A 288358-nucleotide genomic window follows, 5' to 3' on the forward strand; every position below is an offset into this window, starting at 1 on the left:
CTTTATGCATTTTGTGGACCTTTACTTAAAGGGTTACCTGTACCTCCTAAATATCTCCAATGTTTTGAGGATGCCTCCAAGGAAGTAAAGACCACTAACACTGAAATGCTTGAGCCTACCACCCTAGTTTAATAAAAGTGTACAACAAAGCTCAAACTGTATATTGCATAACATGCTCAGAAATTTCTTAAGCACTATTTTTACTTATCTTTGGAAGTTTGGCCTAAGTAAAAAGAAGAGTACTGATTATTTTGTTGCTAAACTGGGAGTAAGAACAGTGATCAAGTAAGAGCAAGAGCACTTTGAATGTGTTTGAGCCTCTCGAGCTACCAGAAGAAGTCTGATGAAGTGAGCAGTTGTATACTGAGTGTGGCTAGGATTCACGTGTTTCTTTCCATCTAGATCACATCTTTATCTTACCGTCAAGAACCTGTTGAACAAGTTGCTGAACTAAAGTGGCGGATGTTCAAGATTACACTTTTTATTAGATGCAAACAGGTTTCCTGTGTTGTCTGTACTCACTGTGGCTATAAAATTTGGAAGAAAGCAATCCGTATCAAAAATAACAAGTTGGATGATGTTGCTAGAAGGTTGATCTTTGAAATTTAGTGTGCTATTCATTGATGACAGATTGTATTGCTTTTACACAAGATCTCACTAATTTATAAATCTGCTGTACAGTTCCACTTAAATCAGTGCAGTTATGGTAATGTAAGCCAGTTGAGAATTTGAAGTTGAATCCGCTCAGCTTGTGCTTTTGACGTTAATGAGGATGAGAGCAAAATTTCAGTGCCAAAATGCATGGCAATTGTCAGGTACTACTGAGAGTTACTCGTCTCTGGCTGCCATGGGGAAAATCTGGTTGCCAAAATGCAGAAAATCTAATGGTTGTGAAAGTTCAAATGGTTTTCTTTTTCTTCAGAACATTGTTAATATCATTAATTGGTTTATTATTTATAGGTTTTTCTCAGGAGAGATGAGGGATAAAGATGGATTTACTCAGTCTTTTCTATAAAGTCTTTTATTGTGCTGGATTTGCTGCTATCCTAGAGTACTCTCACACCTGATTGCTAGTTACTGTCTGTCCAGCCAAAATGAAGCAGACAATAGCCTTTTTTGTTAATTACTTTTTAAAAAGGAATTTACTGGGCAAATTGACACTCTCAATATATCATGGTATAGTATATCTTTTTCCTACCAGAAGATCTTTTTCACTGTAGAAAAAGAATATTCTTTATGTTGAAGCTATGGATATAGTAGACACAATTCAATTGTAGTTCATTGAGTTCCTGAGCATCAGCAAAGCTGAGGCAACTGACTGTGGGATTTGGGCCAAGGGAGAAGTTGTGAATGTGTTAGCATGTAGGTGATTCCGTCGCTTTTCTTACTGTCCCTCTATGGCAGGGGTCCTCAAACTACAGCCCGCGGGCCAGATATGGCCCCCAGGGTCCTCAATCTGGCCCCTGATATTTACAGACCCGCCCTGCCGGGGGTTGGGGGGAGAACCAAGCAGCCGCAGATGACTGCCTGCCGCTGCATCCAAGTGCTGGCCCCCTGGTTAAAAAGTTTGAGGACCCCTGCTCTATGGCCTTTTATTCTGTATTGAATTTACATTGATATATGGTGAAGTATCGTGCTGCAGTAGTTCATGTCTCTGAACTGAAGATCTTTATGTGAATGTTATGAAACTTACACTAATATAGGGTTCTGTATTTATTTTGGCATTCAGTCTATTCAAATGATGAATTTGGGAAATACAGCTCTTACGAAAAATGCTATTAATCTGTTAAAATATACTCCAAACCAACAAAATTGTTCTGTTAATGAAGCATGAGTATCTAATGACCTTTGATAGTAAAAATACCATGGCTTATGCAATGACACTGTAAAGGTCTTCTAAATTTTGCTACTAGATTATATTAGTTGGTAGAGGATTTTTTCCTACGGTTATTATTTTGTCTTGCCCATGAAGTAATATTTTTACTTCTCATTGAAGAACAGTCCTGAAACAAAGAATTTTTTCTTGTATATACATTTTAAATCCTGTTGTGATTTCAATATTTTATCATACATGTATATTTTGATTCTTTGCTACAGTCATGGCTTATGGCAGCGAATTCAGCAAGTTAAATATGGTTTGCATTGAGAATTATTCCTTTTTCTTCCCCTGGTGTGTTTTTTTTTAATTATTATTATTATTTACTGGTTTAATGTCTGTCCCCTTTATATAAGAATGATGAGTTGAGAAGGCTGTCTAATTATTTGTATCTATATAAGTGATTATATTGTCTCTTATTGAAGGTATTTTCCTTTTCTGATCCTTGCTCTGAATAACCTCTGTCCATTTATTTAGATGATTGATAGGAACGGAGTTCAACATTTTAAGTTATATTTCAGATTGGGAATAGGACCCAAAACAAGTGGCTTCGCTTGTGTTATTTAGACTGCATCCGGATTTATGAGTTATTCAAATTATTGTTCCACTTGTTAACACTTAATTAACAATGCCAGTTTCTTACCCAATTGTCCAAGTCAACAGTAAGTCCCAGTTGTTTTTGCAACAACATAAATTACCTTGTCACTTCAAATTTCATCCCTTCGTGCTTTAGTCCCCTTTCTGGACCTGGTGTTTTATTTTTCAGACCTTTACTTGTTCTAAGAAACAATTAAAATAATTCAGTTATGTACTATTGACTTCTGACAAACGTTGACTTTTAAACCTTAAAAAGATAAACTGAACATTAAGTGAGAAAGATTACAATTTATATTATAAAAATGGAATTTTTAGTGTAAAACTACTGAAAGATATTTGAAAAGGGGATAGTAATAGGAAAAGTATTCCTAATATGAGGATCTCATGGGTGGTGGAAGAGTAGTTTCAGAGAAGTGTTGAAAATTTCAGGGCTCATGAGAGTTAGGACTTAACTAAACACAACAGCAAGAAAACTGAAATTGGAAGCTTTCAGGAATGGCAAAGAAATTGTCTTAATAAGGTCTTTTTCATATTTAATTTCTTTCTTTGTATTTGAAGTCATAAATAATACAGTGTGTGTCTGTGGATTACCTGTTCCATGAAGGATGTCATGTCAGAACAGATAAGATCATGGGTGTTGGGATGACTTGCTGCCCATTCTGTGATACAAATTTATGGGTAAGGAAAGTAACCTCTTTTTCAGTGAGGGTTGTAGCAGCAAATCACTGTAGTTCTGACAAATGAAACCCATTTATTCAAGGTCAAGAATGTGTTTATGTTTCATACTAATGCATGTGAAAGCCTTCTTATTTGATTATTTTGTTACCATTAGTCCCAGGTGAAATGGGAATCCCTGGGTGATAGGCATTCTATAAATCATAATAAAAGATAACTTACATTCTAAAAAATTTGTTGTCCAAATATAAAATATTGCCAAAGACAATCTTATTATCCAGATTTTCTATATGGAAGAGCTTTTTATTAGTAGGAAGAGAGAGGCACTTTGAGAAGAGGATCATGAAAAATACATAGCCAGCACTGCTAGGATAGAAAAGTTGGTTTCTTCATACTGGCTGTGTAGTGGTAATATGGGGCACTTACATTTATTACCTGTTTCTCAGGCATTACAGTTAGGGTGACTGCAGTTAAGGTAAGAAATCGTTGTATTCTGTTTCTTGCTAAATAAATTGGAGGTGCGAACTCTTCTCATTGCTTCCGAGTGATGTAAGTCACATCATACTGTTTTCTCTGTAATAATAAGAATTCTGATGTGAATGCCTTGAGAGAGTGAATATGTAATCCATTTCTTCCGCTTAAAAATTTCAAAACTGCTTTTTTGACTTCTTAATCTACTAAAATACAATTATACTAATTTACCTGAAAAATGATAAAAACAGATCCAAGGTAAATAAATATGATTAAGAATTTCAATATATGTTTATGATTATCGTTTTAGCATTCATGGAGTAACTTATGACAACTACATCTGAACTAACATTGCCGCTATAAGTTCCAAATATTCTTCTTTAGTTGCTATCAAAATTAAAATGTATCCATTTTATATTGGTGTATCAGACCACCACCACTAGATAGGTTATTCTGTGAACTCCTCTCTTACTCACAAACTGGTATTTCCATAAATCTGAATGGAAAATTGAGTCAATTGGCTAGTTCCATATTTGCATCCAAGAAGCAGGAAAATAACAGATGAGGACAGTCATAAAAGTTGGCATACTTTGGCTGAACTCATTTGACCATATAAGCCTGAATACTTGGTACACAGAAGCTTAGTTTTTGTAATATCCTAGAACCAAAACCAGGTAAAAAATACACCTCATTTTTTTTACCATCTAAATTTAAGCTGTCATCTTTAATAGATTAATTTGTATCAGCATAAGTGAAAAGGCAAATTAGGTCCTTTAAATGCATTCTTTGTGGTTTTTTTCCCCCACTACTGCAAGCATAGAAGAGAACTTGTATTGTGCGTTGCTGCTGATTTTATCTCCGTGTTGAAGAGTCCTTTCTGTACTAATTTGGCATTCTTTCTCTATATTTTATTGAAATTGCCACATACACTTGTTAAATAATTCTAGTCTGTTTGGGTTTTGCTGTTCTTTTCATTTTCTTTCCATGGTGATTGATTGCCATCTGGGGGCTAATATGAGCCCACCATGCTAATTTCACTTATTCCACCCATTAACTGCTATTGTCTCCAGGGTCAGAGACAAATGTATGAATCCACTTTATCTCTCATCTTACAGAACATTGCATATAGTGAGCCATGTATTACGAAACGGCTACATCAGTCTCTAATTACTCAGCTCTACCCTGAGTTGAATGCTGGTGCACCTTGAGAAACAGCATGCAAAAGCACATTTGTTTAAGTCCTTAGACGGTTAACATTGTGCATAACCTCCTCGCAAATCACAGCCTCAGCTGCAGCACATCCATTAGTCTGGAAGAATGAAGATTCCCAAGTGGCCCTGGTGCCTTTCCCAATTCCCTTGCGACCCACCAATCCTCTCAGTGCTTTCTCTGCATGTAGGGAGTGTTCGGAGCTAATCAGGTCAATGATCATCTCACGGCTCAGGGGACATGACAGGAGCCTATCACAGCAGTTACGCGATCTTCCAGACCTGAGCACACTTGCTGAGAATCTCATGTTAAGAAACATTGCTTTGGTGCGTCTTCTCTCACTCCCTAGGAGCCTCTGAGGATTTCAGCTTATCTTTTTCTCTCTCTCTCCTTTAGACAGTGAAGAGTTCAACATCAAGGAAAAAAAGGCATAGCAGTATGCAGCTACCCGGAGGGTGTTGATTGAAACTTTGATTACCCCCAAATCACTGTTGATTTGACTGATGCTCCAGCTTTACCAGAGAAAAGATTTCAATTAAGGTAAGTGCTGCTTTATCTGGCTGACTGCATCATGCCGAATTTCTGCATTGAAAGTTCAAACTGAGTGAACTGACGGGCTGCACTGCAGCAAGGGAGCCGGGCTGCCTGTCAGGAGAGGGCTGGGGGCAGAGGCAAGTGTCCCAGCCTGGAACTCCTTTCTGGAGGGATTCAGGTTTTGAGCAGCTTCTTATGAATGGCTGCAGGTTTTTTTCCGATTCAGTGGTTATCTGAAGCTTAGAGGAAAAAAAAGTAAAAATGTTAGAAATGTGCAGGAGTGTGAGGAGGGAAGGCAAAGTGCACTTTCCCCCTTTGTGCTTAGTACGTTTACTTGAGGAAGCACAGCAGCTGGAAAGCAAAGGTAAAACTTTATTTTGAATAAGGAGTGTTGCTCCTGTGCAAGCAGGAACACACAGACACAAGGCTTCAAAGTCCCATGGCATTTAAACAAGACAGAAAGGGATTTTTGAAATGTGAATCAAGAATATGCATGCAGCTTTCCAGGTTACCATCAGAGTGAGGGCTGTGACTGGTGTGTGTTATGCTTGGAGGCTGGTGGGGTTTGGATAGTTGTTTTTGCAGGATTAGCAGTTCAGGAAGAGGATAAGGGTGAGTGGGGGTGCTAGTTCAATACGAGTGGCCAGAAAATTCAGAAAATTAATTTGGTAGTCGCTTGGGGGGGAGTAGTGTTGGATTGAAGAGGGAGAGGATGTATTTTTCACGGGGTGATAGAAAGTGTGGCATCGAAAGAAATAGACTGGTGCTTCAAGATCTTTATCTGCAAAGAAATGAGAGAGTACATGAGGGAGGCTGTCTTGAAAGATTAAATGATTAATATGAAAAAGTGAGAGATGCTTGCACAGCTTGGAATTAGTTAAATAACCTGGTGTGCCTGTGGCGTATCCATCCTAAAACGCCTAAAGTGAACTGAATTTGATAGTCTGAGTCAAGTTCACATTTAATAGCCATGCTGTCAGGGGACGTAATTAAGGAGCTAGTAAACAGCCCAAACTTTTCAATACTGTAAGGGACCAAGTTAAAGTCTATTGTATTAAACATGGCCATGTTCTTTCTGTTTCCCACAAAAATTAACATAATGTGTTTAAAAATCTGTCATTATAGGGAAAACAGTTCAATGGAAAGTTAACTTATTTCAAATCTTGCTGTCTTAAACAGATATATAACTCCTGGGTAGATTATAAAAGTGTGGCTTAATTGGACAGCTTTTTTCAGCAGATACGGTTTACTGTCATTAAGTATCTGTATTGCTGATTATCATCCAATGCTGGTAATATAATTCATAGCAATATATATTGCATTAAAAGCTCAGCTACCTAATATGGAGATGCATTTTTTTCACCAAAAATACCTACCAAGCCCCTTTCCCACTCCACTCCACCCTTCCTCAAGAAAAAAAAAAAAAAGGCAATTTGGGGAAATGTTGGTTACCTGCAGATTTCTTACTTATTCTGTTAGCTTTTTCAGTGAGAAATACCACATTCTATTTGTTGCAAAAACATAAGCATATGGGAAAATGATGTGAAGTTTTGCAGGAATGTATTAAGACATTAATATTATTAAGACATAATAATATTAAGACATAAAAACAGTTTTACCTATCAGTATATTTACCTTCTTAAAAATTATTTCTGAAAGTCGTGCTTGTTTATATGGTGACTCAATAGGTTCACTGTTTTCTTCTAAAATAGGTTGGTTTTGGAAGTAGTTATAGGCACTGATCCTCATTTTGGTGTAACATATGGCTTGCTACTTTTTTCACGTTACGTTTATATGACATTTACTAAGTTTTGTGTTTCTACCCAGAGATGCAATTTTTGACCAAGGCAGAAATATTTCAATGCACAAATCAGCTTCCATTATACCTGTCTTCACTTTTTTTCTTTCATGAAATGATATCTTGGCATAATTAGTATTCATTAATAGACATTAGACTATTCATTAAAAAAAATCAAAAGACAATAACTTAATGCACCGCATGGAAAAAATTATAGTGTAAACAATTCCTTTGCAGTTGCAGACATTCAAGTTACATACACATAGCAAAACTTCCATTTCAGTCTTTCACAAGGACTGACTACAAACACTACACTATTTGACGTGATGGCTTTGTTCCCCTTTTGTCTCACAAAGCTGTTGCTGTAAGTAAAAAATAAATAAATCACGCTTTCATGGCAGTGTGTCTGTGGGTTTCTAAACAAGTCTTAAAATGCACTTACATCTCTATTATTATTTTACAAGATCAGATGTTCTATCTGCTTCTAAGTGAAGAGCACTTACTTTCCAGTATGCTAGCCTCAGAGATTGTATGATATGACAGTTCACAAAATACAGGGAAATGCTGGGCTTCCTCGTGTTTTGATAAAAATAGACAATAATGCTATAATTATTTTCTGATCTCTTCCATTGGTGGATTATTGGTTTCTTCATACGTGGTGACAGTCCAAAAGTGACTTCAGCAATATGGGAAATACCATTTCTCATTAAACAAATAATTTGGGGTACCTGACTCATTGAAGCTTTTCAGACTTGTTAAACACAGGAACATAGGTTACACAGGAAGGCAGTGGAAGACATGTCAGTATAGCCTAGTTCCTTTTTCTGGACCTTTTTTTTTTTTTTTTTTAACTCTAAGGCCATATCAAATAGTATTACATATGTAGCTGTATGCAAAGTTCAGCTGCATTCCAGATATTTCAAGTTCTTTGAGTTCAGTGTTAATTTTTTTTGCCTCTAGCTACATCTCCTTATTACCGACAGATGAGTATGAATACTATCTGACCCAACTCCACTGAAAATTAGTGTTTGATGATAATGCTTTAATGTTTTAGGAACTTTTTAAAGGAAATTTATTAAATTGAGATTTGAAAAGGGGTAAAGCAAAGGGAGCTGTCATAGCTGACATAAAACCAACCATAGAGCAGCAAGGAACAATCCTGCTAAACCAGTGCTGGACATATATGAAAAAGAAAACCACTGTTGACGACTATATTTAATAATCCAGTTAATGTAAGGTGAAGAGAGATATGATGCCATTTCAAGAGGATAGGGTGAGAGTGAGATAGAATAAACTTCAGGTGTTTGTGAGTTTCCCCAGTTTTCTTTATCAAAGATATATTTGCTTTACCAGAAAGGGAGGCTTCTCAAGGCCTGGGTTATTAACGTGCATTGGAAAACTACCATCAGCTTTCATAGCAAGATCACTGTGTCCCACCAGACTCTTGTCATCCCTCCTGCTGTTATTATCATAGTCTGTTTCCTGGGAATCTATTCTTGCACCTCTGAGTACCACATTCTTTATATAGCTTCTCTTTCTTCCTAATGATTTGTGTTTCTTTTCATTCTGTTCCTCTTAGCATTCTCCCTCTTTCATTCCTTTCCTTTTCTTCATCTACCACAATTTAATGCTTCATCACTTTCATATCCATTCTCTTCCTTCCTTTGATGCTGCAAGGACATCGTCTTTCTCACTTGGGACACCTGTGTAAATTTTTCTTTTTAATTGAAACAGACACACCCCCCCATGAAAACACTCCAGTGCTCACATGAATGGGATGTATGTGCTCCCACACTCTACCGTGTCATTATCCCGTTTTTCTTTACTTTGTTTTTGATTGTACGCTCTTTGCATCAGGGGCTCTGTGTACAGTATCTCAGCGTACCGTAAGTAGCTAGCCCAGTAAGAGCCAGTTCTGTTTCCAGTTTCAGAGTCTATGTGTCTACACTGCAGAAATTGCATGCTCTTAACTGCTTCATGGAAATAAAACTCTGCAAGGTTTAACTCGGGTAACTCAGGATGTCATCGCTCTTGCAAACACAGATCTTCCAGTTAAAAAGAAACATATATTGCAGCATATATTTTTGTATATACGTTGCAAATATGTAAGTTTTCAGCATACTTTCAAAGGCATTGTCATTTTCAAGCCAATGTGAAAAGTTGCAGCTTCTGAATGACTCCTCAGAATCATAACTGGTTGATTTAGAGGCAAAGGTAGTGTTTGCTACTGCTTTTTCCTGTCTTCTGTTTTTATTGCTTTTCTTCAGAGATGCACCATATTGAAGAATGAGTTTCAGACCTTCTCCTCCTTTGTATAAATAGAAACTTTCACTAACGTCCACTTGATTTGCAGAGATTTAACTCATTGAAGGCATTTGGTTTGGCATGTGTCACTGCATGAATATTTGTTGAGGTAATAATTTTGTAGCGAAGTTTTGAAGCTGAAGTGGTGTTCTGAAGGGTAGAAAGCTTTAATCTGCTTTTATGTTGAATCTTCAAGCCTGGTAGTTGCGGGGGCTGAGGCACTACTCTTTCATGTAGATAATTTCTTTATCAACATAAAATGCAAACTGTTCATCGCCATATTTATTACTGGACTTGGTATTTAGCAGAAGTCAAAGACATATGTTTTACAATACTAATATTGCAGTGGATCATTTAAAGAGGCTTCTTTTTCTCCCAGCCAGATGGGAGCTACGGTACTGTATCTTGTGACTTGGTCAGATTACTTTAGGAGCAGCTGTGGTTCAGTCTCTCTCAAATGTATCATTTCAGTATTGATGGGGAAAAGAGCCTTCCTGTAAACATCAGAATTGTTGATGTACACCAGACAGTTCCGGGGCTGCAGGGGCATCTTTCTGCTGCAGATGTGTCAGCTGTCAATATTTTTTAAGGCAATGACTACACTGGTTGACATATGTATAATGTAAACAATGTTTACTGTCCTGTGTCCCAGCAGAGTGTGATTTGGGGTCTGTGGGTGCTGAAATTCATCTCTGTGCTGTTGTCCTGAATGGCCCGGACTGGGAGCCAAAGCTCAGAATGGAAACTTTTATGGAAACGTTCATAAGAAATGTATAGGTCTGAGATTCAAAACAAGGAAGTATCAAAGCATCTGATTTACAATAAATTGCTGTATCCCACTTAAGTTTTGAAGTTACAAATTTAGATACTAGAATTACATTGTCCTTCAACTTTCAGAGTACAGTATATTCAGAACAGTCTCCAAAGCAGATGGTAAATACTCAAATACTCAATTTTTTTGGATGAATAGGCTTTGTTTCCAAATTTAAATCAGATGTTTTATTCTTTTGATGCATGCATTTACTCATTGACCACATTAATACTATGTCCAGCACACTGAATGTACTTACAAAAGAAAGTTGTGGCTAACTTGGTTAGAAAAATGTTTGAAATACTTTCCTTTTTTTCTTTTCCCTCCCCGCCCTACCCCCCCACCCCCCGCCCCCACCTGTGAAGGTAAATAAGGATGCAAACCCACTCTTTTTCCAGAAAGCACTTTTGACCTTTCTTGATCAACAGTGTGCTCCAGCACTGATCCCAAAATCCAGCTTTTTGACACAGGTCATTTCAAGTCTATAAGCGTTAGGTAGGTTCTTAGTTGCTGTTCTCTGAAGGCTGCCAGCAAGTGCTAAATGTAATTGTAAATGCAGACACACATTTGCTGAACACTTGTCGGTGGCCATTTATTTATTTCTCAAAGTTTTTAGTTTGTTTATGCAATTCAACGACTACCCACAGGACTTTGAACTGGTGACCCAGGTTCTGAGTTCTCTTACCACTCCCTTATGTTCTTCAGTCCCCTTGGATCCTTAATACATATAGAATACAGTGTTTCTATATATGGGGTTGAGATGGCACTTTAAGCAACTCTCAGAAACCTATAAAAAGATCACAAAGTTTATTAAGAATAACCTTGGCATTATGTCCTCAGGCATACTGATTTTGTGCATGCATGTTACACTCTTTCATAGATGTTTTATATTTAGTTCAGTGTGTAATCTAAAAGGAAAAAAAAAAAAAAAAAGCTCTATCCCATGGTTCATTTTTCCTATATTAAGAAAATAATGCAAATAAACCCAATACTGTTAAGTGGAACAAATATACCAGATAGTAAAATTCAATTACAGTTTTCTAAGAATATTTGTAGCATGAAGAAAAGCTAAAATCTAGTATTTCTTAACTAAAATTTCCATTGTTTTGAACAGCCTGAGCAGACTTTTACTCAGTACTTTTGCTAGATATGTGATGATGAAACCATTCTGCCAAATCTGAGTTCACTGAAATTTGGTTGCAACAACATTTCTGTAAAAAATCTTCAAGCTTAAGTAACATTTCAATCATTAAACTGGAAAAGCCATTTCATTTCCATTTAGTAAACTTGTATCTTTTCTTGTTAACTGTCTTTTTATTTCTCCCTAAAATATTAATAGTAACCTTGGTACTTGTTTACCATAATTTTTGAGTATTTAACTATATCTGTTGAAAATAGTAAATGGAATATAAATTAATTGCATTCCCTGTTACAAGTAACAGTTCTTATTCCTTTTCTGGGTAAATAGTACTCATTTAGTGCATAAGTAAACCTATCTAGCGTAGATCTACCTTGCTGTAATTCTAAACAAATGTTACAGAAGTCCTGATTGTCACTGTTGGAAGAAAAAAATAAAACCAAAAAAAGCCCTCTGCCTTTCGATAAAGAACCCCTTTTCTCTATTACTGTTTGAGAAGCTGTCCTGTTGGGATACAACTGTGCTTCCTACTCTCATTTGTAAATAGTTGGGTTTTTTTAATCTGATCTCCTAGACAGTGGGGTTCAGGTTTTCTATAAAACAGATCTTTTGGTAATTTGGTCCTTCTGCCTCACTTGAAGGAAGACATATGTCAAATAAATAAAGATAAAATGCTATATACCTGGTATGTCAGAATAAATACAGAGGTTAAGAGCTGGTGAGGAGTAGGTATGTGCTGATAAGGAAAACATTCAAATGAGCTTGCTAATTGCAACGCTTTTTAAAGACCATCACTTCTCCTTGCTGGTTTTGTGATTCACTGTAAAGACTTCTATCCCATTTTTTGGTCCTCACTGCATGTAAATCGATTGAAATTTCCAGGCACCATCACTTTCTTCTATATTTGTCTTTGTGTCTCCTCATGCCCTTACCCCCCCTCCTCTCTTTTGTTATTGTTTGGAATGGAAATGTCCTTCATCTGCTGCACAGAACATGTAAGCAACTAAATTCAGGTCCATCAATGGACTTCAATCCTACTCTGAATAACCCTTCAGATGTAGCACATAACAATTACCTGTCAGTCTTTCTTACCCTGAAGCCAAAATGTAACAGGCAAGGACATAATCTGAGTTCCAGCAGCCTTGAACATGAGTAATCCTGGCCAAGGTGTAGAGGAGATCCTATGTATAGCAGAATGGAGCACAGACATCAGGGCAAGCATCTGGATGTGTTTAATAGGTAAAGTTAAAAAAACCCAACAACAAAGGAAATATCAGAAACTTCCTCCCCCTTCCCCCATGGAAGCATTTTTCTCCAAGCTTGTTATTTAAACTTGGTGGATTTGTATATTTATTTGGTTAGATTTTTATTTTTTTTTCACTCTGTCTGGAACTCCCTGGAGCATCTTCCAACAAACAATGGACATTTTTTGTAAATGTTTTCTAAAGGTCACTCTTTTTTTAATCAACTCATTTTTTTTCCTGTAATAACTGTATGACATTTTTTTGCCCTATTTGTGATCAATGAGCATGAATATTTTAAATCGAAAACTCACACACTTAACTGTCTTTCTAAATGTTGCTGTTACAGTTGTGTGGAGGGGTTGGAAAGGGGATGCTGAACATTCAGAATTACCATTCATTTCTTATTGCCTGGTGGCTGTACAGCCCTTTCTGTGATACATGCTTAGGGATGCTAGCTCAGGTAAAAAATAATTTTCTGTTGAATGGAATTTCTCACACCTATTTCTAAATATGTGCATGTCTTTTGCCTAGTTTAGGTAAGAACTGGGTTCATGTTGTTCAGATACTTAGTGACAGGAGATTAATTGAACTAAGAGCTGAGATTTAATGAATCTAACTTGATATAGTCTTACTGGTTAAAGAACAAGTGAAGCCGGTCACCATGCAGCCTACCTCAGTTGTTTCCATCAGTGCAGGCTCTACCAAGCAAAACACAAACTGATCTACCTAAACATTTTTGAATGCATTTTTTAGGTGCACCAGGCATTTCTCTTTCTACCAGCTGTTTTTTAGGTATTCTTTGGACAGATACCATGGTAGAGAAATAGCTTTTTATCATTTCAAAGCATAATTTAGTATATATTATTCTTTTACTCTCCGCCTCTGACTTTTTGTCTCTGTCTTCTGTAAAAATGATTAATTAAAAACCAGAACTTAATGGCTTGTCCCATTTAAAATTATAAAACATACAAGTGCTGAAGGTTATATCCTTTGTATGATTTTCCTGCCCTCCTTTTTTTCAGATTCTAAATGTGAATTGTAATGGTCTGGTACTACTGATGTCCATAGTTAAACTAGCCATTTTAGGAGCTGTTCTTCTAAATTTTCTGATAGGAAATTTTCCCCCTCCCTAGTAGAAATAAACTACAGTATTTGTATTGGAAAATGTCTCTTTCATACCTCTTTAGCAATGATGTCCCCAAATATAAATTGCAGTTCTTGCAAAGAAACAAATTTGGGTGAGACGGATCTAGATTTCATGGAATATATGGATATATTTTTTAAAAGTGCAATACATAAGGCATGAATGTGATGTTTTAAATAGCTTGTCAGGAAATAAAAAAAGAAAGTGGTTTTTAAAGCAAGTCTACCAAATATAATGTTTAGTAGCATAAATACCCCTGAAGCCAAACATTTGAAAAGGCAGAGAGCGCCATAAAGCCAAGATGGATGTTGTGAGTAGGATGCAAGGTAAAACATAATGCAAGGAAACAGAGAAATATCTCCTGTCAAAAAAGAAAGTGTTAGTAATCAAAAATATTGTTCTAGTTTTCAGATTTTTCTCAAATACATAATGATGCATTAGGCTTTTCCAACATTATTTTCTTTCCCTGTAATCACTTTTAAAACATTGTTAATTCATTATTTTTGTTCTGAATATAATTTGGAATACAAATGAAAATTATAATACTCGTTTTCTTGATTATGCAAAATGATATAGCTCTCAGATACTGAAGCAAAACACAGCCACAGGAAGGGAAACTAAGTATCATTTGAAGTATGACCTTGTAATTCTATATGAGAATATAAACATATGTGTGTTGGAATTTGATATTCTAAACCCGTAAAAACTTCTTAAGCTCTCTACGAAACCAAATGTTATTTGATAATCACTGACAAGAGATTTATAATCAGATAATCTTATTCAACCCTTTTTGAAACAATACACTGTGTTTTATGGAAGGCATTGGAAAGCAGCCCTACTACAGTAAAGCTATAACCTGGCTTTAATTTTATTAAAATGGATTTCATGTTTACCAACCACACAATGGAAAGATGTTGTGGAGTCTGCTCAGTATATTGCCACACAGTTGCAAAACCTACAGCAATAACTGGCAAAATCTGTTTTACAGTTAAATTTGAGAACAGTCAAACCTTGATGAGGAATCAATTTAACCTTCTCTGACTTCAACAGGAGCTGGATCAGGGTATGGCTGTGAAGTATGCTGGCTATGATTGATAGAATTAGAAGATCTCAGCATGTCGGTTTGATAAGCATTCATGAGAGCTTTGGAGTTTCACTGACTGTCTTAACAATGCCAAAGCCTCAGACCTATTACATCTTGTTTTCTACTGTACGGTTAGGTCTGGGGCTGAAGTGTCATACAGTGGCCAGGATGTTGAGTAATAGACAAGCTCCTTCTTTGAGGGGTCATTAAGCCAAAGAAGTGCCCTGTGCTGGACAGTACAGCAGCTCTGACAATTTGAGACTTAGGTGAGGATTTGATTACTTGTGTGATGCTATCAGCTCTTGAGTTTTTTGTCTTGGGCAAATTGATGTTTATCAGCAATTAAATTACTTTTGTTCTCTGCTGATACTTCTCTGCCATGTAATATTGAATATTGGTTTGTCTCCTTTTCCCCCTACGTTGCCCACAGACAGGTTTCTCTTCCCAACATTTAAAAAGTCCTCCATCTGCCCAACATACAGGTCAAGAAATTGTTTCCTTCTTTCATTTTGTCCCCATTTAGCAAATGAAGGGTAATGGGCTAGCGTAACTTCTTTCTGGGAATCCTGTTTCCTTCCACAGCTTCTTATCATCATATTCCCTTTTCTGTGCCTAAGGAAATAATGAATCACTGTCTTGACAACAATTAACTCAAACTTTTACAAGAGATTGTTTTGTGATCACAAATTGCTCTTATGTCAGATATTAACAGGGGATTATCATATCCATAAAAAGCAGCATTTGTAGTTTGGATTAAGGAATTGGTGGGGAAAGAGGCTATATTTCTTCTGGAATATAGAAGCGGTATATTTATTTTCACTAACAATGCTAGCCAGTAATTATAGCCTTTTCTCATTCTCCTGCCTCAGGGGAACTGAACTCTGCTATCTGAGGGGAGGCTGAGCTGCTGCTGGCTGCTGCCATTTAACACTTAATATACTCTTTTGAACAACTCCTCCTTCCCTGGTCCTGTTTCTTTGCTTTCCCTGATAAGTATGTTCCTGAAATGCCCTTTAAAGCAAGTTTAGGTATCTGTGCAAACAATATGCTTTAAACACCTGGAGAAGACTAGAAAACATGAATCTTTAGTTCAAGAGAGGATACCTGCAACAAATTCTCCCTCCTCCCCATAATTGGATGCAATTTATTCCAACTGCAGATAGTATGTATTTAACTTTTTCCTTGGCTTTTTTTGTAACACACAATTGAGATTATAGCTGTCATGTGAAAAAAATATTTTTACCTTTAAAAGTGATCTGTAACTCAAAAATACCAAGCTTCCTGCACTGTGCCAAAAACTGTGTAGATTAGCTAGAATGCCAAAGAAAAAAAGATTTATCTTTTACTTTCTATAAACAGAATGTACATTTTCTAAATCTTACTTCTTATTAATATTCCTATACAGCTATTATCTTTTTTTCTTTATTGTTCTCAGTCTTTGTAATGCCAAAGAATGAAAATTTAACTAGTGGTGATTTTTAGTGGCAGATAAGAGAGTTCCTATTGTGTGTATATGATAGTAAATGCATCTGAAGAAATGCTGTCATTTCTGTCAGCATACACGTACATGAACACCTTAATTTTGCATATTACTGTCAGATAAATCTTGAGCATTGCTTAAAATTAGTTTAATACCCAGAGCGTGAGATGTTTACACATTCATCCATCCTTAGATGCTTTGGATGATGAAAGCGTTACACCCCTCATGCTTTGAATGGACATTTCCTAATCACATCCATTTTTCAATTGTTTATTTCCTACTATTTCTTCTTTTATTTACGTGTTCTCTAGAACCAGACTATCTGCTATTGTTTGCAAGTCCTACAGTTGCCATTTCCACAGGACAGACTCACCATTTAAAAGAGACTCTTCCTTTCCCCTCAGCTATAATCTCTTGCTTAACAGTTACACCTCAACACCCATCATTTTAAAACAGTCATCAAGTCAAAGAGTACAACAGGATGCATCAGATCAGCTCATCTTAAAGATCTTTTATATTACACTAAATCCATGTATACTCACATGCTGGTTTTAAAAAAAATCTTTCTTCATTCTTGTGTATGTTTTTTCTTCCTGTGTAATGGTTGTAAAGGGATCCATGTAATGGTAAAATGTAGTGAAAGGAAATATTAGTCCAATTATATACAGTAACTCTTTAAAATCAGAGTGAAAGCAGCCCTCTAAAATGACATTAATATTATCTGCAAAATATGATTTTATTCCACTGTTTAGAAGGCTGATGCATTTAGAAGACCTGATGAAATGAGAGCTATGCAGGATAGACCGAAAAGAACACAGTAGTACTATATAAGGATTAATTGTGAAAGTAATCATGTTAGTTTTCTAATTATTCAAATCTTAATTACAACTGTGTTGGCCCAATTAGTTCAAAACACAACACTAATGTTAGGGTTGGGTGGATACTCGGCATCTGTGCATAAGTAAGAGGCATCTGTTGCCAAGCGGTGGAGTGATGGAAAGTGTCAACTCACCAGCTGTGAAGTCAACAAAGCTCTTAAAAAACAAATTTGAGCCAACACAATGATTTAGCACACTTGGGCAAGTGTAAAGCTTATTGCACATGTATACTTTAGCTATCTGTTGTCACCTAGTGGGACTGAAATCTATAGCAACCATGCACATTTAAGTCTTTGCTTTTTTAACAGTGCCCTGTCTGACAGGGATCTGCAGTGGGCTGCTTTTTGGCTGTTGGTTTGTTTGTTTCTTAAGCAAACTACAGAACAAAATATCCCTAGGATGTTCAGAACATGCAATGTCTTAAGGTGGTTAAAGCATTTTGTAAGTATTATATACAGACAAAAGGATAAAAAAATAATGAAACATTGAGGAATGTCTTGTTTTAAAAGTTTTAGCTTCCTTTCCTCACACCAGTTCCCCCATTCTCTACGTTTCTGCAGGAAGAGATAGCTGTATTAAATAACAGTTGTACCTTGTCCATTGTTTATTGCTATCCATTCCAGAAAGACAGGTTTTTTTATGATTCTGACTATTGATACTGACCTTAGTAATTTCTAGTATTGGCTACAGAGGTTGAGGATATTTATAGTGTTGCTAACTTTACCATGGTCTGTTTAATATTTATGCATTATTAACATTTAATGGTAACGTGTAAACTTCACTGAAAGATAATCAATTGGCAGCAAGAACATAAGAAGGTGAACATTAAAACCTAAGACAAAATTATATTGAAAACTAGTGCATTCACTTTTGACCTAGTTCTGAATTTTATGGCTCTTTTGCGAGTGACTTCATTTGCATTACTTTCAAGTTTTTATTTATTTACATTTCACAAAGTACAGATGGAGGAGTGTTTAGATTCATTGTAGTCTGATAATGTTGTTAATTTACATGAAATGCATAGAGTTTGGTACAGTACTGCAGTGTAATAGAAAATGAGCTCAAGTTTCAACATTGCCTTCATAAGACTTTTCAATTACCTTAAAATAAAATTAAGCAGCGCTATGGGGCATTTCAAGCATTCTGGATCTGAATTTCCTTATTTGTAAATCAAAAGAAGAAAAAGCCTTTCATTTCCTTGCTGTTTGAGCAAATAGCCCTTTTTAGCTATGGTTTGCACTTTTAATAGAGAGCCTTTTGCTTTAAAAAACATGTGTCTATGCCTGCATGGTAATACTTGATCTATCCTATTAAAGCAGCACCATGACTGGACCAAAGAAGCTAAGCAACTTAACCCACCTCTGTAAAAATATCTGTAAATAAACACGACTACTTCTGAGCTGGTGTAACGAAGTGTAAACTTTATTGGTTGTAAACTGAGGACTTTGGTGACTTGAAAAGCACCTTTTTTATAGTCATAATTTATCTGGGTCTTTCAACATCTGCACATTTCATAGTCACAAGGCAAATTCAGCATTTGTCCACATTATATTGCAGTTTGTGTACAAATGTGTGTGCAGTGAGGTAATGATACAGACAGTAGTAGTACGTTAGGTTTAGCTGAGATTACCTGACCAATTCTACTTAAAATTACGAGTCTTCAGCAGAAGCTCCTGCAAGATCTAAAGCTGCCACCTCCACCACTGAGTCACCCGTGTCATGAGACTGACTGTAGTGTTTCTGTAAATGGGGAAGAGAAGGAGCAGAGTGAGACACACAGCAATTAGTTCCATGTGCTTTAGTGGTTTGGATTTCAGCTTCCTGTTGCAGCTCTGGCTGTATTTCACCTGCAAAATGGTCTGCCCCTTTAAATCATACTGCCAATGTGAATACCATGTGTATACTTTAACTAAAACAACTTACCAATTCAAGTGGGCTGTCTCAGCTGTAAGACATGAACACAGAAGTGATAAAGCATGGCACTGCTTCAGTAAAATGGAATAAGAAATCATTTTGACAGAGCTTAGATCTCAGTCTGGGTTGTTGAATGGGTTTAGTTGTGGGATTTATTTATCCTCCCCAAACCCCCACCCCCCCATTTCCTTTCAAGGTCGATGTTCCTTATTTTGTGTAGAGTACATCTTACATGACAGTACAGGAAGAAATGTGAGCTCGCTGAGTTAATGCTTTTGGGGTCAAAATGGACTCTTGAATGCAGAGAAACAGCACCTGAGAAATGGTCCCCATAACAGTGACCCCATAAATGCAAACAGTGACTGAATGTCAGATGATCAGACTGCAAATTTTTACTAGGGGCTTGTTATAAATTATTTTGAAAGTAAAAATTTCAGTCTGTCAGTAAAGGGAAATACTTCCCCTCTCTTTTGCTTAACTCCTTTGACTGCATGGAATGAAAGGAGAGAGGAAGCTGTTGCTGTGATGATAGAATAAAGATTCGAAGTTATGCCTGAGAACTGATTTTCATTTATTGGGTCTACAGACACCTTTTAAATAGCAGAAGTATTCAGGCAGTAAGAACTAGAAATAATACATTTATTTTTGTTGATTTCCCAGTCTGTGCTTTGCTAATGCAAGAAACACTATAAAAGTGGGTAGCAGTGATATTTATTTTTTTTAACATGACATGACATTTTCCTATGATAAGATCAAATTTTTAAAATCCCTAATCCATAATCATGCAGGTGACAGGCTATAGAGTGTCTGTAAGACTAGTTCATCTTTTCTTAAGCTCTCTCAGGGTGTGAAAGAAGCAAAGCTCTGCTCCTCTGATCACGAAGGGAGTTAATGTTTCCTGTGCTGCAGTTCCATGCTACATGCTAGAACAATCGTAGTGCCTCAACTGCATGTAAACCAGGCTAGAATAAGTCTTTATCTAACCACCAGCCCTGTACAATTTTCTGTGTTATGAACATGTACATAAATAACACTACCATATTTGTGGGTAAAAATTGTACCAAGTTAGATATTGTCTCAAAATCGAACACCTTATGTTCAATGTGTATCAACTGTTTTACATTTTTCTTTGCAATAAATGACTGATGTTCACCTAAAACTGTGGTAAAATAGACAGAGTCTTTAATCTGCCTCATGTAAGTAAGATAGAATGTCTTTAAATTGTTTGTTCCAAACCCAGAGGATTGCAGTCTCATTGTTTTGCTCTGTTGTGTTTAAATTGTCATTTCTTTCAAGAATTTCACTGTGAAGACCACCTAGGTAACATTAGCAGTTGCAGTTTGAGAGTGCTTCTTGAAACCGCACGCAGCGTGTAAACTCTTCTCTCAAGTAGGTACAGTATATCATGTATCAAACATACAAACTAAATCAAGTGACTTCAGTGAGGTTATTCCAGAATATTGTTAGTTTCCGTAAGGCCAGAAACTGGAAGCATCTGTCTGATAGGATTACATTGGCATTTTCTGCTGTTTCAGGTTGAACTGGTATTTTCATGTAAATGGAAGAAATTAGAAAAGGTCATATGCCTAGGTATCTAGACATCTTGTAGTTTATATTTCATCACTGAAAGCTATTCACACTGAGATCAATGACACATTTACTGGGACAATTCCTTAAATAAGTTTTATCAACTATACTGGATTTAGAGCAACTATTTAATCTTACATTATGTTGAAAAAATAAAGAGAATACCATATCTTGATCCACTAAAACATTTGTCATATTGATTCCAGTGATACTGGATCAAGATCTGATACTCTGTATTTCAAAAGTGAAAGAAAACAAAACAAGTCTTATGAACACAGGAGGAGCTAGCTGTCTTTGTAGACAAGATATCTTGTCAGCATCTCACTCAATATTATGATCATCAATGTCACAATCACTCCTTTGAAGCAAAAGCAATTATAAGAAAACAGATTTAGATTTTCAAAAACGTGAAGGTATCAGGAGGCAGTGTGCACTCTTTGTGACAATTGTCTTCTTGTATTGCTCTGTAGTTGAATTTTCCCACTAATAAACTTGCGTCATCAGCATACCAACACGTAAAGCATAGAGTGTTAAATACAGCATGAAGCTTTTAATGTAAAATATTATTTTCCAGTGAAAAACCAAACTATGCTAACCATGGCAGAGCAATATGCTGCTATGTTAATCAGTGTACACTCTTACGTCAATGAACTTCAAATTCTACAATGTGTGATCACTAAGAAGGAACATTTCATATTGTCCTACACTAAAGTTCAGTAGCCATGTAATTCTTATGTAACCTGTATTAATATACAGAAGTTGAACAGAAGACTTAGACTATGTAGAGGTCAGGCAGTGTTTTACCCAGTGGGCTACGATGAAGACAATACAGACCTGTCACCCTGTATGCCGTATCTCAGCAAAGATTCTCTTTGGAGTTTTGCTTTGCTGAGTTGAATTTTTCCCGAGTCTCCTTCAGGACAGGAGCAGGTCAGACATGTGGTAGCATCAATTCAGTTTCTCAGTGGAAGAAAATTACAGTGCTTATTCTTTCTGAGACGTATTATATTCCAGAAGACATGAGGAAATAGGCACTATTCTTGGCTATGCAAAAATCAAAAGTAACAGTTCTGAAGATAGTATGAAGGACACTGATGGTTCTTTCTACACTCCTATAACTTGCTATACATAAAGTCAAGACTCTCCCTTCTACCTGCACTACTATATCTGCACTAACAATAATAACTTGATTTGATTTCATTATGTGAACCTATTATTGCAAGAGACCCTCATTACCTTCTTTCAAGGAGTCTTATAAATACAAGATACTGGGCATAAATCTGTTTATTCCACAGGTCTTATAAACATTAATTCCTCTAACTGAATTTAAAGAAATAATTTACTGCTAGTGCAAATCAAATGGTGTATGTAGTGCTTGTGGTAATAGCTGGCCATAACTTCCTCTGTGTTATAATTAATACAAGTCCCCATTCGTACTATCTTCTAGCCTCTCCTCCTACTTGCTTAGAGTAACTTTTAACTTCAGAGTAAATTACAGAAAATTCTTATTGCTAGTTCTGACTTGTCCATGCTTGTAAGGATTCTCTTTGAATTGTAAGATGAACATAAGTACTATAGTACCAGCTGGATTTTCTTCTGTGTATTTAGGACTAATTCAAGTCCCAGTGATGGAATCGGTTTTCTTATTGACTTCCCTGGAGCCCTTAGGCAGTCCATATAACTCTGGTTTTCTAACCACTGTGCATCAGGTAGGGAGAACTGCTATATAGCATGTCTCAGCTATTAACCACTTCAACAACACGGAGTGGGAGTAGATGCAAATGTATCATTGAAGAGGGAAGAGATAGTAATTACAGATTGTGGTCCCCCCTTTCATCATGTAAACAAACAAGTTCTGTATCAATAAAACAGGAAAATACTCTAGCATTATTCCTCCACTAATTCTATGAGAAGTTCTATAAATGAAATTAGCAGTCATCATAAAAGATAAATTGAAGCAATCAAGGCACAAATGCATGCTGCTTTATGCTACCCACCTTTAAGCGTTTGGGGTTTTTTTCCTGAATTTTATACCTGCTAAACTTGAAATCCCACAATGTTCTCTTGTTTTGATGTAACAGAAACTTTCTCATCCTAATAATTCCCATCAGTACTGATGTTCTTTCTTCTTGATGAGACTGAGAAGCAGAGAAAGAGATAAGGTTCTTAATGAAATGACTGTGTACGTCACTTCCATGCACACTGCTCAAACTCTGTCTTGCAGATAGCCAGAAAATAATTTCCAGTTATATATATATATAAAATATATATAATAAATTCCCAAGAGCAGAATGCTGTAAGAAATATGTACTTGGAAAGAAAAAAAAATAAACGGGAAGAGTAGGTTAACATGTTGGTTGTCATTTTTAGCAGTAAGCAAATGTGAATTTCCTTAGTGTATTGTAACTTTAAAAATTCAAGTCTAAGTCACCACCATGGATCACCCATCCTTAAGGAATATAAAATTAAAGACTGTATGAAGCAACTAGTCCAGTAGCTGCTTGTTTCAGAAAATAAAGATGAAGCGTAAGTGATCTTTGTATACATTAAAGAGGTGTATTTGAAGTGCAGTATGACATTTTGGGGGGAAGCTTGCATATCTCAGTCTGATAACAGAATTCATTAATTATGTTGCACTTACGTCTGCAAAGCTATGACAAAAATGAAAAAATAATGAAAGCTGAAGCTTATCCTATGAAATTGGTGATGATTCAGTTCAATTTAGAAAGGTAAAAAAAATAAGTTCTGTGAATCACAGAGTCAAGAATGGTTGGGGGAAGTGACCTCTGGAGATCATCTAGTCCAACCCACCTCTGCTAAGGCAGGTTTGCCTGGAGTGAGCAGGTTGCACAGAATCACATCCAGGCGAGATTTGAATGTCTTCAGAGAAGGAGATTCTGCAACTGGGCAGCCTCTTCCAGTGCTCTGGCACCCTCAAGGTAAAGAAGTTCTTTCTGATATTCAGATGGAACTTCCTGTGTTGCAGATTGTGCCCCTGGCCCCTTGCCCTGTCGCTGGGCACCACTGAAAAGAGCCTGGCCCCATCCTCTTGACATCTGCCATTAAGATATTTGAATGCATCGATAAGATCCCCTCTCAGTCTTCTCTTCTCCAGCCTAAACAGGCCCAGCTGTCTCAGCCTTTCCTCATAAGGGAGATGCTCCAGTCTCCTAAACATTTTCAGACCCTCTCCAGTAGTTCCTTGTCTCTCTTGAACTGGGGAGCCCAGAACTGAACACAGTATTCCAGATGCAGCTTCACCAGTGCCGAGTACAGGGGGACAATCACTTCCCTTGTCCTGCTGGCCACACTATTTCTCATACAAGCCAGGGTGCTGTTGGCCGCCTTGGCCACCTGGGCACACTGCTGGCTCATGTTCAGATGGCTGTTGACCAGCACCTGGAGGTCCTTTTCTGCCAGACAGCTTTTCTACCACTCTTCCCCAAGCCTGCAGCACTGCGTGGAGTTATGACTCGAGTGCAAGACCCAGCACTTAGCTCCGTACTGTTGGCCTCAGACCTTTGATCCAGCCTGTCCAGACACACCCACCCAACGTGGTGTTGTCTGCAAACTTACTGAGGATGCACTGGATCCCTTCATCTGTATCATTGATAGAGATATTAAAGAGAACTGGCCCCAATACTGAATCCTCAGGAGCACCACTCGTGATTGACTGCCAGCTGGATTTAACTCCATTCACACACAGCTCTTTGGGCTCAGCCCTCCAGCCATGTTTTTATCCAGTGAAACGTGAGCCCATCCAAGCCATGAGCAGCCAGTTTATCTGGGAGAATTTTTGTGGGAAACTGTGTCAAAGGTGTCACTAAAGTCCAGGTAAACAACATCTATAACATTTCCCTCATCCACTAGGCAGGTCATCTTGTTGTAGAAGGAGATCAGTATCTGTCTTTCATAAACCCGTGCTGGCTGGGCTTGATACCCAAGTTGTCCTGCATATGGCATGTGATGGTGCTCAGGATAAACTGCTCCATAACCTTCCCTGGCACTGAGGTCACACTGACAGACCAAGGATCCTTCTTCTGACCCTTCTTGTAGATGGCCACCGCATTTGCTAACTTCTAGTCAACTGGGACTTCACCAGTTAACCAGGACTGCTGATAAATGGTTGAAAGTGGCTTGGTGAGCCCTTCCTCCAGTTCCCTCTGTACACTTGTGTGGATCACATCCGGCCCCATAGACTTCTGTGCGTCTAAGTAGCGTAGCAGGTTGCTAACCATTTCTCCTTGGATTATGGGGGCTTTGTTCTGCTCCCCATCCTTGTCTTAGAGCTCAGGGGCTTGGTACCTGGAGAACAACTGGTCTTGCTGTTAAAGACTGAGGCAAAGAAGGCATTAAAAGTCTCAGCTTTTTCCTCAGCCTTTGTCACTACATTTCTCCTTGCATCCAATAAAGAATGGAGATTCTCCTTAGCCCTCTTGTTGTGAATGTATTTATACAAACATTTTTTATTGTCTTTTACAGGGGTAGCTAGATCAAGTTCTAGCTGGTCTTTGGCCCTTCTAATTTTCTCCCACATAACCTCACAACATCTTTGTACTCCTCCTGAGTTGCCTGCCCCTTCTTCCAAATGTCATAACCCTAGAAATTCTATACATTCATGCAGTTAATCAAGTGTCATGGTAAGCAGTTACATGGCAATCAGCAGTTTCTTTCAGAGGTATGATAGGTATTGGTAGCACTTCAGTTACAATTCACTACCAAGCTTTATTATGTTGTGATGGAAGTTTCTGAATGTTTTTCAATTAGCATCAAAACAGGTCTTTGTGTGGGTATGCTTATGTGTGTGCAACTGCACTTCAATAGCAAATGCTGTTCAGAAGATCTAGTGGAGTATAAGAATTGAGAAACAGTACATCTTTTTTAAAATGAAACTGTGTTCAATTGTGAATTTAGAAAGTCTTTTGCATCAGAATTTGGTTTATTGTATTGTTTTATCCATAATTGCTTTAATTGACATTGGCACAGAATTTTTCATATCTGATATTAATAGTTTTAGTTTTGATGATTAACAGGTTTATAGTTATTCATAAACTACTACTTCTGCTGTTATGTGTGAAATAGTTAAGATCTTTAATCAAAACAGTTTACAGGCATATTTTAGCATGTGACTGTTGGTGATGAGTACAGTAAGACTACTGGTATGCTTAACTTGCAACTACACATACCTGATATTCTAGTAAGAAGTCACAGAAGGACACAAAACTGGATAGTTTTCCAGTTCACCATTTTGAATTGAAGCAGCCCTCAAAAAAGCATCTTCTCCGTTGAAAGAGAAAGAAAAGGGCTATTCCTTTTCTGACTTGTGCCATCACAGGATGGCTCCAGTAGGTGATGAACAGGTGCACCTTTTTCTAAAGTCTGTTTCATAACTCTGAGCACTAAATATCTCTTTGTATCAATGGTTTTTTTGTTTGCTGTTTTTTCCTTTTCTTCAAAAAAGTTATAACATTAACCTGTGTAAAATAGATGAAAAATTCAGACAAAAATGACCAAAGTGTAAAATTAAAGGGCTCTCTGACTTCCGATATTTTACATTTATCGCTATAGAAAGGAGCAGCTGCAAATATGCAGAATATCAAGGCAAAATTGTAACTAAGAATTCAGAGTCAGTGTGACTGAATTTAACTCAATTTATATAAGATCATTGTGAATCTATGGACTCAATTGCATTTCTAGGCTGTGTGAGCGATTATGATTTTCACTGTCCACTGGGGTCATGAATTCCTATATCTGTAAGTTTTGAGGGGCGTATTAGCTCTCAGTAATAGATTTCTGGAGAGGGTGGAAAGGGATCCAGGACCCAGAAGGTTTTAACCTCTTTTTCTCCATTAGCATTGGCAGGTGCTATTGTGGCTCTTTGCCATGTGACAGTGGCTCTGTGATCCCAGAGTCTTTCCCAGGCTTCTATGCCTTTAAACTTCACCAGAAATTGATTTTGTAGATGTGCTTCCAGCTTTCTGAAGGCAAAGTCCTTAATTTTAACTTCGTTTGCAAGTGCAGATACAGGTAAAGGTTTTTTTCAAATGGTGATAGAAAGAAAGGAAGGAAGAAAGGAAGAAAGAAAGAAAGAAAGGAAATTGTGTGGGACATATTTCCTTTGCATCAAGCATGAGAGCTACTCAGTCGGTTCTTTCACTGCATCAGAATATTTGATCTACTTAAGCCATGGTGACTAAGGTATTTACAGAAATTGATGGGAAAGGAATAAGTCTCTCCACAGAATTTACAAATATACAAACATTAGTTTTGCCCTGATGTGAATTCTCTGTGGAAAGGCTGCAATGTTTATGAACTTCTTTCACGTCATATGTTTTTTCCTCAGTGAAGTGTTTCCTCATTAGGTTTCCACCACTGAGTTGCTTGTTAATTTTAAGATGTATCTATACACATGGATTGTAACCAAAATAACATCTTTCACTTTTTTAATTTTTTTTTTTCATCAGGTAACTATGCTATTTTTATTGTCTTAATAATTTTTATGCAATTAAGGCTAAATTAAATTACAGTGGGATGGTCACAACCCTAAATCATTTACAGAGTACTATAAATAAAACAGATGGAAGTGAAACTATAAGTAAAATTCCATGGATTATTACCCATGTGTATTTTTTTTTTAAATACATTTTTTAAAGTCTTTGTTACAACACCAATTCACAAAATAAGTGAATGAACCCTGGAAAGATTCTTAAAGATTTAGAAAAAAAAAATTACTTACCAGATGAAGACCTTCTTGACTGTAACTTTCTAAAGGTATGAAAAGGGAAAATACTTTGTACTTTATTTGAAGCAATAGAGAAGAATCCAAACAAAGTTGTTCATAAAAGGATGCTTTTTTAATTATTTTTTTTGAGCAATGATTATTGGATTCCATTCAAATTGCCTCATCTACAGTAGAGCATCATCCTTTAGATTTATTCTATAGCAAATACACAATGCGAGTATTTATAGATACAGGTAGACTAGTATATATATAGAGAGAATTTTCTGTTTAATAGATCTGTGACTACATACCTGGTTAGTAAACACTGAAAGTTCTCTTGGTTGTTATTTTCTGCCTCTGTTTCTGCAGAACAGAATAGGAACTTAGCTTTTACCTTTCAGTAGTGCTAAATCCTCCAATACCTCAACTAAAAGATGTCGGAGTCCAGCCCTGTGAATCAATGAGGTACTAGAAACATTAGATTATTTAATTTAGAAGTTGTTGCTGGCATTGAGCTTTTCACTCAAAAGAAGTGTAATCTTGATATGTTTTATTGGATGTCTGGTTTAAATGTTCAGAGAACTAAGTAAACATGATGAGATTCCTCTCATTGAATCCAGAAGTACTATGTAAACAGGTGCAATTTGAAGGTACAGCTTGGATACAACAACATTGGATACTACACTTATAGCTTGGGAAGGTTGTTGGAATGCTGTGCATATGTGCTGGATTGTGTCTTGAACATAGATTGGCCTTGGGAGGGGAATGAAACTCTATGAGAAATTATTTGGAGACCGTGAGATTAATTTATTTGTGCATAGATTTTATTTGGGGATTATCGGACAGAGTTTATTTAACCTCCCAATATATAGTATGATATCCAGCTGGGATCAGTTTTAAGGATTCAGAAATGTGAGTTCTTCATCCCCAGTTAAGATAAGCTATGCAGTCCTTCTTGTAACTACACACTACAGCTTGTTTGTCCCTCAGACTCACATAAATAAGTTCTTATTTATATTACGTTAAATTTAGATAGCAGTTAAATATGACTCACTTAGAAAATGCCTATAACAATCTTTTGTTTAAATATTTTTGTAAAATGTGGAAAACATCTTTTGTAAGAATAAGTTGCTAATAATTTACTAAGTATTATTTCTGATGCAAATACTTAACTTCACTGCCCAATTGTTCCCTTCTTTATCCACACTCTGTAATACTTCTTTAAAGAAGTTAGTCCAAGCAGATATCTCAGAGGAATTTCTCTTATTACTTGTATTTAAGCTTTATTGTGAATCTCAGTATTGACTTTAAAATACTCTTTTCACATGAAGAAATCAGTGGTGCAACATGTTGTCTAAGTTAAAAAACATTCAGTCTTTACTAGGATGAAAAATACACCTCAATACTGTAGTTTTCTTTCTATTATCACTCACTTATGATTTTGGTGGAATAGTACATTTGGAATAAATAAATAAAGGTGTGTATATATAAGAAGAAAATGCACCCTCCTGTGAAACTCGTGTGTTAATTGCCTTTATAATGGGCCTTTTGCCACATGCTCCTGATTCCTTTCATAAATTCTCCTAAAACTGCATATTAAATTGCAAATCTCCAAGTGTGTGGCATTTTGTATGTACACAGCACAGAGTGTATGCCTCCATGTGTGTTTATACCATCTCTCTCTCCCCACTTCCCCACTTCGACGTCAAGAGTGATGCAACATGGTGGAACAGAAGAATCCAGCTTTCCAGGTGGACAGCTCACTTCTCCGTCACTTGATGGGCTAAAAATATTATCTCTTGAAACTGAAGCACCGTGTGCCCGTGTCAGTTACTGGTTAGATCTTGCTGGCGTTGTGCTGAATTCAGGAGGAATAGCTCTTTGTTCTTTGTGGGAACAAGGCAGAAAAACTGTAACATGAGGATAGTTTTAGAACTCTTTAAACTTTTTTCTGTGTTTTTAGTTGCCTGTGTATGTTTCAGACTGGCTAATTGTGGGGTGTAGTACAAGGTTACATAGACCTTTACATAGACCTTTATTTAAGATGATCCATACAAGTTACTCATAGCTTCACACAGAGCCTTGGAAAGCACAAGAGAATAGCCGAAAACTGTTTTAAAAATAGAAGTTTTGAACATCCAATAATGTGAAACTTTGAAGGAAAGATTAAGAAAAAGGCCTAATTGCAACTATGGATCATCATCTTCCAAATGGGTATGCACTGATGCTCTCTTATATAGGTACATTTTTACAGGTGCAAATTCTTGTCCCTTACCCACTCTCTGCAGTTTTGGGAGATGTCTTGAGTATTTTCTCTTGGGAAAAAAAGTTTCTACATGTATCTGTCTGTATCTTTTTATTTGTGGAAACATGCAATGTCTTCTATTATGCATCTCAAAAAAAGCCTGATCTCTTTGGAGCAAGATTGTTGGAAGTGAGTTAGGAAAATGATTACCAGTAAAAAATTAAGCAGTAGAAAGTGTATGTGACGTAAAAGTGGAGTTTTGTTTTTGAGACTAAAACTCATTTTCAAATGCAGGTCAAAGTGTAAGTTTTTCCTGGAGCAGGTATTTGGTCTTACCTTGTACGGTGTTTTTGGGGTTTGTGTAATGCATTTGAATAATTTTTCTTGATGTTTGTTTTGTTTGTATAAACATGTTTACTGAGCTTGGTTTGAGGTTGCTGTGAGGTTAGGAGGTAATGCAAATTTTGAAGCTTCACCAAGAATACAACTTTATTGACCTGTGTATAATAAACAAGAGCAATGATTTATTACAACAGACCCCAGTGACAGCTGTAGGACTTTTTTTAATGATAGAGATTCAATGCAAAATCATGCTTCTGGCATTCAACAGTCGCTCTCTGTCCCAATTTGTTTTTGTGAGGTCACTCAAAGTCACTATGGCTCCTCTTCTCAGCAGGGGACAAGCGCCCTGAGAATAATATCCTTGAATAATATTTTGACATTCTTCTGTTTCAAAATTCTCGGCCTGCATAGGCACTCCTGGAACGTGAAGTTAAAACCTCAAACGTGTTAAGAGTCCGACCACACAAGTGAACCACAAAATTATGCATTAGCTCACACTGATTAAAATGGGTCTCATCTAAACAAATTAAGGGGTCTGATCTCTCATCCATATACATGGATAATTCTCATTAATGCTAATAGAGGGTATGTGCATACAGGGATGGGAGAACAGACCTCTGAGGCTGACTGCTCAGTTTCAGTTTGGTTTATTTTCTACAATGGCGACAAAATGCTCAATGTTAAATGTTTCAATAATTTAGAGAAAAATCAAAGGGGAGAAAGGTCAATAATGTACCTTTTCTTGTACCTTACTGTGGTAAATAGATAAAACAATATATCCTTTTCCTTGTAACCTGGGAGGCAAGTAGTATTTTTTAACTGCCACAGATTTTTTTTAGTATCTACTGACAAATTCAGATTTATATGCCTGTGTTTTCAGACAGAAAAAAGAAAAACACTGAAAGCAATAATGCAACAGTTTCATCCTCCCAAAACAGTGAAACATTGATTTATATTTAATCTCTTAATGCCATCTTTATAATTTCACAAACTATAAATACCATCTACTGTATTTGAGCATGTGCCTGTGCTACATACAGCATATCAGCTGTAATGTCATCTAAAGAACTCCTGTGATTTAGTCATTTGATATTCTGTTAAGTGTTCTCAGAGCACAGTCTGTCAAAACATTTTAAATATTTGGATAATACTGTAAAAATAGTGTCGTGCATATGTTATCAGACAGTAGGAGCTTAATTAGCATTCTTATCAGCCTGAGGTACACTGGCATAGGGAAAGGGAAAGAGATGCACAGTGCAAGGATTGATGCTTCAAAAGAGTTTGTTTTCTGGGTACAAGGGCTCTAATAGAAGCACCGCTGGGAGAGGCCAGTATGGACTGTTTCAATTGTAAGAATTCGAAGTAAAAATTGATTGATTCATGAGTATCACAGCACACCAATCAGATTTTTGGCAATGCTGCTACCTGTGTGGCTGCTGTAGGTGCAGTGGAAACCTTGGAAAGCTCAGGAGCTGTTCTGGGCTACAATTCATTGATGGAAGACTGCAAAAAAATTACAGTGTGCATCTCTGTTCTAGTCACAATGTGGTGGGTCTCTGCTGGGTATGCTACTGGCCACCTAAGCCTAGGATCCTAGTGGGAAACTAAACCACAGGATATGATGGGGGCTTACAGAACTGAATATTTTAGATTAGTTAATATGGGTGAGGAAGCCACAGGGACAGAACCATCCCTCTTAATGGCATATGATGAAAACCATATATTTCAGTAGAACAGGATCTCTGTGCAAGGATGATCTCCATGAGGGGCTGTTGTTTTCACTATTTATTGCTTACTTTTTAACATAGCTGCTTGGTGTAAACCAGCAATAGCTTCATTGGTCACATCACCTGAGGCCAATTTCTTTTACTTTCTCCATAGCTAAAACCATCTGGACATTGCTACCTGGGTTATTATCACCTCCTGGCTTTCTGCTCCAAATGTGTTACCTGGGCACAAATTTCTTCCACGTTCATCTGTGCTTCTCAGTTTCTTTTCTGTGCATACATACTCATTAAAGCAGGTCAGGTGTAGCCCAGAGCTTTGGGGTAAGCCCCTCCACAACAATTATCTGTGCTTGGTTTGTTTTCATAGCACATACCACAACCATGTAATGGTTCAGGCTGGGCACTGGGCAAATGCAGTCAAGGTCTCAATTACTGTTGTGGATCTTTCAGGTAGGGTTTCTTCGGGAACATGCTCTGAACTTGCCAATGCAGAAGTTAGACCTTTCATGCATTTCTGATTAGAAAGATGTACAACGAGGTGATACTTCACTTCCCTGCTTCCTTTAACTTAACTCAGCTTGTAATTTGAAAAGATAATTTGTTACACAGCATCACCAGAGTGATCTAGACATTTTTTGGAAGGTTTCCGATCTTGTAATCTTCATTAAGGTTAAGGAAGAGTTATTTTCTTTGTCTCGCGTTAGTCTACAAAGGCACCAACTCCCATGAATTAACAAAAATAATAACAACATGTTTGAGTGCCAACAGATCTTTTGAAACAGGGTTCTGTTCTGTACAGTGCTTCATGGTCATGCAAGGAGGTCACTGTTAATCACTTCAGATACTGAAATTAACACCTTTGTGCAATAAGAGGTGAATAATATGGATTTGATAAATAGTAATTGCTTTGATAGTGCATGACCCAAAAATGAATCAGTTACTTTTCTACAGCAGTTTAGAGTTTGTTCTGCCAGTGGAAAAAAAAAAAAAAGAAAAAAAAGAAAATTTGTATGCAACAGGCTTAAAATAGAAGATGGTTTGGTTTTTTACATTTATAAAAGTACAAGCAGAACAGATGTGTGGCAAAAGCAGGTGTCTAATGTGTCTATTTTTTTTTAATCAGACTTATGTAGTAAAGTATTAGGAAAGTTAAAATGGTATTAGACAGTCCTAATACATTGACATGAATATTGAAAAAGTTCTGTATAGAAATTACTTTTTATTTGCATAATTTTTATTTAACCATACAAATAACAAAATATTTTCCTGGCTAACTAAAATGAAGAAAGAATCTTTTACCCAGTTACTTCTCGTGGCATATTGGAAGACAGTTCTCTATGTACTTAAGGAGAGTGGAGCTCCTTAAGTGCAGTGCTTTGGAAAGTGCTCACATGACGGGGTGTGAATACCATGTTGGGGAATTTAGATAGAAAAAACCCACTGATTAAAATTGCAGGCTTCATAGTATGTATTTCCTGTAAATATGTCAGACCTGGCTGTGGCTTAGAGCAGAGATTTTTAAAATAATTCAGAATTATTATAATCAAGAACTAGAATGACACAGAAAACCAGAAGTGACGGAGTTTTGTTGTACAAAGTCAGCCAGTCCCTGACTTTTTGGGCAGAGGAAGGAAGATGCCAATGTAATTAAGGCATAAAAATAAAAAATAAGAGAAATTACTTAAGATGAAGAAGAGACATGAGTTACTTCCATTTACTATGTGAATGAGATTTGTTCTATGCTGCTGAACCCCCAGGCATGGGACAAGATGACTCCTATGCTAGAGACATCTCAGGAACATTTCCTCTGATTAAATATGCATGCTGGGCTGGTGGGCTGTCAAGTCTTCCCTCACTTCCCACTCTAGGGCTGGTTTTGTGTAGTTCCAACTCTGCTATTGTATTCCTGAAGGCTGCCTGTAGCCAGCTTCTGCAGATTTCTATTTTTGATCATAGAAAGGCTGTGATGGAGCTGGTTTTGTCTGGAAGTTACAGGGCAGAAGAGAGTTAAAGCTAAGTTAGACTGTATAGATGCATATTATTTTTCTAGTGCCTTGCTGGAAAAAAACAAAACAAAACAAAACAAAACCAAAAAACAAACCTAACTAAACTAAAACCAAAACCAATCTCCATGTATTTAGAGTGCAACATTTTATTTTTCCTTTTGATTATATAGCCTGTTTCTCATGTTCTAATTGTCTTTGTGAACAATTGTCTGTATACTATGTCTATTTCCAGGAATTTAAGTCAAGCAAAAATGTTAATGTACTGTAGATTCTACAGAAATACAATTCATATCCAACTACTCATACAGTTTTTTAAAACTAAGTCCCTTAATCTTATCTCTTAAAACAGATATGCATGTTTCATTAATTGACAAAAATAAATCAGCAGTAAAAATGTAGTTTTTGCAATTTTCATTTAATAGGGAGAAAACAAGGACAAACAAAAACAGAATGAGAGGCTCATGTGGGATATTGTAAATTGATTTTCTTTAAGATAGAACATGAGGGCTGCATTTCTGTTCAGCGCTGGCTCATTTGAATATTTGTACTGGTACAAGAAAAACATGCTACTAAGGATGAGTTACAGAATGTTTTGTTGCCATTTTTATGCACCCATAGTAATGTGAGATGTTATTAAAGAATATGAAAAACTGAAGAATACAACATTTATGGTTGGTTGTCTTAAAATGAAGATAAATATTTAGATCAATGTGAAAACTTCTGATAAGCTTAATAACTGGTTATATTTTTAAATGAGAGTAAGCCCTTAGAAGGGCAGGAGAGAGAATTTTAGGGTTTGCAGTTTCGTTTGTTGGGGTTTTTTTCCCCCTATAATACATAGTGGTTTAGATTAAATGGAAATTTTATCATTCCCTAATCTTACACTAATGCTTTAATTAGAATTCTGCAATCAAATCCATAAATCCCTTCTGTTCACATAGAAGCAGATAAGCTTCAGTCTTCTCATAGGTAATACAAATAATAAGTTCATACAAACTCCTTTTGTGGAATTAGATCATTTGTTTATAAAATTTTTGAAGGTGTCTTTTTTTTTTTAACACTGTAAGCCCGCTTTTTCTGCTCAGTTATACTGTCAGGCAAAGCAAATTTTTTCATAGATGTAGTTAAGATTAGAGGTGTTCATTAGCAGCTGAATTTCCTGTTGGTTTCTTTTTCCCCCTTTCTCAACTAGCAATACTCTCAGTAATGATGGCAATAGGATGAGCAGGATTATTTTTCATTCAGCTTTATTGCATTAGCTCTTTATATTAAACAAAAAAAATCTCACAAAAATAGCACTGAACAGCATAATTTGGCTTGTAATTGGCACACAGTCTAGGAGCCAATAGGCAATTTTTTTTTTCTCAATCTAAAATGTACTTCATTGTAAGAATTTAATTTTTAATACCCAGTTCTTTAAAAGTGATATAATTTGGACTGCCTGTATTTAGGTACTTAAGTATTTATAAAAGAGTTACTTAATCATTTTATTCTTTGGTATGCCATTTGAAAAAGGTGGACAAGACAACTTCTGTATACAAGAAAATTACATAAAGTTTGAAAGGAAATGTGAACTCTTCAGACAAAGTTCAAATTTATATTAGGATATAATGAAAACTTATGAAAGAGGTAATACAGAACCTTCACAATAATACTACGGGTGATTTCTTAACTTGAAACTAAGTTTATAGTTTACTTGGGTTCAAATGGCTCAATTCTTGCACTGATGTCACTTACTTAGGTGATCAGAAAAACGGAGCAATTGGTGCCAATGTCTGAAAAATTCTACTTACACAGGTATTCCCTAGTTTCAGATAGAGAAAATAAAATAAATGGTTTTAGTTCTTACCAACTATCCTCGTAGCTTGTTTTGATATCTGATAAAAAGCAAAACCTTGCACTTTAGCTTTTTTAATTTCTTGGTGGTTTGATTTAATAGATTTTATGACTTATTTGAAGTACTGTGATGCTTGAAGGGTCTTTTTTTTTTTAAATGATTCTTTATGGTTGAAGCTAAACTGTTTTGCCGTATGAGAAGTCAGGAGTCTCCCAGAAGTATAGTGAGTGATGATCTTACATATATCAGGCAGGGATGGAGAACCAGACATTTCAAAAGAAAAGAAGGGGAAAAAGACCCTTAAAACAGGCTGCTTTATTCTAAAATAATATTGGTTTGGAACCAATGTGGAAGTCTAGTAATTTTGGTGAAGACTTCATGGGGATTTTTTTGAAGGACTAAGAATACCTAAAATTCCATCAAAGTCTTGCTGCAGGCCTTAGGTGGCTGGAATTTGACAAGGTGGCTGGAATTTGCCTGAAGTAAGTGGTTTTGTTGGTAAGCTAAGTACTACCCTTGGGACTGGAGTCAGCAAAAGCCCTGGCTAGTCACAAAACCTGGTCCGAGACCAGGCTTGTAGTCAGGGCAGTAGAAACTCTATGTTCAGTATTCTTTGTAGATCTGTTCTTCTCTTACATTCTTCCCTTCCTCTCTTCTTTCCCTCTCCCCTTCTTTCACTCTCCTCCTCTTTCTCTCCCTCTTTCTTCCACTTAACAACCCCCCCCCCCCCCCCAATTTTTGTAGTATAATTCTCTGTATCTTGCTCCCTTATTCATATGCTGAGGCTTAATTTTGATTTCTTATTTGCTGCATCTTTCCTAATTTTCTTCTGTTATGTCTAAAATACAGGATCCTTGCTTTCAATGCCCCATGATTACATATTGCCACATAAACCTTTTGCCTCTTTGTTTTCTGGTTTATAATGCTAGCTACACTAGTGACTTGTTCAGGACGGGGAGATTTCTTCATCTTTGTAGAATTTAATGTGTGAGCAACTACGAGCTGAGCAGCAGATCTATTAGCTGTGTACATTGACTCATCAATATACCTCCGTTTTTCTGAAGTTGCCTTTTATGAACACAGCAAAACCAACCAAAAAACTCCAAAAACCCAAAACCCCATGAGGTGTGAACAGGGCAGAGTGGTGAGGGAGGCGGACCATCCAGCTCCACAGGATGCAAGGTCTTTGTGGGTTTGCATCTATGAGGAAACCCAGCCACCACCTCCCTGCAAGCCCCCAGTCTCCAGGCCTGCTGTCCCCATCTGCTGCTGCTACTGCCACTGCACAGGTCTGACTTGTCCCTAATAGGACCAAAGCTGAGGCAGGCTCGTGTTTTTGGAGCAGTCCCCTGCTCCTCCAGTGCACCCTGCTGTGCCAGGTCTGTGGCTGTCTCAGATCAATGGGGTGCTCCCATGCTTGGAGCTGGGGCTGGGACAGAAACACTGGCTGAATCAGAGGCTTAGCATGCTGATTGATGTCGGTTTATCATACCTGCATTCTTCAAAGCATTCTCTGTCACTTTCAGTTTATTAATTCGTTATTGTAGCTCTGTACCAGTGATACAAATATCCCTTAAACCTTATTTTTTGGTGATGGAAGCATGCGTCTGAAGCATGATAACATTAAGAATGGCCAGTTTGCTGGGACATGGATGTCATAGATCAAAACTGAGCTCTCACTGTAAATCTAGGTGAAATTAAATTTTCATTGATTTATGGCTCTGTTTTCAACTCCAAATACTTGTGCAGGATTTCAAGTTAGAATATTCCAACATTCATACGGTCAAATGGTTGCATAATACAAAAGTGTGAATCTATTCCCTAGAAAAGGGGTTTTTGTTTTTCTGGTTTGGTATGGTTTTGGTGGGTTTTTTTAATAATTTAATTTTCAGAAGTTTATTACAGAAGGATTTTATTTGTTTATGTAATAAAATAGTAGAAAAAAGCACACAAACCTTTGGTTGAAAGCGAAATCTGTTTCGCCAGCAAAGCTTAGTAACAAAAGGAAGAAGAGTATTTGAATGGTACGTTCTGTTACAAAAAAACCAAAACCAAACCAAAAGAAAAAACCCCTCAAAAACTAGTTTTCTGAAACCTTTTAAAATGTAAAATTGGTAATTAATTAGCCCTAGATAGTAGTGTTAGGCTACTCCAATGTACACAATAAAATTAAACTTGAAAGTTAAAATATCATTAAAATAACAAGTTAACAATAGTTATGAGACATATAATTACCGAAGGGATTTGTTTGTCACAGCAATGTACAAAGAAAATCAGCTGTAAAGGTGGTGGTGGCGGGGGGAACCAAACCACCATAGAGCAGAAAAATAATAATCAGGAAAATATCAAAATGCTTTTGGGCTTAACTTTTTCCAGGAGAGACTATCACAGTACGTATGATTTGAAGGTAACTAAGCAGTCTCATGAGTTTAAAACATTTTTTTTTTGATGATAAGGTGACAAAAATTAATTCTAAATACTAATTTCCATATTGATCCATTGGTTAGTGCTGGATAAAATGTTTTCTGTATAGAGTCTTTTTCTTTCTCGGATAACAAAGTCTTTTCTTTTTCTCTGAGAGTTCTTTTTTGATATGCTGAAGAGTGGGTGTTCCACCACGGCAGCATTTTCTTATGAAAGAAAAAGTTATCAGCACTTTTCTTGTCAATAATGACAGCCTTAATACAGAAATATGTGTCAGATACAATCCAGAGATCCATGGCTGTGGGAAGCATGAATGACAGTTGACTTTAGTTTTTAAGACTGGCTAGACAGTTCTCTATAGTTCTTCTGAGCGAGCTGTATGCAGCTAGAAAGAGCAGTAGTGATGACATGAACCGAAGTGAAGCCTAATTAAAGCCACTGCTGTCAATAATTCAACTCCACCAGTACATTTTCTCTTAACTTCTCTTGAAGTTACAGATCTCAGCTGAATGAAGCTAACCATTAGGGTACAGGCTAAGTGCATTTGGTTTTCATTATTATTGAATGTATTTATATAATAGAACAATACACATGGTATGTACATATACATCACTAAATATATACACAGTCTTCAAGACAAGGTTTAGATTTTGGTTTTGGTGAACTAGAAATAAATATAAAATAAGGTACCCCATATATATGAAGCAGAACAGTTACAGTGCAACTCCTCCAGGCTTCTTTGAAGGCTCTGAGTGTGACCCCAGCCCCTGCCCCTCCAAAATGCAATGAGGTTGATAGAAACTTACTATATTTCAAAAGCTGAATATAGATTTTTGAAGCTTCTTGTAGAAGGGAAGCAAACTGTGTGTAAATTGTGATTCCTTTCTCTGTCACTAAAATGTTCAGTCACATAGTTTGGTTATTTTCTATTGTCTATTTCATTTTATCAGCAAAGGGAGTGTGCTGAGTGAACATCAGAAGCCACAACTACTCCATTTTGAAAAACTAAAAAGTTAAATGGGACATGATTCTGGCAATTACAGCTCAAGGAATGAAAAAATCCTGAAAGATGGTGATTTTCATTTCAATGGTGTTTTTATGAAGTATTGTAATGTAAACACAGATTCACCAATATTTTAAATAGATATTTAAATAATGTTCATAATCTTTCTAATCTGACCTCAGCTTCCATTACAAAGACAGGGTCCGAAGTGTAGAAGGTTGCAGATGCATAGCACTGTGATGACATATTAAGAACACTGGAAATGTAATGCTGACTAAATGAAGTACTGCATGTTTTTAGGTTTAATTCAATGAGCTCTGTCTCTGAAGGTAAAAGGAATAAAATGCTATGAATATATATATCTAAAAAACCCACACAGGTCCCGGTTCAGCTATTCAGTAGCTTTCTGTTCTTCTCATCCCTTTCCAGTGTTTCCTTTTTGTTGTACTTGGTTTGGAGGGAGAGTTCAGGTCTTAGAGAGGTGTGCAGTTCAAGGAGGATAAGAGTTTTTACACACTGTATTAGCTACTTGCTGCATATTTAATTAACTAAAAATTAGCTAATTACTGTGACTTGATGATATCAAAAGTGGACTGCTAGAGTTTTATCTTTAGTGTCTTGATAGGACAACCAGGCTGTACATGCGTATATACATTCATTTAACATTGCTGTTAAAAGTGATTATTTGTTAAAACAGTTTTTAAATTCTTTTGTGAGCCTGAGAGGTAACAGTGAAAACTGAGATGTGTATGTACACCAGTTGTTGGCAAACAGTTACTATTTGTGCAACTCTGAGCACAGTTTAGAATTTATAGCCTACAGCCTGATTTTTTTTTTTTTTTTTCTGGACTATTATTTAATCTTCAAAATTTAACTACAAATCTCTGTAAAAACATATAGACCACTTCCTAGCTACTTCTGATGTTAGCACTCTCATTCACATACATATTTTAACGTCTTTACTACTTACATACTCTACAAAATGTAAGTCATAACATTTAGTTTTGGGCCCCAATGGATTCTGAGGTGTTTACACCCTATGCTTACCTCTCCTTCTTGCTAGAAGAATCTCTACATATTTGTATATAATGGAAAGTCCCATATATTTATTAAGGCTATAAAACAAAGCAATAATACACCCTTATATGGACAGACATGTCCAACAGGTGTTGTCTGTGGCCCTCTTTGCTCAGTGGTCCCTTAGATGTGAGCAGTGTTGGTTTCATTCTCATGGTGGTCTGCTTATGGCCTTTTCTCCTATGTCTTCTTTTCCCTTATTTTGCTTCTTGCTTCTCATATCACTAGCAGTATGTCTGGCACGTGGCAGGTTCACATCCAGTTGTGTGATGGCATCACATAGATGTAATTGCATCATGTCATACTGTGCAATTTCTGTGTATCCAGTCACATAATTTGTATGTCTATCATGTGAGAGACAGGGCAACCTGATTTTTTGTTTTATGAAGTTGGTCTTCTGGTCAAGTAAAAGGTCAGGAAATACTTTCGTGTAAGAGGCTCTGTGGCTTCCCGAGCCATATGAAGGTCTGTGTGTGAGGAATCTTGCAGCTGAATCTAACATGGATGATGCAAAAAACATCGTAAGACGTGAAAAAAATTGCTGAAAGAATAATCCATCTCATGACTGTGTAGTTAAGTATATCCAAGAAATCATACACCTTGAGCTAAAATTTGAAACTTACTTCATCCATGTGTAGTTAAATCCAGAGCTGCTTCTTTTTGGTTTAGTGTCACCTTCCTATAAATCTGCATTCACAAACTTTTTCAGGTGTAGTCTAGCTAGTCATAAATCATCTGATTTATGATCTGTAACTTTATGGACTGATAAAAAACTAGGTCACTTTCCAATATGTATAGTATTGTGTGCAAAACTGAAAGAATAGTTTGAGAGAGATGCTGCGTTACGTTACTGACTGCTCAAAACCCACAAAGTAAATTCTTGCCACAAAGAAATGATATATACAAAAATATGTGTGGAAGTCTGTGTTCTGCTCCATGTGCATCTGACTTTGGGCTGGTAGCTTTAATGAGAAATTTAAAGTGGAATGAAAAGCAAAACTAATTATGATTGATTCTTTGAATTTGTGTCATTGCTACATATCAATACACTAAGGGTAGCTAGAAATGTTAACAGCCTGAGCTTCTCTCAGGCAAAAAGGCCCTCTTACCTGAAGTTGCTTTTAAGTGTCCTTGTGTCAGTCTGATGTACCCAGATCTGCTGCAGAACTTGAAAAATGCCATGTTTAGTTCTGTTCTCAGATATATGACTTCAAGACCCAAGGGTTTGGGACAGATTAATGCCAATTTAAATGAACCCGTTAGTGTGTGGAAGAGAGAGAAAAGTATGAGCAAGACACTTTGAGACACTGTCTAGACTTATTAAATACATGTGGCAGAGTGTTCTGCTTGGATTTCAAAAACACTCCTATCTCTTGTTCCTTGCTTGTTCCTACAGGCTGTTTTGCACGCAATCACGTTATATGCACCTGGCCATGAGGTTTGTTATATTTTCCTTGAAAAGTGAAGATTCTGGCTAGGAAACAATCAAACGGGCTTGAGAACACTACCAACAGCCCCAGAAAAAATACGTGAGGCAGAAGTGTGCATGCGGTTTAGAACTGGAAACTATAAACCCCTAGCATTTATTCTACAGACATGAGTAAATACAAGCCTATCTGGAAAAAGATGCAGTCACTTTCTTTTCTTTCTGAAAAGACTACGGCTTTGCAAGGGATAGTGGTGTTTAGAGCTGGAAAGGGGGGAATACTTTTACAAGAGAAAAAATCTCCTGAGGTGCAAGTGATCAATAGGACAGCTAAAAAAGAATAATCTATCTGCATAGGAAAAATACTAATTTCAGATACAGGCACTCCTACGTCAGAAATAGTGAAAAAGTTACCAAGCAGGGGAAAAGGGAGTGAGAAGTTAAAATTCATGGTATATAGTGGCAATTTTACCCATATTATTAAAGTATCTGAACTACATGTGTAAGTTAATAAATGGGAGAAAGAGTGACAGCGTGTCCTAATTGTGACAGCTTGTACTACTTGGTTAAATAGCTGGAATTGCCGAGAGACTGTTCTTGTAACATTTTAGGAGATGCAAAGTACTTCAAAGTTCAAAGTCAAAGAAAGACTCCAACCCTACCCATGATTCATGTAGCTGGAGGTTTCCCCCTTTCCCTGGGGAAAAGTGAAATTCCAAAACCACAACAAACAAAACCAACCACCAAATCACCTGTACCTCCAAAACATAATTATGATGGAATTCTTTCCAGATAGAGAGAGTCAAATAATTAAAGAAATGTGGAAAAGGAAGGTTTTTTGCTCCAAGAAAGAAAAAATTCTAGGAGACATGCTTTTTCAATGTTTTTATGAAAAAAAATAAATAAATCCTGAGATTACTTTTTGCCTTTGGCATTTAAGATATCTTCTGGGAAATATACTTTTTTTGATATAATAGATAACGTATTTGATATTTAATCTGAGGGAAAGAAACAAATGGAGGAGGATGACCAGAGATTCTGAACAGCACTGGGAAGAGCTAAGAATTTAGACCATATAAAACACAAAAGGGAAAATAGGGAAATACTAAGCAGTAAAAGTAGAGAAAAATAATAAGGGAAATAATAAATAAAAGGATGTACAAATATATCTCAAGATGATTAAATCCATCTCTAGAATACCTGCTTTAGCAGTGTATGGGTACAACTCATCCATGGATTAGTAAATATAAGGAAAAAACCCCGTTTTTTAATTTTGGAAGATACATGGGACGTAAAATGCAACTTTCAATAAGGATTTTGAGACAGTGAAGTGGTCAAGTCATGAAATATCTTTATAGGAAGCAAACATTCAGGTTGTCTGCTGATTCTTCCAAGTCGGATATTGGCACAGATATTGTGTGTGATATTTTGCAGTAATAACATGAAATTGGTAATTAAAATGTGAACAAAGGATGAAAAGAAACTTTTTCAAAATGAGAAATGGATTTCAGCCATGACCTATGACAATATATAAATGTATATTTTTATAAAAGGATATTAAGGATTGCTGAAGTTGACTAGTAGCTTGGTGAAAAGATCTTTCCGAGTGTGAGATTTTGCACAAATCATAGCACTCTTTACAACATTTTACATTCTCATGGAGCAAAGGTGGGAGCTTGATTACACACCTATCATTCAGTACAGTGCAGCCCAGCAGCAACTGAGCATGAGACACTGGAGGTTATAGTTAAGTCACTAGAGTCTGGGACTTTATATATATTCCCTTTCAAAGTTAACCCCATACGCTGCTGTTACCACAAACTAGGATTTTAAACAGACAGTAGACTTGTGACCGTGGCACTGAAGAAAAAACATATTTTCCTTACAGTGTGTGAAGGTTATTTGAATAACAACAACAAAAAGTTTGACCTATTTATATGAGCCTCTGGTGCACAAGGAAATAGAACAAGCTATGAAAGCCTGTTGTATAGGCTAACAGTGCAAGGTATAGATTACAGAGTGTAAACTGGTTTTTAGTAAACCAAATAATAATAGCTCTTACTCAGCAATTGTAACACTTCTTGCTTCCAAAGGAATCTTGGCTGTCTTAAATTTGTAAAAAAAAAAATAAATGTTGCCAACTTGCTAGTAACCTTTACACTTTCATTCAGGGTACAGATGAATCACTCTGAAGTGATGCCTTATAAAGGACGAGATACAGTTTTTTGCTTTATTCCATTCGCAAGCAAGGATTCACAGAGGTTTAAAAAGAAATCCAGCAACCTGCAAAGAAGGAGAGTCATGCAGGTCTTTCAGCTGCTGTCCCATACTGTCATACACTGAATTAGCAAAATGACAGATTGCCAATCACCTGAAATAATCACGTTCTAGGACAGCATGAACAAAGATATAATCCATGTGTTGGGCTGTGTCTTCTGCTGGTAATGGAAAATATGTAGGCAGCTGACTTTTTTTTTTTTTTTTTAAAAAAAAAAAAGAGCTAGCTAGTTACATTTTATGATAATATGACTTTAATTTAGTGTCTGTGCTGGGCATGCTCAGTTAGCTAAGAATACATTATACAAACTTGAGTCCTTTGAAAAGCTGATGGAAAGCAGACAAGAAAAGTAATATTCAAAATGTAGGATTTTAGTCACCATCTCCATCTGAAAAAATTACACTCTGTTGTGATTTAACCCCATCCGGCAACTAAGCACCACGCAGCCGCTCACTCACTCCTTCACCCCTCAGTAGGATGGGGAGGAAGAGAACTGGAAGGGTAAAAGTGAGAAAACTCATGGGTTGAGATAAGAAAAATTTAATGACTGAAATAGAATATAACAGAAATGATAATGATGATAATAATTGATTAAAAAGATGATGATAATAATAATTAAACATAAATGAAAAATAAGAATAATAAAGAATGCAATGAAAAGGAAAGTAAAAAAAAAAAAAGAGAAATAAAACACAAGAAAGACAAGTGATGCAAATGAAAATAATTTCTCACCACCAGCTGACCAAGAATACCCCGCCAGTACCTGAGCAGCAGTCCCCCCGGCCAACCTTCCCCCTAGCTTTATTTCTGAGCTTGATGTCACATGGTATGGAATATCCCTTTGGTCAGTTGGGGTCAGTGGTCCCAGCTGTGTCCCCTCCCAGCTTCTTGTGCCCCTCCAGCCTACTCGCTGGGAGAAGCAGCAGAAAAGGCCTTGACTGTGTAAGCACTGCTCAGCAGTAACTGAAACATCCTTGTGTTATCAACAGTTTCCAGGACAAATCCAAAGCATAGCCCCTTATTAATGAATGTGAACAAAAATTAACTCTGCCCAGCCAAAACCAGCACACACTCCTGTATGGCTGTGGCCTTTTCAATTTAGTAATACCATAAATAAAAAAATAGGAATGGAAAAATCATATTGTCACTTCAGTTTGAGATTTCATGCAGTAAAGTACTGAAGGTCTTGTGTAAAAAAAATATTAAAATTGACAGTAGGCTTCTGTGGGAGTCAGTAATCCACATAATTTATGCAAAAAATAAAATGACAGTGATCTTCAGCATGCAATAATGAATGCAAAAAGCCCAGGTCTGCTGATCATTGTACAGGTAAAAGCTAGGTTGTCATGAGAAGAAGTTGACAATGGCTTAGAAAAAAAAATATCTGAAGATTAGTCACCTGAGAATGACTAATTACCACCATATTTTAATAATAATAGTGAGTTACATAGCTGTATAGTATTGAAATATTTCTCAGGTATGTTTGTTAATATGGAAAAAATTATATATAAAAGTAGTCTTTATTTATTGATTATATATCACAATGAAATGTATCAGTGGTTCACCAAAGGAAGAGAGGGGATGAAATTTTTCTCTGACTGAGTAAAAAGCTGTTAATTGGTCAGTCAAGCACAGGATATGAAAAACACACATGTCTAAGGAAGCAGAAAAGTACTTATTTTACTCAAAAAGCACAGTCAGTTGATTTCCTGCATAGGTAGCAAATACAGTAATTCTCCAGGAGAAAGACTGTCGGTGCTTTGATGGAGCTGATGGGGGAGCATGGCTATAGGAATGTAAACATTTCACCAAAAGGTAATGATTTTTGATGGAGGCAGTAGAGCAGAGGTTCTCTTTAAGAGTGCTCTCTGGGGTATAAAGTAAGGAAAAGTTTATAAATGCCTTACTGCCATCTTCCCTGTGAGAACGTAGCAGCTATAGCTGGTTTTGAGAAGGGGAAAAAAATATTCAGGTTTAACCTTAGCTGAATAGACCAACTCTCTTTTGAACACATTTATAATTAGTAGACTTGAAGAGAGAGAGAAAAAAAAATGTATTATTTTGAAAGAGGGAGGGGAAATATGCATTTAACTTGGGTTCAGTTAAAGAGATTTTTAAATGTGTTGGTAACTGCTTAGTGCTAAGATATTATTGATATAAGGATAGGACAAACTGAATCTTAACTCTCCAACACAGTGTTTGGGGCATCCAGAAGATAGTAGAGTAAGTCCCCACTTCATCTGCATAGATCAGGCACCATAAAGATCAGAAAAGCAGGTGTGATCTTCTTATACAAGAAATTTACTCTGATGCCTACAACCCATTTGTTATTTTCTTTCAGCTGTATATACTTCCTTCCTAGTGATTATCATGTTATCGGTAGTTAAAATATTCAGAGGTTATGGTCAGGTTAAGCACCTTAAATGTGTAGATAGTTTGTGAAATGAATAAGAAAACTGATTTTTGGTGAATGTGTAGAAATCAAATTAAAGATAACGCTGGACTATCACGAATAAGTCATGCTAAAAAAATATAACCAATTCATCTGGAAAATAATGGCACATTTCAGCAAGGTTCTGTAGGATACAAGAGAGTAGCATATATTAAATAAAAGCAGCAAATTACGCACATAGTTATTAAAATGTAATTATTATGAACAGGTTTTGTAGAGGGCTATGTCCTCTATAAAGTGGGCGCTCCCCCCACTGTCAGTAGGGGGGAGAAGAGTTCAGTGGTATTCATAACACAGCTCACTATTAAAGTTTCTTATTCTTTTCTACAAAGTAATATCCCTTTGGACATAACACACAGTTTAGAAAAGCCTCAGATTATAACTGAACCAATAAATGTTGTGCAATCTGTATTCTACAGATTGCAGTCAGCCTGAAAAATTGAAATGAAGCGTAGCTTCCACCACCACCAGCACCACCCCCCTTCCTTTCCCTGGATGGCTTTCCTTCATCAAAAAAACCCTTGGTTTGTGCTCTTGTGGAGCTTCTAAGCTATTAAAGAAACTGGTGGTGTTTCAGACGCTTTCTTTTTGATTAAATGTGGGCATTTCAAGGTTACATGCATGATAGATCATAAACCCAAAAGCATGTTGCATGCTCTGTGCAGGTGACTACTTGCTCATAAAGGCATCAACAAGGCAATGTCAGAAGTGAAACCTCAGAAGCTGAGGAAAGCACTTGCTGTGCTAGACCATGTAGTTTGTATGTAACACTGTCAACTCTTAATTCTATTTTGTATTCTCAAGATACAGTTTTTTAAAATTACATAACCTTTATATATGAACCTTTTTGGTTCTTGGTTAAAGCCAAGAAGGACCAAGCAGGTGTTGAAGGTACAGGGCTGGATTTAGTTCACATCCTAGCCCTGGGATATTCTGTTGCTTGCCCCGTTGGTGTTTTTCAGATCACTTTGCTCTATCTTTGATTATCTCTTTGTGAAATATAGTCACTGTTATTCATATTCTGTGAGGATCTGTCAAGAAGTTCTATTCATCAATACTTAGAAAGTCACGTGCTACACTCTAAAACGTTTATTTATATGTTATAGATGGGCAGATGGGTGTGTAAATGAACAGTCCTACTATATACACCACTTTAATATTATGTGTATCAGTTGTTTGGTTTTTTGCCTTTGAAAGATGATGAAAACAACTTTTTATGTAGTAAATATATTTTTTCTTGAATCTTTAAGAAGTTTGATGTGCTTCATATTCACCACCATCAAACTGTGTTGTGAATAACCACATTGCTGTATTATAAACCGCTTTCGTTTGTGCTTTCTTTATATGTTACTAGTTCCACAAGCATGTTTGTTGTTGTTTGTGGGGTTGTTTATTTTTTTCTTCCCAAACAGAATAGAAAAAAATGAAAACCACTTTCTGTTACCTTGTAACATGTACTTCCTTGGTTTGCCTGCATTACTGTTACCATGCTGTGTCAGTTTGTTGGGGTTTTTTCCCCAGAAAAGTTCAGGAACAGAGTTCAGGATAAAAATAGTAAGGTATCTATTAACGATTTAGCTGTAGAGCTTACAGTAGAATTTCACTTGTGTCAGTATTTTCAGGAGGTGCATACTAAGTGTATTAGATGCAGAGGAAATTATTTCCTTTATAATGGAAGCTCTGCCAAAAACTTACATGGTAAATATTATGAACCTGGTTTTAATGAACAGTGTGCTGAGGAGGCCCATGGAAGGGTATTTTACCACACAGAAGAGTTTAACTACCTCTATATGTAAACATGAATAAAATTCTACCTACATCTTCCAATGGAAAAATAAATGGAGTGTCATCAGTTTTTGTTTGCTCAACTGAAAAGGTAGCAGGAAAAAAAAAAATCTCCTTTAATGTATTATTATTTATGGCGGATGCAAAAGACTATGTTATGAAGTCTGAAGAATGAAGTTTTAGTTACCTTGTGATTTACAGATTTTTTAAAGGAAGAATATTTTCACCTTTTTTTTGTCTCTTCCCATTTTTACTTGCCTTTCCCATGGTTGAATCTAGTGCTTAGAAAAGACTGTTTTCAGTGTTTCAGCTTCTGAGTGGAGAAATGAGTTTGTGCAATGAGTGGGCACATGCTTTTGAACAGAGAATGAGCAGAACCAAAAGCAACATCGGGGAAAAAGGTCTATAGTGACCAAAGGAAGGTCATGCTGTTCACCCAGGGCACTACATATTCACACCCCACTGTGCATTGCAGCTGTTTTGAATAGAAGAAGTATTGCATGTCCTAGATATGTTATCTTCAGTAACCGTATGCAGAAAAAGGAGCCGTAGGAAATTTATAGCCTTTATAAGAACCATTCATAGAACTGCAATTGCACTACATCCTGAAAGCAAATTTGTCCCAAATCCTTAACTACCAAAATTTGCAGCACTGAGTATGTATAATGTTTTTCAATCTTTCTAGTATAAGAATGAGAAAACTTAAGTATCATTTTTTTCGGGATGTTAGGGACCTGAGGAGTTCATTCCAGGTGAAACTGATGTACATTGATTTTTTTTTTTTTTTAATGCCCCTGCAAGCTACTTTTTCTTCTTCTGAAATGCCATTTAAAAATCTTTCCAGATCCTGTAATCACAAAAGTTTGGCTTGCCATTCATATCATTGCTCTAAAATGCGTGCAACAAAAGTGGAAGGGAAAATTATTTGTTGGGCTTTTTTCAGCATCATTTTCACAAATGTTTCCCCTCTCCTCACCTTTTCCTTCTTCCTGATCAACTTCAGTGAAACAAAAGGGAGATAATGAACTCATAGAGATGAATTATAGACAACTGACATTCTGTTGATTTAATGACTTATGTGGGTGTGGAAGAACTTTAGATTTTTCACTAGCACCTAGTCCTCCCTGTGCTTCTTTTTCCTCATGTTTACCTATCCTCTTTCTTTGTTCTTCATAAGAAAAAATGGGGGTGGAAGGTGAAGTTAGTTTAGCCTGTCATTCTTCCTCTTCCTTCTTTCTTGCCCTCCGCCTCCCCACCCCCCCACCCCCACCCCCCCCCGCCCCTTATTTATTTTGTTTTGTGAGTTGTTGTTGCAGGCTGTGTGAATGCTATACTTTTCAACTGTATGTTTCTAGCCTCTTTAATAAGCCTAAGCAGATTTGTGTGTCAGTTACACTGATAAAAATCTGTATCAACACTGTATCAACAACTTGCTTGTCCTTGGTGGTTATCTAGATGTCTATCTGTATATCTGAAATCCAGAACATTTGATCTTTTATTTTTAAAGTTGGATCACTGATTGCTCAGGAAAAAAATGACTGGTTGACTCCTGCAGGCAAGTTTGCAAGATACTAAATTCAGTTTGCTTAGTGTCTGCTTAACAATGAAGTGTCAGGTCTGGGTCTGTTACTGCTTATTGAGTTAAATGATAAATTTTTAATTTAAAAAAAAAAAAAAAAGAGAAAAAATAAAGCAGCAGACCAGTAAGACCCACATCATTGACTTTTAAGTGGCTAAAAATTTATTAACAAAATAAATGCACAAATTCATAGACAAATGCATAGTGACAAAACCAGTCAGTAGTTTACTGAAATACGTTTACTGAAGTAGGTGAGTCTATCAGAAAGCAATTTGAGATCAGAAACATTTTCTGTCATTTTTTCTAATCCCCATGCTAATTTTATTTTTCCACTGAGCTCCAAATTGCCTGTGCAAAGACAAAAAGCACATTTGCCTTCTTGAGAGGATTGTGTTTCAAGCAATGTCATAACCCACCCAGGCTTTCAAAGTGACATGCAAGACTTTCCCTACCCTTCTCCCTCTATGAAATATTTCACGGTGGAAGAGAAGTGTTAGGCTCGTCCGGGTGATTTCTGCTCAGCCAAACTAATTCCATTATCCGTTAGTCATGTTTACATCAGCCTAACAGCTAATAACTCATGTGGAAATCTGTAACCATCTTTAATCTTGTTCTTCAGCCAAGACAGTGCTCCAGGAGCCTGGCTTTCTCTGATTATTAACGGTGATGGGTAAGTGTCCTGTCAGGCTTCTGCTTGCAGCATCGGAAAGAGACACAAGGTCAGCCCTTTCAGACCAGCTCTCTGGAGTGACATATGGTGATCACAGGTACCCCTTCTCCTAAGGGAGAGCGTGGCTATCTCATATGGAGTCTCAAAATAGTAATTGTTCTTGCCCAACCCATTAAACAGTTGAATTTTCACTTCTGAAAAAGTTGGAGATAGAAGTAGAGAGAATTGTGACTGATGAAGTCTGCTGTCAGCTCAGTGGCAGGCTGTTTACATCGAAGTGAGTCTTTTTTTGTGGTAAAATGATCTTACAGATTTCTGAATCCCAGTAGGCATACAGACGCCAAAGGATGCTTTCAGAATGAAATAAAGCATAGATGACACATCATGAAAAAATTACTTTTTAATACTTTTCTGACTGACTTCAATGATTCAGAGTACCAACTCTATTACAGATCAATAATTATTTTAATGTAGATTGATAAAATGTTTATGTATGAATACTTGAAGGTATGAATAGGTACTATAATTCTCATGCATATTTATGTAGACAGCAAAAAATTATTAGTCTTAATGCAATAATGTCAAATCACAGTTTTAATCTTAGACACTGTTGAATAACAGAGACTGAAGTAGGGCGATGAACTTATTTAAGCAGTTTCTGTTCAACAGGCTAAATCTGCTCTGTTGTTACAATCAGAATGAATTGAGTGTAAGCAACTTCAGGCTGTTTGATTATGTTTTTCACCCTAGACAGTGCCTAAGAAGCCTGTTTTTCTCTATTTAAAGATGATGTGCAAATATCCTGCCAAGCTTCAGTTCATGGAATCTGAATGGGAACAAGAGCAGACTTTGCTAAGGAATCTCTAATTTATGCAGCCCTGAAATGCTGAATGTACTTATAGTGATGTTACTACTTTTGTGTTTTACTTATTTTTTGTTAAAAAAAAACCAAACTATGAAAAAAACCCACCAAAACCAACCACCAGAAATATTTGGTCATGTAAGTCTGTGGGGAACGAAAAATAAAGTTTAGGATCAAAATCATCCCTATACTATGTGTGTGTACTCTGTTCTGCAACAGTGTATTTTATTCATTCCAACATAAAATCTTTAAGTATGGTATAGGCAACCAGATCCTTATCTTAAGAGGTACTGTATCTGTAAAGAAACAATTAATTGAATAAAAAGGAAAGTATAAGGATATAATGAAATCAGTGAACTGGTGAATTGTCTCTTAACGGAAGTGGATAGCTACCTGAAAGCTACCTACTAACTCAGTTAACATTTAAAACTGGACTGTATATTGTAAAGAACAATTACAAAATTATATGAACAGGCATAACAGACTTTAAGACCTTTTCAGCTATTTTAGTTGATCATTTAAATACAAAATCTCTTTTCCCTTTTTTCTTTGAAAACTATTAATAGTTTTCTTCACAAGAATGTAGTTCATTATAAAAGTGATAGCTGGTAAATAAACATGTGGGGCCAAACTCAGAATTCATTTAACGTTATAAAAGGCCAATATTAATTTGTATAACTCCACAAGTAATTGAACTAAATGGTTTTGGTCTATGAAGTTGGCACTTTATTCCTCATTCTTCAGAGCTGTTGATTAGTAGCTGTGGGACTGTGGAGGTATTATTTAGGCTTCCAAAGTTTTGTGAATGACTGCAGAATAAAATTAAAATATAGAATAAGAATATAGAGCCAGATTCTAATCTTCACTAAGGCTATATTAAATGCAGAATAACATGACTGGTTTCCCTTGCATCAGAAAACTGACATTGGAAATTGAAACTTTTCAGCTCTTTAGATTGTTCAATCAATATACTCACTTACTACTTTAATGGTAGAGAACGAAGTGTAGAAGGGTTTCTTAATTCAGACATTAAAAAAATGGGTAAAATAGTTATTTCTTAAAAAAACAACGTCAAATCCAATAAAGATTAAATTCTGTTAAGCATTTTCCACTATTTTTTTTTTTTTTAAAGAGTGAAGTGAAATCTGTTTAACACCATTATCTTTATTTTTTTCCTTTTCCTAAATCGGAAGCACCAGGTTTTGGGTGGCAGTGATTTGTAAGACAGAAATCTTGATCGACTTAGTGGATTTTAACTCAAAGCAAGGACTTGCTGTTACTGTATGTAATGGGGAAAGATGAGGGGAGAACACAAGTGGCAAAAGTAGATGAAGAAAGCAAAGCCAAGGTTATGGGCCCTAGTGAGGCTGGTTTGCTAGCCTCAATACTAGAGCAGGTGCAAGCATATAGGTTTGCCAAGAAACTTGGTGTTGACAGCATGATGGAAATTCATGCAAATAAGTGGTTTATGTCACAACTCAGCATTTGGTACACGAAAATTATGCTGATTTTATAAAATTAAACTGTCATTTTTATGGAGAGAAATATTTAGAGCTGCTGTGTTACAGTATTCAATCATGTGAACATAAACACAGGCTGGCTTCAAAATCTTTCCTTCTGAGTCCTTGCTCCTCCTGCAGCATTCCAGGAATACTGTAGCCTCCTTTGAATAACTCTTTTCTGTTGCTGAGCCTTCTGTGAGTGTAGGTGCTGAATTTCTGGAGTCTAACTCATAAGGTTATTGCCCATCATAGGGACGTAGATTTTACCTCTCTGATGATATGACGTATTAAACCATCTGGGCAGACTTCTGGCTTGTGTTCTATATTGAATTATTGTTTTCTACTTTGCTTTGTTGGATGACATCTTGTAATCTTCTCTCTTTTTTGCTTTTACCTCCCACAACTGATAACTCAAATTGATCAGCACTCCATTTAATTTATGATAGCAGTGATTCCATTATACAGGGCTACTGGTGTACTTCGGGTTTTTTTGGTTGGTTTTTTTTTTTTTTTTCTGATGTTTTTGTTCATAAGTTTGCAGAGTTTCTTCTATTAACAGAAAATGGAAAACAATTCTTTTATTACACCACACCATACTGTTTTCATGAGAGACCTACCCTAGAATGCTTTATAATATTAAAGAATAGGGGTATTTTTTCTGTTTAAAAATCCTTTTGGAAACAAACCCTGTTTTAGAAAGGTTCTTGATTTCAACATAGGGTTGATCTAAAAAGCTGATAATATTAAAAGGGAAGGAATCTTTTGTCTTTTTTGAATAAAGCAGAGTTTACAAATAAAAGATAAAATTTCAAAATACTGTATGAAATGAACATGTGGGGTTTTTTTAGGTTTTGAGTTTTGAGGTCAATAGACTTTTTAACGTTGACTGTTAATTTAAAAATATTTTGGTTTTAAAAGATACTTTATGTCTGAAAAAATTTATTTTCAAAAACTGTGAAAGGGATCAGCATTTAAAAAATACTTCCTCATTGTGTTTCTAAAATAAATTGTATTTAGTTTTACGGGGTTTAACTTAAAGAACAATACTGTCTGATAGGAAGGTTTTCATGCAAATTGTCAGTCGTAATTTTCAAAAAACAATTGAGGGACAGTTCAGATCTAGAAGGTCAAAAAGAGAGAGCTTTTCACCTTATGAAACGTCCTACTTACTACAATACTAGTAGAGCATATTTTCCATTAATTGAATTATTTTTGCTAGTGTATACATGTCTCCTTTCTTTGCCTCTGTTTTCTACAAACTAAAAAGTAATAATGTTTTTTAACTTACATTTGGGGATTTTCATATGAAGACCTATCAGATTAACTCTTTCAGTGATCCCAGAATCCCACAATACAGACACAGCCTTTCCACACCACACTGTCATAGAATCACAGAATCATAGAATGGGTTGGGTTGGAAGGGACCTTAAAGGTCATATAGTTTCACCCCCCTGGCCATGGGCAGGGACATCCTCCTCTAGACCAGGTTGCTCAAAGCCCCGTCCAGCCTGGCCTTGAACACTTCCAGGGACAGGGCATCCACCACTTCCCTGAGCAACCTGTTACAGTGTCTCACCACCCTCACGGTAAAGAATTTCTTCCTAATACCTAATATAAATCTGTCCCCTTTCAGTTTAAAAATCAATATCAATAAGATATATTGATATCAATAAGATGCAGTGCCATGTGGGAGATACATTTCTCATCCCACCCCCCAACAGGAGCTCCTGATGCTAGTGATTAAATTTTACGGATAAGAGGACTTCCATTGGGTTAATTGAGAGTTCACCACAGTGGTTAGCCTTAAGCTTCTCTGCTGTGACCAGAAATCAAAGCAGCAATTCTACTGCAGAAATTTCCCCGAGAATAACTGTCTTCTGAAATCCAGGCTGGCACCACCATAGCTACTGAGGGGCTGTTTTCAGAGCTGAGACAGATATTTTCGAGGCAGAAATTTTCTGACTCCAGGATGCACGTCAACTTGTTACAGCTCTTGGGCTTTCTGGCTGGCTCCTTTGCAGAAACAGCAGATGTGCATCTCCTGGCATGCAGCAGCAGCAATCTAACACATCCGTACGGCTAACAAAAGTAATTTTCTCTACTGCACCACCGCTGAATGCTGTATCACCACTTGGTTGTTAAAAAACAACTTTCATCTCATTCTTGTAGCATGAAGCAATATACCAAACTTTCCTTTAAAAGTGGTAGATTTTACTTATTTCATTTCTCATTGCAGTAATATAATAACCTTACTGAAGTAGGATTGGAAGAAAAGAAAATATCTCAGAAGAGTGTATGAAACGTTTGGCCATTTAAAATTGTTACTCAGCATGTTATGTCATTGAAATGTCTTTAAATCTTTAAAACTCAGTAAGCATCCAATTCTGCTTGTCACATCTTTAAAGTTTTCTGACCTTCTTAACTGTGCTGTACTTTTTGAGTACTGCAGTGAGAATTTAAGAAGCAAGAACTATTTCTTTCATTAATACCTTAATTTGCAAGAATGCAAATTGTATATTAGCATCTATTGTGTTTACAATTTATCCATTCAGTTTCAGATTTTTCATCTCCTGTAACCTCAGGAGTCTTTTGGGCCACGTTAGGTTTCATTTTATTTCTTTTCCACGTCAAAATTAAATCTATAGTTCCAGTTTTGCCCCCCCAAAAATGTAAAAGTGAAGCATGGAAAGTAGAAGTGCTACAGTAAGTGCTTTAAAATTCAAAAAAAACATTACTGGCACACAAGACAAAATGATAGAAGGTGCATATGAGTATTGTACAGGGAGATTATAATCTTTGGGATAATGCATTATATTCAGGGTTTTTTTCAGTAGAAGAATACACTTCGTTTTCTTATTTCCACATCTAGGCACTGGATTACTGCACTTTGTGGAAAGTGGAAGATGTACTAAGTGGCTGCTTTGGGATTTTTTTCCCACTGCAGAACAGCAACTCAGTTGCTGAGAGTCTTCTTTGGAGTGGATATTGTATGGCAAGGGAAACTTGCAGCTTAAAAAAGTCTGAGGAAATCATATCATTGGTGATGTCCTTCAGAAATAATTACTCTTCATACTCATTTAGAAGTAGAAAGAATTTTTATACTGTATTGGGAAAGTTACTGTATGTTAGTCAGCAGCAAATATATTTGGTGATTTTTACAACGATTTACCACTCATAGGCATGCCTGTAAGGAATACACTTTTATTTTTCTTATGAGGCATATATACAAATATTTGTATATATGTGTGTGTGTGTGTATTTATGTATAAATATACACATAGAGCAATACAAAATAAAGGAATTTTTTTTGTTCTGAAATTTCTGGCATAAAGACCAAAACAAATGCAGTTGTCATGAAAGCTTTGTCCTGCCTAATGCAGGGATTGTATTACATGAATGACTGAGAATAATTTGATATTTGAAGTAAGTTAAAGAAACTTAGAGACCTGAGGGTTTCGTCTTGATTTCCTAGGAAGGGGGGGAAAAATCGATAAGATTTTGGTAGGAGAGTTTGTAATACTTGGCTTTGGTTTTGCTCTGAGAAAAGTAATTTATTTTTTTTTTTTTTTTCTGTGGGAAATGGAATACTTAATCTTTGCAGAACAGAAGTGACATCTGTGAGGCAAAACTTTGCTACCTCCCTTAGGCTGAAAGGGACATTAACTCTGAAAGTCAATTAACAACAACGAAAAGGTGTCAGTTTTGCTGCAAATACTTGAAAAGACTCTAGTGTTCTTCAGAATCAGACTGGTCACAGTTTGGTCTCTCTGTTTCAAAGATCCCTTCAGAGAGCAAGCATGTGAACTAAAGCATCGTTGAGGATACTGGAATTTTTTTCCCCAGTACTTGCACAAGTAAACAAACCCTAAGTTTTAACATGGCATATAGTCTAGCCTCCTGTACAGACTGATCATGAAAAGATGTATCATGACCTATGCTACCATGTATCTAAATACTTGTCCTGATTTTCCAAAGTACTCTGCACATACAGTCTCTGAAGCAAACCTCTGTAATTCAGGTGCCTAACCATCAACTTCATGTCTTGTGTTAACTGTTGCATTTGAATAAAGAGGACAGTCCCATTTCCTCTCTCTTCCCTTTGCCCTACTCTAAATGCTGGTTCAAAGATTGGCTACGGCAGGTAGGAGAGGGAGATAAGGAAGGCAATTAATAAGTGAGCAGTAAAGGGGTGAGTTGATCAATGTGGTGACAAGCCGGAACGCTGGAGATTTATTTTGGTCTTAATTTATGTAACTTGAGCCACTTAGACAACCAGGATGTTACACAGCTGCTGACATTTGTCTTTGTATTTATGTGGCAATTAGCAATTCTCTGCACTTTTGTCTGCAGGTTCACTTACATAACTGTGGTGTGGTTGTTTCTCAGTAACAGTAAAATATGAAAGTCTCTGTAATCTGACTGAAAGTTCTTATTTGCATAACTATTATTCAGGTTGTTTCTGAACAAGGGCTGAGTAGGTAAGTCTATTTCATTGATTAGCTGAGAGCCATTTCAGGCACTGTATTAAGAAATAATACAGTAACTCTTTCTGCTCTGATTGTCTGCTGCTCACAGGAGCTACTGCCCAGCCAGGCTGCCAGCTATTGCCCCAGATGCTAGCTAGTTAAATATGTAATTATCATTAGTCATGCATGAATACCATAATGATGGCTAACACACATAACAGAGAAGCAGAGCCTTTTTTTCTGCTCTGGGAAGGGCCTTCAAAAGGCATAGTAATTTTTGTATTCGGAGCATTTGTATCCTAGAGGATGAATTGCTTATTCTGGGCTAATGGCAAACCTGACTTTTGGAACCTTCTTTTTTGCTTTGGTGACAATAGATCTGTTTCTGAGCTTTCCATCATTACTCAGACAAGTAAGCAGAAACATTGTGGTAACTACTCATACAGAAACATAGGAAATTTCAGTAACTCTGAGATGGAAAATGAGACTTTCCAAACATTTAGCAAAACAGAAAGGAAAAATACACAGATAGCCCCTTTCTCCAGTATTATAAAAATATAGTTAGGGCTCTCAAGTGGGTGACCTTAATGCCAGTCCAGGTTTTAAAATGCTGAAAGGGATCCTGTTTCACACATGTCAGGTGAGAGGTGCTGGGCTCCTTTCTGGTCTCTGTATTGCTTTGGTCCTTACCAGAAATTTCTTTCTGTCTCTGTGTCTGAATGAAGCTAGCAGGTAAATAGGTGGAAGCATATCCAGTAGTTTAGCACATGCTGAGGTATACAGGGTTGCAAGTGGTGAATCAATGAAAATTCTTGTTGCTCACATGAGTTTGTTGCATTATGTTTCGTCTGCTAACACAAAGGAGTAGAAAAGCCAATAATGGTCGACATAATCTGAAAAGTTAAACTTTATTCAATTTCTAAGTTGCAAGGTTTGGGGTTTAATGCACTTTAATGCCACAAACCATATAAAAATGTGTATATGTATCAAAAGGGCTAAAAATAAAGAATTGTTTTAGTTCTTTTTGAAATGGAAAATAAGATTCTTCCTGGGGATAAAACCCTCCCAGGAATTTCAAAAGCTCTAACATCAGAGAAAATTTTAACTAAAGTGAGGCAAAGTCATAAAAGCAGTTCAGCTGGAATTTCTCTAAGCGATAATCTTTTACTGTCTTTCATGTCATCAATTGCTTTTAACACCTTACACCCCAAAAAGCAAATTCTTGGTGTTATGGTATATTAATTATTCACTTTTTATTTCTGAATAATCTGTCATAGACTGATAAGAAATAATTTTATCATCTCTGTTAGAGAAATATAGGAAGCTGAGTACCTTTTTTAAAGAATATTAGAGATATAAATTAATTAATTTACAGATCTGTTTTATAAAGCTCTCTGTGCAACTGAGCTTTCTTTACTTACATATGAAAATTATCCAGATAACAACTGTGTCACCAAAGTTTATTATGTTTATGATAAAATATGGCCCCAAAGTATTAAAATTTAGAGCTTTATGTGAAAAAAAATCATATAAGTATTCTAGATATCACAGGTGAGGTAATCTTTTGGTTCATTACATTAAAATGCTGTCTTCCAAATAGCATTTATTTAGTGCATTTAATATGTAGAGAGTATCTGCATGTTTATCACTGTGAAATTGTAAATCTTTTGCTTGAAAGCATTCTAAGGATTTCACCAAGCATCTGAAGTCTACAGTGGCTTTGAAAAATCAAACTGGTGTAGCACATATACCTATATTTTGAGCTCCTGTGTTAACAAATGCAATTACTAGTAATAATAAATAGAGGTTCATGCAGTTACAAAGAAGAAATTGGGGATTAAATTGAAAGGTGTATTAAAACCTTCTCCAAAATTCCTTCGTACTTTCAAAGACTCCCTTCCTAGGAGGAAAAGATGGGGGTTTGACAAATGAGAGTTTATTTTGACTCATCTAGTGGTTTGGCTTGAATAACAAAATGAAGAGGCTTGGTCACTGTGCTGGAGGGTGAGACTTTGAAACTCCACAAAGTCAGGAAGTACCTGCTGCCAATGAATACAGCAAGGAAGATTTGCCCTTGGTGGAGGAGGACCAGGTTGGGAGCACTTTCTGGATGTACACAGTCCATGGGGCCTGATGGGTTGCATCTATGCTGTGGGAGCTGGCTGAAGTCATTGGAAGTTCACTCTGTTGTCTTTGAAAGGTCATGACAATCAAGAGAGGTTTCCAAGAGCTGGAAGCAAATGTCACCCGTACCTTCAAGGTTGGTTGGCAAGAAGGAAGATGTGGGAAACTATAGGCCAGTCAGCCTCACCTAAGTCCCTAGGAAAGTAATGAAGCCCTGGAAACCTGGAAACCATTTCCAAACATGTGGAGGACAAGACAGTGGCTGAGAGTAGTCAGTATGGATTTACAAAGGAGAAATCATGTTCAAGCAACCTGTTAGCCTTCTATAATGAGCGGTGGATAAAGGGAGAGTGTGGATGTTGTTTACCTTGACTTTAAAAAGGCTTTCACACTATCTGGCAAATATCTTCATAGAGAAACTGATGAAGTGTTGATAAGTGGGCAGCAAAGTAGATCAAAAACTTGAAGAAGGGCCAGGCCACTGGAACAAGTTGCCCAGAGAAGTTATGCAATCTCTGTCTGTGGGGAGTTCAAAACCCAGCTCTATGTGGTTCTGGGCAACCTGCTGTAGCTCACCCTGGTTGAGCCGGGGGGGTTGAACTAGATAGACTCCAGAAGTTCCTTCCAACCTCAACCATTTTGTTTTTCTGTGATTCTGTGTTGAGAAGAACCATACAGTGGGTCACACTTGACCACTTGTCAGAAATTACATCAGAGGAATTATATGTTTATTTCCACAAAAGCAATGGCTCCCTCTGTGGTTTTTCAGTAGAGAGTATTAGCCTTTCTTCTAGCTTAGTCTTTGGTCTAGTACTCCAGTTCTACCTGAAAAAAAATAAATATGTGTATCTCTATGGGTTGTGTCCTCTGGTAAGGTGAATTCACTCATTTTAGGGAAGTACCGGATTTAGGTTTCTTCAGACTAAATGTGTCAGTCTTTCTACCTTGAGGCCTGAAGGTATTTTTTTTAGTACAATAGGACTGCACCTTCAGCAATCACAATATATCTGATTGATTGGCCTCAATCTATAATGCTGCAAGTATGACATTATCCTCTCCATAATGCTGTTCTTTGTGAGTTCAGCTAAGGTGCAATTTCATCAGGGACTATTTCAGCACTTTGTTTCACTGAGCTTAACCTTAAAAAGACATTATTGATTTCCTATCTAAACCACAGTTTCATAAACTGCAATAACTACAATTTATGCTTATTGTAAAAACTAAAAGAAATATATGCAGTAAACAAGCTGCTTATTACGTATGAGAAATTATGTGCTCAGCAGGACAAGGGAAGGGATTGTCCCCCTGTACTCAGCACTGGTGAGGCTGCACCTCGAATACCGTGTTCAGTTTTGGGCCCCTCACTGCAAGAAAAACACGGAGGTGCTGGAGTGTGTCCAGAGAAGAGCCACAAAGCTGGTGAAGGGTCCAGAGCACAAGTCCTGTGAGGAGTGGCTGAAGGAGCTGGGGTTTAACCTGGAGAAAAAGAGGCTGAGGGGAGACCTTATCACTCTCTATAACTACCTGAATGGAGATTGTAGACTGGTAAGTCTTCTAGATACCAAGCAATAGGACAAGAGGAAATGGCCTCAAGTTATGCCAGAGGAGGTTTAGGTTGGATATTAGGAAAAATTTCTTCACTGAAAGGGTGGTCAAGCATTGGAACAGGCTGCCCAGGGAAGTGGTTGAGTCAGCATCCCTGGAGCTATTTAAAAGATGAGTAGATGTGGCACTTAGGAACATAGTTTAGTGGTGCACCTTGTTAGGTTTATGGTTGGCCTTAATGGGTCAGTAAGAGGAAGACTCCAATAATTTATTGTGCTGAATGCTAATTTCTGAGTGTTGCTGAGTGTTAATAGATGACAAGACCTGTCTTTCTTCTAATATACTCTTTTCTTGTCCTTTTAATTTAAAATTAAGAAAAGTAAGAAATACTATGAAACAATATTTTCACAAATAAGATTTGCTTTTATTTCTCTGAACAAGACAGATAAGGCTTGTGTGTCATCAAAGTGAGCCCTCTATTTCTTCCTACACCATCTCATCTATTGTCTGCATTAGGCCATAATTGTTGACATTCACAGCAGGCATCTGTCATAAAATTACCCAATTCATTAGTCTTGAATTTAGGAAATGAACAATTGCACACGAGAGACACGGGGATTTATAAAGATGAATGTCAGGCAAGAATATTTTTCTATCTTTTTTAGACACTGTACACAAAAAGCCTTGTGGTTGCTTTTAACAGCTCTGAGTTTAATCACTGACTTCGGTTGGGAACAATTCCACGTTGACTGGAGAGTGGGAGGTTTTACTTGAGTGAAAGGTTTCTTGAGGAGAGACTACCTATTCGCATACAGCTCTGATAGCTGGTGAGTTTTCATGAAACATGCCTGGTTCTGAACAACAAAAAAACAAACAAGGATTACTTTGGCTGAGGTTATTTATAGATGACTGTACTCTAGTTAGAATAGCTGGTTTCAGTGTAACTACAGCCTGGCTCAGTTGCTGTGATGACCTTATGTTCCCATGCTGTAATGGTGGGCAAAACAGAGAACACTGTTCTAAGGAATAAAAATAAAAGCCCTAGAGTTACTATTTCTGATGTTTTAAAATCCATGAAATTTTTTTATTTTTAAATTAGTTCATCATTGGTCAGAAAAGAGTCATAGGGTCATTACAACTGCCAGTCCTAATAGCATATGTAGGTAGGTAAAAACAAGTCAAATTGAGTTGTGAAAAGAGATAAATTACTAAGCGTAAAAGTTATGTATTATTGAGCATTGGAATAAGCACAGTGTAAACTAGGTGATTCCAGAATATTTAGAGGCCTGAGCTGAATGTTCTCAAGGTTAAGATAATTGATGGGTTATCTCTCAGTCCTGTTGTCTCTGGGGCTACCTGTTAATATTCACAAGATTAATGCCTTGAAATTTGTTGGGCAAAACTGCTGTCTGTAATTTTTTCCTGAGGGGTTACCGTCCTCTGAAATCACATAACGCAGTAAATTACATAACACAGTATTGTCAGCACAGATCTATTAACCTTCCAGAAGACCAGAAGAAACTTTAAGAATTGGGCTGAGAGTACAAGCTGAGCTATGGATTTCCATAATGTATTATGGAAAGGAATATTAAGAATTAAATACTTAATACTGTGGTGAGGAAGACAGAGACATTTAAGTCTGTTTTATCCATATTGCAATAATTGGCGATAGAAGACCCATATTTTCAGTTTTAAGTGTCTAAGGTTATACACCGTTTGTATTAAGCAATAATTATGCAATTATATACACAATAAACAAACAAAAGTCTGCAAGGACTCATTTTAAAATATCTAACTTTGAGTTAGTTTTGTAAGTTAGTATATTTATGTGGTCTTTCTAACACAAGAAATTATAATGGATTATTTAAAATGTATTATAATCAGTTTGACCAATAGCAGAAAGTCTTTTAATATTGGGATCTTAGCTGAAGTATGTTTGCAATATGAAGTAATTAATAGAATTCTTGACAGGCTGGGCAAACCAGAAATACCCTAAGAAATAACAAAATGTTATGTTACAGAGCACATTAAAATGTGCTCACATTCATTTCAGTATCCTGCGTTACTTACAAAATTATAAATATATTTGAGTTGCAGCCTGAGATCTCTTAATTCTTACCCTAAAGATATTGCTAATGTGTTGAAAGGTTTTGATTTGTTTGCCTTTCTCTCCTTTCCCCCATCTCATGTATTCATTCAAGAAAACATAGGACAGTAGGGTGAAGGATGGTTTCTTGATTGTCTGTACTTTAGCATTTACATTTACAGATTCTTACCAGAAATGAAAATGTTTATAATTTCTTCAAAAATACAGATTCTAGATCATTGACTAAGTAGGTACAAAATCAACATAGTACTTTTCTGAGACAAGACTAACATGACATGATACAAGACACCATAGAAATAAAATTGATGATGTCACTTCATCATCTGACCATCTTCCTAAAGTGAAGGAAATTCTGTGCTTTTCTGAGGCATTTTTTTTCTTAATTTTAACTGATTATTAAGTTGTAGAGCTGCACTATGTATTTACAGAGTAGTACTGGCCTTGATCTGAATTTCACTGAAATAAACATTAATTATTTTTAACCTGTAGTGAAAATTTCATTTTACCTGAATTAGCTTTCAAGAGTTCAGTGAACCTTGGAGCCTTGATGTATTTTCATTTTTATAATGAAAGTTTCAGTCTTTTTTGTTTGGGTTTTTTTTGTGTTTTTTTTTTTTTTTTTTTTTAACAGTTATGTCCCTGATATTCTTACGCATGCTGTGAGTTAAAGAGGATAAATTCCCATGTAGCAGATGATGGCTCCATGGCTTATATTTAAGTCATAAACGATCTCTTGTAACTGTTGCCAATGATGATAGGGCTGACACTGTGTATAAATAGTTGCATATAGAAGCAATTTATTGTTTTGCACTCACAAAGAATGTTTTTGTATTGGGTTTTTTCATTACTTTTTCTATAACCCTCAGCATTGTATAGCTATGCTTTTTTGGAAGTATGTGTCGTTTGATTTTGTTGTGTCTCCAAACTCTCTTAAGTAATCACTTTTTTATATACTAGAAAGCCAATTATTAATGCATGTCTGCAGAGCTATAATACTTTTATTATTGTAGTGCTTAGAAATGCCAAATATAATTAGACTCCTCTCCAATGTTAGGCACTTCATAAATATGTTTATTGGGTACTGGTATAGTATTTCACATGGGTTTTGTACTATAATATATCTTTGTGGCAACTTTCTTATGAATGTGCTAAAAGGGTATTCATACTTGAAGATCAGGGACATCATTCTCATCTCACTTTGGTTTTATGCCAGTAAAAACTCAATAGAGTATTCCAGATTCATATCACTATCACTTCTGATATCTATAGTCATAACTAACATTCAAATTGAACTCTTGTATCAGTATAGAAAATACAACTCTGCAAATATCCATTCAATATACAGAGGCGTCGGCTTTGAAAGTCAAATCCCAAAATCATAGCCTTAATCACACTCATATTTTTCTTGCCTAGTTGCATAATTAGTAACTTTATATCAAGCACAATATTTGATGTGAAATATTAGGATTTGAGGGCTTTTGTAATAGAATTTAACAAAAGGAGAGTTAAATTCACCTTATTGCATGAGAAAGGCAGTCATCTGCTTGTTGTCCAGTAGTTCAGTCAGTATAGTTCTCTTCCAGATGATTATAAATATCTTACAGAAACACCACGATTCATCTTCCAGTTGTGCATTTTCTATCCATATTTCTCACATTTTATCAGAGTGCTGTCATCAATAAGCTACAGAGCATTTGGAATTTGTATAGGGTATTGGGTTTCTGTTCCTCCTGTTCATCATCAACTTGATATAAATAACCACTGATGCAGAGACCAGGATTCAGGTGTTCAGCTTCATGAGGGGTCAGCCTATATACCTAGAGAGCCATTCTAGGTTTCTATGCAGGTTTTGGCTGGGCTAGAGTTAATTTTCTTCATACTTAGTGTGGGACTATGTTTTGGATTGGTGCTGGAAACAGCGTTAGTAATTCAGGGATGTTTCAGTTATTGCCGAGCAGTGCTTACACAGAGCCAAGGCTTTTTCTGCTCCTCACTCCACCCCACCAGTGAGCAGACTGGGAGTGCACAAAACGCTGGGAGGACACACGGCTGGGACAGCTGACCCAGCTGACCAAAGGGATATTCCATACCATATAGCATCATGTTCAGCAACAAAAGGAGAAGGTTGGCCAGGGGCCACTACTTGAGGAGACTGGTCAGTTGGTGGTGAGCAATTATTTTAATGTACATCCCTTGTCTTTCTTGGGTTTTATTTCTCTCTTTTTGTTATTTTCCTTTTTATAACAAGATTATTATTATGATAATAACAATAAATTTTATTTCAGTTATTAAACTGTACTTATCTTAACCCACCAGTTTTCTCACATCTGGTTTTCCAGTTCTCTTCCCCCCCTCCTGCTGGGGGTGTGGGAGGGAGTAAGCAAGCAACCGTGTGGTGCTTAGTTGCTGGCTGGGGTTAAACCACAACAGCTTCTATGGCTTATTGTGTTCCACACAAACAGAGGTAAAGGAATAACTCTTTTGGATCATCTGAAACAGTGTGGCTAGCAGGACAAGGGAAGTGACTGTCCCCCTGTACTCAGCACTGGTGAGGCTGCACCTCAAATACTGTGTTCAGTGTGGGGCCCCTCACTGTAAGAAAAACACAGAGGTGCTGGAGTGTGTCCAGAGAAGGACAGCAAAGCTGGTGAAAGGTCTAGAGCACAAGTGCTGTGAGGACTGGCTGAGGGAACTGGGGTTTAACCTGGAGAAAAAGAGGCTGAGGGGAGACCTTATCACTCTCTATAACTACCTGAAAGGAGGTTGTAGACTGGTAAGTCTTCTAGATACCAAGCAATAGGACAAGAGGAAATGGCCTCAAGTTATGCCAGAGGAGGTTTAGGTTGGATATTAGGAAAAATTTCTTCACTGAAAGGGTGGTCAAGCATTGGAACAGTCTGCCCAGGGACATGGTGGAATCACCATTCATGGAGGTATTTAAAAAAGCATGTAGATGTGGTGCTTACGGACATGGTTTAGTGGTGGTCTTGGCAGTGGTACGTTAATGGTTGGACTTAATGGTGATCTTAAAGGTCATTTGCAACTTGGATGATTCTGTGATTCTGTAATTCTATGTTAAGACTCCAGTAAGTCAGGTATTTTCTTAACAGGTAGAGACATACATTCTTTTAAGCCCCATGAGAGCTACCTGGCACGGATTCCAGATGTTACACTTGACAAATGGGTTTTGGAGTTGTAGAGGTGGGGTTTGCTCAATCACTCTGTTGAAAGTCTTCTGACTTGTAGGATGTAGATACTGAGAATTATTCTCCTTCGTAGTTGGAGGTTTCAAATCTGTTCATTTGCAATCCCCCTCCTAACCTCTGTTTTGATGTTGCCGAGTACTTCCTACCCTAACTAAAAAAAAAATAAAATAAAAAAGGCAGAAAAAACAAAAATTACTTTTATTTCCAAAGTCTCTAGATAGGTTCTGATGCTCAATAAAGTCAAACTGACAAAAAGATATGGATATCTAGAGTCTAATCAAATAGGAATTCTTTTAACTAAATACCTTTGAGAATATCAACCTGATGTGCCTAAGGTGAGAGAAAGCATATGAAGGTGAGAGATGAACTGAGCTTTTCCACGCACTTTTACCATTCCTTTAACCTCAAGATATATCTTCTCAAATACTTTAGCAGTTAATTTTAATAGATACTGACAGCACAGACTTTTTTTCTGTTGTTGTATATTCTTATTTCAAGATACTGCAGAGAAGTGAGGATAGATGGTCAGCTATTACAGCATATTCACAGTTATAGATCTTAACTGGCTTTCCATCTGGCATGGATCAACCATTTTGCAGTACTGCCAAGTTTTTCAAACCTCTTTTCGGGTAGGAAGATGGTTGCTCTACGTTAGCTGTTGTTTCACATAAGCAAAAGCATTCTCTGTGCTGGTAGATTTATGGTTAAGGTGGCTGCAGAAATGTTCCCACCATCAGCATATAATGGATACTTTGTCAGTAAGCAATTTGCCTCCATTCACGGAGATGCAATTATCAGCTTTGTTGTGCTAAAGACATTTTTGAGTGCTTCGTGGAGCTGTAGTGTTTCTTGCTTGTGTGCATGTGACATTCGGGTATCTGCAATCTGATGCAAGTAGATGCTTCATACAGTTCTGTACTGGTTTTGGCTGGGATAGAGTTAATTTTCTTCATAGTAGCTTGTATGGTACTGTGTTTCGGGTTTGTGCTGGGAACAGTGTTAATAACAGAGATCTTTTAGTCATTGCTGAGCAGAGCTCACACAGAGCCAAGGCCTTTCCTGCTCTCCACACTGCCCCACCAGTGAGTAGACTGGGTGTGCACAAGAAGCTGGTAGGAAACACAGCTTGGACAGCTGACCCCAGCTGACCAAAGGGATATCACATGCCATATGACTTCATGCTCATCAATAAAACTCAGGGGGAGAAGGAGGAAAGGGGGAACATTTGGAGTTATGGTGGGTTTTTTCCCAAGTAACTGTTACACGTGATGGAGCCCTGCTTTCCTGAAGATGACTGAACACCTGCCTACCAATGAGAAGTTGTGAATGAACTTCTTATTTTGCTTTGCTTGCTCATGCAGCTTTTGCTTTCCCTATTAAACTGTTTTTGTCTCAGCCTATGAGTTTTCTCTACTTTTACTCTTCTGCTTCTTTTCCCCATCTCACTGCAATGGGACTGACTAGTGAGCAGCTCGGTGAGGCTGAATTGCCTACTGGGATTAAACCATGACAAAATCAAAGATCATTTAGAGTTTCCTTTCAGACTTCTCTAAATCTGGCCTTATCTGTGTACTAGTGATTGCAGAGGATGTATAGCTGTCCTCTCTAGAAGGGATAACCCTTGCAAGCTTGGTGAGACCATTTGTGTCTGCAGTGCTATGGCTCTCGTTGATAGTGTTATTGCAGCAGTAATAGCATGCATCAGTTTTGCTACTCTGAAAACATTCCTCTGCTCAGGCTGTTTAGATTAACTGCAGTATAATCCAGGTCAGTATCAAAATTCTTGCAGGAGAACCATTTATACTGTACTTCGTTATTCTCAATAAATAATCACAGCAGTGATATTTAATTCATCCTTTGCATTTTATGAGTTTCTAAGTATGCAGTTTTGGGCACAGAGTACATAGGATCGAGATTTCTTAATTACCGTGTTTTAACAGATTGTCCATGATTGCTGCTGGGTCACTTCAGTTTTCTGAACTGTGGAAAAGAGTAAATGTAATCTCACTGCATAAAAGCATGTGTGTGGGGCAGGGAGGGTAACTTCATACAGGCATTCCCTCTGTGTCTCTTTTTGTGGGTTAAGTCATGCGTAAAGGTACTTAAATCCATATAAGACTGTCTGAAGAAATGACTAGCAACAGCTAATATTGAAAAAGAAAAAAACTAGAGTTAAGAAAAATCTGGCATATCTGTGCAAAACTCTCTTACTAATTAAGCCTTTCTTTATAAGCATCAGAGGAAGTAATTCCTTAAAAAAAATAGGAAATATAGTACTTTCCTTATGACTAAATGTTCTGACTGGATTTCTAAATCCTTATCTTCCAGCTCTCATAGCAGTTTTCAGGGCAGAAGTATATAAAGGTGCTAGACTTAAATGTCTAGTGAGTATATGACAACATAAAAACACCAATACAGGTTTAGGTATCCTGGCTGGAAGAGTAACACTTAAAAAGAAAATGCAAAACAATACACTCAGACTAAAATAAATATTAGCCTTAACCTTTGAATTGCTGTACAGGTTCAAACTGTGATTTTAAATATATTCTGTTTGGCCACTTCACCACTCCAAAGCCAGCAATGAAACGCTGGAGAAGAAGAGGTGGCAGGGGATGACCCTGTGTCTCAGTTTCCTACTGCTCAAGCTGGAGCGGTTCCCTTGAGGGCTGAAGTACTGGGATCTCAATTACTGGCCTCCTAACAGCTGAGATTTACATTTTTAAAAAAGAAAATTCTTCATGGTGAACTCTTTTGCAGCTGATGAGGGTATCTCATGCTGCAGTCCTGACCTGCAACACCTATTAGCCTGCCATTTTTCTTTGATACTGCTATTCACCAGCTTTGTGAAGCTGTAGGGAATGAAGCAAGCACTGGCATTGCTCTCTCCTGGCTCTGCAGCACATGGTGTGGAAGGCAGCCTAGGAGATTGACAGAGAAAGGGTTAAAGTGCTCTGTGTTTTGCACTTGGTAACTAACCTTCCAGCCAAGGGGGAATTGTTCTCCTTTCATTGAAGTTCTTCAATCTCTTCGCATTACTTTTGGTGCTGTATAACATTTTAAAAGCTCCCAGACTGACAGACATGGCCGGAGGCAGAGCTCCGCTGGGAGAACTGTAATGTACAGAGCCTCCTCGGCAAAGAGCAGTGGTATAGCAGTTAAATTGAATACAGTATGAAGCAGTGCAGACTATCCCAGAACTTTTTTATGTCATTTTTTTCCAGCTTGCATCTATGGCTGGGTAATTCAGAAAGGTGCTTTGAGTTCTTTGTTCAGTTTTGGGTTTTTTTTCCCTGTGTTTCATGATTACTATGATTTTGCCATAAAAACTAGGCATGCACCCTGCAACTGTGGATCAAGAAAGGCACAGGAGTTTGAAAGTCTTGGAACTGAATTATGGCTGAACACAGTCTGAACCTAATGTTATATACCACTGAATGCATTGAAGACAGAAGCACAAAAAGTCATGTGAACTGTTAAATTAAAAAAGCTGCTAATAGAAATACGTATCAAATATATTAATATTGAGTGCAGCTCTCTATTGTGGTAGGGTCCTATATTAAAGTTTCTTTGCTGAAATAAAATACATAAAGTACAAATGGTAATGCAAGTGGAAGTTTGCGCTCATTGTACCTTAGAATATTTTCCTTTAGATGAAAAAAAAAAAATTGAAATGTCTTCAACACAAAAGATTTTTTTGTTGTTGTTTGGGTTTTTTTAAGGATTATGAGCAGATAGTTCTTCCTTCATTTTTAATCCTTTCTGAAGGTAGCATTAAAATACTCATTTGCACTAGATTCCTTTTCACCACATTTTTTTACTTTCTTTTTTGGTAAGACCTAGAATAGCCTTTCTAATCAGAACAGAAAATCTCACCCTAAATTTAGAAAAGGGAGTGCAGTTATTTTTCTAGGGTGGTGGTTTTTTTCTTCAAAACCTGTTAGATTTTCCAGGTTCCCAATTGTAAATCCTTTCTATTTAGATACTTCAGCATGCACCTAACAAATAAGATTTTCTACATTATTTATTGTTATGTATAGTAACAATATTATTTATAAGGAAAATATAATCTTTGGCACTATTTGAAAATGAAAAATATATATGGTTAGGTACTTTACTGTTTCTTCTTTTCTAAGGTCTATATCATGCCATTGATTTTTAAGCAGAACTCTCATTGATTTGGTAGAAGCTTCTGCTTAAAAATCAATAACACAATATGGCCTTAACAAAGTGGTGAATTCCGTAGTGATATAAATTGTATTTTTGTTTTAAAAATGTAAAATGCATCCATCTTAAATCCTACAAGTAGTATTTCTTGCACAGACAAACAGCAGGCCGTAGAATAAACCCCAGGATGCCTTTCTGGCAGAGACAACAAGCAAAGCATTCCTGCCCTAGACAGTAGGGTGAAGAGTGGGTCTTCTCTTCTCCAATATTTTCTGTGTAAATCCAGAATAAATAATTTTTACATCACTGATGGATAACAGTTTTGTCTGATAACTGGGTCATAAAGCAAAGGCTATGGCCCTGTCCTCAGACAGACATAAAGGTAATGCTAAGCAGAGCAAGAATGAGCTATTCCTGTAATAACTAGAATGTTCTAGAGCAGCTCTGTCCTGCAATCAAAATAGCAATCTTTGAAAACTGTGATTCCTAATCTTTTTCTCTGTCTCTAGAAACTAACTAGGTGTGAGAATTTTGATGAACGCTTCAATGTAATTTTATGTAATTTGATGTTGCCATGTAAATCTCTTTTATAGGTCCCTTTAGATGGAATTTAATGCGGCAAAAACCTTGTCATCAGAAGGATTAATGCCTGCATTAGCATTTCCGCAATAAAATCAGAAGCTAAGTGGTGGAGGCCACAGACACCTCAAACCTGGATTCCTCTGCTCTGCATTAAGTGCTGGAGTTTTTATTACTTGCTGTAGGGAAGCCGTTGCCAATGCTTACAAGGAACTGCTTATCCCTGCTTCTCTGGGTCCTGTTTGATGGAGGTCTCCTGACGCCACTGCATCCACAACCACAACAAACTTTAGAAGCAGAGCCAAGAGATAATGTTGTCCCAATGCCAGGGAGGAGGTCATCTGCTCAGCGAGTCAAACGAGGCTGGGTGTGGAATCAATTTTTTGTGCTGGAGGAGTACATGGGCTCTGAACCTCAGTATGTGGGAAAGGTAATTTTTTACTCTTTCTTTAAAAGTTGAATTAACACAGACAAATAGTAAAATGTGCTATAAAGGTGTACCTATTTCTGGTGGGGCAATTCTTCAACTGACAGGAGTTCCTTCTGTTCATCCCCTTTACCATTCCACCTCTCATATATCCACTATAGATTTTATTATTATTTTTAGTGCACAAAATTATAATATTTACTTTCTACCTTTCTATGTTTGTCTTATTTCATTATCCTTGGTTTTGGAATAAAGCAAGCAAACAAACAAAAACAAAAAAAAAAAAGAGGGGGGAGTTCTGAAATAAGTTTGTGGTGCACAAATATCTTTAATTGAATCTGCTGTAATAGCACATTTGATTTTTAGCAACAAATGTTGGACTGATATCAGAAATAAGATTTCAACCAGAAATCTGTAGCCCAGAATGCACAGTCATTTCTGTGATTGGTATGGTTACTCCAAGTCCATTTTCAACTAACAGAGATACCTGCTTTTTTCTCTTCTGTCTTATGCCTTAGCATCATTTGGTTTTATTTCTGATTGTTCAGATTGTTTTCAAGTATTTCAAATATGTTTTATTGCTTTGTAATTCAAACTGTTGCATTATAGCTTTTATACTCTGTGTGCAGACATGCACATTCACACATGCAGAGAATTTATGCAATTCTCTCTCTCATTATATGACCGTTTCTGTAATAAGGCATAAGTAATTTGATAGCCAACTGTTCAAGGGGTGTGTGAGGTGAATTTAAATAACAGATTTTTCAGAAAGGAAAGCTGAAAGTGAGACCTGAAGAAAAAAGTAGCACAGTATATAATTGGATGCTATGTATGAATTTAAATAAAGGCCCTTACTCAATGAAAATAAGAGGTCAGGGATTCATTGCCTGAGTCCCCAGATGCCACTTCCCTACACAGTAAAACAGCAAAAGACTACATGTGGTTCACTAGATGATTTGACAAACCATCCAAAAATGTATTTAGATATTACACATGTAGGCATTAGTGTTAAGCACTGAAACATACTAGTCAAAACAATTTACAAAGGTGTATGTTTATATCACAGAGATAATATAAAGAGTTTGTTTTACAGTCTGAAGGGGGATCCCGTAATGAAACGTTTTATCTTTGTGACACCCAGTTGATACAAATTTACACTTTTTCTAACACATACCTTTGTTCTGGCCACTAGCTAAAGATGTAAAGACTCTAATCACATTCGATGGTGTAACACAGACAACATGATTGCTATGCTTTTTACCTCAGAAGACAGAGATGTTATTGCTGCACCCCTGTAATTCATTAATCTTTATTCCTTTATGCAAGATAGTAAGATAGCACTTTTCAAAAATTAGGAAAGATCTAATTGCAGCGTAGAACAAGCTATAGTGACGTTTCTTGGTAAGACGTCGTATACCTCTGTTACCTAGTAAATAAAATAGAATATGGAAGGATCTTGGTGATGAAAGACAAAATAAATTAGGATGTTTAGTTAGTACATCAATAACATTAAGTCAAAAAATCTGCTTCCCAAATATACAATTCATAGCAGGTGATAATTTTTTCAACAGTGTTCATTACCTGCTAAATATCCTTTGGATGCTTATTAGAACTTATTTTATCTATATAAACTATTTGCTTCAATATACCAGAAAAAGGAACCTGACAGGTTTTGAATGTCATCTTTGCCTAATCTTTTAAGAAAAAAGCCAATCCCCAAAACCCCCAAACCCAAAACTACAAAAAACCCCAAGATAGAGATGTTAGCTTTTCCTCCTTATATTCCACAAAGCTCTCAAAGAAGGTAGAGAACTGAATGGGAGAACTTCTTTAGAGAAATTGTGCATTTAAATACAGACAATTAAAGCCATGCTTTAATTTAGTATAAATTTAATAGCCATGCTATAATTTAATATCAATCCAAACCATTGTGAACATACTGAAATGTACTCAACAGTGGATATTCAAGATATTTAGATCTTATGTAATTTTTAAAAATCACATAAAATTTTTAAGGTTTGATACACAATTGAGTTCTGGATTGACTACAGAAATAATTTGATTTATATTTACCATAATTTAGATTTATTCCAGAATAATTTATTTTAAAAGTCATTATTTTTATAATACTACTGTGCTATATTTTAAAGCGATATTATGTATATGATAAAGTGCAGGATATTTCATATGACCTGAAATCGCAGGTCTCTTGTCGTCTTCTTCCAGCCATTGTAGCCAGACTTGATATAGGGACATGCACATTGGCGTTTATATTGCTTATTGTAGAATTGCTGCATTAATAATGTCACAGTAATTTATAAACAGGAGTTTAATGTGTCTATTAAATCAGCTGACAATTTCACTACACGGTTAGGGGAGAGTAGTTAATTTTGGGAGCCACCTGTAAAAGAACACAGATTTGCAGCAACAATGTCAGCTCTTATTGACCAATGCGCTTAATTCCTTTTATGTACGTTTTTAGAAGACTATCTCAAGAAGTGTCAGATTGCAAATCAAAATATAGTTTAGAAACTGATGGGGATTAGTCTAGCTCACAGTTAGAGATCTGGAAATAGTGCTTCATGTTGACACATTAAAAGCATTTAACCTGAATATTAAATCGAAGTTTGGAAACCTCATGATATGTAAGAGCCATAAAAATCCATCAGATTACCAAACAAAAGATAGCTCCCTTTAGTAGAGAGGCATGTAAGCAGGCCCAGGCTAAAAAGCAGAACTGGAATATGGTGTTGCCATGTGACTCGTGAAAACTGAAGGGATGCTAGAAGGCTTGTAAAATAAGGCTTGCTCATGTACTTACTTGGCTGTGCTTTATGTTTCTTCCCAATACTGTGAAGCTCCAGAAGGCCAGGTGAAGTGCCACATGTGTGGAATCAGATAAAAAGGTTCATAATTCTTTTTTTCGTGCCAAAGCTCAGTCCTCACTGAATGGTGAGATAAATTACTTGAGTATCAGATCCTCAAGCATGGCCATATCCCAAAATTTTCTAACTACTAACAAGGTAGCAGTTTTATTTGCCCTTATGCAGGGTTAGCTCAAGGGGGTGCAACCCCACCAGAATATTATAAATCTTGTTGCAACCTGTCTTGCTTGATGTGTTTCAATAGTGGCATGCAGAGGCAGCATAAGAAAATGAAAGTTCAAGAGAACAAAATAGGCAAGAACAGTGCAGGTTCTTCATTATTGAGATAATGCTAGCAAAAGTTTTAATTGTCGTACATGTAGCATGCTTGGATTTATATATGTGTCTTTGTGTTCCTAGTGTGTAAACACATTACATCTTTCTTGTGTTGCACACCTGTACAGTTGCTTAGTAAGGATTTTTGCTGGCTGTCCTTAAGCTTGCAGAGACAGGCGTGTGGCAACTCCTACTGAACACTGGCTTGGTACATAGGAAAGGATTGCGAAGTCCTCTTTGAGATAACGGCCATTTCTGTTCTGGTTTCCAGTGTGCAAGAATCAAAATATTCTCAGCTTACTAGGTAGTATCTTGCTAATGAATAACCAATATCTTTTCCAACATTTTGTTCTTCAAACCTGCACTACATTATACATGCTTACATGCAACCTACAACAGATATTTTTTAGTTGTGATCCCTGCCAGCTGAAAAATGTAGTAGTCACAACTGTCCTATGGCACTACAGGGTGCACATAACAATATGGTATTTTTCATCTGACGCAGTCCTGAGAAAGCCTCATCATCTTCACAGGTTTCCCCATATATCAAGGCAGAAACAGTTCTGATCTGGAGGAAGCAGAGCTCTATATCTGTGACCAGAACAGAATGCTTTTCTGAAACCTAGTAATTTATCCTCTACTTCTGAAATATGAGCATAGAATTCATTTATGCATTTTTTTAGTGGACAGTTTTCAATATAGTGAAATTAATGTTGACCACCTTCCACCAGGCTTAAATCATCACCTGTTTCAGAGTGCACACTCGGATTTTACAGTTGTATTCCCTGTTGCATGAGTGCCTGGGTGACAGGGCAGTCTGTGAAGGAAATTTTGCACTGCTTGTGCAGAATCTGTTCTCAGAGAAACAAATTTATAGTGCTGTGACTATCATTTTGGTATTACTCACAAGAACTGACTTAATGTGGAAGAAAAAATAAATTTAAAGGAAAAGAAATATAGGTAGTGAATTTGAAGCTACTGCCCTTTGAAGAAAAAAAACCCCAAAACCAGCTTAAGTCTCTGTTCATAACAGTACCTCGATTAATCTGATGTTTTTAAAAAAATGTATTTCTACTAGATTTCTGCTGAGAGTGTCACAATAATAATATTTAAAGCTGTCAAAAGAGTTTTTCCTAGCTTATCAGATTTTATGCCCACATCTGAAATAACAGTATTAGAGAGAGACCTGTATGTCATTTCCACTAGACATTTGTACAGTGCCATCCTCCAAGAGATGAGAAATGTTTCAGGGAACACTGCTAGTAATGTGTTGACTCGCATGATGCAGAACATCACAGTTACTCGTTCCTGGATGACTTTAATATGAAAGGTCTCCCAAATAGTATTTATAAGAATGAGGTTGATCAGTACATCTGTAACACACAGGAATTCATATACCCACCTCTGTCTGCAGATATTATAGTGAAATTCTTGTTGGGCTTGGTCCTTAGGCAATAATATATATTGTGATCAGGCATGGTCACATTAGTCTGGTGTATTAAACTGACTGACTGAGTTTATACCATGCACATTTTCAAGGAAAAGGATTGTCACAACTTATTGCGGATAGGAAAATCGATGAGGAGAAATTAAATGGTAAAAGAAAGTGTGAGTCAGAACTAGGGGCAGAACTCCAGAGTTCTTATCTTGCTGTGTTGAGCTGAGACTGTTGTCTCTAACAGTTATGTCTGGCCGGTGAAAAATGTGATGACTTTAAAAGCTTTGCATCCTGTATATTGCATAATGTGAGGCAAAAAGCAATTTGACAGCTGCACCTGAAAGTGTGAGAAGGAAGTGGGACCATGGAAACACAAACACTCATGAGCAAGTCAGACTTGCATTTAATGTTTGCTTTTGCATGCTTGTATTTGTATATGGTATAAAGACCTAGTTTTCTTGTCATGTGTGCTAGAGATGAACAGCTTGCACACAACAGAACATTTCTTATTGATCTAGTGTCTTCACTTGTTTATTGATTTACTTGGTTAGCTCAAAGCGGGAATATTGGAAGCAAAATACTGATAGTAGTAACACCTTTTGCATGTGGTCCTTGCATTCATGAAAATTATATGAGGTATTTGGAGATGAAACAAAGATGAGAACTCTGTTCTGTGCTTTCATTGATTGCATGAGAGAGGAGAAAGAGCGAGTTCAGGACCAAGAGAGAGCAAACTGAAAAGAAAGGATCAACTTCCTGAGCTGTAACCCACATTTTAGGGAATGTAAAAGGTTGTGGTCATTGTTCTGGTCTCCTAAGGAGGTCACAGACTGAAATAGTTAAAACTCTCAAACTTAGAAGGCTTTATTGCCCAATAATTCAGCGATCAGTGCAGGAGACTGAAAGCCTGTGGAGATGATCCTGTTGGCACAAAATCACCAGCTCTCACCAGACCTCTGCGTAGGGCTGAATGGATGGTGCTAATGGTGCAAGCCTGAGTCTGAAGTTTATGTTGTCAACAGAGGGAGAATTACAAATGAGCTTGTAGAATAAAACTGCTAAGGCAAAGCCTTTTATTTATTTGGAAACTTTGTATAAATGGCTTCAGCTGGGAAGGACGTTCATTTGAACTACGGAATATGTGAAAGAATGCTTTAGAAAAAGATGTATGAAATGTTTTGAAGGACTTGGGGTGGATAGACAAATGAAAATATTGTCTCCTTTTTTCATCCAAGTGAATCTGAGGACGTTAAATTTATTTCATCTAAATTTGGAGTTTGGCTGAGAACTGCTGACAGACCTGCCAGCCTTGGAAATAGTGTTTCTGATACTATGAATGATCAGGCATAGGCATGTATTACGTATGTCAGCAACTCAAAATTGAATTTATAACTAGTGAAACCTAGATCATAAATTACAATTGAACTGAAGGAGAAACTAGTTGAGATCATGAGATCTCTTTTCTGGAAGAGCATCAGAATGCCAAGTAATTCAGTAGAATTCACCAGTCAGCAAAATGTGGAAAAGTATTACATACCTGTAGCCATTCCTGTATCTGGGTAACAACGTGTGAACCAAAGTAACAAAGAGATTCAGAAATGGAATAAAATCTATGATTGCTGCAACATGTGAGGTGTTAAAAACAAGGAAATAGTGTAATACCTCACTCAAACATGCAACAAAAGTATAAATTCTTAGCAGGAAAAGTGTAATTATATAAATATTAATGAAAGAATTAATGAAATACAGAAATATTAAAGAAAGAATAATAAAATAAAGAATAATAATTAAATAGGAGACTATTTGAAAGCTCAGGATTTCATATTTATTCATATTTTCAAAATGTGGACTTTCGTTTCTTTTGCTCTTTTTGAAGGGACACTGATCTGGTATAAAAACAATATTTTCAATAAACAAATTAGAACAGCAGATTTCAGAAATTTAAATTGATAAAATTTAAATTGATAAAATTTGTTTCATAATTCCACTTAAAATTTAAACCAGAAATGTTTAAATGTGAATATTTACATCATTTAAATTCATTGTTTCAATAAAATACGCAGAATTATTTACATTTTATGAAAACATAGCATGAAAAATGGCCACTGAAATTCATAAACAATATATGAGTATAAAATAAAATTTATTAACAAACTTCAAAATTAAATTCATATTTTTCCAAATAAAATGCTAGATATCCTGAAACAAAAACATGTTCCTAGCAAGAATCAGTCAGTTATTAGCTGAGCATGATCTTCAAGAAAATCGGGTGCTCAGCACTAACCTACAGGAGAAGCTAAAGAGCTGGAAGATTATCCCATTTTCTGCCACTGTAGTTAATATCCTTGTATGTAAGACATAAACAGAAGAGATGGTTGGAACTGGCAGTCTTGTCAGGTGCTGCCATTGCATCTAGCACAGTTTGTGCATCAGGGTCCTGAGAGTCTTTTCGCAGTAGACATCCTAAGGTGCAACCCCCCCTGTGCTTCTGAAGTATATATATTGAACCACAATTTGTAACACTTAACTGATAAGGAAAGCAATGAACTTGGAGCAGGTGTTGGTGTCATGGCATGTGCTGTTTCCCTCTCCCTCACCCACTTCCATGTCCCACAGGCTGTAAATGACCTGTCTCTTCTCCCTCTAGAGATAACCATCCCTTAATCCTTCTTTTTGTCTCCCTGTACCAGACATCTACTCTGCTGCAAAAGCTACGATTCCTTTCCTCTTTACGGAGGGTCTGTTACATATCCAATTACATTGTGAGCAATGAACCCAGTTTACAGTTAACTTCAAACTCCACGCCTTCTCTTCTGATTGGAAATAGACCTTGTGTACCCAAAAGCTTGCTTACCTTTTCCATCTGTTGGTGGAAGTCTAATGAAAAGAACTGCTTTCATAAATGATCCTTGCATTTGCTACATAATAATTTTTGTGTAAAGCAGATTCGGTTACATTCACCTGGAAAAAAATCCCAACATGAATTAAAAGTCAAGAAAAGTCTTAACAAAGAAAAGTGGGAAGTGACAAGACTAAAACTGAGGAAATAAAATATTATATTAAAATAAGTATTGTTCAGATGTCCCAGTACTGGAAAATATTTTTGTTATAGGAATGCTCCTGCATAGTTCTCTCTATGTTGCCACTTCTTCCTGAATATTTATTTAATCTAAATTTAGGTTATAAAATCCAAAATAATCCAGCAATGTTGTAGAGTCTTTTACAAACAAGTGGTTATGCTGGTTTTAAGGGTAGGTTAACTCAAGTATAAACACAATCTGGTTGAAAATTCCTCTTTTTCTTTCCAGGATTATTTTTAAACTCTGATAAATTCCTTGGTTTAGTTCACTGTGTGGTACCAGAAGCATGTGTTCTATGCCCACTGCATGGCGGTGATATATATATATATATTATAGTGCTGTATAGGCAAGAGAGGATGACTGAGGAGAAAGGCATTGAAGTCGAAACTTTCCCTCCTCCACCCAGCCCAAGGGCTCATACCTCATGGAAGGTGAGAAAAGGAGGAGAAAAGTTGAAAGACATAATAATGAATGAAGAAAATGCCTACCAGTATTGACACATGCTGAAAGTAAACCTAATAGTTTTAATTATTAGTTACTACCTTAAATTTAATTGTCTGCTGAAGGAGTTTTTGTTTGATAAATACATGTAAGAAAAAAACCACCCTGTTGGTTCTTGCTGCACTATAAAATATAAAAAGTGTAGGAAAAAACCAGGTTAAAATAGAATGGATGGAATAAGATTTAGAGAAATACTCAAGAAATAAGATGGCATGAGAAGGCAGTTCTATACAAATTTAAAAATTAGTAGTAATAAATGTGTAGATAGTAATGGATGCAGTCAAGAACCTGGTTCTTTTAGAACTGGTGGGACCCCTGCCACTGTAGCAGGAAAGTGGGATTGCAGAGGATCCCCCCATACATGACAGCATAGTGTGCAAACTCTTATCTCCCTGCATTAACATTTTTCATCTTATTGTTAAACAATGACATTTTTCTTCCTCTAGGTTCACATACCTGTACCTCATTGTATTCTGGAGTTATGGTCTCCAGTGGTGGTAGTCAGAATGTTATGGATTGAGCCATGGCAGTGAAAGCTTAAATAGTAAAAAATGCTCCAGAAGTACAATGGGTTTTGTCCAAACAGCTGTGTGCAGTACTTGTTCTTGTATTTACAACACAAGAAAAAAGTGTGTCTAGAGAACAAAGCCAAGCTTGGAAAAAACCTCCTGTCTTCTAGCACCAGCTTTAATTACAGAGATTATTTCATGTGTACATTGTATTTAAGTGTCAGTCCCTGAATATGTAAACTGGAGTTATTACTGATATTGTTGAACTAGTGCCATTATGACCTTGCTACTGCTTGCTAAAAGAATAGATTTTTAGTAACAGATATATTATTCCTCCACGTGTCATGAAAATACTTAACTGATCACTGAAAAAAATATGACTGTTTCAACCTGGACATTATTGTGCTATATTCAGTATCAGTAAGGATTTAGGCTGGGGCCTATGTTGTTTAACATGATCAGAAATGATCCAGGAAGGTTTGTGAATATCCAGCTGACCGTGTTTGCTGTTCATATTAAGCTATTTGAGTTTGTAAAGACAAAGGCTGAATGGGAAAAATGGGAGAAGGACCTTAGGAAATGGGATTAAAATTAGGGATTAAATTTGATATAAAGTGGTACATACTGGGGGAGGAGGGGAATAATTCTAACTTCATTAATGAAATGTTGTGCTCTGTGGAAGCCATAATGTCTCTTAAATGAGATTTTGGTTTATGATAGCTGTATGCACATTTGCTCAGTGTGCAGAGTAAGTGCCAAGAAAGCAAATGGGATGTTAAAAATTCTTAGCAGTGGCAGAAAAAAATAAAAGTCATTAACACAGCTTTGTATCTAAATTGCTGGTGAGCCTATATCTTCCATGTGTGAATTATTTTTCTCTGGTCTCATAGAGGACATGTGTCCCAAAGAAGAGGGAGAAGTACAGAGGATACAAAGGCAGTCAGTATTTTTGGACTGACTCCTAGGTGAGGAATGACTGAGTAAGATAGTTCCCTTAGCCTGGAAAAGGGACAAAGAGGAGGAGATGTGATAGGTTTCCAAAATAACTAGAACAGAGTGGTTAGGCTAAAGGAGGAGGAATCCCTTCTTCACCAATGCAAGATGGGGGACATCAAATGAAGCCAACAGGTGGCACAGTCAGAGCAATGACAAGGAAGTTATTCTTCACAAAATTTATAAATCCCGAATAGGTAGCTCTGCACCACAGGGTGCTATGGATATATAGAATTTTTCACGTGTGTGAGCAGAAAGTGAAGAAGTTAATGAAAAATCAATATCCTGAAGGCTAATAACTACAGTCACCACCAATGTCTCCAGAAACTACTGGAGGCTTGGAAATTATGGGGTGAGCTGTACTTTTGCTAACCTTACGCTTTTCTCTGAGTACTCACTTTTGGACTTTACCAGAGACAGAGTTCTGGGTTGGAGGCCACTTGTGCGCAGCGCAGCACATCATTGCTCTGTGGGGACCGTTGACAGTAACAGACGTTCTCCTCCACTTAGGAGAAAATAATGAGATGTTTTTATATTGGTCTTGTCCCTAAAAGTGACTCATTTAACTTTGTTGAAAGTTTTTTGGACAGTTTGATGGGCAAGAATATGATCAAGGAACAATTCAGTTCTAAACAGAAAAATGTATTTCCTTAAATGTTATTTCTCCTTGTGAAAATAAAAAACATTACTTCTTATACGAAAAATAAAAATATCTGCAGTACTTCATTTGGCAATGTACTGATTGTGTGGTGAATGCAGCTCTATTAGTAAAAATATTACATTCAAAAGATTTAAGACAGTAGAGCAGGTCAGCATTCTCATGTGTTCCTGAGAAAAAAAGTCCAGTTAGAAAGAGGCTTGTGATACTGTTGCAAATAGTCATGCCTTTCAAGATCTTATACTACCTACCATTTCACACTGTTTCTTTAGTTTTCTAGTCCATGTAAATGGCAGACGGTCTTCTTCATAAAGATCCTCAAGAAGAGCTGAGCCTGCTCAGGCCCCCTACAAACCCCTCAGAGGATCCCTTAACACTAAAGAGCTCAGAACACCTAGTCACTGAACGCCTGCGCTGGGCATGGCTGCGGCTGCACTTACTGCCCTGGTAGCTGATGACGGAGCTTGTGCTGCTGCCTGCACACTCCATTTTCCATACTGCCTCTGTGATTCTCCCTCAGCCTCCAGACAAGAGGGAACCAGCTCAGGCCAGCTTGGGGATGGGAGGCGACTCGATCAGGTGCAATGAAACCTCCCAAACAATCTTGACATCTGCATACAGCACAAACGTGGCAACCCTTAAACTGCACCAGTACCTGTACACAAGCACAAACTTAGGCTGCACAAGACAGATCAAATGCGCAAATATTCTTGTATGTCTTCTTGCTGTGTTGTTTTTATTTTTTTATACGAATCTTACGCCCTTTTCAGAAAATGCAATAGGTCATTTAAATCATATGTTGCAATCTGCTTAATGAAATTAAAATGACCACTTGAAAGTGCGTAAGAGTTGAAATCACATCATGCAAGTCTGACTGATAAGCTGAAAAAGCAAAAAGTAAATGAAAAGAAGCTTTTGTTATACCTTCTGCTTCTGTGGAACAAGTCATTGTCTTGCAAATTTGAAAACCTTCAGAGTTCTTTACATGTTTTCATACAATCTTTAGACAGAAAAGGAATACCACATAAACTGAACCACAGTAGATGTTTTATGTGCTGGTTCAATAAAATTTTAGGCCTGTCAGGAATGTGTACACCAGCCTTTTGATTTTTGAATTTTCTTTACCTCTCTGGGTCTTCTTTTCTGTGCCAGTTCCATGCCCTTTAAAGAAATAAGGTGAGGCAAGATGAGAGGATTTTCTGTTCCAGTATCTTAAAGGATAATGTCAATAGATGTGTTTTAATTAGTAGTCTTTTCTCTCTGTGATTATGGCAGTGAGTAAACCACAGTTCCTGGCGATGGCACTGTGCCATTCAGCAGAGGTTGTTCTATTCAAATTTTTCTGGTGTCGCTGCTTTTGAGCAGTGATGTCTGAGCTGTTGATCACAGATACTTATGTGTCTTTTTTGGTTTTGGTTTACCACCCCCTCCCTTGTTACCTTGGTGTTGATGTAGAATTGCTGTGTTGAAGAGAGTACAGTTTTTTAGTGTTTCATAGCATAGGATCCAAAGGTGTTTTCTTCAGGGTGTCAAAATATTTGGATAGTTAACAAGAGTTATTGTTTCAAAAATTACGGCTTTTACATATTTATTTATTATGGCTTATATGATTTCAGGATTACAATGTAAAAAGTGGTGCAGAGCAGTCTAATTACTCTTACATTAAATTTTTCCTTACTGTGAGAACTGAAGCATAAACTTGTCAAAGAGCAAGCAGAGAAAAAGAGTGTCACTGAAGTTATTAATGGAATGTGTATCTTCTAGTATCGGAGAGCACTTTTGCAGCACCATCACATAAGCCAGTTAGTAGCTCCTGCTTGTAAAATCCAGCTGTATCAGCTTAACAGCAGGTAAACTGCTTCTAGTTTAACCCTAATTGACGCCAGTAGTAGAGTCCAAGAAAAAAATCAATGAGTGTTGGTGGAATTAGGAAATTCCCACATAAGCCTAATGAATTCTGGCAGGCAGCATTTGTGCAGTTTAAGAACTGTAAAAAAGATGCTGAGACTTGAAACATTGACCAGTTTTACTAAGAATTTCTTTTCAGTAAAGGTATGTGTGGCTGACATTTTAAAAAAGTACAGTATTTACTTATGAGGATTTTCTATGCTGATAGACTAATTTGGTATTATCAAAAAGTTAAAGGGAAATAACACACTTGCTATCTACGTTTGAAAAAGTAATTTTGGGTTTTTTTGTATAACAAAATGCAGAATCAAAAATAAGTTATTTCATGTGGGATACAAACAGGACTGGGTTAATGTATTTGCCATTTTGCCATGTTCATTGCAATGCTTTGTTTGTCATGTCTGAAAGCTATTGTAAGGTCTGGTTGTGAATTCCACTTCCTACATAATTTCTTCTTTCCAAGTGTGAAATTCTGCCAGATGAGCCTTTTAGCAACTACAGCATAATTTTATTCCCCAGGGTAGTAAAATTAGATATTTTTTCAATTAAAAAATAATGTGTAACCTAGTCTTTTATGTTGGAGGAACTTTTTTTTTTTTTTGGTTAAGAAATTGTAATTGATCCTACAAAAAAATTGAATTGTTCTGTTCTCTACACTTATTACCATCTCTATAGGGTACTGTGATTCAGAGAGGTGTTTTTATGGGCCTCATCACTAAGGCATCTGAACATTGCAATGATTATCCTTACAGTGGCTCTGTGAGGCAAGAAAGCATTAGCTCTTTCCGTAAGTAGGGAGCTGAAGCACAGGAAAGACTGAATTACTTGTCAGAGCAATTATCAAAATTATATTGAAACCCTAGAGACTACAAAGTCAGTCTTTCTGATTTTTTTATTATTTTTATATGCATTTTAATAGAAATAATGGTCTACAGTTGAATATTGTCTGAATTGATAAGGAGGGAGTTCTGTCTGTGCTGAACAACACGGTCACTGAGAAAGCTGGGCATATCTGCCTACCTGGAATGAAATAAAGGATTAATGATTTAATTCCTCTACATCCAGACACTGCAGTGCTCTTTAGATTAAATAGTTAGCATCCAAGTCCATTCTTAGTCTTGACATTAATAATGTCAAATTTGTAACTGCAAGCTGAAGTAAGCTCAAGCAAAAGAGGGAAGGGGAGAAAAGGGCAATGCTGTCGATTCCTTGTTAGCCTACTGTATTCAGGGATCATCAGACTAGATGACAAAATTATTAAAATGACAAAGAAAACAGGCAATCAAAAATGTTGTGCTCATAATAATCTATATGCATTATGCTTTACGCTTCTTCACTTGTGTTCCTTGGAACAGATTGTTAACACGTTTCTTTGGGGAGCCCAGCCTCAGAGACTGACTCTGAAGTAATGGCTTCCTTAGCGTATTAAATAATTCTGACAGGCTGCTCATTTTCTTTAATTATCTCCAAGTATCAGTGGTTAAAAACTTGTAAAAAATAATGGTATAAGTAATTAACCTATTGGCTTTGCTTTTCCTGTGAGCTATACAAGATAATAAGAAATGTGTAGTGCATTTGGTCACATTTTATGCATTATACAGATATTTTTACTATTAGGGAAAACTTAAAATGGTATTATTTGGAGGAAAAGAAGCCTGCAACACTTCTGCCTGACATCTACAAGACAGGAACCAAAGATTATTTCATTCTGTGTTTGTGTGGGCTCTATCACCATGTTTGCTAATGATGAATAGTTGGTGTGTTATGAGTCAGATAAATATGCAGAAGTTATTTGCTTCAGTAGTTTATCTCCAGTGTTATTTTCCAGTAACTTAGCTCAAACTGCAGGAAGAAAAAAAAGTTACAAAGATAAATATAAGTAAAAGTATACAAGGACTTTGCAAAGCCATTGACATTATATCATGATCATGTATTTAAATAGCTGAAAGTAATTTATAGTCTTAATATTCATGGGTATTATAAACTAGAGGACAAAATGAAGAAGGGCCTAAAACAACCTGCAAAGAAAGATAATGATGACATTTGTCTAAATGCTGCCAATACCCCACACACATCAACAGACTTTATTAACACAAATCCTTTTCAGAAAATGGATCTTCAGATTTGGGGATTTTAACTTAAATTTTCATTTTTTCCTGGTAAAATCCAGTTCACATGATGCCACTACCGATTTTATAACCAGCTGATGAGAGCTGTATATCTTTACTTAAAGAGAAATTGCTTTTGCTTACAACAAAAACATAAACTAAAGCCCACTTCCATTTTGAGCTGTGTCCAAAACATAAACTGGACCTTTCCTGAAAAATTCTTTTTGATTCTCTCAAAATAAAGAAGGGGATATTTTCCTTCTTAAATACTGAAATCCTGACCGTGTTTCAGAATTGTGGCATTTGCCCATTACCTGGTAAATGGCATATCTCCAATTTTTGTTCCAATCTCAAGTGCACTTTTGAGGCAAATCTCTTCATCATTCAGACCTACTGTACTTTTGTTCACTTCAGGAGAGGTCTTGGAGAGTACAGACTAGATCACTTCTGGATAAAAATAAGCCAAGAGTATGCACTACAGGAATTGATACTTAGTCCATCGAACTAGATGAGATCTTGCCTGCAGCAAAAAAAAACCCTGAGGTGAATTTATTGTAGGAATTGTTCCTCAGCACCAACTGCTTCATTCTACAGATCCACTTTTACAGGTTCACATTACTTGCTAACATAGGTGAACCTCATGTCTAATAAAAAGTAGATAGGGAGAAACTACCTTAGGCTAGGTCAGTGCTGACATGTTTAGTCAGCCCTCTTCTCCTAAATTTTAGCTATAATTTTCCAGTCCTTTTAAGAAGACCTACTGAGTAGATGTGATTTATACAATCAGGTCTCTAAAGGAGAGGAAGAAATTATGCAGAATAGTAATATAAAGTAGGAGAGTATGGTCACAGTTTTGTAGTAGCTCTTTCTGATATTCATATTACAATTTATATTTATACAATTTATATGCATAAATATGTCATATTTCCATGCTTGTAAAGTACACCCCTCATAGTCTACAATGCTCGTGAACAAAATCATAGCAGAGACAGGCTATTGAGTTAGAAGAAATGAGCTTCCAAAGTACAGAGACAAGAGAGATGCCTAAGCAAAAATTTCAATTGTATATTCTGCTGTGCTGTTGAATTACATTAAAAAAAAAATAACCCCCAAAATTATATTCAGTGGGGGTCTAGTACAAATATATATGTGTGTGTGTATGTAAGTATACACGTATATATTAAAAAAAATCTTTATGATTTGCCTGTGAGTTCTACAGGGGGACTACAAATAAAAAATGAAGCCTGAGTAAAAGTTACGTTTGCCCATATGCCTTTGTTTGTTAACTGTCTGTCTTATTTGTGTTAGAATGTGTTCAGCCATTATCTTTCACAATAAAAAAACATACAAAGAACAACAAAAATGATGAGACAGGTCAAATTTACATTGAAGCCACTGAGAGATTTCAATTTTAATAAATTGATTGATACGACAAAGTATGAAACAGGTGACGCAAAGTTAGAATCATGAAAGAAATGAAAAATATTTTGTGATACATTTGGTTTTGAAATATGGTCTATGTAGATAGGGTTTTTTCACTACAGTAATGAAAGATAATATGAAGTCTATTTATTTACTTATTTATTTTAATGGAAAAAACCCTAGAATAACCCAATTAAAAGATAATTTTTTCAAGAGAAAAATTTAGGTGTGAAAAAAGGATAAAAGGATTTATGAAGAACTGACATAGTTTTCTAAACATTGGTTTATGCTTTTAATAGTGTATTTATTCCTGTGGAAGCAAGTACTTTCTCCTGAATATGTGCTCTTGAAAATATTCCCTGTATTTTTTTTCTAAACTACAAAAATTAATATTTCAAAACTTTTTATATATGAAAGAGAAAGGATGTATACATTATTCACAATCTGTGATAGAGAAATCTTGTATGTAGAACACAGTCAAAAAAGCCATCGTTTTTTTCCTTAAAGTCTCATAAAATGTGTAATTTTAAAATACAGGCTATGTAAAATTCATCTGCCCTTTCTTTTGGAAACATTTTCTAGCTGTTTTGCAGCATCCATTAGTAATGCATATGATTTACACGTTTGATCATGTTGTTTGGGTTTATTTTTTTCTTTTCGCTCTTCCATGTCTCACTGGGAAAAGAACTACTCTAAAAGAAGCATGTGCAAACCATGTGGGTATATGTTTGTATGTGTAAAACCAGCAGCTAGGGAAACTTGATTTGATTATTCACTTTTGTTCTGATAAATGATCCAGATTTCCTTCTCATAGTCCCTCTGGTTCCACTGTCTTGACCTTTAGAGCTTTCATCCTTAAACCTTCATTGAACTGACCCAGTTTCATATGGAAGGAGGACAAGTTTGCTTTAGTTGGTGGTCTGTTGAGATCGTAATCTCTGGTCTTCAGAATCAGCTGGAGTTACTGGGGTTGACCATCTCTTAGGTGTGCCCAGCTGAATCTGTACAAAGTTAGATTATTCTGCTTCACTTCTGTGATCTTTGCAGTTCTGTGGCTTGAATGAAAAACAAACTCATCTACAATGAAAAACAAGCTCATCTACAGCTGCTGTCATGCTGGAAGGCAGCTAAACAATGAGCGTACTGCCATTAAAGTCACTACTTTTTCACTGAATTCTGTTTACAGATTGTACCATTGAGCTACTTTCTACCATTCTATTTCTTTGTCTGTTCCCCTTCCTCTAAACTGGGTTGATAACACTATCTGTAAATCAATGTACAGTTATCATCTATAGCTCTTAAATAAACATGGGTTTGTAGAACCTGAACATCATTAACTTTCAATTCATAGTTCATAATAGTCAGTCAAAGTTCATAATACCTCCAGGACTTTGACAGCGTGTTGCTATTCAAATCCTACATACACCCTGCAGTGCTGATATGTGCTGCTAATTTGCTGTTGCCATGACTAGTTTATTACTTTGTCCACAGGGAAAAGTGCTTTTCCATTCTTTTCACAGCAGGCAGTACTGCTCAGCAAGGAAATGTAGCAGTTCTTGCGGACTAAGTAGAGAAAGAGCTGCTATCTGCTGCCCTGGTGCAACACAGCACAGATACTATCTGGGAGAGAGATAGGTGTAGCAGCAGGATTATCCCACAAAACATAGTAATACTTGGGGGGGGGGGGGGGATGGGGGGATGGGGAGGGGAAATGTTTTATTTCACTTTTAGGAAGTCATCTGGAAGCACCTTACAAGCTTCCCTCTGGTTTTGGTGTGTCTGTGTTGCTGTGCTGAGGAGCAATGTATGTTCGAATGCAGCACTGCAGTCATGGGGAGAAATATCCTCCAGCTGAAATACGTAGCTGCTTCTTTATAACCTCTTTATAGATGGGTATGTGTCTCTTCTTAGCTGTGCTTTGTACAGCCCAGCCTAGCTGAAACACCTGTTCATCTGCCTATTAAAGTCATGACATTCACAGATCACGGGCAAGCTGGAGAGCCACTCTGTATATTTTTTTTTTCCATCTTCCAAAAATGTTTCTTGTTGATCATTCTTAAAAATTAAAACAGTGCCTTTTCAGGCAAACAGGGCGAACTTGCTTCAGCAGAGAGGGCATGTATCAGATTTTTTTTTTTTTTGAGAGGGAGGTTAATCAGCATTTCTGATGTTCTTTATGTGTATGAACAAAACATTTTTTTATTTGTGGAATGAAGAGAGGTATTCAAGTTCTCCTATGATTTTCTCTTCTAAAATACAAATGCCATTTCACATTCATATCACACTTAAGAATGGATTTGTGTAGGTTTATCTTTACAGGGGTAAAGATTATATACTGAAAAAGAAAAATCCCAATGATTCCCATACTCCATGGACAGTTCCATGGTGCTGATAATAATGGAGTCACACAAGTCCCCAAAAAACCAGGAGCCCACAGTACTAACACAGTTGACTACGAAATGAATGCTTCAGAATGACAGAAATGCTACACTGCTACTAGCTGCAGCTGGTATATCAAATTAGGAAGAAAGTAAATTACTGTTGCTCCAGGTACCAGCTGTTCCAGTAATGAAAACTCCACTAAGAAGTCCTGTTTAATACAAACTAATCTTAAATTTATTTTTATCTTATGGAAGATTGGTGTTATAATGGCTTGTTAATCACACTGGCTAAGCCCAGTCTAACCAGATCAGGAAATTAATGAACAAATTAGCAAAGAAATCTTGATGCGTTTATGAATTTCAAAATACTTAGCAAGGGTTTCTCACTAATTTTACCAATTTTAAAAGTACATTTATAGAAAATTTATTATTCAATTAAATTCTTACAGAAGATCATCATCCTGATAAGGCAGTAGGTGTGCTGGGACATAGTTTATTCATGATTTCATAGCATAAAATTTCATTGTGACAGATGTTTGGCATCCCACACCAATTCATGCTTCTGGTAAACGTATCATTAAAACAAAAAATATTCATTTTCAAGGCACACATATACTAAATTAAAAGCTCATTTTTGCCTAAATATTTTCTTTTGTCTGTGCTAGATGATTTTTCAAAGCATATTTTGCAGCAGTCAAAACAAGGCCAGCTGGATGCCAGCAAGGGATGAATCTATTCTGAAAGCTGGAAGAGGCCCACTGCAAGTGATTGCTGTATTCCTTTCATACCCCTGAGCCAGCCTCTCAAAAGATGTAGTTTTAGAGTAAAGGATGTAGCTCTAAATTGGGTCTCATAGCAGCTCAACAAGAATGGCTATTTCCCTCTGCAGGTGTGGAAGGTGAGGGTAGGAGTGGGAAGCTCTGTACATAAAGCTTTTTTCATTTTTCTGTTCACATTGAGTCAAAATCCCCATTGTTCCTTTAACAGAATGTCATGGTTTAACCCCGGCCAGCAACCCAGCCCCATGCAGCCGCTCACTCATTCCCCTCACCCAGCGGGATGGGGAGGAGAATCAGAAAGGAATGTAAAACTCAGGGGTTGAGATAAGAACAATTTAATAGGTTAAGCAAAAGTCACGCATGCAAGCAAAGCAAAGCAAGGAATTCATTCACCACTCCCCATGGGCAGGCAGGTGCTCGGCCATCCCCAGGACAGCAGGGCTCCATCATGCGTAACGGTTACTCAGGAAGACAAACGCCATAATGCCAGATGTCCCCCCCTTCCTTCTTCTTCCCCCAGTTTATATACTCAGCACGATGTCATACGGTATGGAACATCCCTTTGGCTAGTTCGGGTCACCTGTCCTGGCTGTGTCCCCTCCCAATTTCCGATGTCCCTCCAGCCCTCTCGCTGGCAGGGCTTGAGAAACCGAAAAGTCCTTCACTGAGCATAAACATCACCCAGCAACAACCAAAACCATCAGTGTGCTGTCAACATTGTTTTCACACCAAATCCAAAAGACAGCACTGCACCAGACACTAAGAAGTAAATTAATCCTCTTCCAGCTGAAACCAGGACACAGAACAATCTTTATGGGGCATGTGGCTGGTACAAATAGATCTGTGCTCTTCTGTGGATGTGGTTTTTGGCAATTATGTGCTACTTCCTACACATAAAATGCAATACTACAGAGTACTCCTTGCATGCCTTTCCACAGGTGGCTTACACACTGTTCTTTTCAGAGGCTGCACCTGATATGTTCATATAGTCAGACACTGTGATCATCATCCAGGAGGTAGATCTTGCCTACTGAGTGAGATAGGAAAATACAGCTTGCCTCAGTGCTAGAGAGCAATACTCTTCAAATACTGTAAGCAATACTTACAAGAGAATACTCTTGTAAGGCAGTTTTCACTGAATTCAATCTATACAATACAGTTCTGCTGAATGTAATCACCAACAGATATCCTTGAAAGAAATGAGATTTTGTAACAAACAACTTTGCACTGAAAACAAATATTTTAATAATAAATATCTTAATAGAATTAGAGACACTAGTTTTCCACAGATTCAGTAATTTGTTTATCTAGAGTATTTTCCTCTCAAAAAAGATGAGCAAAAGAAATAACTAGTTTTCTGGCTTGCTTATTTCTGGCAAATTCATTAGTCAATGTGTAATTACCTGTTCATTCTTTGATTTGGTTTAAGCAAGAACACTCTGTTAATGTATTACCTTCCTGAATGAATTGGATTCTTCCAGTAATTGACTTATTGTCCTACGTAAATTAGAATACATTATCCTTTATTGTTAAATGTAGTTCGATTTATGGTGCAAATATTGCTAGAGTAAGAGTTTCATAAACAAAGAGATGCTAATTAGTTTAGGATTAGCTGATCTAATTCTAAATAGGTACCAGTGTTTTGTGATCTCATTAATGAATATGTAGTTTCTATACACATGTCTTTCAGGTATAGTTAAAATTCATCTTTTGCTAGGTTGTATGTTTGCTTAAAATGCCTTATTCACAGTAGAGATTCTCTATTATTCAGTGAGTAAAAATATTTGTCAGAACAAAGCAGAAAATTGTTCTTTGCCATAAGCTGTGTTTACATTGCCTTTTCAGAGAGGCATTAACATGTTCCTCAATCCTGGTTTCTGTATTTGGAGCAAGCGTAATAAGATGGTGAACTTGAGAACTATCTTGCAAATCCATGAGAACTTAAAGGCAGACAGCAAGGGAAATAGGTAATGTTTGATGCTTAGAAGGTCTCCAGCCCATAAATTTATTATTTAATAGGTAAGGTTGTTCTTATGTTCAAAAAAGGCATGTGCAAATCATCTGCCACACCAAAGGGATATTTTTTTTTACAAAAATTACTAAAAAATGTGAATATTATTTCCTTGAACATAATTAGCAACTACTGAAAATCCAAATTAACTATTGATATCTGCAGTACTTTCAGTGAAAGAAGTTTTACTTCTGTGAACAGTAATAAACAGATAAAACCCCTGTCACATAGCAAGTAATTCCTGCACCAGTGGAAGGATTTTATTGTAATTTCTGTCTGACTGAAGTTTTATTGTTAAAATTGCAAAAAAGCATTATTTGATCAAGTTTATCGTATCTCTTCCATCTTGAAGCAATCAAATAATTTTATTTGAGGTTCTGGAAAATCAGAGGGGTGGGGGAGAGAGAGGGAGAGAGACATGGTGAGTTATTTCCACACAAGAAAAGACTTGTTTCTATTGTGAGATCTTCAGTTTGTTAAAACTTAAAAGTGGAAAGAAAATCTACCTGAGTGTGTGAATTTAAACAAAGCAAATGTTTATTCTCACTCTGCAGGGGGGTACCCCGCTAGCACTCTGCAGGAGAGTATTCTGCTAGTACTTGCAAGGCCCTAATTATTATTGAATAAAACCGGAGACAATAGGAGGCTTGCCATTGACTTTCTCAAGGCCAAGATTTAAGCTTTATGGGCACAATTAGGCTTCCCTGGGTCCTGGAGAGATTTTGCCATGGAAAATTATTTTCCCCAGGACTTCAGGAAGAACCATATGCAGAAGGATTAGGAACAAATCAACACCTCTGTTGTTTTGTTGGGCAGCTCTTTCAGAAAAGGATGGAATATAAATTCACCCAGACACCACTCTTCTGCCTTGCTTCCTGCTTCTTCCCTCTCCCAAGGTCTTTGTAGCAATAAACTTGCCAACCTCTGTCTGGGGTAAAATGACTTCTATGCTTGTCTCTTCCTTGTCCATCCCCAATAGCAGCAGCAGAGGTGGTTGTTCTTTATTTTGTCTGTATAAAACAAAAGTACAGCCACAGCTATAGAAAGTGGAGATCTTACCACAGCCATACAATAATTTCTGTTCCCAATTACAAAGATTTTTAATTTTTTTCTATCTATTATACTGTGTTTTCCCCTACTTCTTCAGAACATTTATTTTATCCATTAAGAACATGAGTAAATCTTGCAAGTAAATGCTATAACTTCATGTAAACTCAACGCATTTTTTAAAAGATTGCATTGGGACAATCCAGCAGAGACAATCACCATTCAGATTTATAATTAAACTGCTCCACTTAAGCAGAAATAATTTAGTCTTGAGCTGTGGAAGATATTTTTCTTTTGCTTGTTAGTACATATGTGTGACGTTTTTATTAAAAAGAAAGCAACCAGTATTCTTGCGCAGTGCAGCTTAATGATATGTAAAATATGTATGTATCCATAATTTACAATATATACAGGTTTTCTCTGATTTGGTTCAGTTCTGTGTGGTGCCATATAAATGCTGTTTTAAATAATTCAAGCCTGAAGCCTGAATTCTATCTGGCACTACCTGTGTCTTAAGAACCTGCTTTTCTCCCATCCAGAGATCAATTGATTAAAAGACCCCACTGAAAGAAAATAACTGTTTCTGCAAAACTGCCAAAAAAGGTTTCTATTGGTCAAGCTGGAAGAAAATGCAAACCATGCAGTGTGTCACCTACCTGTATTGTTTCAGCATAATGAAATAAATACATACAACATAACCCTTTCCTATGCTGCTTCTGGAATCTGAGGAAAATCAACAGCTGCTCTGTGAAAAGGTGATTTCATTAATACAGCCTTTACAAATATTATTTTGAGAAAATCTTACAGCTGGAACATGGGTCACATGATTGCGCTTGCTTGGAATTGAGACACCTGGGCGCAAAAGAATTCTTTCAGCTTCTGTGCTGTGCTTTCTGTTCCTGTATCTCATACACATTAAGCATTATTGATTCATGACTGCTGGATGATTTTGCATTTTATTTTGTGTCGTGGTATGCTTGTTTTCCTGGGGATTTTTTATCCAACTTAGGTTAAGACAAAGATATTAAAAATTCAGAAAGTAGAATATTTCACTCATACAATTCTGTGCCTGTAAATGCCCTAAAGTTACGCCTGTTATGTATGTGTTAAAATTAGTATTTTTCACTTCTGTGATAAGAACTAAGATTTTTTTTTTCCTATTTAGAACAGAGAAGTAGCCACAGAGTTCATGACAATATGCCTTGTCACAGTGATGGGCAGGTTGAGGCAGAATCTTTCTACTCTGTCAGTTCCTGCCTGTTCTAGTGTGTCATAAACCAAAAAGAGACACCTTAATGGCCAGTGCTGTACAGTAGGTGTGATTAACAGAAGAGTTTTTTTGTATTTAATATAACATTAAATTTAAATACATGAGGAAGAGAGTTTTTATATTAATTTCCAATGCTGTCAGTGAAGAAAAATATTTGAAATTGTGGAAATAAAATGTATTATGGGAAAGATCAAAATGAAGAAAGTTTAATCAGCACCAGAAGAATTTAATAGGCCTTTGCTCTAAACCCCCCCAAGATCAGACTGGAATGGAAAAGCATACTGATATAAATAAAAAATGAAATAGTGGAAGATTTATTTGCTACTTAAAGTTGCAATCAATGTCAAATTGAACATAAGCTTTTATAATCGGTTTAGAATCTTTGACCTCTCCAAAGCAATGGACTTAAACTGCTATTCTTTCAGCATATGTTTCCAACATTGTGTTTACTCAAAAACAAGGACACCCGACAGATCTAGTCTTTCTTTTCATGTCCTAACGACAGGAACTTGTTCTTTTAGATTTATGACAGAGCTACCATTAAAAGTACTTAAAAGTTGTGTATGTATCAGTGATTTTAAAAGATTATTGTTAATGTTATCATCTTTGAGACATACACACAGAGTCTGCAGCGTATGTAGACTATGGGGCAATGCAACAGGAGTCTGTATGGTGATCTGTGTCCTTTCATGTCTCTGCAGGTCAGAGAACTGTGGCTTCCTAAAGCAGGGTAAACCTAGTTTAGGGAGCCTTACAGAGGATGTGCTTCTAGGAGCTACACTGAACCTCTGACTGTCCAGAGAATCTGTTACTAGATATTTTGCAGAGCTCAGCCAGGGAGCCAGATTCAGGCTTGGGATTCCCTTTGAGTGTGGTCAGGTGCACCATTTCTACAACTATGGAGGTCAGCTAACTCCTAACCACAGTCCCCTAACACAGGACTCATTAATGGAAGAAGATAACTGTCTTCATGACTACTGTTCCTTTAAATTTTTATGAACGCATAGTTGAAGATATATTTCTTCTCCTAGTTGCAGCTGTGGTGTGGAAATGTATGCTGCTCCACAGTTACTGTCCTTCACATAAGATGCTGCCTCCTCAGAAGTGTATCTCCAGCAGGAAGTTGGAGTTTTCCATAATTAATTTCAGAAGAGCCAGACTTACAAAGCTGCTTTAATTAGATGGGGCAGTATGATATAAAGCCGTTCAAAGGAACTCAATTAGCTCCAGACATTTGGGTTGGAGGAGTAAAAGCAACCAGAGGAAGGAATGGGAAGCTATGCAGAGCCATTATCTCTTCCAGCATTGGATTTCATTCCATAGCCCCTGTTTGCCATGGCGGCTGTCAATAAGCGTCTGTCTTTTTTTCTGTCACTTCAGCAACAGGATGTCATACAGTATGCTGCCTTCTCTGTGACATATTCATAGCTAATCCTACAGCCTACAGAAAGGCATTCCCAACTGGCATCAGCAGGTCAATTCCTATGAGAGAAAATGGTTGTGCAACTGAGCAGCTGAAGTTATAGCATCTATGGGAAATTAAATCTCAAGAATAAAGCCTGTTCACAGTGTCATGACGCATTATTAGGTGAGATGAGGCATCTCATATATTGATCATGTTGGACTTGGTATTCAAGCATGTGTATTCTGATGCTAATGGTATATTTTCCATGTAAAGCCCAACTAGTTACCATATAAGGAATAAGGAAAATAAACCATGATTTTATACCTTGTAGCTTAAGACATCTATAGAGTCTAATTCTACAGAAAATGGATCACATTCACACACCCTTGAAAGCAAATAGTTTTTGTCATTTCTTTTCAAAGTACAAACACCTCATTTTAGACTGAAAATATCTAACCTTGCCAACTGCTTAATTTCAGTGACACTTTGTAAAATAAAGCTCCTGCTTGTTCTCAACTTCTTGAACAGTGGTTATCTGGTGATCTTCAGAGAGACTATCTTCATAAATATAATTAGGTAGTCATTAGGGATTATAAATTCTCCTCTAATAGGTCTCTTACATTTTTTCTTATGAAGATAACATGTTTCATGTAAAGGCTTCCTAAGTCTCTAGTATCTATTTTTATTTTATTTGTTCATACAGCATATTTTGTATTTTCGTGCATTGATCTTTTATATATGTTCCAGAAAGGATACGGCAGGGAGCATAATGCAAAATAATATATTACTGTCAGTATGTAGCATCCAGCGACACGCAGGGCATTTTTATATTCTTACAGTGATTCCTGTTTCAAGAAGAAATAGTACAATCATATGTACTACCTAAAAAGAGCACCACCGCTTGATACTTACCATTTTAATTAATTACAGCAGTGCCATCGGGTGTTTTGCCGGTCTTGCACAATTAAATAGCAAGAATTCAGAATGTGATTGTAATGTTGTCTTTTCTTCATTTAGTTTTCAGAATTAAAAAAAAAAAAAAGAGAAAGAAATATTTCCTTGAAAGGGAATACAAGTATCTGCTGCTGAAAGCTGTGATGATTTTTCTCCAGACCTCTGTTTGTGGCCAATTCCCTTCCCTCATTTCTCAGTTTCAGGCATCAACGTTATGCTCCCACTTAGCCACCGGGACTCCAGCCAGGCACTGGTACGGAGGGAGCGCCAGTGCTTTCACAGATGTAAATCAAACCAGCTCCACTGGTGCCAACTGAAATGCATTAATTTGTAAGAGGTGATGTCTTGCACAGACTCCTTTGAACCAGAAGATAGGTTTACCATAGATTTGAAGCACACAGTAGTGAAAAGAAAGGAAAAGGCCACATCTGCGCATGAAGATGTGTGGCGTGACCTCACCTTTCCCATCTGATGCACTAAGGTCTTTGGACTGTGAAGGTTTCAGATTCAATTCTCTGCTCTGTTCCTGTAAATACTCTGAAAAACTCTGAAATTAAAAAAAAAAAAAAAAAAAAGATGGTGAGATCATTTGCCACTGAGCTGTCATCAGCAGCTGCACATTTCATTGTAGCTGGTATTAGTTCAGCAGGATGTATAAAACTGCATTGAAGAAAGAAGAAATTAGAAGTTGATAAATTTCCTCAAGTTTTGTCTTCCACTGTTGTCTAACGGCTAATACTGAAATTTGTTGTTGGAAGCTGTGATTATGTTGTTGCTTTACCATGGCAATGCCTAGAGGCCTCAGTCGATTCATGGTCCCATCAGCTGTAACCATTCTGCAGAACATTTCTCTCAAATGGAATTCAACATAACTGTGGCCTTAAACCTATCAACATACATTCACAGAGCACATCATAACGTGGTATTATATGAGTTCAGTAACAATAACATAATAAAAAAACCAACTTCTGATATCGATTCTTACTTTAAAGTTTAACAGAGAGAACCAGGACACTTTCCATATGTATCAACTCCAACTGAAATGGTGATGTAAAAGTCACCATCAGAAATATATGCAAGTTATAACTTACATAGATAATTACTTGTATGGTTAATCTATAAAGACATATTTTCGATAGATTTTTATTACAATATTTTACTAGTGCATTTTTTTTTTTTCTTTAGCAGTATTTTTGTGTCTATAGGAAATGAAATTTCATTTTAAAAAGTACTAATTTTGGAATGTGCTTTTGCAAAAGTTACTATTGAAATCTGCATAATGTAAAAAAACCATACTTATAGAGTTGAATTAGAAAAATAACAGTCCCTGACCCCTCAAGTCAGTGATGTTGATAGGGTTGAGGATTCCTTTGAATTGACCAAGTCAGGTACTGTTTTTATTCCTTGCTAATGACTTATTTACCATCATATTACTAAATGCCAACCACACTCATTATTGGCAAAGTCTGGTCTGACTTAGTATGTTTAAACTAAATCCCTGTGACAGAAGGAGATAATGTTTTATTTAATTGGGTAATCAGTGTTTAATTTAAATAAAGTTCAGCTTTATTTGCCAAACAGAAATCATTAGAAAAAGTGTGGAAAACCTTGTTATTTAATTCCTCTTGAATAAGAACATATTCTAATATAATTTGGACACTGTTCAAAAGATACTTCAAAATGCAGAACCATGTTGGCTATTACTATTTTTATAAAAATTAGACAGAAGTATGCAATTCATGGAAGTAAACATTTTACTAAACATAGGAAAAGAAACCATAGCAATACATCCCTAAGAAAATTAATCATGGTCATAAGATATGCACAGCTGGCTAGTTCAAATAATTATTTTTTTTATCCTTGGTATATTTTTATATACACACACACATACATCCTTTAATTGACATTTTTAATTACTGTTTAAAATTCTCGTAGCACTAAGAAAGCCTAGTCATGGATGAGGGTCCCTTGTAAAAGCCCTGTACAGAGCTAGTACAAAAACACCCCTTCCCATTGCAAATAATTTTCAGTCTCAAGAGGAAACAAAACCATCTTTTCCAAATAACCTTTAAAAACCATTCTTTTCTTTTTTTTTTTCCTTTTTCTTTCACCTCATAATTTTGCAGTTGGACTCCATGATCTTAAAGGTCTTTTCCAACCTAAATGATTCTATGATTCTATGATTTTAGTTATTACTTTTTTCCATGTGTTTATTTTACAACTTCTTTTTCATATGACCCATTTTGTAATAGTGTCCTAACTCCTCCCAGCACAAGCTTTAGCTTGCAGTCTTGCCTGATTAATGCATGTTAAATGACTATTCAGAAGATGCCCAAGGTAATTCATAGTTTTAGGATCAAGAAACATTGGTACTGAGCAGATTTGTGAGCAGATTTTGCCTTGTCCCTAATTGTCCTTGGAGCGTTGTATGTAGGTGTGGGTGTGTGATGGAGAGGGGAGGAAAGAAAATATATTTGATTCCGTTTGATTAGCAGCAATTGCATTGTTGTTTTTCATTATTCAGTTTCCTGAATTAAAGTCTCTGAAAAACTTCCCCCCACCTCCCTCCAACTTTTATCTCAGCAAAAATTTCAACTTTTTTATATATTTAGAGAGAAGGAAAAAAATACATTTATATAAAAACACTGTGAAAGAATCTAATTACCAGTTTTTAAAAGGAACTATGCAACCTGCGTAGACCATAAAGTTCTTGCTAATAGAAAATATGTGTAGAATAAATATCTTTTAAAAGGGCAATATTCCAAATAGAAAGTCTTCTTGGGTGGTTAGTATTAAAGATTTCTTTAGACTTATTTACACCCTCCTCTTACGTAGTGGGCATCCCTGTTCCAACACATAGACTTTTGCAGTAGAGGATTGCCAAAATAGCTGTGCTTGCATCCATGCTTTCCAAACAATAATGGCTGTTTCTTATTTCCTCAGTTCAGGTTGTCATCCTGTTTGCAGTTTTAGGCAATAACTTGAGTTGACTGACTATTTTGCCTTCTTAGTTTTCATTCTGCATCTTACCCAAGAAAGGATTTGTAGACTGACTCAGTCTGGCATCTGGTATCGGATATGATTCAAGAACACTGTTACAGTTTCTGCATAGATTAATGCAATTTATTTCACAAATTGTCTCCATCTTATTATTCATACTTGATTTTTTTTATCAGTCTTTTCTTTTGCCATATGTGTTTTTGTTTGCACAGATTAGCAAGAATTATGGGATGATATGTCTTCGTCATCACAGAAAAATATTCATGATTTTCTGCACTAACAAAGTTTGCTGCAAAAAATGATTGATTTTACACTTGAGGTGGATTTGCCCAAAGATCTGACAATAAACTCTGTGTTAATTAGGTAGTGAGAATAACGGTGCAGAACTGAGCAAAAGTACAAATGAATCCCTCGCATTTCCAAACCTTTGTGGCATTTTTAGTATTCAAAATTTACAAACAAAATTTAACAGTAGGGAAAATCCATGTGGATACAATCGTGTACCACCCTGTTGTAGTAAATTCAAGTAATTCTGAAATGTAAACACGCGTGGGGGATCTAGGTAAGATTTGAGCACTTGTTTGCCCTGTAGCTTTGCTCAAATAGCAGAAGAGCAAGAACTAGAAAATAAGTATAAGCAAGAAAGAGAAACAGGATACAAACCCAAAACTACTGCTGGACACAGTGTCAGAAAAGCTGGTCTCTGACAAATATTCTGTATATTTTTCAGCACAAAAAATAAATGTATTTTCTTCCAGTGCAATGCAGCTTGTAATACATAAATCAGAGACACACTAGCAAGCACTGAGTCTTTAGCCTAAACTGCTTTCTTGAAATTTCAGGCATTGAAAGTCAGGATAATTAGTTTGCCCAAGTCCAACCAATGCTAGTTCCTCACTCTCCATCCTTCCATTTAATCTCAGTACTGTATGCCTTTGGTTATTGCAGAATTCAGTTCATTTTTAATTAAATCAATCAGCTATTCCCCTACAGTAATTAGGGACTTTGTAATGTTGAATTGCCTCACAAATAGCTCAATGTGGGTTGCAAATAGCATACATTTGTGCTTTGTTCAGCAATGGCATCTAAAGAAGCCTGTATCGAAATCAGCAGATTAGCAAGATTTGATGAATAAATACAATGTGACAGATCCCAGCTAATGTAAAGCAATACAACTTTGCTTAAATCAATGGAATGGTTCCTCGGTTATACTAGCTGAGTGTGAAGCACAGTAAACACATCTATAACTGTAGAATTTCTAATGCTGCCAGTTATAAAGTTTTTTTTCTCCAATGCATTTGGAAAAAAGCTATGCTTGTGCTTGTCTTTGTATTTCACTCTTCCTCTTAGGAGCCCTTGTTTTGCTTTTTTCTTGTTATACTTCTTGAATTTTTTCCCCAGCTAGGGGAAGCAACTATAATTATTTCTCTCTGGTATAATCCAAGTGTTCGGATAACACATGCAACGCAGCCTTATTTGTTACTAGTTGAACATAAACCCTTCAGCTGGCAATCAGAAAGATACTCAACCATCTCAGCTTTAGAGCCAAATCTGATGACAGGAGACGGGAGTAGAGACAATATTCTTGGCACACTTCTCTGTTTACAAATCACTGCTTTGAAACCACATTCCTTTGCTCTGTGATATTTTTACTTCCAGGAGTATGGAACAAGGTAGGCTTCACAGTAAAGCCCAGACATATTTTATTTAATACAGGGACACAGGGGAAGAAAATGGTGTGGTATAATTTCTAGCGTTTTTTCTTTGAGCTTTGTCATCAACATTATTTTTTTCCACTTCATGTGTATCTGTTAGCCTCTATATGATAGTAGAAGGAAAATTATAAGTTTTAACTGATCAAGGTATAATGGAACAGCAGGGAACTTGTGAGCCACTTAAATTAAAATGATGAGGAAGAAATAGGCATTAATTATGTCAGGCTGCATTATCTTTTCATTTTGCAAGCAAGGAAATATTTTAACATCTCAGAAACAAAATGCTTTACTTCAGACTGGAAAGATAATTTAAAATCACATGCAGGGGGCAGCTAGATAAAGATCAGAATCTAGTATATTCACTGAGCAGGAATGATGAGATGAAAAAGTAGGCATAGATAGGCTATATTCATGTTCGCTCTGTCCCACAAACCATGACCTCTTCCGCGGTCACAAGGACCTATTTTCAATTTCAAGGCGATAGCTATAAATGTTAATAATTGCCTTTACCTCTTTCTCTGTAGCTTAGCTTCTTGCCCCATTACCAAAACCATTTAGTTTCTCAGTAATTCATTTTCTACATAATCTCCTTTCATGTCCCGTGTTTCCTCTATTGTGTTTCACCTTGGGCAGTATATAATGTAAATAAAGCCTATACCCATAATCACTTTACTATACTACTAAAGGGAATTCACTATTGAAAACTCTACAACCTGTGTCCATTATAGCAGATCTCTTTAGTTCTCATTAGATGGGACAAGCAGGTGAATATTTTAGAAGCTATTTCAGCATCAGTGATGTAACCTTGAATATATATTCAAAACATTTAGATGTATTTAAAGAATGAACGTGAAACAGATGAAGGCATTTGAGAAAGAAGTTAATCATACTGTATTTTGATTACAAAAATTCCTGTATTTGACATAGTGTTTAAGGCCACGTTACAGTAGTATAGGCACTGATCAAATGGACAAAAATGTCCAAGAACCTATAGTCAGATATTTCTTTTTTCCAAATTAGAAATAGAGATTTAACATACTTATAGCCTCAAAAATGGGTATATTTGTATTTAAGGCAAAAATAATTGAGTTAAGGAAGGAATGATTGAGTCTTATATTATTCCAATGAACAAGAGAACTCCTAGCTTAACACTGACCACAATGTGGTTATCTCAGAAAGGACAGAAACAAGCAATCACCTCTCTGTGTAAGAGGTAGTATTTTTAATTCTGTTTAGCATTTACTGTAATTAAGAGGTCTATATTGTCTTTTTTAAAACCAGGTCTGAGACTGAGTTTAGGATTCTGTCAAGGTCTTTCATGTTAAATGAAAATTAGAGACTTCCCTTCTACTCTTTAGAAAACCAAATGCCTGTGAAAACTTTTGACACTGTCATGTCATCTCATGTTTGTTTGATGTGCTTACTGGTGGTTTTCCATCCTTAGTCTGAAATTTCAGTTTATAACAAATTTAAAGCCCTGCTTCATTGCAGTTTTAGGAGTGAACATTATTCATGAGAGAAAGCAGGTGGGATTTTGAAATGCTTTCTATTCTGGGTACTAGATGGGGATAAAAAAAAATTAGGTAATGTGCTACTCATTTTTTTTCTTGCACTTAGGGGCAGTTACAGACTTTGAAACTGGTTCCTCTAATGCCTTTTATTACATAAGAGAGAAAAAAAAAAGCTCCTTCCAGCCTAGAAAAAGCCATTAATGTTCTTTTCCTCCCCCTTTTTTTTTTGTATTCTCAAGCTTCATTCAGACTTGGACAAGGGAGTGGGCACTGTTAAATATACCCTTTCAGGAGATGGTGCTGGCACGGTTTTTACCATTGATGAGACCACAGGAGACATCCACGCCATAAGAAGCCTAGATAGAGAAGAAAAACCTTTCTACACACTCCGGGCTCAGGCTGTAGATGTTGACACCAAGAAACCACTAGAGCCTGAATCAGAGTTCATCATCAAAGTGCAGGACATTAATGATAATGAGCCAAAGTTCCTGGATGGGCCTTATGTTGCCAGTGTCCCAGAAATGTCTCCAGTGGGTGAGTAAGAAGCTTTAAACACTTTGATAACTATTTGCAGATTACGTAATTGTCTCAATGTGCATTTCCTGCTGAGGAAAGAAAAAGAAGGCTGACATGAAAATGTATCTTCTAAAACTTATTATTAGAAATGTCTGGCTTTGTTCTTAGAAATATATAGATTACAGGGGTTTTTTAGCTTTATTTGCTTATTTAGAAACTCATTCTCCTGCAAAATGAATACTTGTCAGTCTTTGAGGACAGGAGGAGAAAAAAAAATAAATTCAAGGCAGGTATCTAAGGTCCAGGAGTTCTGTGTACCCCCAAACCTGATATTTCACATAATGAAGTACATTCTTCTGTCTTCCTAGTTTACGTTGACTGTCTACTGTACAGAATTAGATGGTACAACAGCATCTTACCATTACTGTTCTTTTATTTGTGGCTGTTAAAGTCCTACAGCACTTGCATGACCCCCTAATTGTGAATTAGGAGGCAATTATTTATCCATATCCTGCTGCACTGTGGGTGTTGAAAGCAAAGATTGCCCTAACCTGGTGCTCCACAGTGCAAGAACGGGAGTCAGAGAGGCTCAGCAAGACTGGCACAGGGTCTTAAAAACCTGATGTCGAAGAAAATATTGAGTGCATTGGATACTTAAGTTAAAAAAAAAAAACCAAACAAAAAACAAACAAAAAAAAAAACCAAAAAAAAACCCCAAAAAAACAGAGAGAGAAGACTGACTGGAAACATGGTAAGTTTTAAAGAAGCTAGTATATAGAGGAGAGAACAATTTTCTTTCCAAAGAAAAGTGGACTGTAGTAAGGATACTGAAGCACTTTTGTTTGAAGAGTTTTGACACTACCATTGACATTTGCTGGGAAAGACATAAAGAGTATTGATCCTGCTTTGGAGCAGGAGAATAGACTAAATGGGCCCTTCAGGTCACTGCCTGATGGCTGATTCTGGAATGGTCCTGAGCAGTGTGTTTGCAACACAAGCACACTGCTTGTGTCCTGCTGCCAGATGGCACTTCAGGCTTCCCTGCAGGCACCAGAAATTAATTCATTCTGGGCTGGGAGGCCTTTAACTTCCCAATGCTAGTTTCAGCTTATTGCCATTTTCTCTCCTAAATTGTCTTTTCCCAGTACTTCACAAGCCAGCAGTAGTCGTTTAATACTCCCTGTAGCTGCTAACAGTTTCAGAAGTTTTCTGACTCTTAAATGTGCAGAGGGATCCTGTTGTCCCTTCAGCTGTGCAGCTCAGGTGGTGGTGTTCTGAAAGACAATCCAGGAGACAACTAGCTATTTACACAAGTTGTTACATGGAATTAGTGAGGTGGTATTTTAACTGTAGTGATAAAAAGTAGTAGAATGTGATAAAATGTGATACGAATAGACATGTAGAGGTGATCTTTTTAATCTCATACAAGTGTTGAGATGGGTTTAGTATAGTCACCCACAGAGGTGCATCTATAGGTTCACTATATAGGCGCACTATTGTTCTTGCCCCTATAGAGATGCCTAGTAATATTACTGTTATATTATTTATAGATGGAAAATATCTGTTGTATTTTCAAATCTATTTCTGTGGCAAATTTAGAGAAAAAATTTCTCACCTGTGAATGTATGGTTAGTTATTAGATTGTTTTTGAGGCACTATCAGAGAGAAATAAGCAAAATAATAATGAATAATGCTATTTACACAGTAGAATGCAGTACATGCATTCAGTCTCTCACTGTTCTCTCCATATTCCTTTCTTATTTTCTTAAGTATGTGTGTGCAGTAGCAGACAAAATGCTAACAGTGGTATTATTTTGTGGGAAACTCTCTTCAAGGTGTGCCATGCATTATGGCTTTTACATTGACCGGCAGCTGCATGACTAAATGAGATGCAACCGAATATGCTGTGTCACGCATACATCATTTTAAAAGAAATGTTTTTCAATTTATTCTCCTTTGGGAGAACAGCAGCAAATGCCATGCCAAAGATGCATCCTCGTGATCTTCACTTTATTCAGTCACATTCACAATGTCTGTAAGATGTATTTATAACAGGGTTTTGGTTTTTTTTTTTCCTCTATAAGAAAATAAAAGATGGATGAAAATTGATCAGAAAAGTCAAGGCAAGGAAATTGTGCCCTAAATGGAGGCCTAAACTCCAATTAGTGGTTACTAAAGCAGATAACAATTTTTGCTCTTAGGTTGTCTTGCAGCAAAAATATCCAGAAATACCTTCTGTCGCCTATCCTGTGCCAGGAGATTGTGAGACTGGGCCTTCTGAGATGTAGGTCTCTCTACTGTCTTGCTCTTACCCATGCTTTTGCTGCCTTGTGCAAGCACAGATTTCTCAAAGGATCTAAAAGTACTGCTGCGTATCATCAGTAGCATTTAGTTGCACCTACAGAGATGCCTAGACCTATGACTGCCCGAGGATGACATTAAAAATCACTTTTGTTTTTTTAGTTGGTGCAGCATATGTTTTTTCTTGGCTTAGGCAAAAACCCTGATAAACTCTTCCTCTTATCTATGTTTTTACATTTTCATTTTCTAGTTGCTAGTTTTCAATTCCCAAATGTGTTAAACTTCATTTACTGTACGTTTGCAACAGTGTTTATTATGAACTGCACTCATGCACACTGTTTCCATGGTGGGAAATGCATTACAACATGACTTTTTTTCCCCCTTAGTAGTCATTTCTATGAGCCTGACAAGCTTTTGTGCCTAGTGACTTTTTATTATTTTTTATATTGATAGAGTCTTTTATTGTTGCATGACACTGGCATGCAAAGGTTTACTCAGTTTTGTAGTTTCTCCTAAGATTATTGGTACTAAGGAGCAAAGTATGAATGCCAGAGTTCATATTGAAAGGTGAATAGAGGGGCAGAGAAGTAGCTAATACAGTCCTCAAGACTTAACACCCAGTGTAAACAAACAGTATATATTCCATTTGGACAGTGAAATTGTATAAAACACCCTTGAAGTACCACAGTCTGCAGACATGAGAGGATTGCATGGGGCTGTGAAGTCCTGGGAAGAAAAGTGTCCTTCAGACCCCTCACAATCAGTTTAGAAATTTGCATGGCTGCATTGTCCTCAGTTTTGTAATGTCTCTAGCCTCCGTACTAATTGCTGTTGCTGAAGCTTTGGTGGCTGAAAAAATGCCGTAGCATTCATCCTCAGATTCAGAGTTCCAGTCATCAAGTTAGAGTAAAATACTGCATCAGCTTTATCCTGGACCTCGGTGACTTTTTACTGGAAAAGGTAAAAAAAGACGGAAATTTGTAGGATCCTCAATATCTGGCTTCCTGCACATAGATATGATTTAGACATATCTGTCAGCTGTACACTGGGGTTTGTATGTTTTTCTCTCCAGTCGATATGACTCCTTAAAAAAGATTATAGTAATGCATATCTTTTATCTTTTTTTGAAGTTATAATTTTAGGATTGCCATTTTTACTTAGTGGTGCCTTCCTTACTGGGAGCCAAATTCCCTCATATACTTTTTACTAAGAAAAAAATGTTAGCAGGATGTTTACAGTGCTCTAAAATTCTGATTTAAGCCCACTACAAACTAGCATGTCTACGGGTTTTATGCCAGAGGCTTGAGTGGCCAGCTAGCCTCACTCCTTCCATACGTGCACTCCAATTTGCTCATGTGTAATGGAGAGGACAGTCAATCACGCATACAAACAAACAAATGAAAAAAATATCTTCTTTTGAAAAGGCCCTTGGTTACCAGCATGCAGGCAACTGTACCTTTCTATGACTTCCATTATTTCTGGTACTTCCTAAGTGTGTATAGTTGCTGTATAGCTGCAGAAGGGTATTGGTACTTCCAAAGCTGACAGTGTATTGCTCACCTAATAAATGGGATGCAGAATACTTTACAGCAAAGAATTTGTTCTGGAAAGGATAATGACGTGAAATTCCTTGCAGAGAAACACAGCAGATGGAGTCAGATTACAATGCAGAACTAATATTTTAAAAACAGAGATTGCTATGCTGTTATCCTATGCCTAATAAGAGGCTTATAAAAGCTTAAAGGCTGAACTCCTAATATATTTTTTCTGATATTGGATTGGTTTCGTCAATGTCTTTATTTGAAAATATTGTTTTGATTTTATAAGAGTTCCAAAATGTAGAACAAACCAGAAATGGAAATTTATGTATGAGAACTGAAAATGGGGCTGTAATTTCCCATTTATAAGTTAGTATTAGCAAAATATGTTGTCCTTAAGTACAGTTTAATCAACTGTGGTTTTGCTTCTGGCATCTGTGCCAGCTTCTGTTGCAATATATACCTCATGTAAGCATGCAAATGTATGGTGAGTTTAACCAAGGTTATCCCCTTATTAAAGCTATTGGTTCAGATGACTGATTAGGGACATACCAGTGTTAAACACTGTATGTAAGGAAAAATCTTATAGGTTTTTATATATTTATACAGAAAAATGTGCACAGAAATGCATCTGCATTTCTCATGCATTTCTTTCACTAAATATGCTGATTTTAATTAATTGCATGTATTACATATGACAAATTTATAACTTCTACTGTCAGAGTCTCATGTTTTCTAAGATCTTTCCTTATTCCTCTATGCTTATAAACAAACCAGCTAGGGCTGTACTAAACCCATTAATTCCATAACAGATAGATTCCATATGTTCTTTCCCAGGCAATTTCAATTCATACCTTTCCACTAGATTAACTCTTTATTCCTTAGGGGTGCTCTACAAACTCCAGATCACCATAGCAATTATTCTGCTTTTTAGGTTATTAATTAACAAGTAATGGAATATGTTCACATTAAATAGCTGTATTACAGAATAGGCTTGAAGATTCTGTTTGAAACTGCCTCAGCTGTAACACTATCTTGTAACACTAAAGTGGTCAATGGTACAGGAAAGTTGATACCGGGTTATTTTTACTGGGTACCCTCCATGGAGCAAGGCAGCTACTTGAAGAGTGTTACGGATTTGCTTCCCATGGTACTGACAGCCTAAAAATAGTCTTTCTAAATTTTCTGGCAGTTTTCTTTCTGAAGTGAATATGCAATTAGCTTATATTTAAACATTGACGAAGGCTTATATACATACTTTCACAAATGGAACATATATTTAATATATCCATCTATGTAGTTGCATGCAAAAGGATTAATTACATTGTGTGGGAAACTAACCTAATGAACTGGTGGGTAGGAACCTGCAGTCCAGTTGGGAATAGCTTAGAACCGTGTGCCTGAATGTAGCCTGAAGCTTACAGTGAGCAGAGGCTGGGGAAGGAAGGACTGTAAAGCATTGGAGCAAATATGGAGCCATCCTTCCCTTTATATAGGTTCCTAACTTCTGGCAATATTGTTTTAAGGACTTTCTCAAACATACCCAGGCTGTTGTGGAAGATGTTAGGTTTTTGGATAGTTTTACACACACTCATGGAGAGAGAAGTGGTAGTATGATCTGTCAGTCTCTGTCTGCAGGCCCTCCAGCTCCAGCCTGGTCTCCATGCTCTTTTCTGGTGTTATCAAGCCCTCAGAGACAATGATGGGAATTGGATGTCATATTCAAGATACACATATCTTGAATATTTCTGTTTATTCTCTTTTCCTTGCCCAACAATTCCCATCAATCATTTCCCCTTTTTTTGTCCACTGTTGATCATTGAGATGAAAACTTTGGAGGGTTCTCCACGGTGATGAATCTCAAGATGAAGAATTAATAGGCAACAGAGCCACAACCCACTTCTATGAAAGTACTGATAAGGTGTTTTTTTTCAATGCCTCTTACTTTGTATTTCTCAGATTTAAATCCCCTATCCCCAGTTACTTATTACGTTAAGATTCCCCTGTAACACTTTGCAGTCAAGCTTTCATTTTGTCAAGATCTCACCTGCTTAAGTATTCTTTTGTACTGGCAACGTATGAGTTCAAATCCAAGTGAGATGCCAGCGGAAACCCCCCTCATATAAAGACCGGCAATTTATTCCTACCAGTTGATTTCTACTTTTATCTGGATATTATCTTAGAAAAAGCTGTTCTCCCTCAATCTATCCTTTTTTTTTTAAGAGCCTTTGCTTAGGAGCTTGGCTAAATTATTTTTTGGAAATTTAGATACTGTTTACCTATGCAAGTAATCTAGAGCCACCAAAAACATTTAACAGGTTTTGTGAAGGGCAGTTTCTCTTCACAAAGCTGTACTGAGTCCATCCTTACAGTGTCATATCCACATGTCCTCTAATTTGGTAGTTTATTACAGACTGTACAAGTTCATCCATCCCCTAGGTCATACAGACCACACCAGAAAAGTTCATGTCCCATCACTGTCTTTCAGTTCTCTGTCCCGGGGCTATGTCAGATTGCAGTTTACCCATCACAACGGGTGTTTTGGTGGTTTCTAACTTAGAAAAGCTCTGTTAATTACAGATATTGTCCTTTTTTTTTTTCTTTTCTTTTTTCTTTTTTTTTTTTTTTTTAATTGTAAAAAGAAACAGCTACTGCAGTGATCATCAGATTAAGTTTTATCGCCACTGTAGAGAGAGGTGAGTTTTAAGGAAGGAGCAGAAGGAAAGGCAGGTTATGGCTGCTTAGCCTTTTGTCCAAGAGTTTTTTCCTCATGTATAAGGGACATTGCACAAAAATACAGTACAAAACAAAATAAAACTAAAAAAAAAATGAAACACTGAGGTGTTGAGAGAAAATTACAAGTAGGCAGTAAAAACTTTTGAAACAAAAGTGTTTCTTCACATTACGATAGATCACTAGGTGACTTAGGCAGCTTCCACTACTGTGAAAAACCTTCCAAACAAAATCCTTTTAGACCAAAAGGAAGAAGAAAACAATACAGAGAATGAAGGCTTGTTGTTTAAAGGGTTATGGCTATTGTCATACTTACTGTGAGTTTCTTTTCATAATCTGTGGCTGTTGGAAATTGTCAGCAAAATAAAGAAATTTGGCCAATACTGTTAGTTGAAGGAATCTATGTAAAATGAAAGCTGTGGCACACAGGACCTTATAAACATGCACACAGCAGAATGTCTGAGCAGCTTTTACTGTTAAAAAGGTGATACACTGTATAAATGTTTTCTGCTAGCTAGTTTCACAGTCCCAAAATGTCAGTATTAGTGCAGATTTCACGCAAAGCATTTGAGTCTTACTTCATGTATATCCAAACCTACGTTATTATGTGTAATTGGAAATGGACAAAGTTAAAAACTCATGACAGCAAATAAAGCCAGTGTTCCTATCCACATGCTAACTTCAGGTCAGTAGTGTAAATCAAATAACATTTTATATTTTATCACACCCAACTCTTTTGATGCAGAGCCCTCTGTTAGGTTAACGAACCAATACTTTCATTTTTTTTTAAATTAAGTTTTTCTGGTGTTTGGGTTTTGTGTTTGTTTGTTTGTTTTTCTCTCTCTAAATGTATATATTGGTATTTTTAATGGTGCTGAGTATTAGTTCTTTCAGTATATAAGGAGAGGCTTGTAATTATTAGTACAGTCTTGTGGTTTGCATAATCATCTTTAAGTTCAAGATATATTGCATTAGAGTTGTTGGGATTATGTGGGGGGTTTTTGTCAGTGATACTGTTGCTGAAAGATATTGGCATGTTTTAGTGTAGTGTTGAGAGACATAGGAATTGTTTTTATACAGGCACATAACATCCCTAAACATAAAACATGTATTGATATTTGTTTTAGTAGCCACTGATCAGCTGTAAATGTTAAAAATTAACAAGAAGTTGCCCTTTCTTTACCACAAAATTACTTTGAACATTAAATATCTTTTCAGCAAGAGCTGTTCTTTTGGCCACCAAGCGGTTTTAAACATTAAACATATTTTAAATGTATTACTCTTCTCAGCCACTGAGTGACTGTAAAACTTAAATATGTTTTATAAAAGCTGCTTTTCAAGCTCCTGCCTGCATGGCTGTGAACATAATTTTTCCTTAAAGTTGCTTTCTAGCCACTGAGCTATTTTTTTTCTTATAAGCCTATTTCTATTTATAATTTTTCACAGAAGAAACAAGGGCAAGGTTTCACTGGCACAAGGCAGCTCTTCATTTACGACAAGTAATCATCTCCTAGCCATCTTCTCATAAAGACACTGCAGGTAATGAGAACAAGCCAAAATTTAAATGGATTTTTATGGATATTTTGCATGGATAGTGTGTGCATATCTAGTGTTCTTCTCACCCATTTTTCTGTATAAGTGCAGTAAACCAAAATAATAAATGCAGACATGAATGATATTCTGTTCTAAGATAACAGGTCTAAGGAATCAGTCACTGATGGATTGTGTGAATCAATCAAGTCATCATCAGCCCTAGAGGAGGACAAAACAGAAGGCAAAATAGTCTCAAGATTGCTAAGCAAATGGGAGTCACTAAACCAAATATGATTAAGGGCTTTAATTCTCTGTGCAGAAATAACTCCATGTGGCAAATTAGATGTAATCCTAGGAAGGCCTGGAGTGATAAGAAAAGTGTTCGTGAGAATCTGGCTTAGCGAGAGCTAAGAGAAAAAAAAAATCACTGATCACAAATATTCTGTTAAGGACAAATTAGTCTCCGTTTAGAAAATCCCATAAGGCTTAAAGTCTAAAAGCAAAGACACTGCAGTTAAAAGTAATACCTTAGGAAAAGAAAGTCTACATAAAGCAGAGGTCTAAAAATATCTGCAGAATGAGGAATAGCACATACTAGAGTATCTTTAAATGACATGTAAGCCAATTAGTAGGTGTATCTGTCTGTCAACCATGGGTTTAGTGAATCCTAGATACTTAATGTTTCTCCTTATTCGTAGTAAGGAACAGCATAGATGGGCAATCTGGCCCAATGTTTGTCTCATACACTGTAGGCTTTTCCTAACTAAGGAACCATTAAAGATCTTGTGGGAACATAAGCCTGACGTCCCTCCAGCCTTTGATAACAAAGTTTCTGACAGAGATGGTTGAAACCTTTCTACAAGAGCCATTTTTGCTAAGTTTCTGTAGAACTGAAAGATGCAAGTGTAATTCTGTCAAAACTTTTTATGAAAAAACAGATGGCTGCCTGGTGAGTCATCCCCCAGGTCAGCTGGTGACTGGCAAATTAAACAGGTGGTTCCCAAATTAGTAGAGAAGCATTCTTTATATCAGCCTGACAAGCCAAGCACTGCCTGGCTGAGAACCTGTAGGCCAGGCAGTCTTCTCAGGAGCTGGGAACCTGGCAGGTTTGTCTGTTCCCTGATTTCTCTGCTGTGCAGTTGATAAGGCAGGTTGCCATGCTTCCCAGACAAGCTAGTCAGTCTGCAGGCTAAACAGGTCATAACTAAGTAGGATGAAGACTAATAGAAATGAAACAAACTGTCCGCTAAAAATTAAGCGGTGCTGGTATTGTTTTCTGGAGTGTGCAAATATTTTTTTTTTTTCCCCTGGAGTGAAGCAGCATGAAATGAAAGGCCAAAACTATGTGAAATATCCCAGTAAAGCAAAATTCTACTGTCCAGACATCCTTACTTGCCCGTTATCTCTGGGCACCTTTTGTGCAGAGGCCAGCAGTAAAAGTGAAATCATTGAGGGTTAGAAAGGTGAAGACTGGAAACAGAAACAGTGCTGATTTCGGGCAGGTATGAAAGTAAAGAATTACAGCAGAGGAAGATGAGAAGCTTTACAGACTGTTCAGATTTTATTTCAGGAGCTACTGGAGAGGAATGTAACACCTTTAATACTGCTTTGGACTTGATTCAGATTGGCACTGCTAAAGAGACTGCTATCATTTTTGGTAACAAACCTCAGGACAATCCTTTTATTTTCATAAGAAGCTGGAAGGATATTGATGCATAAATACATGACTTTCAAGGTATGAGTATTCCTATGGAGCAATCTTGAGGGAGCAGGGAAACAGCATGGGGCAGGCAAGGGGACCTCCGGCAAGGACTGCCTGACACCAATTTGCACCAGTCAGTGACAGAGAATGTTGTTGCAGATACTTTCAGATGTGTAATTTCAGTTAAACATTTGCATCTTGGTAGACAATTCTTCACAACTGATGATTTTCACTAGAAATAGTGTGTTGACTGCTAGTCATCCCACTGAGGTTGACGTGAAGTTTTGGGGATAAAGAATCTAACTGGTAAAGGATAATACCATTTGTTCTGATCTAAAGGAGTATCCCAACTTATCTGAACTTATCTGAAACATGAGATAATTTTGTAGCTAGGAATCCTATATTGTAGGAACATCACCTTAGAAGCCTATCTATCTTCCTGTCTCTGTAAATGGACAGAAGTAGGGGATAGGAGTAAAGTTAAACACACATTTAGGCAGACCATCGTGTCACAGTCTGTTTGGGAGTAGGTTGTATCCAAGCACAATTTACTTACTTGTTGTCTAACTCTGTTAAAAAGGTTGTTGTTTGGGTTCACATGCATGTCAAATACTTCTCTGATCCCCATTTTGTTAGGTCTAGTGACTGTATATTTCCTCAACTGTGTATTTCCATTCTACAAAGCATTTTCTTTTGTTGTTTTTAACAGTTTTAACTTCCAGTCTGGAAGATAAAAGACGAATAGCAATGGATGATTTAATTTTGGTATAATCCTAACTACTTTATACGTCTCTAGCATGCCACATCTTTTTGTCTCATTTCTACATTAAACAGATGAAATCTTTAAAGTTCTACATGGAAAACTCTTCACGTCTCAATCACTTTCTCTGTTTGCCTCTAAGCCCCCTTTGTTTCTACTGTCCTTTTAGTGATTGGACAATGGTAATTGGTATTTTCAACTGTATTGAGAGAATTCAGATGAGAAAGATGCCTGAAGGGCAGGTTCAAGTCCTCAAGCCAACAAATTATGTTCTGGCAAGTGATGATACATACACAGATGCTCAAATTATCAGCCCCACGTGCTACTTCTCTGGTTCAGTAGGCCCAGATTCATCCACTTTTTCTTACTGCTTTCACTCCATATCACCTCATGCCTGAGCACAAACCAAACCCTGTCAGATGGTTTTCAGCAGATGTTTGATAGTCCTGGGATTCTTTCATGGCTCTTGCATGTGATTCTCAATGAATCCTCTGTTCACAGATTTTAAGTCCTAAAGCAATATTAATCACTGAGCATAATGTAGTGAGATGTAGAGCCTTACTGTTCTAACAGTGGATGTTCCTGTGAGCCTTTAAAAGATCATCCAGTTGCTAATACAGCAGGAGAGGAAAAAAACACCACACTTCCCTCTATTTGAGAAGAAAAAATAGCTTTACTATGATATATTAAAGAACTTTGTTGTTCATTTTATTTGCAGTACTGGTGGAGGAATAAGGATGGGAACTGTTAATGCGGAGGGCAAGGCAGTGGCTGAACATACATGATTTGCTGCTTTTATTTTCCACGACCAAGATTCGAACACTGGTGTACTAGGAATTGCCCCAATATAAAATGTTGGATTCTAAGTTCCTACATCAGCTTTTCTTTGTAACAAATAAACAAAATCAAGTTCTAACCTTTCTTCCCAAAGAAAACCTTTCGTAAATGACCTGAAAGGTGCCAATATGTCAGGCTCTCTGCCTGAATGAAAAGGTGGCAGCAAGGCATCAGCTCCTTAAATTCCAAAATCCATACAAAGCTGGTAATTGAACTGGCAAGTTGTGAAGAGGGAACTTTTTCTTTGGGCCACTGCACAGCAATGAGATAGCTCTGAACTGCTGATTTAAAGGAAGGATATGGGATAAGAACTGCAGCAGCACATCCTACTGATTTACTGTAGAATTGAAGTTGTGGCAGTTCAGTAATACCTATACTGCGATCTGGATGCTTTATATTTTAGCCACCTTTATCAATTTATTTTTGATAGCACAAGGGGACAGTAACAGTGATGACAGGATAGGTTTTATGGCAGCTGTAGTACAAGGGACTTCAGGTTACTAACTGACCAGCTACCTTGCAGGGGTGTCCTAATGGTTCATTTCCAGTGCTACTGCTACCCAGGTTGTCTGCATTAAAGCCCACGTGGGCTTTCCTGCCCACACTGCAAATCTGTTTTATGATTTGGGTATTGACTTACTTGTGGACACCGTGTGTGATGTCAGTACTGCTATTCAACAGAAGAGGTTTTAGACTTGTTAGTAAGATCTTGTTAGTGAAAGTCTTTCACCAGCATGTTCTCTGGCCAGACTTGTAAAGTTAACTTGGCACTGAAAGAGTTTTATAGGCATCTTGTAGGTTTTTTTTCTTGATGTCACTAAATGCAGGGCACGTAAATGGATTTGAATGATTTAGTTAATCTAATGATTCAGTTAATCTAATGATGCAGTTAGCCTTTAGACTCCCAAATAGCTTTTAGTAGTTTGAGCTGTACCATCAAGTTCCTCAAGCCAGGCCGAGCATCCCTAATGTGTAGGCACCTAAATTCTGCGTCATGGATTATAAATGTGAACCAAAATGTTCTGGAAATTTTGCCAGGCAGTTAGAGCAATGTCTTGGGAGCCCAACCAGATCAGACATGGATCAGACTCAGCACTGCTACAGTAGGTTATTTGGGGTATGCCATTCAGGGTTAGATGTCCACATGGATTTATTTTTCTGATTCAAAATGAAGCATATTAGTGCCTGCCTGAACATGGAAAAAGTAAACTTCTATAAAATTGTTCCATGGGTGCCTAAAATGTCGCCTAAGCCTGGCCCCAATCTGCTTGCACACAGAACCATCTGAACTTTACATTGCTGAGCAACTAGATGCCAATTAATGCATAAGCACTGTCAGAAACCATAAAGTAGATATACTTAATTCTTTTTTGGAAGCCAGTCAGTGACATTTTCAGAGTTCAGAGTTACATCACATGCAAAATGTGGCTTGAGGAGAGGTTACATGATTTTGATTTTGCAGTAAGGCAGGTAGAAAGCTCACACAAGATGCTGCAGATGCAGCTTTAATCTTTTCCTTTATCAAATACCCCCTCCCCATGTTTTAACCACCAGAGGCCAGAAAGTGTTTTTTAGCCTTTCTCCCTTCTCCCTTTTTTTTAGCCTGATGAATATTTAAAGATCCTATATAAAACAGATCAGCTTCCTCCTTTTTCAAGAGAGTGATGGTCTGAGCATTCACTGAAGAGGTAGGAAATAAACATTGAACCACCATAGAAGAGTGTCTTAAAATAATCTGTCTCATGCATCCACTGAGCATTCAGGAGGAAACATCATTGGCTTCTGCATTTTGTCAGAATAAGGTTGGTTTGAGCTGTTAACACAGAAAAGGGTTCAAAATTGTTTTTCTCCAGTAAATAATTTCTGAGAAAGAAGGTATCTAGAATACGTTTTTTTCTCATTAGTGCTTCTTACAGGCTACAGCACCTTTTCAGTAATAAGTTCTCTTATATGTGTCTTATTGTTAGGCATCCAAATAACACCAGGTAGACAAAAACTCCATCTGGTCTTACTGTATTTTGCAGTGACTCTTTTTATGGTTCATGACCTCTGTTATCTCTGTGCTGTAGTTGTGTATAAAAGCATCGTGTAGTGTTACTTCTCTGTTTTATAGGTGTAGTCTTGAAGATGGTGAAAACTGAGAAGGAATATTCATTACACAGCTTGTTTCTTAATGCATATATGTTACCAGAACTGAAAAAAACACATGTGAGAATGTATGTGCAAGTGCATTAGGGGAAGTTCACCTTAAGAATTAGAATGTCTTTTTTAATACATTTATGAAGTACTCAAGGAAAAAAAAAAAAGAAACAAAGAAAGTTGAGGAATAGGAAAATATGGAATAAAAAGCTAGGAAGCAGCTAATAGATGAATAACAGGGTAAGAGTTTAATGCTCATTAAAAAATCTGAGCATGATTACTTTAGAGAGTTAAGACAATAACCATGTTGTCTGTCTTCATGTATATGGGAAGGACTGTGCATGGATTATTAAAATCCACTTGATAGCTTTTTTAACAAACCTTCATAGTTGCGTGGCTGTTCACTGCCTGATTCCCAGCCCTAAATCGCAATGGCTGAAGGTGCCTCATTGTCACCCAGTAAATAGTGGTCTGTATCCAATCTCCTAATGGTGTAGTACTGAAAGCCTGACAGGCTGTGATAGTTCGAAAATCTCCTCCTACTGTTAATTACCTATTAGCATGTCAAAAGAAGTGGCATTTAGGGTCTGCTTTGTTTTGTGTTTGGTTTTGGGTTTTGTTTTTTGGTTTGTTTGTTTTTGTTTTTTTTTAAATAATAATCATTATTATTATTGTTATTGTTATTTTATTGACATTTTGCAGGAAGAATGACATGCTTGTATGCTGTAGCTTTGTCCTGAGCAACCGGTCAGGAAATCATCAAGTTCTAGAAAATCAGCAACATAATATGTTCCAGTATTTTGTTTTGTTTTTTAATTTTGAAAGAGTCTTGAAGATGGAATACTTCATCCCTGTCATAAAGTTTATATGATAGAGAATAACAAATATTGTTTCACTGTTAGAAATACCTTTTATCATCAGGAAGATAAACCAATGTCTATGGTTTAAAAATGCCTATGGTTTATCTTCAAAATCCGATCTATACTAGATGCTCGTCTATACTGTGCTCTGTCCCATCCAAGCTAGACAAATAAAATGTCATATCAAATTAATTCTCTTGGTACCAATATTTGATCTTAACTGTTTGATACCTGGATATGTGTTTGTTTTCTAAAATCCTTGAGGAAAAAATGGGGCTCCCAGTTTGATTTATTTCTATTTTTTCATAGGTACCTGAGCTACACACAGTCAGATACCATATTCCAATTTGCAGAACACCAAATATTATCTACTGAAAGTCTACTGTGATGAAGTAAATAATTTTCAAATTTTTCATTCAAAACAGAATCTGACAGGATTTCAGTTTTAAGGGGAAACAGAGTTACAGATCTGCAACTGTATTCCCACATGCAGAAATAGATAAACTCAAGCTCTTGGATAGATTTATGAATGTGAGCAACTCAGAACTTCATTCTTCTCCTTGAAGTTTTTCCCCTGATCTCCCATCCGCATTTAGGGACTCCATTCTGACATTGAAGCAGTACTGCAATATTAGAAATGGAGTCTAGCCAGAACTCCCAGGCCCATATTAATTTTATTTGTTTTGTTTGCTGTTCCATCTTTTGTTTCTCCAGTTCCACAGGACATATGATCTTATCTGTGTACATTAGTAAATATGCTTTTTTTGTTATTTACCTGTATGAAACAAACAAACAAAAATATTCCATTTTCTGAAAAAGCTCACCATATTTTTAGAAGGAACAGGATTCTTCAAATCCACAGAATTTTGTGAGACTAGGTGCTGTAAAACCAAAGGGAGTACTGCATGTAGAAGTATATTTTGAAAATACAATTGGGAAAGTTACTAAGAACTTATCTTCCACTAGGCTGATAAATTCCCATGAACTTTTATTTTTACAGTTGTTCACATCAATTCTGAACATTTTCCCGCTGTCTTTGTCAATTAGTTCTAATTTTCAGCAAATTCCCAAGTATTCCTACAGGTCTTATGCCCCGATTCTGCAAAGCAATATATCCTTTAATCTTAGCATCAATTTCAAACATATTGAAATACTTCTTTAAAATAGATTTGAAGCATACAGCTTTTAATTTTAAACTACTGCTTGTCTAAAATATTCATACAATATGTAGAATAGCAAAAGACCCACACTGATTACATGCTTATTAAACTAAGTATACTGAGGAAAATTCTGCTAGTAGCATTTAAGATAAGAGAGAAATAATATAAGCATGTCAGGCATTTGCTGCCAGAGCTCTTTGTCTCAAGGGATATTTTCTCACATGTGTTTTAGTTCAACGCAATTTTAAATTAAGCATTATGGTGACATACAACATTCAGTGACTTTTTTCTTTTTTGGCCACAGGCCATATGAAAGGCTGATGACCTTTACAGATGCTTTTTTTCATTCACTTTTTTTTTTAAGAAGATGGTCACTTTGCCTTTCTTTTACATTTGTACAATAAGAACTGACATGTAACACCTTGGTAATGTACAATGTATTTGCTTTTGCCACTGGTCCCTTTCCTAAAGCAGTTCCTTAATTTGTGATCAGAAATTGAATTTTCCTTTCTTGTCCATTTTTGGACATTGTATGTTCTTGTTTCACAAATCTATGCCTATGTTTTGAAATACATATACTATTGCCCTGCAGAGTTATCAGTACCTAATCTTATTGGCGAGCCAGAGATGTATGTGAAAACTATTTACCGTTCTTTTAAAATTGCTTTTTGAGACATAAATAAACTGGGTTATGACATACAAGTTGGTCTGTACAAGTAACTGTTTTTTCTTCTTTCACTGACCTAAAAAAATTACTTATTTTGGAATCAAAGCATGAAAGTTTCCAAACGAAATGCTTTCACCTTTCTAAGTGTTATTTCAGAGAAATTTGTGGTGAAGCTGTTCAGCATAAATTTGGAAATATCTTTGATTAAGCTGAACCTCAGTTTTTGAGTCATTTTTCTACCCTCCAAAATCCAAATAGTGTTTAGGATTGTGTTCTGAAAGTCAAAAAACATTGAAAAACCTTGAAAACTTTTTTTAAATTTTGGAAATTTTTAAAATGAAAATCTTAGCTGAAGATTGATTCTTTTTTGCCGCACGGCTATTGCAAATTTCTGTGTAGACTCGGTTGTGCAGTGAGAACTGGATCTGAGATCAGCTTGGGGACTGCATGGTGTCTACTGTGTGTATCAAAGCATTTTTAACAGTAGAGTTCCCAGCAGAATTGTAAACGGCCTTTTATCCCAGATGTCAGTGTGCAAAAGGTATATAACTGCAGATCTGTAAGGATACTTAAAATGTTTATAAATATTAAATGTTACTAGGATTTTGGGGTGGCGTGTGTGTGTGTAGACATCTACCAGTATTTTTAGCTTCTCTCACATGACAAATATTAGTGGAGAAAGTAGGTTTCCTTTTCCTCTAGAAGAAGCTTAGAATTACACCCTTTCTATGTGCCTTGAGTATTTTAAAAGTACAGGTATAGCTAAGTGGTTTGCAACCCACTTAGTGTTTTGTCTATGTGCCTCTGGTCCCAACTGGCTTAATGCCTTCCTGCGCTCGTCATTAGACTGCTGAGCTCTGATCACTCTCATGTGGGTGCACTGTGCGGTCAAAGCTGAAGCTACTGATCTCCAACTGTCTTCAAATTTACTCGCTAAAGTGGCTTTCACTAATTCACAGTTTTATTAAGCTACCAGTAAGAACCTGACAAATCACCTTTTTATGCTTGAAAACCCCACTGAGCCTGTAAAAGGCAGGTGATAATACCGAGAAGCTGCACTGAATTCTAATTGAAATTAGCCTAACCTGAAGGAGGAATATATTTCTCTTCCTAAGAATTTAGTTAATATTGCCATTGCTGTAGGTAAAAACATCGTTTATATTTACAATTCCATAATGGATGTTATTACACTGTATTCAGATCCCCTCTTATGCAGGAAAATTATAATGCTTGAATGCAAAAGATTCAAGTAAAATAGAGTGAGTGATTCTCTGGCCAAGGCAACTGCAGCTGGCCACAGCTCCTCCAGATGTTTACAGGGGACCTTATTCAGCTGTCCACATCTGTTGCCAGTCCAAAAGGAGAGTATCTGGAAGTGTCTATTCACAGCCAGCTTGAGCGCTAGACAGGCTGCTGTGGACCCCAAAGAGCAGAAGCATCAGGGGGCCAGGCTGCTAAGGACCTTGCAGTCAGCTCCCTTCAGGTGCTGTTCCCTCTGCTGTGCAAAGTGGAGGCAAGCCGGAGTGAAGAACTGGAGACACACAACATAGCCTGAAAGACCCAGACAATGGCAGGTATTTTGTAAGCAAAATATAACCAAAATAGCTCAGGGAGCAGGTATAAACTTTGTGACATGTTATAGCTCTTACGGGTTGTGTTTTTAAAAGCATGGCTGTATTTTAACAAGGTGGTAGGGCTGATGATGGCTCTTCTGTGGACAGGACTGAAGGTGACTGGATGGCTCTGTGGCTGGCACTGTGCCATAAACCATGAGCCAACTCATGCCGTGTCCATGGCTGGCTCAAACAGGGCTCCAGCAGACCCCAGCTCACTCTTCCCTGTTGCAAGCCCTACAAAATGAAGGTGTTTTAAGATCCATATCAATATCTGAAAGTCAAAAAGGAATTGAGCTCTCTGACATATACCATGTCAGTTTTATGCATCTCCAGTAAAACCGAAGTTGCGTCTGGTTTTCACCAGTATGAGTTACCTAAAGATGCTGAGTGTTGTGTTTCAGTCTGTGGAAAGCACCAAGTGCTATGCTAGGCTAGCATGATACTTTTGTGGGAAGGAAAACCTAGAAAAAGAAAAAAAACTTTTTGTCCCCTGATGCTAATTTGTTTAACCTCTGAAAACCAGAGGATTTTTTGGCCAGAGTGTGGGAAACTAAATGGAGAAGTCCTGCGTTAAATTTCAACTGAATATGATTTGAAATGGAAGTGATTTATTTTAAAATCTGGAAATAATAGTTTAGAAATGAAAAAAAAAAAAAAAAAACCAAACCCAAACAAAAACCCAAACACCCAAACCCAAGGCAAAACACCCCCCCTCCAGAAAGAAAGAAAGAAAAGGAAGAAAGAAAGGAAAAAAAAAAATGGTACCACATCAGTCTAAACTGTGATGCATCAGAGGTATCAGTATGGGACTGCATGTGTTTATTATGTCTCAGTGTGTTGTTTCACTGTCTGTACTTGCTGGTCTGTGTGATCATCACTCCCTGTTGGATTTCATGTAAATTCCAAGTGCAAGCAATACTTGGCTCTTCTGGAAGCATTTCGCTGTACAGAACTACTGCACAAGGCGATACAATATTCCCATTGCTCAGTGGTTCCCTTGTTCTTGCAGCCTTATCTTTCAGCCCTCAGGGACTGAGGCTGCATCTGCTGTGGAGCTGTTTCTGCAATAGCTCTCTGAGAGCCTATTCCAGGTAGTCTCTAATTAGACACACCCAGATGGTGGGCACTGAGCAGATGTCCTGCCAGCTTGGGGTGGATATGGAAGAAAGTTTTCTTTTGGCTCCCCATAGATTGTCTTTCTAATGTTCTTTTTTTTTTTTTTTTTTTTTTTTTTTATAAGGTTTTTCTTAGTTTTTTTCACAAGAAGCATTTGAAATGTTTGTATACGATTACTAAAATATGAAGCAAACTCAAGCACTCTAATTTTTATTGCAGCTTTAATTTAAAGTACTAAACATTCACGTGCTTGGGGTAGTCTAAAGCCTAGACATATCAAACTCACGTTACCCAAATGCTGTCATGAGTGAAACTGCTCATTTGTGCTTTGATACAGAATCTTTATCAGCAATTAAGATTTTGTTCTTGGAATCTAATTAACAATTATGTTCGTGCTGTCAGAGACTTAAGTAAGCACACTCAATCATGTCTGTGTAGCCAGCCTTGCAGATCAAATGAATGTAACTAGCTGGAATAGAGTCTGATGTTTTCAGTCACATGAGTAAACACAAGAAACAGATCTCCAGAGTAACAAACACTTACTTTCTGACAGATTCTTTTCACAGTAGAACCATACTTTAAATGTTTAGCCACATCTGACACTGAAAAGATATTAAGGCAGAATACTTACTTGCCCAGTTCAACCATTGTGTTCACAGTTTTGTGTTCCATGCTTCATTTGCCATAAATGTTGACACGTTTTTCACAGCATTTGAGACAATGAAAATTTTAATTTAAAAGTTCCTGTGTTATTCCTCCACCTTTCTAAGCCTGATCTACCACAGAATTAAAAAGAAATAAAAAATAAACAAAGCTTATGTGAAACCTCTTGGATTTGCAGTACAGCACCCTGTAATCACCTGCTTTTAAAGAGATTTAACAAAGTTAAAGTCAGGTACTGTCTGTCTACTCTGTTGTCATTTCTTGAACACAATGATTTTACTTATTTAAAAGCAATGTTCACAGAAGGGCTGTGCACCAGACTTAGTAGTATATGATGTTAAAATTTGTAAAGTATACAACTTGGGGACTGAAGATAGATTTGAAACTTTGAAGGCTCCTTTTGTGAATCAGAATGTTTTTCTTGAGGAGGTTTTGAACACATTTTTGCAACCTCACTGTCAAGAAACATAACTGAAACATGATTAAGTCAGTTTTTGTGTGAGGCTTGAATGGTAATAGATTTTCACAATCCATGTGAGGCTTCCTTCTTGTACATTGCCTTCTGTTTTGGCATTCCTTGGAAGGAAGTCTTTCAGACTGTATTGTCTTTAATTATCTTGTATAAGAGAATTGCAATGATTGTTGATTGGTGAATATGTAGGATGTCCACTAAGCTTCATGCTGCAGCCAGCTGAAAAGCAAGAAAATAACAGAGGTCTATGGCAGGGAAGTGCTATTTACATCTCATGCTTGAAAGAAGAAAGAAGAAAAAAAACCCCAAACCAACTCCAAACCCACAATATAATTAGCAAGTATTAGATTTTATAAGATAAATGAAGAGAACCATTTCCACTATTTCATCATTTGACCATTATGGCATTGTTGAGACCATCTGACAAGGTATATGCAGCCACTTTAAAAGCAGTTTTGTCAGTTATGTGTTGTATTTAGATATACTTTAAAATTATGAGGTAAATACAAACCTATTAAGTGAAAAACATGCATTCCTCTAACACATTTCTAGAATCAATCCAGTTTTGAAAATTCAAAGATGCTCTGAAAATAATGTTTATTTTCCATTATTTGATCATTTTCATGTGTGTCTTCACCTCATTTCTAATGGAGAGTGGTGTCAAAAATTCTGAGAAATCATAAGCAAAAATGTTTTGCAGTTTTTCCTGGCTGGTTGCTTGCAGAGTATTAGAAACTTACTTGAAAGAGTCTCTTCTCATGGGTTTTCAAATTAAATTTTACATCCTCAACAGATCCAGAAAGAATTTTTGATTAACTTTCAAAGTCCCAAATCTATATCTGATGAAAATCAGAACTCTGAAATTCTTGAAATTCATCCACGACTAGTGAAAATGTATTATTATACACAGTTACAGTATGTATGACAAAAAGCTTTTAAATTTTTAAGCTTGAAGTCCACTGAAGCCAGGCATGTGATGCTAACCACTGAAAATACAGTTTAGTAAATTTTATGTAATTTGACAGTGTTTTAATAAATTCTGGCCAGCCAATGCAGTTATGCTTCTGGTAGCATTTTTTTTGTTTAAAAAAAAATAAAAGGCCAAAATCAGGCAATTGCTGCAATTGTGGCAATTTTAAAAGTTCCTGTGCCTCAGCAGTACCATCCCCATGTTTAAGCAAGCAGAAAGAATGACATGAGCACTCCTCATCTGCTTTAGGCGCAAATCATCTGTCTTGTCTTGAGCGCCTACTGAAGGTTGCTTCAGCCAGGCTGGGGGGTGCTGCACTGGGGGCAGGTGCAGAGAGCTCTCAGCCAAGATTCTGGCTCCTCAGCTGCACAAGGTCTGACCTAGAGAAGGTGATAAATGCGTGTGTGGAAGTGCATGGGTGGGAGCAGCCCGGGTGCTGTGTCTCCTGATGATTGGGTGCAATGGTAGCTGGACAACTGTGCGGCCCATAATATCCACATTGTACCTGCTGTTAACCCTGCTAGTGAATGGCTGCAGGGTGGTGCGGTAGCTGTTTGGCTGTGGGATAACACAACATTAAGAAACCACTATGAACGTTAAAAGTAGTTAACCAAAGCGGTCTGCTCCCTGCCTGGGGTGGTTGATGTTGGCATTGTGGCTTTTTTCTTTTACAACCTAGCCAGGGTCTCACTCATCTCAGCACAGGGTGACAAGAAGCTGCATAGACTGAATGAGGTAATTTTAGATAGTTTACTTCAGGGGCAGAGGAGGTTGTAGTAGCAACGCACGTAATCTGTCTGCATCACTGCTTCCACTGTTACTTCTATTGGGGGGGGGGGGTTATACTCCTAGGGGTTGGTGTTTTGACCCTTGTGTTTTAACTGATCTTCCATCCCTTTGCTTTGAGAGTATTTAGTACCTTCCACAAATAGCGATAGTGAAAACTTGAAAGCCAGCATGGTGCTTATAAATGCAATCACAGCTAAACACATTTTTCCCATTGTCTTTTAAATTAAACTGACAAAACATGTACATGTCACTGATCTTAAATGAACGTTGGCTCACAAAATCAAAGGAGCATTCACATTCAGCCTCAGTGATGTCTATATCATTAAATTATCTCTGCAAGTCTGCCTATTATTTTGAGCTCCGAGTCCTTCATTTTCCTGCCCTTGCTCTCATTCTTACCTTCTTTCCCTAAGAATAAGTTATTTATCTGATTTAATGGTAATTAGTGACTTCAGTCAGGCTGCATGTGTGTAACTGAGAACAGAATTTTGCCTAAAGACTTTTTAAAATCAAATGTGTTATAATAGAAGAAAACTGAAGTGGTGTATGGGTTTTAATATAATGACCTGAAAATACAAGGAATTGAAAGCAACATTTCTGGAACAAAATCCTTTCTCAGCACATGAAGGAAGCAGAGAAAAGGGCACAGCACACATCATGTTCGTTAGATTTTCCTTTCATATTTACATTTAATTTGATAAAAGTCAGATATGCGCAGATTAAAGAGAAAGTAAAAATATAGTCAACTGCAGGAGTGAAGAGAAGTATATTTAAATTTTGTATAAAATTAAATTCATACACATAATTGTGGTTGTTTTTTTTTTTAATAAAAGCTTAAAACACATTCACCATATGACTATTTTTAGTGCAATGTTTAAGTTATACAATACTTATTTTATTGGTTAATGACTGCAGAGGGCTGGGAAAAAAAATATCTGCCCATTTAGTTCCTGGATAACACCTGAGCAGGCTAGTTAGATGTTTTGCAGGTAGCCAGCTGTTTTACACATCCTGCAAGTCGAATTCCTGTATTGCTCAGGAGGCCAGTGTGAGTGTTACCTGATAAAGCACACACAGAAAGAGCAGGGGATGGAAACTGCAGGCCAAATGGGCAGCAGGTGCAGCAGGTTACAGGCTATGACTCTTTGTCACTCCTTGTGCTCTGCTGTCCTGAGCAGCTGCCTATTTTTCTGTCCCCAGAAAGGCTCTGTAATAAGGTGCTAATAGCTACTTGTCAGCAGACCCAAAGCTTTATCCCTGGGAATTGAACGGTAGTTATTGAGAATTAGGTCTAGGTACATACTGAAAAGGAGGGACAAAAGGCTTCCTAGCCTTTCTGCAGTTCTGGTATCCTTTACAGAGACTTTTTCCTGTGGTAAGAAGAGATGGAAGTGTGTCATTGGATATACTTATATGAAGGTGAGATTTGGTAAGTCTTTCTCATATGCCATATGGTGGCATACCAGTAGGTTGCCGAAGATAAATCAATAGCTTTCTCTTCTGTGCACCAAGAAAAATAAAGCAAATGTGACAACAATTAGTTATGAAGATAACTACATGAGTGTTGGTGTTACCAAACTCTGAGCCCAGAGAAACTACAATAAATTATCTAGAACAGAACATCCGACTTCACGTTTGGTGAAGAGGGATTGCTTCTGTAGAAAATACTTAATTGTATCAATAGGAATAAATCTTTAAGTTGCATGTTTTATTAACATACGATTAAATTAGCTCTGTGCAAATATGATGGAGTGCACTGCGTTCACAAGGGTGACAGTGTGCTTTACAGGATTTATGTTGGAGCAGGGACTTGTTGCCATAGTGCTGCTGCCTCTGAGCAGTGGTATTTGTAATTTTTTATTTTGCAAAAAACTAATGGTGAATGGCCCTATGTGGCTTAACACAGTACTTAGTACAGTGTGTTCAGTTTCTATATTTCATATATGAGAGTCCAAGGATTTTGAAAGCTCATCGTTTCATGCTTTTTTTTTTTCCCCTCCAAACTAAGGCTTAGTTATGATTAGAAGTGTTTTGCCAGCTATCATATGACTTACATAGTAATAATGAGAACATTGTAATTTTCAGTTATTTTCCTTTCATGAGGTTGCATATAGGGAAGTCTGTCCTACTGTGACATAGCTTGGTTGCTTGCTATATCAAAAAAAAAAGGATAATTTAATCTATTCCATAGTTTCTTATACAGGATGGCACAAATTTCTTATTACAGGGGCATGAAAGAACAAAAAAGATAAATTATCCCGTACTTGTTTCAGTATGTCCTTGTAATGATAGGAATACAAATGCTTCTTTTAGTGCATTATAATCAGGAAGTTAAAGGGGTGAAAAATGAGACATAATTTGAGTGATGTTGTTCTAATGACCACACATTGTTGAAGCCAAATGAGAACATACAGTGTATAAATACTGGGGGGGGGGGGGGGTGTGGGGGGAAGAAATTAAATAAGCATATGATTTCAGATATCTACTTCCAACGTTGTTGAAGTGAGTCCCTTTGAGTGAGTTCTGCCCCAGATCATCAGTAGCATCTGTATGGAGTCCTTAGTGTGTGTAGTGTGCTGTCAGAACAATTCCTTGGTGGTTTGTGCCACAAACCCTGTAAACAATACTCATTACTCATAGCCAATAACTGTCATGCAGTCAAAAAAAGGCAATAAGAGGCAACTAATAGCTTTATTTTTGTTTAAACCACACTATTTTCTTTTGCTTGTTTAAAAAACTCTGAATAAAGAGATGGTTATCTTGCCACAAGGGCACCACTGTACATAAAACGAAGTATTTCTCAAAGATACAGTCTGTAGACTAGAAGGCCCCCTCTCTGACAAATGCTACGTTAAGACAGAGGAAAGAAATAATGTGCTTTCATTAAGCCAAGACCAGGTAAGCGTAGTCATCTTTCTTGCACTGTCACTGTTCTTTAACTAAATGTATTCCCCCAGTGAAAAGAGCAATAATGAATGCATAAGTCAGCCCTTGCATCACAGTTGAGGAACAGCAACTAATTCCACTAAAGGCAAATTTAAAAAATAAAATAAAGTTAAAAAAAAAAATCTTTGAATATTCTCATTCATCCTTCCCACAATCTGAGTTACGGAAAAGAACCACAGTCAAGGAGAACAAGCACACTGGAGGTAAAAGTCAGATTCTGTCAAATTTTGGATTAATGCCATAATACCTGTCAATTTTTCCACACCGTTGTGGTTCTTGTCGTTTGAGTTCAATTTCAGAAGACAAGAGTTGTTCTAGAAATATATCTAATAATACAGTCCATTGTAGAAAGCAGTGTTGGCCTGAAAAAAATTAGTCAGGGTCAACAGATTTGGCTTGATCCGCATATGCATGAAACTAGCATGACTTACTTTTCTTACTAGTTTGTTGGTTTTTTTTTTAATTTAAAACTCAAAGTGATCATCAATCTTCCTTTTTCTGACTCGGAATCATTAGGCTAAAAAACCTGAGAAACTATTACATGATACTTTTCTAGCAATTGTGTGATTCAATATATACGGCCTTGACACTGTGTAGTTTGCATATGAAAGCCTGTTACTGGTACCATCTTTTTTTTTAAAAAAAAAACAAATCCCAAGAAACTTGATACAATATAAAATCATACACATTATAAATGTGACAAGATTTCTTTGTCAGGTCAGTAACGGAAGACATATAGATAGATATACACACATATATATGCTACATTCATGCCACAAGTCCAACTTGCATGCATTTGTGTATGCGAAAGTAGAATGTCTAAGTCCTGGAAACAAGTTTGACTACATTGGTCTGTAGAAAGGATATTTAGTTTAAGGAAATATCCATAGAAAAACAAATATACTGAGAACCAGTTGTGAGAAGGTAAAAGTGAAGGTGTTCTGAGAATGGATTAGGCAGAAAGCATGCTTATAAAAGTGACAGTCCTGCCAAAATCCATTAGCGTTGCCCTGAGTAAAGTGTGAAAGACGCCAAGTTTAAATAGGAGTGTCATTTTTGAGAAAGCAGATGATTTCCTTGGAGGTCTTTGCTTACAGGTCATTCCAGAGTTATGAAAAACCTGAAACCAGACTATATAAAGATGCTTATTTTTTTGTCTCAATGTATACATTTATTGCACTAAGTAGAGAAATGTTTTGGATCCACTCAGAGTTTGCTGCGCACAGGGTGCGAGGGGCCGCGTTGCTCCCGAGGCTGTTCGTGCGCATTAGCCCACGTTTGTGCAGAGACTGTCACGTCCCGTATCTCAGGTGGGTAGACTGGCACTATTATGCCTGTGTGGCTTTTAGCCCTGTGTTGGCTCGTAGCCACATAGCAGAGTGTCCAGAATTAGCACCAAACCGTCTAGTTTGTGTTTTCAGTTTAATCTGTTTTGCCCGCACTCTCGGTAAGTGCAGTGTTTATGCCTGCCTATGTGCCTTGTTCCCCAGGCATCTCAAGCTTTCTCGCTGTCAGCTGTAGGTGCGTTTGGTTTACTGACATACCTGGGCCAGGAACAGTAAGGACAGGTGGCCTGTAGCAGGTGGGAGTCACTTCTGGGGAATGGAGGCAGATGAAGACCCCCATACTGACAAATGTTACATTAGGCTGAGGAAAGTGCTTTCATTAAGACAAGACCAGGTAAGGGCATAAGACTGTGTGCAATGGTCTTCTGGTGTATTCAAAAGAAGGGTCAGGCAAAACCATGGATACTACCAGAAGTCACATTAAGATGTGGCATGAGGATAAAAAGAGGGTAAAGTTCTTGCTAAAATGAGAATCTGGACTTGAATTCACTAGTTCAATCCTAAGGACCTTTAACAATAGATGTAAAATGATGCTTCTTTTAAATGATCACTTCAAATTTATTATATCTTCTAAAGTAAACCAGAATAAGCCTGTAATTTATTTTCATTTATTTATTTATTTATTTAATGGGTAGAGCCAGCTCAAGCTTCTGTCAAATCTAAGATCACATTTTTTTATTAAAAAAAAAAAAAAAAAAAGGAAAATATTAGCCAACAGTAAGACATTCTGAGCAATTATGGAAGACAAACCTAAACAGTGATACTGAGGGAAAAAGCAGGGGAATGAGGTATAAAGTTTTGCTTTATTTTTACTATTTTTCCCCCTAGATTGCATGCAGGTTTTGCATTAGAACATGAGGGTTTTTTTCCTCAGGAAAGAAAAAAAGGAAGTTATGAGCAAATGATGACAGCAGACAACTCTACTGCTGACTAACATAGTGGGTCATCTGTGCCCATCTGCCCTGCCTTGAGAAACAGATGCTGTCATAAGCATAGGTCTTTTAATAACAGTAAGCATAGCATTCATAAATGCATAGGATGTAGATAAAATGGTGAATGTGCAGATATAGATTATTAAAAAATATCTATGAATAAGAATTAAGAGCTTTTATGGACCAAATTCTGTATCCTGCTCGGAGAATGGCACCATCTCATGGATGTTCTCTTTGGAAAATTTCTAATGGAAATTTAGAGGCTGTTCATCTACCATAACCCCAAATATTTCGTAAGATGTGATAAAAATTAAGTAAGAGGAGAAAAAAGGTGTTAGGGGCTAACAATATAACTGCCACAATTGACCACTGTGGAAGCTTACTGTTATTTGTTGCATAATAAATGCCATGTGAATATTTAAGAGAACAACAAAAATTACTCAGAAACTATAACAGCTTATTAAGTGTTCACTTGAACTATCTGTTCAGAGCTATGACCAGCTAGTAAAGAAATTATTTAATAATTCTATCAAATAAAGTGGTAATAGAGTATAGGTAATCAAAATAATATATACAACTTGGGGGGTTTTTTTGGGTACAAGTTCCGTCATTTACTATTTTATTACAGCACAACTCAGTTGATTTTCTGTAGTAGTAATTTATTTTCAAGTGTGATGACAGACATATTCTCAATGATGACAGTCATTGCTAAATGCATTCTGCAGCTTACCAGTGGTGTGCAAGTCTCGGTTAATCAGTCAGGGGCTCTCCTGCAGATAAGACAGGTGACCGAATCCACAGTGGTCTTTGAAGACAGCATATTCTGGTGCCTTCTGCTCGTCCATTCCACTACTACATTCCACTGCCTGTAGCTTGCCAGGTAACTGGCTGAACTGCATGTACTGACAGAGCTCATTTCTGCCTAAACAGCATGCAGTCCATACAAAACATTGCTACTGCCTGGCTGTCCATGAGAAGAAAGTTTAGGAATGATTACTTTATGAAAATTAACGTCTATGCCATCTACATTATATAGTAGAGGAAAATATTACAGAACACTTTCCCAAAAATTTGTGCTTGTCCTAAATAAACAAATCATATTCCAGGCAATGTAAAAGAATAAGTATAGCCAAGCAGGATTTTTATTTCTGTGACCACAACTAGCAACTGATGTGTGCTTGTGAGTTTTCAGTGGGAAAATACTTAGAATTACTTAAGGACAGTAATTTGCAGCTGCAGAATTCAGTCACGATTGGAAACCCTAATAGTCCCAAGCATGTAACAGAAACATATTGAAAGCGACAAATGAAAATTAATTAAACATTTTTACATAATGGTCAAAGAGTGCATTCCCTCATTCAATGCAGTCTTCACATGCCTACAGAATTTTAAGAAAACCAGATTGTATGCTCTATTATGTGTAGCTGCAATAACAATTAAATGAATGAGCCTGTTTTCTCCACTGTCTTCCTGTAAGTTTCTCCTCTACTAGTCCCCATTCACACGATTTTTTTTTTAATGCTAGAAAAGCATAGAGGCCCATAGAGAAAGAGACATTAATAAATTAAAAAAACCAGCCAATTAGAAGTGGCCTGATGCTGCTTAGATTTCTCACTAAAATTCCATATAGTTTAGCTAGTTGTGACACACACTCATTCTTGCCAGCCTCTTGACATGAAACGTACTGTTGGCATTAGATGCAGTGGGGCCAGAAAAAAACATAGTTGTGGAGCAGTGTCAATTATTTGATATGCAATACATTACCAGAAAATACAATCTCACTTTTTTTTAATCCCATAATTGATTTAAAACATTGAAATGTGTCAAAAATAGTGATTTCAAATATCACTATAAAATAAAATTAAAAAGAAGGTGAAAACAAGAGAAGTAGGTTGGTTAGAGTTGAAGGATGAAAAATGACTGAGCAGCTGAATGGCAGCTGTGTCAAGAAGCATTGCTTTCTAGGAAAGAGACAGACTACAGAAAAAGCTTTCTTGTTCTGTCAAGAGAAACCTAGACAAAGCAGGAGCTGCTTAAAGAACATTTTATCGAGCTGGGCTTGGGCGAGGTTTGAGAGTGGAAGTCCCAGAGGAGAAAGATGCAGCTGGAAGAGGAAGATGGTTGCAGAACAGGCACAATAGGCATGGGGCAGGAGAAACGAGGAGGATAAGCTAATGTAGTAAGTAAACATGAAAGAGTGCAGGTTAGATTGGCTGAATTTGGAGCAGAAAATCACTTTGCTCTGTGTGGCTCACCAGCTCAAGTCTATGGAAACAGGAATACAGAAGTCAAAGATGTAGGCCTCTGGAAATTGCAAAAGGTATGAATGAGTCTTCTCTGCAGCCGAGGAGACCTGTGATCAGTCTAGGTCAAGTACCACTTCTCTCTAAAGAAGAGAGAATGCTTTAGCAGCTGGATGGAAGATTTGACATGTTTATTTCTTTAGGTTTGGTTTTGCTGTTAGACAGTAAGTTGTCTCATGAGCAGAAGCCTTAGTAAGTTTGAAGAGGAAAATTGAGAACTTACTGCTTCAGATCCTGGAAATTTTAGCACCTCTTCCTGAAGCTGCAATGTGTGCTTGCAAATGCACAGGCTCCACTTCATCTGAAGGGTTCCAGAGGTGGGGGGTGGAGGGTGGAGGGGTGGGAAGAATATTCTGCTGCAGAAATAAGGGACTGTTCAAGTGGACTGCAGTATCATCCTATGTAATACTGAATTATGTCATTTGCCATAGGCCTGTAGTAGTTACTGAAGCAAAAATGAATGCTAAAACCAACTGCTGTCTTATGCCTGAGGCCTGTTTACTAATTTTATCACCCTGTTTAATAATTTGGATCTCATTTCAGGGATCAGTTAAGTTGACAAATGTGATTGTGGCTCTTGGGGAAGAAAATTATGTCAAAAATGTTTAGATTTAGGATATAAATAATAACATATTAAGGGTTGTTTGGGGGGTTGTTGGTGTTTGTTGGGTTTTTTTTTTCTCCTCTGGCATCCATGATACACTTACAAGTTGAAGTACATTTGGTCTGAATCAGTTTCAACTGAATTTAGTAAAATGACCTGGGCTACCTTGTGTTTGGAAGTGCTAAAAATCTTCAAGCTGATATAGAAAGTTAGAGAAATTATTTGTGTAAAAATAAAACACTCATAAAATCTTCTTAAATCTTTTAGACTCTAAACAGAACTCTTTTTAAAGATGTTTAATGTTATTTTTCAAAGGCATACCACTTTGTAAGAGGGATCAAAATATTTTGAAATTGTATTTCTTGTTTGCATTAATAATGAAATGTATCTGTGTCAGGTGACAGGAGGTTTTATATTTTAAGAGTTCCCACAGTGTTCAGTCATGTATTTTGGATGCAGAATAAATTGTCTGCATAGTTAATGATTTGAAGAAAAGAATGTTTGCAGAATCATTCAAGCAATGCTTTGAGTCAATATTCCTTCCAGAAGGTCTGCTCAAAAGCAATAATTAGCTTACAAAATCAAGTTTGAAAATTTTAATTTTAATCCAGTTTCTCTGGGTAAGTGTCAACATCATGGGGAACATCTGGTTTTATCAAGAGTGACAGAGCTAGATGGATTTCAAATTTCAAAACAACAAGGATATCTAAATGTATGTCCTTCACTATCCAAGGTAATGAGAGTTTTGTTGCTAATTTTAGGATGAACAGGATCTCACCCTTCCCAAACATGGCTTTACAACAAGAAGTGCAGAATAACATGAGCTGAAATATTCTTAATTGGGAAGAAAGCAAGGAGCATAATTACAATTTGCCAGAAGATACACTCTTCAACTAGCTATAAGAACAGTTTTCTTTGCCAGTCACGGCTAGAAGAAGGAGTTATGAGAGCAGAGGTCTGGTTTTCTGATTTACCACTGACACACAGAGGTTACAACAGTGGCACATACGTGAATACAGCCTTTAAAATCACCTAAAATAACCCCAGGAACGCTGGCTAACTTGCCACCAAACTGGCATAATTCCAGATTGAAGTTTTGCAGCCACAATCCACGCAGTCAATAACACAGACTATCTTGTAAGGATTCAGACATTTATTTTTAGACACGGGCTGAATGAAGATTTAATTGATAAACACTGTCTCTATTTTGGGGTGGGCAGGTGCATTAACTTTTAGAGTGTTGAGATTGAATTTTCAAGTGCCTGAAGTTGGGCAGTAAAACTTCAGCACCCACAATTAGGACATACTGATGAAAACTATACTAATTTTGAAATAGAGTTATCTTAGAGTAATAGTCTTCTCTAAGCAGAAAAGGAGGGGGGTTTGTCCCATGCATCAAACCTCCCTCTTCCCCATATACTCCGTCACATTTCTTACTTGCCGCAGTAGTAGTTCATGCTGGAATCACAGCACTGCCTTGAATCTCTCTTAGGAGATAAAAACCGAGTCACAAAGGACAAGAATATTAATAAAGGCTTTTTTGTGTTGGTGAAGAGTTCATTCACTTAAAAGCTCAATTCCAGATATCTTGAAACTGTTTGCCAGTTAGCTGATTATACACACAAAAATATTCTAGGAAAGGTTTTAAATACAATAGTGAAATTTATGCAGAAGATCCAACTTCCTTCTATTTCTCTGCTAGCAGTGGTCTGATTCCACCTGTGATAGGTAGATAGCTGTCTTTCAGGCTCACTTGTTAATATTTTTTCCATGTTACTGAAAACGCTTAGATTTGGAGACTCCATCAATCAGGAGTGCTTATACAGAAGAAACTGAGAAGGAGAAAATGAAAGAAATATTGACATTCCATGAGAGTCAGGAAACTGTCTTAGAAAACAGGTGTGTAAACTTGTGAATAATTAAATAAATGAAACATAAAATTTTATAAGCAGTTACACATATGAAAAATCTTGGTTTTGCTTGAGGTTTTTTTTTTTTGTTTGTTTGTTTGTTCCAAAAGCCACACTTTATCTTTCCATTTTTAAGAGGACAAACAAACAAAATCAAGTATGCCTCCTACGATATCATAAAGTATTGTCACAAATAAGCAATGCTTTGTAATTCTGTTAGCTCTTGAGATTGTTGTGTGCTTCTTGACTGTAGTCCGTAATTCTTTCAAAGATAGGACTTTAAGGAATTTGAATATTGTGGTATACTGCTTTAATTAGCTTAGATTGGGATAGTCTGATGTTCTGCCCAATGCTACATTTCTGAATTATGTATATTACTATGTCATGACCAGTAATATAATAGAAGAACTTTCTGTTATCACAACACTACAGAGCACCAAAAATCACCATGCCTTAAATTGTCTTAGAACAGCATCTACCACTGTAAGTGTGAAGGCTTATGTTTCCATGTTATCATGGGGAATCTATCAAATATATAAATACTTTGTCAACAGTCTGGTATAGAAGTAAGAACAGGGCAAGATCTCTCTATTCCAGTCTTCTGCTTCAGTCACTGTCTTTCCTCATGCTGAGAAAAACTCTGCCTGCAGTATCTTGAAACAGAGACGTGTTTCTGTGGCCTTTTGGCAAAGAACATCCTCCTAGTTATGCCTGGGAAGTGCATTTCTCCAGTGAAACACTGACATTTTCTTTGGCTCACTGGGCTTTTCTTAAAAAAAACTGGTTGTAAGTCCCTAGTCCAGTGGCACACAGTCCAGAAATTTGCATGCTGTGAAGGATGCTTGAGGTTTTGTTTAACAATACTGTATTGTCAAAACATTATATTGATCCAAATTATGAGGTAAATACAAAACTGGATTTACTGTTCAGATCAATAAGAAGTCAGACTGATACACAAGAGAGTTGTAATATGATTTTAGAAAAGAAGACAATGCAGACACATGAAAAGAAGGGAGTTTTCACATTGATATATTTGAGGCAAGACAGTCACACTCACAGTTAATTTTAAGTGGGTATATTTAAAACTTCCATATGTTTAATATGACCTTGTGTTTTCAATTTCTTATCTCTCTTAATCACTAAGAGGGAACAGAAAGCCCAGCCGAGGAGAAAAGTCACCACAGTCAGCCCTGTGCAAGCTGTCTCTGTACATCCATTAAAAATCTGTCTTCATTGCTCTATGGTCAGTTCATTGGTCCTGACCTTGCTCCTGTAGAAGGGTAAATTAGTTCCGTATTTTTGTTTTATGAAGGACCAACTACTGTGGTAAAAAGTAAGAGATGTTTGGAAAGCATATGACGACCTGTGTTTCAGGGTTTAAATCAACCATTGCAGGAATCAGACCAGGACTTACACGGGGCCATATTACCCTGAGAAAAAGGTGGATTTCTTCCACCTTCTTTTCTGAAATACCATTTGTGATGAAGGCTGAGCCTGCTGTCACTTGAAGCAACAATGCCTCTTCTACCATTTTTCTTACTTTGCAAATGAATTTGCACAAGGGGAACCTTTTGTTAGGCCTGAGGATGCCCATGGTGTCCCAAGTTCCGAAATCTTTATTATCAGACCCCTATCATGAGCATGTGGGTTACTGTTCCCTGTCACTGCTAGAAGGTTAGTGTAGTTGGATGTTGATGTAGGAAGTTATGTAGAATAGTATAGAAACTATGAATTAAGTCACTGAATGGATCAGATGAGATTTAAAATTTTAATGCAAATGTATAGAGTAAAATTGCACAGATTCTTCAGTGCTTTGATCTTAAAGTAGCAGAAAAATCTTCAAAGCAATGTTCTGATCAAAAAAATAAAGAAAAATTAGGACCATTCACAGAATATCACCTTGCATACTAGATTGTGTAAAAGTCACTGTTACGTTCTGGGGTTATTTTTGTATGTTATCATGTCTCTACCTAATCCAGGTTTGCTTTAGAAGATTTGTAGATTTTGAGAAGGAGATAGGTCTAAAGGTAAATACAAAAAGAAAAAAAAGAAAAAATGTTCATGAAGACTACTCCACATTCTTCTCGAGAGAGATTTAGACATAACTCTTTAAGTAGGTAGGAAGAGAGCTGATGCAGGCAAAACAACCTTTAAGAGTGCTCAGTATCAACATCTCCAAACTTCGTTTCCTTGAAATGTCACCAGATTAGCATGAAATTTGGTTACCAAAATTTGATCTTAAGTGTATGACTCTATTAAAATATAACTGGCCAAAATGTCCTGAAAAACTTCTTTCTGTCATTCAAAACTGAAAAGATTTTTTCACCAAATTCTGATGTAGAAATTAACTTTATTCAGGTGAAGATGCCTGGGTGAACATAGTATTAAATTATTTCTAACCATGTCCAACATCTGATAAAAATAAATGAAGCAAACCAGCCTGCATATGCCATCTGAACATCTACTGAGAATCAAAGCAAAGTTATTTTAACCATTTTTTTTCTTGTGTCTTGTGTAAGGCTCAACTTTTCTTATTACTGAATTCTGAATAAATCATTTGACATTTGAAGAACAGAGGTGTGAAACATCAGCTCATGAAAACTTCAAACCGTAAAATAATGGAAATACACTACTACATGGTTTCTCCTGAATTCTTTCTGTGATACCTACCAGTTGTATGTGTGATGTGTGTGTGTTAAGGGTTTTTGTGTTTGTTTTGGGTTTGGTTTTTTTTTTTTTGTTTGTTGTTGTGTGGGTTTTTTTAATATGGGATTGGGGGAGTATCACAATTTTAAGACTTTTGCGACACCTTAAGAATCTCCAGGAGATCTTCCATGAGAAAAGTGAATGTCATTTCCTGGATTGTTTAGAAATGCTTCTTTTGCTGGTACTTTTTCATCTGGCATTAGAAGGGTGGTATGTCATTGAAAGGCATGCAGCTGATACTAACTGCTGCTGTACAGATCCACAACATGAAAACCACCAAGCTGCATTAGCATTCAAAAGCTAGGAATCCGTTTCAGTGTATCGCTTTCCTCACTCAAACTGAGCTTAATACCTAGCCTTTTATTTGAACATTTGCATCTGAAAAATATTTTGATCACACTGAAACCAATTCACAGATTAATAAATGAACACCAGCTCTACTATTATTCTGGGGATGACTCACTTTTCCTCAAACCCTTAAGATTTCAGCGCATCAAGTATGGCTAACAGCTGACATTTCACAATTCTTTTGAAGAAAATACAGGGTAAATTTAATCTCATGCAATGTTTTTGGCAAAGTTCTTTAGTTCATAGATTTTGTCATCAGCATTTGATACCAGAACGGTTCTTTTTTGTAATAAAACTTATACCACCTCCCTACAAAACATAAATCCACAAATGCTTTTATCAGCACAGTCTGGGTTTTGCCAGCATAGCTATCGTGTTTAGAGGGTGTTTTGGTTATTTTTATCTCCCACATCCTAGCTATGATGGGTACACTGGCAAAATTAAATCCCTATTGAGTCATGGCCTGAAAAGTTATCAAGTTTTCAAGATAATAAAAGCAAAAGTCAAAGTTATGTTTTTCTATTTGCTAGATTTCATATATGTGAGAGGAACTTCTGTCATATTGGTAAGAGGAAAATAATCCACAGACTTGAAAGCAGAAAGGAAAAATCACTTTCAAGAGGTGTATTTCTCAAACAGATGGATATTAAGCTTAGTATTTGCTAATTGGTTCTTCTGCTGCGCTCCTTGTGCATTTATTTCCAGCAGTTACTTTACCAGGCTACTCCTTTATGCGCGTACTGGGTATAGACTATTAGCTGCTATTTCAAGCTCCTCGTTTTCTTCAGAAGTGCAACCTCTGTAAACATTATCACAGCCTTGGGACTGTGTAAGCAGCTGAATGTCTTTATAAATAAATAAATAACCTAAATTAATAAAAATAAATAAATTAAATAAATATTGAATCCTAACAGAGTCATTATTAGCTTAGCTAGATTGTGTGCCCATAGTGGCTTAACTCTGGCCGACCCCAACAGATGAGGGTAGGAAAAAAAAAGGGAAAAGAAAATAATTGCTTTGCTGATTTCCAAGCTAAATAATTATCTAAAAAAACCACAGCTGTGGGTTTCCCTTGTTTACCCTCATCATCCTTGAGGGAGACAGGGATGGCCAGAAGAAAGTGACCTATTAATTAATTTGCAAGAAAGATTTTAAGAGACAAAACCAGTGTGGGTAATAAAATGTGCTGACTCTTTCTAAAACCTTAGTTCTAATTTATAACGCATTTATGGCATAAGGAAGGAGAAACAAAAAAATCTCTCCTTCACAATGCCATGTCTTCCAATTCACCAAGAAAAAACCCTCAAGAGTTAAAGCACTGTTTTCCAGATGAAATCAGAGTGCATATGTAATGCAGTTTAACAAAGCCAGCTTCCATACTCCCTGGGTTGTTGCCACCGTAAATCAAATGTTATTCTAGAGATACTAGAAATATGTTTGTGCACTAAATGCTGAGACTTGCAACAGCTGCTTTTAGCTACCAGCAGAGAAAAGTATTAGCAAAAAGCTGCCATTCTTCATCAATTACAATAGGGAATGGCAGTATTACTTTTGTGGACATGGGTGCTTCTGACAGCTGAGAGAAAAATATATATATGTTCAGTGGGATGTCTGGAATACAAAACAGGGGAAAAGTGTACTTCCCTGATTATGTCTAGTACTCAAGATATTGATGGAGCCAGCAAGCTTGTCTTATTATCAGGGCTGCACAGCCATGAATACATAAACTGGAAACTAGTTTTTCCAAGTAAAATATGCCTTCCTCACATTACTTTTGTGTGAGTCAGCTTCAGGAGTTTATCTTCAAAACATATTATTGGTAATTTCATCTATAAAAGATAAGCCCCAAAAGGGCAATGTCAGCATCCCTCTTTACAGATGCACATGTTCTCCCAGTACTGGAGCTTTGCTAAAACTGCTAGTGGCAGGTCAGGGGAATATTTATTGAGACAGGGGATCTCCTGATCTGAATTGCAATGTAGTGCTGCAGTGAGTCATTGTTGAGGTTTAACCGTGGCTGTCAACCAAGCCCCACACAGCAGCTCGCTCACTCCCCCCATGTCGGGTTGGGGGAGAGAATCAGAAGAGTAAAAGTGACAAACTCGAGGGTTGTGATAAAGACAGTTTAATAGGGAAAGCAAAAGCTGTACATGCAAGGAAAACAAAGCAAGGAATCCATTCACCACTCCCCATGGGCAGGCAGGTGTTCAGCCATCCCCAGGGAAGCAGGGCTCCGTCACACGTAGTGGTTACATAAGAAGACAAACGCTGTAACTCCGAACATCTCCCCCTTCCTTCTTCATCCTCCAGCTTTATATACTGAGCATGACATTCTGTGGTATGGGATATACCCCTGGCTAGTTTGGGTCAGCTGGCAGGACCTAAGAAACTGGAAAGTCCTTGACAGTATAAACATCACCCAGCAACCAGCAACAACAAAAACTGTCAGTATATTATCAACATCATTCTCACACCAAATCCAAACCACAGCACTGCACCAGGTATTAAGAAGTTAACTCTATCCCAGAAAAAAAAAAAAAAAAAGAAAGAAAAAAACCACAAGAAAGATACCTGTTGATTATGTTCTTACTTGAATTCTGTAAAGAGGATGGAAGTTGTTTGGATTGCCAAGGTGCTATCCTTGGAATTGTTTAGGAATAATATGGTACAAAGTAGTGAGTTTCTCTGCCAACAGCTATGCCCCTCCTTCCTCCTGTCCATATAAAAAAATGTTTGCATAATCGTCTGATTTCTTTCAAAAGTACTAGACACCAACAGAGTGACAAAACCATCAAATCACACATGTGGTAGAGGAGACACAGTAAGATGATGACAACTCGTCTACCTGTACAAGAAAACCATGTTGGGGGAACAAAAACAAAAAAAAAAAAAGAAAAAAAAAAGAAAGCTTATGACAGAAGATATGCTGTTTGATCTTTACTCACCATGAGCAGATGCAACTACCTTAATAGTCCATTACAAAAAGAAAATTCCATGAAAATTCACATACAATGTCTCATACTATTTCCTACTAACAAGAGACACAAAAGAAAGCGAACAAGACAAATGGGGAAATCACAGCCATCGACTTCAAAAAAGGAAACTTGAGCTTGTTTCGGGAACTGCTGGAAGGATCCATAGGAACACCTGAAGAGGTTGTGGGATTTCTGTCATTGGAGATATTCAAAAATTGTCTGGACAAGGGCTTGAGCAACCTGCCCTGACTGAACCTCTGATCTACATGGAGTGGAGAGAGGTTCCAGCCAGAGCCTGTGGAACACTTACAACGTGCTGAAGCCCTGCTCTTATTTCAGTATCCCTTCCCTTCTTGATTACCCCAAACCTTACAGCTCCCATCCAGCCCTCTTTTGCCTCTTCAAAACCACAAAGCAGGTCCCTCTCACTTTTTGTGAAAAATAATGCACTACCACTACTTAACGGAATTTTAGTATTCATTACCAAACTTAATGGGATTTGCAGGCCTAGTGAAAGCTTAATGAGAAAAGACTTAATGAGAAAAGACTTGACATATCACCACCTCCTTTCTTCGTCTACGCAATTCAATTGACTATACCTTATTTTTGAAGGAACCATGTCTAAATAATTCTGTTGTCTTATTCTTCTAGCCTTGAATTGTCTCATTTTCCTCTACAGTGAAATAACTCATTTATCTAGTTCCAGTTGAGTTTTATGAATTCTTGGTCATGCCCTTTAGTTCAGCAAGCTAAGCATAAGAAATTTGATTTCCTCTTTGGTTTTTTGGAAGCCAGCAATAGCTCCACAGTCAGCAAGGTACCCCATCTACACATTGGTGATGGCAAAACTTACTTCCAGATTGAAAGAGTACCAAAGGTCAATATTTTAGTATTTTATAAGAAAAAAAAAATCAATAAATTAAGTGCTGTTTTTAAATTGGGGAAGGTCTGGATTTTGTAGTATTTTTTTTATCAAAATTTGCCTGGTCATTCATAAGCAATTTGAAAATATCAAACTGGGTATATTAGAAAATTTCAATATTTCTTTCTAGTGCTCGTTGAATGGGAAGAGATGTAATCAATGCTTCTCTTCTTCCAGAGACTTGATTTCGGCGAAGTAGCATTTTTACTAATGAAAGACTGTCAGAAAAAATGGTAATAGTTCTAGAAATCAAATCCTTATTTCATAAGCATTCTCATTATGGTATAAACTCAGGCTTTTTATAGTTCCCTCCAGTCATTCTAATATAAACTGTGAGGCTTTTTGGTGCTATTTGAGTCAGTTTGGCCAATGAACTAGAGATCTTGGACCCCATTCTATTTGCAGTTATGGCTAGATTGCCTTTGGACTTCAGCCAGAGTAAAATTCAGGCCAGTGTGTTTGCTGTGACTAAACCAACTATTTACAATGTTAGTCCTCAATATTGTCTGTATTATTTTAAAGAAAATATAATCTTCATTAAAATTCCATACCATTACCTTGAGCCATGTGAATGGTTTAGCATTTTTCTTTTCTTTCTAAATGTAGATAACTACGTAAGCACATCATTCCATTCTTCTGCATTTTATAATGTCTTACATCAAATATTTATTGATTACACATAAAAAATTATAAATATAAGTCTTTTTAGATGCTATCATATAAGCTATTTCCAAAGAACAAAAAATATTGTATTTGTTTTGTTCATTTGATTATTCCGTGTAGTGATGTAAGTACATATTTTAATTAAAATGTCATGAGCTATAGTAAATGTGATCCTCCATCACTACCTTTGTGCATTAAAGATTTACAGCTGTAGCACCCTGTATTATTGCCTGGAAAAACAATAATTAGATTTTAGAGTCTATTTTTAAAAATATATTGGGTTTACGCTTTGCAGTAAAGTAGAAAGCTTGTTAGATACAATGAGCAATGCTTGCTAATATTGAAAGGATGAGAAACTAATTTCAGAAAACCTGTGTAGAATATTAGGTATGTATTTAAGTTAGTAAATGACTGGAAGCACATTAAAACAAGCAAACAAACAAACAAAACAACAAAAAAAAACATGTCTGTTGTGAATGACCTCTAATAAAAAATATAAGCTTTACATATTATTTGTTTTTTTGTAAAAGACCTGACAGATTAATTAATACCATTGAAATTGCTGTCACTGTGAAATGAATTATTTTTCATATTTAGTGCCTGCTGTTTATCAGGCTAGACTATGACTTTGAATCTCGGCCTTTATAAAACCTGGTTTGTAAATCAGCATTTCTTCCTTCTTTTGTGTAACAAGGTTGAATTACCAGGAGCATGTAGCTAAGAAAACATAAACTAATATTTTTAGGCAACTAGGAATTGGTATGTGCAGGGATGATCAGGCATCTGGGTCCTTGGCAGAATTTTCAGGCAGGCTGCTGGCTGCTGCTGGCTGCTTCCTTCACCTTGCAACATCGCATTTTTGTGTGAGAGCTTAGACCTAGATACGGATTCATCTGCAATGTTTCACATGCCTACCTGTTCATCTCTGGTACATGCAGACCAGTGCTACCAGGCTCCCTGTGCCCAGCCCCTAGTGCAAAGCAAGCTACAGGTGCCTGGCATGAGTGTGGATGCCTATATGGTAGAAGTCTGATAACAGATTACATGAACTCCACCGTAAGTATCATGGTGAAAGCACTTTTTGTGGCTCACACTATTTTAGCAAATCTTTGTTTTAGTAAATGATTTCTGTATTGGAGGAAGTTGCTGCTGGTGATATAGTAGGAGCCACTGGCTTGTCGTGGTAGTTTTGGAAAGGGGAGATAGTCACTGCTCTGTTAAAAAGATATTAATTGGTTTTAAGCTGCTATTACTAGGTGTTAGGAAATAAATGATGGAATAAGGGATGAGCTCCAAAACCCATTCACAGCCACAGCAGCTTTGCTTTGAACAGTCAGAAACAGACAAACACATTTACTGCTATATCTGTTACTTCAGTCTCCCAAGACATGTATGGGTTAAATTTATGAAAAATTGCCAACATTGCTTATTAAAAATTCTCCCAATAACACATTCAATACCTCACATGACAACTTCTTAAATATTTACATCATAACAAGAAAAATTAAGGTTGCTTGAATATCTTAATTTAACATTTCTTACCTAAACCTGTTTGAACTTGGGAGAAGCTGATGAATATACTGAGTGGGTAGTTATTGATTTGTGTTAATTTAGTATGCTTTGCAAAGTTCCTTTTATTCTGAAGTCTTAGCAATCCCTGCATTCAGTCGTAAATCACAGAATAACAGAACGGTTTGGATTGGAAGGGACCTTAAAGACCATCGAGTTCCAACCCCCCTGCCATGGGTAGGGATACCTCCCACTAGACCAGGTTGCTCAAAGCCCCGTCCAGCCTGGCCTGGACACTTCCAGGGATGGGGCAGCCACAGCTTCTCTGGGCAACTTCTTCCAGTGCCTCACCACCCTCACAGTAAAGAATTTCTTCCTAATATCTCATCTAAATCTACCCTCTTTCAGTTTAAAAGCATTACCCCTTGTCCTATCACTACAATCCCTGACAAAGAATCCTCCCCAGGGTTCCTGTAGGCCCGTACTGGAAGGCCACTATAAAGTTTCCCCAGAGCCTTCTCTTCTCCAGGCTGAACCCCAACCTTCTCAGCCTGTCCTCACAGGAGAGGTGCTCAAACCCTCTGACAATCTTTGTGGCCCTCCTCTGGACTCACTCCAACAGGTCTATATGTTTCTTACGCCAGGGGACCCAGAGTTGAATACAGCCCAGAAAGCCAACCGTATCCTAGGCTGGCAAAGTTCCTCTGGATGGCATTCCTTTCCTTGAGTATCAACCACACCACTCAGCTTGGTGTCATCCTCAAACTTGATGAGGGTGCCCTCAATTCCACTGTCCATGTCCCTGACAAAGTTCTTAAATAAGACTGGTCTCAATACAGTCCTCTGAGGGACACCACTGGTCACCCAGAGATCAAGCTATTGACCACAACTCTTGGAGTGGGACCACCCAGCTAATTCCTTATCCACTGAGTAGTCCACTCATCAATTCCATGTCTCTGCATTTTAGAAACAAGGTTATTCTGTAGGGTAGTATTAAAATCAATTACAATTTTTGGATTTGAGTTTTATTTTCTGTTGTATTTCACCCGGAGGAAGTACATTTATGAATTCCGCTTATGCTAGCAGGTAGTGTCATGCTGATGTATCTTATTCATCACATACGACTTTTTGTTCTGGGTTATATTTTACTGCAGATCTGAATAGAATTAAGTACTCTACCATGTGCATAAAAAGGTAGGCATAATGAGATAAAATATAAATAACTTTTTAGCTATTAAATACACATAATCTTCCTTCTTGATCTCTTTCATAACAACAATAATGAAATGTCATTTAACCAAAAGCAGTCAATACCAGATTTATTCTAGGTATTGATTTGATAAAATAATATAGCAAATAAATGAGTTGGAATTTCATCTATAATTCTATAAAGAAATGAATAAATCACACTGTTCATACAAAAGTAAAAAGTTCTTAAAGGATACATATTTTTTCCCCTAAGAAAAGGACTGCAACATTTTTCGCACAAACTTTACCAGAGCTAAATCTGCCTTCTGAATATGACCTAGCATAGCAAACTAGCATATTTTACAGTCCTTTTCAAAGTACACTGTCATTAATTTTTCGTGAAGTGAGCTTCTAAGGTTTAAAAGGAAAGCTTTGCTAGTGATAAATACAGTTACAGAATTGTAACTGAAATGGATAGAAAACAAGCATTGCTATTTAGCTAACTCCTTAAGTACTTCAAAGGCACAATGCTTTCTTCTTAAATAATTTCCTCAAAGCAGAATCACATTTATGATTTATTTTGTCTCATTGCAGCTTCAATGTATCAGTTAATATTGATTTCAAATCTCAAGATCACTACAACATTAGGTTTAAGAATTCTTTTTTTTTAAAAAAAAGCTGACATACAGACATATTATGTGGTATTTTCGATTTGCAAGTGAGGTGCAGTGAAGCAAAACTCTTAAAGATGATAGATGCTAAAGTCCAAAAGTACTGCAAAGGTATTAATTAGGTAACATGTGATTTTCCTCTCTACCTAACTTCAAAAGCCTTTTATCTGTTGAAAAGAGTCATCATGAAGTCACTAGTAAAACGTGTGACTCGCCCCCTTGAGGTGATGGCCTCTGTGTGACAGGTCTACTGTTTTATCAGATAGTCTCAAGTGTTCATGAGAACTTCATTATGGTGTATGCAAGTTCTCTCTTGATAACCTGTGAGAAGGCAGGCTGTTATGGCTAGCCTTCCAGAACAGTAGATTTTTAAATCCTGACCTTTGAGTTCTTCCCAGTGCTCAGCACTTCAGAAAATAGGTGCACTTTTGTTTGTAAACTTAGGTTCTGCCCTTGCATTTGTAAATCTCGGTCTGTCTGTCCTGTTCTCTTATGCAAAATGTTGCTCCCTTCAGGGTGCAAAGTAAAGGTCTTGGTAACATGATGATAAAATTTTGTACATTTGTACTCAGAAGGCAAACTAAAATCAGCTCCCTTAGGTAGCACCCAGTGTGGCATCAGAAATGAGTCCTGGCCCAGGAGAGACTCAGGAATGTGTGACAGTACCACCTTTTTTCAGCAAACCAGTCCTGAGGAAGCACACCTGTCAGCCAGAGCACTCAGTAACCACGTTCCAGTTCAGACCTCAGCGTGTTGGGAATCTGGTGCCTTGCTCCAGCGCTTCAAAGGGGAGTAAAACTCAGCAGCTTAAGGTCAGAACACAGTAGAAGACTGAACAATTTGGTAAGGAGGAAAGGTGGCAGCAACTATGTCAAAAGGTATCATTTCTTTTCAGAGGAAAAAGTAGACTGAATATTTTAGGTTGGAAAGGCAGTGAGATACTGTAGCAATGAAGGAAGACAGGTGTGTGTGTACTGGGAAGGGATGTTGTACTGTACAGTGAACGAGCATGACATGGTTTGTCAAAGTTACTGCTCCAAAAGGAGCAGATCTTGCTTTTTCTCCCACAGCAGTAAGGGCCTAAAGGTGCCACATATAGTGAACGTATTTTTTTAAGGGAACGGGGAGGAAATTTGAAAGGAGGAATCTTGGTCACTGGAGTAGAACTGAGTTATTGCTGTGGCTCCCTTAATTTCTGAAGCAGAAATCAACTGAAAGTAGGAGATCCTATTACAAAGATAATCCTTATGGACATGAATAGATGAAAGCCATCAAAGGCTCTACAAGTATTAGATAGATTCTGTCTGTCATTCCAATAGGAAAATGTATTCCTCTGGCTGGGCTTGTCTAAGCTCTTTAATGTGTAGTCAGTTATAGTTATAGTTATGTGTTATGTAAAGAAAGACAGAAGTGTTTGAGTAGATACAGCTTCCACAATCGTTATACTGAACCTGTGCTTTCTCTTCTCTAACATGTATTTTTCTTCACCCTTCACATCCAGAAAATCAAGAGAGTAACCTCAGGGTTTTAGTTAACTGAATCCTTCTCAGTGGTTTATTTTTTCATTTATTTGTTGATTGCTAATCTTTTTTTTTTTTCTTTTTTTTTTTTTTCTTTTAGAAGTTGATTTTAAGGAAACTTGCCCTCAGCTTACACCATGATCAACCTATTGACTTTAAAAGTGATTGTTAGTCAAATAACACTTATATTTCTTTGTCTTGTTCAGGAGATAGAAATAATATCTCTTGGGATACCTTTTCATTCAATAAACGACTGTAACAGGAGTAGTCTTGTATGACCAGCCATCAAGCAGCAAGTATTTTTACAATGTTAATTCCAAACCCTTCACCACCATTGTCAATCCCCATATGGAGAGACTGGGGGAGGGGATTGGGAGAGGGGATTGAGTGAGGGGGAAAATCCTCCAAACAGCTACCTTTGCTATCAGTTACTTTCCTGTCTTAAGTTGTAGGACCTTTCACATGGAGCATCTCTCAGTGAGGCACTCTGAGAAAAAAACTTCAGGAAGTCCATTAAGGTTAATTTTAGATTGTGAACATCCTTTGCAACTTGACAGTTTTCTTTTCAGTAAAGGAGCAGTCTTGAAGTGCTTGCAGTATTCCATAGATATTCTTGAAAAAATGTCAATGGCCTCCAAATGCAGGACATTTCTTAAAACGAGAACAGTGGAGATAACACTCCTTCTTGTGCTCTTATGTAGGTTGTCTTAACCTTCACTCATCAAATCAGCATTGCAAATTCCAACATTCATTTGCACAGAAGATCATAGGCCACTTAATTATGCAAAGCTAATGGGAAAGCCTAAATATGTGGCTATTTGTTTTGCTGAAGACTATAGTTTGAGCACTGTTTTCGTTATGGTGCTGTGGGGCAATGCAGGTAAATTGCTCAGCAACTAACTAGTAGGAGGGAAAAGATATTTCTGCAAGACTGTTGCCATTTCCAGTGAGTTTTCTGTTTTCATGTGCAGTTATTTTGCTCCATGGTTCCCCTTTAAGTCAGTATATAAAGCAAACTACACTAGGTCTGGTTTATAACCACAACTGAAAATAGAGTGTCAAGGGGAGATTCGTCCTCCATAATATTTTGGTTTCCTAATGAGCTGTATGGGAAAGGCAAGAAGACTCAAGCCTGGATTTGGAAGACAAATGGCTGAACCAAACACCTAATTTCATCCTACAATCGAAATGTAAATTCCACCTTTACAAGGCTGCAATATAGTTTATTCTAAGGTACATAGAGATTAGTTCACTGGCAGATTCAGGAGCTGCTTGGTCAAATACTTGTTTTAAAGGCAACTCACATGTTTTACTTCCACAGTTGTCTACATTTTCAGAAAAATTTGGAGTATACTCATTTTTCAAAATCCAATATTGCACTTCCCTAGACCTCTATCCTATAAGTGCTGGGAAAAAAAGTTTTTGTAAACAACACATACATCGTGAACTATTTATAAATAACTACTGATGCTTTCCCTTTCCTTCCCGTTATGCCTCAGCTGTTAACTAGATGGTTGCTAGCACTGAGGTGAAGAATTGGCTGTTTTATTATCACTTTGTTTCCAGTGGAACAAGAATTATGACAGGATCCACTAACAACAGGACTAATGTGTCTGAGATGACCCTGATCGCTGCTGTATACTGGAAATGTGATTTCCTGTGTTTCTTTGCAGGAGCATATGTACTTCAAGTAAAGGCAACAGATGCAGATGATCCCACTTATGGAAACAGTGCTAGAGTGGTTTACAGCATTCTTCAGGGACAACCGTATTTCTCCATTGATCCGAAGACAGGTAAATAGTTTATCAGCAACAATGGAAGATTTAAACTTTGGGGTTTGATTCATGTGGGCAGTATCAATTAGTAAATATGGACTGGGCTGATACAGCCAAAAGCCAGTAGAGTAATTGCACATGATTCAGTTTTGAGTGTTGACTAGGTTTTGAATGAATTGCATCAATCCTGGAATATCTGATATGTATACATTGGGCAATTATTTTAATTTTTTTTAATGCTTTATCAGTTCTCTATTGCTAAAGTTTTATCTGCTACATGCATTCAACTTTTTGGTTTTGGTTTTTGTTTTGTTTTGTTTTGTTTTTTTCCCTGAAGATTCAGTTTTGTATCTTGGGTCTATATTCTTTTTTCTCAGCATTTTACTTGCTGAACTTACAGTCAGAAATTGTCTAGGAATAATTGTTTTGCTACATAGAGCTAATCTGAAACTGTGGAACAGCTAATCATCTCCTGCTCTCCTCTTTTCCTGAGGCATAGTATGTTTGTCTGGGGTTACTGGATGTGTGAGCAGAAAAGGATAATACATTTAAAGAGGCTGAAGTATGTGGGAGGTTGGCAGACATGTTAATTAAGTATCTTGTCCTATATTTCTAAATGTAATTCTTGTTTCTATAATTAGTAATTCAGTTCAGGAGCCAATAACCTACATGGTGAATGCCACACATTGTGTCATCCTGAATGTGTTACAGGCATAGTTGTCCATATGCCCCTTTCAGCAAATAGTTTCTCCTCCCAGTGAAGCTGTACTTGCATGTCAAATTGTGTGTTAAAGGGCCTTTATCACCAATCAATCAATATTTTGGCAGTAAAAGCCTCATAAGGCTGTTAGCACACTATCTCCAATGGGAACAATCCTTTCTCACATGTCCCGTTTAGCAGGAGATCATATTGCAATTTTCAGTGAACAATTTTAGTTTTGAAAATGGAATGGAACTTCTCAAGTGTCTGGGAGAAAAAAAAAAAGGTATTTACCTTTATACTTATGTTTTTCAGTCTGTAAAGATTGAGGAGGAATTAAATGGCAAGGAGAACCTTTACTGGAGCCACAATTGGATTTCTAGTACAAGTTTCCCATGGAAAAAAATATTAATAGTTACTAGCACTTGAATAAAAGCTTTTTTTCCTGTGGCATGTTGAATTTCTGTATCATATGCCTGTTACTCAGTAGTGAGTAGTGAGTGGACCATAGGTCATGGCCTAGACCCTACTAGCCCTGAAACATCAAACAAACCCAGTGCTTCCACATCTGTCTGTAAGTATCTTTAATGAGTTACCCAGGTGGACCTTAGTGGTAAAAAAATGGACACAGCTGTAAAGGAAGCTTCAGGAGTCAGCTAGCCCAACATAGCTTACAATTCTATACCAGAAGAAAGCATATAGATGCGTGCTTCTAGGAGCAACAATAATGTGCTGTAATCTGTCTTGCATTAGAAAGGTTACAATATGAGAGTTATCTGTGGGTCTAGCAGTGACTGTAGAGATAAACAGTATGTGAATGAATAATCCACAGGATGCTGCTCATTGACTTGCTTTAAAATCCAGAAATCTTGGGCAGCACCACAGATCTTCTGGCATTTCCAATTCTTTATTTTGTAACCGAGGAGATGATACAATAGTTTTTCACTGCAGTTTTACTGCCAGACACCTGCCTTGAGTGTTTTTGTCAGGAAAGGGAAGAAAGCCATTTGGGTACAAAATGACAGACTCAGAACTGTTGGCAGATGGATAAGCATTTCCTTGGGTGCTGTTGCTGGCTTTTGTTTGCCATCTCTTGAATTCCAGTGACAGTTTTGATACATTCCCTTGTAGTTATTCAAAGAACTTAAGAACATCCATACCAGGTCAGATCAAAGGTCAATGCTGTCCTGTATCATGTTTCCAAAAGTGATGGCCTGCCTAGCTCTAATGAAGGATAAAAGAATAATCGTTTAGTAATGCATCTCCTGAATACTCTTCTGGTCTTCAGCAACTTGTTCTTATGAAGTTCCTGGCTGATTAGCAGTGTCCACGTAACTAAAACTCTGATAGCATTTCTCCTCCATACCTTGTCCACTTCCCAGTAGAGTTCTTTAGGAGCACAGTAGCTACATACTCAGTGACTAGAAATTCCACAGCAAAAGTTTTTTTGGGTTGAAGAACCAGCTCCTGTTGCTTCTTTGGAATGCAAAACCTCTTAATTGATTTCCTATCTCACACTTCATTGCATGAGACAGGGAACAGTTAATTCCTATTTATCAGTTCCCCATGACCTTACAGACCCATATTCTCCCCCAGTTGCGACTCTTCTAGACTGAAAGCTTCTTTTAAACAGAGAAAGTGCACACAGTACTCAAGAGTGCAGCTCATATGGATGTATAAAATGGTTGAATGATGATACTTTTGTTCTTTATTCCTTTCCAAACAGTTCCAAATATTCTCTTCACTTATTAGCTTCTACACACAAAACCTGATGTGCTTGTGGAAGTCTCTATTCCTACCTCAATATCTCATCGCAAAGTAGTAATGGTGAAATCACTGACCATAACTTTATGAGTGAAGTAAGGATTGGGTTTGGCATGCACATGACTTTATACGTTCTCCTTTCTCAGATCATTCCTGATAGATGATAAGCATTAACTCAGCTATGAATCTAGTACACTTAAATAGTTTTTAACCTTTTTGTGTCTGAATGTTACAGCTGTCCCTTTACTCCTGTTCTTTACTGACCTCCTAATCTTTTGTAGTGCTTTGCTGGAGGTAAGGAAACTATGTGGACATGGGAGAGTTAACTGTTATTGCTCTTGCAGGAAGGTTAAATGCATTACAATCCCTTCTGGAAAGCAGCTGTTGGACTGATGCCTTTTAAGGCCTCAGATCTTATACGTGGGGGTTACTTTTGGATGCTTTGAAATTGATTTTCAGATTTTAATGTGAGTTTTCTTTAACATAGAGCACTCCTCTTAAGACAGATAACCTCCCTTATCTTTTGTCCGTGCATTCTGTTCTGTTACTAAAATGTCCTTTTGACAAACTTTTTTCCACCCAATTTTCTTATGCACTTATGAGGTCAATATTCTTACGGCTAGATGTCTCCATCCAGTTTTTTCTTGGATTCAGTATTCTAGTCCATATTCTGACCTCAGGTATATTAATGACATCCAAATTGGTATCAGCAGGAGTATTGATGTTAATATTTATTCAGGAGCTTTTTCATGGAACCTGAATTTTCTCTCCCACGTTAAGTCGATCATCTCCTGTTGAATTATGGCTTAATAGCTTTGCAGAGTATGTCTTCTGTACCAGGTCCCATACCTACTATTTTCAGTTTTTAGCAGCCTCATTAAGACCATACTTTTCAGCACATTTGATATTGCTGACATTTAGAAAAATAAAAATAAAAGATCAAAGTTATTCAGTTCTGGAACTGAGCAATCTTTATTGTAAAATCTTAAGGTAGGAGGATTTGAAAACACTCAGAACACTGTTACACGCTTCTAATGACTCCACATTATAAACTTTTACATTTATAAATTTAAATTTTGGATATTCTTTGTGAAGCTGAATTTGGAATACCAGAATTTGTAGTCCTTCCTTTCCCATGGATTTTTCCCTCCATCTTATTTTTCTATTTTGCTGGTTAGGTAACAGTAAATCACCTTTGCCCTGTCCATAAGAACTGATGATCTTGGTAGAAATAGTATTTTTCAGGAGTTTTTTCTATGTTTTTGAAATAGAAGAGGTAGAAAACAAAATGCTAGACACTAAAATTATTCTTATTGATTTCTTTTTTTTTTTCTTTCTTTTTTTTTTTTTTTTTTTTTTTTTTTTTTTTGCTGGAGACAAATGTTTTTTACAGAAAAAATATATAGAATGCCCTTATACTTCCAGACAGGAATAAACAGTGGGTGATTAGAAACTTTACTACTTCATTTTATGAAGACCATCTGGAATATTTCTAACTGAGAAAGCCACACAATTGTACCTAAAACAGGTATAACAATCAGATGAACTGCATCTCTGGCTCACAACCCATCTGCCCATTTTCAGTTTTTTCTATATACTGTTTTTTTGGTTTACTAGTATAACAAGAAAAGTATTTAATTCTCATAGTTCTCCTTAGAATGAGCATACCAAGGGTCTTGCAAAATACTGTGGAACATATAGTCTGCACAATGCAAAAATATGGATCAAGAGATTCAAGAGGAAACCTAGTAATGTTCATCCTTTTTGCAAAAAAGATTTTTTTTATTAGTATCACATGAATATGAACAAATTTTTACAGTTTTACAATTCAGGATTTCTGTCTGGAACTAACAAAGTATTGAACAATGCTAATTGTTTTCAAAAGCTCAAAATAATAGTATTGCATTATCAAAATGTTTTTAAATATTTGCTGGTTATATTCCAGATCTATGCACTATATTATATGCCATCCTGAGGTAGAAAATAGTAGTTACTGTTAATGTTGTTATCATCACCAGTGTTACAAGTGGAGAGAAAGGAAATTGTTAGACAATTCAATTCAATGGGAACTTTTAATAGGTTCCAGAAATAGCAGATTTAGGTCAAACTTATTTCTAGACTCTGAATAAGTACTGTAAGCTAATGGTTCCTATTCTTACTTGTGAACACAGCAGTGGTTAGTTGCTATGAAGATAGGAATGACCCTTAAAGTTTGTTTCTTATCATTCCAGTCCCATTATAACACCAGGGGAAAACCCAGATGGTTTAATAGTAGAAAATAATAATTTCTAAAACAATAATAACTTTGGAGGAGAAGCACGCTTCCAAATGGTTTATTTTTCAGTTGTGCATGCTATATGCACCAATGTCCAGATAGCCATTTTCTGAAAACCATTTTTGAATATATAGCATTTTGCAATATAATATGCAGTTGTCAAATTTTGACAAAGAAATGCATTTTCTCATATAAATTTGGTTTCAACAGAAAGACCTGAGCACGCAAATCCTTACAGCTTTTTACAACCTTATCAGTTAATTCTATGATCAGTAGTACCTCTTACTCTCTACAAGTCTTCCTTTTATCATATACATTCTTAATATATCAGAAGGGAGATTATGGCATACTTATTTAGATATCAGCTATCCAAAATCACTGAAGACTAAGAGTCATTTGGGAAACATCTTACCATTATATTTTAATTACATTTCTTTAAGGAAACTCCTAAAGTTTTCACTGCATCTGTGTGTTATATCAAGAAACCTTTCTCAAGCAAAGGAAGTTCCTTCTAATAAAGACTTCCTTCTCTACAGAAGGAACATTGTCTTGGCCTACACTAGCTTAACTATGATGGCAAGTGATTGGTTGGAAACAATTGAAAATAATTGTTTGAAAAGGCTCTGAAATGCATTGCTACCTCTTCCTGCATTGCCCTGCTCTGCAAAATGCAGTGTTCTTCCATCTCAATGTGGCAAACCTATGCTCACGCCATTCACATTCCTTGTGAAAATGCACCGATCTTTTTCAACCATTCGTGTCCTGATTGAACAGACACAGCAGCCATTTTGAAAGGCTGTGTAGCTGCTGAGCACATTTTTAAAGGCCCAAGCGATATGCATGTTTCTATGTGATCAACCCTTTAGGAAGAGTTCCATTCCTGGTCCTAGAGATCCAGTATTAAAATGTAGTACTAGACAATCACAGCCCTTTGTTTACTTTTACTTTCTCTTTCCCATTTCTTCTCATAGGTGTAATAAGAACAGCTTTGCCAAATATGGACAGAGAAGTGAAAGAACAATATCAAGTTCTAATCCAAGCCAAGGACATGGGAGGACAGCTGGGAGGACTAGCCGGTACTACCACTGTAAACATTACTCTCACGGATGTCAATGACAACCCACCCAGATTTCCTAAGAGTATGTTGTATTCCAAATGAACTAATTTTCAACTAAGCATGACTGAAAGTGTTAATGTGAAAAATTCTTTAGATAAGGAATTGACACCCAGGAAGAAGAATAGTATACGGTGAAAAAAAAATATAATATACTGCTGGGTTTTTTTAAATAATATAAATCTCTATTTGAAAGTATGAGTTTTGATCATTTAAGAGGAAATATATCATCATTTCACAGGTCCATCCTGAGCCTGAAAATGTATTTCATTTACACTTCAAAAATTATTTGGGAAATACTAGTTTGTTAAGGGAAGGTGGATCATCCCCTTCAAATGACAAAAGGGTATAACCTGAGACTTCCAGGTACCAAAGATAGACCTGGCTCACGCTAAGCATTGTTATTACGATAATCAGAATGGATTTTTTCACACGTCTTGGCTCAGAAGATTGTATCTGTCCCTGAAAACACTTACAGACTGAAAATAGTGATCATACGCTGACAATTCATAACATTTCATATCGTTAGTTTAAATGAGGCTTTTCAGAAGTATGCTAATTTAAAGTTTCATAGGCTGAGTATGATTAGCAAGATTGTCACTTACTGCGCTCCTTAAATTTACTGAAGTTTTGTGTATTCTGTAGCTTTGAAATGCAGAAACTAATCAAGCATAAACCGTGACAACTATGCCATAACAATTAGCTGCTAAAAGTTGTTAGTAAGGCAAAATCATGTTAGAACATTCATGTGAATTTGAAGATCATGGTAGCTTTTTACTTTGTGTCTCTTTTCTTGCACGAGTTGTAATCCCATTTATCTATTATAAATGCTCCTTAGGTACCAAACCACACCAGAAAAATTCTGGGGTTTCCTCAGTATGAGAATATATTGCATTTTTGCAGATATGTAAAAATGACCAAGACAAAGATCCATCTGGCCCTGCCTTCTCTCTCTTACACTGACATCTAGAGGGTATGCATAAGAACAGGCCAAATAGTACTATAGAACATTTTCTCAGTTTTTAACAGTTTTTATGCCAGATGGTCGGTGTCTTTGTCTTTAACAACTGTCAATTAATTTTTCTCACAGCAAATTACCCTGTTGCTTTGAAATGTATGTAAAATTACAAAGTCCACATCATCCTATGTTAGTGAGGTACACAGATTAATCATGTATCGCACAACAAACAGCTTCCTCCTTTGTTTTGAATCCATCCCTACATATCAACCTGCATGTCGGCCTCTTTAAAGAATCCAGAAAACATTGCAAAATACAACCATTTTCTAGGAGACTTCTGTTGAGTTTTTTTCAGTATGGGATATTCTCTGTGAGTCCATCAATCCTGCTCCTACTGGTTTGCCCTGTACATGTCAGGCATATTCATCCTTAGCTCCCCCAAACACCATGGAAGTCTCTGGGGAAAAAAATCAGTGTTATATTAGCACCTCCAAGCTTTCTTGTGCCACAACGGTTTAAAGCAAAATATTACATGTCATAATATTTCAGTTATTTTATCCTGCAGGCTCTTGGGCATCTAACAGCTAATCCCAATGATTTGTTACTGTTATGTCTGTTCATTCCACAACTGCTTCTATAGCTAATTTAACCTTCTCATGAGTCCTCCGTAAAGAAGGGTTCCAGCACAGAAAAATTCTCCAGCAATTCTGTGCTGATCACAAAGAAAAAAAATATGTTGTTTTACATTTGTGATCTTATCTTCTCTAAGCACTTCTATATCTCAATTTTGGGTTGGCTTTACACAGTTCTCTCAGGCTTTTGGCTCCAGATGTCTTTAAAAGACAATTATTATCAGCTTGTTTGCCAGAGATTTATTCAAACTCATTTTTTGTCTTTATTGTGGTTTTATAGATAAAGCAGGTTTTATGGTTCTTTCTATTGTCCTCTCTGAGATACAACTTCATTTTTTTGACAGATGTCTTTTTGCTTTTATTAGCTATGTTGTTTACCCTTAAAAAACTTGCTTTTTAATGGGTGTTGTGCATTTTTGTCCCTAGACAGCACCCACAGTGATTTAACTCTTAGCTATCCCATTCAGAATTTCTATAAAAACATCCCTCAGTTTTATTTATTTCCACTTTTTTGAAAATTTATTTTTATTTAACTGAATACAATCATAATTTAATTTTGGTTCTTATTGCTTCTGCACAGATGCTGCGTTTAAACTCATTATGGCTGCTGTAAAGTTTAGAAGAATTAAAGAACCTTTCCTAACTAGCTAGTGTTAATACGGTTCTCTTCCTTAAGTCTTATTTGACTTAGAACTTAATTTAAAAACCATCATTATTCCTCCACTGATAAGGTCTACTTTGCCTTTCCTGTGCATCTTGCTCCTGCCTGCCTTTCTTTTTTTCCCCACAGATTTCGAACATGCCTATTATATTGATATTCTTGTTTAGCATCGGGCATTAAAGCTACCCATAATAGTTCCCATTTTAACCCTTGGCTTTATATTGTTGCTTTTTTATCCTTTTTACTGGACCGTAGTTTGATTCTGTATGATCTACCAGTACTGCATTTCCTACTGGCCTACCATCACCTTTTGAGGCATTCTTCAGAATTCTGGTAACTACACTCTTTATCTGAGCTATATACTTTGGGGGGGGGGGGGGGATTGTGCATTTTTTTGAATTGAATTTTCCTGAAATTTTCAGCTAGAATCACAACAGTTGTAGAAAATTCTTTTAAACTTTCTGAAGCCTGTTTATCCTATGAACAAAATGAATTCTGCACCTTCTCTATGGGCACCCATGCTTTAGCAAGCACCACTACTTTCCAATAATGGGAATGCCTTCTCCTTACACCTTTTTTCAGCCAGGCATTGAAAGCTTTGCCTTTCCGTCTTTCCTTGTACATAGTAAGACAATTTCAGACTATGCTACTATGGATGTCCTTAACTTCAGCTTTTGCTTGCCAGCCTATATTTCACCCTTAGGATGTCTGTCCAGCTTTACCTTATTTTCTCAGTGCTCACATGGACCTCATTGCGTTGCCTGACATTCTGTCAAAACACTTGTGAGATGCTCCAGATCTGGAAGCAGATCATCCCAGAGGGTCTCTTTGAACCAACATTCCCACTGTCCTCATCTTCAATGCTTGTTAAACCACCCAGCACTGCAGTCTGCTCCTTCCTTTCAGCTGGAAACCCTGCTGCGGGAAGGGTACCACAGGTGCAAAAGGAAATAATGTAACTGCCTGGAAATTTAAAAACTCAGTGCATTGGCAAGATCCTTGGGTCCAGTGCTCTTTCCCATGTCTGATTTTCAGTTGCATATTTTACTTTCTTTGCTCTTAGGGGCCTTAGTAATTTTCTATTTTATTGTATGCCTTCATCTGCTACAAAAATCATGCCTTCATGGTGCTACAAAAATGCACAAGTCTCACATAACTTCAGACAGTTTTCATGACACAGAGAAATCATGGAATATATCATTCTCTTTGAAGATGATAGTCTTAAGGTCTCATTTAATGCATACACTGTAGTTATGACGTCTTTGCCCAATTGTTGCTATGAAGGAGTGAAAAACCCAAGAGACCAAGCTTGTCCTGTGCTTTGAATGTTAATAGGGTTGAAAACCTTTTCTTTCTATTATATCAAATGTCATAGAAGCTGAATTATAGCAGTGACTCTCAGAAAAACAGAATAGAATAATATTGGGAGCTCATGTTGATATTGAAAATAATAAATATTTTGCATGGCTTACAAGCTAAAATGTCAGTGTGGGGACTCCAGTGTATTGGAACAAGACTGGTCAAGGCAGACAGTTACCTGAAACATCCTTTTTGTTTTGGGGTGAGGTGTGTGGATGTGTGTGTGTATAGGGGTGTGTGGTGTTACCTTACAGGGCAACATATTTATATTATTGTAAACTTAAGGCTTCTGCTTAATCAAAATAGTAAAAGTAAAAATCCTGATCAATGGGGATTTACTTAGCCAGTCCTATTTGATTAAGCAGTATGGGAGATGACATATACTGTACCTGAAATTCACAGACACAAGGCTAATTACAGCTAAACAAATATGATTGATAGACAAAAAAGTTGAGCCTGGATTTTATTTCTGATATAGTAACTGCATTTTTCAGTTTTCCTCTTTGAAAACATTGCAATGATTCAGAGTAACTACCTACCAAGAAATGGAGGGGTTTTTTGGCTTGACTACCATATCTAAAAGTATACTTGTGCAGAATTTTAGTTTATGTGAAAAATAAGCCTTTAAAATTAGGTCCAGCTTGGTGCCAAGTTCAAGCCTGGCAAGACCTCAAGAACCGTCACTGCTGCTGGAAGTTGAGACCTCCAGTATCACATCACTGGTCAGCAAAGCCAGGAAGTCCAAGTGCAAACTGAAAAAGGGACTGAAGGTCATTGAACACTAACTACTGCAGGGTAAATATTTTTACATCACATAATCAGGACCACAGTTTCCCAAAGGGCTTACACCAAGGATACCGTGCTATAGATTACCCTATCAAATCAGAAGATACTAATTATAACAAAATAAAGTCTAAATTTAATTTCTGAACCCAGGTAAGCTGAAAAAAAATATTTCACAGCAGAAGTGGGAGAATATACATTATTAATACTTGGAAGATGCTACATTTATAAATAATACATTACAAGCTTGCCACAAAAGTGTATTACTGAACACCTTCATCTCATAGAGGGTCCTTTAAGGAGACAGGCAGGTTCGGTTGGGATATCAGCATGCAGTGATGAAAACCACTGACTATCCTGCTGAACATGGAATTTTTTATTTAGAACCTGTGCTTTTGAAGATATTCAGTGGGGAACTCCCACCTTGCATGTCTCATAGTAATGAGGAGTGTAACAAGGGGAAACCTCTAAACATTATATATTTCTGTCAGAGTTGTATGACCTGCAGGTATCTATTGGCCCACATTTCAGAAAGCTGAGACACTTCAGAAAACTGGTATTTTCTGTATAACTAGAAGGAAAAATAAATCTGAATGAATTTATTAGTAGGAATTTATTTTCAAAAGTGTTTTATATATGTCTTGCCCGACTCCATTAGTACACTGACTTTCTGCATTACTGTGCATGTTTCATTGTTAAAGTTAGAACATTTTCATAAATACTAAAATAAATGTTTCATACAAAAGTTTGATTCTTGCCAAAACCAGAAAAAATAAGGTAAAGACTGAAAGGGGAAGTACTTTTCCTATCATAGCAATGATGTTCAAGCAATTAAATGAAAAGTTGGTGTAATACAAAACTATCTTTGAACAGAGAGGAGTGGATAAAAGCTGTTTATCTGTAGGCATGCATCCTGGTTCAGAGGGGAACTGATGGCCTTTCTGTCTCAGCTACTCACATACACAATAGCTGGTTAAGTACAAAGACAGTTCAGCATATCCTCCCTTGAAACTAATGGCCTTAACTCATGAAGCATTAGACCAGTCTGAGCTAACTGCAAGGACAGCTGTGGCTTGTTTCCAACTCTTAAAATAAGCTTCAAGAAAGGATGGATGGGTTATATTTACTTCGGCATTTAAATGACAAAAACCGTATAATTAGTTGGTATAAATTACACTTTATGGAATAAAACCAATTAAGTGGAGTGGTTGATCCATATTTTGTAAGGTTATTGTGCTTCAGTTTTCCTGTCTTTCTTTTGTTCACTGATGGCAGAGTGGCTGCAAAAGCAATTTGGAGAAATAAACCCTTATATGCTGAGCAGTAAAGGCACATGTGAATCACTTCAGTCAAAGGAACGCTATGTCTTTTTATTTTAATGTGACATAAATATACTGTTAGAGGATAAAGCCCTGATATAGAAGAAGTACAATAGAATTATAAAAGTTATACCGTTTTTATTCTGATATTGGTAAATAAAAGACCATTCTCAAGTGTCTTTTGAAGTCAGAAATAAGTCTGGTTTATTTTTAAGGTGACACACCCTGATTTTACTTTTTTTATTCAAAAGAACTCTTTGGCTAAAGCTATGTTTTATCATATCCTTTCCAACTCATAGGAGAAGTCTATATTTAGGGGAATGATTGAGAATTGTTTTTAATAAAAGAAAAATCAATTAAGGCTTGGACCCAATACTTGAATTCTGAAATTTGTCTGCTTCTGCATGTCCTGTCTTTAAAAAAACCCAGGTCTCTCATGCTCAGAAACCATTACCTCAGAGTTGTTTTGAAACCGCATTTAGAAAGTTCAGATGGGTGTAGAGTCACACCTAGACATCACAAAGGCCATTTTTTTTTTTTTTTTTTTTGCTGTCATTGGTCTTTCCAGAAGCATCCTAGTGAAATCCTCAAGTTAGTTTGCATAAAAGAGCATGGCAAATTTCCAGGAATGCTAACATGCTTGGAAACAGAAATTAATCTTTCTGGCAACGACACTTTAAATAAGGCAAGGTTGAAGGATCATTCCTAGGACCTTGCATGTCATCTGCCTGTCCATACTGTAGAAGTTTTCAGTTGATTGGATTTGGCTTTCAAAAGTGGCCAGTACAATGCATTTTACATAATGCATTAAACCCTCCACTGGAGACAGCAGAGGAAGCAATAAACTTAAATGGAAGAGCGAACAAAACAGACAATTCAGAAACTGGAAAAAAAATGTCTTTCATCAATGCAATTTCAGGAAATTCAGTGCAAGAAAAAAAGAGCCTTTTTTTTTTTTTTTCCTCTTAGTTATATAACCTTTGCATGCTACTTGAATGATCTGTTATCTGGATGGTCTATTATATAGATCTATCGTCTATTTCACAATTATAATATTAGAAATAGAGTTGAGTATTATTACTTTTTAGACAGCATCTTTTTTCAGTGATTATTTATTGGTTCATAGCATATTTTAATAGGTTACTTTAAAGTACTGAGATCTGTAGAAATATTTTGAAAGAAAAGACCACCGACTGCTGAACTTAGAATGGCCTGTCTATAAATACTTATGAACACACTCTCTGTAGATAGAAAATTCTTATGTTTATTTATTTATATATTCTGGGAAGCTTAGTACATTACAGAAATTGCAAATGCACAATTTAGCATAGGGTTTACTATATAAAAGCAGGTCAATTTTGTTCACTTGGTAAACTAATGTGACTGATTTGATTCATGAGGCTTTGAACCAGTCATGCTCAGATTTTATTGCAAAATTGGGTTCATATGCAAAGTGCAAGTAAAAGGTCTTCTGGTCCATGTGAGATAAAAATAAAAACCTTTTAACACACTGCTTTGGATGAGTGGCCTATGAGAGAAGTTCCTCAGATAACGGTATCTGCTTTTAAAGATTTCAGAAGTATATAATGCAGATCCCACCCAGCAGTAAATCAGGCATTTAGAGAAAAGGATTGTGTGATTACAAAATTATTGTCTTCACTAGTTTAAAGATTAAAACAAAAAAGTTTCGATTAAAAAAAATGAGGAAGATTTATTCCCTCCCTACTTACTTGGGATTAAGGTTCAGAGCTCCGATATGTCTAATTAAATATTTTAACAAGTCTGCCCAGCTTTCTGGGAGGTTATTCTACCTAGTGCAGTTTAGATAGGGAAATATGGCTTCTCTTGTTTCTGCTGTTGAAAGTTGTGCTTTGTATATAGCACTTGCATCTTCATTGGCTCTTGGAATGAAAATGACTGCATCTTTCATTGATTAAAGAATTTTCCTGGCAGACAAGAGGCCTTAATTCAGTTCCGGCAACTAATTACTTATTTCATACCAAATGGGAGATATTTACACAGGACAGGTGGACAGATTCATAGCAGACAAGCCTGCAGGCTGTGATTAGGAGGGACACCATGTCAGAGCTTGCTTTCAGTCATAAAGGGAAGAAGGTTACATCCTAGTCTTACACACTTTTTAGTTTTTCTAACTACTGTGCCATATGACATAAAGGGGAAACAAAAGCACCAGCCTGGTTTTGTAAACCAAGCTTAAATCTTTTAACATCAGAAAATCAGTGAGTCTAATTTCCATTTACCTGTGAGTTTTGGGTAAACTAAAACTTTATTTTTTAATTGAACATATATTTTAACCAACCATTTCAAGGAGTTATGGAAGACAGGAACACAAACACTCCAGAAACAGGTCCATGCAATTGTAAGCCAATCATGAATCCAGCAGCCATGAAGAGCTCATTATAATTCTGGATTTTAATACCAGTAAGTCACTTAACTACAGCTTTAACAACAGCAATACAATAGTCAAATCAGTAAGGGAAGAAATACTAACAGACCAGCATTTGCACAGTGCTCTTACAGGAATTAGAGGAGGAGTTAGGGTAACCTCTTTAATCCAGGTTCCTTCCAAGTCTCCACACCTCTGTACTGTCTGCATCTCTCACCCTCCTCTGGCTTTCTATTTCCCCCTCACCCTGTCTACCTTTACATTTAACATGCACTCTTGTCTCCTTTCTCCTGAAAGAGACACAAATTTATCCCTGATCTCATTTTCATCTTATAACTACTGTGCAGCCATCTCCTCCTGCTCCCCAAGTGTTTGGGTTTTTTTCTCTGCCATAACACTGCTAAACCAACACCATCCTTTGCTGGGTCACTTTCAGCTCTGAGTCTCCTGACATTTTGCTATAATGAGATTATGAGTCTTCACCATCCCAGATAAGCTTTTTATAGTTCCATCTTGTTTGGTTTGGCCACTGCACTGTCATACAGCTCAGTGACCCTTGCCTGCTGTTTCTATTCAACCCACCTATATTAGCTACATATTTGACAGTTATTCATAAAAAACCTCAGTTCTTTTTTTTTTTTTTCCCCTACACCTCCACTTAACCAGTGTAGTTGTAAACATTTTTACATAGACTAAAAGAAGGTATAAAATGGCTCATTATATTTTCCTTTGAAGACTTAAAGAATGACATGAGAGTGTCAGGGAAAGTCCCTGGACATTTCGGTCATCAGTATTGTTAGCCTGAGCACAGGCACTGGGCACAGTTTTGACCAACACCAAGTAAAGCTTTCTTAGACAAATTCAGGGCATTTGGGGAAATTAGTGCAGATCAGGAACTATTCTCAGCAGTTACATTCCATGAAGCTGACCTATTTTGGTGTGGGTAAAGGAATTTAATAACATGGAAATAGGCCACTCTGTACTGGGTAGCTTCTGGGCTGGCACATGAAATTTCTTTGAACACTTGTAACTTTTTGAGCCTATGCTTTCCAATCCAGGCCACGCAGCCCATCTTGGGTCACAGCACCTGACAATTAAGTAGGCTTCTGTTACTGTTTGTGTGTGTGCAACATAAAGGAGTTAACATAAAAACCTACATTGATACAGATTTCTTACACTTAACCAACTTTCTCTTACTTCTTGCTTATTCCTTTCCATGTATGAATTCTTCAGGCACTTTCAGTGAGATCTGATTTGCCCCCAAAAGTGGAGGCAGTCTTAGTAAAAGCTCCCTAGAAACTTCTTTTTCTTTGGTAGTTGTCACTGTTGCATGATCTTGATCATACAGCATTTTGAAGAGTGAAACATTTGATTCAGGCTGAACAATGACACAAAAGCCAACTAAAGCATAGTATTTTGAAAAGGGGGGGGGGGGGGGGGGGGGAACAAAAAAACCCCCAAACCACCCACACCACCAAAACCCTGAGAAATAAACGGGAGGGCGAAATATTCAGTTGCCAGAGATTCTCAGATACGCTACACTTATATTGTTGGGGTTTTTTTAACTTTCTCAAGAATGCATAACTAGCAAAGGCTAGCTTAGAAGAAAGGACTGTTTAGAGTACTGGTTGAATGGAACAAAAAACTTCTTTAAAGCTCTAAACTGAGAAAGATTGGACCCTCAACTGCAAAGCAGAGCATGAAAACAAATATAGCTATTTCTTGGTACTACTCTATAACCAGTGAAAATACAGGTAATTTGTATTTTTACAGATCACTTGGTAAAATGTAATGCTCTGATTGCACAGTAAGCAATAGTCCAGGAAATACAAATGAGCACAATAGTGGTTAGAAGTTAAATATTATCTATTGGTCATGAAATCCTGTTGTTAGTCTGCACTTATCCAATTCATTAGCCCCGTTTCATGAGGTTTAAGTGGTAACTGATCATTAACAGTAAGATTTATAGGTCAATTATTTTTAAACACATCATTATCATCATAGTAGATTATTATCATTAATAATTGTACTTTACATCTGCTACCTTCTGTATAGAAGGTGTAAACAAATACAGTTCATAGAAATTCAACAACCTTTGGCAGGAATCATGACATTCATTCCACCCCAATGTGTTTTCTGTGGGGAGCGATGAAGAAATTATGCATTCAAAACGCAGAGAGTATTTAGACTGGATGCACAACATTATCCACGGTAACCTTGGGATGGCTGAAAAGCACCATGCATCTCCACCCACTCTCTGAACCTGAAGAGTGGCTAGGGCTACGGATTTAACAGCATGGGGTTGCCTTGCAATGCCTTGAGAATTGGTTGCAAAGTAACTCACAGACTACAGCGTCACTTGCTGCATCACTATAATTTCTGGCAGCATCTGCCTTTTTCCTCAAGGCCTTCTGTCCAAATAAGAAATGAACACAGCCGTTCTGCTTCTGACCGTGGTGGGCTTGCTTTCTGAAAGGTGTAGAGGCTACTGTGCAACATGCAATGAAACAGACCATAAGTAATTATCTAATTATAATCACAATAGTTTAGGCTCATCATTTTCAGAAATACCTAATAACCACAGTTGTAGTTAGATTTTCAGGAGTGCCCCACTCCTTCCAAGATCATTAACTGGGATGCTCAAAACAATGCTTGTGACAATCCCAAAGTTCCTACTGACAGCCCTAGAAGCTGCAGATACTGAGCAGTTTTGAAACTGCTTTCCCTTTAGTCCAAAACACATGTAGTTGAATTTTTTTAGAGCAAGTTACAAAAATAAAAATAAAATAGTAGAAATATCCTAGAGGAACTCTTTCAAGTTTTCTCTTGAATACATGACAATTATATTTTTTCTCAGTGGCTTCCATAACAAATTTGTTGATCTTATAAAAGTGATTGCCAACACTCTCAAGAGAAGGATCTATAATAAAGGAGTCACTACCCACAGATTTCCTTGCAGAAGCAGCAGTATTTATATAGAGATCTCACTTTAAACACTTAAATTGGAAGTCATAAAAATCACTTTTGCTAAGTTGATCATACTTGTTGTAAAGTATGTAAAAGACTACAAATGTGAGGCCAATTGCCATCTTATTGTATCATTATTTTTTGGTCTATATCACACACTAATTCTCAAGTATTTTAAGGAAACTGCATACAGTAAACCAATACTGAAAACAAAGAACACCCAACTCTTAGGCACTTACACTTGATGATTATTTCACATTTTTATATTTCAAAATAATATTCTGCTTCAGACTGTGCTAACATGGTGAAAAAAGAAGTAATATATATTTTAGGGAAAACCATTTACATAAAATCTACCCAATAAGCATGTGAAAATCAAAGCTTCACAGGGAGTCTTCTAAGTAATATGGATTCGAGCATGTTTTGTTTAGGTGATTTTAGATGTGCAACTTGGGTGTGACTTGGAGGACTAAAGATAGGGACCTTATTTCTTTAGTCGATGGAGAGAAAAATGATTCTTCCAGTACAGGTGATTTAGAGCACTTGGCTTAGATCCTGAAGTAAATGGTTTGACCACATTTTTAAGAGTGAATGAATTGTAGTAAGATTGTGTTATTATCTTTTGTGCCAGAGTAATAAAGAATATATGAGAAAGCTCCCGCAAGGTATTTAAGAAGCAGAGATGTTAAGCAGAGCATTACAAACTCTGTGTCCCATCCTTGGCAATATACTTTTTATCATGTTCACATTTCACATATATCATGGAATTTAAATTTTATAGAGGGAATAAGTGTATTGATTTATTTCATGGTGACGGTGTGATCATTAAAATATTACCAATAGACCTACCTGACAAATGAATATTACATGCTGCCTGAGATTCTGAAAAAGGAAAGACAGTTTATCCTGAAAACTATTCTTTTTCTATCCATAAAGCATGCTACACCTTGATAATTCTTTATAACCACTATATATATCTTACATAAAAACATTTGATTCAAGCTTTTAGACTATAACCCAAAATAATTAGTTTTCTCATTGTATTTTGACTTTTTTTACTGCCTTCTTTTGTTTGGGAATAATTTCTTAATCAGTAGACTGTGTATTAGCAGAACAGTTCTTTGTTAGTCATGATACATAATGAAACTGATCATCTAGAACTGGTTTTCCACACAAGCCCTCAGAGATCCAGGAAGCACGTTGTAGAACACATGAATACATTCACAGATCAGGCTTTGCACAGGTGACCATATAGCAAGGCCAATGGAAGGGGAAGTGATAATGGTGGGGTCTTTCCTACACAGTAATATTTGCATAATTAAAACAGTTACTCAGGAAATCGATTTGGTCTCCTCAGCTTGTCAGAAATCAGCTCCATATTGGCTAGAAGAAACCCTTAATTATAATAATGAAGATGTTCTAGAAAAAAAAACCATTTTCTTCCCCTTCTAGTAAAACTGTGCTACCATACAAAAGAAAGTTTAAGATCCTTCGAAGATTTAAGAGTTATTCTTGCCTAGGTATTTGGACACACACATATGAGTGTCTGTGGCTTCAAACAACTGCTCCTAGATTTCTACGCTGAGTGAGCTGTTAAACAGAATATTCTCTCGTCTTTGCTACACCCAGCACTCTTTGGAGACAGAAGCATTGGGTCTGAATATCTTCCAATGAGAAAATGAACTGGCATTTCCCATTTCCTGAACTCTTGCTCCAACAAGGAGGGTATTATGCTCTGGGGAATTAGTTTCTGGCATGCAAGTGGGAGGTTTATTTTTAGAAAGCTTTGTGACAACTTATCAGTAGAAAAAACAGCAAATGGTTAAACTGATTTTTTTCGGTATACAAAAATTACACCAGGTATGATGAACTTTTTTTTTTTCAGGAAAAAAGAGGACAGCCTCAAAACCCCAGTCTGCTAGTTCACCTGAGGTCCTCATAGACTCAGTAGCTGCCAGATCTGGGGAACCTCCATCATGTGGATCACCCTAGACTTCAGCAAGATCAGACCCAGAATGGGTTTTGCTTCTGTTCATTTTCCCTTGAAGAACTGGGAACCCTTGGACATCCAGGATCTCTTCAGTCTGGAGAGATGCAGCTCTTGCTAGGAGTGGACCAGGATCCACAGCAGAGAACTGGGAACTTTAAGAATGGTTATGTTGTTGTTGTTATCTAATAAGGCCATAAACCCTAACTCAGAGCAGTAGGTTTGAGGATGGAAGAAGCCTTGCCATAACTGAAATTTTACCAGCCTATGCCAGATCATGCATGAAACTGCATGAAAGAATGTTCTGGTCTGGGAAGACCCTAGCCAGGAAGATTCTTTGTTATACCCAGAGTGAGATTAAGACACAAACAAGGTTAAATGCCGCTGATCAAGCAAATTTATCGTGTGCTTATGTAAACAAAACATTCACATGTTGTGGTAAGAAAATAGCGTTAGGAAAGAGGGAAAGATAGGAAAGAAGGAAATCTAGCAAGCAGTTGGGATAGAGTTGCAAGAGATGGTCACCACCATGGATGCAGCAGCGTCCTGTTGGTCTGTAGTCTCTATTCACATCAGTGGCAGGGGTCTCAGGATCACCACTTGTTGTTTGGTGACACAGTCTTTTATAGGGAGTTCAAGGGGGTCATTTCCCAGACAAGGGCACGTACCACATTCCTCCGTGGGGCACAAACGATTACTGCATGGGTAGGTGTGATTGTCCATCTCCAGGCACATCCCTCAAAGCAGCGGCATGGCTCTTTCCTTGACCCTGGCCAAAAACTGATGTCAGGCAGCTGTTGGCTCCTTACCTGTTCACAATTGTTAAGTTTTGCAGGAGCTCAGCTAACAAGCTTTGAGACAGTCAGTTTGAGATGTGATCTGTCACAAAGAACAAGGTGACAAAGCTCATCTGGCCTCTTCTCTACAGGGGAAGAGCCCCCTGCAAGTTCCAGCCCCCTGCAGGTCAGAGCCACAGCTAGGAGATGCACAAATGTATCTCTCTGCTATGCTAAATAACATCTTCCCAGCTTTAGGAGCATGTACATCACATGCCACTAATTATTAGGCTGATTAGCTGTAGCTCATCGTAGTGGGTTTGCATGGCAAGGTTTTGGTGGCAGGGGAACTACAAGGGTGGCTTCTGTAAGAAGATGGCAGAAGCTTCCCCCATGTTCAAGGGAGCCAATGCCAGCCGGCTGCAAAAGGGACCCACTGCAGGGCAAGGCTGAGCCCAGCAGCAGCAGTGGTAGTGCCTCTGTGGCAGCACATTAAGAAGGGTTCCACTGCGCAACAATTGCCCCAGGAGAGAGGCGTGAGACTATGTGAGAGCAGAAACTCTGCAGACCCCCAGGTCAGTGCAGACGGAGGGCAGGGGCTGCTCCAGGCACCAGAGCAGAGATTCCCCTGCAGCCCATGGTGAAGCCCATGGTGAGGCAGGCTGTGCCCCTGCAGCCCATGGAGGGTAACGGTGGAGCAGATACCCACCTGCAGCCTGGGGAGGACCCCACACCAGAGCAGGTGGATGCCTGGGGGATGCTGTGATCCGAGGGATGCCCAGGCTGGAGCAGATTTGCTGGCAGGCCCTGTGACCCTGTGGGTGACCCATGCTGGAGCAGGCTGTTCCTGAAGGACTGCACCCTGTGGGAGGGACACACATTGAAGCAGTGTGGGGAAAACTGCCGCCCATGGGAAGGACTCATGTTGGAAGACTTAATGGAGTGTTGTCTCTCATGGGAGGCATCCCACACTGGAGCAGGGGAAGAGTGTGGGGAGGAAGGAGAGTCAGTAACATGTGATGAACTGACCATAACCCCTATTCCCATGCACTACTCGGTGGGAGAAGATAGAGAAATGGGGAATTAAGTTAAGCCCGGGAAGAAGGGAGGGAATGGGGGGAGGTGTTTTTCTGATTTGAATGGTAATAAATTAAACTAATTTCCCCAAGTCAAGTCTGTTTTGACTGTGATGGTAATTGCTGAATGATCTCCCTGTCCTTATCTTGGCCCATGAGCCTCCTGTTATATTCTCTCTCCCTTGTCTGGTTGAGGAGGGCAGTGATCGAGCAGCTTTGGTGGGCACCTGGCAGTCAGCCAGCATCAAACCACCACACTGATGTAACAGGTTTAGTACACTATCCGCTTGTATTTACAGCATCCTTTCTTTTGCCTGTTACACTATTGTTAAAACACCAATGAGTGAATATGAACAGTTGTCTTTAGATTCTTCCTAAACAGACAGAAATCAGTGCCCTTATGACCTGGCCAGGATAAAAAACTGAAATGCCTTGTTAATTTAAGCCAACAAGAATATTATAATATACATAATCTGATTATTTTTTCCCTGAGTAAGAATTAAAGATTTAGATCCAAAAGAAAGAAATTATTTTATTTCAGTGTTGTTTCCTGTAAGATTCATGCTGCTATGATTATCTGCAATGCAATACTTCAGCAGTTGCCAAAGACAAGTGAAAAAAATATAGACAAAAAAAAAGCAGGAGAAGGTAATCTTGCATACACACAGTACATGTATGGTGAAATTATAAAAAAAAACAACCCTCAAACAGCATTTACATCTGTTTGGTTGAAGGCCATTATGCATTTAGCTTGTCCTTAGATGCTAACATGGATTATTTCTTGCTGATCGTTTTGCTGATGACATGTAATGGTGCTTTTCATTTCTTACTCTTACCAGAATTGAAAACCTTTTTGTTAAATGATGGTGTACCTGTAAACTGCAGGTATGGAGAAACAAAAAAACCCAACCCAAACCAAAAACAAAACAAGAAAAAAAAAACCTTTCTAAGGACAGATCAAACCCCAGAACAGCTTTTGAGCCTTCAGAACTAAAACTAATCTAATCACGTCAAAAGAACTGTAAGTGTGTGCTGAATTTCAGTCAAAATGACTGATTACCTGTCACTCAGCTCTGATTTCTTCCCACTATGCACTTTGGAACCATCTTTGGTTTAGAAACTCAGAGGCAGATTGTATGTGTTGTTAGCTTGCCTCTAACTACATTTTCCTGAATGCTTTTGGGCTGAGTAATAAGCCCTATCAGTCATTGCAGCCTAAAATCTTCAATAGCATCATCACTCGTTTATTTGTATCATTCTCATTGATGCTGCTCGATCTGAAACTCTGAAGAAATTTCACACCTTGAATCACAGAGGCGCTACACAGGCTTTGTAAGGGAATGCCTGAATGCTTATGCTGAGATACATAATCACTGGGCTTTCTCTAATTTTGGATTCTGGGTTGAATTTTAAGTGTAATTTAAGTGCAAAATGTTGCATAAGTTAAACAGGTCAACTGGCATATGACTTTTGGCCTTAAAAACACTTTTTTTTTTTTCTTCTTAAAATTGCTTGTACAACAGAGCAAAAAGTCTTGATCAGGCAATATGCATTGCTACTATCTTTCCTATATGTGAAAATATTCTGACTCGCATGCAATATACATGACTGAAATCATCAAAAGGATAACTAGTTGCAGAGTCCAGTTTCATGGTGCAGTCTGAGGGATGTAAGGGCTTGCTCCTTTGGTACATCTGTATCACTCATCCTCTATAAAGGACAGCATCAAACGTAGAAAACATATTTTAAAAAGATTTATGCAAGTAGATTTTTGTAGGCAGAGAAGTCACATGAGACAATCTACAGAATTTGACAGAACTGTTTGAGTAGCATAACCAGCTGCTGCATAACGTTGGCTGAGCTGCTTGTTCCATCATTCCTAGAAGCTGCAGAGAACAAGGTTTTCAGGACCTTTGGGAGTAAAAGGCTATTACTCAGGCCTGTTTCAATATACCTCTATAGCAAATGGAGGTAGTAGTGTACACAGGCGAAATGGACAATAAAAACTGAATAATGCTAAACTGTCACAGCAAGTCTAGGGCAAGAACTAATGTCTTCTAGAGACAGAAAAATAAAAATCTACAAAACTGTCCTTTTGTTATATTTCATATGCAGCATTCATGTGATCATTTCAAATGTCCTCTGTACAAAGACAGGGAAAAAATAAGTTTTTCATGCTATACATTTTATTCTCTTTAAGTTTTTCCCTGAGGTGGCAACAATACACTTTATTTGTTTTCATTTATTTTATTCTGAAAGTATGTTGTCGCAGTAGCACCATTAACAGCTTCCATATGCTGTGAAAATAATATTACAGGAGGACAATGGCAGTGTAATTACATACTACATCTTCAGAGATCTAACTCTGGCAGAGTTGACGATTACTTCAGAGTTTCAAATTAATCTGGATAACCCCATCTTTATTGCTGTTGAATTTCTGGAAGTGATGAAATGCCAAGTCATTGAAAATAACTGATAAAAGCCTAAACAATCTGAAACGAGTAATGCCATGTTTCTTTGACTTCATCTAAGTCCCATGTGCTTTACAGCCAGGTGTAATATTTTATAGAGAAATGTTTGTTTTAATGGATCTGAGTGCTCTTCAGTTCACTAAGAACAGATCAACTAGGCGAAAGAAAAAAAAAAGGAAAAATCCATTATCATATGCTCTTACATTTTATGTTTGCCAAAATTGTGGCTGTAAAGAGCAAACACTGCAGCAATGATTTCTGTCATCCAATCTAAGTGTCTGTAAAAGATCTGGGCATCAGGGCTAGAACTGTGATGTGGAAATATAATATAAGATTCAAGTGTAGGCAAAGCCCTTTTAGATCCTTTTACTTCCACCTCTTCTGAATAACTTGCACAGCAGAGACCCAGCAATACACACGTTTGTGACATTAAATAATAGGAGGATTTGTGACTCTTCTGCATACCATGTTAAAATTTTATTTTTTTACTCATTCATTGAAGTATAACTAAGAAATAGCTGAGACTGCTATTGTCTTGCTGATACTTTGTGTCATAATGCTCCTTTCCAGCTGTTAAAGCAAAAGGTTCCTTTAGTACATTCCCTTGAAAAAAGAAGGAAATTTTCCTTTATTATGTTGTGTTGGAAGAAAGTGAAGTGATAATTGCACAACTTTTAGGTAGCTCACTCAATGATTACTACAAAGCTACACACGGTAATGTCCAAATGTGGATGCTGTCACAAACACACTTTACTTACAGGGATTTTCTCAAACAATTAAAGCAAGTTTTGCCTTCAGGTATACTTTGCATACTGATAGAGAGAGAAAGCAGGCAAAACACATTTTTTTCAGAGGCATTCAAACAGACAATTCTATAGGTACCATAGCCCAAACTACTAGCTCACAAAAACAGTAGTTTTGCTCCTAATCCAGCAGTGCTAATGTCAATTTTTTCCTCACCTAGAAAAAGCTTGTAAAGCTGAAAAAGCTGACACAGCATGCATTGTGAGGAGATAATGACAGGGAACTGTGTCTGCTGTTTAATTCAGCGTCTGGATGCGAAAGTCATCTAACCTGCTGTTGCATGATATACAACTTCTCAGAGCCTTATTTTGTGAAGTGTGACTGAACCGCTACCAGGCTGAAATCTCTGAGACATCCCCCTAATATGCCTCCCACTAGTCACAGATGCCTGCCCTTCTATACTGTTGAAAAAGAGGTGCAAATTTCCTCCTACGTGTTTACACGCAGAGGAACAGGGAAGGCCATTGCCGATATTTTCCTGCGCTGGAGGGGCTGTTCTGTGAGAGCTGTTGGAGAATGACCAGGGAAAACAAAATGATGGGGCAAGCAAAACGCTAGCTTTGTTGAGAGCCAGGATGAAGCAAATCAAATACCCCAGGCCTGCTGAAATCAGCTCCAAAAGCTGCTGGTAGTTTTGACAGCAAAGGCTGCTGCATGAAGAAAGGTGAGCACTACCTGCCCACTGGAAATACTGGTCGTGGCGGTGGGCACCGGCAGCTGTGCAAAATGACAGCTGCAGCGAGGGGTGCCGCGAGCAGGGGAGCCAGGCACTGCAGCACTGCTGTAATAAGCCAGGGCACCCTGTTTTAAATTAAGGCTGCTGCTATGGATGTCGTTAAAGTCAAGGTTGACTCAAAGTACTTTGGACCTCTTTTAGCTCTTTTATCTGTCATGTCTTGTGCTTTTTCAGCGGAGCTGCTTCTCTGAATTAAATCATTTTGTCCTTACGTATCAGTAGTAATGCTTATTTTTAAAGTGTGTAAATTTCACGTGTTGGTTTTTTATTACCACTGATAGTAAATAAACCGAAAATAAAAGATGCAGAGCTAAAAAAAATTATATTTAGCAGTGAACTTTTAGTCAGAGCACCCTCTGGTGGCTAATGTATAAACATTACTCTCTGTCATCTCCCTTGGCCCTCCTACTCCCCTGGAGTTGTACATCTAATTGTAATACTGACTACTACAGAAATGAGTGGAAATCAATCCTTTCTCCACTGAATTTTTCCTTTCAACTACTGTGAAATGCGTGTGTATATTTTCTCAGTAAAATACGAATTCAGATACTAAAACCCGTTAAACACAGGAGGGAAATGCTTATTAACATGTACTGTCTACAAGTGGAGTTTAATTCAAAAGAGTCAACCATGTGGGTAAAATTAAAGATAGAAATACGGATAGCTATCTCAATAGATAGCGATGCTAAGGTTTTTACAGTTGCACTGGACTAAATCTAGAAATTAGGGGAAATCGGTGGGTAAAACATGAATATGTATTTTCTAATCCTTTGTTGTTTTGATCTCATCATTTTAACTAGATGATTTAAGTCTGTTTATTTTGCACAGGCTCCATCGTTTTGAAAAGGCATACTGTGTTAATTATCAAGAAATCCCAAGAATGACTATCTACCACTTTTTCACAGGTATCTTCCATTTAAAAGTACCTGAGTCCTCCCATGTTGGTTCTGCGATTGGAAGGATCAGAGCTGTGGATCCTGATTTCGGGAAGAATGCAGAAATTGAGTACAACATAGTTCCAGGAGATGGAGGAAATTTGTTTGACATCACAACAGATGAGAACACGCAGGAAGGAGTCATCAAACTGAAAAAGGTATGTGGCACTGATGGGGTGTATGTACCTGTGGCTCAAGTGAGAAATTAGGTAAGAGAAGTAAATGTTGTACAATTATACCTCATAAAGAACACATAGTAGTTTCTATCTTTATTAGAATCTGTGGTTGTGGCCTTAGTCTTAAAAGAAATTGGTAGTGTTTCTTTTCATATACAATCAGGTATGACTTTTCATAAATAATGTCAATTTTAATGGCAGAGAACTAATTCTTATCTCTGTCTAGAAAGTAAAATTTCTCTTTTGTGGGAAGTGTTCCATCTAAAACCATATGAAAAATGTTCCCGTTCAGAACATGGAATGAAAGAGGTTTATTTTATGTTTAAGATAATATATTTAATTTTTACTTATAAACTTTTTGTTTTGAAAACTTTGATGCTATGTTTTTTATTTTAATAATGAAGCTGTTGTACAGTATTGTGGTGAACAGAGTTTTTACTCAGGGTAGAGTCGTCCCAGATGATTGCAAATCGACAAGTCCTACTTCCAGTCTCTTAATAGCATCCCAAATAGCTGGTTATCAGATACTCATGCAAGGGGGCACACTGCATCTCAGCTGTTGATGTTGCTTTAGTGTACTATAGTAAGTTCAAGATTACTGAATTTATGAATTTTGAAGATAGAAAGGATAAATGTGATTTGGAATTTAGTGATTAAAGCATTCAGTAGTAGAGATCCAAAATAGGGACTTGTCACATTTTAACCAATGATCGTCTTCTGAGCCCAGGCATGTACATGTACAGCAGTGATCAACTTGTTTAGCAGAAAGAACCATCATCTCATTTTGAAAGGCCAGGTTATGTTTCATAGACAGCTCATGTTTGCAGGTGTAATTTTTGTAAAATAAACACATCTATGATCTGAGCACTTCGTCAGGGTCTGGGAAAGAAAGAGTTCTGGACATGTATATTAAAACAAGCTTTAGGAGTAAAGAAGTGTTAGTTCCAATAAAATTTAGAATTTAGGTAATTAAATTTCCCCTGGCTCTGACCAATGATCTGTATTTGCATTATACTCATTCTAACAGCAAAATTCCTGGCTTTAGCTTCTTGACACAGAAAAAAGTAAATTATCTATAGGTGCATTAAAGGACCAGATGATGTCAAGTCACTTACTCTTCTGCTAGTTTTAAGTGACATAAAATAGAAGCTACGATACCCACAAGATGTAATTTGTCAATGAGACGCAAACTTTTTCCACTCTTCACAGACCCCCTTCTTTTCTGACTAAGAGTTTTAATGTACTGCTTCCTCCTTATGTGAATTTGTAATTTTTTTTTTAATTTTTAAAAATTGTTCTCATCACTTTTTTCCCCTCTGTGCAGATGAGTCAAAAATAGCTCCACCTGGGACTGTCAGGCTGACCAGCTGCATGCCCCTCTGTATGCACTGACAATCACAAATGTCAATGAGTGGGAACCATTGAAAAATGTATGCTTGAGCATCAGAAGTAGGTTTTTGCTAGGATTCAGTTCTTCCTGGGTTAGTTCAAAGTCTCAGCTGTGCTGACTGTTTTTATACACAGCAATGGAATTTTTCCATACCTATGGTTAAGTAGGTATGTATTAGACTGTACAGTCAAAACATTCAAATTGGCTATGCAGATTCAAACAGCACACATATAGTAGTTTTTACTGATGAAGCGTGTTCACATATGAATTTGCCTGACACAGTTATCTTAAGAGCAGCACAGGCAAAACACCTGGTACTTTTGAGACTGCTACATCAGGAATTATATAATGTCTGTATGAACCACTAATTAAAACAAACAAACAAACAAACAAACATAATTAGTTCTATGTCCAGATACTTTACTGCATTTATTCAGCCTTTTCAGTATTGAGATACAGCATATCTGAAAGTTTAGGGCACCTTTACAACAGCAGAACATCAGTTGATGTTGCCTAATGTAAATGTTAGCTCTCTGCCATTGAAGAGGAGGGGGAAAAAATATAGTCCTAATCCCTTCTTAATCTTCTTCATCGTAGTGAGCCTGGGGATGGTGACAGGCTGTGAAGGTCAGGGAATACTATCCTTGTTCTATGCCGGAGTGTGGAAAGAAAATAAACCCAATATGCAGGTCATCCCATAAAGAATGCCTTTATACAGACTCTACACATTGTCCTTCACAAACCCTTTCTCTAGGAAAAGCTCCCTTTCACCAAGCTTTAAATGATCCAAGTGTTTTAAGACATTTTTGAATCACCCAAAATCCATCCACTTAAGTTCCTTACTGGATCCTGGTTAAACAAGAGCAATACTGATTCATAATGATACTGTTAACTCAGTTGTCTTTTCCTGTCCTCTGTGCTTGTAATAATACAAATGTGCCTTTATGGGTTGCAGTTTTCAGATTTTCAGAAGTGCTAGACAAACACAATTTTGTGAACACCTATTAAAATGCATGTTACCTGAACTGTACAAGACTGCAACAGCACTATTCATTTGCCTGCAGAGAAGCAATTCCACATTGCATGGTGTTCAAAACACTGACTTGACCTTGTGGGATTACGCAAATATTTAAGTTAGGTATGCGTTTAGTCCTTCTTTAAGTCAAAGCTGGTGAATGAATACGACCACACTTTCAATTCGGAGCTATAAATAATAAATAGTCAAAGACACTAATAAAAAGTACCTGTGCTTTAAAAACCGGTTTGGACTGGTTTTGGTATCATAACATATCCTGATGTTGGATGTACTGCATTAATTCAGTGCTGAGCCATTTCAAAACCATTTATAAAGTTTGCTTTTATTTTTCCTGAAAAATTTCTTGCAGCCAGAAACTGTCATTCACTGTGTAAATGCTTTTGTGTTCTGTTGTTATGCAAAACCAGATGGAGACATTTCTATATCAAAATTGAGAAAAATGAAGCCTTCCTGGACTGCATTTATTTTTGGTGGAAAATACATTTGATGATAAAAAATTGCACAAGCCAAGCTGTTCTTTTCAGCATGCTGAATGCATTGGTGGAGGCAAAAGGCCATTCTCTGCTTCTAGGACACTAAATGGGCACAAACAGCTACAGCTGGACAATGTGCACATCTTAAGTCATCTGTTTTGGTTGCTAATTTATTTTCATGCTATGATCCAATATAAGCTTGATTACTAATACTCTTGTGCTATTTACATATATTAAAAATGGAATAGCTTTTCTTATAGTCTGCTAAAGAAAAATCCAAATGCTATTTAGCACCACTGTGTGGTTAGTACTGTAAGAGCTTCCCTTCTCTCTCAAAAAAAGAGAAAATAGTATTGGTAAAAAGTGTGGGAGAGTGTGGACTTTAGGATAGTGCTGTATACAGTTGTTTGTAAAAGTAGAAATACTACTATTTTAGGAACAGAATGACCAATTTCTTCCCTTCTCTTGAGCTATTTAATAAAGTTTTTATTGAGTTTTATATTTATGTATTATCTGTCATCCTACCTGAATGTGTCAGCAAACTACAATGAGTGTAAGCTACAAGAAGCAGGGTGACAGAAGGGACCATCTCCTTTGTACCAGATGTGGTGGCCTCAGGTGGAGCATGGGGTAGTGCTCCCGGGTACAGGGGGAAAATGTGTCAGTCCCAGGCAAGCTCCCGATTTTATTGAAACTGATAAGAAATCCTTAATGACCACATCCAACAGAAAACAGAAGGATCCAAGCTTCACTGAACAGTTGGCATTAAATTTATTAAACTAAGCATAAGTTTATAGAATAAACCTATTATGTGCAGAAGCCCCTTAACTGGCTCAGCATGAGCTAATCCAGTAATTGATCAGGGTTCAAGCACTGAGTCTAGCTCAAACATTACTAATTAGTGCAGACTGTCATTAAACCCAGGAAAAAAGTGTTTCTAGGCTTCACCTGGTATGATCCTACACTGCTGTACTGTACTGCTTGAGCTTCTCCACGTAGGTCAGTGGAAACTCAGGGAACATTTGCATCTTATTTTTTGTAAGCTGTGTACCACTGCTAACTGATCAGATGGCAAAGCAGTACCATGAAATCACGGTGTCGGGGCAGACATAGCACCACATAATGAGAAACAATAACTTTAGTGACGATAAAATAACAGAAACTGGGGAAACAATGAACAGACTCCGTAGCTCCAGGAAGGTATTTGGAGTGTATGCTTCCTTGGAACCTCAGGGGCCACTTTTAAAAAGCCTTTAGTTGGAGTCAGCAAGTAGTAATTTGACTGTCGACTAAGCCAAATTGTCTTGCTTGTGGGATAGCCCATGTATGATATTGCTATAATGTAAGAGCAGTCTGATAGCATCGGTACACTACAACGGTGAGCATAAGGCAGACTGTTGATATCCCTCAGCCAGAATTGCATTACAGCTACTAACTGCTTTACTAGCAAGACTGTACAGACTGCTCACTCCACCCCTTGATTCTCCAGAGGCAGAGAATATCCTTTGCATGTGTGTGCATAGGCACTGTCTGCCTATAATCATAACTCGAGTTTGTGCGTGGGAATTGTGGTTTTACATTTTGAGGAGGAAAAGCAGCTGATATTAAATCCTTCTGTACAGGCAGAAAGTGGTGATCCAGGTGCAGATGCAATCATAAAGACCATGACAGCCACAGAGAAGAATGACGGGAAGAATGAGGAAGGGGAAATGCTCAGTCTCTGTAGTTTGCAGATACAGCTGTTAGGTTTGTTTTGTTTTGTGGTTTGTTTTTTTTTTTTTTTCTAGAACAGTGAAAGGCACCTGCATAAATGGGTAAGAGGCTTGAGAGCAACAGACAGCTCAATCGCTGACATTGGTCAGCTTCTCCCCTTCCCCAGATAAGAGCGTACATATATTTTGCCCACTTCCCATCAAATTTTGAAATATTCACTTCAGATCTGGCCTATAGATCTCATTTTTTACTGTGCCCTCTCTTCCCTACCTAATGAGAGCTCCTGGTTCATCTGGAGCTTGTTTTAATAAATCAACCTGCTCTGTAATACCAATTATTTCCTTATGCGATTTAAAATCCAGTGCAGAAGTGCAGTTACTGAAACATGTCAATCCACAGCAAACACTTTGATGGCAATATTTCACAAAATATATAGACTTTCAACTCACCTTCAAGGGGAAAGTGTTGCCAGGTTTTGGGATGGGCACATATGACATAGAGTTGTTCTACAGTTGCACAATGCTAATATGAAGGCAAGCCAAGGACGATACGCACCTTCTCTCAACCCAGCGCTACTGTCCATAACTATCCATATACCTAGGGCTTACAACCTCATCCCAAAATACAGCTTCTCTATCATTGTAGGTGTGGATTGTGAAAGCTTGTGCCACAAACAGTGCTGTTGTATCTCTTATGTGTGGATAAAAAGCAGAGCAAAATCACGGGATAGTTCTTTTCTCACTCTTGCCGTGCTTCTCAGAATTCATTACATCTTTCAGCCCATTTTTTTTTTCTTTCAATTCTTTACTTCTTTATATCTATCTATCTACCCATATTTCCATCTATCTATTTAATATGTAATTTTAGACAGATACATCTGTATAGTAGCATTTCTTAACGTCTACCTTGAAGACGGGAAACCAATATTTCAGAATGTATTTATTTCTAACACAGTGCTGTTTATGTGATTTCCTAGTCATACTAAATCTATTCATGGTACTTCCAGAGTTGCAAGATAAAGTGATTTGTCAGTATGTGTTATTTGATTTTGGGATTTGTAGAATGCCTTGGCTGCACACAGTTGTGTGTATGCTGATAGTGCTTTACTATGTGACTATATAGAGCAGCTTGTAACTGTAATATAGGAAAAGGCAGGTAAGAACTGATAGGGGGGCCAAATGCATCTATTCTGTCACTGGTACTTAGAATATCAATTAGAAATATTCCTCTAATTGTTGAATATTTCACAGTTAATAGGACATTGACTTAGTATTACCGAAATTGCTGTTTACATTGGAAAAAACTCATAACTTTTGTAAAATAAAAGCCTTACTCAAACTTAGCTTTCTGAATATATTTTTTTAATAGAAAGAATCAATATTCCTGTTGGTTATTTATAAAACAACACTTCTATGAAACCATTCCATTAAAATCTGGTTAATTGAAAGATGTTTCAATAATGTCATAGGTTTTTTTTCTATGAGATTCCAGCATTCTGCTATGTTTGTACCCTTTAGCAGCATTCCAGGTTTTAGGTGAAAATAGTACTGAGCACTGTCAGACAGTTACTATGTAACAGCAAAATATGTGTTTAAAAATAAAAAAAAAAAAAAGAAAAGGCAGCTAAAATATTGTGTAGCCTACTCATTTTCTTCACAGACTTTAGTGGGATCTACTACACAAAAAAACAAAAAAACAAAACAAAACAAAAAAAAACCCAACCACAAAAAAAAAACCAAAAAACAACACCAAATTACAAAACCCAAAGAAATGCTATTTTAACATCTTTAAAACTAAAACCCAAAAGGTTTTTGCTTGAGGACTAGACAGACATTCAATTCTTCTGTTTTCAGATAGACTGGACATATCAGACAAATGCCAAAATTTGAGACTGTCAATAGCTATCTATATGTCTCAACTCTTCAAAACTGGGAAGACCAGAACTGATCAGGAGATTGTAGCATGGACTTCCCATAAACACAATACATTAAAGCCATACTCTTTTGCTGCATTATATATGTTGTATAAAATCTTAAAAAAAAAAAAAAAAAAAAAAAATCTTCAGTTTACCATTTGCAACATTTCCCATCTTTCCACAGACATTTCAGTTGCAGTTTAGCCTCACTTATATTAAAAGTTTAAATTCTGCTCTTTTGTGGAATTCTGTCACTGATTTCTTTCTCTGACGATGGCTCAGCACTTTCAGCCTCTCTCTTCTTGTTCTGAGTGCCAACTGAGCTTTGCATTGGCCATGTATTGTTTAACCTCTAACTGTGTTTATCATCAGACCCATAGAAGGACAGAAAGAGAGAATGGGTTGCTCTGATATTACAGAGGCAAAACATTTTCTTTTCTTGGGGCAAACGTCTTTCCGAAAATATATCAGTGCTGCCCCATAAGGCTGAGGGGATAGAAATAATGCAGTCACTTTATCTGTCTAGTGGGTTGCTGTTCAGTAAATATGCCAGCCCGAGCACACCAGTACATAGAATTGCTTGGAACCTTATTCCTTTCTGTCCGTCCTCGAACAAGCACTCTGTTCTCCTTACATTATGAAAGTTGTGACTTGGCACTGGCCAAGGACTGTGATCTGGTACTCCTGCCTTGAAGAGTAACTCAGTGAAAGACAGCCTGCAAGGACCGCAGGAATTATGGCTCTTACCATTAGTACATCTATCTGTAAATATTCTCATACATCACAGGAGCTAGTCTGAACAGTTTTAATACCCTTTTTTGGGGGGTATCAAAGATACATACAAGGCATCAGTTAGAATGTCTACTTAATTGAAAGCTTAGATTTCTTACTTTCTCTGTCTTAATCATGTAGCTCTAGCTTAACCGCTCATACTTAGACTTCTTCCACTCCAGACTGGTTCTTTAAACTCTAGGTTTTCTCCCCTTAATATTTTTTTAAACATGTTAACAATTTATGTAATTAGCTGGAGAAGCATTTGACGGGGGAGTTGTTTGTTTTGGGGAGGATTTTTTTTGGCAACGTGTAACAGTGAACATGACTAGTATAGAAACTGAAAAGACAGTGGCAACAATTTGGACAATGAAGCAGCATGTCCATTTGTAGTGAAGGCAACAGCTTAGGGTTTTAACTCTGGGGCACAAGATCTTCCACACTTAATTTTGTTTGTTTCTTTTTAGTCTTTGTTTATGCTCTTCTGTCAGTCCAGTTATAAAGGTGCAACTCACACTGGCTTCCACTGGAAATTTTGTCTGTGGGAGGACGGTTGCAGGTGGTAGTGGATCAGTTAGTAGTACTTGGCTTTCAAGCCTGATTATTTCTGTGGCATATAAACTTGGATGGCTAATTTTAAATCCCCAGCTCAGAAAAGACTGACCATCTAGTCTATTAAAATTACGATGTCTTTCATACGGATTTAAAATTATTATGCTAGCTGTTCAGCTAATGTAAGTCAAGGTAACTTGATTGATTTTAATGGAGCTACTTCATAAGGGCAGAAAATGCCAGAATTTAGATCTATCCTGGCTGTGACAAATGACTGGAAACACTGCGGTAATGACAGCTGGGAAAAAAATGACAGACATTGGCATATTCTTGCTCATACACTTGTGATCCTGCTCTTTTCCATATAGCATATCCTTTCTGTTAGTTTATTTCCAACCTGCCTATAATCGCCAGAAACCACTAGGTGCCAGTGTTACCCAGGCAGCAGGAAAAGCCTTTGTCAGTAACGTTAAAAACAACATGAAAGCCAGTGCAGCTAAACCCTTTAACTGAAAATAAAGCTTCTGTGTCTTTTCAACTAAGTAAGACTGCATTAAGGTTTCTGAGATGATTGCTTTTTTAAAACCAAAGGCACTAAACTTATGTACATTGACAGAAACCCACCCCAAAACAATCTGATTGCGCAATGCATTTCCATCAAACGCCCAGAGCTGCTATGCTGCCTTCAAGACTTTATGGATTACATCTAGGATCATAAGGCAGAGTCAAAGTCCACATTTTTTAGAGTACATGTGGGTCAAATATGTGGCATGAATAGCAGCTCACTGCTGAGACATTTTACAGGAAAAACTTTGCTCAGAAGAAGTTTTAAATCACATTCCAAGCCATACCTAAAGTTTGGTTTGACCCATTGGTATATATCAGACTTTTCATTTGGGCTCACTTCCATCATTTTCATGGTCATCTGAAAGGTTTCTCTGCCAAACGAAATCTTCTATTTAAAGAACTGGATCAGCTAAAGACAGCTGATTGCCTGTGCATGGGAGTTGTGAATGCAAATCTCTGGCTAACCTGCACAGAGCTCATTTGCAAGACATGAATTTCACTCATTTAACTTCAGACACCTACATTGTAACTGTTTACATCCATGCCAGTCATCGCGATTTTTTTTTGATGTGGAGAAACAGTCGTTTCCTGGGTATGATTTATCTGGCCTATTTCAGAAACCACCTTGGCATGAGAAGAACTGCAAAACAAGCTTAGGCAATTAGCTCGGGAGCTGAAGTTTATACTGAAGGCATCTTTAAGCTATGGCAGATTAATCCTACCAAAGTGATTTTGCAATGTTTAATTTTTAGTCAAATCTGATGTTTTTCTTTTGTTCTTTCCACAGCCGTTAGACTTTGAAACAAAAAAGGCATACACCTTTAAAGTTGAGGCTTCCAATCTCCATCTTGACCATCGATTTCACTCGGTGGGTCCATTCAAAGATACTGCTACAGTGAAGATAAATGTGTTGGACATGGATGAACCTCCAGTTTTCAGCAAGCCTACGTACACAATGGAGGTGTATGAGGATACGCCTGTGGGGACCATTATAGGTGCAGTGACGGCACAAGACCTCGATGCTGGCAGCAGCTCGGTTAGGTAAGAAAGCTTTTCTTCCTTCAGTAATTCTCAGACAACCCAAAGGGCTGCTGACAGCGAGACTTGGTGGCAAAGAGCTTAGTAAAAAGATTTAAAATGATCCAAGTCTGTCACTGTAACATATAGAAAAGAGATGATAGTTTGGGTGGGTGATCTGGAAAAAATACGAGAAGTGCTGAGAGCTGCTTATCATACAGATCACATAAGTTACTGACATGACTTCAGAGATGGTGTGCTCAGACTAAGGAAGTAAATACATTGTTTTGCCTGGTGTCTGGTGCTTCCACAAAAGCAGCTCTGAAGTATAGTAATGAAAATGGGATTGTACATGCTGTGTCTGTGTTATACCTCAATGGGTGACAGTGAGCACTGCCCCTTTCACAAGATCCACTTACATTCTACATCTGGCAAAGAACAAATGCTTTGATAAATAATTCTACATCTGTCTTGGCGAAGGCTGTGGGGACATGATTGCTGACCAACATGGCTCTGTTCAGCAGACTTCAGCACAAGTAAACCCCTGCCAGCAAAACCTCTCATTTACTGGTATAGCTTATTTTCCTGAAATAAAAGGGAGAAGGGAGCTGTTATACAAATGTAGTATATTGATTTTGTGGATGTATTTCCAGTCACATTAGAAACTATAAAGTAAACGAGACTGATGTACCAATAAGGAAGCTCCTGCGCAGACATTGTCTAAGACATTGACAGTCATTATACATACTTCCAATACCAATTCAGGCTGGACCTAACTGACTTCAGGAAATATTTTTATTCCCAGACTTTCATGAGCAATATTGCAGACATAATGGAAATCATCAATCTTTAAATATTAATATTTATCAAATGGGACTATGACAGAACAGGAAAATGCCACTAGTGTTTACCAAGTGCATACACACTCATGCATATTTGACTCCAAATTTAATTTGGTCTTTTTAATCCATGTTTATTAATTATATGTATTTTGACTTAGTACATACATTCTCAAAATGTACAATAAACATGGTAGATTATGCATTGTAATCATGTGCAAAAATTTAACATGTAACAGTGACTGTTTAGCTCCTGCTTTGTCGAATCACTGTTAATTATTGCTTACAACTATTACTAATGTTTTTGTTTCACTGTTTAAAAAAAAAATACATTCTTCATTCTTTTTTAATACAGAAATGTATTTGTTCATGAATCTGTGAGACACGTTCCTTCCCTGACCCTGATAAAGGATTGAAATATATACTAACAAAGAATGAAGTAGGAACCTTTTTACCTGGTAGTAGCCTATGAAAATAATCCACTGAAGTCAATATTATGTTGGAAACCATAGTTTCTTGCAACTGGACAGCAAGCCTTTAATCATATTTTCATATGTCATAATGATATGACAGCAGAGTCATTTGAATAGATAACCACTCCTCAGTGAGAGTCTTTTACTTCACAAACCCTCCTAGGAGACTCAAGGGCTTTGGTTACTGATCTTATATTTGAAACTACACACGAAAAATAGTCTCACGATGGTTTCTCCATACACTGCTCACTGTAATATTGAATCCTAAGCTGTTTTAAAGTGACTGTGTCTACCTTTGTTAACCTTGAAATCACTACGTGGGTGTCCAAATGCCCCTCTACAGTTAAAATATCAGGAATAAAAAAAAAATAATAATCAGAAATATTATTAAAAAACCCTTACATTTTAGTCCCAATGCTCTACTTGATGACCCCTTACACTGACAAACTATGGACATGCTCCCAGGGTCACTTTTTATTAACTGATTCAGCTGGTTCATGTCCGGGGAAAAACATGAATACTTCCAGTATTACCATTTTCTCCGAGGGACCCATTCTTACACAGAAGTAAGTTACACAGTGAATTTGATGGACTTTGGAGGGAAATACTTTGCTTTAAGGAGAGGGATGTATTCCAGTAACCCAGCTGACATGCTGAGAAGATTAAGCTGGAAACCTCTTCATGCAGCTTTCTTCCAGCTTTGTAAGATCACTTATTTCAATCAATTTTCATTTTTTAGTCTCGAACTATCTTTATTTGCTCTCATTTACTTGAGGATATATTTGATTCTCTGTATTCAGCTTGATCTCCCGCTTTTTCAATTTCATTATAAGTTTCTTACTAATGTATCTATCAGATGATGCTGTTATGCTCTGGAAGAACCTACCTGTATCCAAATGCTGACTAGTCCAATCAGAAAAAGAAATTATATGCAATTGATAGTTGCTGATATACTAGTGTTAAATATTCCATAAGTTTTACAAGAAAAAAAAGTACCCGACCAGAAGTTTGAAAACCATAAACTAGTTACAAAGCATGTGATTAAAACTTCTTAATGTGTCTTAACCAATTATGGTCTTTCAGCTCTTTAAAATCCAGATCGACTCATAGATATAAAGAACGGCTCCATCAACTTCATCATATTTCAAAAAAGGTGTTGGAGCATCTTTTAAGTAAATATGCCTTCTAATCAAACATAGAAAAGAAAGTAATGTTCTTTGAAACAACACTCCATACAATTTTCTGGGTGGCAGTTTCTCTACCAATTAATTGATTTTCTCTGAAATGTTTTTCTAGAACAGTTTGGCCATTAAAATGTTCATTACAACAGCAACCAAATCAACAAGCTGCCAAACAATAGAGATTTGGAAAAAATCTGGACTGCACGTAACAGAAGGCAAAATGCTGGAGAACAAAACATGCTAGAACAGCGCACGTGAAAGGAAGCAGCACTAGTTACAGCAACTAAATCCATGCTATCAGACAAAAGCTTTAGCTCTGTTATGCTAGACACATCAGGAAGGGGGAGGTAACAGCTAAGAATGAAGACTGGATTCAGCTGTTAGAAAAAGAAAAATAATTTACCAGAAGCCACTGAATATGATGTGGTTTATATTATTTTTCTCTTTTGTTACTGGAATCAAGTTTTTGGACAAGTCAGGAAATTTAAAAGGTTCATTTTGTGGGATATTTGTTAGAGATGTTGAAATTAAAGTGTACAGAGCACACATTCAGTAAGAAACTGGAAATTAAGCACAAGGAGAAAAGGGGCTGCAAGTATTCAACACCAGCAAGGGTGAACGGCTTTGAAGCTGTTTTGGAACATTACCCCAGTGAACCTAATTTTCAACCTGTGTTAAATCTGGAGTTCATGTGTCTCAGGAGAGCTATGTTGTCTATTCCCATTTTATCCATAGTGCTGCAAGAAATGCTCAGCAGAAATGTCAATATGAAGTCCTATGTACTTCATGGCCATTAAAAATCCCAAAGCACTTCTGAAAACAATGGTCTCATATTCTTCTCAAACTCCCCTAGTTTACGATGCTTACTTTCTGTCTGGGAGAAAAAAAAAAAAAAAAAAGGAAAGAAAAAAAAAAGAAAAGCACCTGTATTGTAGTGTATTACAACATACGTAATTTATAAATATGTAAAGTTTTTAGTAAAGATCCTTGTACTTCTGGTAAAAGGAATTTTAGGACTTCCTAAAAATTGCATTTATATATGTCCATACAGCATAAATGTATAGACAGAGTTGTCTAAATAACAAGACAGTGCAAATGGATAGCAAGACTGAGTAATCTGCAATATTTTCTAGAACAGCTTTATCTAACGGTGTGAGTGAAGTTCAACAACTTTGCACTGACACCCTTGAAGCTGTCAGATTTCCTTGGAGATGATCTTCTGGCATAAAGCATGAAAGGATTATTGTCCCTGATGTGAATCTCAGATACGACTCCAGTTACAATGAGTTTCATATTCTGTGCCACAACACTGCCCTTCAGGTCTTCTCTGCTTGATTCAGGAGTTTTTCTTTATGAACCACAAGAACGACTCAAAGCAGGAAAGCTATGGGGACTGTCCATTTTCCTGTCCAAGTCCAGAGTCATGAAACTGTGATACTAAAGAAAGAAAAAAGCCATGTGTACTAGTCACGGGTCAATCCTGCCCTCAGTATCTTGGGGACAAAATTGTATTCCCTGCATGTTCTGCCAAAGAAAAAGCCTTATTTATTTTCTGAACTAGTTCACAGTGAACCGAAAACTTTCACAGATAGGTTCTGTTTTCCCAGTGCAATACTTTGTCATGTAAAGATCAAGAAAATACAAATAGTAAGTTTCTTCCTGAATCCTTAAACAGTTTATCTTAATGTACAACCGCAGACAAGATGAATTAAAATGACATATGTAACAGGAAAGTGCTTGACCTTCCAGTCCCATAATTCTTCTATTTTTTGCATCCACTTTTTGAATTTGCTGCTTCTTCAAAAAGGAAAGTCCCATCCTGTGACATCAAAACATATCTGATAGTTACATACATACATAGAAAGACTAGGACATCTAGTTTTAGCACCCCAGGCCTCTTCATTTAATAACAGACTAAGTGATAACTATTTTTCTGTGTATGGTATCACACTGGAGGGGAACAAGATGCTTTGCCAGTTGGTTTTGCACAGATAAAAGATGGTGGGACTCATGCATTTTGCTTGGTTTTTAGATGCTCTAGTAAGTTTTGCACACTTGCTCTGTTACCTCCTGTCTCTTTCTTGTTACAATTTTACCTCCACTCCATCCCTTGCCTTTTACTGAAGTCCCAGTCTCCTCAACCACTTTTAAGACCTCCTCCGAGTTCTAATTTATCCACTAGCCAGTCCAAATCCCTGCACCAGTACCTCTCAGTTCCTGCTGGAGATCCCTTACTATTTTTTTTTCAGTCCTCCTATTAGCTCACTGTTTTCTTATTATGTCCTGTACTCTGGCAGTCTTAATACCAGTCTCCTATTTCACGGTCCATCTTTCCTTCTCCCACAGCTGGCTTCTGCTTTTTTCTTCCTGAAACACATCCCATTAGCTTCATTGGTGACCTGTTCTGCTGCCTTCCTTTCTTCTGCTGATGATAGACATCTTTTTTGATCTCAGTGGTCTGATGTCTTTTTTTCTCTTTGTTCCAGTTACTTTGATCTTCTTTCTAGAACTTTAGAAACTGGGTTTCTATCCCAACATTTTCTCTGAATCTCAATGGATATATTTGGCTGACACATCTGCTCTTTCGCCACCAGCCTCCCTAATTTCCAGTCTCATTTGGCTCAGTGAGCACTCAGCTACCATATAGACAACAACCACCCCATATACCTACCTTCCAGCAACACTGGAAATGATAGTAGGGCAACCAATTCCTACTTCCTCCTTCTATTTCTCCCTGACTTTCTCACTCTGACTCTGTTTTCTTCCCTGGCTCCTAGACTTCGTCGTCGTGACCTCAGGCAATCGCATCCTCCATGCCTTTGTTGTCTTCCTCTTAAGCTCCCCCCAATATGATCCCATGTACTGCTCTGCCATTCTCTAGATTTGAATGAGCTGGCTTCCTCCTCAGCAGCTGGGTGGTTTTAAATGAGTGAACAGAAAGGTGACTTCTCTTCAAACACAAGGCAGAAAAATGTTCCTTTTCTGTGTATAAACTGTCTTTCAAAAGGAACTGTTTTCTTACATTTTAATGAATTCCTTCTATTCAACAGCAACTGACTCTATCTGTTTGCTCTACCTTTACCTTGAAGCAAGGTGTGTGTAACAAATTATTATGGTAATCCCCTTCATGGTACTTTAAATTAACATGTTTTATTTCACATTTGCAATGGATTAGGTGCACACAAGCAGAGAGTTATCACAGCTCAGTTGACAAGTGACTCAGTTGTATTAAATCAAGGACTGTGGTACCTCAGTTCCAGTGATCAGCTTGAAGCTACTAGAAGTAGCCACTACAAGAAAAGTAAGATTTGTTTTAACATTACTTTTAAATCTACGGACTTAAGGCCGAAGGGAGCACACAGAATTCTTTGGTGGGGAAGGTAAACATACTGTTACTTAGTCCTCTGTGATGCTGAAGCCTGTTCATTGAAAACAGCAAGAGGCTTGAGCTGAAAAATCTTTCTTTGTCATTTTGGAGCACATGCAGACTGACTTTCGGTCTGTGTGGATTTTCACAGGACTTGCAGGAACATGGAGCAAAGGTGAGTACTTTCTGGCACAAGTCAGAAAGCCTGCACTAGAGGAAAGTCAGGCTTTCCCAAATAAAAGATTGCTAGGATTCATTTGACATGCATATTTTCTAGATCATGTCCTGGAAGCGCTTGCAGCATGAAATATTATTTCCCAACTCCAGCAAGTCAAAAGAAGCTAAACCCAAATTTTAAAACTGAGAGAGGTCAGTAAAATTTATTTACAGTTGGTAATTCATCAATTTACTGAAGCTTGTGAAAAATAGCAAGTTAACCTATAAAATGTCAGTCAGTTTAGAACTAGAAGTATGTATAGATTCAAAAGTTCATGGACCACAGCTTTCAGTGAATGACCTGTTTGTGAGAGAAGTGGATGCTGAAAATCAAGAAGCATGCATTCAGCTCCAAGGCAGAAAAGCTTTTAAATTAATTGAGAATAGCTAAGCAGCCAGAGTGAGGGGAAAGGAACAATATGACCATAATAGGTCTGGTTTACTTCAGAGCACTTGTACCACCTGGTGATATGATTTTACAAAGCCAGTTCACATCCCAGAGGCACACACTGTAATTTTACTTTAGCTCAAATAATAGTCTTCCTGATTTTTGATCAAGGGCTCTTATTCCAAAGTTCTCCAGCAACGGATTTCTCAAGCACTCTAGAAAGCAATTGTGAGATTAAAACAGAGGTTTAATGGCTGTAGCCATATCACCACAATCTGTGAACCTCTCAGGGCTTGACACCAAGAGAATTATGAAGGCTTAGGACTTAAACTATCTAAGAAAAACTTACATGCTACAGGGAAGGATGTTAGTTGGTTATTCTGCACAGTGGTACACAAAGGCAAACCTGAAACCATCTTCCTAGCATAAAATTAAGTTTCTCAACATTTTTAATTAAAGATCTTACATCCCTTTCTAAAAGAATAAGTATTTTAACTATGGCAACCTAGTCAGATACCAAGTCCTTTCAATCTAAATTTCTCCTTTAGGTCTGCTTGTAAACATTGACTTTACTTTCCTGTCCTAAAATGCTAAAGTTTATTATTATGTTTAAATAGTAATGGCATATAGTTTCATATATATTTGTTGGGATTTTTTTTTGGGGGGGGGTGGGTGTTGTGGGTGGGGTTTTTGTAGGTTTTTTTGGGGGAGTCGTTGCTTTTTTTTTTTGGTTGGGTTTTTGGGGTTTTTTTTTGGCTTTCAGGCTTTTTAATTAAGTTTAAACAACAGGGGTTTTGAGAGTTACACACTTTTTGGCATCTATGTGTTCATCAGTTTCAGTTACATCCTGACTGTAGATGCAGACAGATCTCAGATACTTGTATTTTTACTGTGTCCAGTTCTGGGCTTCCCAGTACAAGAGAGATGTGGACATACTGGAGAGAGTCCAGCAAAGGGCAATGAAGATGGTGAAGGGACTGGAGTATCCCTTCTATAAGGAAAAGCTGAGAGAGCTGGTACTGTTCAGTCTGGAGAAGGGAAGGTTTAGGGAAGTCTTAACAATGCATATAAATACCTGAAGAGAGGGTGCAAAGAGGACAGAGCCAGGCTGTTTTCAGTGGTGCCCAGTGTCAGGACCACAGGCAGTGGGTACAAACTGAAACACAGGAGGTTCCTTCTGAACACCAGGAAATTCTTTGTTAACTGTGTGGATGACTGAACCCTGGCACAGGTTGTCCAGGAAGGTGCTGGAGCATCCTTCCACAGAGATATTAAAAAAACCCACACCTAGACATGGTCCTGGGCAACTGGCTATAGGTGACCCTGCTTGAGCAGGGGGTTGGACCAGATGACCTCCAAAGTTCCCTTCCAACCTCAGTCTTCTGTGATTCTGCCACTTCCATCTTCTCTAAGCTGAAACAGAGAGACTGGCAATCTAGAATCATCTAAGATGGCTGGATGTGAAAAGGAGCAAAGATAATCTAAATATAAAGCTGAGGTTCAGTATGGGCAAACACAAAAGCAAATAGTTTAAAAAAACTGATGTCAGCATTCATGTAAATAGTATCTACAGATTTATAATAACAGATTATTTTAGGCAGTAAATCTGAAAACAGTGTGGAGGAAACACAGCGCAGAAATTCCGGCTCAGCTAGGAGGAGAGAAGAACCAATTTTAGAGGCAAATGATGGGACCTGACTTGGCTCAGGTCAGACCATTAGCATGCAAGGGGGGGCAATGAGGTGCTTCAACAGCAGCTTTTGCCTGGGGCCCTCATGAAATCTGTAAAACCTTTGAAAAGGTGACCCCATCCTTATATTGATCTCTGCAGATTCTGGGTTCCTTTATACATGCAGAGGATTGGAGAGGAGAAACAAAAAAGGAAAATGCAACAGCTCCTGCACTGTCAGAGCTGTCCTGAAAAATCTCTTGCTTTATGAGAGCTTCACCAAACCAGCTTCAAAGCAACAATGCAGACTCCAGTTCCCGACTTCACTGAGTGTTTCTTCTTGCAGATCCAGCTGACAAGTCAAGTGAGTCCCAGCTGACGATCTAAGGAAGCAATAAATTCTCTGCTGGGTGATGCAGTTTGCTTTAGGGTCAGCACGATTGCTGTTGTTTGCTTTTTCTTTGATTGTCTCAGCATGAGCTTTTTACGTCAGCTTTTTTCTGGGAAAAATATGAGAGATTTGTTCAGATTTTAGTATCCAAAAGATGTAGAACAGAGCTAATATTTACATGATGCAAAAGTAAAGCTATCAAAGATTATTCCTGTTGAATTTATGCCACTAGGCCTGCTCTGTTCTATGGCAGCTATGCTGCTTACTGCCTTAGCACTTTGTCAGGAGATGAAGCATTTCAGGCCAGGCCTGGAAACAGAGGCCCAGGAAGCATCTCCACCTTACGCTGTGGGGTTTAGATCCCATGTGCCCAAGTACAAAATAAAGTTTCAGCGTATATATATTGAGGCTGAATTTCTGACAAAGTCATCACATTTGTTTTCCTTCTCTCAGCTTTCTTGAGGGTTGGGGAGGCCTGCTCAGAATCCTTTGCTCCCTCTCTTTCTGTACTCTCTCTGCCCATGGATAGAGGTACTGATGCACGTCCAGATGCCCAGCCCAGCGCACCCTTTGCCCACCTAAAACCAGCAAAGCAGGAGCTCTGCTCTGCTCTTCACTGAATGTCAACACGCCCTCCAGGGACTGGGTGCCTTGGGGAAGGCGGGTGGCGGATCCTTGACGCTGTGGGCAGGGTGAAGGTGGAAAGGACAGGTCCTGGGCAGCACTGCAGAGGGCAAATATGCACCTTTCAAAATCAGGGTGAAATGGTATTCAGGGCCTGTAATTTGTGGTGCTGTTAGAGAAAGTGCTGTGCTGCTTTCCCTTCACAGCAATATTGACTGCTATGCCTGGAGTGAGGGTGTTAAGTCCAACGTGTCTTCTGCTGCTGCTCACAGTCCAAACAACTGAGACTTCATTAAACCACAGGACAAAGCTTTCCTTCTGCCTGACTGTCTTGCCGTTATGCCTGCTCAATGAAGCAGGAAAAATGATGTTAAAATTGAATAAAAACAATGCATTTTCGAAATGACAATGGCTTTTGATAAGATAGCCAGCTGGTAATGAGAAACGCAGATCAGACAGTGGAGCTGACTGAAGGGTGTGATACGCAAATGAACAAAACCTTTAAAGGGAGAGGGGGGAGGAAGGACAGGAATTTGTAGACAGGCAGAACTGGCAGTTTGGAAGGGCTGATAACTGAACTGCAGCACATTTTATTTTCTATATTGCTTAGTGTGTTCTACTAAAGTTCTTATGTAAGATTTATAAATCTTATGAAAAGTTTAACAGCTTCCCTCGTGTTGAACAACTTCCCTCGCTTGACTCTGACCCATTGCTGCAGTCTGGCTGTCTCCAGCCACTGCTTCCTTGTCAGCTAATTCTACATGATGGTTGATTTTCACTAAAGGAGCAAAGTATAATTTGTTTGCACTGGTATCTCTCATCCCAGATCAGGTAAGCTACAGACTGTTAAAATCACTAACCTGATTCAATCTCCTGATTAGAAATACGGAATGCAGCCATGTATGAAGGACTGTGAACCTAGTCATGCTGTATGCAGAAGATTCAAACTGTGTTATTTTTTCCTGTGAAAGATCCTGTGTTATAAGAAAGGCATGAAAATGATACACATGGGACATTCTGACTAGAAGTGGTTGCTCTTTCTCCCAAAATACAGCAATTCCATCTGTCCTTCTTCAAGGCATCCCCTATCTGATGTGCAGTATAGACAAGATTCATTCTGGGAAGGCTGAAGTACAGATCACAGGATATCAGTCCAAGAAATTACACTGCTGAACTGCTTTGGAAAAGGGGACAGAGGAGTACAACAACTTATTTTGGCTTCTACCAAAATAATCCAAAACCTCTCCGCTTTTTAAGCCAAAATATATTAACAAATACAAAGTTATCCTTCCACTAAAAGAGTAGAGACATTACTTCAGTGGGATCTTCAAAATTGCTCAGCTTGAACTATTACAACAGCTTTATAGCTGTACTACATACCTTCAAAAATCTCTACTGAATCATAAAGAAATATGTCATTTTGAGTGGAATGATGAAAGAAAAGTCATGGTAAAACTGTCAGAAATATTTTAACATATCAGTAAATTGGGGGTGCATTCATTTTTAGGTGTGGCAAGTGTGATTGGTATAATATGAAAGACAACTGTGCCACTTACATAGATAGCATCACCCGCACATCAATCTCTAGGTTTTGCTACCTGTGAATAAAGCAATGCCACTAAGACCTTTCTACCTACATTCACCTTGTTGGTTTTGTGTTATGATATGGTAGTAAAGATGCTTAGAGCACGTTAGACCAACTACATTGGCTGCTCATTTTTTGGTTGCATCTGAATATGCAACTTTGAGATGTTCATTTCAAAGCATTACCCATGAGAGCTTTATTAATATCAACTCTGTAAGCACAACTGTCAATTAACCCAATTTGTGAAACAGCTTAGGTTAGAAACCAGCTGAAAACAAACTACTCCTTTACAACCTGGCCCATTCCATTTTAAAAGGAAAATGCATTTGGGAGAACTGTAGTACTAATACTGATTAGAAGCAGAGAGGGAAGTAAGAGTAGGAGATAACCATTTAAACTTAACAGGAACAGCAGCAGAAACCCTTCTGTGACTATGTCTGGGCATTTAGGAGAAATGTTAAGATTTAATGGCAATAGTCAGATAGTAGTGAATGGCAGAGCTGGTTCCTTTTAACATTTCAGCTAGAGTTTATTTTTTGTTTGTTAGAGGTTTTTGGGGGATATTTTCTTCATTCCTGGTATCCCCCCCCCGCCCAAAAAAAAAACCCAAAACAAACAAACCAAAAAAACCCAAACAAACAAACAAAAAACAAAGCCCAAAAACTTAAGTATTGAGATTATTATGTATCAGCATGGTTAGGGTTCTTCCGGGATCCAGCTAATACCCAAGGGATTACCCAGAGCATAAGATCTGATGGCAGACCAGTAAGGTTTTCCTTTGGTTTGACCTCTAACATCTCAGCAGTGTTCTGAAGATACTCAGCAAAGGTTCAAAAAGCTTCTGTTCCCATTAAGGGAGGTGGCTTAATAAATTATTTAAACCTATAAACAAAAAAAGGCATCCTAGCAGAGCAGCATCTGCCACTTTGGAACATTACCACAGACTTTACATCTTTTGCTTAATGACAGGAAAATTTTACAGCAGAACTTCAGGTGTTATTTTGCTGTTATTAAATTAGATTTTTCTAATAACTATTACTATGAATATATCAGATTACGTTTTTATGTGAGAGTAGATAAATTTGACTGGATTTACTTCCTCCAAACAGAACAACACAGTATCAAACCCAGGGTATTAAAAAACTAGGAATTTTGGCACAAAAGAGGTGCTATTGCTTTTCATTATATTAAGTAAATTATTTATTCAAATCTTTTTTTTATATTAACAGTTTTATTCAAGAAAAGGTGTTTTATTTTTTAAATGTCTAATTTCATATAAATAATACTTTGTATGTATACAGCACAACAGTTGCTGGGTTGTACAGCATAATAGGCACTTTAAAAATATAAGAAGGAACCCTGGGGTTGTATTAACACAGGACAACATGAATGATATGCAAGGGTGCTGCATGATATTGTCTGCTACTCTTAGGCAAGTACTGCATTGCATCTTATTTCATGTTATCACGCTGTACAGAGGACAAAAAATGGTATTTACCATTGCTGCTCTGGTAAAACCCCATGAGCCAGCATTTTTAAGTCAATAGAAAACCACAAGACTCAGAAAAAAAGGGTAATCCTTAAATCAAATGAAGGTATGAAAAAGAAACTAGAAAACTGATACTGATTCAAGTGCTGCAGCTCTGAGGAAAACTTTGCAAATCTAACTATCCTATTTAGCTCTAAAAGTAGATAAATCAGATGACTATCATTTGCAAAGGAAAATAAAATATTTCATTACATCTAATTACAGTTGTTTTAACTTAATTGCTTCTCTAAGCATGCATGGTCTACAGGGGACTTGTTCTAAAAATTCTTGATGGCACCTTTAGCAAAATTATGACAATCATTCCTCAATCTTAACTGGAATAGAAGATATTTCCAGTAAGAAGCAGAGTTCAGCACTTACGTTTGAGAAGAGCAACAAAGAACTGGCTTATTTTTTCAAATATATATGTATGTACGTATGGTGATACAATTATTTTGAGTTTTACACAAAGATAACTTAGTGAATGGATCATTTTAATAATTGCAGGAAGGAATTTTCAGTGCCAGGATAGGATTCTGGAGGACACAAAGTTGTTTGCACGCTTCAACACATTACATTCTCTAACATTTTAATCTCTTTCAGGCTTGACTTGAAGTCTGAATTTCTTGTTTCTCATTGTAGCAGTGATTTTTCTTTTTCTCTACTTTTTAATAACTGCAATCTTAAAAAATATATGTTTGTATTTTAAAATATTTGGACCTGCACCTTAGAGCAGATATGTAACTGAGTATGATTAGCACCAAGTACATACTTGGAAAAAATTTTTAGTTGGAAAAGTATAGTTGAAAGCATAATTTTTCTTAGTAATTAATCTCTTTTTTTCCCGTTGCATCAGGAATTTTCTTACATCTAAAATTCTTCATTCCACTGCTTGGGTTTGACAAGCTGTAGTCAGCTTGCAGTAATAAGATACTTTCTAAACCGGGGTTGGCAGACAAGTCATTGAGTGTACACAGAAAATTTGTCATTTGGATTTTCTTAGATTCACCATCTGAGTCTGCTTAAGGTACAATTCCACAACAGAAATTGAAATACAGACAAGAATATGCTGATGTAAGACAGATGATGTAAAATAGCTCTATATCAAATAAAAAAAAAAAAAAAATGAAGGAATACCCCCCTCGCTTTTTGTTGAGGTTTGGTTATTGGCTTTTTTTCTTTTCTTCTTTGAGGAGGCTGGTTGTGATTACTGTTCTTTATTTATGGAACAGTAAAACAAAAAGGGAAAGCCAGTAATTAAACGTTAAATGCATTACTGCTCACTGAATTGGATTATTCCTTTCCATTTTCATGCCAATTCCAATTGAATAATGTGCTTTACTCCTTCAGATGATTTTCTTTATGCATGCTATCGTGGCAGAAGCAAGTTTGGTCTGAGTGCCTTTAGCTTAACAGCATCTCTAGGGTCATGGTCCATGTTTCCCTTCCCTGTTTACTATACAAACAGTGACAAAGGGTGTAGACGGTGTCTTTTTTTCACTGTTACTTTCAGCAGCTTGGACAGGTCAGAGCTCTCCTCCTTATGTTTGCCACCACTGGTAAGTGATGGTAGTACCGATCATCTGTGCTTTAGCACTCTTTTAAGGTTTATGCTTTAGAGTTTTACTTCAGTGTCATTTGGCCTTAATCCTCCCAGTCTGGTTTTAAAACAATCTTTTCTTCTAAAATACACACACTTATATATGTCTTACCTTGCTCATTTCCTGGCTTGAATTGCATGGCTGTGATATCATGAACAAATTTTAAGAACTGCATATTCCATTTCAGATGCTCTGAGTTTAGCCATGTTGCCAAGTGCTCTGCCTGTTCATCTTTCAGGTGCAGTATCAGAAAGAAAACTTTCTGGAAACAAATATTTTTTCTCCACATTCATAAGTCCCCTCATGTCTCACAGGCAGTGAAATGGCAGTTATGCAAGACTGTTCCTGCTAGTTGCTCTTACTTTTGAGGAGGCATGGGTGTATATTAGCAAGGTATTGCAACTTCACTCCATTAATTAGTCTCTGGGACTTTTCAGTCTAAAATGTCAAAGCAGCTTGACTGAGACCTGGATACTGCTTTTCAGTATGGATAGATGTAGTTGTCAGCTACATGCGAGTACAAGCAAGGATAAATACATTGGGGTGCCTCTGGGCTAGGAATGCACAAGAGAGCGCTTAGACCTTGATATGACCCAGCTTTCACCATGCCAGCATTGTGTAACCGGGAAATTTTTCTGGTACCTCTTGATTCTTTGTTAGTTTTACCTTCTCTGCATTTATGACACCCTGTTCAAAAGAAGACCTGAGAGTGCTTCTGTCACTAGAACAATCCCAACAACCACAATCAGCTCACAATAAGGTGTCCTTATGGTCTTGAAAAGCATAGAAAAAAACAGTTAGGCCAGTACTGTCCTCCTTTGGAGACAATAAAACACTATCAAAAGAGAGCTGGGAAGAGAAAATGATACTGAGTACCGATGGTGGTTCTAATATTTTTTTAGCTGGTAGAAATTCAACAGAAACTTGTCATACATAAGAATGTGTGCATGTATATGGAATTCAATGGGGATTTGAGTATGAAACCGTAACAGTATAGGTTATTCATTATCAAGGTAATACTAGCAAGACTAGAATCCTCAGCTGAATTTTGGAATAAGGAAAAAAATAGCTATTGCCTTGCAAAGGACTTTGTAACTTTCTCCTAAAAGCCCCTTTTTGAGCTATGTCCAAGCTACAATATGCCTTCCTCTGCAATTTTGGGAACAGCTGGTAAATTCCCAATTAGGGCCAATGCATGGACACACAAATACATACTCTGCATTGTGTTTAAGCATCAAATTAAAAAAAAAAAAAGATATATTGTAAGTTGTTGCATGCAGTTACATGATTCTTTTGTTGCATTGTGTCACCACTGCTGTCGCTATCAAGACAGAACAACAAAGAGGGACTTTGGCAAGGTTTGTAAACTTTTGGTGGTGAGGATGGACACCCACTGTTCCAAAGGCCATCTGTGACTAGTCTTCCCCTCCACATTTTTAGGACAAAAAACATAAAAGTCCTGAGCTTCACAGCCTCCCTAGCTTCCTGCTACTTCCCATCCGTCCTGAGCATGTTGTCATGCATATTTCCATAGCAGCAGCAGGATAGCTGTCCATTTCTTTTAGTCATGGTATAACTCTGAAGCAACTCCAGTTGTCTGCTTGATGGCTCAGAGTTCCTGTTATCCTCACAAGGGTGATCTGCAGTCACTCATGTATTCAACAGCACTCCATCAAGCACTCTGCTACGTTCTGTGCTGCAAGTAGAGTCCACACGGTCTTCCCTATTGTCCTCTGCTCTTTAAAAGAAGATGAGCCCTCTTTTGGAGGAGCGCCCTGTGAGATCCCATGAGCTACACACAGCTTCACCATTTAGGCAAGAGGAATGCAAATTATTCTTGGACCTCTTAAGAGGACATCGTGTGTCTTTGTGAACACTCTGGATGACAGTCCTACAGACTTGACTCTTGTCATTTTATAGACCAAATATTTCCATTCTATCATTTCTGTCCTACTTGATGTACAAATACAGTTATTTTTGAGAATACTCAGACAATGTTAGCAAAGGTGTTATCCTTCCACACTTATCCCACACATCCTCTGCCTTGAATAATATGATCTGGAATACAGTCCTCTGCTGGGAAGAATATTCAGGGGGACATATAGTTCAAAGTTTCATCCCTCTCAGTGACTATGAAATGTATATCAATGTCCTGGTACTCAGAGCTGCCAAGCAGGCCTGTTTAAGTGCTTCTGAAAAATAATACTGTTGTGTCCTATGTCAACAAGTAACTTCTTAACTTTTCAAGGAGGGAGCTGCCTCTTGGGATTAGTGCAGTTATCCATGATCTGTCTTTCAGGCACTATGAGCAGTCAGACAGACCCATCACACTTGCTTCAGACTGCTAGACCATGACTAGAAGATCTAGACAGCTGTCCTAATACCAGTATTTCAACAGTGTTCCCCTTTGTGTCACAGTCTAACAGGAAATGTAGGGCTTTATGCCCCAGATACCATGGTTTATACCTGGAAACTTACTGATTTTTTTGATGGGAGACGCTTTTCCCATTTCTTCTGTTCTTGAAAGCGTGTTTCCAAGTAAAAGTCAGAGCTCAGGCAGTACTATTTGCCTTAGAAAGAGACTAACTGTTGCTGTGCTGTTTACAAATAATCTCACATTGAGCATCAGATGATATGAAAGAGTATTTTTTGAATGTAAAAGGAAACTGCATTTCTTTTACAGCCTCCCCCCAAAATTACTTCCCTTTGGGAAATTTGAAAAGTATTTGAAATTTTCCCATTTGAAAAGCAGCCATATGGGGTCAACTCTTTTACTAAGCCTTACAGACTTACTAAAGTATCTGGGAGCAATAGTATGTCCAGAAGAGCTATCTGTAAGATTATTTTCTGCCAGGTAGGTTTTCATGTGTATGGCGCATGGACAACCAATGAAAGGAAAAAGAATGGCTGCTTGTTTGCAGTTTTTCCTGTAAATATATATATATTTTACAATACATCTCCAATAATTTCTACTCCTCTTTCTTCTGTAGTATAATTGAATATATAGCTTCTTAGGATGAGAGAAGCTGACTGTTCCACCCTTGTTGATTTTACCATTTGTGCAGTACATGGAAAGAGAAGGAAGCAATGTCTTTAAAGATAATGCCACAGTTTAAAAAAAAAAAAAAAATGCTAACAATGCTGACATAATAGTTAACACAGTGTTACCACAGGTGAAGACAATGAATTTGGAACAACTGCTACAGTTCTGTTTTAATCAAACTGTTCAATTCCCACAGAACCCACTTCCACAGAAGCAAAGAGGAATTCTGCCATTAGTATCAGCAGGAATTGTGCTAATCTTGCAGTGCTTATTGTGGACTTTGATCCTGCCAATGATTATGTTTTGGAGTAGGCATACTAGGCTTGTGCATGAAGTTAATCACCTGTCTGAATGCTTCAGTATAAACGGTCAGATTCAGATCCTAAAAATATTCATGCTTGAATGCAACTTCAAATGCAACAGTCTTCAAACTGAATATATTTTCTATATATTCATATTTTTCATATTTCTTTTTCTATATTCTATTCTATTTCATATTCTATTTTCTATATAAGCTTCTTGGTGGAGGAGGCTATCACCTATGCCGTGCTTTGAATAAGTCCTGAGTTTTCTTCCCTGGCTCATGCTGTGGTGTGTAGAGTACTTAGACAAAACTAATCTTCCTAAGGGGAAAGATAAGCAAAGTTACTTTCTCATGCTTTGATCCCATTTATTTGTTTGTGGCTGCATATTTAATTTTGGAAGAAACTACAATCTATTAAACATGCAAAGCCTGAAAGAGTAATTTTACTGCTCCCTAAAGAGTATCTCAGTGTAATGATATTTCTAATTAAATGGCTTATATTTTTCAAAATTTTTTATGTCAAACAGATTTTGCAGAATGAAATTGAAATTAGAAATGTGGGTAGACAGTAATATCACATTTAAGAAAATGTGCCTGCTCAGCTGCGCAAAAGTATAAAATTTGCCTCAGCAAAATTTTTCTGAGGCTTTTCAAATAAAGTGTTAACCTGGTAATGTTGCCTGTCAATTGAATAAATAACTTATTTCATCTACAGATAGGATTTTCTTGTAATTCTGATTAAACAAAATGTTTCCAAATGACCATGGTACCTTACTGGTGATTTTTTTGCTATTCAAGTCTTCCTGAGCTATTGGCATTCTTGAGTCCCAATCTGATATATTTCCTTTGGGAATATCCCTTTCTACCACTGCTTCCTTCTACAGCAGTAAACATTGTTTATCATTATATTCCCCATATATTCTTTCCATAAATCACACTAATCAGAGAAGGAAATAATAGCTTTTATGCTTGTTCTCATTAGTTTACATGCAATGAGATGCCATAGGAACATTCCTCTGGCCTTTATGATCTTCTAAATGTACTTGCTGTTGAGTGCGGTTTTGTTCTTATTGCCTACTGCTCACAAATGGCGTTCTCAGTTTCATCCTGCCTAGCTTTTGAGAAACATCATCAAGATATGAAGAGAGTAGCAATGTAAAAGAAATTAGTAGCTGGTGGCACTGCATCAGAAAAATTATTATTCTGTTATACCTACAAACAGTAGCATCAAATGTGAAAACAGATTTTCAAATTAATTAGCATTTAAGGCAGATGGGTTTGGAATAATTATCAGATTGCTTTTAAGCAGCTATGTTTACAAGTGCATCTCTGCTTTCTATTAAGTCCTTGCTAAGTATAAATAACAAATAAGTACACATTCTGAGTTTTGAATTTGTTCTGTGTTCCTACTTTCGACAAAGGCTTAGGAGAACAAAACAACCAATGGTATATCCCACACACACCCTTTCCCCCCAGTTCCTCACAGCTCCAGTGAAAGCTGAAGTTGCCTATTATTCCCAAAGGCAAAGAGTCTTTTATTGCTCCTATATATGTGGGGGAACAACCGCATTCTTCTCCATCTCCCATACTGTGAATGCCAACATCCCTTAGGAGATGGACTTTTGAGTAGACTCAGTGCCAACAGCCTGTATACATCCACTAGAAAACATCTTTGTACACCCTGTGAGGCTACTACCAGCCTATTGCAGCTACAAATGAATGTAAAGAGACAAGATCTGATCCACTCTTCATTCCTATTCATACCTTAAGCACTATTTCACGTATCTTTTCTCTTTTTTCCCTCTAAGCCTATCTAGTGCTTTCCAAACTGACTGGTACAAGTGATCAGGGTCACAGAAGCTGTACATCAACTTCTCGAGAGCTCAGAGTTTTCAAATAATATGAACACCAGAAATACTAAATCTTTTATTATATCCCATTTTCCCTTGAGCATTCCAACTCTGCAAAAAAAGAAATAAATAAATCATTTTTTATTGTCTTCTTCCTGCAGTGATAGTAGTTGGGAAAAGTAAAATAACAAAACTTGAGCTAGCTAGACTGCTGTTATGATAAATGAATAATCTTTGAACATTTGCATCTACTTTGTTTAATATTTTTCACATACAGATACTTTATCGATTGGAAGAATGATGTGGACAACTACTTTACAATAGATGCTACTGAAGGAACCATTGCTACTAATGAATTACTGGACAGAGAAAGCACAGCACAGTACAATTTCTCTATAATTGCAAGTAAAGTTAGTAAGTATGACACAAACTGAATTAATATGCTAATGGTGGTGTTTTTTTCAGAATGTAGTGCTCAGGCATAAATATACTGTGAAGAGTGCATGTTTTGCAAAGAGATTATTTAAGAAGGCTCAATAAATATCATTTCACCAGACTCACTGTGAGGCTAGCTGTGACGTTCAAACAGCCCTGTATATTAAGGTTTTTCTAGCAGCCCTCATGTTGCTGCAGTTCCATCAGAAGCTGAAAAACATTTTGTCAGCACAGAGAGCATGAGGAGCTGTATGGAGACCTTCCAGTTCCGAGTTCTGATTTTGTAATTCACTCCATATGAAATTAGGTTAGTCAAATAACAGGTCTGCCAATCTCCATTTGAAAGGCAGAAAAAATTGAAGACTCATTTGATTCTCATTCAAAAATTCCACTAAAATTGAGTCAAAATTTAAGGCCCTAAATTAACCAATCTGTGCGCTGCATCACTGCTCTTCTGTCTTTTCTCTGCCCAAGACTTTATACCTAACCCATTGTTTTCTTTTCCTATATGATTTGTGGTGTGTGTGTGTGTTTGTTTTTTATTTCTTGTCTTTGTGTCTTCTCCTACATAGTGGGGTGTGTGTGTTTTTATGTTTGTTTTGTTGGTTTTTTTTAAATAAGAACTCCCTTTTACCACTGTATTATGCAGCTCTAACTTTCTTCATTGCCATCCTTCTGTACATTATTCCTCCTTCATGATCCTGTCAAATTGAAATTCTCATACAACCCTTTGAATACAAGTCACTCAGTGGTTGTGTAAAGGCCAGAGACATCTTTCTGTTGACATCAGCAGGTTGTAGAAGAGGACCTCTGCTATATTTCTTATTTATGCTGTTGTGTTTATGTGTCCAGAAATGCAGGTTTCTAAAACAAACAACAAGTTTTCCTCAATGTATTGCTTGGCACTGAGTCTTCAAAAAGTAGTACATGCTATTAACAGGAAGAGGGAGATTTTGGAAAGAGAGAACTTAGGCATTTTTAAAAATAAAAATATAAATTCTTGGTTGTAGTTATGTCAAAAAAACCCCCCAACCCTATGGGCTCACTCGCTGGAACCTGAAAATATAATGAGGTCACCAGTCAAATGAACACTTGAATTTTATCTGTAGTCTGGGCAAAAAATACACTAACAGAGGCAACTATCACAAGTGATTTTGAGTATATGGAGATATATGTACATGTACACAGAAATTCCAGCAGAACTGTAATTTGTTTTCAGAGAAACTGAAAGGCAGGTAGATGCTGAGGGAAGGTCTCATAATGGTCTATGTTTCAGTAAAGCTTAATTATTATAGATTTGTTGGTGGGCAAAGAACATTTGAGATTTGTAATTTTTTTTAATGCAGTAAGGCAGAAGTTTTCATAAACTTGATGTAAATCTGTTTATTATTCCCAAGAGTAATTAAAGCTAGCTAAAACTTCCATGTTTACTTGTCTGTGCACCTTCCCAGCACACGTAATGTTTATGTAGAGCTGTAGCAGGTAGGTTATATTATGAAATTCTCAGTTTTAACAATTGCCTAGTCAAGAATCTACAATTAAAACATATTTGTGGCTCATTTCAGTGTACCTCAAAATATTTATACATTGACCATTATCCACAGCATTAAAAACAATTGCCATACCTGTACTATGCCAGTAATTGGCAATATTTTGAAGGATTTAAGGTATACTATCTGTCAAAACTTTACATGCAGTTGTCTGACTAAGAGCTAGCACAGAAGAAAAAGCTGGGGTTTGAGGGGTGACATACTGCATACAACCAAAAAAAAAGATAAAGGGAAGAAAAATCTGAAGAAAAAGAGGGGAGGCAAATTGATAAATTTCAAGAACTTCTGTTAGAAAAAAAAATAATAATTGTGACTTGTTCACTGCTGACATAGAAACAATGAAACTGCCATATCTTGTTAGAGAAAAAGTGCACTGAGTAGTGCCTCGACAAATACATGATTATCTAAGGAAAGTGGCCCAGTACTGCAATTAGTTGCATAAACTTCCCTCAGGAACGGGCACTGTTGTTACCCAAGTATTTTCAGTTCTCCATGAACTTACCTTTTTAAAAATATACAGGATCCAAAATAGTAAGTTCTGTTACTTAAAAAAATATTATTGTTAAAATACTTATTTTCTTTCTTACTGTGAGACAATAATAGCAACAACCCCTCTACCAACTTTTACACGCACCCTAATGGTCATTCTGCAAATTGTCATTTCTTGAACAGGCCAGTTATAAACAAAGCCCACCAGCTTTATCCCTATCAAGCCAGAGAAAAAAATACATTAAACTGGCTTTGCCATCATTCCCCTTATATAAATGAAACAATTCAACTGTGAGCAGATGATCTAGATTTCTTCTGGCTCTTTAGGCATCTATAGAGTCACTGCCTAATTGCCAGCTGATTTCAAAATGAAACCCTGTATGTCAAATCCATTTGTTCAATTTAAAAATATACAGTTCCATAATATATAGACTGTTAAAATATATATATATATAAAAATGTAAGATACTATGGAAACGAATATCTTTAACAGAAATTATCAAAATCAGCTAATATCTCCCATGTACATGATGCATAATTTTTGAATACATTCGTTATTTTACTGGAAAAGCATTGTTAACATATTTGTGAAAAGAAACAAGGTAACATCTGTGTTTGTGCTTTCATGGCAACATATTAATCTCTAATGTGAAGAATGTATCCTGAACTCCTCTTCGACAGTGTTTTACCTTAAAATAAACACACAAAACCTAAAGGAAAACCTAAGTTGCTCTCTGTGAGTTGCTGTGTTCTTTGCAATGAGTACTTCTAGGAGAGAAATTTCAAGTTTGGTTGTTTCTGCTGGTAACTGAGTGAACTTGACCTACTCAGCGGTTTTCTGCTCTCTGTATATATTCAGAGTCGAGGTCCTGCACTCTACTGACTAAAATAACTTCTTAGAACTTTTTTGTTTCCTCTTATACAAAGGAAACAATTCAACTAAGAGCAGGTGATCTAGATTTCTTCTGGCTCTTTAGGCATCTACAGAATCACTGCCTAATTGCCAGCTGCTAGACCAACCTGTTTTCATTCATAGGACACAATGCCTTTCTCCAAAGAGACATTTTGTGAGCAGGGATGACTCTAAATTGGAAATGAATGAGGATTCAAAGAGTTCCTATTAGATATGTTCACTATTAATTAGGTATGTTCATAGGAAGTAACATTAAATATTGTGTGATATGGGTAGTGTTTTTTTGTTGTGTGTTTGGTTTCGTTGGGTTTTTTTGTTGTTGTTTTTTAGATTCTAAGCTGAGTTTGCAAGATGGTCAATTTACCCACTACCTGTAAACAGGTACAGCACACTTCTACTTGCAGCTGATCCTACTTAACTAGGGAAGCATTGGGAAATACCTTTTAACTTTGACAGAGGCCTCTTGAAAATGCTAAAACCAAGAAAGAAATAATGTAAAATTTCTACAGTGCCACCATGAAGAGACTTTGCTCCTTGCTGTGTTAGTTATAAACAACTGAAATGTGAAGATTTATTCAAACTACAAAGTAAGCAGCTAATGCAAATAATCTGAAGGGTCCATTGAGGACCATGAAGATGGATCAGAGGGCTGGAGCACCTCTCCTATGAAGACAAACTGAAGGAGCTGAGGTTGTTCAGTCTGGACAAGAGAAGGCTCCAGGGAGACCTTACAGAAGCCTTCCACTACCTCAAGGGGGCCTACAAGAAAGCTGGAGAGGGATCTTTCACAAGAACATGTAGTGATAGGCCAAGTGGACAGTAAGGTGGATTGAGAACTGGGTGAATGGAAGAGCTCAGAGAGTTGTGATCAGCAGTGCAGAGTGTAGCTGGAGGCCTGTCGCTATGGATGTTCCCCAGGGGTCAGTACTGGGTCCAGTCTTTTTCAACTTACTCATCAATGAGCTGGGTGAAGGGACAAAGTGTTCATCTCTGCTGATGATACAAAACTGGGAGGAGTGGCTGGTATACCAGAAGGTTGCGCTGCCATTCAGTGAGACCTGGGGAGGCTGGAGAGTTGGTGCATAGTGGAACACAATGAAGTTCAACCAAGGCAAGTGTAAGGTCCTACACCCGGGGAGGAACAATCCCATGCACCAGCACAGGCTGAGGTTCACCTGCTGGAAGGCAGCTCTGAAGAGAAGCACCTGGAAGTCCTGGTGGACAGTTGCCCATGAGCCAGCAGTGTGCTCTGGTGGCCAGGAGGGCCAGTGAGGTCCTGGGGGGAGTTAGAAGAAGCCTGACCAACAGGTTAAGGGAGATTATCCCTCCCTCTACTCTGCCCTGGTGAGGTTGCATCTGGAGTGCTGTGTCCAGTTCTGGGCTCCCCAGTTCAAGAGAGACAGGGAACTGCTGGAGAGGGTCCAGGAAAGGGCTACAAAGATGTATAAAGGGCTACAGAGATTCTGCCTTATGTGGAAAGGCTCAGAGAGCTTAGCCTGTTTAGCCTGGAGACGACTGAGAGGGGATCTTATCAATGCATTCAAATATCTTAAGGGTGAGTGTCAAGAGGATGGGGCCAGGGTCTTTTCAGTCGTGCCCAGCGACAGGGCAAGGGGCAACAGGCACAAACTGCAACACAGAAGTTCCATCTGCTTACAAGGAACACTTTTTTTTACTTTGAGGGTGACAGAGCATTGGAAGAAGCTGGCCAGAGAGGTTGTGGAGTCTTCTCTGGAGACATTCAAAACTTGCTTGGACACAACTGTGTGAGCTGCTGTAGGTGAACCTGCTTTAGCAGGGGCTTGGACAAGATGATCTTAAGAGGTCCTTTTCAACTCTGACCACTATGTGATCACGTAGTTCTGTTAAAAACAGTAGCTTTAGGTTAGATATAAGGAAGATACTCTTCATTACAAGGGTAATGAGGCACTGGAACAGGTGGCCTAAAGAAGCTGTGGATGCCCCATCCCTGGAAGTGTTCACGGCCAGGTTGAATGGGGCTTTGAGCAACCTGGTCTAGTGGAAGGTGTCCCTGCCCATGGCAGGGGGGTTGGAACTCTATGATCTTTAAGGTCCTTTCCAACCCAAACCATTCTGTGATTCTAAGATTTATGCTTGAAGATTCAAGAAAACTTTTCTGGTACTTGAAATCATGACCCCATGCTGTCACTCCTACACCACCTTGATTCATAGTATATATTTCTTGAACTGTTAGTTTTGTTTAGTGGCTGCCACTCTTATGCAAAATAATTACCCTTTTCACTCACCAGCTAAACTGTTTTTTTATGTATCTATGTTGCAAGAGGTCTCAGCATAAAGTAAAAAAGACTGTTGTCTCCTTTGTATTGAATTAGTGTGTCTTTCTGTCATAGATTGCATTTGCCAGTAAACTTGTTTATAAAATTCATCTAGTGACTCGTGAAGACTATCTGCATTGTTATGACAATGGAAAGAAGCACAATGTATACTGTTTTTTTTTACCATTTCTTTTGCACAAATGCATTTGCTGTTTGCAAATACTTATGCAGTTAAAAAATAATATCTGTTACAACATAGCCTAATGGTTTAACCATAAGTTGATTGATAGCTTTACATGTTTCACTGCTAAGTTTACACTGACTCTGGCTTTCAGCAAGATTTTTCTTTGTATCTTTCTCTCTTACTTTTCCTCACCTTCTAAATGGGTACGGTCCACTTACCTCCTTAATATTTTGAAGATGTAAACACTGGCTAAGGAATAAATATTGATTTTTTGCATTCCATTGTGCAAAACAGAATTCTGTTTTAATCATTGGAAGCATTTCCCACAGACTTCGTGAAAAGTGATCTGAGAAAAGTTTGCATCTTTTATTACAAGTGCAAGTTCAAATCCTTTAATTTATGGTCTGATAAATGTAATCATGTTGGTTGCTTCCTTACCCAATGAAGAATAACAGATCAAAGTCTGGTATGAAATGTTAAGAAGTTTGCTTCTGATTTCTCCTTAGTACAAATCAGAAATAAACAGAAGTCAAGGGCTTTTCCCCAGTACTAGGATCAAAACAGTTTATGACAGCCCATGGACACTGGTGATGCAACAAACATACATAGTATCCCTTAATGTTTTTGTCCTAAAAATCATTTATAGGTAATCCACTATTAACCAGCAAAGTCAACGTTATAATAAATGTCCTGGATGTCAACGAGTTTCCTCCTGAAATTGCAGTTCCGTATGAGACATCTGTATGTGAAAATGCCAAGCCAGGACAGGTATTTCAAATTTGTAATACTTGCTGTTTTGGTTGGGTTTTTTGTTGTTGTTGTTTTGGGGGTTTTTTTTCCTTTTCTTTGCTTGTTTATAGCAATAGAAATTTCTGGGTCTGAAAATGACATCTTAGTTAGAATTCTTTTACAAATAAAATGTCTGTGTTGGAAATACGTTTTGGAGTGCTGTTTGTTGACCTTTATAGTCTATTTGTAGTCTATGTATTTTTATTATCCCTGATTATATGAGCCTGAACCACTCTTTATTGTGCATTTAATAGCTGTGACAGGAGAAGGAATCCCTTCCTTAAAGACAAGGGTAAAACTACAGTGCATAAATGGAGTAGGATGAATTACACACATTTCAGTGTCCTATTCTGAGAAAAAGAGCGCACAACCCTAAAGACAATCCTCCTGAAAGCTTGGGTCTTTTAAGCAATTTGAAATATATATACATAGCAAGCAAAACCTATTTCAGATGCAGAATATCACCTGACACCATGAGTGATGCCAGCATTAGTAGAGCTGGCCCGAGAAGCTGTTGGCATGTGCTCCTTCTGTGCAAAATTTGTGTAATTAAACACAGCGCTGCAAAACACCAAAGCCCACCATCATACATATTAGCAGCTAATACCGTTTCCAAGACAAGACTTGTAACTTCAGTTGTTCAACTTAGAGAGTGGATGCCAGCCATGGAAGGAACATATTCAGCCTGCTGTGTAATCAATGACTTATCTTTGTATGTGTGTAGCATGTAATCAGTCTGTGTGATTTTTACTGCTATTATTACAGATTTGTCTATGACTTCATATGATATTCCTATCTCATCTTTTTTTGTTGTTTAATGTGTTTCAGTTAACTACCATACAACATAATTTAACTTCTAGTTTATTAGACACCTTTAGTTTCTTATCCAGGCACTAAGAATTGAAAGAGGAACCCTTCACAGGGAAGGCTGAGACAAGCACTGAGCTGTCAAATATTATTTTACACCTTTGTTACATAAAAAATGCCTTCCTCTTTAAAAGATCAGTGGCAATCCTACTATGAAACATTTTAAAAGTACTGCACTTACCTGAAATCTAGTGGATAAGACTCTGGGACCCAAAAGTTTCTTCATACCTAGATGGTGCAGACCTTTCAACCATCTCTACTTCAATTAGAAGTACTAATTAGTAATTAGTAAAATTAGGGTGCAGCTTTGTGAAGTACTACAGCATGTACTGGTCATAACTGTGATAGTAGGAGTGGCAGACAAAGTGAACTGTCTTTAAACACTCACCTAAAACAATCACTAGTATTTTGGTAGAAAGGACAATTATTGAATACTTCTGCTATGAATATAAGGTAAATCTTTCTGATTTCCTTCAGCTATGTCAAAGTGAGACCTTCGGAGACATCATGAGTTCTCTGGAAGCTAAACTATTCATACGTCTCGCCTCCAGCATCCAAATGTTAGGGGAATGAGAGTAATCCAACAAGATTCCGCTTCCATTGCTTCATTTGATGTTCACTTTACACTTCTACAAAACTTCTTTTAGAAGAGTGAACTGACTTCAGAATTGATCTTAATCTGGTTTCAGGTGATACAGACTGTCACTGCAGCAGACAAAGATTTGTCACCCGCTGGGCAAAGGTTTTCCTTCAGACTGTCAACTGAGGCTTCCAACAAACCAAATTTCACAGTCCATGACTACAGAAGTAAGTTGGTTACATGTATCTTTCTTTCAGAGCAGCAGGCTGTGATTATAATGACAAACATGATTACTTTGTATTACAGTCATGTCTACAGACTAATTTTATTTGACATTTCTAAATGCTAAACTATCTAGGACATACATTAATATAAATTCAGGTTTGCACCTTTTCTCATTTTTAGGGGACAGGAATTGTCAGAACACCAAAGGCTGAGATTTCCCTACAGGCCTGCAAAAACACTGCTACCTGTTTTATTTTCCTTTAATCATTCAAAATCTCAGGAAGAACCCATATGCCAATGCAGGTATACCCTTAAACAAGGCACTATTGCTGCTTTGTTTAAATACTATTACTTTGCTAACTGTTTTCAAAGTACCACCTATTGTGCTTTCTGGAGGATGCATAGTCCTGCAGAAGAATTAGTTCTAAATAAGGACAGTGCTGCTGCAGTGTAACACCCCCACAACACTCTTAAAAATTTGTAGATTTATATAATTAACATATCTGATTTCGCCCCTAATTTTTCTCATAACTGATCATCTTTTTTTTTCTTTTTCACTTCAATGCTTCTTTGAATGGGAATGAACAGCCCAAGATGAAAAAATTGATCTTTTCTTCTACCATAAACATCTTCAAGAATGTAGTTGTGAACAGACACATCTAAAACATCATAATAAACTGTAGCAAATTTTCACCACTAATTACTTTAACCGAATAAAGAAAAAAAAATGAGTTTATCAGCTATTAGGTGATCTTTAAAAAGCTGTGATATGATAAACTTTTCACAAAAAGTGTTCACTTAGCAGAGAAAGAACACCTAAAACCATCCAATAAAGTTCATTAACATTCGTTTGCCTATATAACTATGTAGCTTATAAGTATTACTTAAAGAAAAAGTATATAATTCTTAACTATGTTTTTAGATTTTATTAATTTTATTCATTATTATTTTTAATTTAAATTTTACATAATACTGATGATGTAAAGGTTATTTTCTTGAGAATTACGTAATCCAAGTCCTAAAAAGTACTAGAAATGGATAATACATAGAATGAAAAAAATTGCAGAGGTCACTTATTTAGCTTTTTTTAAAACCATTCAAGTATATCACCTACATTGCTTTTGAAGCCATACACTTCTGTCAATGTTTGGTCATATGGTATTAAAGCCAACAAAATAAGCACGGCTATTAATCATGAAGACCTTTATCATTAAGAAAATTCCGGAAGAAATAGATTTGAAACAGCAGAAAAATAAACTGTGCTTATTTTGTCTTTTTATATAGCTCCTTTGTGAAGATGGCAAGACAAATACAGTTTATTCCCAAATGTATTAGGTGAATTTTATATTGGTATGTCATAGATAGCTTAAAACCTTTTACAGATGAGCAAAGAATTTAATTTAATGATTTTTAAATACAGTAATGAAACCATAGTAATTCATAATATTGCAGACCTAAATAATAGTGTCTTCTGAAACCAAAAATATGTAGCTCAGCATTTTAGCAGAGATCATTCAAATAGGTTTCTCGAGACAGAGAGCTCAACGAGTATGAGGGGCAACCTCACAATGGATTCAAGTGGGCTTACTTCTGCTCTTGGAAGATTAGGTCATTACTCTTCTCCAGATGTGCTTACTCTAAACAGTCTGGGTTTAACAGCTACTAGTATATAAAAATGTTGTGATATTTTGATATCTAACTGTAATTATGCCAAAAACATTTAAATGCTTTACATCTGTGTCCCACTGGATTTATAATTATGCCAAAAACATTTAAATGTTTTACATCTGTGTCCCACTGGATTTATAATTTTGGACAATGCTTAAGTTTGCTTCTCATTAATGCTGCACTGAAGTTTCTGTTATTTTCTGTTCCCTACTTAGCTGTTGGTAGTATTTCTTTGGAAAACTCAGCATAATAAACTTTGGTTATAAGTAACGGTTATAATTAAAGAGGAAAAAAAAGTTATCTATATCTTAACAGAAGCAAGAAAATATACCTCTTGATCATCCAAATATTTTACATGAATTACTTTCATCTTTTCACTTTTCAACACATTTGAAGGCCCATATGGGCAGTACCTTTGTAATTACGTGGTCTTATAACATAAATACTACATATTTCCAAATACCTTTGCTGATCTTTTTGTCAAAATTTCTTTAAAGCAAGAACTTTAATTTCTTTCTTTCTGTCCATTTCCTAAAATACCCTTTAATTTCACCAAGATTATTATTTTTTTAATAATAACAAACTATTGCTTTAAATGTGTCTTCCAGTTCTTCTCAGGTGATTTTAACATACTTAATTCCTCAAAAGAATATTTAAACTTTAAAATACTGTACAGTAATTAAACTCAATGACCTTTCTCATTTACAGCTTTTGTGATGTGTGCTTAGTATATGAGTTTGATGAGGAAATTTCTCAAATATTATTAGATAATTAAATTTCCCTGTTTAACCAGTAATACTGACAGCCAGATTACTTTGGATCTCAGTAGTCTGCTAAGAAACTTTCTCTACTGTATAAAAACAATTGCAGTATTTCCATTAAAATGGAATTACAAGCCACCAAGACACACAATTTTTCATGCATAAATATTTGTTTGTGTATGTACCTATACATATACTGTTAAAAGCATTTCCTAACACCTAATAAAAAAGACAAAAGTAGTACACTATTTACTGAAATAAAAGGAAGACAGAAAAAACAGCTTTGGGGAGTATTTTCCAACCATAAAAACCATTTTAATTTGTGATGATTTACAGAGCTATTAGAAAAATCTGTGCAAACAGAAACTTTGTATAATATTTTCAATATCTTCTGCCTTTTGTTTGCCAGAAAGTTGGAAGGTCTGCTCTGTGCACAATTTAAAAGTATAATAACACAACCTTATTTTCCTTTTTCCTAAATTAAAAACACAAATGCCATTATCTTTTGAGTTAGCAATTATGTTAGTCCCAAGCAGCTACTTTGTGAAAGGAATTTTGATATTTTATTATTTTTTTTTTAGGAAACAATCTTGTCCACTGTGTAACAATTAATGCTGTTACAAGTAAAGGTGTCATTTAATATTTTTAAACGTCAGGAAGATCAATAACCAATGTTATTCTATACACCTAAAAATCATGGGTGGTGTGATATCACAGCAGGTGTAATATGTTTGTAGCACACTCAAGAGAATAAACTTTTCTGAGTTCCGTACTCAAAATATAACTTAATGAGGACAGGAGCCAGACAGAAGCTGCATTTGGAGTCTCTATAAATGTAAAGACAGGGAAACGTTATGTTTATAGACTATGCCTTCAGCAGTGCTAAGACCAACTCAGCAAAGGTGAATAGAAGTGAGAGGGCCTGGGAGAGCTGGAGTGCTTCCAGCTGAACCACCCATCTTTCTCTTTCCACTCTGCTCTCCAGAGGGGGCTTCCCTGCTGAGCACACTCAGTCACTCCTGTAAGAGGGAATTTTTTTCTCTCCAAACTATCACACACTTCCTGAAAATGAATTTATTGCCAACAGACTGAAGAACCAGAAGCTGTCTCAACTTCGCGGTGCAGCTCTAGGCTGCTCTGTGGAGTTCAAACGTGTCTGTGTCCATATTTTCAAAAGGACCCTGAACAATTGAAAGGGGTCATAGAAGAGCAAAAAAAATTGTTCAAAGTCAAAGACTTAAGAGCTTGATCTATTTGATTCTTCTCAAAGGAGAAAGTCAGATGGTTGCATTGTATTAAAGTGATCTTCAACACAAAAATTAGACAAAAAAAGAAAAAGAACAGTAATAATTCTGTTAATAGAAATAGAAATAATAGAAATAAGATTAAGATGGATTACCCCAAAATAGATCTAAAAATCTTTATATAGTGTAGATGATTAATCATAGGGAAAAAACAAGCTGAAGGTGGAAGTTTGTTTGATTCATACAATTTTGAGACACTTTTTCAAAACTAAATGTCACTAAACTTGATGAGTTCATGTGCCATGTTTGAGTTTGATATAAAAGGGAATTTCTGAAATAAGCATTTTTTTCAGTCAAGTGCTTTCTCAAAGGTGTCATAACATATCTGATTTCAGATATTTAGGGTTCATTCTTATTGTCCTTAATTAGAACTGCACACAAGTATTTCAGCGTGGAATTCAGAGCCCTTAATCCTTCTACCTAGTGACAAAACTCCAAGGGATAAAAGTTGTAACATAGACAGCAAGTGACCTCTCCTAAAGATATAGTAAAGAACATGGATGAGATGGAAAAATGGCAACTTCTGCAGGCTACCTTCATTCCAATCTGTCAGCTAATTAATTCTCTGCTAATTTCATTTGGAGTTTATTTTCAATGTAATTCTTTTAATCTGCACATCATTTATCTGCTACTCTGATTCAAGAAAAGCAGCGATCACTGAATATCTACTGGGAAGAAATGATAAAACATAACTTCTAGGAGTTCTGAACACACTCATGACTAATTGAGGGAAAATATACTGATTATGAAGTACTCAGTTGATTTCTGTACTTGTTTTTAATCGGGCAGGAATGTTGAAGGGGTTTTGCATTTTGTCCAGTTATATTACTTACAGTTTGAAGGAGAAATGAATTAATTGAGATGTTTCTAAATACATGTGCAAAGTCCTTTGGACCACAGGCTTGGAATATAAGGAGATAAGGAGAAAAGAAAAACTGAAAAGCCTTCCTAATATAATACCTGTAATGCTTTTTCAAATTATTATTTATGTTTTCTTCAAAATTTCAGCTGTCAAGCTAAGAAGTTTACAAGAAACAGAATATTACTTAATGTTCTGCAAGAAACAGCTGTACCAAATCATAATACAATACCTTCTGTAACGATAAAACAATGCAATTACATAAATCATGTCATTCACTGAGTTTCCAAAATGAAATGGCTGCCTATTATTAAAGGTGATACAAACTACAAAGGTGAATTGACGTACACAATAAAAATCCTGTAATGACTGTGTCATGTTTTACAGACAACACTGCTGGGATTGAAACCAGGAGAAATGGTTACAACAGAAGGCAGCAAGAGCTGTACTTTCTTCCAGTAGTAATAGAAGATAGCAGTTACCCTGTCCAGAGCAGCACAAACACATTGACTATCCGTGTTTGCAGATGTGATTCTGATGGTACCATCCAATCCTGCAACGTGGAAGCAATATTCCTGCCAGTAGGCCTCAGCACAGGAGCACTGATTGCCATTTTGCTGTGTATTGTTATACTTCTAGGTTAGTTCTTATAAAACTGTGGGAAGTGCGTTACTCTGATTATTCACTTGTGAACTGATTTGTGTTGTTACTAGCCTCATCTATCATTTAACAAAAGCCATTGAAAATGTGTGGCAGTTTATGAGTACTTTAATGCTTCTATGTTTCTGAAAAAACATTCCAAAGCACCGACCATGACTGTGAATCTGAATAATACCTAGGTATTTCTTATTACATGAAAAACAAAAAAGCTTTCTGTGGAATCCAAACCATTATTTTCTTTTTTACTCTGAAACAGTGTTGTTTAAATACCTTTCCTGAAGGATTGATATTTTTAAATAATTACTAAGGTAGACAGGTCCTACTGAGAGTAACAGCAGTAAGTACTTATTAAGGGCCTTTAATTCTTCAAGACAGCATGAGCAAAAGCAGAACAAAGAAATGAGAGAGGTTAAAATAATTGTAATGTAGACTGTGACTGGCTAGATCCATGTAAAACTTTACAGGCACATTTTAATTTCAGGCAGGCATGGATTCCATAAGGTGGCATTGTCATTTGATCTACATTATATTTAAATATTGCCTTATTTACTGCATGCCCAAAGCAGTCAATAGTCATGTGCAACCTATTTATAATGTACCCTTAAGGAACTGATAACAAAATAAAACCAACTTTGTAGCTCACACAGGCCCAACGTAGGCTGCAGAAAACAGACTGATGCTTACAGATGCTAGCCTATGACTCTTCTGGGCTTCCTAGATCTGATAATACTCCTTACACAGGTCTAATGCATAGGCAAAAATGGCTGTAGACACAGAATATAACATATGGATACTGCCTTGCATTTGAATAATACAGTAATCCACCATTTAAGTAAATTACTATAATAGCTTCTGAGTAGCAGTGGGTAAAAGCCAGAATTTCTGTTCTGTGTAAAATTTTTATGTTGTGAGAAAAGTTGTTTCAGCTTGGAAGAATGGCAGACAGTCATACTTCCCATGAATAGAACTTACTAACAAGTACACCCATTCTGAAGAATTTTAAAACAAAGCAAAACAAAACAAACAGATCATTTTTTTTTTGGAAGCAAAAAGAATGCTGTCTCCTTTACCTTGGGACTACTTTTTTTACTTTTAGAGGTTTCCTGGATAAAGGCAGCCAGGGGTGAGCCTCAGCATCAAAGAAATTCCACTATGAAAAAACCTTTAACATTTTCACATGAAGAGAGAGCTCTGATTGACTTATGTCTTAACCTCTATGTTACAGAGCAAAGTGCCTAGAATCCCTAAACACACAGCTGCAGGACAAGCTGCCACATTTGTGTCCAGTAAAAATGGCAGAGTATCTGGGGAAGTGGGAAGCCTGAATTTCCTCCAAATTTGCTGGGTCATCATGGAGGCCTTCAATGGAACTGTGTTTATGTTTCCCTAATGGTTTGTTGAAATAAACAGGTTATTTTAAAAAAACCAGCATGTTCAATGAAAAATAACTATGTCAAAGGACTCCTTACCAGCTTTGCTGCTGATTGATGCTCTTGGAAAATACAAAGCTAATGAAGGTATTTTAATTCCCACTCTGCTCAGATTGCTAGACTGAATTACTGAGATTAGGCTTGGAAAAGAGGTTTTGGTCCTTTAATAACCCGCTTCATTCTAATCAGCCTGGTAATATTACGTAGAAAAACTAATGTATAAATAATGAGATCTCCACTTCTGTGTGTAACCTAAGAGAATGGTGTCTATCTTACATCCAGACTTTCTCCTTACTATTCCATTGATCAATTTAAAATCTCCTTTTAGGTTTTCATTTCTTGCTATGAACCTGGCCTCAAACAGAGTCATTAAAATAGTAGTTGAAGTCATTCTTGTTGAACTAATTTCTACAAAAAAAGATAGTCAACATATCACCAGAATCAGGAGTTATTTTAGGCCACACAGCCTGACCATGAGTTTATAATCATTTCAACTCCTGTATTCATTATTGTGTTACTTCACCAACAGCACTTAGAACACTGTCAGTTCTACCAAAGGCAGTTTAGGGAACAAAAAATAATAAAAGGCCAGTTTTGTATAAGAAGATTTTGCATTCGATGAAATATATCTCCAAAGACAAACTATTGGGAAAATAACCAAAAACAACGAAAGAAAACCTACCACACGCTGATTGCCATTGAGATGCCATTTGGAATAAAACCAGTTTGTAACATTTTATTTTATATAGAATCACAGCTGGAAGGCACTTCTGAAGATCATGTAGTCCAACCTCCCTGCTTACAGCAGGGTCAGTTAGAGCAGGTTGCTCAGTAACCAGCTGGGTTTTGAGTATCTCCAAGAATGAGTACACCTAACTTCTCTGGGCAATATGATCAATGCTTGCTTGACTATTCTGACAGTAAAGCAGCTCTTACATTTTAATGGAATTTCCTGTATTTCCATTTGTGCCCATTGCCTCTTTTCCTGTCGCTGGGCACCACTGAGAGAAATCTGGCTCCATCTTTACTTCCATCCATCAGGTAATTTACACACCGGTAAGGTCCCCCTGAGAATTCTCTTCTCCAAGCTGAACAGATCCAACTCTCTCAGCCTCTCCTTGTATGGCAGATGTTCCAATCCCTTAATAATCTTTTTTTTTGCTCTGCACTAACTCACTCCAGAAAGTCCATGTCCGTCTTGTACTGAGGAGCTCAGAACTAGAGGTAGAACTCCAAATGTGCCTGCCTAGGGCTGAACAGAGGGGAATGTCTTGCTGACAGTGCTTTTCCTAATACAGTTCCAAATATTTCTGGCCTTCTTTGCCACAAGGGCTCATTCCTGGCTCATGGTGAACTTGTTGTCCACTGGGATTCTAGGTCCTTCTCTACCAGGCTGCTTTCTGGCCAGTCAGCCAACAACATCTACAGTATGTGATTATTCCTCACCATGTGTTGGATTTGGCATTTCCCTTTGTTGAACTTCATGGGGTTCCTGTTGTCCCATTCCCTCAGCCTGGTGAGGTCCCTTTGAATAGTGGCACAATGCCTGCTTTGTAACACCTGCAAACTTGTTGAGGGTGCACTCAATCCCATGATCCAGGTATTTTATGAAGATGTTAAATGAAACTGGTTCCAGTATCAACCCTGGGGTACATCATTGGTGACTGACCTCCGTCTGGTCTTTGGTCTATTGATCACTGTTGCTTTTTCAGTTTTCCTGAGAAGGTTGTTACAGAAAAGAGCATCAAAAGCTTTGCTAAAGTTAGGATAAAAATAATGCACTTTGCACCCTTCATCCACCAGTCACCTCACTGTGGAGGGCTATTGGATGAGTGGAGCAGAATTTCACCTTCATAAATTCATGCTGACTACTCTTGATCTCCTTCCTGTTCTTGCTATGTTTGAAAATAGTTTCCGGAATTATTTGCTCCATCACTTTGCCAGGATCAAGGTGAGGTTGACTGGCCTGTAGCTCCCTAGCTCATTTTTGCCTTCCTTAAAGATAGGAGTGACACTTTATCCAGTCCTGAGAAACTTCTCACGGTCCCCATGACTTTTCAAAAATTATCACAAGTGGCCTCACAATGATGTTAGTCATCTCCCTCACCACTCGTGTGCATCCCATCAGGTCCTGTGCACTTGTGCGTCAAGTTTGTTTAAGTCTTTACTAACCTAATCCTCTGCCACCAAGGATAAGTCTTTCTTGTTCCAGACTTACCCTCTGATCTCAGGGACATGGGATTCCTGAAGGACAACTTTACCAATAAAGACAGAGGCAAAGAAGCCATTGAGTAGTTTGGACTTTTCTGTGTCCTTTGTCAACACGGCCCCTGCCTAATTCAGGAGTGGGCCCGGATTTTTCTTTCTTTTTTTCTTTTTTTTTTTTTCCCCCTGATGTTGTACAAGCCCTTCTTGTTGTCCTTCATGTCCCTTACAAGATTCAATGCCAGATGGGCTTTGACTTTCCTAATGAACATCCCTGCATATTCAGACAGCCACTGTATATTCCTCTTGTTTCACCTGTCTGTTTTCACCTCCTATATGTGTCTTTCTTTTTTTAAATATGTGAGCTTAGTCAGGAGCTTTTCATTCATCCATGCAGACCTCCAGCTGCCTTTGCTTGATTTACTGCTCATCGGAGCACTGTTGAGCTTGGAGGAGGCGATACCTGAAAATCAACCAACTCTCTTGGACCCCTTTTCTCTCCAGAACCATTTCACATGGGATTTTTCAAAGCAGATCCCTGAAGAAACCGGTGTGCTCTATAAAAAGCTGAAGTAGGATTATTTTTTCTCCACTTCAGAGATTCTTACCAGTCGTCATCATGCCCACACACACACACACCCCTTCTCTAATATTATGGAGGGTTTTTTGCTCTGCAATATGGATATTTGGGGATTTTGGGCAACAGAAGACATTTTAAAAAAAACCCCATCTCTCCCTTTCTGAATTAAAAATCTGAAGTCTTTCCAATTATATTTGTTTGCAAAGCAGGCCAGTAAGACAATTATTTGTTACTTCCTTCAGAAGCACAGCAAGCACTAAGGAAAGTTAGACTCATACATCAAACAGCAAATGACTTTTCATTGGCTAGAGCACTGTTATTTTTAAAATAATAGTAGGAGCATATCCTCTAAGGAAAAAGGTCCCTTTGATTGCTTGCAACTTTCAAAGGAAGATATAACGGTATGTCATCAGAGTAGCAAATTATTTTTGAGCGTGTCTTAACTTCGGTTTTCTCTCATTACAGTCATTGTGGTACTGTATGTAGCACTACGGAGGCAGAAGAAAAAGGACACTCTGATGACCTCTAAAGAAGACATCAGAGATAATGTTATCCATTATGATGATGAAGGAGGTGGAGAAGAGGACACCCAGGCTTTTGACATAGGTGCCCTGAGGAATCCCAAAGTGATTGAAGATAACAAAATACGCAGGGACATAAAACCAGACACCTTGCGTTTTCCGCGTCAGAGACCACCAGTGGAAGATAACACAGACATAAGAGATTTCATTAATCAAAGGCTGCAGGAAAATGATGTAGATCCGACTGCACCCCCTTATGACTCCTTGGCAACCTATGCTTATGAAGGAAATGGATCTGTTGCAGAGTCTCTCAGCTCTATAGACTCCCTTACTACAGAGGCAGACCAGGATTATGACTATCTGAGTGACTGGGGACCTCGTTTTAAGATCTTGGCAGACATGTTTGGAGAAGAAGAAAGTTATAACCCTGACAAAGTCACTTAAGTACAACTACAACAGTGAAACAAAAATGAAAGTAAACCAACAACAAATCTAAAAGATAAACCTAAGCTTTATACACAACAGGATTCATTTGATTATAAAAGACGGCAACTGTTTCCAGCAAGTTACTGCATTTATCATACTGTCAGTTTTGGTTTGATCTGCAAAGGAAAGATAAATCCTGTAATATACAGTTTTTTGTTGTTGTTATTTTGTTACTCTGGAATTATACTGAGACAAGCTCAGGCCTACAAGGTACAGTTTACTGACCTGACTTAGAAAGAAGATAGCTTTCTGGCATCACGGTGGAAGAGTGGTAGCTTTTTCGTAATTCCACTAAAGTGCCTATTGAAACTTTTATCATTTAAGTGGTAAAGTCTGCTGGGATGGTGTTACAAAACTGAATGGTAAATTGGACAAGAACTTTAAGACAAGAAGCAATAGCAACGTGCTGACTTCTTTTAGAACAAAAATGGAGATCACTTCCTGGAGTATATCTAATGACTAAAACTAAGGAGGGTGGGGGGGTGGGTTGTGTGTACATTGTGTTTGGGGATTATGTTTCGTTTTTTTAAAAGAAGAAAACAATATGTCAAGATGTCATATTTTTTCTTCCAAAATTTCACTGAAAAATTACATTTGAAATGCTATTGCTCACTCTGAACATGTAAATCCCAAATTAAAAAGGAAAAGATCTTAGCATACATCAGTGAATATTTAAAATGTTCATGCAAATATTACATTTTTCCAAAATAATTAAAAGATGAAAGCAGCTATTCCTTTATGTGAAGGAAGTTTTCCCTTGGCTCACCCTCTTCTTTTAAAATTAGATTAGTATTAGAATGTAAAATGGAGAGGGTTTCTTAAAAGTATTATTGTATTTTTAGTACCAAGAATTTTTTCCCTTGTAACTACGGCTAAAGAAGTACATGTAAAGAACTCCACATCACTTTCTTTGCAATTAGATTGTTACTCTGTAGGTACTATAGACACATATTATAGAGATAGTTTTTTTTTCAACTGACCATCTGCTACAGTTCAGCATATCATTGCATATCACTGTCACACCCACATAATACATTTCAGAAAGCCTTTTGAAGAGGGAATTTGCTCTTGCCAAAATATTAACAGAGGCAGAATAAAAATATAAACCAGTATGTTTGTCCACTCTTTACGTACATATCCACACGTAAATGTAGCTGTACAGGTAACAGAAATACAGATATGCACAAGGCATTATGCCATGAAAGATCTCCTGTAAAACTGTTTCATGTGACTTTTACTGATGATCTAAGGCATAGATGTTTTGTAAGAAAATGGTTTATGTCCCCCAAAGTGCATATATCCTTATATTCTCCTTCTAAAATCTCCACAGTGCTATATAATCTGCTTGAGCTCTACACGTGATTAATGGCACTGGCAAGGTCAGCCCAAGTCTTTCATGAATCAGAGGTCTTTTATTCACCTCAGCTCTACAGCTTACTTCTGCTGCTGCTGAAGAATTAATAACTACCAGATATAGTTAGCTCACAAGTCTGATATTAACGTACACAAAGATCCCTTTACTCTCGGGGAAATGTAAAGGTATTTCAAAGCTGTATACATTAATATCCCAATGAAACTTTAAAAGGTGTATAGTTTAAATAAGTGTTGGATCGTTAGGTACAATTGGACAGGGTGGTATTAAAACCACAATTGTTATAGCTTCTATCAGCAGAGTGCTGAGGAAATGACACAACATATGGTAACAAGAAAGGTCTCTTTTTTTTTTTCTTTATCAGCAAAGATATCCTATGTTCCCTGAAAGGCAAACTAAGCTAACAAAAGCTCTCATCTCACAGGACAAGGAAGCAGATGGAGTGGCAGGGCCTATTTACCAGCAGAGCAACTTTCATATGGAAACTGATGTTTTTAATTTTTGCACATCTTGATAGAATAGCAAAGGCAACATAATACTGCAGAGTGGGCCTAAACCAGAGCTCTGGGGGAAAACAAACCAACCAACCCAAAACATTGCTACTAGTTACAACATAGATTTGATTCATACAAAATTCCCACTTGTTAACGTAGGTAGCAATGCTAAATATGCATGTAGCATATGCATGGCCATGCTTCCTACCTTGCTGCCACAGATAAAATAAGCATCTGACACTGCTCATTTACAGGTGTGCAGTCCTGCAGCCAAACTCTGCTTTTAGTAACTGCATTAGTCCTTTACATGTATTTCACTAGTAAAGTCAGCATAAGTGAGAGCAGTGTTTGATATTTTGACATCGTGGCATGCTTGTTCCTGAGAAAGTTGCGTGTATTTGTAGTGGGTACTGGGTGGACATTACCGCTCTTGACTAGGTTGGCAATTGCTCTAAGCAGAACAGTCTGTGCCTGACTTCCAACATGGGTAGACAGAAAACGTGGTCTTAAACATACTGCTACATGCAATCTAATATTTGAGAGTGAGTTGTTGTATGTTAATTTAATACCAAATTGAATATCAAATGAACATTTTTGACATTCAAGAGGTTTGTAATTGAGATGTTTCTACCATATAATTAATAAACCTCCAGGAAGATTTTTTTTTTTTAAAGTATGTAATTACTAATGCAATTGTCCTGTAAAATCATAATTAAAATCTTTTAAGACCTTTCTTTTAAGAGTGATCAAACAATTTTAACTTAATGGGTATTTTTTCTAAACAGCTCTGTAGAATTAAAGAAAATAATTACTTTTCATTTATGTGTAAGCTGGGATCCAGGAAATCTGTGTTTAATTCCATGTTCTCTCACTTCCCCCCCCCCCCCCCCCCCCCCCCCCAAAGGTGCTTGTCAGGTTTTTAACACTTTATTTTTTAAAAGGTAATTAGATAAATATTGAATTTACAAGATTTAAAATATTTCAAGGTATCTGGGATGACCTGAAGTCAACGGAATTAAGGAACTCCAGTGCCTTTGTAAATTGTATCAGATAACTACTTCAGTTTTCAAGCACTATATTTTCAAAATAGTCCTTACAACCACTTGCACAATCAAGATGTTAACGTGGATGTCTGTCTTTCTCTTGATTGTGGACAGAGCCATAAACCTCAGATTCTACCAGAGTGACAGGAAACTAAGATAAAGCTTAAAAGGCACAGAAGGGACAGAACTGAGTGAAATGTTTTTGTTTAGATTTCTAAACATGTGCACAAACATCTAGCATCATCTTAAATGTCTCAGAAGTTACCCCCCCCCGCCTTGCAAATCACAAGACATTTTATAAAATGCCTTCTGCACATGAAGGCATTGAGATACTTCAAGACACAAACAAATCCACTTTTAAAGTTAGTTATGACATGCACTAGTGGTGCTGAAATTAAAGTCTAAATGTAAAGCACTCGGCTAAGAAGGGAAGTATCCAAGGAAATCTAGCTGATAAACTTACATTGTGGGCATACAGAACTGAAGAATTATGTATAACAGATCATTTGAAAGGAATTTCAGAGAAGGAGGAAATGTCTTCTCTGCCCTCCCAAGAAAGCTGAAAATGCCACTACTTAGGAAAGTTTACACAATGTCTTTGTGGGCTCAGAAAACAAAAGACTGCTAATATTTGGATTTAGGAATGCTACCACACAAATCTGAAACTGATGCTATTTTTGAAATGCAGCAAGGGTTTGGTAAGCAATGAAATAGATGATGTTTCTTGCAGGAAGATGTTTGAATATGTTATACTTTCACAATTTCTACTTTTTTATAAATTTGCTCTAAATTTTGCTGTTCAAATTAAAATTATAGTTACTGAGCATTTACTCTAGGTTATGCAAGTAGAGTTCATTATGGAAAAAAGAGCAATAAATGACTCAACAGATTACTGATAGTATTATTCCAGATACTACCTTGAAAATATTCTTGCCTTGAGAATAAGGTGTACAAATCCACATAAACACAACTGATCCTTCACAGTAGCAAAAAATACAGTTCTGCAGATCCTATATTCATTGTAGATCTACCTCTATTGTTATGAAAGAGTTCTTAAGACTGGTTGCTATGGAATAATGAAACTATTAAATGAATAGAGGAAGAAAATATAATAATCCACTGGGTTACAGGCATTTCGTATGACATTAGTGACTGGATTTTACATGCTGAGATTTGGGTTTGTAAATTCTTTGCAGTTATTTTCTTACTTTTATTATTATTATTGACAGAGACATTCAAATCCTGTGTGTATAAAAATATTTTTGAGCTCTACAGATCTTCATGAGAACAAATAATGAAGTAACTCCTAATAATAACCCTTCTAAGGTGACAATTAAGTGTGAATGAAAATCAAAGTTTATATTACACCCCTTCACCACCTTCTCTTAATGGCAAATCTATAACCTGATTTAATTTCTTTTATTATTTAAACCAAAATTCAGATAAGCTTTCAGAACATGAGCATCAATTAGTATTTTGAGGAAAACTAGGATGAGTTCCTTTTTTTTCTTTTTTAATGTTTTATTTACTTTGTTGATAAACTTTTCTAATTCAACATTAGTTTGCAAATAGAATACCCAGATAGTTTTTTGTCTATCTTACTTTCATTGCTGTGGTCCCAGTCTAAATAACTCTCAGGACTGAGAGGGATCTTATCAATGTGTATAAATACCTGGTGAGTGGAAGTAAAGAAGATGGAGCCAGACTTAGTGCTGCATAGTAACAGGACAAGAGGCAATGCACACAAATGGAAATACAAGAAATTCCATTAAAATGTAAGAAAAATGTTTCTTTACTGTCAGGATGCCAGGAAGTGGATGATGTTTCCCAGAGAAGTTGTGGCGTATCCATTTTTGGAGATACTCAAAACCCAGCTGGATTTGTCCTGGTTGCAACCTGCTCTAAGCAGGGAAGTTGCGCTAAATGATCTCCAGAGGCATCTTCCAACCTCAGCTATTCTGTGACATGCTAAAACCATCCTGTCTACTTAGGCTTCTAACCTCTAGTAAACTCAGTGGCATTAGGGACATAACTACATATGCGTAGTAACCAATACTTGTTTTAGAGAGACTGCTCAGGCAGAAGTGGCGGAATAGGCTAGAAATCTACAAAATTACTAGCAATGTGAATAATCTGGAAAGGGATAAATTATTCATTGCCATTTCCAGTACAAGAAGTAAGGGGCATCTCATGAAACAAGCAGAAGTCAGGATGTAAATTAAAAAATGGATTTGGCCTTCACACGATGAGTAGTAGAGATAGCTGTGGAGGCTCAGAGTTTACATAGGATATAAAAGAGGCTGGACAAATTAATGAAAAAGTAATAATTTGTGGGTTGCTTAATACAGGAGTCCCATCTGGCGAGTCCCGTTTTACCCAGTGAGTCCCTGAACAGTGTTTGATTAGCGTATGGAGGAGTCACATGACCTGGTCTGTTCCTAGATATTTTGCTGGGACATTAGTTTATGCCAGTGCTGGAAAAGGTTACTATCCCAGTTTGACCAATCGTATTTCCTCATTGTAAATTTAATTGATCCTCACATCATCATTCTCTCAGTTCTCATTTTCTGAATTGCATAGATAAAGCCAGTTCTTTTTTTATGACACATCACATGCATATATACATTCATATTTTATGATTCCCCTCAGATTTTAAATATTGTAATTGCCATATTTCCCTCAATTCTGAACACCTTTATATAGTACTTACATGCTTTTGTCTTTAACAGGGACATCGACACTGACTGCTCAGTGATGATGACAGTTTGGCTTACTCTTTTTTTAAAAAATAATTTCATTACTGCATGAAGATGGTAACCTCTACATGTCATCTTTTGCATGTCTTTCATTTAATTAGCTGTCCTGGTTACTTCCCTGTGTCCTGAGAACAGACAAAGAAAGAAAGAAAAGGGGGAATATAGTGACTGTCTGGCTGGATGAGTGGCCAGTGTTAGTCCATTATTCAGGAGAGCAGCCTACCGCTTTCCTATTATGCATTGTAATAGTAGAGGTGATTAACTGTTCTCACATGTTGAGTATTATACATTTACTAGCCAAATGCATGCTTTTCTGCTGTGTGCCTTTGTCAGAAAAGATAATTCAATTTAATCCCCTTCTTTCTCTGAAGCTATCAAGGTGTATAGAGAGGAAATTGCATCATATCAGGAGAGATCAAAAATAAATATGCCTTAACAGAATGTCTTATATTATTTGGTCACATGCTTGCAGTAGAGAGTTACATTTTTAATTTTGTCCTTGGAGTTCATTTTCTCTCTGTAGTCAGTGAAGGCAGGGCAACACATTTAATATTATTCAGAATGCTCTCATTGTTTTCAATCCCTGCTGCTTTAGCCTCTCTGGGTTACTTTGAAGTTTGATCTTTTCCCTCCTGTAAGTTCTTTATTCTTGCAGTTATGGATCTTGCTGCATATCTGATTACAGCTGAACTTTCATGGTGGAAATTTCTAACCAAAAAATACATGATGCAGCAGTACAGGTGCAAATTTTTTAGTTTGGGTTTACATAAGATGTTTTGTAATGAACAAACACCAACTTAATGTGCTGCAAACTGTCATCAGCAGAAATCAGACTACGAAGTTAATAAGGAAAATCTAAGGGCAGTATCAAAACTTCCAGTATATTTTCTCACATTCTACAGTATGCAACTCACGTACTTTCTGTGAAGGGAAGGACACATAAAAAGGAGGTGAAGGACTCTGGAGTTATGTCCTGATTTTTCTGCTATTTTTACTTAGCATTCCTTTGTAAATATAAAGAACAGCTTAATATTTCTTAGCTCAATTGTATTTCTTAGTCTTAAATTACTAAAAATAAATTCTATGAAACTAAGGGAAATTTAGCAATGAGAAATGAAATACATATACATGTTTCAAATACAGTACAGCAAGACATTACTTTTCAATTCCTAAAAGGAGAACTCTGAGGACAGAAATTCAGTTTATCTTTTTTCAGGTTTGCTGACTTGACCTCACCAATGAATGCCTATTGTTCTCAGTAATGCTGTCACACATTTGGTAAGTGATTAATTTTGCTCTATAGGACTAATTCTTATAATTGCGATTTTAGCGACTTAAATGATCTCAGCTCACATACTTTAGTTGTTCTTGGTCCAGATGATGTGACAGAAGTATCTAATATGTAGTCAAGAGGGCATGGTAAGTAAACTCAAAAAGTGATTTAATGAAACTATCTGCTGACCATAGATATTCAGTGACAGATACTGAGCACAGAGATTTGTCTGAATTGTTGCCTGTCTGGACGATTGTGCTCTGCAGCCCAAGCTGACAGAAGTGTTAATTTTTTCTTGATGGTTATGGAGAGGAGAATGCCCTGCCAGGGCTCAAATTTTATGAAACAACGTATTGACTTGACAACTCATCTAGATAATAGCTCTAGAAAACTGTTGTCATGAGCAGAGTGAAACCCCTGTTTCAAACACTAAGCAACAGAGGAAACATACATGGGAAAAACTAAATAGGACCATTCTTCCCATTGAAATAGTCTGTAAAGACTGTAGGGAAGAACAGCCTCTCTAGAAATAGCACACCACTTCTGATTTGTAATTCAGAGACCATTTATGCATTCGTGCTAAAGCATTGCAGGACTAAATGAAACAGCGTAACATGAAACAGATAAAATGTTGTGAGCCATGACTGATCTCTCCATTTTGCTAGAAGTCTGAGCTGAACATGGCTCCATCATGCTTATAATTTTCTCTGTATTCAGGAATTCAGAATTCTACCTTCTTTTCTGGATATGATAGAGGCTCTGCGGTGGGTTGCCCCAGCCAGCACCTAAGCACCACACCACCACTCACAGGCAAGTGGGGTAGAATAGGAAGAGTGGGAGTCAGATAATTCATGGGACAAGATGAAGATAGTTTAATAAGTGTAAGGAAGACCACTGCAGTTTTACTGCTGATCATAACATCACGTGGTGTGGGATATCCCTTTGGTAAGTTGCAGTCAGCTGCCCTGGCTGTGTCCCCTCTCAGTGTCTTGTGCACTCCCAGCTTACTCACTGGAGTGGCAGAGTAGGAAAAATAAAGCTTTGACTGCTCAGCAATAGTCATAGAGTGATTTAGGTCAGAAAAGACCTTCAAGATCAAGTCCAACCATTAACCCAGGACTGCCAAATCCACCAAATCTATGGAGGATTTTTGGTTAAGGTAGAAAGACAGTTGCAGAACAAACCAGAATGCAGTGTAATCCTAAAAATCCTCTCTTGCTCCATGCCTGTTCCTGTTTAAATTTGCATAACTGCCTCAGCCTTGATGGTGCTCAGTAACACATCTACATCCTGCTGAAATGCAGAAGGAAATCCTCCCTCTTGTAAACTGTCAATGGAAATCCCATGCATAATGGGCCTAGCGTATCACAAAGTCTGCAAAAGTCACTTGCAGAAATCAAAACAATAGAAAAAACTAACCTTGCAGAACAAGAAACTCTCTCCCTCCTATGCAACAGCTCAGCAGTTTAAGCATGCACACAAAACTTTAAGAGCCTCAGTTTTAATGCCCTATGAAGGTTACAGTAAATAAGCATCTTACTTCTCCCACGAGCATATTGAGGCCACTATTGTGCTCCTCGCACCACCTCCTGAAGCTATGTAATAATTGTGTGCAAAAAAAGCACATGATTTATTATCCCATACCCAGTAAAAATAATCAACATGCTTCATAGGAAAGGTTAGGCTCACAAGCAAGGCACTCTGCTGTCTGGGTTTTTCTCCCGCTGCTATTCCTTCACCTTTCACAGGCTCTGAAAAGCCCCCAGAAAACTCCTCTTCCCTGCCTCAAGAAAGAATGAGCCTTCATTTATTCCTTTGAGGAATGTTTATTTGACAAGAAGACAGAAATACCTATTTTACAAGAAGATTGGGATTGATCAATCAAGAATAAATACAGACTGGTCTTTAAACGCTTCTTAGGACTGGGACTGAAGATGCTCCAGCTAGATCTACCCAGGTACATGCCGATTCCCTCTCAGTGTTTGGCTAATAGATTGGCTGCTCTGACTCAATTTTCTGAAGCAGAAAACCCAGATGCCTAGTCCGACAACCAATTTTGAAGCACTGTTTTGACTTTTTTTTCCTTACCTGAAGTTGCTTTCTGTAACTACAAAATAAAAGAAAGTCCAAAAGTTTTTTTCCTAAGAAGTGCTCGATAGCTGTTCATTTTGTCTGTGCTGTACATGCTGGATCAGCACTATTTAATGTAACTGAAGAACATTGTTCTGTTTTCTATTTATAGCATAAGAAGTACTTGTAAGAGAGCCTACTGCAGGTCATGATTTTAAAAAATACGCATAGGAAACTGTTTCCTGCTTTCCTCTTGTAATGCTCAGAAACCAAGAGCTTGAGAAGTAAAATTTAGGAGAAAAAAATATATCTTCATTTCAATCCATGGGAAAACAGTAAGCAAATTTTAATGAGATATCAGAACACTTTTCCCTGTAAGTGACAGGGCAACTGGATACGCTAGGTAACTACTTAAAAGATAGAAATTGAACAATTTTTTTTTTTTACGTACATAATTTTATCACATGATTTTTTTTTTTTTGAATGCTTGACTTTGGGTGTCATCCATTACAGTGATGTGACACCATAAACTCTACTAGAGACACTCCTGATTTATACTGGCACAAGCCTTGTATATGCAAATAATTGTTATTTTTAGTTGCAAAGTCTGTTCTTAGGTACAGAACACATTTTCACTGAGATCATGTATAATTTACTATGTTAGTTAATATTTATGATGTTTCATTTAAAAATTATACAAAAATATAACAGCCTACTTTGGCATCGGAACAGGAAATGTACTTTCAACAGGAAATGTGTTTAAACCAAATACATGTACTTACGCATAGCTTTAAAGCATTTTTTCCACGAATTAGTATGAATGAAAACAGAAGAAAAGTTTCAAAAAATGGCACTATACTGGTTGAAAACCATTGAGTGAAGAAGCTTAAAGCATGGGAATTTCACGAACATTCTAACAATAGCTACATAGCACCAGTGACATACCAAACAATACAGCTTGCAGGTTTTAGAATTTCAATTTACAACAATTGCTTTACATTTCTGAGGAACTTGACTCAGTCCTGACAGAAATTTTGACTCTTTTCATGTGTTCAGTTGTGAAATTTTCTGTCTAGTACAAGCCAAGAGGGCTGCAGGTTATACATGCTTATTCATCTATATTTTATACGTTTCTTTTTAAGTTCATTTTCTGACAAGTAAACAGTAGAAAGTAAATATATGGAAACTGAAATGTATATTCTTGTCATTTAAGATAATTTAGCACTAAAAAGGCTTTAGATATTTGGGGGTTCTCTTGGCTCATTAAGTCTCATAAGACTACATAAAGTCTCCATTTTTGGAATTTATAGAGAACTGAAACAATAATAAAGATCATGGTAGTCAGATGCGTTGTAATCAATGTGACAGAAAAAGCAGGTGTGAACGTGAACAGCAAAGTACGCTAGTTGAAAGAAGAAATAGTACTAAAGCAGTGCACCACAAGAAAACTTCCTATATTTTGCACCTTAGGAACAAAGAAGAAGAGTTTTGGTTCTTATGCCACGATTCAGTTCATATCATTCATAGTGTGGAGGAAACAGGCTTTACCAATATGTCCTGGGATTACAAATTAATGTAGGAAATGCCTGTTGAAAGCCATTTAACCTTTCTCACGGCAAGGGTGTGCCATCAAGTATGTACCACCAGAGGCTTGTCCAGTTTTACCTGAAAAGACTGCAGTGCCAGACTTTCCACCATCACTGACATGAGCTTCCGAAAATTAGCTGGGAAAAGAAAAAGGGAAGTGGAAGAAAGGCACTCTGACACATCTGGTTCTGTCCACGGCTCACCTAACTGACTCGGAGCGTCTGGGTCTTTGCTGCCCTCAGATGGCTGGTAGATTTGTAAGGCTCCTCTCAAGGTAGAGAAGGGTCCTTGGTGTGTTCAAACACTGGGCAGATACACTTTTGTTACAGTACATTCAACTTCACTGTATCTGATAGGATTTAGTTACACTTAGTAAGTGCCCTTTAAGAAACAGATCAAAGCAGGTAGTATTAGGTATTTCTTTTTGACTTATTTCTACTTTTTAAGATAAATGATTCCTTGATATCGCATGCATGCTTGCTTATTTTCTCATGTGTTTTCATCATAAAAGTAATCTTGGATATTGTCAATTAATCCTGAGGTAGTAAGATTACTTGCTACTACCAGTAACAAAAATGTCTTAAGTATATTAAGAAATGAGATCTAAAAATGGCAATGTATCTACAACCATTTATTTTTTTAAATCTGTTCAATAGATCATAGAAAGGCTTAAATGCAAATAACCTTACTGTCAACAGTGAAATCCTGATAAACTCTAGGAGAATTAGGTTTTCATTTTAATTCAGATTGAAATTTAAAAGGAATTAATACAACCAATGTTAAATTCCATACAAGTACAATTTCTTAACCTGTTCAGTCTGCAGCAGCAATCAACTGATTCACACAAGTTCTCCATTCTATTCTTCTCACAAAGCAAATGTTTTTCAGCGTTAGTTCTTGTTGTAGGCATTTATTTACTTGCCTTGAGCTTTTTAAATACTGTTATGGGAAAGGACTATTATCCTGAAAATCTGCAAATATTTTAAAAAGTATCATATGAGGGTGTATGGAGTTTAGCCTTGCGTAATCTACAGTGATACACTAGCACCAGAGATAACAATTCTATCAAAAATGAAGTCACTTCAGCCCGCCCAGACGTTGACAGAAAGAAGAATAAAATGGTTTATCAATCAAATACCAGCTAATGAGAAATCAACAGGCTCTGAGCTCTTTCCAGTAGTTTCACTGACTGCAAAGAGAGGCTTGAATCCTACCAAAACAGTGTGCCAAGTGTAGTAAAATTGTAGAGGATTCTGTGCACTTCACAAACATAAATTAATAGCAAGTACCAGACAACAGCTCTCCATATTGTATTTATTGTAATTTAGTGTAATGATTCTCCTGATGAGTGCTCACAACTTTAAGAGCAACGGACCAAATTCAGCTATGACAAAAGTGCAGATCACTCCAAGTCAGAAAGAGTTGTGATCGCTTATTTATGACCAGAACTTAACTGTATGATCATCAGAGAGGCCTCAATGAGGAAGAAATTTCTTAATCATGATAAAAAACCAATCCTTTCTTACCATTTCAAGAGGCAAGGTATGGCTCTTACAAGCCTGTTGCATCATCTTACAGAAGTGTCCAGTTTCAAAATTTGCCTCTAGTACTGATTTATTGTTAGGGTAAAAATTAATGCCCACAGTGGGATCATTCTCTTAGAATCCTATGCAATTATGTGCATAAATGAAGCAGGCAAAAAGTGCATCGACTTCTAACAGCAGTTCTTACCTCCGCTGGACAGCCCCTGGGCTAGAACTTGCTGCACCTGGGTCCCAATTTGGTTGGAATTAGGCAGCCCAAAGGATCCGGGAATTTAGAAATTTCCAGTATCATTTGCTACATATTAGTTTTTGGAAACACAGCACACCATAATATTTTCAGAATACTGTCATAAATTTGTTTTATAAAATGAAATCAGACATTCAAATATAAACATTTTCACAGAACAGAAATTGTAAGCTTTGATGAGTATTTCTTTATGCTGAACCTGCTTTTCAAAATGTTGAGACAACCTTCTCTGACATCAGTTTATTCCAGTAATAATGCACAGAAATATTCTTGGCTTTGTTTATGAATTTTTAATTAAACATGTTTCATGATTATTTAACACTGATAGAAAATGTTTGTGTGTCTGAATTTTTTTGCTTTTACTATTAATGACACATTATGCAATTTAGAGTTCCAATGACAAGCACTTTGAGTTAGAATAGATTTTTTATTCAGACACTGAGAACAGACTTTTAGCTATAAACTAAAGTGCGGTTGATGGACAACCCTCGTAACACTATATTCTGAACAGAAAGAGCTTTCCAGGATTATGTTAGGAGTCCTATGGGAAACCTTTATTAATTTGGAAAAGGGCAAACCATTTGATTTAATTTGATTGGGGGTGGGGGGTGGGGGTGGAGAAGAGGAAGAGGGCATTTTACAGCCATGTCCTCTATACAGCAAATCTAAACATAGCCTCTCCTTCTCCCCCCGGCCCCTCTTTCACTTTTTTGTTGCTCTGAGGGTTATTTTGGTGGCAGTTTACTCAGGAATATTTCATAAGTTTAATAAATAAATGTGTGAAGACATTTAAAATGTCCTTAAATCATTATTTTGTTATGCTGATAGCATTAAAACTCTGTGTTCTTTAGCGTGTTAACACAGGAAACTTGAATGGCATCATAATTTCTACTAAAGATATATGAATATGAAGAAGTTCCTAGAGAAATAATTATAATATGTACATTAGTAATATTGCCAGTATATTATAATAATTTTTGAATGAGCAACTTTATATTGATTAGTCTACATTTTAAAGCTTTGCATTTTATAAAATAATGTAAACGCACAGTGTGCCACTGCAGAGTATTTTTTCACTGTTACTTCAAAAGCACTAAGGAAAAGATGTGAAGTGGTTTTGAATATAAGCAGAAATTTCAATGTCAGCAAAGAATGCTGACAACTACTTTCAAAATTCATTGTGAAGTGACTGAAACCATTTATCTATTTCACAGACACATGGGAGTAGTTAGACGGGCTGAGGTTTTCAGTAGTTTCATTGGATACAGAGGTTTTGCTAGGAACCTGGTGAGCTGTAAAAAAAAGGCCATAGTGTTCTGATCCCATTGCCAGGGGGTTGTTTAAATAGATGATTTTTGCTCACATCTATCTCTCAGGAGTTACACAAATCTGGGTTTTGAACTGCTTTACTACAGTTGGCAGGTGAATGTTCAATGAATTATGGCAAAAACTATAAGCCCTTTTCATATTGGTGAGCAATTACACGACAAGTACTGCTGAAGAAGGGCAAATATACTTTTTTTCCTTTTAATTTAAGGTTGATTTTATAGACTCATCAGTTCTGATGACATCTATGCCAAAATTTCAGCACTCTATATGTAAAATTTTACATTTTGGATGCAATTTAAATTTTACCTGTGACCTTTCAAAGACTCAGCATGACACTTTGTCTTCACTATTATTAGTTTTCAGAGATAAATTTTTTTTCTTGAAAAACTAAAAATGCATTTATCTTCAGAATTTCCTTAATCTCAATTATCAGTTTTATGTGGTTTTCTTAACCTACTTCATTCTCATTCATACTACATAACTCTCAAGTATGCAAAAGGATTAGAGCAAGTCCATTCCTGTCTTTAGAAGGTGTTTTGCCTTTTTTTTTATTCTATCCATTGCGCATCCCAAAAAACAAACAAAAGCAACTACGTAAAACAGAACTTAAGGAAACAACACACTGAGACACAACTTATTTCCATAAAAATTTCTGAGAAACTCCACCAGATGCTAGTTCCACATTTACTAAGTTCAACCACACAGACCATGAAGGCTACTTATTATGTAACATTTTTCTCTACCAGACATTAATAAATAAATAAATCATTCTTTGGAACCCTTATATGGCAAACATAACCGCAAAGTACTCAGATTTTGAAAGTCAGGATGATAACCCCTATAACTTGCCCTGGAATTTTTCTTACTGTGAACAAAAGAGGGATATAGCCTAAGGAGTTCTGATGCATTTTTTTGTCTAAAATAAAAGTAAAAAATAATTGTCAAACAATTTTTGTAAGTGTAACAAATCAGGTCAACACGGCATCAGCTGTCCATAATGGGATTTTGTAGATGTGCGTGAAGTTGCTTTGAGTGTTCTCTGCACTGGCCAAAAGCCATTTTCCATTTGTCTGGAAACTAATAAGTAGTAGTGCAGGTATCAGTGCACAGGTTTTATGTACTTTCTAAAAGGAACTCAGGTTTCTAAGCAGGTATATCCTTCTCCATCTCCGATTTCCAGCTGGGCTGTTTCATGTAGCTGCTAATAATATGTAGAATAGCCTACAGTGACAAAGGCAGAGATGGCTATTGCTGGTCCCTGTTACTGTAATAGTATCTGTAAATACTGATTTGCAAGAGCAAAGAAGAAGAAAAGTTTTTGTTAAACTTTCATTTTGGCTTGATTTTGTAAAGTGCTCTCACATAAACATTTTGGGCACATCTATAATCTGTTCAATTCTCCAAACCTGATGTTGTTAAAGGTAGGAATTTGTCTATACTGAACTGAGGTCATGAATGAGTGGGAACTACCAGATGAAAATAAGCTTTCTCACACTCTCACAAGACAAACATTTTCCACTTTTCCTGAGAAATTGTGTCATGAAACTATGCCATTTTAGAAGCTTCACTGGCTGCCGTGGCACTGACAGTCACTGGCTACCTATGGGGAAAACAAGCTTTTAATGCATTTCAGTATGTTAGAAAACCTCTCCTGCTCCCTGTTTTAACATGAAGGACAGAGATCTATGAGGATCAACAGCCTGAATTAAATGACAGATATTTTTTGAGTGCTCTAGGCAGAAAGAATCTAGTTACATAAACTAGCTGAAGTTAGCACCATTGTACACGCAATTATAAATGAGCCTTTCTTCTGCATCAGAAATGACTGTGTGAAGAAATAAGATTATTTTCTTTGCTGCACCACAGTAAATACTTAATTATAATACAACTCTTATGGATATGTTAAACTATATTCATATATATTTTTTATTTTTTCCTCCTTCTTTAACAAGAACAGTTTCGTTCTCTACCTCAGAAATTAATGAATCCCTGAAAAAGCTGTTTCTCAGAGGAAAACAAGCTCATGAATATGCCAGAATGAGTGTCTAAAAGAATAATGACCTGCAGGCTTTAAAAGCATACCAGAGAAGCTGGTGTAAAAAAAAAAATAAAAAAAATGTAAAAGGAAAAAAAAGAAAAGGAAGATATTTAATGACACATACTGCTTTTCTCTTTGGTTCTAGTTTCTCAGAATGATTTAGTCTCCTTCTGTATTCTGAAATAAGACAGGATCCTCCAGTGAGAAATGCAGTCTCATCTGAGGCAAGCTGTCTTCATCAATTACAGAGGGACTCTGGAGTAAGTAGTCTGTTAACTTGCATGTCACAATTCAGTGTTTAAAAGATAAACAGAATAATTCTAGATTCCTGGCGATACTTTCAAAGGTTCATTAGCAGCTAAATAATAACATCTGAAAGAAATGACCAATTGCCTTAATCCCTTTTAAAATTCTTTATATGTCAAAATTCTCCCATCAATATAACAGAAAGTATCCCACGATTTTGTCTCAGTTGTCTCTACTTTTAGGTTTTTTGTTTTGTTTCGGTGTTAGTTTTTTTTTTCCTAATATGAGTATCCATATTGTTCCCTACCATACATACCAATCTGCCAGCCTTGGCTCTACAGCAGTAACCATGAAATTCAGACATTCCGTTCCTTTGTTAGTTGTTCAATAACACAAATCTCTTTGAGACTGGTTCTCATTTCAAGCTGGGAAAAATAATACCTTTCTGCCTCAGAGGAAGGAGAAAAATTGTATTCATTTTTAGGAAGCACTTAACTTCTGAAGTAAATGAGAATATAAAAGAACATAAAGTGAAACTGTGCTACTCATTGACGGGAATAAACTTTTCAAATCTATTTTTCTTTAGTTTTTCCTGATCAGCAATCCCTATTTCTACTGTAAATTATAGATTCAATTCTGCAAACAAAAAAGAAGCTGAACTGAAAACAAGTATCATCCAGTTTCAGAGGAATACTACAGGTATTCAAAATATTTGTTAAGAACTGTTTCATTACAAATGTAATTACTCTCTGCCTTTCCTGCCCACTCCCATGATTTATATAAGCAAGCTTTTATTTTCTAAGAATTTTCAGATAAACCTTTTAGGCAAACAAGCAAAAATTCCATTTTAAAGCAACTGAAATACTTGTATTTTTAGAAGTAGGGTTCCTACAGCATGCAGAGACTATTTGTGCATGAAAGCAAAATGTGCATTTCTATACATATATGCAAAACCAATACAATATTTGTTTGATGAATCCAGCAAAGAATATCATACAAGTCTTATGGGTTTAAATTGGGATGGCGTATGTTAGTGCATAGCTATACTAAAATATATCAGTCTACAACAGCTTTCACAATCTCAGATTTCAGCCTTCTGGCCAAAAAAAATAAACTTTGAAATTAATTCACAAAGGGATTTCAAATGTTCTACTGAAGAAAGTCACAAGGCCACAATTAAAAATTTTTCTTCTTCCACTGCAGTTTCTCTGAGAAAGAGCACTTCAGCTTTATTATTTGTAGAAGTATGAGAAAGAGGGTATGGCTCTGCTTGCAGTTCACATTTCATTTTTCTAAGCTCTTTCATTAGACAAACATGATTGAATTAATACAGTGAAGAGAAAACAAGTTTGTCTATACCATGACTCTTTTAAATGTGCACACCATTAATAGGAAAATGTTAACAGTTGAGAAATAGATAGTGAAATCTTGCATCTGCATTATTGTCCACTCCTTTAACATGTTTTTAATAAGGTTTATGAATTTAAAGTGTGAATGCCAATAGAGTACAATGTGAAAATCCTTCAAATTTCAGAAACTATTCAGCAGCAGATCCTCACAGTCATAATATCTTTGAGAAGAAATGTTTAAGGTGTATGTGGAAGGTAAATAGTTCCTTCAACTGAGTTTAAGAATTATTTGTTAGTTTAAGCTGTATATGGAAATTCCCTGTAAATTTTAGATATAAACCCATTTTTTCCAGGAAGGGGTGAATACTGGCCTATGTACATTATTTAGTACAGTTTCATTTAAGTACTTCTATTTCTGCACAGCAAATGCTGATGACTCTACCTTAGGGGACTTCAAGACACACATACTGACATCGGTGGCAAGTATCCATGTAATTTTAATAATTTTGAACAGTAGTCTTAATCAAGCAAATCAGTAACACTGAAAAAATGAAGTAATCTTTATGCATTACTCATACGGGCCGTTCAGCTATCTAATCTAAGGATTCATACACACAGTTATCTTTGATGACCTGAACACATGTCCACTAGCTAAACATACTTTTCCAAGTTGTTAGATAAAGCATAACAAAGTAATGGATACCTTCACATGAAATTCTGTGCGCCAAACGTAAGAGTCCAAAATTTCTACATTGCCAGAATTACACTCTACAAATCTAGCCTGCCTGGGAAAGGCTTTCCTTGTATTCTAACTACTATGTGTGTCACTTAAGTAATCATAGATATGAAAATTAAGTCCCATGCCTCCCTTTTTTATCTCTTTCTCCTTAATATTTTGCTCTCCATTTCAAGGTCTAGCATATTCTACTTTTTCTGTCTTCAATGCAGTGATATTTTACCCAATTTTCTCAAACTGTTATCCTATCTCTCTTAGTCAACACCAATAGATTTATTCACCAAACTACTTAAAAGCAACACACTCATGTTTTTTTCTACTATAGTTCTGGTTCCCTTCAACTATGTGCATAATAGATCCAGTGAAAAATACCCTTTTTTGTCCTTGTGTCAAATTATCTTTAAGGATCAGTAAGAATTTCCTCCATCTTGACAAAAAGAACTCAATAGCTTTAAAAAACTATGTAACCAGTAGCAGGGTTGGGGTGAGGTCAGGTGTTGGAGGGGTGCACAAAATAAAGTACACCACCACACTGCTTGTGAGCTGGGAAAGAAAAAGTAGATAGAGAATTTTCTGGAGAGAAAAGGAAAATTTTAGGTAAAAATCTAAGTGAGTAAGATACATTCACTGGAAAATAATTAACCTCTGAGAAAAAGTAGTTAGTCCCTCATCTTTATTATGAAAGTCTGGTAATTAACATACCACTCTTCTCACATGTCTTTCTTTATATCTTTCATCACTTTCAGGCTTCTCCATTCTGTCACTATTATACTGTAGTATACTATTGGCATTATATTACTTTGCTATTATATTGTTATTTATATCTGTATATATATACACACACATATATATATATATATATATGAGTGGTATGTGTAAAATACCGTATCTCATTTCTTCTAGACCTCTTCTTTAGGTGGCTTGGCCTAGTCTCAGTGCCAAGTCCCACTACAATATTCAGCTGCTTTAGACTGGCTATTTCTTTGTCCTCACTCTCACACCTATACTCTTCATGCTTTGACTGTTTTGTTATAGTTTATTATACCAGTTTTCGGCTGCCAAAAGATATAGTACTGTTTTGTGAACTGGTTTATGTTCAATACCAATAGGAATTTACCGAGAAACTACCATGCACTTCAAAAGAGGCATTCTGTCTCAATTTTCATTACATAGTTTTGTACTTGAAAACTTGCATACATGACAAATAGTATGTATGGGTCCAGCTGGGATAATCACTTCCCATGTGTAGTACAACTTTAGATGTATCTGACTGTCACAGCACTCTCCAAACTATCAAACACCAACAAGGTCTCTTACCATCTCATAGCAACACACTCTTCATACCTCTGCTGCCTTCTCCTCGTCTCACCTCATCCAGGGCATGTGTTCTCTCCCTTGTCTCTGCTTCTTCCTCGTCTGCTCTCTCTTCACTGGCTCTCAACCACTTAACTTAACTTAACTTAACCAGCCACAGCTGCACCTTATCTACATATGCCAACCCACAGCCCCTGAAGCCAACCCACAGCTGTGTATTATCAATGATAATTAAGCCAGCTTCATTCCTCTACATCGGACCACCACTATGAGTATTAAAATGAAATTCCATTATTAAGTTTCTATGAAACTAAACAGATAGTTCAGTAAACATCACCTTTTTTTTTTTTTTTTTTTCTTGAACTGATTTCCCATTTAGGAAAACTAATTGCAACAGTCTTCAGAAGGTGCGCATGTTCTGTGGAATCAGATCTAAATCACCACAAGGGGTTCTTTCAAACATGAAAAGAACAATCAGACAGAAGTATTTATTAAAAAACGTCCAGAGGTGTATAAACATCTATTACAGCAATCTTTATTTTTTTTCCCTTTAAGTTAAAAGAAGTTATCACATTTAAAATTGTGGGTTGTGTTCTGTTCTTATACATGCATATGATGTGGCGTGTTTAAAGAATGGTTTGACAAAATCAATTTTATTTTAAATCCATACCTACATTAATATTAACATTCATAACATCAGATTGCATCAATTTTTGACAAGTTATTTCTTTGTCAATAGTTGCAGAGGATCATGTCATTTTCTATTTTGCTAATTGAAAAATAAATCTATTTTGGACATTGTTAATTGTATTAGTCCTTACAAAATGGAGTAATAATGTCAAAGATGTAATACTGCTTCCAAACCTCATTAATGATGCAAGCCTCAGGTCGGCATTAAGAACCATCTTTTCAGAAAATGTTACTATGGCCACTTTAGGTCCCTAAACTCTTATAGGGTGATTGTAAATCCCATCTTGTATTTTGGTTTCTAACCTCAGTGATAGCAGGTCTTAAATAAAGCATCATATGTAGTAATTTTTTAACACTGCATTTTCATAAGGTGGGATTTTAAATACTTAATTCAAGAAATTCCATCAATATACCTACCAGTTTATTAAACAAGTATGTATTTAATTAGTCCTCTTCTTCCCCAGTTAGTATTACTGTTATACACATTATAGATTTAATAACAGTCTTTAAAGTATAAAAATTCTCTACCCACAGTATAATTAGATTTCACCTTGTCTGGGTTGGGTTTCTTGAGGGTTTTTTGCAGTAGTGGTGGTGTTCTTTATTTTGATATTATTGGTGCTTTCCTAAAAGGCAAACTGAAGAACTTGGCTCTCAACAACATGCCCAGGAAGAGATTGTGTGTACATCCCTTTACCAAAACCTTTGTCAATATTAGATCTCTGTGAGGAGACTGATGTGATTTATGAGCTCAACACAAATAATTGATTATATGCAGATGCAGTCATGAAGTAATTTTCTAGATGGTTTCGTTCTGTTTTAAATAGTTCCTTTTCCTCCTGGCTTGTTGATCCTAAAAGCAACAGAGATAAATACGTCCATTTACTTGTGGCCACTAATCACTATGGAAGACTTATTAGGAAATGACAACACTTAATGCTCATGCTGCGAATTAATACGTTTCTATCAAATAGAAGGTTAATAGTTAAGGTTCAGCAAGATGCTAGGTGGAAACACGATTGCATCCTTAGCTAAAACACAGCTATGAAACATCAGAAGGGGTCAAATTATTTTTTCCACCACCTATCATTGTGTGGCATGTAGACAGCACTGGCAATATTAAAGCTTTACTGACGTTATGAAATAACCATCATAATCAAAATAATAGCAAAAATTAGCAAGCCTGAAATCTTTAGGTTTAGAAGAGTCATCTAGTGGTTTGCTGACTGTCCCTCAGCTGTTTGGAAAAATCTTTCAAAGATCTTAAAGTAGTTCCATGGATAAACTTCTTTCCCTTTTCTTTCTTTTTTATAAAAAAAGGTTACTGAAGAGAGTAATATGGATTTGGAGTGTTTCTACCATGAATAACATTTGCCTTATCATTTTCTTATTTGAAAATTACAGACAAATTAATCCAATACATTTTTAACTGTATTACACTCTAGCATAATTCTTCATGCCAACTTTTCTTTTGAGCCAGATGCCAGCCTAGACTCAGTACAATCATTTGAAGATCTCCCATTCTTAATTACATTCTTGGTGAGTTTTTCAAAGCAATGCCTTACCTTTCCCCGGTGTAATTATTTGGGGACTATAATTAAAGTAAGAATATATAGCTAGGTCTCCCGCACTTCACCAGTCCGTTTGAACAGCCTGTGGAGATACCTGGCAGCTGACAAAGGTTGCCTTTGGGAATGTTCTAACCTATAACAGGCACTGTGCCACTTGCAGGTGAGCCTGAAGAATGACAGGCATTTCTTTCTCCCTTTTCCCCAGATTCCTATTAGCATTTTTCAAACATTTTCTTGAGGGCAGCATATCATACAAGGGTATAAGGTCCTAAAGTGAATATAGTATACTGCTTCTAATAAAGCACTACGAGAGGTGATAGTTTCATGTAAACTATCCCATCATTTCAAAGAAATGACCTTTAAGCAAGAAATGTAGTTATTTGACAAGGTAGAAGATAAAAATACTGGTATTTGCCTTGTGTAGATGGAAGCTTGTATCCACAAAGGAACTTTTACTTCACTTTTAGCCTACACTTAAACCAATCATTATTAATTTTACTATTAATATTTTAGATAGACATAATTGGATGTTTGCTTGACTAATATCCCAGGGCCACATAATTAAGATGAAGTATGTAATACTCAATTATTCTTGATAGAAGCAGGACTCATTCACCTCTGCTAGAATGAATAAGCTTTTTAAGGCAAAGATGCTGAGAAAACTAACATCTTAGAGGTGTGTAGATCTACAGTCGCATAACAGAATTCCTAATTCCATTTACCAGCTAACTTTCAGTCTGCAGTTATTGGTTTGACTGCTGGGATGCACTGTGTTGTTGCTTCAGGGATTAATCGGCCTTGTCTCAGGAATAACCTGGTCAACTCCACTTCGAAAAGGTGCTGAATAATGAAGAAGATCACAGAAAGACATTCATCAAACATGGACAGAGAAAAAATGTAAATTTAGCATGACTTTCAACTTCACAGAATGTTAATCTAAACAAACAATTAATTTAAAAAGGGAAGAATTTTGTTACAAGAATTTTGTTACAATGTTCTTAGCATTTACTATTTGATTTAGCTTTCAATTCACATTATTTATTCCAAAGATAGAAATTGGCATTGATTTTTAATGGAGTGTAAAAAAAGAGGAAAGAAAATTTCCCCATTCTGTGACAATTCTGAAAATTATTCTAATCTGAAATTGGTGGGAGAAGTTAAAAAATTTTCCAAGTGCTCCTTGACATCAACATTAATTAGTTCAGGAAAGAAGCCTGAAAAGTTTCCGGTTTTTTTGTTTGTTTTTTTTTTTTTTTTAAATTACTGAAATTAATTTCAACAATATATTACAGATAACATGTTTTCTAAACAATAATTTGTTTTAAAGAATTTTTTTTTTTTTTTATGTCAAAAGGCAACTTTTGCCAGTGGTTTCCAACAGCAAATCTAATTGGCAGTTCTGCCTAAGAGTTTGGGTTGAGCAAATATATTTCAAAGAAAACCAAAATAAATACAGGCATGTTGGTCATGGAGGGCAGAGGGACCCTTTTCACAATATCTCAAATAGATCCAGCTGGGAATTAATGAACAGATACATGTGCCAAAGTTATTTAAACCATTGTGCAATAGGAACTTAGCTGCATAGCAAACTTCTTCAAAACAGTGTGGGAACTGTGGAGGAGAAAAAGCATCCCAAGAGGCGTCTCACAGCAAGCAGTGGGGCTTGTACCAGCTAATTTGGGAAATGAGTCTTTGCATGCATTTCATTTTGTAAACCAGAGAAGTTGAAAACACTGTACAATCACTGGATGGAACAGGACATTCTTTGCTATTCTCCTTTACAGGAGAGAAATCTTCTCCTTACCTACAATATTCATGAGGTACCTCATGACAACTAATCACAGCACCTGTTTTAATGCCATTAAAAACCACCAAACCAAACCTCGGTTTTGATAATACTTCAGTGCAGCATGTGTTACATTAGGGCTTCTGTCATCATTTTGTTGTAAAGACAGATGGTGTCTGGAAAGGGGTATTTAGAATTAGAAAAACGCAAGGAAGACATCTGGTTCTTCCCTGTTGTCCCAGGACATGACAACAAATACAGGAGAAGTGGAAGGTCTGGATCACTGCCTCGTTCCCTTTGGTGCATTAGTGTAATTGCTTGAAAGAGCACTTATGGGGAAGCTGTAATATGCAGGCCGCCTCTGGATACCTGGACAGGTCCAGAATCAGAAGTTTTGGGAAAATCAGAGCCAGTTATTCCTCACTACTGCTAATTCAGCACTAGGCTGGACTTCTAGCAATGGTCCAACCAATGAACTACAGTCATATCAACTATCAACAGTATAAGATGCCTTCTAGATTCCCTCTGTGAGAATGATTATTTGTTCATCCCCATCCAAAAACATTAAAACAGTAGGAGTTCACATGATGAGGTGACTTTATGCAGAAATTGTCTTAAGGCAACAATCTTCAATAGCATTTCTCAGATGGGTAAAACTGGCAGCTTGGAATTCCTAGGGTTTGTGTTCATATGAATTTATGTAGTTTCATAGAAATTTATAGTTTCAACAATTACAGTGATGAGAGCCTGAAGCCAAGTGAGGCTTTCCCTTGTGCCTCAGACTTCAAGCTGAATATTTCATTTATGTAGGCATAACTTGGTATGAAAACTCCTGTTCTGATGTTACAAACAAAATCACCTTTAATATTGTATTATAGATTATTTAGCAGGAAAGATTTTATGGCACACCCTCATTCTGAATTAATTTTATCACCAGAACAATGATAAATATAGATAGCTGGCTAGCTTTGTGCTGTACTTTATAACTAAGTCAAAGTATCCTTAATTATATAAAGTACTTGATCAAGCTAAATTTCAGACACCACCTTTTATTTTTAGTGCTTCAATCCAGAGCAGTTTGGTGTTCTACAGTCTTATTAATGATGATGTAATAAAATACTGCTTACAACCTAAAACCAGGATCTTGTACCTCACACTTTGCATCTCATCTGAAAGTCACAGTACTTAAGAGAATTTCAACAGATGATATCTTAAATTACAATAAATTTCTGCTAGACTAAGCAATGTACCTACATTAAATTATATGTACAGTAAATTAGACAATTTACTAATAATAACAAAACTATGCTATTTAGGAAAAAAACATGGTTTTTAGAATGAGGATTACAAAATTAATTTTGCAGGTACAACTGTGCAATAAGTGATTGTGTTGATTTGTCTCCTGCATCAAAAACAATGAAAAAATGTAGTATTTAGGTAAGATACAAAAATAAAGGATTTAGGTTTACTTACAGAAATGGCATTCACTCTATCCCCTCCAAACATAACACCCAGTCAAAGTAAACATTCTTTACTGAAGCTAAAAAAATTAGAGGTCTTTTTTTTTTTTTTTCTTTTTTTTTCTTGTTGCCTGTTTTTTGTTTATTTTGTTGTGATTAGTTTTGTTTTGTGGGGTTTTAGTTTGGTTGTTTTGTTGTTTTTGGGGGGGTGGGGTTTTTTTGTTTGTTTTTTTTTTAATTTAATCAAATTTAGGGTTGAGATTTCATTTTGAAACAGCAAGTTGAAGTGTCAAAATTAAGCATTTTGGGTTTTCTCCCACACACACTCACACCATGTTCTCTGCCTCCTTCCCACCCTTCTTCCACTCCTCACCACAGACTGTTCAATGAACCTGCCCAGAACTCAAGAGGGGAGTTTTGTCCCAAATCAAATTCTTGGGTCGTAAAGGCAAGTAAAACATGCCAGATCTACAGTCTTCATCCTTTTTTAAGCTGAGCACTAGTATTTTACTCCAAAATCATTCCATTAAAATTGCCATATAAATTTGTACCATGGATATGCAGCTCACCTTTCCTCAGCCATCCTATTACAGAAAGCTTTCTGAAAATTTGTTTTTATATCACAAAATCCACAGCCAGAAAGAGAATGAAGACGAAGGTCTGTATACAGTATGTGCATGATGGTGCAATGCCCAAAGGACAAAAGATTTTGGAAGAAAAAGGAGAGGAAAAAAAGATAATTTACTAATAAAATAAGAGTAGGGAAGGAAAATTCTAGATGAAAATTACTTTGTGGAACTATGCCATGTGTATTCTGTCTCAAATTCATCCAGCCTATGATTTCCTTTGGCTTTTTTCACCAGCTCTTAACGCTTCTTCTCTTTCCTGACACGATATCCGATTGTGTAACTGTAGCAAGTTTGCATGCCAAGGTTCTGGTAGCCCAGGGGCTTCTGTGACATGACAGAAGCTTCCCCCATGTCCAATAGAGCCAATGACAGCCAGCTGCAAGGTGGACCCACTGCTGGCCAAGGCCGAGCTAACTAGGAACAGTGGTGGTGCCTCTGTGATAAATTTCAGAAGGGAGAAAAAAAAAAAAAAACCTGCACAAAAAAACCCCTGAAGTTGGAAAGAGGAGTGAGACTATGTGAGAGCAGAAACTCTGCAGACCCCCAGGTCAGTGCAGAAGGAGGGCAGGAGCTGCTCCAGGCACCAGAGCAGAGATTCCCCTGCAGCCCATGGTGAAGCCCATGGTGAGGCAGGCTGTGCCCCTGCAGCCCATGGAGGGTAACGGTGGAGCAGATACCCACCTGCAGCCTGGGGAGGACCCCACACTGGAACAGATGGATGTCCAAAGGAGGGTGTGACCCTGTGGGAAGCCCACACTGAAGCAGGCTCCGGCCAGGGCCTGTGGCCCCATGGAGAGAGGTGCCCACACTGAAGCAGGTTTGCTGGCAGGGCTTGTGACCCTGTGGGGGACCCATGCTGGAGCGGTCTGTTGCTGAAGGAATGCACCCCGTGGAAGGGACCCATGTTGGAGCAGTGTGAAAAACTGCAGCCCCTGGGAAGGACTCACACTGGAAAAGTTCATGGAGGATTGTCTCCCGTGGGAGGGACTCCACACTGCAGCTGGGGAGAAGTGTGAGCAGGAAGGAGCGTCAGAAACAACGTGTGATGAGCTGACCATAACCCCTTATTCCTCATCCATCTACAGTGTTCGGGGGGAGGAGGTAGAGTAATGGGGAATTAAGTTAAGCCTGGGAAGAAGGGAGGGGTGATGGGGTGTGTGTGTGTGTTCTTTCTGATTTGAATGGTAATAAATTAAAATAATTTCCCCAAGTTGAGTCTGTTTTACCCATGCCAGTAATTGCTGAGTGATCTCCCTGTCCTTATCTTGGCCCATGAGCCTCCTGTTATATTCTCTCTCCCTTGTCTGGTTGAGGAGGGCAGTGATCGAGCAGCTTTGGTGGGCACCTGGCAGTCAGCCAGGGTCAAACTACCACAGTAACAATTTAAGTACTCTGAGTACAAGGGTTTAATATAGCCATTAATATTTCTTGCACACTAGGAACGCAATATTAACAACTGTTGCATCATTAAACTATATAAAGGAAAACATGGCTTGGAAATAAAGGTATTCTTATCATTGGATTAAACTGAGTACTGAGAACTGAAGGGGTGATAAGCATTATCTAGGGTCTTTCTTACGTAAGTTAGCAAAAATTGCACTTTAAAACACCCTTTAAGTATTTGTACTATAGCTACTGGCCTATGCTGAATCTGACACCAAGGTGAAACAAAGATGACTACCCTTGCCTGTACTGCAATGAAACACTCATCTTGCTGTGTATGTGTTTAAAGCATAAGATAAAGGACAGCGTAGACATCACACCCCAACCAAGGAACATTCTGGAGATCTTATTACTTTGTCTTGTAAAACATACACCAATATTTGCAGGGATTTCATTTGCAGTGCTGACTTCCAAAGTGGAACGTCTTGCTACCCACTAAGTTAGGAAGCTCAGGCTCATCTTGTGCTTTGCATATCCCATCCATTTAGCCCTTTCAGGAAGCAACAAAAAGTGGCACCTATGGTTCCCTGCACATCTTGTCCTTCTTTTGAACTGTAGTAGAAAAGTATAGGGGGAAACTGCATACCTCTTCTTGTGCAATAAACAAGGCAGAAATTAACCCACAGCGATAAGTCAGGTCAGACAGTAACAAGGACAAAGCAAAAGAGGTTTTTCTTCCCCAACATGCCCATTGTATTTATCCTATTGTTATAATCCTTATAATATAATAGGATAGGATAATATCCTATCCTATATTGTTATAGTGACATTAAAGTCACTGTTGCTTTGAATCATTAAGTGCTGTAAAGTTATTTGGGGGGGTTTGGTTTTTTTGTGTTGTGGTTTTTGTTGTTGTTGTTGTTTGTTTGTTCTGTTTCATTTTCCCCTGTAAGTGTTCTCTTGTCTCAAGCCTTCTGGGCACAGAACATATTTGTTTTCTCTATTTAGGTTATCCAAGTATGTCCTCAGTCATCTTTCTTTGTCCTCATTACTGCACATTGCAGTGAAAGCCTTGTGAATCTTTTCCATAAATCACTGAGAAGAGAATTTCCTATCAGGACACTTGTTCCTTGCAAATTTCATTCCTAAATTTTGAGCAGAAATGAAAGAACTTGCTTTACTTTGCTATGAACTTTTCCAATTCCATCGGCTTTATGCAAAGGTCTCCTGATAAGGTTCACACTAATTCAGGAAGATAAACACTAAAATAAATCTACTTATTAAATCACTAGAATCTCACCCAGAAAGAAGTGAAGGAATAATCTGAGTGACAAAAGTGGAAAGTCCGTCCGGGTGAACTTCATCTGACATACTTTAACATTTCTTCGATGTTTAGAATTGTCACCAAGTTACTCAATCCTGCATACTGTCATCTAATGTCGTTTGTTTACCATCCTGTCTCTTTGAGCAAAGGTGTTAGTATTGTCCTTTAGTAAAGATTGATACATCCGGTGAAAATTGCAGGCAGCATTTTTTTGAGAACTAGAGGAATTGCACATTTATATTTTTCTCCATATCACGGTATGAAAACAATCCAAACAGGTCCCCAGATCCAAAAAATTAAAAACTTCCATGCATTTCCAGATGCGCTGTTTTGAAAAACAATGATACACTCTGATCTTAGGACTGGCTGTAATGAGTTTCATAAAAATCTTAGGTGAGCATCTTTGAAAAAGTCAGACCAGAGGTGGCCCCAAAAAAACACAGCTTTGCCTTTAACCTAAGCATATACTCATACCCCATACAAATATATGGCTTTTGACTTTTTTCTCTTTACTTTAGCTTTCATTTCTATACTGACAGTTGAGGAATCTCATCTCAGAGGAATTTCAGCCTCTCCCGTCGTGTCAGGATTTGAACCTCTGATTTAAATGGATAGGCATCTTTCTCAGCCTTACCCTTCCAAACGTGATGTAGGTGGAATGCATGGCTAGCTGGGATCTTAGAGCACACTTTAATATTGACCTGAACACCCAGACAAATTCTCTGCTCAGTCATTGTTTTTTTCAGGTTATCAAAACTCCCTTCTTTAGACTAAATTGTGCTTATGTCCCAAAATGGCCTGAAAAGAATCTCTCCAAGCCTGATTTTCAATAAATGACACTGCTGCACAAATAAGACTTTTTCAGTTTGCCCAGTAATTCCAAAATTCTGTACCAGCAGGATACTGGGTCTGGGCTCTGCCTCCTCTCTGTGACTTGACTAAGGACACTGGTGAGACGCTAAACTAATCCCTACAGTGTAGTAGATGCTTACAGCCATAAAGTCTTTTCTGCTCCATAAGAGATGATGTGATTCCACACAGCCCTTCCTATGCGCTGTCCTGAAGCGATTTGTGCACAGCAAGAAGTATGAATCTGTCCAAATGACTGTTATTAAAAGTACAATGCTGTTTCATGACAACAGTAGTTTCACTCCGCATGAAAACAGCTCTCAACAGAAATAAAAATAAAAGGAATCGGGACGACTACTAATGCAGTGAAAAACATTCAAATCCTTTCCCTCTTAGCTATGGAAAGCCGAATTATCCTGTCACAATAAAAATATGATACTATTTACAATAAGCAGGCAACTTTGAAATTACACTACACCTGTAGAATAGTTTAACATCATAATTAAGACTACGCAGTTTCTTCCTTCTTTTTAATGGAATGTTAGTTTATATTTTTTTTTAAATAAACAAAAAACCCCAACCCTCTTTTATTTGTATTTACAAATGACAGTTATCAATCTTTATTTTTGTTTTCTCATATAAAATGCAATTTTTGCTTATACTATCCCACATAATAAATGCTTTAGTTTAGTCCTGCCAAGAGGACAATTGTTTTGTCTGGCACCATACAGGATTTATGTAGGCAGGAATTCACTTCTACACATCCTCCTCATTATGATCATTAAAAATGTCCTATTAAATGTTTGCAACCTGCATTTGTTTCTTGCCAGGAATTCTATTCCCATCTTTCTCTTGTCAGTTATCACATAAACATAATCCTGCCAGCAACCACACAACCAAAAGTTGTTGTTCTAGAATGAAGTTTCCTTTAATTAACTTTATATAACTGCACCTGGAATTTCTGTTTGCCAGAAATGTATTGTCTGTATTTGCTCAGAAAGAAATAAAAACTATATAAAGGGAGTTTCTCTTAGCAGTGTTCTGCTCATTCAGCTAGCATTGTCTTTGTAAGATTTGTCTTAATAAAAATGTATTCATAATATGAAAAAAACCTTACCATTTCCAAAGTATAATGCAATAAAACTAAAGTATAAAGCATGTGTGTTCTTGTTCTACAGTTTATGTTGTACTTGTGATTCAGCTTACTTTCTGTGGTAATGGAGTCAGAACGCAGTGAGCGGTACCTATAGCTTAATCTTTCCCAGTATCCACTTCCCTTTATTTGTCCTAGCAGAGAAGTCAGTACTGCAAAGAAAAAGAAAAAATACATGTGCGCCATGCTAAGGGTAGAGTTGTCAAGAATTTCTTACTAGATAATATGAATAGTGTGTTCATGCATACCACAGAAGCAAGAATTCTGGAGAAAAACAGATTTTGGGTTTTTTTAGTGAAACAACTTCATTTTTCTGGACAGTAGCAAATGCCCAACTGTACAATGAGCATCCAAGTATGCAAGTATCAGGATTAAAAAAGGTAAAAAGAAGAAAAAGCAGAACTGATGATGGGAAATATCACAGTCTGGTCAATCATGTGTGACTGTGGCCAAAGGTTGGTAACACTGTAGAAAGGTCTTGATCCACAGAATAGACTGAAGTAGACTACATAAATGAAAAATTTCTAATAACAAAAATCTAGAAGCACACTGTTAGACAGAGATGGAAACCCCACCTTTTTGGAATAGTACTGCTGCAGGCAGTTGTGTCAAACGATTTAATATCTTTCCCTCAGTTATTCCTGGCAGAGATTTTTTTCTATTTATTTTTTTAAAGGATCGGTTACAATTCTTACAGTAAAAATCAATGTTTTACTTTATATAACCATTTAAAAAAATTAACTACTACATATTCATATTCTGTATTTATTTACACAAAATTCACAGTTTAGGCTGGAAGGGACTTCTTGTGGTAATCTAGTCAAACCCTGCTGCTCAAGCAGGCTCAGCTACAGCAGGTTGTCCAGGTCTGTGTCCAGTCATTTTTGGAATATACCTACAGATGGAGGCTGCACACCAATCTGGACAATATCATCCAGTAATATCTGCCACTTTGACCTATTTCTGATACCCAGCTACGTACATCTTTTTCTTTTTGCCTTTCCAGACTCAGCATACCTAACAATCTTTATTTAACTCTGTTCCACTGTCAATATACACACACACACAAAAATGTTTGTACCACCAATGAATATCATCAACAGTGTTGTAGTCTACATTGCTTTATATATGCTGCAAAAATATCTCATGCAGTTAAAGAATTAGCCACACCATGAGCACATTGCGACTAAACTGTATAAATATATTTTTTACAGTATTTTTTACTGTGTTATTTGTAAAAATACACAGAAAATGTGTATGTGGAGGGGGGAACCACTGCAAATTTAATTGCATTCATGCCCATTTTATATTTTTCTTGTAGGTTAGGGCAAGCTGTATCCATCACTGAAATTCTCCACAGAAAAACTTCCTGAAGAAAAGTTGTTCTTGAGGGCATGCAGCTTGTGAAACTAACCCTGAGAAGTAAATTCCCTCTTTATCTAATGCTCTATAAAAATGTATTTTTTTTCTCTCCCAACCTTTTTTTACTTCCATTAAACAGAACTCTTTTTTTTTTTTTTCTTTTACTTACTATGATTTATGATTGTTCATTTTTATTATTGCTAGAGATTCTGTGGAAGAATAGAAAAATTAAATCAAAAGAGGCTGACACACAAGATGTATTCTGTAGTGCAGGCAGTTGTATAATTGTTATCTTTAAACAAGCGTAACAATTTCAAATGTCTAAGCTAGTCATTCTGAATGCTATGGTTGCTGTTCTGTCAGGTAGTTTTAATGGTGTGGTATCAAGGCATTCAGTGCTTTCTTATCAAGGTATTATATGTGATTTTCCATTTACTCTGCTTCCTTTTGTTTAAATTTGGGTTCCTGCCTACTTAACACAGAAGAGAAAATGGAAACAATACTGCACAACTTTGCCAACATTCCATAAATAACAAAGAAAAAGGGAAAAAGAGGCATGAAAAGGATAATATGCTGACATGCAACCTAATTCATGATTCTCTTCTGCCTTCAGAAGAACACAAAAACAAGATCAAGTGGCGTTTCCAGCATTAAGAAAAGCCATCAACAAATTCATCCATTCTTGGTAAGGCACAGAAGAAGAAAATGATGCAAGCAAATTTTACAGTGATTTACTGTTAAAGGCATCGTTTCCAGTGCAATTGTGGCCAGTGACATCCTTTTTCATTAGGCAGTCTTTTTCAAGGCAAGGGAATGTGCTTATCTTGTGCAGTATAGGGGTATGAAATAAAGGTTTAAACTAGTGTAAAGGCTATAATCTTTGATGAGCTACTTTGAAAGAAAGTGCTGATGTTGCAGAGCCTTACATTAACAAATGAGCTCTCCTGGTATTCCATCCAGCCATTTTTCACACCATTTTCTCATTGCTAATAGAGCAAGAATCCTTGAATGCTCTTGACTACATCACTAAAAGCACACTTGTACTCTCACCCATATACCTTAATTTGTCTCTGGGTTTATGATTTCTCTCTCCCATCCTTTGGTCTACGAAGACGACTGGTAAGAAGGATGCTGTGTCTCTACTTTCTGTTTTTTTTCTGAGGCCTCTGATTCTGGTTGGGATTTTCATATGAATATAGTCCTGCAGGTTAAAGTGTGAAAAGACTGCTTTTATAGATTTTATTAGGTTGTTTATAGCTGTTACACAGATTGCTAGCATTGTTAATATTATAAAACATTTTTAAAAAAGCAAAATTTTTGAGGTTAATATGGATGTGTTGTGGATCATAACCGAGAGGTGTGGCTCCTTAAGGGAATCAAGGACATAACAGGAGACATTTCTGCTGGATCCTACTTGGAAATGTTCATAAACCATGAGTAGTATGGATTTGAACTATTTAATGCTTATTCCACCATTTGAGCATGAGGATTATGAAAATGTTGACCATTTAAAAATAATTTATATTTATATATACCATAAATGTTAATCCACTACAGAATCCAGTTCTTTTCCATTATACCTCAACTGTGAGTTCTTATTTTTCATTTTTTGCCAGAAAGCTGCGAGGTGAAATTCACTGAAGAAACAAACATCATAGCAGTGAATTGCAAAGACACCATTTTTAGAAATGTAATTATAGGTTCCTTAAACATGCATAGTACACGCTGAGCGCCAAAGGCTCTTATCAGAACGTCTTAGAAAATCTTGTCACCAAGGTCACATAATAATGAAGGAACCTGGAGTCAGATCCAGCTGTCATTACTAACAGACTAAATCTGGATTTTTTCTGTTTAAATTGCTGAAATTATTCTGCATTTACATCTTCTCATTCCATGGTAGAATCTGGCACTTTAATATGCCATAAGGCTGGGTTCTGTTCGTTTAAAATTTCACTGTACTTTCCCACCTATTAAGAGCTACCTCATATTATTCATCCTGCATTTAAACCTTAACCAACCTTTACTTGTCAAATTTAAATAGACTATTTCCCTAACTTTGAGGAAGCCACTATTTTCTCACTCTGTGAAATTACTGGGTAGAAGTTATTGTTGGCGTTGTTTTCTTTGGGTAGATAATGAATCATAAAGAAAGATAACATTTAGAAAAAAATAAACATTTATTAATCTTTCATGCTTAATAACATGAAATAAAGTATAAATAGTTGCAATGACAAAGGAATATAAAATACAGATACTCTTATGGGTGAGGAGGTGGTTCTTTGTCTCATTTATTGTATATGGAAGCACACTGTGCACTGCTAATTAGCAACTTGAGACTTTAAAAGCAAATGAGAACAAGCTGGCTATAAAACTGAACTTGTCTCCACACTTTAACTGATGACATACAGAGTCCCTTGATGAAAGAAAGTATGGTGTTGTCAATACAACAGGGTTTTTATACTATACAGAGGAGTATAATTTCAATATATCTACAATTCAAAGTTGAATTGACATTCTTTTGAAGAAAAGACTCTTTAAGTGTGTTCAAGGTTCCAGGAAGGTTCTACTAGGAATCCTTTACTTGGACTTCCCAAGAACTACTTGCCCCTCCCCACTCCTTGTTGTACCTTGTTGTTCAGGCTATGGATTTTTCAGGGCAGAGACTGGCTCACTTCATATTATTCATATACAGTGATCAGCAGACCCAAAACCTTCATTATTCCAGCCAGTCATAACACTTGTTTAAACAATGATACATCATAACAATGCATGCTGGTATAGTTCGTCCTTTGTATGTGTGACACCATCACATGAAGAGATGTGCATAAACATGAACTTTTAAGCATTGCACGACATAAAATACACTGCATTTGAAGTGACATCATTTTATCATCACAAAATGCATACTGCCATTTCAGAATTGAGAACTTTTACATTTGTGGGAAGAACTGTAAGGGTAACATCTGTAGGAAAATGAACAAAGGATAGAGCTAAAGCATTATTTGATATAGATATATTTCTGAAAATGAAGTTCTCCTCTGGTAAAAAAATTCTGGCTAAATCTCAGAAGACATGCATACCAAAGTCCATCTTCATACCCATGGATGTCTGATGTGAACTAGTTTTCAAGCACCCTATAATATTATTTAATAATTTCACAGAAATACATAGCTTATAATGTTAAATAAAAACAAAGTTGCTTGAAGGCTTACAGCAGTGTTCAACCCAGCGCAAAATATAAGGGTCAATTTTTTTTCCTGCTAGCTTCATATATAATCTTGAGCAACTCATAGAAATACATGGAAGGACTTCTGATTTAGAAGACACAATTACAAAACTGAATTTTCACAAAACCATTTCAAATTTTTAAGCTTTTTGGAAAACAGAACAGCTTTATACTACTGCAAGTATGGTATCTAATTTGAGTCACCATCCCTAGAGGTATTTGAAAGATGTCTAGACATGGATCTTAGGGACATGGCTTAGTGGTGGACTTGACAGCGTTAGGTTTATGGTTGGACTCAATGATCTTAAAGGTCTTTTCCAACCTAAATGATTCTATGATTCTATAATTCTGTAATTTGGTGCTTTCCTGAGCATGTATTTCTGTATTCTATTTTAACTTGTAGAGATGAACTTCCTTTATGAATTTATCTTGTAGAGATGAACTTCCTGAACTTTATGAATAAAGCTATAGTCATTCACTCTGGCTAGAAACATCATCATTAACTTTCAGAAGAAACATTTTCTATAATGACAGACGACAAGATTATTGTTCTCTCTTAGTAGTAGCAACACCAAGAATATGGCAACAAAACTAACTTCTTAGAAAAAGCAGGGGATCCAAACCCCTTCAGTTATCAGTAAAGGTGCATTAACCTTATTATATCAATTCACAGGAACACTAAGGAGGCTGAAGCATCCTCTACTAAGGGGCTTGTCCCTGATCACATGATAGTGCAGAACAGACCAGCATCCATCTCACCACAGTGTACCCCATTTTAGAAAGAAAATCAATCTAGTTTGCAGTTAAGCTTGCTCTGGAGCTCAAAGCAGTAGTGCCATACAGATTCCAGCTTTGTGACAGGTTGCAGTGGGTCATCCCTGGCTGGACACCAGATGCCCACCAAAGCCACTCTACTACTCCCCCTCCTCAGCTGGCCAGGGGAGAGAAAATACAAAGAACAGCTCACTAGTCAAGATAAGGACAGGGAGAGATCATTCACCAATCACAGGCAAAGCAGACTTAACTCAAGGAAAACAAATTTAATTTGTTATCTGTCACATTAAGGGGGAAGGTTTTTCACCAACCTTTTACCTTCAACTAGCCTGCCAACATCCCAGGAAATATAAGACCCTTGCACTCAACTGGCTTGTCAGAGCTTGTTGCAGCACAAACAAACTAACAGGCTACAACAAGGCCTTTACTGTTGCTCAGAGTCTACTGTCCATGCTGTTTCTCCTTCCTCTAGAGGTCAGACCACACTGCACCTCCCTCACAATCCTCAGTGCCATTTAACTACTTAGTGGGAACGAGCTACACCTGCACATCATCCATGTCAATCAAATCCCTGCCTTCGTGGCAAGGCCACAGCTGCATGTTATCAATGCTGATCAACCCACTGCCCTCATTCCTCTACAAGAGCTCACTACAGAGACTCTACTGGACAGCACACTGCATCGGAGGGTGATTCACCCATCCTATTCAGGGATTCATGGTGACAGATTCACTAGTTAAATCTATTACTCATGTTTCTGGAATCTCACACAAAAGAGACCTCAGCTGAGAATTTTTTATTACTCAGATACATGAAATATTAAGGTTCAAGACTGCTGTGGATAGTACACCAACTTCAAGAACAAGCATAAAATAGTATACACACAAAGTCTAATCACTAATAAAAGCCAGCTGGACTTAATCATTAAGTGTGCATCGAGTATAGTACAGTTTTAACCCTATGGGGGGAAAAAACAGGTTTGGCCTGTCAACCAGTCCCAACATATATGATGGAGTCTTCCCTAACTTCTCCCTTTCCTAACTTATTTTATATTATATCTTTTTTTCTAGGTGGAGCTTGAGCAACTCTAGTCATATGAACTTTTTGTTACTGGTAGGTGTAAGATTCTCTCGCTTTACCTCTAAAGGTACAGTCAAATAAAAATATAAAGTGCATGCTCAGCGAAGTGTGGTTGTACCTTGGAGGCAGGTAGCTTTGAGATGGAAGTGTATTTTGGTATTATAATAAGTTTATAATGAACAAAGTTCATCCGAGGAAAGTGATCTTGCCACAGTTGCTGGCTCAACAGCTGACAACTTCGCTTATCTTCCCTGCCTGACAGCTACTATGTGGTTTGTCAGTAAATGGTATCCTCAAGTTCCCCTCCCTGCAGGGGGTACAACAGGGCCAGGCTGTGGTGTCTTCACCCCGCTCCACACCCTGCGCCCCGTTCAGGTCGGTTCCCTTCAGCATGTCCTAAGGTTGCAGGTTGTGTTGGCTGGGGAACTACTGGAGAGTGCATAGCAACCTCATTGCAGCCTGGACGTAGCAGCTGTAGGTTTACCCTAAAATGTCTCTAATGTTATAATGTTACTGTAGTCATTTTGCCACAATTACCAATCAGATCAGAGTAGGATAATGAGAAATAAAACTAAAACTTAAAACACCCACCCACCACCCTCCTTCCTTCTTCCAGGGACTTTATTCCCTTCAGTCCTGCTTTCTCTACCTCCTCCCCTCCCTGACCGGCATAGGGGGATGGGGAACAGGGCCTGTGGTCAGCTCATCACACACTGCCTCTGCCACTCCTTCCTCCTCAGGAGGCTCCTCACACTCTTCTGCTCCAGCATGGGGTCCCTCCCACGGGAGATGATCCTCCATGAACTTCTCCAAAGTGAGTCCTTCCAATGGGCTGCAGTTCTTCATACACTGCTCCAACATGGGTCCCTTCCACGGGGTGCATTCCTTCAGCAACAGACCGCTCCAGCATGGGTCCCCCACAGGGTCACAAGCCCTGCCAGCAAACCTGCTTCAGTGTGGGCACCTCTCTCCATGGGGCCACAGGCCCTGGCCGGAGCCTGCTTCAGTGTGGGCTTCCCACAGGGTCACACCCTCCTTTGGACATCCATCTGTTCCAGTGTGGGGTCCTCCCCAGGCTGCAGGTGGGTATCTGCTCCACCGTTACCCTCCATGGGCTGCAGGGGCACAGCCTGCCTCACCATGGGCTTCACCATGGGCTGCAGGGGAATCTCTGCTCTGGTGCCTGGAGCAGCCCCTGCCCTCCTTCTGCACTGACCTGGGGGTCTGCAGGGCAGTTGCTTTCACATACTCTCACTCCTCTCTCCTGCTGCAATTATGCAGCCTTTTCCCCCCCCTTCTGAAATATGCTGTCACAGAGGCACCGCCACTGTCCCTGATGGGGCTCAGTCTTGGCCAGCAGTGGGTCCATCCATCTGTCATTGGCTATGTTGGACGTGGGGGAACCTTTCGTCCTCTTCTCACAGAAGCCACTCCTGTAGCCTTCACTACTGAGACTTTGCCATGCAAACCCAGTAGATGAGTCCAATGAAGTAAGGGAGCACCGTTAGACCTTTGGTCTGCTGGGACTCTGCAACCTGAAGTGGTAGATCTGTGCAGAACTGCGCTCAGCTGCTTTGTGCCGATGTAACAGCTTGTCTGAAGCTAGGCTGAGTGTCAGTGTACCATGCAAGCACGTCCTAGGACTCTGCCCATATTATTTTACCAGTTCTCCAGCATACATTTACTAAGGTACTAAAAGTATATTCACCTACTTGTGGAAAACTGAGTAGTTTTCCCAGAAAAGTGTGTATTTGAGTTGTGTTTAATTAACATCTATTTTTAAATCTTCATAGCTTAGACACAATCATGCAAAACACAATATGAGCTCCTAATGGAATAAATTTAGACACATGTATTTGCTGAGAATTTCAGGCTGTGCAATAAAAAAGTTACTAATTTGGAGGTCTCTGAATTTATCTGACAATGTATTGGTTTCTAACTGCTAATAATTCAAGACTGTAATTGACTTTTTCCTGCCGCAGAAATCTGTGGGACTACTTCAAAGTGCTTCAGCTAGATAATAAAGCTCAAAAATGAGAAAGCTGTGCCTATCTAATCAAAGACTCATAAGGTCTATCTAAAGGTTCCTGGAAAATACACATCCAATTTCTGTGGAAACAATTTTTCTACTTGCCTTCCCCAAGGTCAGTAAAACTCTCCTTTCAGAATGCAATTGCAGAACATAAATGCAATACTTTGAGCAACTTTCCATTATGTTGATTTGTATTTCAAAATTTGCATTCCACCTTCCCAGCAAAAAAGCAACAGGACATACCAGAGGTTAAGCGTGAAGTTAACTACAAAAAGGCAATTATGGTTAGGAAAAGGAAGACATGAATCTGATTTGTAAGGGTCATGTCTCGATTTGTGTGGGCATTTCAAGTGGCACCCAAGACTCTACACTGCACCCATGGGAACACACCCTGCTATCCCATTTTTAGAGCTTCTGATAAGTCTGCAACCTAATGTAGATATCTTTTATACATTTAAAACTGCTGCCTCCAATTTAATTTTAAAGAATATTAATATTTACAAACTCTTAAAAAATCTTCAGAGGAAATGTTAGCATTAATGAACGTTCTTCAAATGCTGAATGGAACAATGCCCTTAAAAATTATAAGGATCACAAAGATCAAAAGATGGCAAAGTACCTTAATTTTCCAAGTTGTTGCCTTATTAACAGAATTTATCATTATACAAATTTGGCTTTCATTATTCAATTCATACAAATTGTAATTGAGTTAATGTGTGGCGCAATACCAGAATGTGTTGAACCTCAAACTAGCCTCAGCAAATTCCTCCCACCCAAAGTAAGGATATTTCTGTTTCCAAGAGCAGCTGCAAGCGAATATCAGGTAGTCGGGCTGGTTATCAGTTCACTAATACACTATGAATAGGTCAGTATTTTCATATATCTATGTTTCAACAAGTAATGAATAGTCAGAAAGGATATTGGGAACCATTTATCTAATTCCCCTGACTACACTAGCTTTGGCTACTTTATCAGAGACTTCTGCTACCTGTTAGCAGTGAACTGTTGCTGTGATTGCAATAATATTGAAAAGAATGATTCAAATTATACAGAAAATCTGAAAGTCATGGGATACCAATGCCATGCTAATCTATACCCACCAATTAAAGATATATATATATATAAAACATTCAAAACAAAATCTACTAGTTAATCAATTAGTTCAGAGTCCTAGACAATGAAGAATGGAATTTTCCTTTTGTACTTGAGCTGCTTTCAATTATTCTGTCCACTGCTCCATGAACTTTTTCTAATCACATCGTCATGATGAGTTTAAGGATTTTTTCTTTCCTGTCAGACTGTAGTCTCCCCGTGACTGCATTAGCAAACTGTAAACAATGCATTTCAGCAATGAACTTACTAACCTGTCTTTGTAATTAAAATCAGAAGAAAAATGCACTTGAAGCAAAACTGCAGTACAGCTCAGGACTGAACCAATCATACCTTCAGAAACTCCTGTCCTCTAAACAAGGTTAATCTAAATATTAATATCCTAACCTTAAAATCTTGAAAAAGTAAATAAGTAAAACTTGACACTCTAGTGTCATTATGTAAACTGGTTTCCCTAAGCAGAGGCAATGAATTGCTAAACAGCTACTATCGAGCCTAGAAATCATGGATATCTTAACACTCTGTCAAGTTACAATGATCTGCCCACTGAACAAAAAGTAAAGAAAAATCAATTATATGGTCCTGCAACAGTGAGGCTTTGAAAGCTTAATAGTTACAAATCAAATTAAAGGATTACAGGTGTTAGAAGAACTTAAATGTCTTTATTGTTGTGTCCAAAATTATCACTCTGGGGGGTCTCCATAAGAATCGCTTTAACATAAATGGCTATGTTTTAGTAACAGTTGTGAAATATGACCTTTTAAAATCACTGAAACAGCTTCTTATTTTTAACTACCCACATCAAAGGAGGCATCAGATCTTTTCCACTTTTTATTTCCCTTCTAGCACCTCTTAACAAGGTTTTACAAAGAACAAAGTATGATGAGTCTTAGCAGGATATTAGACTCAATGTTTCTTTCAAGAGCAATGCAATTATCCATATAGCCTTATCTTCTGTTTTGCTTTCATTGAAGTAAAAAAAATAATTGAATTAACAGTTCTCCTTTCACTTTTTTTTTTTTTTTACTTTTTAAGAAATGTATTGGTTTAAGTGGGAAATGCATACTTAAAAGTTACTGAATGCGCAGCAGAGTGTTTTGGGGTTTTTTTCAGGGAAAAAATACATTGGTGTTACAAACCATAAAAGACTTTGCTTTGAAATAATAATTTGCATATGGAAGAACAGTCAAATGTCAATCTGCCATTACCTCTTTGAATAAAGCTCAGTTTGCATTAACTATTTTTTATAAGACGCAAGAATGGACTTCAAAGTCTCATACAAAAGTCTTAGAAGGGCCTCCTTAGAACAGCTGAATGCTAAAATACCTCGTACAAATTTGGTTCTGCCTGTTCAAAATACACCCCCACAGTACAACCAATAGTGAAAAAGACTGGGGCAACAGATCACTGGCACAGGCGAGCAGCAGATAACTAATGTTTTGAAGAAAAACAATTATGCCCACCCAAATCCTACACAGTACATCAGAGCTCTTAAATGAAATTTCTGACATAACTACATCACCTTCATTTAATGTGGAAAATTTCTTTTTAAAAGATAGAAAACTTTGGAGATAATGGAAAGAACAGTAAAAGAGGAATGCTCACTATTGCTTTGAAAAACTAGAGAGTAGGACAGCTTTAGCTGGTAGAAAAGGGAGAGAAGACCAAAATGTTCTGTCTACCACAAGTATTAGTGATGTTATGAATATATTGACTCCTGTTATTTCCATCATTTAGGTTCCAGGATGAAATTCTTCTTGCAGCTGTTGGATGGGGACCGATCAACTGTCAGTGACTGGTACTGGAATAACTTTCCTGTATGACCTTAAGCACACTGACAGATTGATCATGAGGTCATTTGACTTCTACAGAGATGAACAGGTTTTAGATCAAGTTCCTCATTTTTGTGAAAGTTGCTTGCTTTCTTTTCAGTCCTCAAGGGTTTCACTTTTTTTTTGTTTTGTTTGTTTTATCCTGTGTTATCTCTATACCGCATCTAAGGTAGGAATTGGTTCTTACTATAATACAGAAGGACCAAGTACTGCAAAAGGTGAGCTATAATTTTTCACACTCTCTACTGTAACACAGATAAGAAAAGATACTACATTCTAACATTTCTGCCCCTAATTCCTTGCTAAAATTATGAAAAGGTTTTAATCCTATCATTTCTGTCCACAGCACAAGAGAGTAACACAAGAACAGACATAAAAAATCAAGCCAGATAAGGCATGACTATTTTTTCCCTCAGATTTTCCTTCTGCTTTATTTATGATATTAAAACAGAAATAGTGTTTATGCCAAGAAATTTATTACTCTAAGAAAGCTGGTGGAAAAATGAAAAGAAAAAAAACTTGTTATAATTCAGGTGTCATAATTTTTCCTTTCCAGTTCTGAATGCCTCCCCATATTTTCAAGAGAAACGTAACAAAACTATTACTTTTACATGCCGCTATTATTTTCTACTTTGTTTCAGAACTTCTGAAACTTAAAAGGAAGACAGAAGCCTAATAATGATAAAAGGCTAAATAGTACCTCTCATACATAAAAAGTAAAACTTGTAATTTTTAAAGCTCTTGTTTACTTTCTGATTAAAGCAAAAAATAAGAAGAGTTTCCAATGGTTTCCTGATCATTAGATTATATGAAACAATTGAAGACAATATATGGTGAATAATTTAGCAATTATTCAGGCCAAGGAGAGCTATTCAAATAATTAAAAAAGATCTCTCTGAACTGCTAGAGTTGTTAGAACACCTTATGTAAGTGATTAGAAGATACTTGCTTGATGAACATTGACTATATTTGTCTAATATAAAATGGATCGACATTCCATTTAATTTCTAAGTATCACTATAACACTATACTTGTTAATGAAAGAATTTACCAAGATCTAACATGCATGTAATTCAATTTCTAATTTACTGCAGAACGAGTTAGAGTAGTTAGAAATAGACATATGTATTTTCCCCCAAATACTGCCCTGAAGAATAAGTGTTGAAGTCAATGGATTTACGCCAGAGATCTGTTTGATACATAGTTTTGGAATAAAAAAATAGTTCAATACTGAAAGACAAAGAGAAACAAACAAACAAAGGCACTGCCAAAACATCAGCCTGAACAGCAACTGTCAGTCATCAGATAACGAAAACCAAAATACACAAAGCAGTATATGGGGGTTTATTATGAATTTACCATTTGTAATTTGTTCTCTGCCTTCTCTGATTGGGCTTGAACACTTAAGGAAAACACCTTGGTTGCAGAAAAAAAATTAAATATTCACATAAAAGCTCTCTGATCATCTAAATTTTAGCAACAAAAAGAAGCTTGCAAGCTACAACAAAAATCACAGTGCATCTATTCACTGTGAATAACAATGAATGTCTAAATTTCCATTTGGGGATAAACACATGCTTACATAACTCAGTAAGTATTATTAGGAATATGATACCTTGAGCACTTAGAAACTTAAAAAAACCCAAAACAAACAGCCAGCAAAGTGTGTGGGCCAGTATCCTGCTGACATCCAGATAGTGTTTTCTGAAAAAAACCCATGGAGACACCTTGGTATTAATGGATTAAATCAATGCTATAAATCACTGACAAAAAAGCATCAGGGTCTAGCATAAACTGATGTAGACTTCATACTCCTCGAGAGGAAAATAACCTGATAGCCTCTCAAAAGTGTTGGTTTTACCACCCTGCTCTCTTTGCCCCTCTTGAGTTCAATCTCAGACTGTACACAGTTCTACTGCTTCTAGAAATGCAAGCAATGCTGATGTAAGAAAGTAGCTTCATTTATCATAGGATACTTAAAATCATAGAATCATTGTGGCTGGGAAAGACCTCTGAGATCCTCAAGTCCAACTGTTAACCCAGGACTGCCAAGTCCATCAATAAACCATGTTCCTTAGCATAATGTCTACATGTTTTTAAACACTTCCAGGGATGGTGATTGCACCACTTCCCTGATCAGCCTGTTCCGATGCTTGGCTACCCTTTCAGTGATTTTTTTTTCCTAATATCTGATCTAAACCGCCCCTGGTGCAAATTAAGGCCATTTCCTCTAGTGCTGGTGCATATTATCTGGGAGAAGAGACCTACCCACCTACCCCCACCTGCCTACAACCTCCTTTCAGGTAGTTGTAGAGAGCAATTAAGTTCCCCCCTGAGTCTCCTCCAGACTAAATAACCCCAGTTCCCTCAGCCACTCCTCATAAGACTTGTTCTCTAGACCCTTCACCAGCTTTGTTGCCCTTCTTGGGACATAATACACATCTAGGACTGTTCAATAACCATAATTATTTCCATATTTTATTCCAGATCATGTCTCCTCAATATTGACTGCGTGTCTATGTCTATAAGGACCACTGAAGCATACACAAGGAGCCTTAAGCTACATCCCAGAGGGCTAGTATATTCACATAGCACAAAAGAGCACAATACTGCTGTGAACCCAGAATGCAGAACATTAGCCTGGCACAAGGCCTGGGCTAGTAAGTCTGTCCCAAGAGCAGTTAGTTCAGGCTCAGCACCATGTAGGCATGGTATCTTTGTAATGCTGTGTAAAGATTAGATTTTCTCTTTTCAGCACAAAGTAACTGTGATATCAGAAAGACAAAAGAGAACCAGCCATTCATATATCAGCACCCATATGACCTGTTTGCACCCTTGTTTTGCTTGAACAACAAGTCCTACTAACAAAAGCCCAAATATCCTGACACCTGAATAGAACTGCACAAAGCTGTGAAGCATCAGTAATGCAGAAAAGGACTGAAAAACACTGTCGGACTGGTGTGTCTCAGGAATGAGATGTTTAACAGAAGAAATACGTTGAGGATTAATGAGAATACTAACTCTTAATTGGGAAATCAAGTAATCAGAAATACTGAGGGAAAGGACACTAAGTGACAGACAATTGCCACTGAAATGGACTTCCGTAAAAAGGCAACTTGATCCCTTAGATGTATGAATCAATATTTTTACAGTACAGAAAGATAGGTGACAGCACTATTAAAAAGACACTAGTGACACCTCATCTAAATTGCTCAGGCACCCATGGTCAGAATAAAAGAATCCCAACTAGATCAGTGGAGTGAAGACCCATTTGGATAATCTAAGTGCAGAGCCTTTACTGAGACAAGACCACAGGAGAGCAAAATTAAGATCCAGCTGGGATATGAATTTTGTGATAGAATTGGAAAGAAATATCCAAGGGCCTGACAGCTACAGCAATTATGTCTACTACACCTCTGTATTTGGTCTAGTTGGGATGGAGTTAACCCTCTTCATAACAGCCTGTATTGTGCTTGGGTTTGGATTTGTGTGTTGATAACACGCCAGTGTTCTGGCTGCTGCTAAGCAGTGCTTTCACAGAGTCTGGGCTTTCTCTTTTTCCAACTCTGCCCCTGAGGTGAGTAGTCTGGGTGTTGGAAGGAGTCTGGGAGGGAATACAGCCTGGACAGCTGACCCCAGCTGACCAAAGGAATATTCCATACCATGTAATGTCTTGCTCAGCAATAAAAACAGAGAAGAGGAAGGTTTTTTTGGAAGGTGGCCATTGCTCAGAGACTGGCTGGACATTGGTCTGCTTGGGGGAGGTGGTGAGTCATTGCCTTTGCATTGATTGTTTTGTGGGTTTGGGTGTGTGTCTTTCTTTTTCCTCTTTTCCTTTGTTTATTAAACTACCTTTATCCTGATCCACAAGTTGTCTTGTTTTGCTTTTCCTACTCCGTCCCCTATCCCAGTGGGTGTTAGGGGATACAGTGAGTTAACAGCTGTGTGGTACTTAGCTGTCAACTGAGCTTAACAAAAACAACCACCACCACCACCTTTTGGCTGCATCCTGATTCAATCTGCAGATCACACATTGGCACATACTACTCTGTCTTTCTTTGGTTTTCAGAGGAAAAGAAAAAGTGCATGGCTAGAAGAATGCCACATATATTTCATCTATATCCTGGATATAGATGACTAAGGATACAGAACTACCAGGTACCTATTTATAGAGTAATATAATCCTCTGAAAACCTGAAGAATGAATGTATATGTAGAATTTTCCTAATTTTTATTCCAATACCTCAACTGGTATAGTAAAAGCTGTTCCTTCTCTCTGGTGAATACATAAATGGTGGGACAAAGGCAGGTAGGGGTGGCACCGACACAGTGCATAAAATCTCTCAGTGTACACATTTAGCTCAGACCTCCAAAGTGAGAGTCTCCCCAAAAGATTCTCCCTGTGGAATTATGGGATAAGGACTTGTACTGGGCCTGGCTGAGCCCCTTAGCAGCCCTCATAGTGCTCTGCTTTGTACTGGTAGCTAGAAAGATGGTGATAACACACCAGTGTTGTGACTACTGCTGAGCAGGGCTCATACAGCATCAAAGCTCTTTCTCCAACATTTCCACCACCACCACCAGTAGGCTGGGGGTGGGCAAGATCTTCAGAGGCACAGAACCATGACAGCTGACCCAAACTGACCCATGGAATATTCCATACCACATGGCATCTGCTCAGTTATAAAAGCTAAGAGAAAGGAGGAGGAATTGGGGACATTCGTTATTTACAACGTTTGTCTTCTGGAGCAACTTCTTCCTGGGAAGTGGCTAGACACCACCTACTGATGGGAAGTAGAGAATAACATCTATTGTTTTCCTTTGCTTTCATGTGCGTGACCTTTGCTATTTCTTCACTAAACTGCCTTTATTTTGACCCACAAGGTAGGGTTTTTTCATCTTATCCCCACCACTGCCAAGTTCTGCTGAGGAAGGGAGTGATAGCTTGGTGGGCAGCTGGCATTCAGCCAAGGTCAACCCACCCCAGGACTGGGAGGGAATTTGTAAGATGCAGATTGATAAATTTGTTAATTCCTATATAACTGCTTTTTGCAAGAGCAGCAGACTGCATTTTAAGGCACAGAGCTGGAAGGAATCTCCTGTACAACACACTGCCAAAACAGCATCTTCTCCCTGATTAAACTCATGGGTAAACTTGTATACCTTAGATATATCACTCAACTCACATGCTTGTCTGACTTCAGGAAAAGGCATTGAATCTAAATTTCCATGGAAGTCTTCCAATATAAAGGTTGGCAGAAGACCATCTATCACCATTTTTTATAGATAACAACCAGCATACGAACAGAAATTTCTGTAAAGCAATATGAATAAGTTATAGAGGAAATAGTTTTACTTCTCACAAACAAAGGAAATATGAACAATGTATGTTGTAATCACTATGAGTAGTTCAGCTTCTTTCATGAATTCACAGGATTGAGTTCTTTTTGCTGGATTTTAGGCAAAAAGCCCACACCTCAGTCACATCTAGTTCAAAAAGAAGAACGCAAAGTGTATTTTGTTCTGATTTATGGCCTACAGTGAGCCACATATTACTCACCAGAAGACTCTACTCCAGTCTTGTCTCAGTTCATATTCCTCCTAATACCCTAGAAGAACTAGAATTAATCCAAGGAACCTTCTTCCCTTCCAAATGTAGCATAAATGGTATGAAGAAATTGGTTTTGTCCTTGCATAACAGTACATGACTAGCAACAATTTTAGCCCCCAAAACTACAAAAGTAGATGTAGCAATCTTGTTCACTTTGAAAAAAAAAAATAACACTTCCAAGAGTCATAACTTATAGTATCTACCAAGACAAAACTCCTCTTACGCCAACACTTTGGATATACTTCCTCTGAGGTTTGATAGTACTTGTGTTGTTATACCACATTCAAATTGTTTTGGAGTTAGCTTTGTTTTTACATCCAGATTGCACTGAGTTACTAATGCATCTCAGTAATTTGTTAATGCTGTAACACTTCTCTGTTAATACTGACTGTAAGAATTTGTAGTGCTAACATAAAAGCAACAAAATAAATATATTTTATTGTAGCAGATAACCCACACAAACTTGGCTGCGTTGCATGACATGACAGAGATCCAAAGGCTAAGCCTTATATGCTAGAGAAATAAAGGAATTTGTGCACAAAATGTTTGAGTGTTATTACTTTTGAAGGTCTCTGATTGCTTTAGATGTTTTCTGTTGCTCATGAAACACTGAATCAGTCAGATTCTACCTTTTATTAAGAAAAACTGTATTTATTGGAAGGCTGATTTACATGCACAAAATACTGAATTAGCATCATTCTCAGCTAGGATATAAGGCAGACTCCAGACCCCTGAAAGTGTTACTATAGCATAAGAATTGTGGAGAAACCCTGGAAAGTCCTTTTAGCTGACATGGGAGAGTATAAAGTAGGAAAAAACAGTGAAAGCACGCTAGCATAATATGATACAGCCATGCATGTCTGCATTGATATCTTCATTTCTTGTTAAGCCATCATACTGCTGTAGGACACTGTAGAAAGATACCCGTAAACTACTGACTCCAGAATTCTTCGACATTTCCAGTATAAATAAAATATGCTTACACTATATGAAAGGAGCAGTAATGTATACAGAACAGGATCCTCACCACACATAAAAATAGAAAGGGGTAAAATATTTTATTATTAAATACCTGGGATTTTAGAGGTGACATTCCTGACTCAGGAATTACAGAAATTAACAGTAGATCTTCCACAGGTTTGTAGAACCATGCACAGAGAGCATGCAGAGATGTAAACTTCATTTCCAGCTCTGCTATGGGTTTGCTTATACTGTTCTTCATAAATTTTGTGTCTTTGCTGTCTCTGTCTCCCTGATAAAGTGCATTATCTGGGAAATAATGCACTGCTGTTCACGTCTCTCTTATACCGGCATGAAAAGGACAGAATATTGTTGATATTAAATAATGTATTGGTTTCTAGAACTTTGAGGCAGACAATAGGTTGAAACATGCTCTTTCAAAATATGTATTTATTATAAATGTCTTTTTAATGGCAGCTTTAGTAAGATTAAAAGAAAAATATTTGATTTTTTTCTATGAATCTGTAATTTTTTCTATGAACAAGGGAAATATTTCAATACTCAGGCATTTAAAATTACAGTTATTGTACTTTCTTAAAAAAGGTCATTAATGCATGACAATATGACTTGCAGTACACCTTGTTTTACTGAGTTTGTTATAACTGAGTAAGATAATGTCTATTCCTGTGTATGACTGCTACATCCTTTCACTTACTGAAGAAGGCATAAATTTAACATGCAATTTAATTTTGCTCTCATCAAAAATAGTGAAATAGATAATTGGCTTTTTTCAGATTACATGATCATTCATCAACCCTTATACTACCCCTGTACAGTGGCTGTAATTATGAATGTGAATATGATATAAAGATTGACTGGAAGAACAGAAAATAGACTTCAAGTTAGGTAACACAATAAGCAAATTAAAATTATTATGACCCTGATAAATAGTAGGAATATTTTGACTTCATATCTGTTATCCAAAGTAGTTCAGCACTCTTCGTAAGTAATAGATAGTGATTATTTCACAGAGGTGTCATACAGTTTATGTAAGATTTTCATAAAATAATAAAAATTACAATCTGAAAAAAATTCCAAACTACAATGGTAGCAATCTAAAACAGATCTCCTATAATCTCTGCAAGTTTCTTTAGAACGAAATAATATCATGGTATAACCCAACCAGTGACTTTGTTGCATTGCATGAAGGTATAACCAGAGTAACTTGGAGTCAACTTAAGTGTGTTTATTTAAGAACTGGTAGAGCTAGAGCTAAATTTCGAAAGTAACAAGGGAGAAAATTCTAAGCTATGAATACAATTCACTTCTAATAAGCCAAACATAACTTTATAAATTATTACTTTAGTGAGAAAATTGATCAAATTTACTGGGTAACAAACACACACACACACACACGTATGCATATGTATCTACAAGCACATGTACACGTAAAACCAGAAAGATATCTTTTGCCTGCTTTTTAAGTGTATGGCTTAAGAAATAACTTAATTTGCTCATGTTTCCTCATTACTCAAAGTAGAAAGCAGCAGAAGGCAGGCAAACAGGTATATGTGTCTGACAAATGGTCAACCTGAAATCAAACGTGTTTTATGAGCACAGAGGGTAATTCAGTTTAAGAGCTCATAAGAGATTCCCCATGATGCCCTTAATTACTAAATATAATTAATGCTTATGAATTAGTGGGATAATATATCATAAACAACAAGCTTTATGGTGACAGCTGAGTCTTCATTCACAATAGGCATTTCTCATACAACACCTAACTCTTTTCAGAGAATATTGGGCTATTTTGAATATACATGGTAAAACTTATTTGCAGATAAGAAGGGTTTTTTACTGAATACGTACTTTCCAGCCTAATTTTGTTTATCTAGTCTTTAATCCTGTACATAAATTAGATATATTTTTTTAACCATATCAAAAGAATTACTGAAATCATTGAGCCCTAAATAGTTGAAATTCATGTGTGTATAACCTCTTACACTATGGAACATACGTTAATTGTACTGCTTGTTGTCTCTATAGTTGATGCTAACACAACTGTCGGGATTTTCAAAAATTTCCCATGGAAACAGTGAACAAAATGTACAAAGTAGAGATGTAGAGTATTGATTCCTTTACAGAAGAGGCAGAAAAGTGATTTGCAATCTAGCTGACACTGCAGAGGTAAACAATCAAATCAGTTTAGTACATCCAAGCAAAGGTTAAGAAAAAAGCTAACAGTAGTACCTAACCAAGGATTAATCTTCAGAAAGATAATATGTACTTTAAGACAGACAGACTAAATATGAGACCCACAATAAAATTTGAAATCACCTTGTTTCCAGACTAGAAACACTGGAAAAACATCTCATTGCTGAAATATTTTGATAGCGTCTGCATCATTTTATTGCCAAAATGAAACAATGCTTTTTGGAAGTTACAAGTGTGATAAAAAATTACTTGTTTACTGTGGACCATCTCCTATGGAATAATGAAGTAGACATATATACAGTTTCTTCTGATCTTTAAAGTTGTACAACAGAATGTTATAGCAAACTCAACCCAAACAAACACCTGACATAAACCAAAGATAAGCTTTGTCATTTAATCCATAATCTAGAAGGAAATCTATACTGAAAAAGTATAGGTCACTCACACTCAAAATAACTAAAATATAAAATAATTACTGTTTATCTTTTATAATGTTCATTCTTTGAACTAACTGGTCTAATGGTTATAATCAGTTAACATTAATTCCACTGAAATCTTTGAGGTCCTGATAAGATTTTGGAATGATTTATAATAAACTGAACTGAATGAATAATTAAATGGCTATAATTACTTCCTTTATGCAGGATGTTAACTGTGGTCAAAGACCATTTAGAGCACAGTGACTAGACTATGTATGTGTTAAACAAAATGAATAGGAAAATGTATTTTGATAGCCTAATAGATATGTAATAGCTGCAAAGAGATAAGTGTGACAAACCTCAGATTATTCCTATGAAAGTTTTTTGAAATGGATTGTGTTACTCATGAGTCACACAGAGCCAGGATGTTCAACCAGGGTTTCAATAATTCTAGTATCTGCTGGAAGGACATTAGGCTTGGGCACATACATCAGTAGATAATACGGAGTGTACTGAAGATGGTTTCTTGACATATGTAATCTATAAACCAAGAACAGAAGATGCTTTTCTGGACCAGATAATCGCAAAAGAAGATGAACTGTGATTTGAAAGATCACAGTTGCAATGTGATCACAAAAGATGTGAAAACCTGTACCAAAAGTCAATAGCAGTGAGGAAGAACTTAAAGTCCTGAAAGAAGGGAGCAAGGTAAATAGTAGAATCACATCCTTCAGAATGATTCAACTGCAGAATTGAAGTTTTCCAGAAAATTATACTCTCAACAGTGGTTTGGGCCTTTTGGCATTTCAGGGCTTTTCTTCCAGTGGTTTGGGCCTTTTGGCATTTCAGGGCTTTTCTTCCCCAGCAACATTTTATTTATGTTATTTTTTTATTTATGTTTTGAGGCTAGATAAGAAATAGCTTACACCTCCTCTAAATAACTGAGATGTCAGCATACGCTTGGACAAAGGTTTTTCAACTTTGTGGAGAGGAAAAAAAAAAAAAAAAAAGAAAAGAAAAGAAAGCATTTATACATTTTCTCATACTCCAAAGTCTGATGGTCCAGTAGTTAGAATGGTCATCTAAGGTATAAAAAGGCCCATTAACTTACAGGATTGTTCTGATGCATAGAAAGCCAGGATCTTAAATGCAAGCTGTCATGCCTACTTGGGAGTCCAATTGGAATCTCTAGATTACTGGCTTAATCTCTCCTAGATAACTTTCTAGTTTAAAGTTATTCACTAAATCCAACAGAGATGACAGAGATGGCTGAAGAACTTAATGGTAAGGTAATGGTGAAATACCAGAAGAAGGACTTAAATTTCAGTATTAAGTATCTGAAGTATAAACTTCAGTACTTAACTATCCCTCGACTATTCTAGAAAAGGGCCTTTTGCAGTTTGTGGTTCTGATTAGATGTCCTCCGTTGAATCCCAGGAACCTCTCTCAGGTTAAATTCTGTTCAAAGCAGTACAACCATGTGAAAAGCCTTACTTAGCCTCATTAACTGAATTTGTATCTAACACTACTCTAAAGACTGGAGTTCACAGCATAATTAAAAGGAAGATTCTAGGGCTTGGGATGGTGGTTGGCTGTTTCTTTTTAATAAAAACCTTGAGAATGCACTATTTTCATCCCACAAGGTGATCTCCCTAATCTAGACCTGGAACAGAATTTAAAACACTGCCTTCACTTCAGGCCTAAGGATGTTTCATGATAGTATCTATATAGTTAAAGTCAAGAAGATGCTTTTTTGGTTGATCAAATTCAAAGTAGTTAACTTCCAAACACTTTCAAAGAGATGTACAGTGGCAGCTATAAGTACTAACTAACATACTGTGAATGTGACATAGGAGCTTTTGACAAAATTAAGTTTTTTCAGAACATAGAGAAAAATTAACATAAAGTGCCAAATTACACATGGAAGACAAAAGTTTAAGGAAAGATTCATGAAAGAATAATTACTAGTATTTCCACTGAAATTATAGCATAAAAAAAACCCCAAACAATTTATGTACAGCTTCAGTGTAATACCCAACAATTTTCAGACCTTTATTATGAATATCAGAGAAGTTTTCAGCTCATAATTTCTATTCATGGCTTAGTAAATACACATATTTGCTTTGGTTTGGAAATAGATATCAAGTAGAAGTCTACTGCCAAAATAAAGTTTCATTTCAACACAATAAAAACTTAAAACTTTATAATATATATGTCTTCTTACTTAGCTATTTTAACAATTCATGTTTTTACAGCACAAAGACTTTAAGGAAGTGTGTCATTTCACATTTAACAGATTATTGTGCACAGCTATAAACTTTATTTCCAGTTGGCCCAATGCAAATTAATACTAAAGAAAGCTTTTATTTGTAAAGATAATTAGGCTGTAAAATTTCCCATAAAAGAGATATGTGGGGTAGTTTTTTAATGATCTATAGAAGCTTTAAAATTTTGCAATGTCTTATGATTGTTTCATTAAAAATATAAATAAGTATTTATGTTACATATATTTAAGGACCAATAGTGCTTTGGGAAGACTACTCTAGTTTTGAATTGCAATGACTTTGGGGAATTAAAGAAATAGAAAGAAAAAAGAAAGAGATGACCAACATCTTCTGAAATAAATTCTCCTGTGGAAAATGAGAGAAGAAATAATTTTGAAAAACATTCTTCCCCTTTTTAACGGTCCCCCCCCCACTCCCTGAAATCCTGCTGCTTATTTCAGAGCTTCTCAGAAATATTCATAGGTTCTCCATTATAAAAATCACTTAAGATAATATGCCTTAGCTGCTATTAAAAGGCAATGGTCTTCACAATAAGAAATTCATATGCTGCTTCATGTTTTGATATGGAAAATGGATCATTCAAATTATTTCCAAAGGATGTTAGTGTTGTAGAGATTCATGTATCACTCTCTACATTTTTATGGACTAAATATATGTTAATTATTTGCCTAAAGCTTTCATTTTCTTCTGAGTATAAAGTAACGCAGCCTTCAAGGTTTTGCTACTTATATAAAATGGATGGTACAAATTATGTATAATATTTTCCTTTTCTAGAATACAAGATTATTAAGGTTAAGAACAGTCTTTCTCACAGAATCTATTTTATAACATGTTTGGAAATCACACAGATCCATAAGGATGTCTGCAGATGAAGGCAGGGTATTTCTATAATTCTAGATTATTTTAAAGAAGAAAAATAGCAGTAAGTGTTGACATGGATACTACTTCAAGTAAGTGTTCTTCATATCTAGAACTAGTATGGAAGTATTTTTAGTTTGATTTCCAAGCAGAGATAACTTCAAACACCCACCCCCCCCACCCCCCACCCCCCCAAACCCAAATCATATTACTCTTGTAAATTTAGTTCTTGTAGGCCTATGATTTCTTGGAAGTTAATAAAATATCAGCTGTAGTTAATAAAGGTGGTGTTTTAATACCTGGATACTTCGAAACTCAGACAACAATGAAAAAATATTAATGAGCTATTAAATAATAACCCAGACATTATGTAATGCTTATTTGATATATTGCTTATTATAAAATTAATTCTGCTAATATAAAATATATGGGGTTTCTGTATTCCAGCAGAAATAAATCTGTTCAACAATAAAGTCTAAAATGTAGGATAATTAAAATAGAAAGAACAGTCTACGTTTAAATAACAGATTTACATATCCCGATTTATTTTTAAAAGAGGGAAAAATGCTCTTTTCTTTCTGGCCTTAGCTATGATATAAATGTAACTAAGCACATACTGTATTTTCTTTCAGATGTCACCAACAGTTTATCAAATTATATCAGTTTATGCATACATTTAATGTGATCCATTTTGTGTCATCCTTGTACCTTAGTATAAAATGATAACAAGATTCTGTCTTCCACAGCACTTATTTATGCACAGTGCAGTCAGCTAGCCAAGAAAACGAGTAATGTTATGAGCTCACAGTATAGCTACTAACAATTACTCCTGCTTTTTTTGATTCGCTAGAAGGCTGCACTGTAGAAGACAGAACAGGATAGTTTGATTTAGTAAAAGCCAGCAAAAATAAGCCTTTTTATTGTATGAATCACTGGTCTATAGGAAACCAGATCTCTTTTTATAAATGTTGAAAAATATTTTATGTGAGCTTAGTTAGGGAGAATACCACCAAAGAGGTTCTTTCTCTTTTCAAATTCATGACATATTTGAAGAATGAATGGGAAACCATTAAAATCCTAATAATGACAAAATATTTCAAAACCTTATTGATATGTATGTCACTGAAAGAAATTCAGATATTTACCTGCATTTTCAGGTTGCATATCATTAAATATAAAACTTTCACAACTTTTCATCAATTCTGGACCTTCTACATTTTCTTTGTCTAAAATTATGTTACTAACACAGTAAATGCAAAAGCATGACTTCAGGTGTAACGACCAACATTATGTCTCACTGACACCATGGTATTTTTCTTTTCCATTCTATTTCTAACATTCCAAATGCAGCGGTGTTTACCCATTACCACCAATGAGCCCTCAAAAGTAATTTGAAGAAAAAAATATATTGTATGTCTTTTCCCCCTAGTTACACTACACCTCCCTTGTAGGAAATAAAATCAAGTGGACTTTTTAAAGTCATAAGTAAAGCAAAGAAGTGGTTGTCAATGTTACTGAATTGTACAGTACAGGTACTGCTGCTAAGCATAAAATCAGAACTATCATTCCCAAGAATATTACTACATTATTTTTATCCACTTCTTCCTATAAAAGACATAAAAGATGTCAGAGTGTATGTTTTAGTAGTGCATTATTGTTCAGGAAGGAAAATGCAAGTAGTATTTTCCTTTTTTTTGTGTTTTGTTTTGGTTTTATTTGTTTGTTTGTTAAGTGTCCAAACTTCACGAAAGATTACTTTACTTCAAATGGGAAAATACTTGTCTAGAAATTGTAAGACCACATCTGTCATGAAGAAAATATTAACAACTGAATGATCATGAACTCAGATGAGTAGAAGCACAATTTAGACTTATGCCTTCATGAAAACTGAGGAAGCACAGCAAGCAAGTAGAGTGGAATAGAGTCTTTTTAATCAGCAAAACACAAGATCAAAGAAAATATCCCGAATTCCAGAATGGACTTTTTGTTTGCTCAGCATCCATTTTTCCTTCTACTTATGAAAAACTTAGAAAAAAATCCACTAAGCATAATAAATTCCCTTTCAAAGTGACTTTTCCTATAAATATTAGTCTGTTTCTAAGCACTTTTCAAATCAATACATTTTTAAGAACCTGTTCCTCTTTTCCCAGTTGTTCATGGGGCTCAGAGTAGCTATTTCCTATTTTTGATCAATTTAATTGAGTCATGCAACACATTCAGCTTTGTTCACCTCCCAGGTACTTCCTTTCAGTATGATTAAGTCAGACAAAACAGATGAGTCTATGAATACAATACAGCTGCGCCAAATGTCCCTCTCAAGCTTCCTACAAACAGAGATCATGTTCAGTCTGACTTTTGTGTTCAACTTTACTGCTATAAAACCTCATGGATTTTACAAATTATGTTCTGATGCAACCACCACAACTCTAGTCGAGTTCAACTCCTCTCAGGCAAAAAACAGAATTCTTGGTAAGTGGTTAAACTACTGAGTGATTAAGGCAAATAAGAAAGGCCCACCTGTTTTGTTTCATAACATTCTTTCAAGGAAACAGTAAATGACAGATGTTTAAAATATACCTTTGGCTTGAACATTAGCTTTAGATAGTTTAACTGTTTCCTACTTTTGGAAATTCTAGCACTAGATGCCTAAACAGACAGGCAAATCGCAAACCAAACATGCATCATCTCCAATGTCAAAAAAGATTTCAATATCGTGTTCCTGTCCTGCAAACATCAATCTGGATGACTGCAGTACCTTGACTTTAAAATGAGCTGCAGAACACAAGTGTCAGTCTAATATAAGAGATGAAGCACAAAACGCAAAGCATGAACTTGGCAGGAAAACCACTAGAAAAGGAAGCAACAAGCAAAAGGTGATGAGGTGACAGTTTTCTGCTAACATGAAACACAAACTAAAAGCTTACAAAATGCAAAATAAACCATACAGATAGAAAATATATTTAAATAAAATGTACTGTAGGAAACTGCAAATTGATGCTAAATTCATATGTATAAGAAAACCTTTAGTTGTTGGTTTGGGGTTTTGGGTGGGGTCTTTTTGTGTGTTTTGGTTTTTCATTTTGGGTTTTTTTGTGGTTTTTTTTCCCTCAAAATTAACAGTGGCTATATACCTTCTTCACAGTGACCCAACAGCTATTGACAAGCAACAGTTTCAATGCCATTGTACATATGATATTCATTCTAAAGCACAGACCCAAGTCAGCTGTTTCCCTGATATCTTAAAGAACATTAATCTCTCTCTGTTGGACAAATCCTAAATTGTGCTAATGCTATCAACACCAAATTCTTTGAATTAATCACTGAATCTTCAGGTTTGTATTGCAACACTGTGCAATGTGATATGGAAATTGACTTAAAATTCAATATTTGTAGAAATTGCATCAGATGTAAACAGGTAACTGTGGGCAAAAGTACTAGATTTAAAAAATATAACAATGAGATCAGTTGTGCATATTTTAATTTTGTCTCTGCTTATTCAGAGCTACTGGCACATTAACAAAAATAAAATCCAGGATTTTTGAACTGCGAAAACTTTTCATTACAGTGCCCTAATCTGTTGTATTGCTAGTGACATGTTTCCATCAAACAGGCTGTTGCAGAAATAAGACCTTTTATATCATGCAGAATCAAATTCAGATCATGTAAGCAACAGTGCTCAACTACATTAGCCAATATTCTTTTATTCCTAGAATAAATACACAAAGCCATACTTTAGCCTCATAAACAATCCCTTTGTTACATTTTTTAAAAAATCATAAAAGTCACAAAGCTTAATAGTAAACTTTTGTAAACAATGTGTTCATTGCGCTACGCAGTATAACATTCCCTGCTAGCACAAAAGAAATGAGAACACAGTACCAGAGACAGAGATTCAGCATAATGGAAATGTTGCATCAGAGGAGTAAGTCATGTGATCATGGAAAGAGAAAAATCATGTCACTTTCTGCTTTTCTTGTGAAGCCAGAGGAATGCAAGAGCAAGAAATCGATAACTTGTTCATTAAATATAAACGAAGCTACATACCCCAGCTCTGCAACTAAGGTGAGTGGTGCAAGGATGGAGATTCAGGAAAAAAAACCCACCAAACCTTCAGCATAGTATTCGTCTTTAAGACACAAACAGTTGATGGAGTTTCAGGTGACTAATGCAAGGACTTATAAACACTACTGTGAAAGCTCCACGTATAAAATAGATTAGGTACTGTATTATGGAAGTGCACTATCAGTTCCATGGCTGCAGTTGCAATGAAGGTTTTTTTCCCCAGCTACCACAAGTATTTTGTCAAATAAAGTAACTAATCATGAGTGCCTGCTTGGAATGTGACTGCAATAAAAAGTGTGTAACTGCAAGGACAACCCAAAGATCAACAATAAGAATCACTTACTTGGTGAATAGTAGGTGGAGTAATAGGATTGTGTTCTAAATAGTTCAGTAATTAACATAACTATCCTTAATCACTGCTAAAGCAAAACCTTCTGTATTTAATTCTAGGGCCTAAAGGACCGTTTTTTATTTTCTTCTCCAGCGCACATCCCACCAAATCATTAGACTTTATGGAATCCATCTGAGAAACTGAGTTCTCCATCCAGTGCATGCATATAACACTTCAAATGAGTTTCCACCCTCACACAAATGTCTACCACCTGTGTAGATTCTAGAATGACTATTTCACTACTTCAGTTCCCTGAAAATGCAGCAAGTCAATAGTGAGACATAGATAAGCTTCAGGTGAACTAGTCTTAGGTACCCTCATCTTCTGAATCTCACTGTTAGCTCTCCAAGTTATTTTATATATATATATCCAAAACATATCCATGTTAAATTTGTCTTGTATGTTAGAAGACTGTTATTCACGACCTCTCCCTAAAACACAACCATAAAAAATTAGCAGAGCTATACAGGTTATTAGTCCCACTCATCCCTATCAGAACATGCAGCAGCAAAACACCTCTTTTTTTGTACTAAGATTGCATTAGCAAGATGGTGAAGACAAATGTCTACAGTAGATCTTGATATAAATATAGGACAGACATTTCAAAATTTAGGGTCTCCATGTTGCAAGACTGCAGTTATCTTCTCCTTGGTTTACAAAGCTGCTAAACTTTACTGCATGCAAAATGCAGCTTTTTGTAGCCCCAAGAAGCCAAAGTAAACAGAAAAGATTTCATCCCACTGAAAATATTGAGTTCAAGCGAGATATCAACCGGAAAACTTCAAATATGCACATGTGGACTTCCCAATCTTCATTTGAATGTTTACTCCTTGATGGAGGATAATTACAGCTATTTATTAAAACAGGGCTACAATTTCAGCTTACAAGAAGGTTATCTTGAATATAGACAGGTTCAAAACAATTGTACTTTGTGTGTGTCTGTACTTATATGTAGACATTGTTTCCACAGAACTTTTGTCACTGAGATACATCAGAAGAAAAAAAACAGTTCCTTATGAGCAAATGAATATACTGAACATTAACCAACAACTGTATTGTTTAGAGTTTAACTGTTTAACTGTACATTTAAATTTAAATCAGTCTTAAATGTTATAGAATTCAGTTATGCAGCAGAAGAGTAACAAATGACAGTATAATTAAAGATTTAGCCAGCTTCTCCTGCCCCAGCTTTCGAGGGTATTGTGATGGGTAGGTTGCAGAAGAGACCCAGTAAAACCAAGAATGCAGGGGAGAAATACTAATGCCATTTCTCAAATCAGCTACCTATTCCCAGAGTCACTGCCCATGCTATAATATTCAGTCTTTAAATAACAAAATATAGGAAAAAGAGACTGCATTGAGTATTTATCTCAGAGTTTATCTTCATATTACTCGAATTGTTATGAGAATCTTGAAGATAGAAATGTGTTAATTCATGTATACAATAAAAGTGGTAACGAAAGAACCTTGGGGAGGAAGGACAATGCGGAACACTCAATCACAGCTAAAAACTTCAGCCTTCCAAAGTCTAAATAAAGCTGATTAGGAAGTGCTGTTTGGGGCTGCAAAGAATGATTTTTTTAAAAAAAATATTTAATCTTTAAATCTTCATTAGTGATAAAACTGCTTCCTGCTAAGCTCACTCACCCAGACTGTGAGTGAATGCTAAATAAATAAAATACAATAATTTTCCCCAAGTGAAGTCTCTTGCCCATGATGGTAACTGCTGAGTGATTTCCCTATCCTTATCTTGACTTACAAGCCTTCCATCATGTTCTTCTCCGCCTGTCCAGTTGAAGAGGGGGAGTGACAGACCAGCTTGGTGGGCACCTGGTGTCCAGCCAAGGTCAACCCAGCACATATAAATACTGAATACTGAAAAGCTTCAATAAGCACAGATAATCCCCATCATATTATTTCAACACATCTAAAGGGTAATTAGTAGGGTATGCTGCCTTTGATGATACATGTGAGCTGGATTAAGAGTTGATATCACAGGTGATAGAAGAGGAGATTTTGATTGCCCCTGATTGCTAGAAAAAAATGTTGCATGCACTGAGTTGGTCGGGATATCACCTAGGGCCTTGGGAAGTACTGCAGTTCCATATCTGTGAATAATGTAAAAATTCCTCTAGCAGTACTATATCAACGCTCCACACGCTAGTAATAATCAACAATTTAGAAAATATAGTCATTAATTGTATCTCTTCCTCTGAGAAAGTATTGTTTTGACACAGACAGTCCTAATAATCACTTCTGTCATAGTCCATAGCCCTTCTATCCATATCTAGACATTGCCAATAAATCTACTCATTACATGTTCTTGCCTTGTTCTTTCTTCATTCTCCAATATATACAAAAAATACAAGTGAAAACGTCCTGAACTATGAGGGTCACTGAAACTATTCAGAAGTTTTCTATTGTTATGAGTTCAGGAGCCCTAAAAAAGTTACATTTCTTTTATTTCCAAGGATGTACTGTAGTGTGTGGGGTTTTTGACTCATTTATGTTTTCTTTCAGGAATTAGTACAAACCTGTACAGGTACACTTTAAGCACATAGAAGTGGAACAATAAAAGTAATGACTGAGCAAACAATTCATTTTTAATCCATGGAAACAGAATTATAGAAATACTTCATTATTTATAATGTTCCCAGAAACAAGAACATGGAATTATATTCTGTAAAAGCACCAGCACTTAGCAATAAAACCTAGGCCTCCTGAATCCTAACATAATATGTTATCAATAGGAACATACTGATTCTCAGTATGTGTTGAAATTGTGCATAGCACTTTACTATTCTGAAAAAGAAAGGAAGTAAGTATTTTGCTAATATAATGTCCATTATGACAGTGACATAGTGACATTATCCACACTCTTGGCAAAACAATAATCCAAAGTAATACAGTGGCAGACAGATTCTCAAACACTGTGTTATTTGATCACCCTTTAGGCCAAGCTGCTTCTCTAACAATGTACTTGCATAATGTGTGTTCCATCCTTATGCAAAACTACAGTCAGCCTGTCCCCAAAAGTCTATATGCCTAATTCAAATTCAAGGGTACAAATCAGGGAAAAGATATTAAAAATAATAATAAAAAAAAGGCGGAAAACCCCAAGAAGATAAATAATTTGATCTGCTATATCCAAAATTATGCTGGGCAACCTTTATTCAACGATAAATACGTTACCATATTTATAGGCACTCATCCCCAAACACTGAAATTTGAAATATCATCGTATAGTCAGTTAGACCTAATGCTGATTTTCATCAGCTGAAATCTTAGACATTTGCATCATTTTCTTGTCACTTCCTCATGGATTTTGTGAACTCCATAGACATTAAATGATTTTTATTAGCAGCCTACTAGTCAGTATTTGTCCCATTTAATACGATAAACAAAGCACTGATTAGTTCTAAAACAGAACTAATGGTAATATGATAGTTTGGAGTTTTGGGTGGGGTTTTTTTGGGTTTGGGTTTTTTTTTACGTATTTACTTCAACCTTTTGATCTGTCCTGGTTTCAGCTGGGATAGAGTTAATTTTCTTCTTAGTAGCTGGTGCAGTGCTGTGTTCTGGATTTGGCATGAGAACAATGTTGATAGGACACTGATGGTTTTGGTTGTTGCTGAGTGATGTTTACACTCAGTCAAGGGCTTTTCAGTTTCTCAGGCCCTGCCAGCAAGAGGGCTGGAGGGGTATGAGAAACTGGGAGGCGACACAGCCAGGACAGCTGACCCAAACTAGACCCAAAAAAGGAATATTCCATACCATATGACATCATGCTGAGTATATAAGCTGCGGGAAGAAGAAGGAAGTGGGGGACATTTGGCATTATGGCGTTTGTCTTCCTGAGTAATTGTGACGCGTGCTGGAGCCCTGCTGTCCTGGGGATGGCCGAGCACCTGCCTGCCCATAGGAAGGTAGTGAATGAATTCCTTGCTTTGCTTTGCTTTCATGTGCGGCTTTTGCTTTACCTATTAAATTGTTCTTATCTCAACCCTTGAGTTTTACATTCCTTTCTGATTGTCCTCCTCATCCTTCTGGGTGAGGGGGGAGTGAGCAAGTGGTTGCGCGGTACTTGGTTGCTGGCTGCGTTTAAACCATGACAGATCAACAAGTCAAAGACAGGAGTACTCTGCATGCAGCCTTAAATGGTATATTTAAATAACTTTTATGTAAAAATATCTGTCATATTACTGTTGTCATTTGATGTAATTTTATTTTTCTCTATATTGTCTATGTGATTCCTTCCTTCACTGACTTTGCCTTTAGCAATTCAAAGCTAATTCATTACATGATATATATTCAGTTTCCACATAATACTGATTTGAAACCATCCATTTGCATTTTTAGGAGATCTACAAGCTTTTCATATGTGGTCACATAATTGGGTTTATTCAACTCTACACTACTCAGATGTGAACATACCATGGATAGGAAAAAAAATGCCTACTGAAACTTTTATTCAGGTGCATATTCCAGCATATTCAGAATGTGCCTCCCACTATGAAATGTGTGGTCATGCTCTTCCCTTCTACTCCTTGTAGGTCGGGAATGAGGGATTAAAAAGAAACTCTATGGAGAATAAAAGGGCTCCACTTGCTCCGGGTTTAAGATGGAAGGTAGAGTGTTTCATTCTTCTTCCCTTACACATCCATCAAAAGGCTATCCCTAATTTGCCCTTTATTCATCTCTGTTCACATATAACTTAGTAAATAGTATGGTTAGCTGATGGCAGAAAAAAACCAAAAACCCAAACTGAGTAAAGGCTTAAGTTGCCAAAGTGAACTTAGCTTAAAATTGTGTTAAAAATTAATGAGATCCAGAAATAGTTTCTAAGTCTCCTCTGTCTTCTACTTTATACAGAACACACAGAACACAACTTGTGTTCAGCTAAGCTATTGTAGAAGCCTTTCTGATGAAAATAAAATGACTTTTTGTATGAGAATTTACAGGGTTTATATTTTGATAGCAATTATTTTGATAGCAAATTATTTAACAATTTGACATCTGCATAATTTAATTTTTAGCTATAATAACATATTCCTTTTCTTGCTTATCCTGAGCTGGCAGACAGATCTTAGACTTTGCTCAGCCAGTTTTCATGTTAAGTCACTTTAGCCACAGATTGATGTCTTTCTTAATCCAGCTAGTACCTTACAGTGTCAGATTTTAAGAACATTTCCTAACTGGCTCCAGGTAAAAGCCACCAGTTTTAGCTTAGATTATTTTTTTTAAAGTGTTTTCAGCTGATTTTTGCTTGAAGCGAATAGAAAGTGCTCATAGAGAGAAGGGAGCAAGTACAGCCCACTAGCCAGTGTTAATCTAGAAACAGTGCCAAATCTAAAAGATGTCTTCTCATGACCTTCTCAAACAATAATGAGCTGCTTATCTCCATTCACTATATCTATCACTGTATTTTCAATAATTCCCTTGAAAATTTCTCCCTGTAACCTGACTCCATTCCGCACTATAATAATTTCATGGTAATAGCTTCCCTCCTTGTAAGTTTTGTTAAATTAAAATCATGTGATAAGCATGAAGTGGTCATTTGCAGTATTAATAAATAGATAAAGGGCATGGGTTGTACAGCCTGTACTTGAATAATGGATACTTGCTAACACAAGCCACTCACACTTTCATAAATCCTCATGTAAAATAGACCTTTTACCCACCACTGTTATACATAGCAGCAGCTTAGTACAGACCAGCTGTGCTACGCAAACCACGGACTGTGGTTAAGGAACTTAAGCAGAGATCTCAAACAGAAGAGGAAAACAGTGATTTGAAAATCTGTATTGGTTTTCACTTCAACCGACCCCTTCAGACTAGAGAAAAATCAAGAAAACCATAGTACCAAAAGATTCGTAAGAAAGACCTGTGTCTCAGACAAAGGGTTGGGCTTTGTTATTCTTCACTGAATTCTGCTTTGAATATTAGACAAGCACAAAAATGAAAGTTTTATTAGCTAAGTCAGTTGAGCTCAATTAGATTTTGTTGCATGCAAGATTCCAAAATGATTTGAGATTCCTTCTCAAAACAATGATTTTAATGCAAGCAGCAAAATCTAAAAAATACATTTTACTCTACATACATTCGAATGATGTATTAATGTGACAGCTGTCACCAAATACAATGTTGAAATCAAATGCAATTTGCTGAATGGGGACTTAAAAGTACTTTTTTTTGCATTAGTCACGTGTTATCAATTTATTTTTCAGTGCTATGAAAGGTACCGGGCAGCACCTTTGGCATGGTGAACACCCAGAACCCAAACGAGGGGAGGTAAGCACTTGACCACCCCTTCACCTCATAACAGGAGACAGTTACAAAAGAGGGAACTGAAAATCAAATAATCCTGACAGAATGAAATAAGATTGCTGTCACGATGTAGGTGGAGCCTGGGAACGGAATGTCAGATCAGGACTTTAAAAAAACACCAAAACATTTCTAAATAAAGAAAAGGCCTGTAACTGCAGACCGATACTAGAAACTGTAAACTTTTCACACTTCCCCTGCAAAACCTGATAAAGTGTCACAATAGGAAAGGCTTCATAATCCAGAATTGAGAGGGGAATGTAAGCAACCAAACACTTGGAGTCTGAGAGGTCTCAACATGACTGAGACTGGGTCTGGCTGGGATAGACTTATGGAGTTAACTTTACTCACAGCAGTCTCCTATGGCGCTACGATCTGCAGCTGTGGCTAAAACCATGCTGGTAACACACCAGTGTTTTGGCTGTCACTGAGCCATGCTTGCATGGCACCAAGGCTTTCTCTTCCTCTTCTCCACCTGCTCAAAGTCCGTAAGCTGGGGGTGT

General features: G+C 37.0%; 1 protein-coding gene across 4 annotated transcripts; it reads left to right on the forward strand.

Moving 5' to 3' along the window:
• The first annotated feature begins 4931 nt into the window (after positions 1–4931).
• Positions 4932–225629, forward strand: CDH12 (cadherin 12). 4 transcript variants are annotated; one of them, XM_056333476.1, is made up of 13 exons: positions 4932–5154; positions 5225–5368; positions 70886–71301; positions 103428–103722; positions 149777–149896; positions 155589–155756; positions 175573–175760; positions 184983–185236; positions 204549–204685; positions 210786–210907; positions 212485–212602; positions 217580–217831; positions 222533–225629. In XM_056333476.1, exons 3-13 carry the CDS (start codon positions 71071–71073, stop codon positions 223030–223032), a joined length of 2385 nt encoding a protein of 794 aa, XP_056189451.1. In that variant the 5' UTR covers positions 4932–5154; positions 5225–5368; positions 70886–71070; the 3' UTR covers positions 223033–225629. The 4 variants fall into 4 exon arrangements, with proteins under 4 accessions (XP_056189451.1, XP_056189452.1, XP_056189453.1 ...); XM_056333477.1 differs by having other exon boundaries at positions 4932–5368; XM_056333478.1 differs by lacking the exon at positions 222533–225629 and having other exon boundaries at positions 217580–217836.
• Positions 225630–288358: the final 62729 nt, after the last annotated feature.

The sequence above is a fragment of the Falco biarmicus genome, chromosome 3 (genome assembly GCF_023638135.1).
Source record: "Falco biarmicus isolate bFalBia1 chromosome 3, bFalBia1.pri, whole genome shotgun sequence".
NCBI lineage: Eukaryota > Metazoa > Chordata > Aves > Falconiformes > Falconidae > Falco > Falco biarmicus.

What these genes read in the sequence shown, in the direction of transcription:
- CDH12 (XM_056333477.1), top strand. Translation starts at nt 71,071, where the DNA reads ATGCTTACAAGGAACTGCTTATCCCTGCTTCTCTGGGTCCTGTTTGAT. An exon ending in AACCTCAGTATGTGGGAAAG is followed by an intron (nt 71,302 to 103,427) that starts GTAATTTTTTAC and finishes TGTATTCTCAAG; the next exon opens with CTTCATTCAGACTTGGACAA. An exon ending in CTCCATTGATCCGAAGACAG is followed by an intron (nt 149,897 to 155,588) that starts GTAAATAGTTTA and finishes TTCTTCTCATAG; the next exon opens with GTGTAATAAGAACAGCTTTG.